At 43.8% G+C, this 285,000-nt stretch overlaps 4 protein-coding genes across 12 annotated transcripts in view; 2 read left to right on the forward strand and 2 right to left on the reverse strand.

The window, feature by feature from the left end:
• Window positions 1-27,078: 27,078 nt before the first annotated feature.
• On the reverse strand, window positions 27,079-186,758 carry ADGRD1 (adhesion G protein-coupled receptor D1). Of its 2 annotated transcripts, XM_087703754.1 has the most exons (26): window positions 186,132-186,758; window positions 185,972-186,008; window positions 180,757-180,840; window positions 178,363-178,458; window positions 176,513-176,635; window positions 172,781-172,954; window positions 169,125-169,379; window positions 167,718-167,782; window positions 165,960-166,115; window positions 162,161-162,220; window positions 161,945-162,062; window positions 159,718-159,828; window positions 157,991-158,066; window positions 148,770-148,911; window positions 103,975-104,048; window positions 101,634-101,757; window positions 92,654-92,757; window positions 85,075-85,186; window positions 76,804-76,957; window positions 68,470-68,536; window positions 67,501-67,567; window positions 56,920-57,011; window positions 37,437-37,563; window positions 34,314-34,355; window positions 29,348-29,440; window positions 27,079-27,494 (listed from the first exon to the last, which is right to left on the reverse strand). In XM_087703754.1, exons 1-26 carry the CDS (start codon window positions 186,183-186,185, stop codon window positions 27,399-27,401), a joined length of 2,703 nt encoding a protein of 900 aa, XP_087559880.1. In that variant the 5' UTR covers window positions 186,186-186,758; the 3' UTR covers window positions 27,079-27,398. The 2 variants fall into 2 exon arrangements, with proteins under 2 accessions (XP_087559880.1, XP_087559881.1); XM_087703755.1 differs by lacking the exon at window positions 178,363-178,458.
• Window positions 186,759-212,999: 26,241 nt separating this feature from the next.
• On the reverse strand, window positions 213,000-218,773 carry RAN (RAN, member RAS oncogene family). The gene is made up of 7 exons (XM_014067476.2): window positions 218,613-218,773; window positions 216,822-216,867; window positions 215,494-215,578; window positions 214,932-215,057; window positions 214,364-214,551; window positions 213,505-213,675; window positions 213,000-213,406 (listed from the first exon to the last, which is right to left on the reverse strand). The coding sequence occupies exons 2-7, from the start codon at window positions 216,858-216,860 to the stop codon at window positions 213,362-213,364; spliced, it is 654 nt and encodes a 217-aa protein (XP_013922951.1). The 5' UTR covers window positions 216,861-216,867; window positions 218,613-218,773; the 3' UTR covers window positions 213,000-213,361.
• Window positions 218,774-222,554: 3,781 nt separating this feature from the next.
• Window positions 222,555-248,101, forward strand: STX2 (syntaxin 2). 2 transcript variants are annotated; one of them, XM_087705797.1, is made up of 11 exons: window positions 222,555-222,733; window positions 227,055-227,129; window positions 231,920-232,019; window positions 235,660-235,734; window positions 237,727-237,800; window positions 239,839-239,947; window positions 240,096-240,169; window positions 241,160-241,297; window positions 244,733-244,843; window positions 245,965-246,092; window positions 247,489-248,101. In XM_087705797.1, the coding sequence occupies exons 1-10, from the start codon at window positions 222,704-222,706 to the stop codon at window positions 246,046-246,048; spliced, it is 870 nt and encodes a 289-aa protein (XP_087561923.1). In that variant the 5' UTR covers window positions 222,555-222,703; the 3' UTR covers window positions 246,049-246,092; window positions 247,489-248,101. The 2 variants fall into 2 exon arrangements, with proteins under 2 accessions (XP_087561923.1, XP_087561924.1); XM_087705798.1 differs by lacking the exon at window positions 245,965-246,092 and having other exon boundaries at window positions 222,556-222,733.
• A 13,704-nt stretch (window positions 248,102-261,805) lies between these two features.
• Window positions 261,806-285,000, forward strand: part of RIMBP2 (RIMS binding protein 2) — a 119,005-nt gene continuing 95,810 nt past the window's right edge. For all 7 annotated transcript variants that reach the window (XM_087705800.1, XM_087705803.1, XM_087705805.1 and 4 more), the window contains exons 1-2: window positions 261,806-262,062; window positions 281,125-281,269. The gene's annotated coding sequence lies outside the window, so the exon portion shown is untranslated. The remainder of the gene's footprint in view (window positions 262,063-281,124; window positions 281,270-285,000) is intronic.

The following is a 285,000-nucleotide window of genomic DNA, read 5'->3' on the forward strand; positions in this document are numbered from 1 at the left end:
ACAACCAGCTAAATATGAGCCAGCAGTGTGTGGCAGCAGCTAAAAAAGCCAATGCAATCCTAAATTGCATCTACAGAGGGATACAATCAAGATCAAGTGAGGTACTAATACCACTCTATAAAGCCTTAGTAAGACCACACCTAGAGTACTGCATCCAGTTTTGCTCACCAGACTACAAAAAAGATGTTGAGACTCTAGAAAGAGTGCAGAGGAGAGCAACCAGGATGATTAGGATACTGGAGACTAAAACATATGATGAATGGGTGCAGGAACTGGGCCTGGCTAGTCTAGTGAAGAGAAGGACCATGGGAGACAGGATAGCAGTCTTCCAATATTTGAGGGGCTGCCACAAAGAAGAGGGAGTCAAGCTATTCTTCAAAGCACCTGAAGGCCAGACAAGGAATAATGAATGGAAATTGTTCAAGGAGAGATTCAACCTAGAAATAAGGAGGAATTTTCTGACAGTGAGAACCATCAATCCATGGAACAGAAGTTCCCTTTAAAAGTTGTGGGAGCTTCATCCCTGGAAGCTTTCAAGAAGAGACTGGACTGCCATCAGTCAGAAATGGTGTACTGCTAGAGCAGGGGTTGGACTAGATGACCTACAAGGTCCCTTCCAATTCTCTTAATCTGTAAGACAAGTGTATGTCAAACCCATACCAGAGAAGTGACCAGATGGAGTATTTTACAATCCCAAAGCAAAGGCATTGAAATAAGGAGTAATTTTTAAATCAAATCTATTTCATCAGGAGTCATTTTTTTCTGTCTCTCTGGAAGCCTTGTCATTTCAGTTGTGTTCTCTTCTTTGCAAAAGAAGGGTGTTATGAAGTATTTTCTTTCATGTACCAAAGCAGAGAATATCTCCATTTGGCATATTTGAAAACAGGGGGGGGGGGTTGAACGAAGAAAACATCTCAAGATCCTTATTAGGATGGTTATTATTCTGCTTTCCTTTGACAAGTCATCCTGTCAAAAAAAGTTGGGATTTCTTTGCTCCATTTCAAGATAATTATGACAATGAAATGTAATATAACGCATCCTCAAATTATGAGTCTAATGAAGTCAGCCCCTTATGGTTGCAAGTGGTGATGGACATTAAGAGAGATGACTTCATTTCATGAATTCCACTTTTGGGTAAAGTAGCGAACATCTGTGTTCACCAAAAATGGAGAAACATCTCATATAAGTTCTCAAATGACCCTAATTAATAGCATGTAGGTCATCCATTGATTTTTGTCTTCTATTTGGTCACCAGGATGTAAAAAAAGATGTTGAGACTCTGGAAAGAGTGCAGAGAAGAGCCACAAAGATGATTAGGGGACTGGAGACTAATACATGGGAAGAACGGTTGCAGGAACTGGGTAGGTCTAGTTTAATGACAACAAGGATGCAATCTGCATTCCATGAAGACCAAGAAATCACAGGGCTGGAAATTATGGAGCTATGAAGCTATATGAGATGGAGTCTACCATGAAGTCTACCACTGAAGACATCAAAGGAGGACAGGAAGTTATGGGTCTTAAGATGCAGACTACTATTCCAAGGTACTGCTGCAGGAACTGGGTATGTCTAGTCTGATGAAAGGAAGGACCATGGGTGAAATGATAGCAGTCTTCCAATATCTCAGGGGTTGCCACAAAGAAGGGGGATTAAGCTATTCTCCAAAGCATCTGATGGCAGGACAAGAAGCAATGAGTGGAAACTAATCAAGGAGAGAAGCAACCTAGAACTAAGGAGAAATTTCCTGACAGTTAGAACAATTAATCAGTAGGAAAATTTGCCTCCAGAAGTTGTGAATGCTCCAACAGTGGAAGTTTTAAAGAAGAGATTGGACAACCATTTGTCTGAAATGGTATGGAGTTTCCTGCCTAAGCAGGGGGTTGGACTAGAAGACCTCCAAGATCCCTTCCAACTCTACTTTTATCTTCTCTTCTCTCCTCTTCCATTCCATTCTATTTTTATTGAGCAGTGTTTAACTGGCATTATCAAGTAACTGATTGACATAGATGTGTCATGAAAAAAATCCATTTTAAAAAAGCCCAGAGAAACAGCTTTTTTAAGTAGCTATACAATGTATGCATGGCTAATAGTAGGTCTTTTGCAATGTTGCAAGATCTATTATGAATTTATGAATTCATAAAGTCTGCCCAAATTTGGTGGATTTGTGCGTCTTTTCCTCTGATGCTTTATTATTCTGGTTTTATCTGCAACCTTTTCTAATACAGTGATTGAAGCAGCCTGCTTAATCCACCTCTCAACTGTTAGATTATCTAACGTTTTTCTACCCTGAGCAATTATTACTTGAGAATTTAAGTGAAAACTGTGACTTTTATTGTTCATAAGCTACATGCAGCTGCTCTGGAAGATATGAGATTCAGAAGGTGACTTGTTCAGATAAAGCTTTCCTTTTCCCCCTTTTCTTTTAATCTGAAAGATATATTACAAATCTGTGAGTTTTATTGTTATGGAAATCAGAACTTAAATAACCAAAGATTAACGAAGTCCAAAATCAACTCCAGGGTGCATGGGAAACCTCCCCATTTGCAGGGCTAAGTAGATCCTTGCTATCTTAATAGGGAAAAATAGGCTTTCATTTAACAATGTCTCACATTGCTTAGAAGGAGTCGGGGATTGTAAAAAGCTGGGCAATGAACTCCTTTGAACCTGACTGCTTTTTTCAGACTTCATTCTATCTTGATTAAATGGGGCCTAATGATTTTTGTCTTCGAGGCAGAAAAAAAGGGATCCATTCACAATACAAACTTCTGGACTTGGTCAGACAAGCAATTATATCAGAGTAGCCGATAACCCCAGCGTTGCCTGGGTATTTATTTATAGGGGGAAAATGTCCGGACCAAACATAATTTCTAATGTTGGATTTTCCCCCTTAACAGAGGGAGCCCCCTTGTTGAGTACTGTGAAGCTGTTACCATGGCAACTCCACTACGCTGTACAGTAGAAGCCATTTTACAGCAATACAGTAGAAGCCATTTGAAGGCACAACAGGCTATATCGTAACAGAACACACACTGCCCTCCCGAGGGGTGTTAGAGGCGTCTTACCCCCACAGTATTTGTTTCCAGAGAGTAAGTTGTCTGTGTACCAAGTTTGGTTGAAATTGCTCAAGGTGTTCCAGAGTTATGCTGGAACACACACACACACACACACAGTCATTTATATAGAGAGAGATTTGGAAGAATCCAAGGGAAGAGATAAATTTTTTGCTTTCTATCTGGCATCAGCTCTTTAAATTTCTCTGGACCACTTGGCTTCCTTGTGCCTTGTCAACATTGGATCATGGAAACTGAAGTTTGGAAGTTCTTCTTACTCTACTCTACGCTGGTGTTGAGCTATAGTAGCATTCTGAAGATGGAATTTAGAGGTTCTAGATCTCTTTCTTTTGGTACTGTCCATGGGGTTTTCCATGGGGCAAAGATATTGCAGTGGGTTGCCATTTCCTTCTCTAGTGGTGCTGGAGAAGACTCCTGCAAGTCCCTTGGACTGCAAGGCGATCCAACCAGTCAGTCCCAGAGGAGATCCACCCTGACTGCTCTTTAGAAGGCTAGATCCTGAGGAGGAAACTCAAAGACTTTGGCCACCTAATGAGAAGGAAGGACTCCCTGGAGAAGAGCCTCATGCTGGGAACGATGGAGGGCAAAAGAAGAAGGGGACGGCAGAGAAGGAGGTGGCTGGATGGAGTCACCGAAGCAGTCGGCGTGAGCTTCAATGGACTCCAGAGGATGGTAAAGGACAGGAAGGCCTGGAGGAATGTTGTCCATGGGATTGTGATGGGTCAGACAGAACAATTAGAACTAGACACAGATCTCTTCCCCTCTCCCCTGCCCCACCCTCCTTTAATCATCAATCCAGAATTTTGATAAAACTTCCATCTGTTTTTGCATTAGCCTACATGTGTGAAAATATATCTAGAAAAATAAATCAGAGCAAAGCTTCAATTTACCAAGGAGAGGATTTTATTTATGACAAAACCAATCCTGAATGATCAATATATACCCTTGCTTTTATGTTTTTATTTCTTTGTTTGGCGTCTTAGTTTTGCTTTCCAAATGTCTTTGGTGGGAAAATGACAAATCTATCTGCTTAGAGTTGCCCAGCGTCTCCAAACACATAGCATTGATTTCCTGTTTTGGAATGTGGAAGGACATTTTTTTCCCTTCAATGCCCATAGTGATCGTTTCTAAGCAAAGAGACAGAAGTTGAATAAATAGCAGACTGGGAGAAAATGTTCCATTAAGTGTTCATGTCTGTCTGGAGTTCCTTCCCAATTCCTCACTAAAAAAAGGCTGTTGAGAAGAATGTAATAGCAATAGCAATTAGACTTATATGCCACTTCATAGTGCTTTTACAGCCCTCTCTAAGCGGTTTACAGAGTCAGCCTATTGCAAACCCCAACAATCTGGGTCCTCATTTGACCCACCTCGGAAGGATGGAGGGCTGAGTGAACCTTGAGCCAGTGAGATCTGAACTGCTGTACTGCAGCTAGCAGTCAGCTGAAGTAGCCTGCAGTGCTGCACTCTAACCATTGCACCACCTTGGCACCTTGGGTATTTCTTTAGATCAAGATGGGATTCTTGTCTCTGACTGTTTCCAGGCGAAATATATTGCATATTGCTTCTTAGTTGTCCTCTTCAATCAATGCCCCTATACAAAGATCTGCAACTGTAGGAAACACAACTTCTTTGTCCTACTGAATTATTATTATTATTATTATTATTTGTTCTTCCTCCTCTTCTTCTTCTCTTCCTTCTCCTTCTCTTCCTCTTCTTCTCCTCCTTCTCCTCTTCCTCCTCCTCTTCCTCTTCTCCTTTTCTTCTTTTCTTCCTCCTCCTCCTCTCTCCTCCTCTTCTTCTTCTCCTCCTTCTCCTCCTCCTTCTCTTCTTCTCCTCTTCCTCTTCCTCTTCTTCTTATCCTCCTCTTCCTCTTCCTCCTCCTCCTCTTCTCTTCCTCCTCCTCCTCCTTCTGCTGCTCCTGCTCCTTCTCTTCTTCTCCTCTTCCACCTCTTCCTCCTCCTCCTCTTCTTCTTTTCTCCTCCTTCTCCTTCTTCCTCTGCTGCTCCTGCTCCTTCTATTCCTCTCCTCCTCCTCCTCTTCTTCTTTTTCTCTTCCTTCTCTTTCTCTTCCTCCTCTTCTCTTCCTCCTCTTCCTCCTCCTCTTCCTCTTCTCCTTTTCTTCTTTTCTTCCTCCTCCTCCTCTCTCCTTCTCTTCTTCTTCTCTTCCTTCTCCTCCTCCTTCTCTTCTTCTCCTCTTCCTCTTCCTCTTCTTCTTATCCTCCTCTTCTTCTTCCTCCTCCTCCTCCTCTTCTCCTTCTCCTCCTCTTCTCCTCCTCCTCCTCCTCTTCTTCTCCTCCTTCTCCTCCTCCTCTTCTTCTTTTCTTCCTCCTCCTCCTCCCTCCTCCTCTTCTCTTCCTCCTCCTCCTCCTTCTGCTGCTCCTGCTCCTTCTCTTCTTCTCCTCCTCTGCCTCTTCCTCCTCCTCCTCTTCTTCTTTTCTCCTCCTTCTCCTCCTCCTCCTCCTTCTCCTCCTTCTCCTTCTTCCTCTGCTGCTCCTGCTCCTTCTCTTCCTCTCCTCCTCCTCCTCTTCCTCCTCCTCTTCCTCCTCCTCTCCTCCTCCTCCTCCTCCTCCTCCTCCTTCTCCTTCTTCCTCTGCTGCTCCTGCTCCTCCTCTTCCCCTCCTCCTCCCATTGGAAAAGAGCCAAAAATGCATCACTGCTTTGCAACACTCACAAAGCCAAAATCTTGCAAGAGATTTTCTGTTCTTGTAGAAGACCAAAAACAAATGTGTAATTAAATCAACACAGTGAATGAGAGAACAAGACCAGCCCATAGAAGTGATTATCAGGAAGAAAGACAATGTGATTACCAGGAACAAAGACGGCTGGCTGGTTTTACATGGCAGACAAATACTCTTCAATCCATAATCGTTTTTTATGGCATGAAACGTGCCAGTTGAAGATGTGGGAAAGCAGGAGGAAGCCGAATTGGAAAGCCAGACTTGCTGTTACATTAAGTAGCCTCCATCAAGTTGAGAAAAAAATACTACAGATAGTGCTTGACTTGCAACAATTGGGACCATAATTTCTACTGCTAAACAATATAGTTAAATTTCTATGGAGATTGTCAGTCATCCAGGTTGGATGACAGCAACCTGTAGCTCCAGAGCCACATGTGGCTCTTTTGACCCTCTGCTGCGGCTCCCTGTCAGGTGATCCCACCATGTTTCCCACAGAAAAGAAAACACCAGGAGCCACAAAGCCTGGGTAGGCGTGACTGGGGGGGGCGGGGCTGTGACTGGGTGGGAATGAGTGATATTGAGTTGGCCACACCCACCCAGGTTTTGTGGCTCCCAGTGTTTTATGTTCTGTGAGCAATGGGTCCAACTGGCTCTTTGGGTGTTTAGGGTTACAGACCCCTGATCCAGGTGATGATTGTCTCAAAGGAGGCTTTTTCAAAAGCCACTGGGCTTTATTTTTCCTTGAAGACATTTCACTTTTCATCCAAGAAGCTTCTTCAGTTCCGGGCGGCTCATGATTTCTTCAGTCAGAACTGAAGAAGCTTCTTGGATGAGAAGCGAGACCTCTTCAAGGAAAAAAAACTAAGTCCAGTGGCCTTTTGAAAAATCACTTTTGGGTCAAGCAAGGTAGTTGTTAAGTGAGTCACACCCAATTTAAGACCTCTTTGGCTACGATTGATCAGCAAATCATGGATGTCCTTAACCCCTTTCCCCATTGTCTTTCCTTGTTGGAAGCCACCTGGGAAAGTGATCATATGACCGTGGGACAATACAACTATCATACATACATGCCAGTTGCCAAGCATCTGAATTTTGATCATGTGACCACAAGGCTGCTCTGATGTTGTAAGTGTGAGGATTCACAAATCATCTTTTTCTCCAGTGCTGATGTAACTTCACTAGCTAACTGAATGGTCATAAGTTGAAAACTTCCTGTACAGTAAAAAAAAACTTTAACGGTGGAAGCAAGGCAGATAGCAACCAAGGCAAGCTATATCATCTAGCACCCAGAACTGCAAAACTACATAAACCCCAATTCTGCAGGTCAGAAATCGATGGATTTGTCTTTTGTATTGAAGCAGTTATCTAGTTTTAAAGATGTAACATTAACATGAAATAGGAAGGATGTATTAATGTTTCCTTCGAACCAGGTGAACACCGAAAGTGATATTTTGGTGATCCTACAATTATACATGCCAATTGGAAGACAATAGAATAGAATAGAATAGAATAGAATAGAATAGAATAGAATAGAATAGAATAGAATAGAATAGAATAGAATAGAATAGAATAGAATAGAATAGAATAGAATAGAATAGAATAGAATAGGGTAAGGTAGGGTAAGGTAGGGTAAGGTAGGGTAAGGTAGGGTAAGGTAGGGTAAGGTAGGGTAGGGTAGGGTAGGGTAGGGTAGGGTAGAGTAAAGTAGAGTAGAGTAGAGTAGAAAATAGAATAAAATAGAATAGCATAGAATAAAATAGAAAAAAGAATAGAGTAGCATAGAGTAGAATAGAATAGGGTGGGGTGGGGTAGGGTAGAGTAGAGCAGAAAATAGAATAGCATAGCATAGCATAGCATAGAAAACAGAATAGAGTAGGATAGAGTACAATAGAATAGAATAAAATAGAATGTTATTCTATTTCTATTTCTGTTCTGTTCTATTCTATTCTATTCTATTGAGTTGGAGTCGGAAGGGACCTTGGAGGTCTTCTAGTCCAACCCCCTGCTTAAGCAGGAAACCCTACAGCACTTCAGACAAATGGTGTTCCAATCTCTACTTAAAAACTTCCAGCGTTGGAGCATTCATAAGTTCTGGAGGCAAGTTGTTCCACTGATTAATTCTTCTCACCATCAGAAAACTTCTCCTTAGGTCTAGGTTGCTTCTTGCCTTGATGAGTTTCCACCCATTGCTTTTTATCCTCCCTTCAGGTGCTTTAGAGAATAGCTTGACTCCCTCTTCTTTGTGGCAGCCCCTAAGATATTAGGACACTCCAGGGGTGGGTTCCTACCGGTGTTGGTACTGGTTCGCTTTGTGCGTGCACATGCAAAGTTCATTGTAAAAATTTTCTGCGCATGTGTGAAGAACATGAAAAAAATACTTAAAAAATCATGCTGGCAATGGCAGCGGAGATCAGAGAACCAGTTTAGAGGTGTGGCTAGCCTGGGTCGCTGCCGGTTCTGCGACTCAGGCCAAATTACCACTACCACTTCCGAACTGGTGCAAACCAGTAGAAACCCACCTTTGGAACACTCCCACCCTGTCTCCCCGAGTCCTTCTTTTCATTAAACTAGACATACCCAGTTCCTGCAACCGTTCTTCCTATGTTTTATTACTCATGTGTCTGTTTCTGGGCAATTCTGTTTTGCCCTCTCCCAAATCCAGAGAATTTGTAAAGCTAAATAGAGAATGAGTAAAGCTAATCAGATTATCCGTTCTTGTTTTTCCTTCTGGGAAGCTTGTCAGCTCTTGGAGCCCAGCAAGAATTTCAATGTTGTCTTGTTGAATGTACTGCATAAATCAGATATTCCAAAGCACCAAGCAAGAAATAAAAGAGATCGATTCCTCCTTAAACTTGCCTCTTGTGACTAAAAGCCAGAGTTATATTGGGTTGCCCTCCTCCCCCGTGATCCAGTACAAGAACCATATTCTTGTAAGACAGATTGCCTTCTCCCTAGAGAAAACATCAAGCCACAAGTGGTGCAAAAATATTTACAGAGGCTGAAAATCTGGGTGCATCTTATACACTGAATATAGCATTTTTTTTCTTCCAAAACACCACCCCTTTGCAAAAATGGATGTGCAGAGGATTTGGGAGGCTTTCAGGGTGCTCCTGGGGGCTGGGGAAGGCAGAAATGAGTGAAAAACGGGCCCTTTTTTGCTCATTTTTGCCCCCCCCAACCCCCAGGAGTACTCTATAAGCCTCCTAAACACAATGCATGCAATTGTTTTGACAAAAACTGGGTCATTTTTTGCTCGTTTTAGGGGATGAACCTACCCCCAGAATCACTCTGCAAGCCTCCTAAAGGCTATTCATGCCTTTTGGGGGGGGGAAACGGGCCCATTTTCATGAAAAACAGGCCATTTGGGAGGTTTGCAGAGTGCAAAATCTTTTTTTTAAAATTTGCTTCTTCAAAGCCTTGGTGTGTCTTATACTCCGGTGCGTCTTATACTCCAAAAATATGGTATCTATTCAAAATTTTAAAAACTTCCTTTTTACAACCCTGTTATCCTTAATTCGGGGTAGAGACATGGTGACTGGATGAAAGCTGGCGTTTACTGGCCGGATGCCCTTCCTGGTGCCTACATAGAGTTTGCAGAAGATATTTTTGTCAGTGTAGTATTCATGAACTGAAATAGGGCTTAATAACAAGGTCAGCCAATGGGAGCTGAAACAGTTTGGACCCTGGAGGTGGCTTAGCTCTGCAACTCTGAGTCTGTGCTGAATTCAAAATTAATCTGCTGCTCTGAACTGAAACTGAAACAGTTCTCTCCTCTGCCTGTGTTTTTGCTTGTATTCTACTAACATATTGGAAAACCTGCTTTTGGAATTGCATATTTACTTATGTGTTATTATATATGTAAAGAAAAGTTAATGAATCCTGCTGAATCAGTTACTTCTGTGTGCTTTCTGGATGTGATTGCTGCAACAAACTCTGACTTTTTTTTTAAATTTGTGCCCTAGGAGAGAAACATCTGCCACTATCTAGGATTGAACTTTCAACCTTCTGAGTGGAAGCCAGCATCTTCACCACTAGGCCATCATGCCGCTCATTGTTCACCAATTCCAAGAGAGCCTGTGTACTTCCTTAGAAAAAGAGCAGGGATCCAGTGTCCTTCCTTAGAATTAACTATGCATAATCATGACATATGTAGATGATTTCAAGATGATCGGCTATAAATAATTCGCTATGGCCTCTGTCTCTTGACTTCAAATCTTGGGGGGAAAAACCCCATGCACTGGAGCAGATGTAACTAAATATAGGGTCCCACAATTCTGCATCTTCTTTCTTTATAGTTTTCTAAACAGGAAGTGACCTCACTCCTGATTCTGGAATTTGGTACAAGGGCAAAATAATACAATTTTATACAGCAAGCCAAAAGTTAAATTTGTGAAAGCAGGATAAATAGCATCCTGAAACAAAGAAATCATCAGGGTTAGCATTCAACAAAACTGGGGCTGGCCCTCTTTGGAATGGGACAACTGGTTGTAGCCAACTTGCCATGGTCAACTCATCATGGCCAACTCACCATGGTACAACTCACTGCAGGGCAATTCAATTTAATTATTTAAAATAACATTTTAAATATTTTAATTGTTGTCATTCACATTTTATTTTGAACCCCTTTAGCATTCTCTCTTTAAGGATTCTATTAGAGCATTTCTTTGATATTAGTATAGCTTTTGTCCTGTGGTGAATTGTCCCATGGTAAATTGGCCATGGTGAGTTGTCTTACAGTGAGTTGACTGCAGTGAGTTGGCCATAGAGAGTTGGCCATAGCAAGCTGGCCACAGCAAGTTGGCCACAGTGAGTTGGCCATGCTGAATTGGCCACAGCGAGTTGGCCATAGCGAGTTGGCCATAGTGAATTGGCCATAGCAAGTTGGCCATAGCAAGTTGGCTGTGGAGAGTTGGCTGTGGCAAGTTAGCCACAGCGAGTTGGCCATAGAGAGTTGGCCATAGCAAGCTGGCCACAGTGAGTTAGCCACAGTGAGTTGGACATATCGAGTTGGCCATATCGAGTTGGCCATGCTGAATTGGCCACAGCGAGTTGGCCATAGCAAGTTGGCCACAGCGAGTTGGCCATAGCAAGTTGGCCATAGAATTGGCCATAGCAAGTTGGCCATAGTGAGTTGGCCACAGTGAGTTGGCTGTGGAGAGTTGGCCTTGGTGAATTGTCATAAACCTGCCCCTATTGTTAGACATCTAACACAGAAGATGGGATTTGAACTTTTGCATTCTCTGGATCATACTTTGCTTTTTTTGCTTCACTGTAATGTGATGGTTTAACTTGTCCCTGGGTGCTATTTTGTGCCATGGTGATAATTGAACCAACCTCACCAGACAAGCCCACTTCTAGATGCCAGCTGCTTTAGTCCCTTAGTCAATTTATATGAAGTCCATTAACAGAATAACAGAGCTGGAAGGGACCTTGGAGGTCTTCTTGGAGTGCCTGATTTCTAGTCCAGTGGTCACCAGCTAGTGGTCTGTGGACCACTGGTGGTCCATGGAGAAAAAATATTTGTATTTTTTATATTGCACTAAATCAGGGGATCCTAAAACTACAGCCTCTGGGCCAGATATATGCAATGAATGTTTGTGTTGCTGCAAAGCCCTTTGGGGTCTTTTTGTGCAGGTCGGAGGGGGGCAGAAATTCTGACCTGGGGTCTGCTTCAGCCTCCTGGTGGGGGGCTTTGGGTGAAGGCTGGAGGGAAGCACTGCTGGTGGCAAAGAGCCGGATGGCCTCGTTCCAGTGGGACTGCATCACAGCCTGGAACTGGCTGACCATCTCAACCTGCTGAGCCTCCAGGCACCGGTACCTGTCCTTGCACTCCCACAGGTCTTCCTTCTGCTTGGAAAGCCTATGCTTGTAGTCCTCAGTGAGGTACTTCTGCTGAGCTTCCTTCTCAGTCAGATCCAATTTGAACTGAGCTGTTTTGCCAACTCTTTCTCGTGGCTGCTTAGCTCCAGCAACAGCAGGCGGGGAGTGGCTGGGAGGGGAGAGGTGAGTAGAGGTCAGAGAGGCGCCCCTTCACATGAGTGACATCAAGTTGGCCACGCCCACCCAGTCACATGACCACCTAGCCACGCCCACCCAGCCGGTCATTAGGCAGATCATATTAGTGGTCCGCGGGATTTAAAATTATGAATTTAGTGGTCTCTGAGGTCCGAAAAGTTGGTGCTGCCTGTTCTAGTCCAACCACCTGCTCAAGCAGGAGACCCTGTACCATTCGGAACAAATAGTTGTCCAATCTCTTCTTAAAAACCACCAGTGTTGTAACACCCACAACTTCTGGAGGGTGTTCCTTGATGGGTGATTTCAATTATTTCTACTTCAAGCGAATCCGCTCCTTTCTTGGAGGTGACAGACAAGGTACAAGGATTGGGGGGGAAAGTCTCCTTAAACAAAGAAACAGTGTTTCCTGAATCTTTCTGAACTCGTCAGAGCAAATGAATCTTTGAACCTATTTTAAATAATTAATCTTGATTAGACACCGAAGGATATTCTTTCCTTTTGCAAAAACTATCATCAACAGGGGAAGCGATGTTTGATTAGCAGAGGCGAACACCGTTATTCATGGCTGGGGGCTAAATGCAGAGTGCCTCATTTTGTTCAAGGGTTCCAATTTGCCTTTTGAAATCTGAATTAGAAAAAGAAAAGAGAGAGAGAGAGAGAGAGAGAGATGAAGGACAAAAAAGATGATAGTCTTCACTTTGTAGTGGACAGGTAATCCTTGATGTACGGCCACAATTTTGAGCCCAAAATTTATGTTGATAAGAAAAAGCACTTGCTTAAGTGAGTTTTAGTGGCTAGGATGCTGAGCTTGTCAATCAGAAAGGTCAGCAGTTCAGCGGTTCGAATCCTTAGAGCTGCATAATGGAGTGAGCTTGTCCCAGCTTCTGCCAACCTAGCAGTTCGAAAGCACGTAAAAAATGCAAGTAGAAAAATAGGAACCACCTTTGGTGGGAAGGGAGAAGCGTTCCGTGCGCCTTCGGCATTTAGTCATGCCGGCCGCATGACCACGGAGACGTCTTCGGACAGCGCTGGCTCTTCGGCTTTGAAACGGAGATGAGCACCGCCCCCTAGAGTTGGGAACGACTAGCACATATGTGCAAAGGGAAACTTTGCATTTACCTTTACCTTAAAGTGAGTTTTTTATGGCCTTTCTTGCCACAGTTGTTAAGTGAATCACTGCTGCTGCTACATTAGTAACATGGTTGTTAAATGAATCTGGCTTCCCCATTGACTTTGTTTGTCAGACGGTTGCGAAAAGGGATTATACAAACCCCAGAACACTGCAACAATCATAATTACAAACCGTGAATTGACAAGTGTCCAAATTTTGATCGTGTCCATGGGAATGCTGCAATGGTCGTAAGTGTGAAAAATGGTCGTAAGTCACTTTTTGTAGTGCTGTTGTAACTTTTAATGGTCACTAAATGAATTGTTGTAAATTGAGGACTACCTGTCTTGAAGATCTATGTAGAACTGCCTTTCCAAGAAGTGGGAAAACACAAACATCAAAAAGGATAGTCAAATATGGAACAAAGTTAAACACGAAAACACGACCACTGTACCAAAACACCCATTTGGCTATCTACGATGGAAGCATTCATACACCCAAATGTAATTAATATGGAAAACATAGTTACATATAAAGAGTTATTGAACAGACAGGGGGAGATCAAAACTAAATTAGAATTGGCATCACAAGGGGTACAAGTAGAATGGGGGTCCTACTTACAGATACAATCAAGGTTTGCACAGGATAGGAAGAAGGAAGGTATTGCCAAAGATTTCACAATATTAGATAAACTTTTGATACAGACAGAAAACAGGCTGATCAAAGTGTTGTATAGATTTTTGTTGGAATATAAGCTAGAGGAGGAACATGTCAAAGAAACTATGGTCGCCTGGGCGAAAAATTTCATTTATAATGTGGAAATGGCTAAATGGGAAAAACTTTGGATACTTAATCAGAAACTAACAATGGCTACGGCGTATAAACAAAATCTTTATAAGATGTTCTACAGATGGCGTCTCTCCCCAGCATGGCTCCCCAAAATGTTTAAAAATCTGGCCCCAAATTGTTGGAAGTGTAAAAAAACACCAGGCATTTTTTATCATATGTGGTGGATGTGCAACGAGGCAAAGAAATATTGGGAAATGATTCAATCATGGTTAGAACAAATGGTGGGAGACCAAATCTTGTTTAAACCAGAAATTTTTCTCCTAGGCATAATACCGGAGGGGTTTAAGAAAGATACACTTTATCTAATTATACATGTACTAACTGCGGCGTGCATAACTTTTGCGCAGTATTGGAAAAAAGAAAATACACCATCAGAGCTAGATATAATCAGAAAAGCGTTGGCCTGTGCAGAAGCAGATAGGCTCACTCTTGAACTTAAAAATAAAAGGGAATCAGAATATTTTGAAGTCTGGAACAGATTTTATGATTGGTATAAGACAAGGTGACAAGACTGGAACAAACTGTATATATTGTGATTGGACAGAAGGATAGACAATGTATTAAGTGGGCTAATTGTTAATGGTTGAGACTAGCTGTATATAATGTGAATGTATGGTCACTTTGACTTCGCGGTACTGCATTGTTTTAAATGTAAAAATAATAAAAATATATTTTTTAAAAAAGGATAGTCAAAGACTTTGGGACCACATGTTGATACTCCTCGGCTTATGACCGAACACTTCGCAATTGTTCAGAGTTACGATGGACACCCCTACTACAACCCAGTTCTGAAGATGAAATCCCACCGTTGACAAGAGTTAACTCCAACCACGAAACATCTATGCATTCGCACACGACTGAACGAATAAGGTTTATTTCAATTCAGCTCACTAACTATGGAGGACTCAGAAATTGAAATTGAGAAAATTAGTAGGTTTAGAAGAAGAAAAAAGCTGTGTTAATTTTGTACCCCATTTGTTACTCACTTAATTTTGTGCCTGGTGCCTTGCTCGATTAAATCACAACCCAATTTACAGCTTAATTAATTTGGAGTCTAGTTCCCTAGTCTAATTTCGATCTGGTGGGGCCATCCATATCATCATGTCCAAGGCATTGAGGCTTCCTTGCCTTTCTTCCTGTCTCCATCAATGTTTTGTTCTTTTTTTGCCATCATCCTCAGTCTGTGAAATGAAAAAAATAAGCCTGGAAAATAGCAAAGTTGGAAGGGATCTTGGAGGTCTTCTAGTCCAACCCCTGCCTAAGGAGAAGACCCTATACCATTCTGGATAAATGGCTGCCTAATATCTTCTTTGAAAACTTATAGGTGATGGAGCACCCATATGTTCTGGAGGCAAGTCGTTCCACTGATTAATTATTTTCACTGTCAGGAAACTTCACTTTGTTATAGTTTGCTTCTCTCCTTAATTGGCTTCCTTCTGTTGCTTCTTGTCCTATCTTCAGGTGCTTTGGAGAATAGGTTGACCTTCACTCCAGGGGTGAAATCCAGCAGGTTCTGACAGATTCTGGAGAACCGGTAGCAGAGATTTTGAGTAGTTTGGAGAACTGGCAAATGCCACCTCTGGCTTTTGCCAGAGTGGGGAGGGAATGGGGATTTTGCAGTATCCTTCCCCTGGAGTGGGGAGGGAATGGAGATTTTGCAGTATCCTTCCCCTCCCACGCCCATCAAACCACCTACCAAGCCACACCCACAGAACTGGTAGTAAAAAAATTGAATTTCACCACTGCCTCAATCCTTAAGTATTAGAAGACTGCTATCATGTCTCCCCTGGTCCTTCTTTTTGTTAGAATAGACACAACTCCTCAATCATTCTGTCAAGACTGCCTTGCATTTTCACTTACATTCTAATTAGCTTGCAGCTGGGCAATGAAAGAGAGGGGAGTAGGATGGAACACAAGGGTGGAGGGAATGGCTTCCAAGCATCTTACCATGAGAACTTGCTTCTATTTCAAGGACACACCAAGCAGATATTTCATCATGGCCGTCAGGTTTTCACAACAAAATGAGCAGAAGTGATTGGTGGACATAACAGACTATGGATGGCCCATAAGGAAAAGGGGAATTAACTTATTTGTACCCTATGACTATCATTGTGTTGTATCTTATGATTCGTGATGAATGTATCTTTTCTTTTATGTACACTGAGAGCATATGCACCAAAGGCAAATTCCTTGTGTGTCCACTTGGCTAATAAATAATTCTATTCTATTCTATTCTATTCTATTCTATTCTATTCTATGCTTGCTTTTACATGGGAAATCCAGAGCTGGTTTTGCTTCTTCTATGCCAATGTGGTTTATTCAGTAAAGTTTATACTCTTGGTAAAATAATATCCCAGGAGTTTCTTTTTCTGGATTTGCCAATTGGACATCTTCATCATATACTTTAGCCTCCAGATCCCTGATCATCTTTGAGGCTCTTCTCTGCACTATTTCTAGAGTCTCAAACAACTCAAAATTTCTTTTCTGGCTCACATGCCAACCAACCATTTGCTGTCTTTGCAAATGAGCATTGCAATTTTTTATGATGGCATTATGATTGGGGGAGTGTTGTGCCACAAGACACATGGGTTTTAACCCTGTGTCGCCCACCAGCTGCCAGCAAAGCTGGCAGCAGATTCAGACAGTGAGGAGGTTGGGGAGGAACCTGGGCCAGTCCTGGAGTCTGGGGAAGGCTCTGATGAGGGCTCTGCGTTGGAGGCAGAGAGGGGGCCAGGGACATATGCCAGCTACCAGCTGCCTTCAGAGTCAGACATCAACGAGACAGATGAAGAGCTGGAGCCTGTTCCCAGTGTGCGCATGCGCAGAGTTGCCAGACAAAGGGAACAGCTAAAGAACAGGGGTCGACTTGAGAGTAAGGCTACAAGTGGACGTTTAATGGGCCCTCCCAGAGGAAATAAAAGGGGAGCGAAAAGGGAGCGGGGTTTGCAGGAGACAATTAGTTCACTTAATTGGCTCGTGACTCTCGGAGACTCCTTGCCAAGTTTTGCAGATATGGGCCTGGCAGCTCTCCAAACCAGAGAAGGTCTGTGACTGTTAATCCTCCCTTGAAAGACTTTGCTGGATGTGAATGAGCAGATTTCCCAGTCAATTAATAAAAGGGGTTTTTGTCGGGACAAGGAGTTTGCTTCATGCTCTCGGGAAGCCTCAGCCAGAACAAACCCAACAAAAGTAACCACCCCTATCTCATGAAGATCCTCTGGACATCACCAAATATGTGTACATAATTAACCTTGCAGCTGAAAAAGTTGTAGGGCGCAGTCCAAATTCCACATTCAAATGAGTTTGATGGAGAAGAAAATTGGGGCTGTTACGAACCTAATTATTCTGTAGGATTCTCCATGCATAAACAGCAGCTACTCTCCCAAGCTTGACTGGAAATATAATAAAAACACCTTTGGAGGAGAACAAGGCTTCCACGAGAGAGACGGTAATTATTTTATTGTAATGTCCAGAAGAAGGAGAGAAAAGAATCTCTCCCTTCCCCCAGAAAATAATAATAATCTTCCTTACATTAGCATGACGCCAACATTGATATTTCAGTCCCTGCTGGGCCATTTCTGTCATTTAAATAATAAATTTTCATTAAAACATCTTGAGGAAGTAATAATTCTCTATTCATCTATCCAGTGAGCACCGCAATGGGAATTGAGTTGGTTAGGATTTTACAGGTACTTATGACTTATGGCTCGACCAGTGCTGGGTTTCAAAAATTTTTGGAACCTATGCTGTGGGAGTGGCCTCCTTTGTGGGAGTGGCTTGCCGGCCATGTGACCTGGTGGGAGTGGCTTGCCGACCATTGTTCTCTCTCTCTCTCTCCCTCCCTCTCTCTCTCTCTCTCTCTCTCCTTTGTCTCTCTGTCCCTTTTTTCTTTTTTTCTTTCATCTCTCTCTCACTCTTTTTCTTTCTTTTTTCTTTCTTTCTTTCTTTCTTTCTTCCTTTCTTTCTCTTTCTCTCTCTATGTGTCTGTCTGTCTGTCTGTGTGTCTGTCTGTCTGTGTGTGTGTGTGTGGCAGTGGTGGGTTTCAAAATTTTTTGGAACCTCTTCTGTAGGTGTGGCCGGCTTTCCAGGTCCACTGTAGATTTGACGAACCGGTTCTACCGAATAGGTGCGAACTTGTAGGAACCCACCTCTGGGCTCGACTTATGACCACAACTGAGAATGGGTTGAAGTTCCCACCAGCACATCAGAGGTGGGTTGCTCCAGGTTTTACTATCGGTTTGCTTCACATGCATTTTGCATGCGCAGAACAATTTACAGTGAACAGCACGCACACTCCTAAACAACATGCCAAAAAGGGCAGCAGCGACCGGGGAACCGGTTTCGGGGCATGGCCAGCCTGGGGTTGCTGCTGGTTCTGCAACCCAGGTCTAAATTCCACTACCAGTTTGGCTGAACCGGGCCAAACCAGGAACAACCCATCTCTGCAGCACATGGCTTTTGCTGGGTTTTCAGGTTCCCACCTCTGCTTTAGAACTGTTGTGACCTGTCAGCAGCCAGCAGAGCTGGCGGAAGATTTGGACAGTGGGGAGGTTGGGGAGGAACCTGGGCCAGTCCTGGAGTCTGGGGAAGGCTCTAATGAGGGCTCTATGTTGGAGGCAGAGAGGGGGCCAGGGTCATCTGACAGTTATCAGCTGCCTTTGGAGTTGGAGATCAGTGGGGCAGAAGAACAGCTGGAACCTGTTTCCAGTGTGCACATGCGCAGAGTTGCCAGGAGAAGGGAACAGCTAAGGAACAAGGGCCGACTCAGGAGTGAAGCCACAGGTGGATGGTGAATGCCCCCTCCCATAGGGAATAAAGAGGAGCGAAAGGGGAGTGGAGTTTGCAGGAGACCATTTGTTCAATTCATTAAGGTGAAGATCTGTTCCTGACTTCTTGCCAAGTAATTGTTGCTACAGCATGGTGTTTGTAAGATATCAGCCAGGCAGCTCTCCAAGCCTGATAAAGATCTGTCGCTGTGAAATGAAAGTATGTTTGCTGGGACTTTGCAGGAGAGAAATTCCCTTTCACCTCAATAAAAGAGGTTTTATCGGGACGAGGAGTCAGCTTCATGCTCTTGGGAAGCCTAGATCAGAACAAGACTGCATCATGGCCCAATTTGAGATTAAATTTTTGCTCACATCTAAGATTGAATGATGATTCTCCGTGCGCTGCCTAAAACCTCTTGTTCTGCCTTTTTTTAAAAATATTATTAGCGTTCGATGGAAGCTTCTGAGAAATTCAGCTATTATGACAATGAGGAGTCAGAAGGGCATCTGGGAGAAATGCCAGGAGGTCTGGCAGCCCACCATTTCTACTGCCTCTTCTCCCACAGAAGGTGATAGTCCATCTCAATATGACATAGAGATAGTTAATGGCTGTTGGGCCACCTGGCTAATGCTCTGCTTTGCAAGGAAGAGTTTCTCAGCAGCTGCTTTGACAAACAAGCTCTCTTTCTGAGGAGGGGACTGCAGGAGCACACCGCCCACCCCTGCCCCAAGAGCAATCTTGGGCCATCACTCTCAAAAAATGGTGTCCTATAATTTCATCCCAATCTTAATGAACCATCTGCTCAAGGTCTTTCCATTGTGAGGACAATCCGTAATGAATCTGGAATCTTAAACTCTACCGTGTTCCCCTGAAAATACAACCTACCCTGAAAATAAGTCCTAGCTTGATTTTAACATGTGCACCCAACATAAGCTCTACACCCCAAAATAAGCCCTAATTAAGACCCTACCCACTCCTGGGTACATGGTAAAAATTAAGCTGGGGGTGGGTGTGGGGGGTGAAGCTGCCCTACTACAAGTGGTGAAATTCTATTTTTTTTTATTACCGGTTCTGTGAGCATGGCTTGGTGGGCATGATACTGTCAAATCCTCATTCCCTCCCCACTCCAGGGGAAGGATACTGCCAAATCCCTATTCCCCCCCCAATCCTGGGGGAAGGATATTGCAAAATCCCCATTCCCTCCCCACTCCAGGAGAAGAATACTGCCAAATCCCCATTCCCTCCCCACTCCAGGGGGAAGGATACTGCCAAATCCCTATTCCCTCCCCAATCCTGGGGGAAGGATATTGCAAAATCACCATTCCCTCCCCACTCCAGGAGAAGGATACTGCCCAATCCCCATTCCCTCCCCACTCCAGGGGGAAGGATACTGCAAAATCCCCATTCCCTCCCCAATCCTAGGGGAAGGATACTGCCAAACCCCTATTCCCTCCCCAATCCTGAGGGAAGGATACTGCAAAATCTCCATTCCCTCCCACTCCAGGGGAAGGATACTGCAAAATCCCCATTACCTCCCCACTCTAGGGGGAGGGATACTGCAAAATCCCCATTACATCCCCACGCCAGGGGAAGGATACTGCCAAATCCCCATTCCCTCCCCAATCCTAGGGGAAGGATACTGCCAAATCCCCATTCCCTCCCCACTCCAGGGGGACGGATACTGCAAAATCCCCATTCCCTCCCCAATCCTAGGGGAAGGATACTGCAAAATCCCCATTCCCTCCCCAATCCTAGGGGAAGGATACTGCCAAACCCCCATTCCCTCCCCACTCCAGGGGGAGGGATACTGCAAAATTCCCATTCCCTCCCCAATCCTAGGGGAAGGATACTGCAAAATCCCCATTCCCTCCCCAATCCTAGGGGAAGGATACTGCAAAATCCCCATTCCCTCCCCAATCCTAGGGGAAGGATACTGCCAAACCCCCATTCCCTCCCCACTCCAGGGGGAAGGATAATGCAAAATCCGCATTCCCTCCCCACTCCAGAGGAAGGTTACTGCCAAATCCCCATTCCCTCCCCAATCCTAGGGGAAGGATACTGCCAAATCCCTATTCCCTCCGCACTCCTGGGGAAAGGAATTGCAAAATCTCCATTCCGACCGCACTCTGGGGCTGGCCAGAGGTGGTATTTGCCGGTTCATCAAACTACTCAAAATTTCTGCTACTGGTTCTCCAGAACCTGTCAGAACCGGCTGAATTCCACCCCTGCCTACTACTTACCTTCGGACAGTTTCAGTCAGACCTTGCACTCCCCAACCCATGCTTTGCTGGCCCATTTCTTCTGCAGCCAGCAAGGCTTTCCTGAAGGCCTCTACAGTCAATAACAGCTCTGGATTGATCCAGAACAGGGGTGGTTTCCAGCTGCTGCTACTGCCGGTTTTCTCAGGGATGCGCTGCGTGAGTGTGCTTGATGGACGCTATGAGCGCATGCACAGTACAAACAAATTGCTTCTGCGCAAGTGCAGAAGCAAAAAACAAAATGGCGCTGCCTAAGGCACCGCCAATAGAACCGGTTTGGCGGCATGGCAGGCCGAGTTACTACTGAACCGGTCCGAACTGGTAGGAACCCACCTCTGATCCAGAGGTCTGTTATTGGCTGTAGAGGCCATCAGGGAAGCCTTACTGGCAGCAGAAGACATTCCTGAAGGCCTCTGACAGTGAATAGGAGACTGGGGGCAATACACATAAGCCAGGTGTGTCAATGGATGACATCCTTCCCCCCCCAAATAAGACCTGGTGCCTTTTTTTGGTAGCAAAAAAGAAATATAAGACAGGGTCTTATTTTTGGGAAAACACGGGTAGATATTGGAGAACATGAGATACTCATCCCATAAAGCAGCACGTCCAGAAGGAGGAGAGAAAAGAATCTCTCCCCTACCCCAGAAAAGTAATTAATCTTCCTTATAGTAGCAGGACGCCGACACTGATATTTCGGTCCCTGCTGGGCCATTTCTGTCATTTAAATAATAAAGTTTTCATTAAAACATCTTGAGGAAGTAATAACTCTCCGTTCATCCATCCAGTGAACACAACGATGGGAATTGCATTAGTAGGACGTTACAGGTAGTCCTCAACGTACGACGACAGTTGGGACAAGGCAGTTGCTAAGAGAATTGCATGTGATTTGAGGGCTTCTTTGCTATGATTGTTAAGCAACCAGCAGAACATCAGTTGATGATGTTACCTAGTTGGCTAATGAAACATCTGCAAGAAAACAACCAAGTTCAGAGCGCACCGAGGACTCCACAGTCTTCCTCCTCCTCCTTTCCAAAAACCTGTCTCCCTTTTAGACCTGATGATGTTACCTAGCTGGGCAATGAAACATCTGCAAGAAATCCACCAAGTTCAGAGAGCACCAAGGAGCCCACAGTCTTCTTCTTCCTCCTCCTCCTCCTCCTCCTCCTCCTCCTCCTCCTCCTCCTTTCCACAAATCTGCCTTCCTTTTAGAGTTGATGAGGTTACCTAGCTGGGTAATGAAATGTCTTCAAGAAACACACCAAGCTCAGAGAGCACCAAGGAGCCCATAGTCCGCCTCCTCTTCCTCCCCCTTTCCAAAAACTTGTCTCCCTTCTAGACTTTATGATGTTACCTAGCTGGACAATGAAACATCTGCAAGAAACCCAACAAGTTCAGCGAGCACTAAGGAGCCACAGTCTTTTCTTTCTTCTCCTTCTCCTTCTTCCTTTTCCTCCTCTTCCTCTTCCCCTCCTCCTCCTCCTCCTCTCTACAAATCTGTCTCCCATTCAGCCTTGATAATGTTACCTTGTTAGGTAATGAAATGTCTTAAGTAACACACCAAGCTCTGAGAGCACCAAGGAGCCCACAGTTGTTGTCCTTCTCCTCCTTTCCACAAAGCTGTCTCCCTTTTAGTTCCTAATGACATTACCTTATTGCACAATGAAACCTCTGCAAGAAAACCAGCTGTTGGGGTTCTGATAGATGCCCTAAGAGCAGGCCAGTTGACACCACCAAGCTCAGACAAGACCATGGACCCAATAGTTCAACCTTGACCTACAAATTGTCTCTATTGGTGCTACGTCTCTATTTATACTATTTCTACTAATGTCAAGTCCATATCCACTTTGGATTAGAAGAGAGGAGGTTTTTTTTCCCTACTGTTGTTCCAGTCAAGAAAAAAGAAGAAGAAGAAAAGATATTGGTGATCTATTTAACCATTTTATTCCTATACGGGCAAAGTCATCATTTTTGCTGCTATTTAATCTATTTTTAAGATCACATCTCATTCAATTAAGCTTTCATATTGTTGACATCCCCACGCTGCTCCGAAGACAGATTGCAAAAAGCTGGAAAAAATAAGACCCATAAATAAATGCTGGGGTATTCATATTTTAGAAAAAGGCTACAGGCGGGGATTTAAAAAAAGTAAAAAAAAAGTGGGGGGGGGAACCGAAAATCCTCGGGCATATTTACTGCATTCAGCAACACAATGAAAAAATATATACCATTCAGGATGATGAACTATTGAAAATAAAAATTTATGGCTTATTTACATTTAATGTACATGCATATATATGCATGCTTGTAACCCTGTATATCACAAACTCAAAATACAACAAGCTCAAGCAACACAAAATATATATAGAGAGGATTAAATATAGCTTTCTTCTCTTTTTTTAAAAAAAAAAGTACTGAAAGGAGGATTTTTAATACAGTGTCTTGTTACTCTAAATCCAATCTGGTGTTTGAAAAGTTTTTAAATTTTTTAAATGCTTAAGAGAGGGGTATTTAAATGCATAGGAGGAGATGGAAATTGAACTACGATAAGTAAGCACATTTATTCTGATTTCAGAACTTAGTTTAACCTTCTGGGTTTATACAACATACCAATTTCTAAGGCAACCAACAGGATAAGCCACAAAATGTTCAACATAAATGGGAGCTAACTGCCCTACATTTAGTGTGTTGTATGAATGTGCCTGCTAAGCCTTCAGTTGTAAGCAGGTTGTAATAGCAAAGTTTTATCTAAATCAGGGGGCAGCAACCCCAGCTCTGGAGCTGCATGTGACTCTTTCATCCCTCTTCATCCCAATGTGCAACACTCATGGGCATGTGATTTATTGAGCTTTTCGACCCCCAGTGGGCAACCATGGATAAATCCAAGAAAAGAAAAGTTTCAGAAGACAACATAACCTTTAATTCAACTACATAGGCTAGTTTTGTGGCTGCTCAGGAAATAAGTCAGGCATGGGAAGGGTTTTTGTGGCTCCCGGTGTTTTTTCTGTGGGAAACGGGTCCAAATGGCTATTTGAGTGTTTAAGGTTGCTGACCCCTGATCTAAATCATCATGAATTTTAACCACAATTTGTTCAATTTAACCTTGGTTAGTTGAAGCTGGAATGTGCAACCCCAGTTCTAAGGGTAGTCAAAAAACTAGACCTTCATACTATGATTAGTACTGGTGACAGTGCCAATGTACTCCTAAATTATGGTGAACACCCATAGGCAAAAGGGACAGAGAGGGAGAAGTTAATGGGTCATTATGAAACATCTGGGCGTGGTACATATCTGCAGGTGAATCAGACAACAAGCTGCCTCATTTGATAGGTAGCCGGAAGATGGGAAGGCATCGAGAGATAACTTCTGCATTCTGTGAAGACCAAGAAATCACAGGACTGGAAATTATGGAGCTATGAAGCTATATGAGATGGAGTCTACCGGGAAGTCTAACACGCCATCAAATCAAGACATCAAAGGTGGACAGAAAGTTATGGGTCTTAAGATGCAGACAACCATTCCAAGGTAATGCTGCAGGAACCCAGTATGTCTAGTCTGATGAAAAGAAGGACCATGGGTGACATGATAGCGGTGTTCCAATATCTCAGGGGCTGCTACAAAGAAGGGGGATTAAGCTTTGCTCCAAGGCACTTAAGGGCAGGGCAAGAAGCAATGCGTGGAAACTAATCAAGGAGAGAAGCAACTTGAAACTGAAGAGAAATGCCCTGACAGTGAGAACAATTAATCAGTGGGAAAATGCTCCAACACTGGAAGTCTTTAAGAAGATGTTGGATATAACGAAGACCAGTTATCCTAGGACAAATTAGACAGATAACCAAGTTGGGTCATTTTCTACAATGCATTAATAATGTATCTTCAGGTCGCCAGACAAAATCTTTCTAGCTTCATCTGGACATGCTTAGATTTGAATTAGCATGAAAAGCTAATCTTCCACACAGCAATTCTTTCTCTCTCTCTCTCTCTCTCTCTCTCTCTCTCTCCCTGCTCCCTCTCTCTCTTTCTCTCTCTCATTCATTCTCTCTCTCATTCTTGCTCTCATTCTATCTTATTTCTCTCTCTCTCATTCTTGCTCTCATTCTATCTCATTCTATCTCTCTTATTTCTCTCTCTTTCTCTCATTCTTGCTCTTATTTCTCTCTCTCATTCTCTCTTATTTCTGTCTCTCATTCTGTCTTTCTTATTTCTCTCTCTCTTTCTCATTCTCTCATTCTCTCTCTTATTTCTCTCTCTCTCATCCTCTCTCCCCCCCCTCTCTCTCTTTTGTTTCCTGTTTGCTTCTCCCTTTTAAAAAAGCAAGCTTCTAGTGCTTGCTTTTTTGTCAAGATACCCTGTATTTAGGAAGTTCTTGGAACTTGGTCAGCGAGGGCCCTCTACTAGAAAAATCCATAAAGGGAGGCAGAGAGACCTTGGTTGAATTAATCAAATGTTGCTTTTCTTTTCAGAAGCAACAGCATTGCTGCACGGCTGGAAAAACTCAAGAGTTTGCTTATCAGGAAAAAGGAATAAAAAAAATTAAAATGACATCCGTGGATAATCACACAATTCCAGCTGCAGTCTGGTTGACACCTCAGAGTCATTTTTTCCTGTCTTGTTCATTTCTGCAGAGGTGGGTTGGTTGTTTCTTTTCATTTCGTTTTGCTTTGGAGCAAATGGGGGGGGGACGAATGTGGCTGTTTGGCATTCAAGTTTTGTTCTGTCTGGCAAGATGGACAGCGAAGCAACTGTGGTTTTCAACAAGGGAGAATAATTCCATTCGGCTTGCAAACAGGACTCAGCAGAGACACTGAGTCTCATCTGGGAAGGTGGGAGGATTCCGTACAGGTGTTTTTCCCCAGGTGAGATAAAAGCCTTTTGCAATGATATGAAGCTGCAGGTGTCCATCACAACCAGGATGATCCCAAGAACCACCAAGCAGATGCACCTGAGGCTCAAAAAGAACATCTGCTATTTCTGCTGGTCTCCAGGCCAGGATTAGAAAACAGAGCTTGGTCACACTGTCTTTACTTCTGCATTGTTTGCTTCAAATGCAAGATTTGAAGTGGGGTATTTCCTGGTGTAGACAGGACACTGTGGCTCAGTGGCTAAGAAGTTGAGCTGGTCGATCAAAAAGGTCAGCAGTTTGGCAGTTTGAATCCCTAGCGCTGCATAACGGAGTGAGCTCCCGTTACTTGTCCCAGCTTCTGCCAACCTAGCAGTTCGAAAGCACGTAAAAATGCAAGTAGAAAAATAGGAACCACCTTTGGTGGGAAGGAAACAGCGTTCTGTGCGCCTTCAGCGTTGAGTCATGCTGGCCACATGATCACGGAGACGTCTTTGGACAGTACTGGCTCTTCGGTTTTGAAACGGAGATGAGCACCGCCCCCTAGAGTTGGGAAGGACCAGCACATATGTGCGAGAGGAACCTTTATCTTATTTCCTGGTCTCTCCTTTGTATCCTTCAACTATCTAATGCATAGACATATAGAGAGCTGGTCAAGAGCTCTTCAATGTTAGTGTCATGAGAAAATTTAGCCTTTCAGATCCAGAGAATCTAGTGGAGTTCTCTTCCCCACACATGTCTATGGAGATTCTCAGTCCTCCAAGGTCCTGGTTGTCCCAAAAGTGCTTTTTTCAAGAGGCAACTGGACTTCCTGTTTTTTCTTTGAAGACATTTTGCTTCTCATCCAAGAAGCTTCTTCAGCTCAGACCAGATGGTGGGGAATGGAAGGATTTATATTCCTTGCAGACAGCTGGTCATTTGCATCCTTTTAGAGGGTCCCTGAGGCCACTTGGAGGCTTGTCTGTGTCCTCAGGGTTACCTGAGTGATGCAAATGGGTGCAGAGCCTTCTTGGAACTGCTGAAAGGACTCCTGTGTTGTAGAGTGGTGATAGATGATGTTGCCTCCCCCCCCCCTCTGTTGAGAGAAGGCTGTTCAATTTTGACACAGATGGTCTCTTCAATCCCTCATTCAAACTAGTGGTCCTCTCCATCCAAAATGTGGACTTTGCTGTCTTCAAAATAATGGCATTTGTCTTTTAAATAAAGGTGGACGGCTGAATCTAGTCCTGATGGGTTTGTTTCTCCTATGTTGAGCCATGCGTTTATGAAGTGGCTGTTTTGTTTCCCCAATGTACAGATCTGTACAAGGCTCATTGCATTATACTGCATATACAACGTTGCTTAGTTTGTGTCTGGGTATTTTATCCTTGGGGCGGACAAGTGTACCACCAACATCTGAGTGCACCAGTTGGTCACAGCTGTAGAAGTTTCTTGGATGAGAAGCGAAATGTCTTCAAAGAAAAACCAGAAAGTCCAGCTGCTTCTTGAAAAACCACCTTTGGGGCCTCCCCACTCATCTTCCTCAGCTTCATCCCTGCCAGTGCTTAGATGACCATCCAGTGTAAAATGTCCCTTGGCTATTCTATAGCTAGTCCTCCCAGCCAAAAAGAGGTCACACCAAGCCCAGAAAATCTGAAAGTATGGATTCAGTCCAATGGGCAATTTTGCCCCTCCTCAATTTAGCCGGAAGGAAGTAAAGAGGTGCTTCCTACGGGAACAAATTCTCAGAGAGTAATAGGTAGTCAGGCAACAAATCGAAGATCCTGAGGGTGTGGTCTGCCTGGGTCTCAGAAGGAAGGGCCAACAGGGGCCGATGTCAGACGGCGGAAAGATCGATCTTGTTGCCAGATTGACTGCTTTTGTCATTAGTGTTGACTTTGGTTGGCGTTGTTGCGGGCTTGGTCACAGTTATCTGGATTGAGAAAGAAAGAATTTGGTTTGGTTTGGTTTATTAGATTTATATGCCGCCCTTCTCCCAAGGATTCAGGGCGGCGTACAACATTAAAAGAAACACATAATACAAAAGTTTTTTAAAAAATGGATAATTGATGGAGCAATAAAGGCATGGCACGACAAAACCATGCTGGTCAAAAGTGCGGCAATAAAATCGCGGCGATAAAGCCGCGACGTCATTACCGCGCGTCATCACCGCCGCGACAACAGCGCGGCAACAGAAGGGCACTTTAAAATGGCGCCGCGGCAGAAAGCCGACTTCAATTAAGGTAAGCGTTAGGATTAGGTTTAGGGGTTTGTTTTAGGGTTAGGGTTAGGGTTAGGGTTAGGGTTAGGGTTAGGGTTAGGGTTAGGGTTAGGGTTAGGTTTAGCGTTAGGTTTAGCGTTAGGGTTAGGGTTAGGGTTAGGGTTAGGGTTAGGTTTAGGGTACTGAGTGCTTGGGAATGCGCGATTTTGCCCTCCGCGATTATGTCATCACGGTAGAGTCGTGTTTTTCCCTAGCGCTTAGAACGGCGCGAATTAGTCTTCACGCTTATGTCTCCGCGCAGAAGGGCTTCGCGGATTTGTGGTGGAAGCCAATAAAGGAGGATATTTGTAGATCAGGGTTGAAATGCGAGGTCTTTGGTGCTCTCTGAGTTTGTTTGTTTTCTTGCAGATGTTTCTTTATGCAAACTAGATAACATCATCAGTGCTAGTGGTATTGCCTAGTTTGTTATCCAGCAGTGATGATGTTACCTAGTAATGAAACATCTGGAAAAAAGCAACCAAGCTCAGAGAGCACCAAGGACCCGTCATTGATGAAGCATTGAGGAATTGCTAATATTCAGTACCTACACACTTCCTCTCGTGCACCTCTTGGATTCAAGATGAAACTCATCTGGTCCAGCTTTATGCATCATATGATAGACCTCCCAAGCACAGGTAAGAGAGTGACTACCTTCTTCTTGGATTTGTCCCCAACAACTGGTCTTTCAGTGATGCTACCTATGAGCATCTCATCTCTGATACCACCCATTCAGTGGTGGGATTCCAAATCTCTCCTACCGGTTCTAGGACAGTGTGCTTCGTGCATGCGTCCAGCACTCAAAGACCACCTTTGGTGTCAGCGCTGGTGAGCTGAGCTTTTTTTTACCTCAGCTGAGGTGTCTTTTTTTCCCTCTCTTTATTTTTGTAAGCCGCCTGGAGTCCTTCGGGATTGGGCGGCATATAAATGTGGTTAATTAAATTAAATTAAATTAAAATACATTTCTGCAATGAAAATTGTTCTGCGCATTCACAGAACTGAAAATCAAGATGGCAATGCCGTGGGAGAACCGGTTCAATGATGTGGCAGGCCTGGATCACTACCGATTCCAGCGACCTAGGCCACCAAGTTACTACCTGTTTGGCTGAACTGGTCCGAACCAATAGGAACCCACCTCTGCCCTTACCAAAGTCAGCATGAAGTGGAAATCAATATTGGTGCCACTGGAATAAACCTGGATGGTTCCCAACTGGATTCCAGTATTGGAATGGTCTAGACCAGGGGTGTCCAAACTTGGGAACTTTAAGACTTGTGGACTTCAACTCCCAGATTTCCCCAGCCAGCCACCCCTGGTCTAGAGTCTCCTGCTTGGGGATGGAGATGAAAGGGATGGATCTATTTCTATTCTGAATCACCAATAATGACGATTTGAAAACAGCACATAGGTCTGCAGCAGAACATGCTGGAGAAGACATGGTAGGAAAGAACCTTTTCCAATTTCATTTATATGGGGTGTTCCACTCTCCTTAGAGGAAGACAGAAATCTGAGGGGTTCTAGCCATACTTACAATGTCAGAATTGAAAGCTTTCACATTGATGTTGCGGATGGAGCTGCTGGTTAGTGACCACACCTTCGTTTTGTGCTTAAAGGCAGCTCTGACCTTGGAAAAGAAGAGAAAGATGTCCTGAGTTAGGAAGATATGAATTCCTGAGGCTACCTCCTCGGCAGTCCCAATTTGCTCCCTTTCCACAGGCTGATTTCCCTTCCTCATGGACTCCTTTTTTTCCAGCACCATTGTAACGTCAAATGATGCCTACCCAAAGGGTTATAAGTCAAGGACTAGCTATCCTGACTAAGGCAATGAAAAGAAGTATCCTCCCAGAAAGTTTCCCATCTTGGTTAAAAAGATGTGTGCCCTTCATTCATTCTTCTTCACCATTATCATCCACAAAGAAGAGGGAGTCAAACTATTCTCCAAGGCACCTGAGTGTAGAACAAGAAGCAGTGGGTGGAAACTAATCAAGGAGAGAAGCAACCTAGAACTAAGGAGAAATTTCCTGACAGAACAATTAACCAGTGGAAGAACTTGCCTCCAGAAGTTGTGAATGCTCCAACACTGGAAGTTCTTAAGAAGAGGTTGGACAACCATTTGTCTGAAGTGGTGTAGGGTTTCCTGCCTGAGCAGGGAGTTGGACTAGAAGACCTCCAAAGTCCCTTCCAACTCTATTATTCTATTCTATTCCATTCCATTCCATACTATCCTCTACCTGGAATTAAGGGGAAATTTCCTGACAGTGCGAACAATCAACCAGTGGAATAGCTTCCCTCCGAAAATTGTGAATGCTCCAACACTGGAAGTTCTTAAGAAGAGGTTGGACAACTATTTGTCTGAAGTGGTGTAGGGTTTCCTGCCTAAGCAGGGGGTTGGACTAGAAAACCTTCAAGAGCCGAGGTGGCGCAGTGGTTAAATGCAGCACTGCAGGCTACTGCTAGATCAGCAGTTCAGCGGTTCAAATCTCACCGGCTCAGGGTTGACTCAGCCTTCCATCCTTCCGAGGTGGGTAAAATGAGGACCCGGATTGTTGGGGGCAATATGCTGACTCTCTGTAAACCGCTTAGAGAGGGCTGAAAGCCCTATGAAGCGGTATATAAGTCTACTGCTATTGCTAAAAAAAAAAAAAAAGGTCCCTTCCAACTCTGTTATTCTATTCTACTCTACCCTACCCTACCCTATCCTATCCTATTCATTTCCAGAAATGGAAATCTACAGCTTAGGTCTAAATGCTTCTGTAGAACTCAAAAGCCACAGATATCTCAAACGGCACTCCTGGTTCCCTCAAACGGCATCCCTGGTTAAGAGCCGAGGTGGCACAGTGGTTAGAGTGCAGTACTGCTGGTTACTTCAGCTGACTGCTAGCTGCAGTTCAAATCTCATCAGGCTCAATGTTGACTCAGCCTTCCGTCCTTCCAAGGTGGGTAAAATGAGGACCCAGATTGTTGGGGGCAAGAGGCTGACTCTGTAAACCGCTTAGAGAGGGCTGTAAAAACACTATGAAGCAGTATAGAAGTCTAAGGGCTATTACTATTGGTTCATTCAACTGACTTATCCCTCGACTAATGGGATCAGATTGCTTCCAGTGAATTTGTCCTTTAAAAAATCATATCTCCAGCTGAACAACGCTCCAGCTGTGATGCCTCCAGTTGAACCCAGAAGGGAAGTTGGTATGAAATATTGCAAATTACGGTCCAGAAGAGCAATTGTGTTGGGATAAGGTAGCTCTGTAGCAATGTTTGGCTGAAATTGTATTGGTCTCAAAGAGAGGTGGCTGACGGGTTCGAAATTTCTGGATGAGGGATCAAAAAGGAAACACTAAATAGATCCGCCTACGTGTCTTAATTGGCGTATCAGCCTGGAACAGCTATTGTGGCACTCAATGGTGCTATGCAGGCAGTCTTCTTAGAATAGCAATGTATAATTTTCCCCTATTGTCCAATTGGGATCTAAATGACCTTTTAATGAATACCTGAAATTGTCTCTATTCTTTCGGTCTCCCTTCGGGGATGCTCACCAGCGGTGGAGAAGAAATGAGATCTAAGTGAGCAAAAGGATGGAGAAGAAGGATGGGCTGTATCCAGGAAGGGGAAGAATCATTTCTCTCTCATTGACATTCTTTGGCATCAGCGAAGAAGCTCGTTTTGGCAAGAAGAAGAACATTGGGCTAAAAGCTGTTTAAAAGGTCAATTTTGATGTGATGGGGAAGGTATTCAAGCTATACAATAGAATCATAGGGCTATAGAATAACAGAGTTGGAAGGGGCCATTGGAGGTCTTCTAGTCAAACCCTCTGCCTAGGCAGAAACTCATACACCACTTCAGACAAATGATATCCAACATCTTCTTAAAGACTTCCAGTGTTGGAGAATTTACGACTTCTGGAGGCAAGTTGCTCCACTAATTAATTGTTCTCACTGTCAGGAAATTTCTCTTCAGTTCTAAGTTGCTTCTCTCCTTGATTAGTTTCCACCCATTGCTTCTTGTCCTTCCTCAGGTGCTTTGGAGAATAGCTTGACTCCGTCTTCTTTGTGGCAATCCCTGAGATATTGGAACACTGCTATCCTGTCTCACCTAGTCCTTCTTTTCATTAAACTAGACATACCCAGTTCCTACAACCATTCTTCATATGTTTTAGCCTCTGGTCCCCTCATCATCTTTGTTGCTCTTCTCTGCACTCTTTCTAGAGTCTCCACATCTTTTTTTTACATCGTGGCGACCAAAACCTGATGCAGTATTCCAAGTCTGGCCTTACCAAGGCCTTATAAAGTGGTATTAACACTTCGAGTGATCTTGATTCTCTCCCTCTCTTTATGCAGCCTAGAACTGTGTTGGCTTTTTTGGCAGCTGCTGCACATGGCTGGCTCCTATTTAAATGGTTGCCCACTGGGACTCCAAGATTCCTCTCACAGTTACTACTACTATTGAGCCAGGTACCACCTGTACTGTACCTGTGCATTTAATTTTTCTTGCCTAAATGTAGAACCTTCCTTTTTTCCCCATTAAATTTCATTTTGTTAGACAGCACCCAATGTTCAAATCTGTAGGCTGTAGGACCTCACAGACTAGGAAAGCCCCCTCAAAGTTTTTCCCTGTGATGTAGTTAACTTTGGGACATAGCAACCTGATAGAATATTCATGACTGGGAGAGACATGGTAATATGGTCAGCCAATGAATAGGCACAGCAACTAAATCAGCCAATGGGAGTTTAAACAGACCTGAGTCTGTGCTGAGAATCAAAACTGAAACTGGATCTGCCTGCTCTGAACTCTGAGATGAAACTGTTCTCTCCTGCTTGTGTTCTGCTTGTAACTTCTACCACGTTGGAAGAATCTGCTGCTGGTGTTGTACATTTATTCATCTGTTATTATGTATATAAAGAAGTTAATGAATCTAGCGTAATCAGTTATCTGTGTGTGGCTTTCTGGATTTGATTTTTCTGCAACAAAGTCTGACACAACCCGAGGTCTTTCAGATGTTTTGATTTAAACTCCCGAGAATGGCAGGGGATCTGGGGTGCACATTTCTTACCTCTGAAATTACCAAAACGTAGTTATAGGTTTGTCTATGGAGATTCCCAGTCATCTAGGTCATGGTTTTCTCAAAAGGCAAGTGAACTTTGTTTTTCCTTGAAGACATCTCACTTCTCCTCCAAGAAGCTTCTTGGATGAGAACTGAAGAAGCTTCTTGGATGAGAACTGAAGAAGCTTCTTGGATGAGAAGTAAAACCTTTTCAAGGAAAAACAAAGTCCAGTTGCCTCTTGAGAAAGTGGCTGCGCAGGAACTGGACAAGCCTAGTCTAGTGAAGGGAAGGACCAGGGAAGACAGGATAGGAGTCTTCAAATATTTGACGGGCTGCCACAGAGAGGAGGGGGGTCAAACTATTTTCCAAAGACCCGAAGGCCAGACAAGGAATAATAGATGGAAACTGAACAAGAAGAGATTCAACCTGGAAATAAGGAGGAATTTCCTGACAGTGAGAACAATCAAACCATGGAACATAAGTTCCCTTCAGGAGTTGTGGGAACTTCCCTAGTGGCTTTCAAGAAGAGACTGGACTGCCATCTGTCAGAAATGGTGCTTCAGTGGGAGGTTGGACTAAATGATCTACAAGGTCCCTTCCAACTCCGTTAATCTGAAAAGAACCTTTGGGACATCATTATGGGTTCTTCCAATCTTTGCATCTACACCAGAAGGTGACATCCTGGAGGCCTTGTGACATATTCAGCTCCAGCACTCAAACTCCCTAACATTTTCTTTAAAAAACCTGATAAGTTTTGGGGAAAACATCTGGAGGTCATTGAGTTGCCAATCCTGGGTTTATGCAACCTTGGGAACATGAGGTTGTCTTTGCCCGCAATGTGGCTATAATTGTGCTCTCAAAAATCACCAGGTGAAAGAAGCCCTTAAGGGTAGGACAAAAATGCAATTTGATTGAATTTGCTTATAAATGCAATCCAAATTAAATTCCATTCACTAATTCAGTACAGTTGACATGGTTATTCCTGACATAATTAATGAAGTCCCTTCTGGCATTTTTAGATGATAATTGGGTGGTAATATTTCAAAAGAACTAAGTAGCTATGCCATGAGCTTTGATTTAACCAGATATAGAGTAAAAATAATAATAAAAAATCCGGGTATATGAACAGTGGCTGTTTGCTTTAATGCCTGGAGTCCTTGACGGACTAGTTCTCTGCGAACGCTATAAATTATGGGGGTGACAGCTAAATATACCATTATATAAACTATACATGTTCTGTAGCAAAACAAAAGATATTTTCCCTAGAGCCTTGTAATTAAATGGCCACATTTCCCCTAACACAAGGGCTGTTTCACAGCATAAACTTTAAATCAATGTATTATTTTCCCTGCTAACAGGATACATAACAATATTCTTATTCCAGCATCAACTGGATTTTATTTTATTCAGCATCAACTGGATTTTATTCCCTGAAATGGGGTGGAGATGGGAACATACCTCTGAGTTCAGGAGGCAATGAAAGAGAAAGATGAAAAAACCCTGAAACGATAAAATCAAATTCTTATTGTTTTTTGTTTTTTTAAAGCAAAGAGAGTCAGAAAGAACATTTGGAGCTAATAGAGTTAAGGAAGGAGATTTGTGGTTCTATAACAAATACATAACACTTTTTGGAGGTCTGTGACCTTGCACACAATTGTTGACTAGGTAAAGGTTCCCTTCGCACGTATGTGCTAGTCGTTCCTGACTCTAGGGGGCGGTGCTCATCTCCGTCTCAAAGCCGGAGAGCCAGCGCTGTCTGTAGAAGTCTCCGTGGTCATGTGGCCGGCATGACTCAATGCCAAAGGCACACAGAACGCTGTTACCTTCCCACCAAAGGTGGTTCCTGTTTTTCTACTTGCATTTTTACGTGCTTTCGAAATGCTAGGTTGGCAGAAGCTGGGACAAGTCAAGGGAGCTCACTCTGCTAGGGATTCGAACCACCGAACTGCTGACCTTTCTGATCGACAAGCTCAGCCTCTTAGCCCCTGAGTCACCACGTCCTGTTGACTAGGACTAGTGTACAAATTTCCTCAACTTACAACCACACTTGAAATTTCTGCTGTCAAGGGAGAAACTGGTTAAGGGAATTTTGTCCCTATGCCTTTCCTTGCCAAAGTTGCTATGTGAATCATTGCAGTGGTTAAGTTCTCAAATGAATCTGGCTTCCTCATTGACTTTGCTTGTCAAAAGGTCACAAAAAGGGGAATCACATGACCCCAGGAACATTTCAACAGTCATAAATATGAGTCAGTTGCCAAGTGGCCGAATTTTGATGGTGTGACCATGGGGATGCTGCAACAATCAGAATTGTGGAAAATGGTCATTTTTTTTCAATGCCATTGCAATTTCAAATGGTCATTAAGTGAACTGTTGTAAGTCGAGGACTGCCAGTACAATAAAAATGTTTTAAATGTTTATTCCATTTGTATGCCGCCCTATTCCCTAGAGACTCAGGGCGGCTAACAAGCAGGGGGGAAGGGGAATACAAACAAAAACAGAAATAGGCAAGTTAAAACAGAGCAACAGTCACAACAGTTTAAGTGGGGCCAGGAACTCATCAGCCCCAGGCCTGCCGGAACAGCCAGGTCTTAGTGGTTTTGCGGACAGCCGGAAGGGTGGTGAGGGTCCGGATCTCCACGGGGAGATCGTTCCAGAGGGCCGGAGCAGCCACAGAGAAGGCCCTCACCCGAGGGGTCGACAGTCGACATTGGCTAGCAGATGGTATTCGGAGGAGGCCTAATCTGTGGGATCTAATTGGTCATAGGGAGGTGATTGGCAGGAGGCGGTCTCTCAAGTACCCAGGTCCGATACCATGTAGGGCTTTAAAAGTAATGACTAGCACCTTGAAGCATGTCCGGAGACCAACAGGCAGCAAGTGCAGCTCTTCAAGGGCAGCCCCATGTAGAGCACGTTACAGTAGTCCGGTCTTGAGGTCACAAGGGCATGAGTGACTGTTCTTAGGGCCTCCCGGTCCAGGTAGGGTCGCAATTGGTGCACCAGTCGAACCTGGGCAAATGCCCCCCTGGTCACAGCCGACAAATGATGTTCTAAAGTCAGCTGTGGATCCAGGAGGACTCACAAATTGCGAACCCTGTCTGAGGGGCGTATAATTTCACCCCCCAGCCTGAGAAATGGAGTACAAGACCAATCTTTGGGAGGGAACAGCAACAGCCACTCGGTCTTGTCAGGATTGAGTGCAAGCTTGTTCATCCCCATCCAGATCCTGACAGCCTCCAGGCACTTACACATCACTTCAACCGCTTCACTGAGTTGGCACGGGGCGGACAGATACAACTGTGTATCATCCGCATATTGGTGGTATTTTATCCCGTCCCGGCGAATGATCTCACCCAGCGGCTTCATGTAGATATTAAATAGGAGGGGGGACAGGACCAAACCCTGCGGCACCCCATAGTTAAGGGGCCTAGGGGTCAATCTCTGCCCTCCGACCAACACCGACTGCGACCTGTCCGAGAGGTAGGAGGAGAATCACCGAAGAACGGTGCCTCCCACTCCCACCTCCCGCAATCGCCGCAGAAGGAGACCATGGTCGATGGTATCGAAGGCCGCTGAGAGGTCAAGGAGCACTAGGATACATTGATGACTTGCTGATGAGTTGCTGCAGTTAGGAAAAGTCAGGTAGCTGAATTGTAAGTGTCACACAAGAAGCAATAGATGGAAACTAATCAAGGAGAGAAGCAACCTAGAACTAAGGGGAAACTTCCTCACAGTGAGAACAATTAACCAGTGGAACAACTTGCCACCAGAAGCTGTGGGTGCTCCAACACTGGGAGTTTTCAAGAAGAGATTGGACAACCATTTGCCTGGAATGGTATAGTCTCTTGGTCAAGCAGGGGGTTGGACTAGAAGACCTCCACGGTCCCTTTCTACTCTGTTATTCTGATTTACACTTCATCAATATTTTTAGGAATTTGGGGGAAGCTCAATTTTTTAGAAGGTGAGGAGGAGGAGCCAAAGAATCAGCCTTTTTGACCATCATCTTTAGTTTTCTTGAAAACATCAATGTAATAGAATCCTCAGAGCAATGTCAGCAGTTCAATCCTGACCGGCTCAAGGTTGACTCAGCCTTCCATGGTCAGTAAAATGAGGACCCAGATTGTTGGGGGGGAAATGCTGATTCTGTAAACCGCTTAGAGAGGGCTGCAAAGCACTGTGAAATAGTATATAAGTCTAAGTGCTATTGACCTTCCTTCCTTCCTTCCTTCCTTCCTTCCTTCCTTCCTTCCTTCCTTCCTTCCTTCCTTCTTTCCTTGGTCCGCAGTGGTTAGAGTGCAGTACTGCAGGCTACTTCTGCTGCCTGCTGGCTGCCTGCAATTTGGCAGTTCAAATCTCACCAGGTTCAAGGTTGACTCAGCCTTCCATCCTTCCAAGGTCGGTAAAGTAAGGACCCAGATTGTGGGAGCAAGAGGCTGACTCTGTAAGCTGCTTAGAGAGGGCCATAAAACACTGTTAAGAGGTATATAAGTCTAAGGGCTATTGCTATTAGGTTACCTTACTGTGTTAAATACAACAAACTTTATTATAGCATCTTGAGAGAATTGTACACCTAACTGGCCATACCTGCAATGAGTTAAATATTGCAAACATGTACTGGAACACCAAAGCTCGTTCATTCACCGCCAGGATGCCAAAGATCCATGAACTTCCCAAGATAGGCAGGAGGACAGCAACTGCTTTAGCTGTCAATCTGTTGAGACAAAGAATAGATTTTAACCCTGTTAAAATATTAATGACTGGGAGAGACATGGGAACAAGGTCAGCCAATGAATAGGCACAGCAACTAAGTCAGCCAATGGGAGCTTAAACAGATTTGAGTCTGTGCAGAGAATTGAAACAGAAACTAAAGCAGTCTGCTGCCCTGAGAAGTAAACTAGCAGTCTGCCTGGGCTTGTCTGCTGAAAGGAAGCCAACTGCTTGTGTTTGCCTGTAACTCTCCTGCCTTGTGTTTACTTGGAAGAACCACCTGTTAGTAATGTACATTTATTCATCTATTCTTACGTATATAAAGGAGTTAATGAATCCTGCTGCATTCAGTTATCTGTCTGTGCTTTCTGGATTTGATTTTTCTGCAACAAGCTCTGACAGACCCTTATTTTCATATGTAATTCTTGGAGTGGTTTTGTTCTCAACAGCAAAGAGATCGCAGCAGCATTCTCTACATGTTGTGGGTTGCAATGAGCACAATAAGGCACTGTGGCTAGAGGATGAATAGTTTGATTGATTTATACGGTGCATAAGAGAAAACTGGTTCCAGAAGGAGACTGCTAATAACATTCTGTGTAAAATCGGAAAGGAACAAAACATAGCATTATTTATACGGAGTTCTCTGGCCTTAACAGGCATATAAATTAAATGCCGAATCCTTTGAACGGCAGTCACAATTGAACAAGCCTCACTACATTTTCTGGACGTTTCGGTGGAGATTGCGTAATTTGACTGCTGAGTCGAAAAATGTTTCAAGCAAATAGTGATTATGGATGTTAAGCATCTCAAGATGCTCCCTTTGGCTCCAAGGAAGGACCTCTGAGAAGAAGAGCCTTGGTTGATCTTGAAAAGGCTACATGGTTTGATGCTTGAGCAAAGGGTGGACAGGGATCCCCAATTCCGCAGTGCATGGACCAGAAACCAGGCCACGCAAACAAGCGAAGCCCTATCCACAGGTTGCAGGCAGAACACAAAACCACACCCTCTCCAGTCTGTGGAGCAACCTCTCTCCATGTGTTCTGACTCCCTGAGACAGTAAAAAAGCACAGGCTTAGTCCCAAAAACCATCTTTTTATTTCAACGACTGTGAATTATGTTCATTCACAGCCTGTAATGAGTCACAAATAGTTTGTAAAGAGTCCGACAGAAGTCTGCCACAGTCCTTCGGGATAAGGCTGATAAGCACCCAACTTTATCTCCCTTGAAACGCTGCAAAACACCTAATTGGCAATTAGCTTTGCAAGGCCACATGGAGCTTCAGAGTTTAAACCGACCAGAACGAGCAAAGTTGTTTCCTGCAAAAGCTCATGTGCTTTGCTTCTCCTTTATGTCTTATGAGAGGGGCCAATCATCTCCAAGCCTTACTCCCAAGTCGCCCCTTTTGTCTTAACTATTCTTGCCTTCTGGCAGCTCTGCGCATGCACACACTGGGAACAGGCTCCCCTTGTTCCACTGCCTTGCTGATGTCTGATTCTGGAGGCTCCGGAGGCAGCACATAACTCCCAGATGACCCTGGCGCCCTCTCTGCCTCCAATGCAGAGCCCTCATCCGAGCCTTCTCCAGACTCCAGGACTGGCCCATGTTCCTCCCCAACCTTCTGACTATCCAACTCTGCTGCCAGCTCCGCAGACCGCCAGGAGACCACAACACCATGTAATTGGTCCCTGGTGGTGCCCAAAAGTAGAGAACCTCATGGAATGGAATGGAATGGAATGGAATGGAATGGAATACAATACAATACAATACAATACAATACAATACAATACAATACAATACAATACAATACAATACAATACAATAGGAGGAGGATAGAATAGAATAGAATAGAATAGAATAGAATAGAATAGAATAGAATAGAATAGAATAGAAGGATGGAATGGAATAGAATAGAATAGGGAAGGGGAAGGGGAAAGAATAGAATAGAATAGAATAGAATGGAATGGAATGGAATGGAATGGAATGGAATGGAATGGAAGAGGAAGAGGAAGAGGAATAGAATAGAGTAGAGTAGAGTAGAATAGAATAGGAGGAGGATAGAATAGAATGGAATAGAAGAGGAAGAGGAAAAGGAAAAGGAAAGGAAAAGGAAAAGGAAAAGGAGAGGATAAGGAAAAGGAAAAGGAAAAGGAAAAGGAAAAGGAAAAGGAGGAAAAGGAAAAGGAAAAGGAAAAGGAAAAGAAAAGGAAAAGGAAAAGGAAAAGGAAAAGGATGAATGGAATGGAAGAGAAGAGAAGAGAAGAGGAGGAGGCTAGAATAGAATAGAATGGAAAGGAATGGAATGGAATGGGAAGGGGAAGGGGAAGGGGAAGGGAAGGGGAAGGAGAAGGGGAAGAGGAAGAGGAAGAGGAAGAGGATAGAATGGAATGGAATGGAATGGGGGGAAGAGGAAGAGAATAGAATAGGAGGAGGATAGAATAGAATGGAATAGAAGAGGAAGAGGAAAAGGAAAAAGAAAAGGAAAAGGAATAGGATGGGATGGAAGAGAGAGAAGAGAAGAGAAGAGAAGAGAAGAGAAGAGAAGAGAAGAGAAGAGAAGAGAAGAGAAGAGAAGAGAAGAGGTACAATCAAGTTACATTTATTGCACCGGTCCACCAGAGCCTTCCCTAGAAGCATCTTCATTGTCATCCCCGATAAGACCCGCCACTGCTGTGTCATCCGCAGACTTCAACAATATGATTCGTAGCAGATTGGGCCCAGCAGTCGTGGGTCTTAGAAGACCTCCAAGATTCCTTCCAACTCTGTTATTCTGGTGTTTTGCATTCAGACGCAGGACCACAGGAATCCTATGGACCGTAAGGTGGACTAGAAAGTTGAAAATATGCAGGGGTGGGCTGCTACATGTTCGCCCAGGTTCGGGAGAACTCATAGCTAATGTTATGGCTGGTTCAGGGAAACTCCAAACCCCACCACTGGCTGGCTCTTGTGATCCTTCAAAGTTAACCTCAACCCAAGGGAGATTCTCCTTGAGCTTCTCATGTAGGAAAACAAGCTGAAATCATGTGCCAAGATGCACAGCTGTTTCTGTAACAGATGGAATCTGTTTCCTCATCTGTATTTAATCCAATAATGCCGATGCTCCTTACGGCAAGGTATCTAATCCAATAATGTTGGTGCTTCTCCTCAAGAGATCCCACTGGGCCTGTGGAAGAGATTGTGAAGAAGGTGTCCTAAATGACCTTCTCATCCGCAACCATGCTGTCCATAGAGGGCTCCTCTAAACCAAGAGCAACATTTGCTCTTAAATATTTTTCAAGAATACTTTGACCAACCTTGAAGCTGACCTGACCGAGGCCATTTTGAGGCTTCCGTGTTGCCACACTGGAGCTGAGGGATAGGGAGGGGAGGGAATAGAGACAGCTGGGGTTTTGTAGTCCAAACAAAATACTTTCTCCTGGGAACCAAGGACATTCCCACAGGTGGTCGGGGAGAGGAGGAATGAAGTTACCAGGCAACCGGACAGCACCTCGATTGGACCGTGTGACTGATGGTTTGGGGAAGGGGAAAAAACTTTTACTTTTAATTAGGTGAAAACCACAGGAATATTCAGAGTCGGTTTTCAGCAGCTTGTGCCAATATGATATATCCAATAAAACTGTTCTTTGAGGAAACTACCTGCCTGGGAGTTTTGTTTGCTGTGGGTGTATTACTTCGAACCCTGACAACTTTTCAGAGGAATGTAACAGCCCCGGAGCTCACAGCCAGAATGAGCATTGACCATGCTACTTGAGCATTGGAAGCTATGTAAGAATCCCTCAAGTCAACCACTTCCAAAGTCCTGCCAAGAATACTACAGGGACTTGTCCAAACAGTTGCCAAAACTATCTCAAAGACACCAAAATAAATCAATTTATCATGAGGCAAAGAGTTCCAAAGGTTGTCCTGTTAACCTTCACAACTCTGGCCATCGATCATAAAAAATGTCTTCTGGAGCCCTTGCATCTGGATCATCACACCTGGTCCACTCCTGTTTTTAAAAAATTCTAGAGATGCCCTCTTTGCATTTTAACTGAGATCTGAAAATTTTAAGAAGAGTCATCAATTGAGAGGTCAGCTGACACACATCCTTGAAAGTTATACCTCACCCAGAATCAGCAGACTTCAGATAACTTTCTAGATCACTCTCTCTGCTCTTATCCTGGCGAACTGGAAGATTTCAAAGAACTGTCTAGATCATTCTAGAGAACTGGAAGTCATTATATAATTTTTAGATCAATCTCTGCTTCTTCTGGAAGATTTCAAAGAACTGTCTAGATCATTCTAGAGAACTGGAAGTCATTATATAATTTTTAGATCAATCTCTGCTTCTTTTATCCTGGGGAACTGAAAGGCTAAATAGCTTTCTAGATCATCCTTTGCTATCTTGGAGAACTAGAATTTAGATAGCTTTCTAGATCACCCTCTGCTCTTATCCTGGTGAACTAGATTTCAAATAAGTGTCTAGAATATATCATTGTTTGTTCTTATCCTGGAGAATTAGAAGACTTTAGATAACTGTCTATATCATCCTTTGCTATCTTGGAGAACTAGAAGACTTTAGATCATCCACTGGTCTTATTCTGGTGAATTAGAAAATTTCAAATATCTTTCTAGATCATCCTTTGCTCTTATCGTGGAGAACTAGAAGATTTCAAACAACTGTCTAGACTCTAGATCAGTGTTTGTTCTTATCCTGGAAAACTAGAAGATTTCAAATCTGTCTACATCACCATTTGCTGCTATCCTGGAGAACTGGAAGTCTTTACATAACTTTTTAGATCAGTCTCTGCTTTTATCTTGGGGAACTGAAAGTCTAGTTATCTTTCTAGATCATCTTATCCTGGAGAACTAGAAGGCTTTAGATAGCTTTCTAGATCGCCCTTTGTTCTTATCCTGGATGCCAGACTCATTGGATTTTTGAAGGATTAGCCAGGATGGGTTTTGATCAACAATCTGACAACCAAGGAAGGCCTATTGATCTATTCAGTTCAAAGTAGGGAAGTAATCAGTACCACTTCTCTAATGGAGTCATTTTACAATGGGGACAGGGATATTAACTGGCTTTAAATCACCCATCCCTCTTTTTATACACGGGGTGCAATTACTCATCTGCTCCCTGAAAAGCACCCTCTTTAACTGACTGACAAATGATTATGAAAACTGGAACTTATCGTTCGGCTGCAAGCCTGTGAATTAGCTGCCTGGGTTCGATTTATGCATTTCTACTGCAGCAATACCCCTGGTAGCTCTTTTTTATCTCTACCTTTCACCTGACACCTCGATGCTCCATACTGGTTCTATTCTGGGCACCGCCATTTTTATTTTCTGTTCTGCACATGCGCAAAACAATCTTCATTGAAAAAAATGTATTTTCCCCTTTTTTAATGGTGTGCACATCCCAGAGAAGTCCCATAGATGGGCCGTTTTTTTGCAAACATGGAGGAGTTTTTGCCTTCCCCCAGCCTCCAGAAGCACTCTGCAGGCTTCAGCAGGGCTGGGGGAAGGCAAAAATGGGCAAAAACCAGGCCATTTTTCACAAACTTGGAGGCATTTTTGACTTCCCCAGCCCCCAGAAGTACTCTGCAGGCTTCAGCAGGGCTGGGGCAAGGCAAAAATGCCTCTGTTTTTTGCAAAAAACCCAGCCCATTTTCTGCCCATTTTTCACAAAAACGGGGATGTTTTTCCCGTGGCACGACAATACCGCGCTGGTCAAAATCGTGGCGATAAAATCGCGGCGATAAAGCTGCGACGTCATCACCGCGCGTCATCACCGCCACGACAACAGCGCGGCAACAGAAGGGCGCTTTAAAACGGCGCCGCGGCAGAAAGCCGACTTCAATTAAGGTAAGCATTAGGATTAGGTTTAGGGGTTTGTTTTAGGGTTAGGTTTAGGTTTAGGTTTAGGGTTAGGGTTAGGGTTAGGGTTAGGGTTAGGGTTAGGGTTAGGGTTAGGGTTAGGGTTAGGGTTAGGGTTAGGGTTAGGTTTAGCGTTAGGGTTAGGTTTAAGGTTAGGGTTAGGGTTAGGGTTAGGGTATTGAGTGCTTGGGAATGCACGATTTTGCCCTCCGTGATTATGTCATCGCGGTAGGGTTGCGTTTTTCCCTAGCGCTTAGAACGGCGCAAATTAGTCTTCGCGCTATGTCTCCGCGCAGAAGGGCTTCGCGGATTTGTGGTGGAACCGTTTTTCCCTCCCCCTCCCAGCCCTGCTGAAGCCTGCAGGGTGTTCCTGGGGACTGGGGAGAACAAGAACTTTTTTTTCTTACTGGGTAGTTGAGCACCTGCTCCCTTAGCTCCGGTGAGGCTGGAGCCCCCCCCCCCCCCCAGGTCAAAATGTTTTTCCACCGTTTTGGTGGGCATGGCTTGGTGAGGGGGGGGCGTCATGTGACTGAGTGTGCATGAGTGACATTAAATTGGCCACGCCCACTCAGTCACATGCCCCCATCTAGCCATGCCCACCAAACCAGTAGTAAAAATTTTTGAAACCCACCCCTATTCTATAGGCAAGAAGGAATTTGTGTATGCCACTGTCTCCAATATATGCAACCTTGCATGCATATATCTGGCTCAAATCAGTTGGAGGTGACCTTGAAGGCCCAGATAAACCTCCTTGTGACCTCAGTGAGTCTCAGCAAGAGCGCTAACGACCAGATGACTGGAAGGAATACAAATCTTTCCATCCTCCACCATTCATTCAGAACTGATGAAGCTTCCTGTATGAGAAGTGAAAGGTCTTCAAGGAAAAACAATGAAAGTCCAGTTGCCTTTTTTGGGGGGGGGAACACCTTTGGGACAATCATGGGAGACTGAGAATCTCCATTGATTTTTCGAAGAAATCTGGACAGATCTGACCCACCTGATGACAGAAAATCAACCACATTTAGCTGGACCACAAGCAGTGGTGGGATTCAGCCGGTTCGCACCTATTCGGGAGAACTGGTTGTTAACTTTCTAAGCAATTAGGAGAACTGTTTTTTTCCACTTTACAGGGCTAATCCTGTAAGGAAAGCAGGAAGGAAACATTCTGGTGTTGTTTCTAGCTTAATTTTTATTGCCCTGCTTACAGAAACTGCCTCTCCGGTTACATTGCAACAGCTAAGGCGAAACGCCCATCGCCCTGAGTGACATTGAGTTGGCCACACCCACCCAGTCACAAGACCACCAAGCCACGCCTACCCAGCTGGTCATTAGGGCAGAGAACCGGTTGTTAAGATATTTGAATCCCACCACTGACCACAAGGAACTGTTTTCAGCAATAGTAAACATGGCAGATTTGTTTTTTTTAAAAACAGAACAAGAATTCTACTCTGCTCCAGAGTTTGGGATGAATCATCCGGATTCAGCCTTGGATAATTCTTTTTCTCTGTCAAGGCCCCAATCTCCATTCCAGATTTTACATGGCTAAATATAGTTTTGTGGCTTCCTGACTGTGCCACATAAAAATTCTCCACCGGTTACCAGGGAACAAAGATGATAGAGTTCTACATCTATTTTAGGGGATGTTTGCTTTGCGATCTTCTCTTTCTCTCTCTCTCTCTTGCTCTTTCTCTTTCCCTCTCCCTCTCCCTCTCTCTCTCTCTCTTTCTCTCTTTCTTTCTTTCTCTCTCTCTCTCTCAAGTTGTGGGAACAAAGATGATAGAGTTAAACATCTATTTTAGGGGATGTTTCCTTTGCAATCTTCTCTTTCTCTCTCTCTCTCTCTCTCTCTCTCTCTCTCTCTCTCTCTCTCTCTCTCTCTCTCTCTCTCCTCTCTCTCTCTCTCTCTCTCTCTCTCTGTGTGGTGTGTGTGTGTTGTGTGTGTGTGTGTGTGTGTGTGTGTGTGTGAAGTTGTGGATGCTCCATCACTGGAAATTTTTAAGAAGACAATGGACAGTCCCTTATCTGACATAGTATAGGTTCTCCTGCTTGAGCAGGGGACAGGACTAGAAGACCTCCAAGGTCCCTTCCAGTTCTATTCTATTCTAAATATTTAAACTTATTGCTCCAAAATCACAATCAATAAAAGCAGACACAGAAAATTGTGGGGAAAGAAGAAAGAGGTAAGGAGAGGAGGATGGAAGGGAGAGAAAGAGAAGGAGAGAGGGTAGGAAGGGAAAGAGGAAGTGTAGGAGTAGGAGAAAGGTAAGGGAGGAAGAAAGGGGAAGGAGAGGAGGAAGGAAGGAAGTAGAGAAGGGAGAGAGGGAGAAAAGAAAGGGGAAATAAGGTGGAGTTACAGCAGGAGGAAGGGATAGTAAATATAGCAACCCAAACTGTATATCATAACCTATTAAATGAAATAATAAATGTATAAGAACGAAAAATGTAAAGAAGAATAACAATTATGTGAATGTATACTTAAAATGGTATGTAAGAGAATAAAAAATACAAAAAAATTGGTGGGGGGGGAGAAAATTGTGGGCTCATCTACATCTGTGGTTGGTTACCACCACGATCGGGGAAAACGTAACTATAAGGATATGTGCGATTGTACGCCTCCCCCCCACTTTCCACTGTAATTGCCTTTCAGCCCTTCCCTCACACACACACACCCCTCACACCCACCCCACCCCACCCCCCAAAAAAGCATTTTGGCATAGCCATCTGTACATATTTAGGTATTGAATTATTTGCATCCTGGGTTAAATAGAAGAAGGAGGAAAAAAGACATTAAAATAAGTTCACTCGCTCTGTGCTCGGGAGAACATTTTGAAAGCACACAAATTTTAATTAATCACATCTTTCGCCTCTATTAAAATTCCAAAGCAGCAAATCTTTCGCTTGAAAATTATTACCTAGGGCTTCCCCCCTCCCTCGGCTTTTACGCATCCTGAATATCAAAGACCCAGAGTCCATATGGTCTCTCTCTCTCTCTCTCTCTCTCTCTCTCTCTCTCTCTCTCTCTCTCTCTCTCTCTCTCTCTCTCTCTCTCTGTGTGTGTGTGTGTGTGTGTGTGTGTGTTTCTCCTTTGCTGCTGCAAAGTTTGCTGGGTGTGCAGTTCTGTTGCAGCCAACTTCTTCCTTATCAAGCGAGCTCATTTATTACCGATCCACACAATCCGATTTAATGAATAAGCGCCGTCAACATGTAAAGCCTCCCAAACTCATAACGCCTGCCAGTCAGTTTCCATGATTAATGTAACCCTCGCATACTATCATAACGGAGGATTCCTTTATTTTATTTTTTCTCTCCTTCTCTTTCTCAACAAAGTAACACAAATCTTGCTCCAAACATGGCAAAAAACTGTTCAGCCAGGCTTTTGATTCCTTAAAGTGTATTGTACACTCTTGGCAAAGGCATTATTGTGCTGAATTTAGGGCTAAAAAAAACCCACGCTCCCTCTTTTGAAAATTAAGCAAGAAAGAGCTCCTTTTTGGTGGGGGGGGCTCATATGCCGATTCAAAATATTCGTCTTTAAAAAGAGGCAAAAGGCAAAAAAAACCATGTTCTACTATTAAGCCGACCAACAACAACACACACACACAAACGAACCAACCACAATTATAATATATTACCGCTCCCACTCAGTTGGAACAAGATGTGCTGGATGGAAGTGAAATTTTGAAATCGTGGCTTTTATCCAAGACAAATTACATTGTAGGGAAGATGATTTATTGTATAAACCATATTAAAAAAAATCTCCTTGCAAGCTCATCTCAACTCAGCTCCCTGGGGTTTTTGTGTTGAGATAGTCCTCGACTTATGACCACAGGGGAGTCCACCATTTATATTGCCAAGCAAGATATTTATGAGATTTACCACATTTTATGATCTTTCTTGACACGGTGGTTAAGTGAATCGCTGCAGGTCTTAAGTCGGGAACATGGTTGTTAAGTGAATCTGGCTCCACCCCTTTGAATTTGACTGTCAAAAGATCACAAAAGGGGATCGCGCAGCGACCATCATAAATAATGAACCGGTTGCCAAGCTTCTGCATTTTGATGACAACCACGTGGGATGTTGCAATGGTCGTAAGTGTGAAAATCACTGACTTTTTTTCAGTACTGTTGTAACTTCAGTCACTAAATGAACTGCTGTAAGTTGAGGACTACCTGTATAACACCAGGAAGGGGGTTTTGTTTTGTAGTAGTAGAATTTAGAGATAACAGATTAACAGAGTTGGGAGATACCTTATAGGTCATCTAGTCCAATCCTGCCCCCAAGTAGGAGACCCTACACCATTTCTGACAAGTAGCACTCCAATCTCTCTTTGAAAGCCTCCAGTGATGAAGCTCCCACAACTTCTGAAGGCAACTCATTCCATTGAATATAGAAAAACAGTGTTGGAATGGACCTTGTAGGTCATCTAGTCCAACCCCACGCCCAAGTAGGAGACCCTACACCATTTCTGACCAATGGCAGTCCAATCTTTTCTTGGAAGTCTCAAGTGATGAAACTCACAAAACTTCCAAAGGCAAATTCTGTTCCATTGGTTGATTGTTGTCACTGTCAGAAAATTTCTCCTTATTTCCAGGTTGAATCTCTCCTTGGTCAGTTTCCATCCATTATTCCTTATCTGGTCCTTGGGTGTTTTGGAAAATAGCTTGACCCCCTCCTCTCTATGACAGCCCCTCCAATATTGGAAGACAGCTATCCTGTCTCCCCTGGTCCTTCTCTTCACTAGACTAGCCAGGCCCAGTTCCTGCAATCGTTCATCGTATGTTTTAGCCCCCAGTCCCCTCATCATCGTGGTTGCTCTTCTCTGCACTCTTCCTAGAGTCTCAACATCCTTTTTTATAGTGTGGTCACCAAAAGTAGATGCAATACTCTAGGTGTGGCTTTACTAAGGCTTTATAGAGTGGTATTGGTACCTCACTCGAGCTTGATTGTTAATGCAATTTAGGATTGCAATGGCTTTTTTGGCTGACACTGCACACTGCTGGCTCATATTTAGATGGTTGGCCACTAAGACTTCATCAACAACTTCCCTGCCTAGTTTACGGATTTTTTTTTTTTGCTGGTTTCCCTTCCAAATATTTGCAACGCTATATGGGAAAAACCTTGCGTGCTGGTTCTTTTGAGCCTTTCCTCTCCCGAGTCTAATAAACTGTGACCCAAATAGTGTTTGTCTTTTATCATGTCCAATGAGCCAAAGATGTAATTAGCTTTAAGACATTATCAACGCTGACTCACATTCTGGCTTGCTAATGATGACTGTTTAATCTCCCTGCTTAATGCCTTCCCTTCGCATTTGGGATCTGGCAGACACACTCCTCCTTTTTGGGGGGGTTGCTCAAATCCGTCTCGCACTATTCCAACCTTGGGTGTTCAAAAATAAAATACACACACAAACACACACACACAAACACACCAAGGACTGGTTGATAACGCTCCACCTGCAGTCTCAGAAATCAAAACTGTGTTGAGAGAGAGCTAAGGATAACGTGGAGCCTGGTTTTATGCAACATTATCTACAGACAGAGAGGTATACAGGAGTCGAGATGAGTGAATGTGAACTCAGAAGAATTACTGCTTATCGTTCTTGGTTTTGGGCCTGATAGGCAGTTATATAAATAAGACAGGTAGGTGGATAGGTGGATGGATGGATGGATGGATGGATGGATGGATGGATGGATGGATGGATGGATGGATGGATAGATAGATAGACAGACAGACAGACAGATAGACAGACACATACATAGATAGATACATAGATAGATGATGGATGGGAAGGAAGGACTAAATATTATTAGAGAGAATAAAAGATGGATGATGGATGGATGGATGGATGGATGGATGGATGGATGGATGGATGGACGGAAAGACAGACAGACAGACAGATATAGATGATGGATGGGAAGGAAGGAAGGACTAAATAGTATTAGAGATAATAAAAGATAGATAGATAGATAGATAGATAGATAGATAGATAGATAGATAGATAGATAGATAGATAGATAGATAGATAGATAGATGATAGATAGATAGGAAAGAAGGAAGGAAGGAAGGAAGGAAGGAAGGAAGGACTAAACAGTATTAGAGAGAGAGAGAATAAAAGATAGATAGATAGATAGATAGATAGATAGATAGATAGATAGATAGATAGACAGACAGACAGACAGACAGAGGATGGGAAGGAAGGAAGGAAGGAAGGAAGGAAGGAAGGAAGGAAGGAAGGAAGGAAAGAAGGGACTAAATAATATTAGAGAGAGAGAATAAACATGATGGATGGATGGATGGATGGATGGATGGATGGATGGATGGATGGATGGATGGATGGGCAGGCAGATGTATGATGTATGATGTATGATGTATGATGTATGATGTATGATGTATGATGTATGATGTATGATGGATGATGGATGATGGATGATGGATGATGGATGATGGATGATGGATGATGGATGATGGATGATGGATGATGGATGATGGATGATGGATGGGAAGGAAGGAAGGAAAGAAGGAAGGATGGACCAGAGAGTATTAGAGAGAGAAAGAAAATAAACACACTGTGATGGAATGTAGTTTGGATTCCCTGGAGAAGTAAGAGAGAACTCAGTCCAGCTATTTTGTGTGAAAGAAAGAGGGTGAAGATAGCCCTCCCTAATAGTTCCCAGATAGTCTTCAATGTGGCAAGTTTCTGTCTACTGGTGGGAAATAATTTTTAAAAAAACTCAGCTTGGTAGAATCAAAATATGTCCTTCCTGGTTTGGGGCCTTACAGTCAACTTAGTTCATCTTTGGACTTTCTTTCAAGATTGCATGAGCTTAAAAAGTGATCTACGTACCCAAATCCAGGGGAAAAAGGGATGCTATTTTTATTCTTGACATCTCAGGGAATTGAATCATCTTTTTAGCGATGCAATAATTGAGTCACACGATAAAGAAAAGAGCTACACGTAGATTCCAGATGGACAATCTGCTTTAAAAGCCAAAGACATTTTTCCCCTGGCAGCTAGCGTTCTCATTCTTCTCCTTTCTCTCTCTCTCTCATTCTCTCTCTCTCTTCTCTCTCATTCTCTCTCTTGTTCTCTCTCTCATCCTCTCTCTCTCTCTCTCACTCATTCTCTCTCTCTCTTCTCTCTCATTCTCGCTTTCATTCTCTCTCTCATTCTCTCTCATCCTCTCTCTCGCTCTCATTCTCTCTCTCCCTTTTATTTCTCACTCTTTCTCTCATTCTCTTTCACACTCTCATTTTCTCTTCCTTGTTCTCGCTCTCATTCTCTCTCCCCTCTCTCACTCACTCTCTCTTTCTCTTTCCATCTCTCATTCTCTCTCACTCTCACTCTCACTCTCTTTTTCTTATTCTCTTTCTCTCTCTCATTCAGTCTATCACATTCTATCCCTCACATTCTCTCTCCCTCTCCTCCCTTCTCACCCCCCCCTCTCACTTATTCATGACAAATCTCATTGTGGATTCCTCAGCTTCTATTCCGGAGTCTGCATGTGCTGGAGAAATGATACTGATTTTTCCAGACCACTAGACCACATCGGAGGCAATGATGAGCAAAATCATTCCGTAAGACTTCGCCCTGGCAGTTTATCGAGGACCCGTTAATGAGCTTCTGGCAGGCAGGACAAATAATATGCACAGGCTCAAGGCAGGAGACAGACTCACCCAGCCTCACGTCCTTCCCGAAGGCCCCAATTATCCCTTTTAATAGCTGACAGGGAGGCTGTGTGTGCATACAGGTAGTCCTCGTCTTACGAACGCAATTGAGACTAGAATTTCCGCTCCTAAGCACGGCGGTTGTTAAGTGAGAGGCGCCCAATTTTTACATTTACATTTATGTTTTTTTTGTTGAGTGAATCAGGAGGTCATTAAGCAAATCTGACTTTTCCCCCATTGATTTTACTTGGCGGAAACCAACTGGTAAGGTCGTAAGTGGGGATCATAGGACCTGGGATGGTGCAACTGTCATAAACTGTTGTTAAGCATCTGAATTTTGATCATATGACCATGGATGGTCATAAGTGTGAAAAACGGACCTGACTCGCTTTTTTCAGTGCTGTTGTAACTTCAAACGGCACAAAATGAACCGTTGTAAGTTGAGGACTCCCTCCCAAATGCACAACATTTGGTTCCAACTTTAGATTCTCTTAAGCAACAGTGGCAAAGATACCAAACCTACAACCAGAGCATGGAAATTGTAGAACTGCGGGGCACTTTTGTCTCAAAGGAAGAGTCGGCGGAATGACTTCTAACATGTTTTGCAACCCAGATGCTTAATTTTTGGGTTTGGAGACTTTGGGCTCTTGTACAGGGAAGAATCTCTACCACATTCATTTACCATCTTTGAGGAGCAAATAGCAATAGCACTTAGACTTATATGCCGCTTTACAGTGCTTCCCAGTCCTCTCTAAGCGGTTTACAGAGTCAGCCTCTTGCCCCCAACAATCTGGGTCCTCATTTTACCAACCTCGGAAGGATGGAAGGCTGAGTCAACCTTGAGCCAGTCCAGATCGTACTGCTGACAGTGGGCAGAATTAGCCTGCAATACTGCCTTCTAACTACTGCATACCATGGGAAGGAAGGAAGGAAGGAAGGAAGGAAGGGAGGGAGGGAGGGAGGGAGGGAGGGAGGGAGGGAGGGAGGGAAGAGTAATAGAAATAGCACTTAGACTTTTATACCGCTTCACAGTGCTTTTATAGCCCTCTCTAAGTGGTTTACAGAGTCAGCCTCTTGCCCCCAACAATCTGGGTCCTCATTTGACCCATCTCGGAAGGAGGGAAGGCTGAGTCAACCTTGAGCTGATGAGGATCGAACTGCCAAACTTCAGGCAGCTGGCCGTTCAGCAGAGTAGCCTGCAGCACTGCATTCTAACCACTGCGCCACTGTGGCAAAGTGGTTGGAGTGGTTAGAACGCAGGGCAGGAGGTGACCAAGCCCACGTTTGAGACCCAAGAATTGCCGTGGGCAGGGTTGAGCTACCGTCCTTCACTCCAGCTCCTGCCAGGGACGCGAAAGAAGCCCTCAATCTGGCATTCCCAAAGCAATGGTGATGTCACAAGCTAATTGTCAGGCCTGGAAACCACCTTTTGAATTGGGCCTTCAGGCCTGCCCCATTTTCTTCTGTGGGAAAATAGGAGGGGGGAATTCTATGGAGTATGGGAGAGATATAAATAACATTCCTTTCTCACAGAGTCAAGGCCGTCTTGCCCTGCACCTGGAGTGGTGTGACTGGGAGGCATCTCCAATTGGGATGGTGCCTGATTGGACCATGGGATGGACATGTGGGTGCTGGGGCAGGGTGTTGAACTTTCACTTGGGTGGGGAAAACCTGGAGGCTTTCAGATTCAGGTTTTCCCGGATGTGCCAACGTGACATCGCTAATGAAATGGAACTTTGAGGAAATTCAAGCCTCTGAGTCTTCTTTCCTTAGGGGTGTTACTTGGAACCCTGACACTAATCTTTCAACCTGGAAGCCCCTCGGTGTGTTTGACACCAATGCAACAAACAAACGAACAAACCTACTATCCTTGATTAGGAACTATCAAGGAACTATCCTTCAGCCATGGTAGCGCAGTGGTTAGAGTGAATTAATGCAGGCTACTTCTGTTGTCTGCCAGCTGCCAGCAGTTTGGAAGATCAAATCTCACCAGGCTTCCATCCTTCCGAGATGGGTCAAATGAGGACCCAGATTGTTGGGGGCAAGAGGGTGACTCTGTCAACCGCTTAGAGAGGGCTGGAAAGCACTGTGAAGTTGTATATAAGTCTAAGTGCTATTGCTATTGCTATTGTCCTTCCTTCCTTCCTTCCTTCCTTCCTTCCTTCCATCCATCCATCCATCCATCCATCCATCCATCCACCCAGGTGTGCACTGATCAGAATGCAGAATTGCAGGCAAACTCTGCCCATTACCAACAGTTCAATTCTGACCAACTCAAGGTTGATTCAGCCTTCTGTCCTTCCGAGGTGGGCAAAATGAGGACCCAGATTGTTGGGGGCAAGAGGCTGACTCTGTAAACAGCTCAAAGAGAGGTGTAAAGCACTGTGAAGCAATATATAAGTCTAAGTGCTATTGCTATTTTTCACACTTATGACTGTTGCAGCCTCCCTTCCTTCCCTCCTTCCTCCCTTCCTCCCTCCCTCCTTCTCTCCCTCCCTCCCTTTCTTTCCATGGTTAGAATGCAGTATTGCAGGCTAATTCTGCCCACTGCAGCAGTTCGATCCTGACCAGCTCAAGGTTGGCTCAGCCTTCCATCATTCTGAGGTTAGTAAAATGGGGACCCAGATTGTTGGGGCAAGAGGCTGACTCTGCAAACCACTAAGGGAGGGCTATAAAGTGGTATATAAGTCTAAGTGCTGTTGCTATTGCTTGAATAGAGAACTGGTGTTGATTCTGCAACCTTCATCTGCCAGGCATGACCCACCACAGAAGCAAATAAAACCACCTCCGCTACTCGCTTACGAGATTGATGAGTAAAGTCCTTGAAGCTTAGTCTCCCGCTGAAATCAAAATTTGCTTAGTGAGCTCAGGTCATCCGATCGGTAAGCCGTGACGAGGCCCGATTGATGCTCTCCTTCAATGCGCCATTCATCGGACCAGCACGGGCTCAACATCCCGCGTGCCAGGGAAAACTGTTGGCAAGAATCAGACCAATTTGTTCTTGCCAGCTGCAACAAGGCAAACTTGCTCTCCAGCAAATAGTCTTGCTGCCAACCAACTTCCTCCCCGGGATCCTTTGGCGCACAGGGGCAAATTTGTGTACACAAATTCCGGTTTGGTGCTTGCCAGCTGGAATTATAAGCTGCGTTATGAAGCCCTTTCTGTAAGGAGCTCTTGGTTACTTAAAACCCCGCCCAAGTGATAAAGTACGTTGAGTATCCTTTGATAAATATTCATTATGTACTCCGGCCCCTGTCCTTGTGTTTGCTACAGCAAGCAAGCATTCTTCAGCGCAGATAAGAAATTATCTAGGACTGTCTCTCTTGCCAGAACGAAGAGAAAAATATCTGTGCCCAGTGCTGCATATTTTTAGTTTCAAGTTCATTTTCTTGTGTCACCGGTCCTAAAGGGCTAAAAATATCTCATGCTGTGCTAATCAACAGCGAAGGTTATTGTCGCGTTCCCAGTCTATAAATGCACCTGATGAATCTTGCAAATTTCTGCCATAGCAAATACCAAATGAGAGGAGCCAGGCAAGACAGAAGATTGACAGGCTCCAAAGGCTGAATGGGAGGAGGAGGAGGCAAGGAGGAAAGAAGGGAAGGAAGAGAAGAATAGAAGGAAGAAGACAAGAAGAATGAGAGGAGAAGGAAAACAAAAAGGAAGGATGAAAAGAAGAGGCAAAAGAGAATAATGGGGGGGAGGAGAAAGAGAAGTGTAGGAAGCCCCCCTCCCCAGATTAATATTCTTTATTCTTAATATTAAAAAGAGGCAGGATAGAATATTTCCCCAAAGGAGAAATGGAGAAAAATATTAACAAACGGAAAAAGCAGCCCCAGTCTTCCTACCATAGGAAAACAGCTTCAAATTAAGAATCTTGAAGAGGCTGGCCTTTAGGAATGCAGATTTGGAATAGATCAGTGGAATGCAACAAATGCAAATATAAATAAGGCACATTCTACCATATGTGGTGGACGTGCCCAAAAGCCAGGAAATATTGGAGTAAAATAAAAGACATGGATAGAAAAAATTACGAAACAAAAAATTGAATTGAGACCAGAACTATTTCTATTAGGTATGATAAGAGAGGACATGTAAGAAAATCCAATATATCATACTCTATATCAGTGTTTCTCAACCTTGGCAACTTGAAGATGTCCGGACTTCAACTCCCAGAATTCCCCAGCCAGCGAATGCTGGCTGGGGAATTCTGGGAGTTGAAGTCCGGACATCTTCAAGTTGCCAAGGTTGAGAAACACTGCTCTATATAATAACTGTGGCAAGAATTACATTTGCTCAAAACTGGAAACAAGATAGTATCCCTTCTGATGTAATGGTAATAAAAAAGGTACTTAATTGTGCTGAGATGGACAGGCTAACTATGGAACTAAAAGATAGAGAAGAAACAGAGTACTATACAATCTGTAACATATGGTATAATTGGCTAGAAAACAGAAGTAAAGAGCATTCATAAAGAGGTATAATAAAAAGAAAAGATATTGTATATATTTATAAATATTGATGTGGTAATGTACATACATGAATAAGCATACAGTACATAGAATAATGATGTATAAAGAAAGTTGAAATAGCCATGATGTAAATATGAATGATGGTGATACTGAAATGCTGTTAAGAGTGGACATGTGGTGTTAAGGTTGAAATATGTGTAATAAAAATCGTTTAAAAATAAAAATAAACTCATTATCATTTACAAAAAAAAAAAAAAAGGAATGCAGATTTGGTATCCATTCACAAAGACAGAGCAATCAAAGCAATCAGCCACAAGCTCCCACAGAAGGCTGGAGCTGATGGGATTAAGAATGTACATTCCCCCCACCCAAACTTTAAGGATGGGACATGACCTTTAGGACATAATAGGATTAACCCACCACAATTAGAATAGTAAAAGACACAAGGCTTACTACATCGCACAAGCCTCTGGAGCATCTGTGAACCATATAGAGAACCATCCACCCACTCAGCCATTTTGTCAGCCACTCCAGAAAAATGCTGCTTTCACTGGAGTTTCTGGAAACCAAATAAACCTTCTTTTCTTGCAGTCAGCTTCCATTTTCTTTCCAATGCCTTTCCCTTGGCTTGGAACATGCACCAGATTTTTCTTCCAACAGAAGGAAGGAGAGAAGGAAAGAGAAGAAAGAGGAAAGAAGAATGGAAGGAAGGAAGGAAGGAAGGAAGGAAGGAAGGAAGGAAGGAAGGAAGGAAGGAAGGAAGGAAGGAAGGAAGGAAATACTTTGCTTAGCACTCAGCAAAAAATTGCTTGTGGAATTCAAATAAAGGGATTCTTTACAAAATAATCCCAAGAGTACCACTTAGATGGGATTCCAATTTTTAACCCTCTGCCTAAACTGTATTTTTCAAAAAGTTCATAACAGCCAACTTCACTGGACATTCAGATGTATTTTAATGCCTGTGATCTTCACAAAATTGGATGTTATCTTTTCCTTTGGGATTAGATAAACAGTGCTAATACTTTGGAATTAGATAAACAGCACTGCAGAATTCACCCAACCTTGATTCACAACACAATTCCTTCTTTAAAAAAATAATAATAATCAGATTTTATGACTCTGGACTCGGCATTCAGCAGCAGTTCAGATAGAATATAGAATAACAGAGTTGGAAGGGACCTTGGAGGTCTTCTAGTCCAATCCCCTGCTTAGGCAGGAAACCCTACACCACTTTAGGCAGATGGTTATCCAACATCTTCTTAAAAACTTCCACTGTTGGAGCACTCACAACTTCTGGAGGCAAGATGTTCTTGGGAATTTAAACTCCTGTTAATAATATCTTTTTTTTAAAAAAAGGAAAGCAAACTTACTTGAAGGCATTAGCCTCTCCATGGACCTTATAATTTTCAGCACTTATTCTCGAAATTACTCTGGTCACGGCAATAAGGATGCAGATATTAACCTATCAAAATGAAAATAATAAAGGACTGTATCAGGAAAGCAAATCACCAGGTCATAAGGGGTAGGGGGAAGCTTGGATATACAGACACACTTAAGATAACGGCAAAGGTTCCCCTCGCGCATATGTGCTAGTCTTTCCTGACTCTAGGGGGCACTGCTCATCTCCATTTCAGGTTCCTATTTTTCTACTTGCATTTTTTTACGTGCTTTCGAACGGCTAGGTTGGCAGAAGCTGGGACAAGTAACGGGAGCTCACTTCGTTACATGGCGCTAGGGATTCGAACCGCCAAACTGCCGACCTTTCTGGTCGACAAGCTCAGCGTCCTAACCACTGAGCCAGCACATGCATGCATGTATACACACACAAACACATACCATGTAACTCAGAATTATTTCAAGTTACCTCCTGTGTGAGTCTCTCTTCTTCCCCTTTAAATATATATGTACTAAGGAATGCTTTGCTGAAGACTTACTTTAAGCCTTTTGTATGCAAAACATGTCCCCCCACTCGAGAGCCTTTTATAGTCCTTTCCCATAAAAATCACATTTTAGGCTCCATATAATGATTCTCCCAAAGCGCTAATATCTCAGATATTATGAAGTAGAACAAAGTAATCTTCCTCCCCCAAACGCTCTTAAAAGGTGTTCTTCTAAAAAAAAAAGTTCAAACTCAGAGATATCCCTGGGGATCGGAAGGCTAAACCTTGGAGAAAGGAATTGCAGAATGAAAAAGAGGACATCCACCCATCCTCTTCGTCAACCAGATCAGAGGTGGTATTCAGCTAGTTCTGGCTGGTTCTGGCAACCAGTAGTGGGAATTTTGAGTAGTTTGGAGAACCGGCAAATATCACCTCTGGCTGGCTCCACCCCCATCTATTTGCTGCCTCCCGAGTCCCAGCTGATCGGTTGGGTTTTTTTCTCTTGCCCTGAGCAGGTTAGTGGGGTGGGGTGGAAATGGAGATTTACACTATCCTTGCCCTGGAGTGGGGTGGGAAGGGAAGGGAAATTTTACATAATCCTTGCCCTGGAGTGGGAAGGGAATGGAGATTTTACAATATTCTTGCCCTGGAGTGGGGTGGAAATGGAGATTTTACATAATCCTTGCCCTGGAGTGGGGTGGGAAGGGAAATTTTACTTAATCCTTGCCCTGGAGTGGGAAGGGAAGGGAGATTTTACAGTATCCTTGCCCTGGAATGAGGTGGGAATGGAGATTTTACAGTATCCTTGCCCTGGAGTGAGGTAGAAATGGAGATTTTGCAATATCCTTGCTTTGGAGTGGGGTAGAAATGGAGATTTTACAGTATCCTTCCCCTGGAGTGGGGTGGAAATGGATGGAGATTTTACAGTATCCTTACCCTGGAGTGGGGTGGGAAGGGAAGGAAAATTTTACATAATCCTTGCCCTGGAGTGGGGTAGAAATTGAGATTTACAGTATCCTTCCCCTGCCATGCCCACCAAGCCACACCAACAAGGCATGCCATGAGCACAGAACCAGTAATGATTTTTTTTAATCCCACCACTGAACCGGATGCCAGTGGATACGCTGGTTGAGGATTATGGGGACTGGAGTCTAACATGGGGAACATCTCCTGAGAGGAAGCTATTCCTCCTCAAATGAAAGTCCAGTCAAATCTTTATTGTTGTGGTTCAAAAACTGGGATGTACACAAAAACCACATGAACAAAATTGTGATAGAACAAGATCAGCACAGGACCAACAATATCCCTGCGCAATACTGATTGTGTGTGGTGGAATCCAGTGCTGAGTTGTATAATTCATTGGTATGTAGAAAGTGCCCCCCAAGGGATCCACCTTAAATCTTCACAGTATTTATCTAATAGTTATGCAAAGAGTACTTTAGTCTGGCACGATTCCTGTCTGCAGGCGAATGGCAATAAAGAAACTACTCTGAGCGATTTATGATAATGTTCGTGGCTCTCTACACCTGACATTGGACTGCATTCTAACATTTAAACTCCAACGTTCAGCATTCATGTTTAAAATCCCAACTCTTAGTAGGCAACTGAGCCAATCAGCTTCCTAGGGTGAGAAAAATAATGACAGTTCCCCCTCGCCCCATTGAATAACGTTCTGCAAATAAATGTCTTTATTAAGCAGCCATCCAAGGAAAGTCAGATAATAGATGGTGCCTTTCCTTTCACTGGGATTCTGGCATCTATTCTCCATCTCCATAATTAGTTGGAAATATAAACTCCTTGCTCACCTTCCCATTATTTAGCCAATAGTTAACAATTGCTCACAGCTGCCAATTGGACTCGGTTTGAGATATATGTGGTCTATAAAACTTGCAAACCAGTCAAATTATAATGGGGGGGGGAGTACGTTTGAAAGGGATTGTAGTTCATATGCAGAGTTGCCCAGATTTCATTCTTGGCTAATTTCTGCTATAAGAATGCTTTTCTCTTATGACAAATGCACAGCATAATAATGTGACAGCCACATGTTTGGGCTAAGATAACTGGAAAGCCATGTGTGAACTTTGCTTGAGTTTCTGATTTGAAGATGGACAGTACCCCAAGGCTCTGTTTTAGGCCCATTACCTTCAACATCTTCATCAATAATTTGGATGAGGGGATAAATGGGGAACTCATAAGATGACACCAAGCTGGCAGGAATAGCCAACACTCCAGAAGATAGGCTCAAGATACAGAAGGATCTTGACAGACTTGTCAATATCTACTATTGGTATTGTCATAAATGTAAAATACCAATAGTAGATTCTTTCAACGTGGTAGTAGTTACAAGCAGAACACAAGCAGGAGGGAACAGTTTCATCTCAAAGTTCAGAGCAGGCAGATGCAGTTTCAGTTTTGATTATCAGCACAGACGCAGGTCTGTTTAAGCTCCCATTGGCTGATTTGGTTTCTGTGCCTATTCATTGGCTGACCTTGTTACCATGTCTCTCCCAGTTATGAATATTCTAACAGGTTGCTATCTCCCAAAGTTAACTACATGACGGAGAAAAACTTTGAGGGGGCTTTCCTAGTCTGTGAGGTCCGACAGCCTACAGATTTGAACATTGGGTGCTGTCTAACAAAATGAAATTCAATGGTGAAAAAAGGAAGGTTCTACATTTAGGCAAGAAAAACAAAATGCACAGATACAGTATATGTGGCACCTGGCTCAATAGTAGTAACTGTGAGAGGAATCTTGGAGTCCCAGTGGGCCACCATTTAAATAGGAGCCAGCTGTATGCAGCAGCTGCCAAAAAAGCTAACACAGTTCTAGGCTGCATCAACAGAGGGATAGAATCAAGATCATGTGAAGTATTAATACCACTCTATAATCCCTTGGTAAGGCCACACTTGGATTATGGCATCCAGTTTTGGTTGCCACAGTGTAAAAAAAGATATTGAGACTCTGGAAAGAGTGCAGAGAACAGCAACAAAGAGGATTAGGGGACTGGAGGCAAAAACATATGAAGAACGGTTGCAGGAACTGGATATGTCTAGTTTGATGAAAGGAAGGGCTAGGGGAGACATGATAGCAGTCTTCCAATATCTCAGGGGCTGCCACAAAGAAGAGAGAGTCAAACTATTTTCCAAAGCACCTGAAGGCAGGACAAGAAGCAATGGGTGGAAATTAAGGAGAGAAGCAACTTAGAACTGAAGAGAAATTTCCTGACAGTGAGAACAATTAATCAGTGGAACAACTTGCCTCCAGAAGTTGTGAATGCACACTTGACATTTTTAAGAAGGTGTTGGATATTCATTTGTCTGAAGTGGTGTAGGGTTTCCTGCCTAAGCAGGGGTTGGACTAGACGACCTTCATATCCCTTCCAACTCTGTTATTTTAACTGTAATTCATGTTAAAGGAGCAATCCTGACATTCGTCCCTTATCCTTATTTTATTCATTATCTTTTCCTCTTATTTGCTTTCACAGCTGGGACCTTTCTAGGTCTTAAGGACTCTCAGATATGGAATTTTATTTAGATATGGTGGAGACTCTCATGGTTTGTCAGGTCTTTGAAATAGATGACTTGTCAACCCTACAGCTGACTTGACTGAGGCCATTTTGAGGCTTCAGAGCTGCCACACCTAGGATAGGGAGGGGGGAGTAGAGATAGCTGGGGATTTGTAGGCAAAACAAAATACTTTCTCTTGGGAACCAAGGACGTTCCAGCAGGTGCTTACAAGAAGGGGACTGAGCTCACCTAGCAACTGGACTGTATCCTGATTGGACCCTTGTGACTGATGGTTTTGAGAAAGTGAAAAGCTGCCACTTTTAATTAGGTGAAAACCGCAGGAACATTTAGAGTTGGTTTTCACCAGCCTGTGACAATATGGCATATCCAATAAAGCTATTGTCAGCCTTTACAGTATGCTGTCAGGCATGCTATGGAGGGCCGTGGTCGCTCAGTGGCTAAGACACTGAGCTTGTCGATCAGAAAGGTCGACGGTTTGAATCCCTAGCGCCATGTAACGGAGTGAGCTCCCGTTACTTGTCCCAGCATCTGCCAACTTAGCAGTTCGAAAGCACGTAAAAATGCAAGTAGAAAAATAGGAACCACCTTTGGTGGGAAGGGAACAGCGTTCCGTGCACCTTTGGTGTTTAGTCATGCCGGCCACATGACTACAGAGAAATCTTCGGACAGCGCTGGCTCTTCAGCTTTGAAAAGGAGATGAGCACTGCCCCCTAGAGTCGGGAACGACTAGCACATATGTGTGAGGGGAACCTTTACCTTTAATAAAGCTATTCTTTGAGGAATCTACCTGACTTGGAGTTTTGCTTGCTGTGGGTATGTTACTTGGAAGCCTGACAACAGGTCAGGAAAGAGAAGAGTTTCTAGAATTCTGCTTCTGAATCCCCTCCCCACTTTCTTTCTTTCTTTCTTTCCTCCCTCCTTCCTTCCTTCTTTTTTTTGCTAAACTTTACTTTTTAAAAATGGATTTGTGAGAGTGTGGGAGATATTGTTTCTCTTCCCCGTCCATTTTGACAAGCCTGATTCAGGAATTGCAAAGGTTTGACGTTGCTTATTGCCAAGGAATCACATTCAATTTCGCCAAACCTTCCTGGAAAAGAGCAAAGTGGACTACAGTTCATTGCTGCAGTGTATGATTTCACACACTGCAACGTCTAAAACTCAACCAAAAAACCATACAAGCTTATGAGATTCCCTTCTTCACGTCCAAATGTTGCTCCAGCAAATAACCAAGTAGTTTCAGGCACATAGGCAAACAACGGGCATCTTAGCCCAGTTTGAGCAAACAAATTAGATCTGAATAGCTTTATTAATGTTCTAACCGGATGGAGCAAAAAATCCATTTGACTCCTGCTTACAAATAAATCCCTGAACAACTATCAGCTTGTTACATCAGGAAGTGCTCTGTTCTCGTTTTCTCTTTCTAGATATTTGTAATATCTGACCTTGGAAAATAGGAAAATGCAACACAACCAAGGAAAAAGTCAGATAAAAGGCAGCTTATCCCACAGCAGACCTTCGGGTGTGCCAAATATCTTAGAAGAGTTCCTCCCTAATTTGGGAGCTGTAAAGAAAATAACCGAATAACGCAGTTGGGAGGGAACTTGGAGGTCTTCTAGTCCAACCCCCTGCTCAAGCAGGAAATCCTATACCATTTCACACAAATGGCTCTCCAATCTCTTCTTAAAAACCTCCAGTGTTGGAGTATCCACTTATGGAGGCAAGTCATTTCACTGATTTATTGTTCTCACTGTCGAGAAATTTCTCCTTAGTTCTAAGTTGCTTCTCTCCTTGGTTAGTTTCCATCTATTGCTTCTTGTCCTGCCTTCAGGTGCTTTAGAGAATAGGTTGACCCCACCTTTTCATTGTTCAAGATTGATCCCCCCCCTCTTCTTGAAATGTTGAGCAGACAGGATTGTGAGAGGGAGACAACACAGTGCAACAGATGTTATGGAATGGCCCTACCATAAGTGCCATGATGGGTGCAACCAGCAGAAGCATCTAAGCTAAGCTAAAACTGAAGATAACTGCAATGCGAATGAGATACTCTATCACATAGTTTTCTCTAGAGATGCTAAGGGTGAATCTTGGATCTTTTCTAGATGCAAAATTGAGACTCAGAATTGGTCCTTCTGTTTAGGCCAAAAAGGTTGGGCAGTTTAACAGACTTGGCCACTATTTGTATTCATCATGGTTATACAATACAATACAATAGCAGAGTTGGAAGGGGCCTTGGAGGTCTTCTAGTCCAACCCCCTGCCTAGGCAGGAAACCCTATACCGTTTCAGACAGATGGCTATCCAACGTCATCTTAAAGACTTCCAGTCAGGGGTATTCACAACCTCTGGAGGCAAACTGTTCCACTGATTAATTGTTCCAACTGTCAGGAAATTTATCCTTGCTTCTCTCCTGGATTAATTTCCACCCATTGCTTCTTGTCCTGGCCTCAGGTGCCTTGGAGAATAATTTGACTCCCTCTTCTTTGTGGCAGCCCCTGAGATATTAGAAGACTGCTATCATGTCTCCCCTGGTCCTTCTTTTCATTAAACTAGACATACCCAGTTCCTGCAACTGTTCTTCCTATGTTTTAGTCTCCAGTCCCCTAATCCTCTTTCTTGCTCTTCTCTGCACTCTTTCTAGCGTCTCCACATCTTTTTTTACATCGTTGCGACCAAAACTGAATGCAGTATTCCAAGGGTGGCCTTACCAAGGCCTTATAAAGTGGTATTAAAATGGTTTATGGAATGGGAGTGGTGTGGTGGCTTAGAGGTGGAGCTCTTGCCTCACAATCTGGAGGCCATGAGTTTGATCCTAGGCAGAGGCAGATATTTCTCTCTCTAGGCACAATGAGAATATATCTGCCGAACAAAACTCCGCATTGGCGACAGGAAAGGCATCCGGCCAGTAAATACTCAGCTCCATTCTATTGGCTAGACTCCACCCCGCAAGGGATTATGGGGGTCATTAAAAGGAGATGATGATGATGGTTTATGGAATGGGCCAAAATAGGAGCATTCACATCACATTGTCATAAGCCATGCCTTTCCAAGCCATAATTGCTGGTTACAGGTTAGCGACATTATGTCTTAGCATAATGAAATCAGTAATGGATGAAATCTGAATTTCCTTGACATGTCCAGTGGGGCATCCCTCCTTGAAAAACTAAAGTAAACAACCAGGGATTCCTTCTGGTTCCTTTATCTGGGTCAGGAGAGAGAAGAATAGATTTCCAATCATCAGAAACTTGTCGAAATATTCATGAACTGGAATGGAGACATGGTAACAAGGTCAGCCAATAAATGGGCATAGCAACTGGGCCTGCCAATGAGGACTCTTTAGGAAGTCAAACAGTATTTGCTGGAGGCAGCTGGGAGCCTGGGCGTGGCTTAGCAAACAAGTCTGGTCTAATCTGTCTGCTGAATTGAAACTAAAACTCATGCAAACTGCTCTCTCCTCTCTGCCATGTTGGAAGAATCTGCTGTTGGTATTGTACATTTATTCATATGTTATTATGCATACAAAGAAGTTCATGAATCCTGCTGAGTCAGTCACCTGTCTGTGCGTTCTGGATTTGATTATTTCTGCAACAAACTCTGACAAAACTCTTTTTTTTAAAAAAAGTCAGTTGAAGAGGCTCCTGGAAATGCAAGCTCTCGGTTTCTATGATATTTTTTTTCTCCGAGCTCTTTAATGCCCTCCATTGGAGTGGAGAGATGACTAAGCTCCTGTCTGTCATCATTAATAGGCACTTGTGAGTTGTTGTGACTGCGAGATCGTTTATAAGCTCAGACACAAAATCGTTTTGCAGATGGTGCTCATTGCATCTGTGGATGTTGTTATCGGGACCTCTCCCATGTAGGAGATGGTTTCCGAGCAGCTTATATTTTGGGAATAGCTGCGCACCACGTCAAATGGATAAAACGCAAACACCTGTCAAGGCTGTGACTAAGAAATAAAGGAAAGCCAGGGCTGGAGAGGAAGTTCTTTTGGCGATTAGCTAATGATCCTTCTGACTGGGGGCTCTAACTCGTGTTCGTTCTTTTGAAATCGCCACGTAGTGCCCATCCAGATTTCTTCAAAGGAAAAGACGAAGGGCAGCTCTTGAAAACGAATGCTATTAAAAGATGAAAGGTAAAGCTAAGTCTTTTTTTAAAAAATCCAGATCCCCTCCCTATATGGTTTCCAGGACTCTCTAGCCCCTAATATTGTACAGGTTGGATGAGCAGTGTGGATAGTGTTGCATCGGTGTGGTCCTTGAAACTCTCTGAGCTGGTTTTCTTGCAGATATTTCATCACCCAACTAGGGAACGTCATTACTGCTAGAAGGGAGGAGGAGGAGGAGGAGGAAGAGAAGGAAGAAGAAGAAGAGGAGGAAGAGGAAGAGGAGGAGGAGGAGGAGGAAGAGAAGGAAGAAGAAAAGGAGGAGGGAGAAAAGGAGGAAGAAGAAGAGGAAGAAGAAGAGGAGGAGGAAGAGGAGGAGGAGGAAGAAGAAGAGGAGGAAGAGGAGCAGGAGGAGGAAGAAGAAGAGGAGGAAGAGGAGGAAGAGGAGTAGGAGGAAGACCATGGGGTCCTTACAGGGGTGGGTTGCTGCGGCATTGCTGCCAGTTCAGTGAATAATAATAATAATATAATAATAATAATAATAATAATAATAATAACAACAACAACAACAACAACAACAATAATAATAATAATGGCACACTAGGTGCTATTCCAAAAGCACTGGAATTACATTTAAAACAGTTAAAAATTGGCAAAATCACCATCAGTCAAATGCAAAAAGCCGCACTGCTTGGATCTGCACGCATATTACGAAAATACGTTACGACGTCCTAGGCCCCTGGCTGGGGCCCGATTAGTAACCAATGCCAAATCCGGCGAAACAACTGGACGCTGTGATACAATTGTATAATAATAATATTATTTCAGCCCAGTTAAAATTAGGACAAGTGAAATGAATCTCTGATTTGCCAAACACACAACCCACCAAGGCAGGTGGGGGATGAACCTCTTGTAGATGATGACCGATGACAGCATGAAAGCTCGGTCAATATGTTTACCCTTCCATTTGTCAGGAACGACCCATGGCTGGGTTTTCTTTATCATCCGAGGAACATCTCAATCGATAAAAGCATCGAAGGAGACAGGGCTAAGGATGGCCTAAAGACAGGAACGCCTGCTTCCTTAATCTACCAGTGGGGTGGAGTGGGGGAACCAGCCCTCCCTTGCAACTTCTAAAGAGCCCTCTGAGTGATTAAACCACAAATTTGATCTGATTTAAGGCACAGATACCATTAAAGCGTCCGTCATGCATTATGTATCATGAAAGCCAGTCCGTGAACTTGCAACTCCCACTTTAGGAAGATGACATGCGTTACAGCCGACAGATGTGCCCAGATCAGATTGTGGAGTTAACAGAGTTGTGTTAACTCTCCTCTTTTGATGGAGTGTTATAAAGCTGGGAGGGGCAGCAGGGCGATTGACTTGTAGAGCTGAGTAGCAGTGGATCTACTGCTTCTCATTGTAAAAGGGGGGAGAAGGGGGGGCAGGCTGTTGAAAACCCGCAGATGTAGAAGAGAAAAATAGAAGTGTCATTCAGTTGGCTAGGTAGGACCAAAAGGAGAATGCTTAACTGAGACCCTTAACTTTCACCCTAACCCTCACCCTCACCCTAACCCTAACCCTTCACCCTTAACACTCACACTCACCCTTAATCCTAACCCTAACCCTTAACGCTAACACTAACCCTAACTAACAACTGCAGTCATTCACTTAACAAATGGAATGGAATGGAAGAAGCTTCTTGGATGAGAAGCAAAATGTCTTCAAAGAAAAAAACAAACTCCAAACTCCAGTTGCCTTTTGAAAAAGCACCTTTGGGACAACCATGACCTGGATGACTGAGAATCTCCATTGACATTCTCATGTTTGTTCATTCCCAGGATGTAAGAAATGGCCTCTGGTCATCTCGTATCCTTTAGGGCAGGGGTCTCCAACCTTGGCAACTTTAAGACTTGTCGACTTCAATTCCCAGAATTTCCCCATCCAGCGAAACTGGCTGAGGAACTCTGGGAGTTGAAGTCCACAAGTCTTAAAGTTGCCAAGGTTAGAGACCCCTGCTTTAGGGGACACTGGAGGAGAAAAGCTGGAAACATCTCAAACGTGGGCAGTTGGAGATGGGAGATCTTCAGGCTAGCTTGGGGATTCTGGGAGCTGAAATCCACCCATCTTCAAGTGGTCAAAGTTGAGAGATACTATAGGAGCAAAAAGATAGGAGACATCTAGTAGCTACTTTTCCCCTGAATTAACTTGTTTTATTAAAGGCACCAACTTTTGTGAGCTGCAGCTTCCTTTACAGATGTTATCTGCAGCATCTGGTGAAGGGAGATGCATCTGGTGAAACTGATGGCTTTTGAGAAAATCTGTTGGTTGGAAAAGGTGCTACCAGAGCTGAACTCCATACGGTCAAACATGGCTTGCAATAGTCATCCTGCCAGCAACCCTGAAGCTTCTAAGGGAGAAGAGAAGGAAGGAAGGTGAACCTACCACAATGATGAACAGAGCTGGGGCCACAAAAGCCCAGATGGCACCGCTCTCCAATGACAGCCAACAGCTACAAAGAAAGAGGGAAAGATATTGTGATATTGTAGCATGAGGATGATGGGTGTGTGTGAGTTCCAAACCACCATTGATTGAAAAATATGTAATAGGGAGAAATAGCAATAGCACTTAGACTTACATAACACTTCACAGTGCTTTATATCACCATGGAAAGAAAGAAAGAAGGAAGGAAGGAAGGAAGGAAGGAAGGAAGGAAAGGAGAAAAGGAAGAACAATAGCAATAGCACTTAGACTTATATACCGCTTCACAGTCCTCTTTATGCAGTTTACAGAGTCAGCCTATTGCCCCCCCCCAATCTGGGTCCTCATTTTGCCCACCTCGGAAGGATGGAAGGCTGAGTCAATCTTGAGTTTGGTGAGATTCGAACGGCCAAATTGCAGGCAGCCAGCAGTCAGCAGAAGTAACCTGCAGTACTGCACTCTAACCACTGCGCCACCGTGGCTCACAGTGAGAAAAAGGAAAAGCTGGGGTGGGATGGACAGCAGAAAAAGTTGGTTTTCCTGCTTGCTTTCTTCATTCCAGGTCTTTGTTGAAGGAACATAGGAGAGGGAGAATCCATGGTTTTAACTTCAGCCCAGTTGTCTCAGGAAGGTGGTTACCTGGGAACTAACTTTGAAAATGGAATGCAACCTTTGCTAGTCTTAACATGATCTGGATGTGGGAGGAAGACAAAGCTATAGACCTTTATCTTCTGGAATTCAAGTTCCACCATTCTCAGATACCTCTGAAAGACTCTACCTTCCTTCAGAAATTGGGCCGACATATGGATTCATGGAGACTGCTTAATGCTGAGACCGTTGGAGCAAATATGAGATACCTATGCAAACTCTACATTCTTCAAAGGAGCTATCACAACAACGAAAAATGTATAGTTTCTCATTTCCAGAACTTACTTGTTGACTTCTCCATAGCTTTCCACAGATGTCGTTGCGGAAATGACACAGATCAGGAATGGGCAGCCTGCAGGAATGAAGAGGGGAGTGTTAGCATCTTCATCAGAAGAGGGTAAAGATAGAAGGATGGTCCAGGAAAGCCATCACGAAACTACTGGATGTGGTTTAAATATTATAAATGTGGTTCTTCTATAAACCAGAGGTCAGCAACCCGTGGCTCTGGAGCCACACATTACTCTTCCGTCCTTCTGTTGTGTTCTGTGTGTGTGTGGTGTTCTGTTGTGTTCTGTTGTGGCTCCCTGTCGCCGATTGGCTCCATAATTGATAGGGCTTTCCGTTAGGACAGGTAGAGGAAAAAGGATACTGGGCTAGGAGGAGACTCTACGGTGGGGGAACCGGACCTCCGGTTAGCAGAGGAAAAAGGATGCCGCGCTAGGAGGAGACTCTATGGTGGGGCAACCGGACTTCCTGTCAGCAGAGGAAAAAGGATGCCACGCTAGGAGGAGACTCTATGGTGGGGGAACCGGACTTCCGGTCAGCAGAGGAAAAAGGATGCCATGCTAGGAGGAGACTCTATGGTGGGGTAACCGGACTTCCGGTCAGCAGAGGAAAAAGGATGCCACACTAGGAGGAGACTCTGTGGTGGGGGAACCAGACTTCTAGTCGGCTCCAGAATTGAATGGAGGGTTAGAACTGATTAGGACATTTGTGGCTCTTCGAGTGTTTAAGGATGCCAACCCCTGTTCTATGACTATGAAAGTTCCCACATTCTTTTTGGGGATAATATTTGCTTCCTCTTATCACTGCCATCAGTACACTTCTGCATCATCCACATGTGGTCCTGAACACAAAAAAAATGATTGCCCATGACAGATAATCATTGACAGATGAACACAAGTGAGACTGGGATTTCCATTGTAGATCATTGCAATTATAAGCTGAGTGAGATCTGATTTTATAACCATTTTTAACAGCAAGCGAATCAAAGGTTGTTCAGTGACTGACACGGTCATTGAGCAAATCCAGCTTCCTCAATGGGCATCTTTTACCAGAAACCGGCAAAAAAAATAAGATCACAAATTACAAAATTACACGATGTTGCAACCAGTTCTCAATACAAGCTGGTTGCCAAGAAGCTGACTTATCCACAGAGGTGGTACTGTGTTCTGACCGAGGCTTCCCAAGAGCCTGAAGTAAATTCCTGGTCCCGACAAAAACCCCTTTTACTAATTAACTGTGAATTCTGCTCATTCACATCCAGCAAAGTCTTTCCAGGGAGGATTTATGGTCACAGACCTTATCTGGCTTGGAGAGCTGCCAGGCCGATATCTGCAAAACTTGGCAAGGAGGCTCGGAGAGTCACAAACCAATTAAGCGAACTGATGGTCTCCTGCAAACTCCCCTCCTCTTTCGCTCCTCTTTTAAATCCTCTGGGGGGACCATTCATTGTCCACCTGTGGCCTTACTCCCAAGTCAACCCCTGTTCTTTAGCTGTTCCCTTTTTCTGGCAACTCTGCGCATGCGCACACTGGGAACAGACTCCAGCTGTTTGTCTGCCTCACTGATGTCTGACTCTGAAGACAGCTGATAACTGTCAGACGGCTCTGGCCCCCTCCCTGCCTTCAACATAGAGCCATCATCTGAGCCTTCCCCAGACTCCAGGACTGGTCCATCTTCCTCCCCAACCTCCTCACTGTCCGAATCTGCTGCCAGCTCCACTGGCCACTGGTGACAACAATAGGTACAATGATCTAAGTGAAAATACAGGTCTTGGAACCCTTTTTCCAAAGCTGTTGTAACTTTGAACCATCATGAAGCAAATGGCCATAAATTGGGAACTACCTGTAGTATGGCCCAAGTACAGATTTGTGGGAAGACTGAAGGAGTAATTCATATTTTATCTTGGGCCTAGCACTCTTCAATATCTTCATAAATGAGTTAGATGAAGGAATAGAAGGGGAACTGATCAAATTTGCAGATGACACTAAATTGACAAGAATAGCCAACATCCCAGAAGCCAAGCTCAGGACCCCCAAAAGATCCTGACAGACTTGAACAATGGGCTCTATTCAACAATACTGCGACCAGTTTTGGTCACCGTACTACAAAAAAGATGTTGAGACTTTGGAGAGAGTTCAGAGAAGAGCAAATAAGGCAGGAGTCAGCAAACTGTGGCTCTGGAGCCGCATATGGCTCTTTCCTCCCTCTGCTGCAGCTCCGTCACTGGTTGGCACCACAATTTTGAGAGGAGCTTCCGGTGGGGGGGGGGGGGAGAAGCACAGTGCACCAGGAGAAGACTCTATGGCAAGGGGAGGGTTTTCCAGTTGTCTCCACAATTGATAGGGATTTTGGTTATGACAGGTAGAGGAAAAGGTACACTGCACTAGGAGGAGATTCTATGGTGGGGAACTGAACTTCTGGTCAGCCCTGGAATTGAACAGGGGGCTTCCGGTTAGGACCTTTGTGGCTCCCGGTGTTTTCTTTTCCATGGGAAATGGGTCCAAATGGCTCTTTGAGTGTTTAGCTTTGCCGACCCCTGAACTAAGGTGATCAAAGGTCTGGAGACTAAACCATATGAAGAACATCTTGGACATTTGTCTGAAATGGTATAAGTTCTCCTGCTTGAGTAGGGGACTAGACTAGCTCCCAGCTCCGTTCTATTCTAAATTTCAATGCTAATTTAGCATTGAAAGTGTAAGGAGAAGGAGTGGAATAACCAATTTCATTGTATACATGAACGTACAATGACAATAAAGGCTATACTGTAACCAGAGGATGGAGTCAAAAAAGGTAGCAGCCTTGAATCCCTACGTAGCCACAAGCAAAATGGTCCTAAGATAAAGAGTTGGGATGCTCCATTTTTCTTGAATTTTATTAGGCTGATCACCAGCTGGGCCTTGAGTGAAGCAGCAGCTACACGAAAAGGCAATATGACAGCCCTTAAAATCACCCTCATTTTTTGTGGTTTGATGCTTTAATAGCCACAATCTTTGATCACATTTTGCAAGGAAATTCTAGGGGCTGCGTACGGGCAGGCTTCACAGTTGGCTCCCTCTTCATTATCGGTGTTGCTAAAGAAAGATAGATTTCTGGCAAAGTGTTGCAAATTCAATTACAGCGGCATATGGATGCATAATAGGAAACTAGCAGGCATTACTGGAAACAAAGCGAGTCTACGATCGATGTACGACAGGGATGGAAGATGGGAGCAAGAAAACGCTACTGTTTCATGAGTCCTAAAAAGGGGGGGTGAAAAAAGGACTGGAAAGCAGAGGGGTGGTGGAGATGTTTGAGGAGGGGCTTTGCTTTGAGGAGGACTGGAAAAAGACACCTCCTTGAATGGGGGTGGGTGGGGTCTCTGAAGCATGTCTTGCATCTAAGAGGGAACCGAAGCAACAGCACTGGGTGGTGGTTCTTCTTCTTCTTCTTCTTCTTCTTCTTCTTCTTCTTCTTCTTCTTCTTCTTCTTCTTCTTCTTTTTTCTTTTTCTTTTCTTCTTCTTCTTCTCTTCATCCTCCTCCTTCCTCCTTCTTCTCTACTCCTTTTTCTTTTCCCCTCCTCCCTTCCTCTTCCTTCTCCTCTTTCTTCTTCTTTCTCCTTCTCATCCTCCTCTTCTTCTTCATCCTCTTCTTCATCCTCCTCCTTCCCCTTCCTTCTTTTCTCTTCCTCCACCTCCTCCACCTCCTCCTTCTCCTCCTCCTCCTTCTTCCCCTCCTTTTTCTTCTTCTCTTCCCCCTCCTCCTCTTTCTCCTCCTTCTTCCTCCTCCTCCTTCCCCTTATTCCTCCTCTTCTTCATCCTCTTCTTCTTCATCATCATCCTCTTCTTCATCATCCTCCTCCCTCCTCCTCCTTCTTCTTTTCCCTTCCTCCCCCTCCTCCTTCTCTTCTTTCTCCTCCTTCTTCCTCCTCCTCCTCCTTCTCCTCCTCCTCCTCTTTCTCTTCCTCCTTTTTCCTCCTCCTCCTCCTCTTTCTCCTCCTTCTCCCCCTCCCCCAGACATCAGTGGAAGCAGTCCACTGCCCACCATTTACAAGAATAGAAAGCACTAGGACTTCCCCATTCACCCACTTAGGTGTGGTTGCCCCGTGTATGGTAGACCTCATTGCTGTAGATGATTGCCACCAGCCCAACTGCAATGCATCTTCTGAATTGGAGGAGGACAAAGGTCCCACATTTTTCACCCTCTCTGCTTCATCTGAAGCAATTTCATCTCCCGGGAGAAAATTCCCTTTGAGTTTCTTCTTTTTCTTCTTTGATAGATGCTAAAGATCCATTCCAATAAGAGTTTCTAAATTCACGGCTTAAGAAGGGGGGGGGGGGGAATAAAAGAATAGTAAAGGTACATAGTAAAGGTAAATGTTCCCCTTGCACATATGTGCTAGTCGTTCCCGACTCTAGGGGGCGGTGCTCATCTCAGTTTCAAAGCTGAAGAGCCAATGCTGTCCGAAGACGTCTCCGTGGTCACGTGGCCGGCACGACTAAACACTGAAGGTGCACAGAATGCTGTTACCTTCCCACCAAAGGTGGCTCCTATTTTTCTACTTGCATTTTTTACCTGCTTTCAAACTGCTAGGTTGACACAAGCTGCAACGAGTAACGAGGGCTCACTCAATTACACGGAGCTAGGGATTTGAACCACCGAACTGCCGACCTTTCTGATCGACAAGCTCAGCATCTTAGCCACTGAGTCACCACGTCCCTTAATAAAAGAATAAACGCTCATAAATATTCCTGTTACCCCCGAAAAGAGTTCAGCCAAGGTGTTAAATAGCTGTAACCTGGCTGATTTTTCCCCCTTCAAAGTGCATCTCAGATGCTCCTGGGGTTTAACTCGATTATTTATCAGCTCAGAGTTGCATCGAAGAAGAAAATTAAACAGAGAGTTTCTCGGTAAGATAATGAAACTTATGGAGGTGAAATGCAGACTAACCAACTGGATAACCGAAGAAATTTTGTTGCACGTAACAGGAACTGCTGCTAAAGTTCCTCCTTGCAGAGAGAGTGTGGTCATTGTGTGTTGTGTGTGTCTCGTACTGGAAAAATGAGAAGGTGATTTTGAGTAAAATACAGACAGGATTTGGTGGATCGCCACGGCTAAATGCAACTGGGATTATTTGGCTAATCTGAAATAAACAGATTTGCCTCCGAAGGCTCAACCCCTCCGAGACACGGCAAAGAATTAAATCCATTTTAGGTCATGAGATTGAAATTGTTTTAGGATGTCTCCCTCGGTGGGTGGGTGTCCTCATTTCAATGCTTGGCTGGAGGTTTAACAGCGATAGATTGGCTATAATAAGATTGGTTCAGAATTCTTCGCCAACCGTGAAGTGATTAGAAACAGATGCACTATGATCTTATTTCACTCACGCAAAGTTGTAGCTCGGCAGCTTAAAGTGGAATCCGCCTCAAAACGTCTCGATTTTTATACTTTTGTGTAGAGCAGGGAGAGTAACAGACAGTTGAAAGAGGCAATGAAAACGTTTCTGGTGCTATTATTATTCATAATGTCAACTCCTTCCAAAAATTCTTGGTTGGAAGGGACCTTGGAGGTCTTCAACCCCCTGCCTAGGCAGGAAATATGATCTATCTATCTATCTATCTATCTATCTATCTATCTATCTATCTATCTATCTATCATCTATCTATCTATCATCTATCTATCTATCTATCTATCTATCTATCTATCTATCTATCCTAACATCTCTCTCTCTCTATCCTACTTATCTATATTATCTATCTATAATTTTTCTCTCTATCTACCCTCTATCATCTATCTATCTGTCTGTTGGTCTGTCATTCTGTTGTTCTGTCTGTGTCTGTCTGTCTATCATCTATCCATCATCTATCCATCATCCATCATCTATCTTCTATCTATCATCTATCTATATCTATATCTACCATCTATCTATTCTATCATCTATATCTATCTATCTATATCTTATCTATATCATTTATCTATCATCTATCATCTATCTATCATCTATCTAACATCTATATAATATCTATCTATCATCTATATCTATTATCTATATCATCTATCTATCCTATCATCTATCCTATCCAACATCTATCTATCATGTATCTATCTTACTTTATCTATCTATCAATTTATCTATCTATCTATCTGCTATCAATCTACTATCTATCTATCCATCAATCTATCTACTGTCTGTCTATCTATCTAATCTATCTATTTTTTCCCATAACAAGCTCTTCTTTGTCAGAAGTTTGATTTTGAATCCCAAATCCGTGGAATTCTGCACAGCTGGAGATCCAGCTGAGTCATAAGTATATTAAACATGAAATGAATCGTTAAAAAGCCATAAATATACGCATTTCACATTGCATTTGGGGACAAATAGGTTTCTTGAGCAATGGCTGCTAGTGTTGAGCCTCATAATTTTTTAATGTTCGTTTCTTGTCCAAAATATCCAGAGTAATGGTGGGATTTCAGTCATTCCTCTTTCCTCCATTAGCTCAGAACAGGTTTCAGGATACCGGCTCCTCTGTCTTACAATTATTATAGGATTTTGCTTTCTTTCTACGTTTTGGCAAATGTCTTTAGTGCCGCCTGCTTTGAATGAACGCAGAAGATAAGGAAGGCAAGCACAACTTTTGATATAAAAAACATTGCATTTCAAGAGGAAAGGCAATCAAGAAGGACCCCCACTGAGATGTTCTACAAACAGTTGTTTAAACAGAAAAACAGTCTGCCAGATACTTGTGGGTATTTAAAAAAACACTCATTTCTAATTTGTTGGAAGTGAATTAATCACGATGAATATGAATTCTTCCCATTAGGGACAGCTAGGCCTCCAGGAGTGTAGAATCCAGAGATGAGGGGCCCTTGGTGTTCTCTGAGCTTGGTTATTTTCTTGCAGATGCTTTATTATCCAACTAAGTAACATCATCCGCAGTGATGATGCTACCTAGATTGGGTAATGAAACATCTGCAAGAAAACAACCAAGCTCAGAAGGCACCAAGAACTGATGATGTTACCTAGTTTGGTTAATGAAACACCTGCAAAAAAAAACCAACCAAGCTCAGAAAGCACCATGAGGCCTCATTTCACCCTGAACTACAAATATTCCAGAGAATAATGCATGGCATGGTGGCCTAGAAGCTAGCAAAGCTATGGAGACGTTCTACCTTTCTTTAATGGTTTTGCAGCCTGGATCTAGTCCATCTAAACTGCAATTCCACAAGGAACCAAGCAAGCAGACATGCAAAGAAATTCAATAATAGATAAGTCCTTGCGTCAGGAAAGAGAGATAGAAGGTTTGATGCAAAAAATTTATAATTCAATATTGGCACTTCCCTTCTGATATTCTAAGATGCTAAGCATGGGTTAATTACTAGCAAAAGGGTAAGATTCAGAAGGAAGCAGAAGAATTGAGAGGCGACGTTTTCCAAGTGGGATAATCGGGCTGTCTTGCAACAGGGCTCTGAATCCCAACGGTAATAGCGCAATTTTCTGATTAGAATCTGAAAGGAGGGAGGGTCTTTTTCATTAGTTCACTTATTTATTTGTCCAATTTATATGCAGCCAACACCCTCCCTAGGATGGGAAAAGCATTCCTTTGGTTCTTTGCATTTCCAGACTGTTAAGATTTAAGGAGGATACTGTTGTGAAAAGTGAGGAGGTTGTGGGGGAGGGAAGATGGGCCAGTCCTGGAGTCTGGGAAAGGCTCTGATGAGGGCTCTGCATGAGAGGCAGAGAGGGGGCCAGGGCCGTTTGCAAGTTATCAGCTGCCTTCGGAGTCAGACATCAGTGAGGCAGACGAAGAGCTGGAGCCTGTTCCCAGTGTGTGCATGCACAGAGCTGCCAGATGAAAGGAACAGCTAAAGAACAGGGGTCGACTTGGAAGTCAGGCCACAGGTGGTCAGTGAATGGCCCCTCCCAGAGGAAATAAAGATGAGCGAAAGGGGAGTGGAGTTTGCAGGAGACAATTAGTTTGCTTAATTGGTTCGTGTGTCTCCGAGACTCCTTGCCAAGTTCTGCAGATATCGGCCTGGCAGCTCTCCAAGCCAGATAAGGTCTGTGACTGTAAATCCTCCCTTGAATGACTTTGCTGGATGTGAATGATCAGAATTCACAGCAAATTAATAAAAAGGGTTTTTTGCCAGGACCAGGAGTTTGCTTCATGCTCTTGGGAAGCCTCGGTCAGAACAAATACTTTGTCATTCTGATTTTTTTCTTCTCTTGTGCCATCAAGTGGACGTTGAGATCCCAGTGGAACTTAGAATGGAAGTTTCTCCATAGAACTCAATGGAGGGAATCCTCCTTAGCCATAGTTCTATGATCATCCAATCCCACAACTGTGTTCGTGACTTACCCCATCCAATGCCATAGTAGTATAAGAGCTTGTTCTCTTCCGAGCCAAAGACTTTGATCACCATGCTGTAGAGATGGAAGCCTTCCACCAGCATCCATGCGAAAGTGCTCAAGAAGAAGAAGTGAAGGAGAATCGCCAGGATTTTGCAGGGCACCTGCAAAAAAGACAAAACCAGCCCAATGAACAGGAAAGGTGAGGAGGAGAAGTCTTCTCACCTCACCCCAGGTGGTCAAAATGTGCTCCACCTACCCAACTCAAAAAGAGATGCAAATGTTGTGGTGCCTTTTGATGATATGGAGACCTTGTTTATACTATCATAGTCTCTTGCCAAGATCTGAAGGTTTGTAAGAAGCCAGCTGATTTAATAAGAGGTTACTAGAACAATATTATTATAACAATAGGTCTATCTCTTTCTTTCTCTTTCTTTCTTTTTCTCTTTTGCTTTCTCTCTCTCTCTCTTTTCTCTTTTCTTCTCTCTTTTTCCCTTCTTTTTTTGCTCTCTCATGTTTTTCTTTCTTTTTTCTTTTCCTTTCTTTCTTTCCCTTTCTCTTTCTCTGTCTCTCTCTTTTTTCTTTTTTTCTCTTTTTCTCTTTGGCTTTCTCTCTCTTTGTTTCTCTCCTGTTCTTTCTCTCCATCTCTCTCGTTCTCCATTTTTCTCTTCTCTTTTTCTCTTTCTCCTCTTTTTGCTCTCTTCCTTTCATTTTTCTTTCTCTCTCTTATCCTCTTTCTCTCTATCTCCTCTCCCTTTTTTCTCTTTTCTTCTCTCTCTTTTTCTTTTTCTTTTTCTTCTCTTTTTTCTTTCATTCCTTTTTCTTTCTTTCTCTTTTCCTCTTTCTCTGTCTCCCTCTGTCTCTGTCTCTCTGTCTCTCTCTCTCACACACACACACACACATACACACACACTGTCAGAACAGCTGCCCCAAAAGTGCTTTTTCAAAAGGCAATTGGACTTTGTTTTTTTTTCCCCCTTGAAGATGTTTCACTTCTCATCCAAGAAGCTTCTTCAGTTCTGACTTAGGATTTCAGGTTTCTGACTTCTGACCAAGAACTGAAGAAGCTTCTTGGATGAGAAGTGAAATATCTTCAGGGGGGGGGGGGGAACCAAGGTCCAGTTGTCTTTTGAAAAAGCACCTTTGGGACAATCCTATCCTGGGTGGTTGAGAATTTATAATAGATTGGCAGCAATTCTGCTAGCCTTTTTCGAGACATTAACATTCTGACATTGTCATAAAGCCTGGGGGCCCATGAATATGGGTGTAGCCCATTTCATTGTGGGGTTGAATGTTGTCAGCTGCTGTTTTATGCTATTCACATTGGGATTTTTTTAAAAGTAATGGTTGTTTTCAACCTGTTTTTATTTCATCTTTAATAGTTAGTCGCCTAGAGTCATATCTACCAGACAGACGCCCGTGTGAATGGATTAAATTCATAAATATGTAAATTCCCTGGAAAGTAAGTTTCATGGTTAGGAAATCAAGAAATGGATTCATTCTGCGGAAAGTAAGATTCAAATTGTATTCAGAGAAGGGAGATTTCGAAGAGCTCGCCAAATATCTTGTCCAACGAGATTTGCATCAATAGGACATCGTGATCTTCTAAAGCTCTCAGTTCCTTCTGGTTGGTTGGTGATTTTTTGGAGCCTAAGTGTTATGGCCTGTGGGCCGTCATCTCCTCCAGCAGCTGAATCAGAGGGGGAGGAAGTGTGGGAGCTGGGGTCAAGGCAACCCGGGAGCTCCAAGGGGGAAAAGGGAGAGACAGAGACAGAGATGGCGCCTGGGCCGTCTGTCAGCCCTCAGATGGAGAGTCAACAGCCTCCAGGTCTGGGGGTGGCTGATGAGGAAGAGGAGAAACAGCTGGGCCCAGTGCCTGACTCACCGATGCACTGAAGGCAGAGGAGAGCAGTGGAAATCTATGGGCCGGTTCTTGGGATGGAAGAGCCACCACAGCTAGCGAAGCTCCACTCTAGCTCTGGGGATAAAAGGTAGGGAGTGGAGATGAATAAATGTGGCAGACAGCCATTCTTCTCCCTGCCAGACGGACTTGTTAGCCTGCTGTGTGTGAGAGAGAGAGACTTTTAACTGGGTCTGCTGTTGCTCCTGATAAAGCGCTTATTTAACTACAGAGGTTTTGTCATGTTTCCGAGCCGCATCAGAACACTAAGAGATTGTGTTAAAAATGATCCACTAGGCCAGTGTTTCTCCACCTTGGCAACTGTAAGATAAGTAGGGCTGGCTGGTGAATTCTGAGAACTGAAATCCACAGATCTTCACATTGCCAAGGTTGAAAAACACCACACTTAGGCAGTGGGAAGAAAAAAAAATGATCTTGCTTAGGAAATCTGAGGAGTCTGTTTTCCCCCATATGTTGCAACTTTGCCACATGAATCCTACTCCTGCTCTCTCAAGGAGAATAGTAGAATAACAGAGTTGGAAGTGACCTTGGAGGTCTTCTAGTCCAGCACCCTGCTCAAGTCTATTCCAGACCGAGTGCCCAAAGCATGTGTGCACGCAAATGCGGGCGTACCCGAACCCCCAAAATGCAATGCGCACATGCCCCCCCATGTATATATATGCCCCCATGCATATGCATGTTCCCTCGCACGTGCCCCACCCTGTGCATGCGCATGCAGCCCCCATGCATGCACTCCACCACCCCCAAATGTGCTCTCCCCGGTGCATGCACGCATGACCCCCCAGCACTCTCCCCACCCCCGCACATGTGCAGCAGAGACCCAATGACCAGCTGGCCAGTGGCAGGCAGGCACGCAGGCGCGGCAGAGCTGAACACTGTGCTCGCATGGGCACAGAGAGGGCACTGTGTGCCACCTGTGGCACGCGTGGCATAGGTTCATCATCACAGCCCTGTAACATTTCAGACGAACGGTTGTCCAGTTTCTTCTCAGAAACCTCCAGTGTTGGAGCACCCACAACTTCTGGAGGCATGTCATTCTACTGATTAATTCTTCTCACTGTCAGGAGCTGCCTCTGATGAGCTAGAAGGGGTAATCAGAAGGAAATTGATATCACCAGAGAAGAGTGAGATGTTCAAATTGCCATAGGTGGGCAGAAAATCACATTTATGAGCCATGGAAGTAACCCAGAGAAGTTGGACAAAGAATCGGCTACAATTGATGCCATTTTCCTCCATCCAACTTCTTTGTCCTAACCCTACTTTCATCCTGGTCTTAACATGTCCTCTCCTTTCCCATCAACTGTAATCCAGACACAGAGGGATTTCTTCTTGTTAGAGAAAGTCACACTGTTAAGCATTGAATGTATATAGTTGTGTTAAATGTGCTAAAGTGAAACTAACCTTTAGATGACCCCCAACTGTTAACTGTGCTAAAGTGAAACTAACCTTTAGATGACCCTGTTAACTGTGCTAAAGTGAAACTAATCTTTAGATGACCCTAATTGTTAACTGTGCTAAAGTGAAACTAATCTTTAGATGACCCCCAACTGTTAACTGTGCTAAAGTGAAACTAACCTTTAGATGACTCTGTTAACTGTGCTAAAGTGAAACTAACCTTTAGATGACCCCAACTGTTTTGGAGGGAAATGTAGAACATTTATATTTGGGCGGGCTTTTTCTGGTACTATGATTAGTTAAGGCTCTGTGGGCCTAAAGTATAAATCACAGGCATTTGCCTGCAGTTCCTCAGTTCCATTTTTGAGTCAATAAAAGCTGTTGGAACCATGCTGGTCTGGTTCTTGCCTACTGAAGCCCAGTACACAATACACACAACCTTTTTTTAAATTCATCCCCTCCCACGAGCATCTGTAGGTCAGCATCTCTGATGCCACCTGTCACACATGCACTCCCTTCTCTTCGTTGGAAGAACAGAACTAAGCTTTTGACACCATTCTGCAAGCTAGACAAACATTGTCAGATTGCTTAGCAACCAGGTGACTTAGCTTACCTAGGCAACACTCACTGAAGTGTCACCTAGTTGCCTTGCCAAAATTAGAATGCTGCTTCTTCTCTTCTCCATGACTGGATCCTGGATGCATTAGAGAGAAGTTTCAAGGGAACTCCACTCCACACCTTCTTCCCTGTTGTCGAGATATCTCAATAGATATATTTATTTTCTCCTAAGTCAGGAACAGTTCCTACAGAGGAATGATGGACTCTGTCATCTGCACCTCTATATCTGTCTGGTTTGGTTCTGCAACCCAACAAGACAGACACGGACTTCAACGGATAATTAGAACTTCAGGGGAAAAAAGTTTCAAGAAGAGACTGAACAGCCATTTGTCTGAAATGATATAGGGCTTCCTGCTCGAGCAGGGGCTTGGACTAGAAGACCTCTGGGGTCCCTTCCAACTCTGTTATTTATTCTATACACATCCCAATGCAATCCTAAATTGCATTAACACAGGGATACAATCAAGATCAAGTGAGGTACCAATACTACTCTATAAAGCCCTAGTAAGACCACACCTAGAATCCTGCATCCAGTTTTGGTCACCACACTATAAAAAAGATGTTGAGACTCTAGAAAATGTGCAGAGAAGAGCAACCAGGATGATGAGGGGACTGGAGACTAAAACATATGATGAACGATTGCAGGAACCGAGCATGGCTAGTCTAGTGAAGAGAAGGACCAGGGGAGACAGAAGAGCATCTTCCAATATTTGAGGGTCACCACAGAGTGGAGACGGTCAAGCTATTTTCCAAAGCACCTGAAGGCCAGACAAGGAATAATGGATGGAAACTGAACAAGGAGAGATTCAACCTGGAAATAAGGATAAATTTTCTGACAGTGACAACAATCAACCAATGGAACAGAATTTACCTTTGAAAGTTTTGGGAGCTTCATCACTTGAGACTTTCAAGAAGAGATTGGACAGCCATTTGTCAGAAATGGTGTAGGATCTCTTGCTTGAGACTAGATGACCTAGAAGGTCTCTTCCAACCCTGTTAATCTGTTGTTGACTCCCCATTGTGAAAGAAACATGGATTACTAAGTCGCTGTATACAACCCATTTATTTCTAAGTTGTTTCCCCCCCATCCCTAAAATGCACAGCAGCACCCCATAATAATAATAATAATTTCAGAGCACCGCAGGGGGGGAAAATGGCAACCTCTCTACGCCATCCTCTCAAAGTGACAAATAGAGAAAATTTTGCTGCTATTATTACTTTATTTTTTCCCCCTAGGACCGGGAAAAAAAACGAAGGACTGTCAACTCTGCTCCAATAAAGTGGAACCAGAGAGAATGTTACGCTGAATGAATGAAATCGATTTTGTATTTTGTAGGTGGGAGTCTGAGCCGTTTGTTAACATTCACACATATGCAAGGGAAAACCCCAGGGGTGTGTGTGTGTGTGTGTGTGTGTGTGTGTGTGTGTGTGTATCCCAAATATAATTTCTTCACATTTTATTGCTTCTTTGCTGTGCTGTTTTTTCCCCTCCCAGGGAAATACAGGGAGTCCACGTTTGACCAAATGCCAGGAGAATTTCCGATGAAACCACACGATTATCATTACGGTTATTAATAGTATTAATTATCAAGTTAAACAGCGACTGCTGTGCCGTGATTAATCCCTGCCTTTATTTTTCGGTGCAAATCAAAGGGAAAACACAAGCATTTTGTCACGTTTAGTATGTACCGACGCCTGTCGAACAAATGTGCAACGAATAACCTCCTTATTTAAATGCCACCGGCATTATATGCCTGTCACCACAGCGGCCGCCATTTATAACAACGCTGTGACAAATTGTCTAAAAATAAAGAGGGGTATGCTTCAAAAGGCCAGGGCCTTCCTTTCAAAGGAGTAAGGAGTGCAGAACTGGGTGGCAATGTGCATTGTCACGCAGGAATGTTCTGTTGAGGCAAAATTGGGTGGAAGAGATAAATATTTGGATAAGCCTTGAGACATTTCTCAGATGAGCCATGTGCTGTTCTTCTGTGAAGAGAAGGACCAGGGGTGACAGGATAACAGTCTTCCGATATATGAGGGACTGCTACAAAGAAGGGGGGGTCCAGCTATTTTCCAAAGCACCAGAAGGCCAGACAAGGAATCATGGATGGAAACTGAACAAGGAGAGATTCAACCTGGAAATAAGGAGAAATTTCCTGACAGTGAGAACAATCAACCCATGGAACAGAAGTTGCCTTCGGAAATTGTGGGAGCTTCATCACTGGAGGCTTTCAAAGAGTGATTGGACTGCCATCTGTCAGAAATGGCATAGTGTCTCCTGATTGGGCAGGGGGTTGGACTAGATGACCTACAAGGTCCCTTCCAACTCTGTTAATCTGAATCTATCTCAGACATTCAAAGGCCTAGAGATTAAAACATACGATGAACCATTGCAGGAACTGGGCCTAGTTAGTCTAGTGAAGTGAAGGACCAGAGGAAACAGGATAGCAGCCTTCCAATATTTGAGGGGCTGCCACAGAGGGGAGGGGGTCAACCTACTTTCCAAGGCACCTGAAGGCCGGACAAGGAATAATGGATGGAAACTGAACAAGGAGAGATTCAACCTGGAAATAAGGAGGAATTTTCTGACAGTGAGAACAATCAACCCATGGAACAGAAGTTGCCTTCAGATGTTGTGGAAGCTTCATCCCTAGAAGCTTTCAAGAAGAGACTGGACTGCCACTTGTCAGTAATGGTGTTGGGGAGAAGGAAGCACCAGAGCTGGACTATGTGGGTAATCCTTGATTAAAACCCCAATCGAGTTCAACATTTCCGTTACTAAACAAGACTTTAGTCTGCTTTAAGGGACTGGAGACTAAAATGTGTGAAGAATAGTTGCAGGAATTGGGTATGGCCAGTGTAGAGAAAAGGAGGACCAGGGGTGTCATGATAGCAGTCGTCCAGTATTTAAGGGGCTGCCACAAAGAAGAGGAGCTCAAATTATTCTCCAAAGCACCAGAAGACAGGACAAGAAGCAACGGATGGAAACTAATCAAGGAGAGAAGTCACCTAGAACTAAAAAGGGAATTTCCTCACAGGGAGGACAATTAGCCGGTGGAAAGTCTTGGCTCCAGAAGTTGTGGGTGTTCCATCACCGAAGGTTTTTAAGAAGAGATTGGGCAACCATTTGTCTGAAATGGTAGCAGAAAGGGGTGTCAAACTCAATTTCATTGAGGGACACATCAGGCCTGTGGTTGACCTCAGAGGGCCAGGCAGGCATGGCCAGAATGACGCCACTCACTGGGCATGGCCAGCTGTTTGGGCATGGCCAGCTTGACGTCACTCACTGGGTGTGGCCTATTGGGTGGACATGGCCAGCTTGATGCCAGTCACTGGGTGTGGCCTAATGGGTGGGCATGGCCAGCTTGACATCACTCACCTGGTGTGGCCTAATGGGTGGGCATGGCCAGCTTGATGCCACTCACTGGGTGTGGCCTAATGGGTGGGCATGGCCAGCTTGACATCACTCACTGGGTGTTGCTTAATGGGTGGGCATGGCCAGCTTGATGCCACTCACTGGGTGTGGCCGAGTGGGTGGTCATGGCCAGATAGATGCCACTCCCCAAACTGCTGGTATGTTTCCTCTTCACACTGGGTAGAACGGGCCAAAGCGACCAATCTGGCCACTTGCATTTTCCAAGACGGCCACGCAGGCTGGATCTGACCACATTGTGGGCCACATCTGGCCTGCAGGCCTTGTGTTTGACACCCCTGACATAGGATCTCCTGCTCAAGCAGGGGGTTGGCCTAGAAGACCTCCAAGGTCTCTTCTGGCTCTATGTTCTATAATTGACATGAATTGTGATAAATTGTGGGTGCTCCATCACTGGAGGTTTTTAAGAAGACACTGTCTGGAAACAGGCACTGGTATTGGGTCTCCTACTTGAGCAGGAAGGGACCCAGTGGCTCAGTGGCTAAGACGCTGAGCTTGTTGACCAGAAAGGTCAGTAGTTCGGTGGTTCGAATCCCTAGTGCTGTGTAACGGAGGGAGCTCCGTTCCTTGTCTCAGCTTCTGCCAACGTAGCAGTTCAAAAGGATGTAAATAATGCAAGTAGAAAAATAGGAACCACCTTTGGTGGGAAGAGAACAGCGTACCGTGCACCTTTAGCATTGAGTCATGCCAGCCACATGACCACAGAGACGTCTTTGGACAGCGCTGGCTCTTCAGCTTTTAAATGGAGATGGGCACCACCCCCTAGAGTCAGGAACAACTAGCACAGATGTGCGAGGGGAACCTTTACCTTACTCGAGCAGGCGGTTAGACTAGAAGACCACCTATTTCCCTTCCAATATTCTGTTATTCTCTGCCATCGACGCCCAAGTCAGAAGCATATCCACTTCACTCACCATCCCGGGTTCAAACTGGAAGCTGGTAAGGAGCAAGATCTGAGCCACCAAGACAGCAAAGGAAAGATTGGCATGGATGTGATAACGCTGGTTGTGGATGGTACTGACGGAGCTGGTGGGGAAAAGAGGCACATCTATTAGTACTCTGAAAATTAAAATATATTGGGTTGGGGACTTCTGGGAGTGCTTTGAAAATTAAAATATTTCAGTCTACTTGGGAGTTGAAGTCTACCCATCTTAAAGTTGCCATGATGAAGAAACTCTGGTCTACAGAAAGAACGGAGAATCGGTTGGCATCCACTTGTGGGCCACCAAGAAGAGTTCCATTCTACATATCCAAGTGCTCATCACTTCTACATCAGAAGCAGGGGTGGCAACTGGTTCGCTGAACACACGCAGAGAAATCACCTTCAGCATTACTGCTGTGGAGGTCATGTGACTAGGTGCGTGTGGCCAATTTAGCAATCCATTAAACAATGCACACAAACTAAACTTTAATTTGCTTTGCTGCTGGGGGTGTTTTATTTGCTTTTGTTTGCATGTTGCTCTTTTGGTTGCCTTTTCTTTTGACTAGATCATTTTTTCAGTTGTTTTAAGAGTCTAGTGGTCTATTTCAGGAAACTCAGTTTTACAGCAATTGTTCTCCACCCCAAGGAGCTTGAGAAATTGGTATTGGTATTGGTATTTTATTATTTGTATGCCGCCCTTCTCCGGGAGGACTCAGGGTGGCGAACAATTCAAAGGGGAAAAAAAGGGGGAACATAAAAGACAAAATACAAATAATAAAAGTCGACAACAATCGCACAACCATACATGTCGAGAGGGGAGGGAACTCATCATCCCAGGCCTGCCGACAAAGCCAGGTTTTGACGGCTTTTCGGAAGGCCTGGAGAGAGGTGAGGGTCCGAATCCCTGCGGGGAGTTCATTCCAGAGGGCCGGAGCTGCCACAGAGAAGGCCCTCCCCCGGGTAATAGCCAGGTGACATTGGCTGGTAGATGGCACCCGGAGGAGGCCAACCCTGTGAGATCTAATGGGTCTGTGGGAGGTAATTGGCAGCAGGCGGTCTCTCTGTCTCTTTCTTTCTCTCTTTCTCTCTCTGTCTTTTTCTCTCTCTTTCTTTCCTTCTCTCTCTCTCTCTTTCTCTTTCTTTCTCCTTTCTTTTTTATTTCTCACGTTCTCTTTCTTTCTCTCTCTGTCTCTCTGTCTCTTTCTCTCTTTCTCTCTCTTTCTCTCTCTCTGTGTCTTTCTCTCTTTCTCTCTCTTTCTTTTTCTCTCTCTGTCTCTTTCTCTCTTTCTCTCTCTTTCTCTTTTTTCTTTCTTTCTTTCTCACTATTTCTCTTTCTTTTTCTCTCTGTCTCTTTCTTTCTCTTTCTCTTTCTCTTCCTTTCTTTTTTCTTTCTTTCTTTCTTTCTTTCTCACTTTTTCTTTCTCTCTGTCTTTCTCTCTCTTTCTTTTTTCTTTCTTTCTCACTCTTTTTCTTTCTCTCTCTGTCTCTCTGTCTCTCTCTGTGTCTCTCTCTCTTTCTCTTTCTTTCTCTCTCACTCTCTCTCATTCTCTCTTTCTTTCTTTTTTCTTTCTTTCTTTCTCTCTCTGTCTCTTTCTCTTTCTTTTTCTTTCTTTCTCTCTCTCTTTCTCTTTCTTTCTTTTGTCTCTTTCTTTCTCTCTCTTTCTCTTTCTTTCTTTTTTCTTTCTTTCTCTCTTCTATCTCTCCTCTCTGTCTTGTCTCTCTTTCCCTCCCTCCCTCCCTCTCTTTCTGTCTCTGTCTCTCTGTTTCTCTTTGTCTCTCTCTCTCTCTTTCTTCTGAAGCGCAGCAATCCACTCTACTGTGCCTATCAGATGGGCTTCAGAAAAGGAATGTAGGTGAGCATAACGCAGGTGTGGGCGGGTTTGGCTAGCTGATAGTCAGAGCTACCGGCTTGCCCAAACCGTTCTGAATCAGTAGAATCCCACCCCTGATCAGAAGCCATGACATCTCTCTCTCTCTGTCTCTGTCTCTAACCTCTTAATTGGCTTAGCCCTCCATTTAGGAAGGCAAGGTTACAAAACTAGGTTTTAATTGGGGTAATACTTTCCTGAGGCCAACCCTGCTTGGCTCCCGTGCAATAAACTTTTGCAATATTAACTAGGCTGCTTTTGATAGTCTTTTGATGGACACAGACTCCCTGCAGGCTCACGCAACTTTCCTGACGTTCAGCAAAATTGTGGGGGAGGGGGAAACGGGTGTCTCTCTCCCCTCCTTTCCCCGAAGTGCCTCTGGATTTAATAACATGAATTAAAAGCAAAACATAATGCTGAGAGTTGTTGTGTTCCACATAAGGGAAGTAGAATAAATTCCTAGAATTTGCAGTCGCCCCACAACGAGGGACGGGAGGAGAGGAAATATGAATATTTCCCCATTCATTTTTGGGGGGGGGTTCACCCTAGTTTGAGGGGTTCTGGTGCTTTCCGAGAGCTTAGAGAGCACCAAGGACCTCTCATTTCAACCCTGTGCTACAAATTATTCTTCTTTATTGGTATCCACCCCCCTCCCCAACCGTCTGGGCTTTCAATCAGCGCATCTCTCTTTTGAGAATCAGCTCAAGTGGTTTTCATGTTAATATGTTTGGGTCTGATCCCCTTAAAGATGCGCAAGCATGAGCAACTCGCTGGACGAGGCAAACGAGGCTCAAATTAAGCGAGCCAGATCGACCGAGAAGCCCATTTGCATATCCCATCGAAATCTAGCACTTTGTAAATATCTCATTGTCGCATTCTCTACCTTGAAGTGATTTAGCTATATATATGGAAATAAGAAAAATGTATTGTTATTATTATTAGCCTTCCCAAAGCACAGCTAAATTGGCATTCTGGAAGGCTAAGCAAATAGCTCTCACAGAACCGTCCAGCTGAGGATAACCATAAGCCTTGTTATTGGAGACGTTTGGGTGAATTCAGAAAAATCTCCCTTGGAAAGGGCCCCAAGTCATTTGAATAAAGGAATCCGGTCTGATCCACGGATCCAACGCCATTGGCGAGATCGACGGCATTGGGTTCGGATCAAGCATGAAATCCTCTTATCTTTGCTACTGGTTCGGCACTGGGGGAGCGTGCATGTCCACAGGCTTGCTTTGCTATCAAGCGACACTTCTGTGCATGCGCAGAACCTTCTGCGCATGCGCAGAGCATCTGTGATGACATCTGGGTGGGTGGGAGGGGCCTCCGCCACTGCCTCTACCAGTTCGGCCACACTGGGGCGAACCGGCAGAATGCCACCTCTGGTTCGGATGAAATGCTCAAGAGGATGGGCTTCCTGTCAGATCCCTAAAAGTGATACTGTCATTTAATTGGGAGGAGGGGGCTTTGGAGTCTATTAGCAGTGCCTGTGACAACTGATATTTTACAACTGATTTCCTGGCGCCGAAGTGCCTTGAGATCCCCTCACCTTTTGGGGAATGTTTATGATAGGCATGTGGGATGGATCACTTTAATGTCTAACGGAAGATAGCCATGGGAATCCAGTTCTCAAAGCAGCTGGTAAAGGAAACATCTTCATACTTGTACATTAGCTAAAATCTGCATTCTGACTAATGGGAGGGGTCTCTACTGCTTTAATTCTACTTGCCTTGCCTAAGGAAATTCAGACGTTGCTTTGAACCTATTGCTTTCACTTCTGCTGAATAAAAGCTTTCTTCGTTTCAAGAGTCTTCACTTTCTTAAGCTAGAAGGAGAGGCAATCCTTGCACTTCCATTCAGATTTCTGAATCGAAGCATAAGGAGATGTTTCTGCACCCCGGAAGGATCCTCACCTGGATTAGTTTGGAAGCAACTGATTTGTTCAGCCTGCCAAACGAATTCAGAAATTTAGACAACTTGCCTCCCAGCTAGACCTCGACACTGCATTTCACACAATCGTAGGGTTTGCTGGGACGTCATGTGAAACAAGTTCTCCATTGAGGCTGCCAGAGATGGGTTCCTACCAGTTCGCACCAATTCGGTAGAACCGGTTCGTCAAATCTACTGAACCGGTTAGAAGAGGTTCCACCAGAAAGCAGGCCACACCTACAGAAGAGGTTCCAAAAATTTTTGAAACCTACCACTGACACACACACACACACACACACAGACTCACACAGAGAGAGAAAGAGAAAGAGAAAGGAAGGAAGAAAGAAATAAAGAAAAAAGGAAGAAGGAAAGAAAGAAAGAAAGAAAGAAAGAAAGAAAGAAAGAAAGAAAGAAAGAAAGAAAGAAAGAAAGAAAGAAAGAAAAAGTGAGAGAGAGATGAAAGAAAAAAAAGAAAAAGGGACAGAGAGACAAAAGGAAGGAAAGAGAGAGAGAGAGAAAGAAAACACATGGCTGGCAAGCCACCCCCACCAGGTCATATGGCTGGCAAGCCACTCCCACCAGGTCACATGGCTGGCAAGCCACTCCCACAAAGGAGGCCACACTCACAGAGTAGGCTCGAAAAAGTTTTGAAACCCACCACTGGAGCAATTCTTGTGAATTGAAGCCCAATCGATCAAGACAACATGCCTCCTGGAGATTCCCACAAAGAGCTGACACCTCTTTCTTCAACCTGGAGGCCTCTCAATGAACTGAGACCGCAGCTCTGGAATTGCCCATTAGCCTAGCCAGGTTGAGGCACCTTGATGGATCTTCCAGTCATTATAATCCTCAAACTTCTGCAAATTATTCTTCTTATCTGCCTACTCACCAAGCTTTTTGGGCCATCCCTTTGAAGGACATCTGGAAGGCCAAGTTGCACCCCGAGATTATTGCAAGAGGTAGGGTGGCATGGAAAAAATGAGAACCCAGCCACCTCTAACAAGTGGCATCCCACAGCTCCTGTTGACTCACTCTCTTTCCTCTCTCTTTCCTCTCTCTTTCTCTTTCCTCTCCTCTCTTCCTCTCCCCCCTCTCTCTTTTTCTTGTCTGTTTCTTTCTCTCAGTGTGTGTCTTTCCCTCTCTCTTTCTCTTTCTCCTCTCTCCCTCTCCTCTCTCTCTCTCTTAGTCCTCTCTGCCTCTATTTCCTCTCTCTCTCTCCCTGTCTCAATCTCTCTCCCTCTGTCTTTCTCTCTCTCCCTCCCTCTCTCTTCATCCATACCACTGGAGCATACCACTTTTTCTAAAGGTGTGCCACTCACCTACACATGCACTAGTAACCCACCACCATGCATGTGCGAGTGACCCTTGCCCGGGGGGAGATTTTTGCCCTCCCCCGGCTCCAGAGGCTTTCCTGAAGCCTGGGGAGGGTGAAAACAGCCTCCCGCGGCCCTCCGGAAGGCTGAAAATCAGCTGGCCAGTGCGCGCATGCATGCCAGAGCTGCCAAGGGCTGCCGTGCTGGCAAATATGGCTCCGTGTGTTATCTGTGGCACATGTGCCATAGGTTTGCCATCACAGCACCAGAGGAAAGCACAGCCTTCCTCCCCACAAACCCACAAATCTACGGTTTTGTGACGCTTCCAATTCTGTTCTGCTCCATAACTTATTATCATTATTTATTAAATTTGTAAAGATGTTTTGGAGGGTGCATGTGAAACGATTCTGAGAAAAAGAGGTGTAGGAGAAGGAGTGGCATAACCTGAGGGCGGGGTCAAGAGAGGGATCAGCCTAGAATCCCTACGTAATCACAAGTGAACTAAGTCCAACCTCCTTTGATTCTCTTCACCCTTCTCTAACTCTGAGCAGGTTCTAATCCTTAGTTGAAAAGATTCCTGTGTCTAGGCTTTTTGCAATGAATCAATTTAACGATTCCTTCATGTGTGAAGCTGGTTTTTTGTGCCCGACAAGACGGGTTTCTCGAAAGAACCACACACAGGTGCTTAATTTGTCTCTCCCGCAGAGCATCAAATCCAAAGCATGGCACAACAATCTAAAATAACATCCTTATCTTACTTCTGCCAATCACAGACCCTCCTATTCATCTCACCACTGGTGCCTTCCTCATTTCAACATCTTGGTGGGGGGGGAGAGAAATCTCTGCTATCTTCTCCAACAGGCAAACTCAAGATGCTTTAGGACAGGGATCATCAAGCTTTTTAAACAAGGGGCCAATTCAGTCCCTCAGACCGTTGTGGGGGCCAGACCGGCTGGGTGGGTGTAGCTAGGTGCTCATGTGATTGGTTGGGCATGGCTAGGTCATGTGACTAGGTGGGTGTGGCCAATTTAACAGTCAATTGAACCACGTACACAAATTAAACTCCTGGGGGGTGTTTCATTTGCTTGTGTTTGTAGGTTGCGCATTTGGTTGCCTTTTCTTTTGATTAGATCTTTTTTTTCAGTTGTTTAGAAGTCTAGTGGTCCACTTCAGGAAACTCAGTTTTGCAGCAATTCTTCTCAGCCCCAAGGAGCTTGAGAAATATCTTTCTTTCTCTCCATCTCTGTCTCTCTCCCACTCTCTTTCCCTCTCCCTTTCCCCTCTCTCTTTCTGTCTCTCTATCTCTGTCTCTCTCTGAGTCTCTCTCTCTCCCTCTCTCTCTTTCTGTCTCTCTCTCTCTCTCTTTATCTATCTTCTGGAGGTGGGGGAGGTGAAAAACAGGCCATTTTCAGCAGTTTTTGGGCCTCGGGGCATCTGTGCACCCTGTTTTTCACACACATCTCACCAGAAGCATTCTGCAGGGCAAAAACAGGCAAAAACGGCTCAATTTTGGCTAAAAACAGGTTGTTTTCGTCCACCCTCCCCAACCTCCAGAACATCTCTGCAGGCCAAAATTGTTGGCCTTACTTTTCAGTTCCAGTCCGCGAGGCTCACAAAGGTAAGTCCTGCGCTTGGCTGAAAAATGGGCAGGGTGATGTGGGCGGGGCAGCATCTGTAAGCATCTGGTCCTGTGCAGGCCAGATTAATGGCTTTGGCAGGTCTCCCCGCGGGCTGTAGTTTGAGGACCCATGCTTTAGGACTACAAGTCCTGAGTCTCTCAATTTTGCTGCAAGGTTGGGACCTGTAGTTCTCAGGCTTTTGTGAGGAACTACTACAGGTTTGCTCATGTGCACACTACATGCCAATGGTGGGTTACAACCGGTATGTCCTGGTACAAGCATACAGGTGCCTGCTGGGAGCACCAGGTACCGTTCGTGTTCATGTGGTGAGCGCTCGGTCCTGTTGCACCGGGATCTGGGACCCACCGCTGCTGTATGCCCATGCGCAGTGCAATTAAAATTGTTCTGCACATGTGCAGAACTGAAAAACAAGATAGTGGCATCTAAGGCGGTGCCCGGAGAACTGGTTCTGGGGCGTGGGCAGGCCTGGGTCACTGGAACCAGCCACCTCACCACGGGTGAGGACCCCCTACAGGGAATGCCAAGCTTCTGTAAATAGCCTGAAAGTAAACGATAAGGAAATAACCCGCAATGTTTAAAAGCTTCCCGGCTTCCAAGAAATTAAAGTAATTTACACCAAACTCAACTGAGTGTTACTAATATGCGGGCGGCATCTAATTAAGGAGGTTTAAGGAATTAATAAGCTTTTTTTTATGAAACGCCCAGCACCTGAAAGCATTCAGTCCAGTGGCCTGAAAATGAAGTCATGGAGTTTTCTCCCACCGACTATCTGTATTTCCAGACTGATATTGGCTCAGCGGGAAGAAAAAGTTAAAATTACTCACGACAGAATTGCAAACGTGACCAGCGTGATAGTCAAGCAGAAGATGGAAATGGAGCATCCTACGTAACTGATAGAAGACAATGCCATCTTGTGACCGATGGTTAGCTGTGCAAAAAGAAAGGAAGAACGAGAAATTGTACTTACCGTAATGATTTTTACTGTCTCCTAACTGGGTTATTTTAAAGAGTGAAAAAAGATTCATCCAGCTGACACATGAAATGTTTTTTTTTAAACATTCTCCAGAGATTAAAAAAAAAAAAAAAAAAAAAAAACCATGAACTAGTCCAAGGAATTAAGCAAGAGCCAATCCATTTGACAGGCGAACATCTCAACCATCTGTTAGCGATCAAGAGTTCACAGTTATGGCAACAACAGGAAAATAAACGTTTGCTTTTGAATGAGATGAAGACATTTTCTAGGATTCCCTACAGGTTTTGTTTGGGCTCTTTGTTTTAATTTTAACTGTTCCCTATTTGTGAATTAGACCATCATGGATTGTTTTTAGGAGAGGCTTGCAAATTGATGGGTTGGGCGCCATCAAGTCAACGTTGACTCCTAATGACCACATGGATAGATTTTATTCCTGGAGGATCTGTCCCCAATTGGTCCTTCAGATCTTCCAGGTCTGTGCATGAATGTCTGGCTCTCGTTTATTCAATGAGAATGAAAAGGTTGTATTTTCATTTTTAGCTTGGTTGGAAACATCTTTGGAAGACAGGAAAAAATGGTGGGGATGTGTTTCATGCCTAAGGCAGGATTAGAACTCACCATCTCCTGATCATTGGCCCTAGGTCACCCAGTTGTCTTTCGTGGCTCAGGCACAACTAGAACTCACTGTCACCTGGTGATTGTCCCAAAGTCACCCAGCTGTCTTTCATGCCTCAGGGAGGACTAGACTCACTGTCACCTGGTGATTGTCCCAAAGACACCCAGCTATCTTTCGTGGCTCAGGCACTCATGTCTCCTGGTTTCTAGACCTGCACCTTTAACCACTGCACCAAACTGGCTCTTCATTTGCACTTCCACGTACTTCAACGCACCATTTTTAGGATCAAATTCTGAGCCCTTGAACAACCGTAGCACTGATCTTACAGATGAACGCGCATTTCTACCGAATCAAAAACCTACAAAGCTGTCTTGTTCTGCCCATTTTCAGCCCACCCGTTGTGGGGGAGAGTGGAGTTTGAAAGCAAAGCAAATTTTGCTTGAAGTCACTTTTAATTAATGATGAAATAGGAGAGCATTTATGCAACATGTTATTTCTCTAGGGGGAGGGAAGCTTGGTTATTATTCTCCGTAATTAGCTGGAGCAGTTTCTCAAAAATGCAGGTGACCCCAACACTCCCAGGAATATCGACTTGCTAGCTAGTTGCATATCAATACATAAATATGCATTTGGCTGCTCTGCGATGCCCAGCAGAAATTCATTGTGTGGACTCCAGACTTCGTACCATCACAAAATCAAGGTCTTTGTTTCCGCTTTGTTTAACCTTCCCCGATGCTTTCCTGATTGACTGTTCGTTCAAGGTTTTGACTCCCGAAAAATATCTAATCTCTCCTTCAGATGGAAAATAGCTCTGCCTAGCAAGCACACTGCAAATCAAGGGTTGCATCAGAAAGGCAGAACAATACCGTAATAGGAGGTGAAATATCAGGCAGCAAAGATGGAGGAAATTCAACGTTTGTTTAATTGCCCCGCTTGGAGCTACAAGGACGGTATTTGGAAAGGGTTTCTCCAGAATTTATGATTCAGTGTGAAAGATTGGGTGGCAGGAGAAATAAGAGGGAACTATATAGAGGGGAAAGGGACGTGGTGGCTCAGTGGCTAAGACGGTGAGTTTGTTGACCAGAAAGGTCGGCAGTTCAGCGGTTCGAATCCCTAGCGCCGCATAACGGAGTGAGCTCCCGTTACTTGTCCCAGCTTCTGCCAACCTAGCAGTTTGAAAGCATGTAAAAATGGAAGTAGAAAAATAGGGAACACCTTTGGTGGGAAGGTAACAGCGTTCCGTGCACCTTTGGCATTGAGTCATGCCGGCCCCATGACCACGGAGATGTCTTTGGACAGCGCTGGCTTTGAAAAGGAGATGAGCACCGCCCCCTGGAGTCAGGAACGACTAGCACAGATATGCAAGGGGAAACTTTACCTTTACCTATACAGAGGTGATCCTCAACTTATGACCACAATTGTGCCCAACATTTTGGTTGCTAAGCGAGACATTCATTAAGCGAGTTTTGCCCCATTTTACAACCTTTTCTCGCCACCATTGTTAAGTGTAAATCTCTGCAGTTGTGTAGTAAGTAGCATGGTCGTTAAGCGAATCTGACTTTCCCACTGACTTTTCCTGTCAAAAGGTCGCAAAAGGGATCACGTGACCCCAGGACTCTGAAACCGTCATAAATATAAATCAGTCTGAATTTTGATCACATGATAACGGGGATCCTGCAAATGTGAGAACTGGCTGAAGTCCTCCTTTTTCAGTGCCGTTGTAGCTTTGAATGGTCGCTAAAGAAATTGTTGTAAGGTAAGGAAATTACCTGTAAACCCACTGTATTCCCTTGTTCGACTTTGGTCCTTTTTGGTCCATTTTGAGTCCATTTTGGGTCCATTTTGAGTTCTGCCATTTCTTTAAACACTTTGAGCAAACAGGATAAATTCCTTTGAAGGGGAGTCAACCTCTTTTCCAAAGCACCAGAGGGCAGGACAAGAAACAATGGGTGGAAACTAAGGAGAGGAGCAACCTGGAATTAAGGAGAAATTTCCTAACAGTTGAAGACAATCAACCTGTGGAACAGAAGTGGCCTTCAGAAGTGGTGGCTGCTCCATCACTGGAGGTTTTTAAGAAGAAGCTGGACAGTTTGAGATGGTATAAGATAGAGAACCTATGGCATCTGTGCTACAGGTGGCACATAGAGCTCGCTCTGCCGGCATGACAGCCGTTGCCCCAGTTCAGCTCCATTGCACATGTTCGTGCCTCCCACTGGCCAGCTGGTCTCTGCCTCACATGCAGGGAGGGTGGAGTGCATGTGGGGGAGAGGCACTCACATTGCATTTTGGGGCTTCGGAGAGTGCCCCCATGCCCCATTTTGGCTTCCAGGTTGGTGCAAAATGAAGCACGCGGGCACCACACACATGCCTCTTGCAACAACCTGGAAGCCAAAAATAAGCAAGGGAGAGCAGTGCATATGCATGGCTGGTGGGGGAGCATGGCACAGGGGGTTGCAGGGTTCATCCATGCATGTGTGGGGAATGGGGTGCGCACAGGGAGGAATCACACGGGCATTGCATTATGGCCATCGGCATGCTTTTGGCACGCAACGACAAAACGGTTATCCATCACTGGTGGGGGTTCTCCTGCTTGAGCAGAGGGTTGGACTAGAAGACCTCCAAGGTCCCTTCCAGCTCCACTCTGATTGAAAGCGCTTTTGGAAAAGCAAGGCCGTGTGTGATGGGGGCACCATCGCCAAACAAACAAGAGAGAAACCGTTCAAGTTTCACCCCATGCCGCTTTATCATGAAGCTAATAGGGCCAACGCCGGTATGAATCTGAACGCCATATGGCCACGGAATCTTCCAACATCGATATATTTAGTCTTCCAAAATAAGAAATGCCATTCCATGGGATTTGCTCTGTGGCCAACGCAAAGACGAGATGCTAAAATCTTCCATATGCTTCGTTTTTTGACTCCCCGTTGAAATCCCTGCCTTGGAATATGGCCATTGGCTGCCTCTGTAAATAAGTCAATACCCACTAAAGGCACGATTAGGATTATTTATTTATTACGTCTGCTCTTTATGGAGGTATCCCGAAGAAAGTTTATGTCCAAATTAATTTATGTATCACATAAACTAGTAATTAAATTATATTAGGGCTGATGTGTTAAGCCTGCAAACTCAGCATCCCTACAAGTTATTTTATCAAGGACTTAATATGCAGAATAATTCAGATCCGGAGGGAAAATGCATGTGTTGCTTAGCCAAAATATTTGCAGCTCAGAACTGAACTGGGTGTTCTTGATAACTTGGTTGGTTTTTTTTGCAGATGTTGTGTTACCCAACTAGGTATCATCATAATTGTATGATGAATGGCTAAGGGAAGTAGGCATGAAGAGAAGGTTTAGGGGTGATACGATAGCTGCCTTCCAAAACTTGAAGGGCCATCACAGGTAAAAGGGGTTATTCTCTGAATTTATTCTCCAAAGTACCTGATTGCTAGTAGCTCAGTGGCTAAGACACTGAGCTGGTCGATCAGAAAGGTCAGCAGTTCAGCGGTTTGAATCCCTTGCACCGCATAATGGAGTGAGCTCCCGTTACTTGTCTCAACTTCTGCCAACCTAACAGTTCAAAAGCACGTAAAAAATGGAAGTAGAAAAATAGGAATCACCTTTGGAGGGAAGGAACAGCGTTCCGTGCACCTTCGGCATTTAGTCATACATGCCACATGACCACGGAGACGTCTTTGGCAGCGCTGGCTCTTCAGCTTTGAAACGGAGATGAGCACTGCCCCCTAGAGTTGGGAACGACTAGCACAGATGTGCAAGGGAAACCTTTACCTTTACCTGAGGGCAGGACAAGAAGCAATGGGTGGAAATTTGTCAGAGGGAGATCCAACCTGAAACTAAGGAGAAATTTCCTGACAGTAAGAACAATTAAGCAATAGAATAGCTTGCTTCCTGGAGTTGTAGGTGCTCCGTCACTGAAGGTAGATTTACTTGAAGCCCTGAAGATGTTACCTAGTTGGGTGATGAAATGTCTACAAGAAAGGAACCAAGCTCAGAGAGCACCAAGGGCCCCACAAGTGAAGTATGTTGGGTGAATGCAACTGAGTTTTGGCCACAAAAACTTAGCATCATTTAACATGTGGTGCAACCTTGGTAGGAGATGGTCTTCTTAGTCCTTCAGCTTTGTCTAATATTCCTGTTGCAGAAGACATTAGAACCATTGAAGTTAATTTGTTGTTGTTAGTTGCAAAGTCGTGTCCGACCCATCGTGACCCCACGGACAATGTTCCTCCAGGCCTTCCTGTCCTCTACCATCCTCTGGAGTCCATTGAAGCTCATGCCTACTTCTTCAGTGACTCCATCCAGCCACCTCCTTCTCTGCCGTCCCCTTCTTCTTTTGCCCTCCATCATTCCCAGCATGAGGCTCTTCTCCAGGGAGTCCTTCCTTCTCATTAGGTGGCCAAAGGATTTGAATTTCCTCTTCAGGATCCTGCCTTCTAAAGAGCAGTCAGGGTTGATCTCCTCTAGGACTGACCGGTTGGATCACCCTGCAGTCCAAGGGTCTCACAGGAGTCTTTTCCAGCACCAGAGTTCAAAGGCCTCCATTCTTTGGCGCTCAGCCTTCCTTATGGTCCAACCTTCACAGCCATCCTTTGCAACTGGGAAAACAATAGCCTTGACTATACACACTTTTGTTGGCAGGAGGGTGTCTTTGCTTTTTAGGATGCTATCTAGATTTGCCATCTCCTCGGCAGGTATTGGAGTTAATACAGACTATTATAAAGCAGCAGTTGGAACCTCCCAGTTCCGAAATCTTTGAGTCTCTTTTCCCCTCACTTTTTTTTCAGTTCCCAAATCTCCTATTAATCTTGTTGTTGAATTCCACTGGTTTATAAATGCCAAAGTTTGCTGGCACCACTGTGTGCTTTTTTTTCTCCCCCTAGCAAACTACATGATAAAATGGTTGGGTAAACCCTAGAATAAACTTAATCCATTAAACGAGAAACAAACAAAGGCCAGATTAATTCTGCCAAGAAAGTAGGGGGTGGGGAAAATAAACTACAGTCCTAACCCAAAAATTTATTGCAACTCGGGCCAAATAGAACTTTTGCCAGAGTGGGACGTTTATTTCATGTTTTTCCTATATAAAGTTAATAGCTCTTTATCACTTTTAAGCCAGCAGTCTTTAAAAGACCTAATACCTGCCTCTCTGGGATGGAATTCATGGTGAACTGTGTTTTTTGATGTGGAGTTTGTCTTTGAATTTTTTTTTTTCAAAGTGGCAATCACTTAAAGCAACAGGAATTGATTTCATTTTTTAATTTCTGTTTGGAAAATGAGAGAGGGAGCAGAGAGCTAAAATGTTCTGAATAATTTCCCCAAGTCGTCAAACATTCCTAGCCTTTGTGATTGGCATCCTCCATGTTTACCAGCTTGGGGTGTGTAGAATTCCAGGCACGCAGTGCAGAATCTGCTTTTCTGGCACAAATATATTTTCTCTCCCTCCCCCTGGTGAAAAATTCCACAAAGTGGAAGATAAATTTATCTTGCCTGCAAAGTAAATCAATGACTATAAAATGAACCAGCCACTTGGAGAGAAAGCAAGTAGGTGAAATTTGGGGTATTGGGGGGGGGGGAGAGAAGGGAGAAAAAGCAGAAAAGGAGGAAAATGAATCTTTGTGAATAAAACAAATTTGAGGAACTGTGCAAATATTGGCAAGGGGGGTCTCCCTGGATTAGAACAATCTGTGCGGAGGAAACATGCGCTCAAGGCAAATATTTGAATGCGAAACTGTTCGTGCAGTTTTTTCCGGTTAATCGTAATTGTAAATTGTCTTCTTCTTTTAGCCCAGCCAATCGGCACCAAGATCCTTGGCAAGCAAGACGTGGAGATGAATTCTCATTTGCTTAGATGATACAAGGCGGAGATGTGACTGTGCCAAGGTTGGTGTCATTGGCCGGATGGTTGGATCCAGCCTGATTAATTAGGGCCCTTGCCAAAGGCAGGAGTCGTACCACCCAGCATTGAGTGGGAACAGCCAAGGCTGCCATGTGGGTGGAGGATTGAGATCCTAGCAGAGGTCTCTGACATCCCATCCAATCTCCCACTGAGCTGCAGTTCTGTTCTGACCGAGGCTTTCCAAGAGCACGAAGCAAACTCCTCATCCCGACAAAAACTCTTTTTATTAATTTACTGAATTCTGCTCATTCACATCTAGCAAAGTCTTTCCAGGGAGGTCACAGACTTATCTGGCTTGGAGAGCTGCCAGGCCGATATCTGCAAAACTTGGCAAGGAGCCTCGGAGAGTCACGAACCAATGAAATGAACTAATGGTCTCCTGCAAACTCCATTCCCCTTTCGCTCCTTTTATTTCGTCTGGGAGGGGCCATTCACCGTTCACTTGTGGCCTTACTCCCAAGTTGCCCCTGTTCCTTAGCTGTTCCCTTCATCTGGCAACTCTGTGCATGCACACACTGGGAACAGGCTCCAGCTGTTCTTCTGCCTCACTGATGTCTGACTCTGAAGGCAGCTGATAACTGTCAGACGGCCCTGGCCCCCTCTCTGCCTCTGACACAGAGCCCTCATCAGAGCCTTCCCCAGACTCCAGGACTGGCCCAGGTTCCTCCCCAACCTCCTCACTGTCCGAATCTGCTGCCAGTTCCGCTGGCTGCTAGCGAGCCACAACAGGTTCTCCTGCTGCTTGGCCAAGTTGTGGCTGAAACTATGGCCTTTTCTTGCAAAAAATCCCGACTTCATAAAAGGAGTCCAAATACGAGCCCAACCGAATTTCAGCCATACATCAGGACATTAAAATGCCACATTCATGAAGATGATGTCCAAGATAACAAAACAGAAACAGAACAGCAGGAGAAATTACATGGTTTTTTCCCCTTTGAGATGGCTTAAAATGGACAGTCCAAAGGGACAGAAAGATGGAAGGAAGCAGCATGGTTCCATTGCAACTAATTTCAACATGCATCATGTTGCATCAAGACTGACTCAGCCTTCCATCCTTCCGAGGTCGGTAAAATGAGGACCCAGATTATTGGTGGCAATATGCTCTGTAAACCACTTAGAGAGGGCTGGAAAGCACTGTGAAGCGGTATATAAGTCTAAGGGCTATTGCTCTCATGACAATACATGCACAGATACCAGAGGTGGCCTTGCGCTGTCATGGTGGGACCAGGAACTTCTGCAGATATTCCTTAGGAAACGATCCATCTGGGTCTCCTATGTTGGAGCATTTGGTAACTTGAATTTCAAGACCAAGACCTCAGTTTCTAGTTTTGGGATTCCACCATCAACTTCGTTGATAGAAGGTCCTCCAACAGTTCTACCTCTAAAAGACCGCATGACTAGCAACCATTGTTTAAGAAGAGCCCAACTTCTCAATCTTGATATTAAACAAAGCCTGTTGGTAACTTCCCCCCCCCCCCCAAATTAAAAAGAAAGTCTAGATCAGGGGTGTCAAACTCAATTTCATTGAGGGCCACGTCAGGTGTTTTTTTTATGAAAAGTTTTTTTCATATAAATATCCACACGTATATCTTTACATCTTAACAAACACTACTATATCTTATCCAATATTATATCAGTTCCTCTCACTATCTACCAACAACAACTCTTATTTGCTCTTCTGCTTTCCATACACTATATTATACCCAGTTCTACGACAATCCTCCCTCCTCTCCTTCTTTCTCCCTCCCTCCTTCCTTCTTTCCCTCTCTACTTTCTTCTCCCTCCTCTCCTTTCTCTTCTCTACTTCCCCATCCTCTCTCCTTCTCCTCTCTCCTCTTTCCTCTCTTTCTCTCTCTCCTACTCTTTTCCTCACCTCTGCTTTCCTCTCTCCTATCCCCTTTCTCTCTTCTCCCCTCCTCTTCCACTCTTCCCTACTTCTCTCTCCACTTCATCTCTCCGTTGTTTTACAAAGAGGGCTGCATCAGGGTTGTGTTTTACCTCAGGGGGGACCGGGAGAGTGTAGCCAGGGTGGGCATGGCCAGCTCAACATCACTTATGTTGGGGGTACCTGTGGTAGCCCATGTGCTCTGCCAGCGAAAATTGGCTCCTGAGCTCAGTTTCTGGCTGCGACGGCCTCCTGCAAACTTCTGCCAGCAAAAGTGGAGCTTGGGAGGGCAGCATCTAAGCACCCTGTAGGACGAATCTGGCCCATGGGCCTTGAGTTTGACATCGCTGGTCTAGATGATTCAGGACTGTTATTTTACCTACACACCACAGTTACGAATACTTTGGCTTGGCTTACCGTTAGTGGCACCACTTGCATCAAAATGGCAAAGTTGGTGAGATGGTTGCAGAGGCAGGTGGAATAATTGAGGTCACCTCCGTCACGCACACAGCCTTGGTTGGACCAGACACCGCTTCCGTTTCTGCAAAAAGATGGACATACAGGTGGTACCTAGATACTCAACGGCTTTGAAACTTATCCAATTTGATACTTGAGACATTTCGATGTGAAAATGTTGTCCCAATACTCCTTGTTTGATTGGTATTCAAAATACAAATGTCTATGGAGATTTTCAGTCCTCCAGGTCACGGTTGTCCAAAAGGTGCTTTTTTCAAGAGGCAACTGGACTTTCTGGTTTATCTTTGAAGATGTTTTCCTTCTCATCCAAGAAGCTTCTTCAACTCTGTCTTGGATGGTGCGGAAGGGAAGGATTTATATTCCTTGGACGCAGCTGCTCATATCAACCTCCAAGTGGCCTCAACAACCCTCTAAAAGGATGCAAATCAACCACTGTCTGCAAGGGGTATCCATCCTTCCATTCCCCACCATCCAGTCAGAACTGAAGAAGCTTCTTGGATGAGAAGCAAAACATCTTCAAAGAAAAACCAGAAAGTCCAGTTGCTTCTTGTAAAAAGCACCTTTGGGACATTCAAAACACAAGTTAAAACTTCTAGGTGTTGGCTACATTTGTGACTCGCTACATTATTCCTTTTGGGAAAAATTTGTCATCGTTTTTGGTGCTCATCATGCCTCCCGTCCCTAGGAAATTTTGAGAAAGATCCAAAAACTGGAATTTTCTGATGCCCACCCTAGTCTCTTAAAAACTGCATTACCCATCACCAGATCTCCAGATCATCCCAGCCCCATTTTCCAGGGGTGGGAACATTCCTCTAATGTTATCCCATCAAATAAAAAATAATGATTTCTAGTTTTGAAATCAGGAGCTCAAAGTTGACCCTTCAGCCGCATGAGCTATTATTGGCCTTCCTAAGATCCGTGAGACGTTGTAAGGATGAGAACTTAAGGGACGATGCCAGTCCAAAAATGGGCAGCCTGCATCAAACAAGTATTCCAGTGGTTTTCCTTTCTTTGCCATATGTGAGGGTTTGTTTCAGAGGTGGGTTTCATATAATTTTACCACTGGTTCTCTGTACAGCGCCTTCCGTGCATGCGCTTTGCTCCTGTATGCAGCTTGCATGCATGCAGATGGCTTAAAAAATGTGGCTAAATAGGATGGCATATTGCCACTACCAGTTCGCTAGAACTGGTCCGAACTGGCTGAATATCATCACTGGTTTGTTTGCTTTTTTAAACAACAACAATAATAATAATACAGTTCCTCCCAGATTTGAGTTAATAATGGCCTAGTCCAGTGGTGAGTTCCAGATCCCATTGCAACTAGTACGGTGCAACAGGGCCGGGTGTCCACCACATGTACTCACTGCCCACGACATTTCACGATGCCTCCACGATGCTCCAGCTGCTCAGTGGAGCATCGTGCAGGCACTGTACACTCTGTGCACATGTGCGGAAGCCCTGAAAACCTCAAATACCAGTAAGGAGCTTGGGCAGGTGGGTGGGTGGGTGGGTCCTCTGGAGCTCCGTACCAGAATGGTACCTGGTGCTCCCGGCAGGCACCGCTACGCCCGTACCGGGGCGTACCGGGGCATACTGGTCGTATCCCAACACTGGCCTAGTCCTATGATGATGAACCTATGGCACGGGTGGCAGAGGTGGCACACAGAGCCTTCTCTGTGGGCACGCGTGCCATCGGCCCAGCTCAATCAGCTGGTTGTTAGATTTCTGACATGTGCATGAATGCCGGCCAATTGGTTGTCGGGTTTCTGAGATGCGCATGTGCGCCAGCCAGTTGGTTTGGGGATTTCTGAGACATAAATGCATGCCGTCCAGCTGGTTGTTGGGTTTCTGAGATGCGCATGTGTGCCCGCCAGCTGGTTATTGGGTTTCTGATACACAAATGCGTGCTGTCCAGCTAGTTGTTGGGTTTCTGAGATGCAAATGCATGCTGGACAGCTGGTTGTTGGGTTTCTGAGACGCGCATGTGCGCCAGCCAGCTGGTAGTTGGGTTTCTGAGACGTGCATGCGTGCCGGCCAGAAGGATGTCGGGTTTCTGGTGCTCTAGTGCTTGCGTGTGCATAATTGCCCATGTTCACCTTCTGTTTGTGCACTCTGTGCCTAAGATGTTGGCCATCCCTGGCTTAGTCCCCTGTTTTAGCTTTGCTGAAACATGGTTTCATTATTCAGAGTTTCCTTCCCGTGAATCCAGCAGGCAGGGGTGAGGGGCCAGAGGTGGATGCACTTTACAACAAATAAGCCTTACACAAGGGTGACAACTCACCGGTAATCCAGGAAGGCACAATACAGTCTCACTTGATTACTTTGGTTCATGGCTTGACTGTACTGGAGGGGCGTCTGGAAAGGAAGAGAGATTTGATCAATGCGTATTTCTTTGGCTGAATTATTGTGGCAATCCTTTCTTCCTACTTTCCTTACCTCCCTCCCTTTCTCCCTCCTTCCCTATTATCCTCTCAATGCCCTTCTTTCTTTCTTTCTTTCTTTCTTCCTTCCTTCCCTCCCTCTCTTCCTTTCCCCCTCCTTCCTTCTGGAAAGGAAGAGAGATTTAATCAATGCGTATTTCTTTGGCTGAATTATTGTGGCAATCCTTTCTTCCTACTTTCCTTACCTCCCTCCCTTTCTCCCTCCTTCCCTATCATCCTCTCAATGCCCTTCTTTCTTTCTTTCTTTCTTTCTTTCTTCCTTCCTTCCTTCCTTCCTTCCTTCTCTTCCTTTTCCCCTCCTTCCTTCTCCCCTCCCTCCTTCACTTTCTTCCTTCCTTCTTCTCATTCCCATCCCTCCCCCTCCCTCCCTCCTTTTCCCTTTCCTTCATTTCTCCTTCCTTCCCTCGCTCACTCCCTTATTTCCATCCCCCTCTTTTCCATTTTCCCTCTTTCTTTCTCTTTCTCCCTCCTTCTTTTCCCCTTTGTTTCTGCTTCCCTCCTTCCTTCCCTCCCTCCCTCCTTCTTTTCCCCTTCCTTCCTTCTCTCCCTCCCTTCTTATTCCCATTCCTCCCTCTCTTACTTTCCCCCTCCTTCCTTCCCTTCCTTCCTCCCACCTTCCTTTTCTTCCTTCCTTCTCATTCCCATCCCTCTCTTTCCCCTCCCTCCCTCCTTTCTTCCTTCTTATTCTCATCCCTCCTTCTCTCCCTTCCTCCCTCCTTTCCTTTCTTCCTTCCTTCTTCCCTCTTTCCCCTCTCTCCCTCTTTCTTTTCCCTTTCCATTTCTTCCTCCTTCCTTTCCCAGGTTCTTAGTGGTGGACAAAAATGCCAAATCCAGTCTGGACATCTGACTGACTGTGTGTCCAACCAATGACATTGAGTCTTTATTGATTAGCCCTTGAGCCATATCAAAGTGCAAAGTTCCAGAAACAAATTATTACTAAACCATAACAAATTCTTCTATAACCCTCCTAACAACCCTCCTGTGAGCTTAGATGACCGACTTGAGAAAGCGCCCCATCTCTGTAAAGACTCAGACTGAAAAAAATGATGGCAGAAAATTAGCAATAAAAAAAGAGTATCACATTCTCATGGTAGAGATCCAGATCATATTAAATATCTACTAGGGATGAAAACAATTAGAAGAATTCCTGGAATTAAGAAAACACGCTGTAATTCTAACCACCAGGGTGGGTGCCTGTCTTTCTTTTAAGCCATTTGGGAGAGGAGGAAACTCACAATAATTACAGGCTTGCTTAACTTTTGCCTGCTACATCACTCTTTTTTTTAAAAAGCCTGGGAAGAAGAAAAGAAAAGAAAAGAAAAGCCAGGATCAGGTGAGGTGGCCTGTTCTTCATACCGCATATGAGTAACATGTTTTTGCAAAGTTACAAGAGCGGCTGCATTATTTTTTTCTTCTAACCCTTCCAAATAAAAGTTTTTGGCAGGCAATGCAAGATCCCGATGTTTCCACGTGAAAATTCCGGTCCAATTTTGCAACAGTGACAGCATCTCCAACCAACTTAACCCTTGTCGTGTTGGAAGGCAGGGCAGGAAACGGAGCAGGTGGGAAAAGGCCCCACAGGTACATCGCTAGGAGAAAGTGCTGCCTTCAAAGTTGCTGGGAGAAAGTCTACAGCAGGGGTGCCAAACTCAAAGCCCGCAGGGTGCTTAAATCTGACCCACGTGGCCGGCCTGGAAATTGCAAAGGACCGGTCCGTGGCGCCTCTGGCAGCCAAAATGGGCATGGGGGGACGTGGGCAGCTCCATCGTGCCCAGTGGGGAAATTCAAAACTTTTTACTACCGGTTCTGTAGGCATGGGAGGGGAAGGATACTGCAAAATCCCCATTCCCTCCCCAATCCAGAGGGAAGGATACTGCAAAATTCCCATTCTCTCCCCACTCCAGAGGGAAGGATACTGCAAAATCCCCATTCTCACCCCACACCAGGGGAAGGTTATTGCAAAATCCCCATTCTCTCCCCACTCCAGGGGAAGGATACTGTAAAATCCCCATTCCCTCCCCACTCCAGGGGGAAGGATACTGCAAAATCCCCTTCCCCCCCCCACTCCAGGGGGAAGGATACTGCAAAATCCCCATTCTCTCCCCACACCAGGGGAAGGTTACTGCAAAATCCCATTCTCTCCCCACTCCTGGGGGAAGGATACTGCAAAATCCCCATCCCCCCCCCACTCCAGGGGAAGGATACTGCAAAATCCCCATCCCCCCCCCCCACTCCAGGGGAAGGATACTGCAAAATCCCCATTCCCAGAGATGGTGTTTGCTGGTTCTCCAAACTATTCAAAGTTTTCGCTACTGGTTCTCCAGAACCTGTAAGAACCTGCTGAATTTTACCTCTGACCATGCCTCATTTTGGCCGGCAGAGTGTTACAGGAGGTGTCCATCCCATCACTCCCGCCCCCAGCCATCCCGCGGAGGAGAACTGCAATGCTGATGATCCAATAATACAATACAATACAATAGCAGAGTTGGAAGGGGCCTTGGAGGTCTTCTAGTCCAACCCCCTGCCTAGGCAGGAAACCCTCTACCGTTTCAGACAAATAATTATCCAAAACCTCCAGTGATGAAGCACCTAACATTTCTGAAGGCAACTTCTGTTCCATTGGTTAATTGTCCTCACTGTTAGGAAGTTTCTCCTTAATTCCAGGTTGCTTCTCTGCTTGATTAGTTTCTGTCCGTTGCTTCTTGTCCTGCCCTCTGGCACTTTGGAGAATAATTTGACCCCCTCTTCTTTGTGGCAGCCCCTCCAAATACTGGAATACTGCTATCACGTCACCCCTGGCCCTTCTTTTCTCTAAACTGGCCATACCCAATTCCTGCAGCCGTTTTTCATAGCAATTCATACAGCAATACTGTATCGCAGTTTGGCCCAAGCGTTTGAAAACTTGGCTCTTATGATTTCACGTTTTCACCCAAACTTGAAAACACTACGATTTCTTAGCAACCTTGAGGCCCCACCAACTTTTCCTGCATTGCATCATGAGAAGCTAAGACTCAAATTGTGAGCCAGCCAGCAGATGGATTAAAAAATCTTTGTTTTAAGGTGGAAAAATCATGGTTAACTTTTTTTTTTAAGTTTGTCTTAAAAGGGGCTGCCAAATTCTTTTTGATTTTGAGTTACTTTAGATCAGTGTTTCTCAAACGTGGCAGCCAGCATTGAGATGGGTGGAACTTCAATTCCCAAATTCCCCTATCAGGCTATATGGGAAATTCTGGAAGCTGAAATCTACACATCTTAAGGTTGAGAAACATCAATCTAGAGTAAAACATCTCTCTACTCCACTCAATATAGCTTCATAAACACATCCTCACCAACAGCCTATGCTCAAATAAGCAAGGATTAATACCAGACAAACAATCAGGCAGAAAACAGTCCTAATCAAGGAATCACCAAGAAGAAAAACCACATTGGAGGATTTTATATTGAGAAATACTAGCCTAGGGACTCTGCATAAATAAAGAGATATCAGATATCGCATGTGATAGCAGAGATTCAATATTTGATGGGCTGACACGAAGAAGAGGGGGATAAAGGCAAGATAATAAAAATGGATGGAAACTAAATGAGGAGAGAAGCAACCTGGAACTAAGGAGAAACTTTCTAACAGTGAGACATTGTGGGTGCTCCCTCACTGGAGGCTTTTAAGAAGAGATGGACGGCCATCTGTCTGAAATGGTATAGTGTCTCCTGTTTGTGCAGGGGATTGGACTAGAAGTCTTGCAAGGTCCTTTCCGATGATGATGGATGCTGACGATGATCATAGCAGAAGTGACTTAGCACACTTTAAGATCACATAAGTTCCAGGTCTAAAACAATCTAAATTCAAATTAGGAAGTTATCAAATCAAACATTCATAATGGTCCTAGACAAGCTAGAAATATAAGCAGTTCTTCTAAGGAATCCTCTTGATGTGGGTGAAGTAGGAAAATGTAAAAGTTTGCTTGAAATTCAACATTAAGAAAACTAAGATCATGGCATCCGCCCCTCTCAATTCCTAGCAAATAGATGGGGGGAAAATGGAAGTAGTGACAGATTTTACTTTCCTGGGCTCCCCGATCACCACAGATGGGGACTGCAGCCAAGAAATTAAGAGACTCTTGCTCCTGGGGAGGAAAGCCATGGCAAATCTAGACAGCATCCTAAAAAGCAGAGACATCACCCTGCCAACAAAAGTGCGTATAGTCAAGGCTATGGTTTTCCCAGTTGCAATGGATGGCTGTGAAGGTTGGACCATAAGGAAGGCTGAGGGCCAAAGAATTGAGGCCTTTGAACTCTGGTGCTGGAGAAGACTCGCGTGAGTCCCTTGGACTGCAAGGCCATCCAACCGGTCAGTCCTAGAGGAGATCAACCCTGACTGCTCTTTAGAAGGCCAGATCCTGAAGAAGAAAGTCAAATCCTCTGGCCACCTAATGAGAAGGAAGGACTCCCTGGAGAAGAGCCACATGCTGGGAACGATGGAGGGTAAAACAAGAAGGGGACGGCAGAGAAGGGGGTGGCTGGGTGGAGTCACTGAAGCAGTCGGCGTGAACTTAAATGGACTCTGGATGGTAGAGGACAGGAAGGCCTGGAGGAAGGTTGTCCATGGGATCACGATGGGTCGGATATGACTTTGCAACTCACAACAACAACTAAGAAAGCATTGCCATCAAAATTAATGGGTTTCTTATGAGTAGACCTGCATTCAATCGTGCCCCACAGATATGGACCTGGGACACGAAAAAAAGGTTTCTCTTTACAGATTTCTTGCATTAAAAGATTACGGAAGTGTGGTGCAGCCATCTGTCAAGGGTCACAGAGCAATACGCAGCGCTCCAAATTAAAAACATGCTGCTCTCTGAAGGGGAACCTTTTTGTTTTCCAGCTTTTTGTAAACTCGATCCTTCTGGGCAATGCCTACAGAGTGCAACTCTTGCATATTTCTGGGATGAAGCATCACCCTATTAGTCTCTTGACCTTTCAACACTCAAGCTCTTCTTCTCTGTTTGCCCAGCCAGTCCCTGGGGAATGGGTGGGAGAGGCAGTCCGGAGAAGACTTGGTGAGATGAACAGGGTGATGGAGGCCAGGAAGCCTTCCAGATGTTGCTTATGGTCTGTACATACTATAGTGGGATGTCTCCATTTCTGCCAAGAAACATACAGCCACGTAGAGGCAGAAAAGACTGAAGAAAGATAATGGAAGAAGGGGACGACACTCTGACTTTAACTCCAACCTAGGGAGAAGGTATATAAGGCATTGTAACCATGTTGTCAGCTGCCACCTTATGCTTGCTTCTGCTGTATGGTAACAGACTGCCATGAACTGTGGGGAGGGGGAATGAAAGGGGGAATGCCTGGGAAAACGAAAGTAAATGCTGCTTCTCCTGGAGATGCTACTTCAAGGTCACCCAGCTGGAAGAAGGATGGTGTCAGGCGGGGAAGCCATCTTTTACATAGGGGCCTTCAGGCCTGCCACAATTAATGCTGGGGGAAATCGGGAAGGGGGAATATATGGAGTGGGATAGATATAGTCAAAATAACATTCCTTTCTCAGAGAGTCAAGGACGTCAACAGCGCTTCGGACAGCGCTGGCTCTTCAGCTTTGAAACGGAGATGAGCACCGCCCCCTAGAGTTGGGAACGACTAGCACATATGTGTGCGGGGAACCTTTACTTTACTATATGGATGCCTGTGTTAACAGAAGTGTGGGTTGACTTCAAAAGCTCTTTCCAATTCTGTGAATTCAGAAATGGCCTGTTGAAATCCTTTATTCCACCATAAGAATTATAAGGAAAGACCTTACAATTAAAATCAGCAATAAAAAGACACAGGCAAAGAACAAGTGAGGTGCTAATGGCACTCTGTATAAAGTCTTAGTAAGGCCATACCTAGAATCCTGCATCCAGTTTTGCCCCCCCCCCCCACACACACACACTATAAAAAAGGTTTTGAGACTCTGGAAAGAGTGCAGAGAAGAGCAACCAGGATGATGAGGGACTGGAGGCTAAAACGTATGATGAACGGTTACAGGAACTGGGCATGGCTAGTCTAGTGAAGAGAAGGACCAGGGGAGACATGATAGCAGTTTTGCACGATCAAATTGGTCAGTCCTAGAGGAGATCAACCCTAACTGCTGTTTAGAAGGCCAGATCCTGAAGATGAAACTGAAATATTTTGGCCACCTAATGAGAAGGAAGGACTCACTGGAGAAGAGCCTAATGCTGGGAAAGATGGAGGGCCAAAGAAGAAGGGGACAGCAGAGAACGAGAAGGCTGGATGGAGTCACCGAAGCAGTTGGCGTGAATTTAAATGGACTCCAGAAGATGGTAGAGGACAGGAAGACCTGCGGGAACATTGTCCGTGGGGTGGCGATGGATCAGACATGACTTCGCAACACAGAAAGCAGGGGGTCAGGCTATTCTTCAAGGCACCCAAAGGCCAGACGAGAAATAATGGATAGAAACTGATTAAGGAGAGATTCAACCTGGAAATAAGGAGGAATTTTCTGTTAGTGAGAACAATCAACCGGTGGAACAGAAGTTGCCTTCATAGGTTTTAGGAGCTTCATCATTGGTAGCTTTCAAGAAGAGACTGGACTGCCATCTTTCAGAAATGGTGCTTGGGTGGGGGGTTGGACTAGATGACCTATAAGGTCCCTTCCAAGGTCTGTTAATCTGTATTTAACTCCAAAGCACCATGAAGGACAGCACAAACTGGGATTATTTAACCTCAATGGTGTAAACAGGTAAAACTGCCAACCTGTCCTGAACCCATAAAACACAGAGGCCAGATCTGACCTCCTGGGAGAGGTTAAGGTGGGAGCAAGGCCAACCGCCCTAATAAAATTTCGTGACCTGATAGTAGTTCTGTAAATGGGTGGAGAAGAGGCAGATCCATTCCTCTGCTCTTGCCAGCTTCATAAATCAGGAAGGAAGTCAGCTAAGTCAAAGGGTGCATGGCCATTGCCAAAGCCAACACAACTTGGAAGCCATTTAAAGCCCATCTATCAATGTAGTTCCTGAAAGCTTTTATGCTCCTTATTGATCTCGACCACCCTGACCTCTCGTGCAAGTGAGAAAATAGAAAAGTGGAGCTAAAATTTAGAGAGATAGTTATTTTCGCTGGCTTCTCCTGGCGGGTGTGAGTGTCTGTGTGTGCGCGCATGTGTGCATCTCAACAACTGCCAAGAGAAAACAGAGGCATCCATTAGAAGCAACGGGGATTTCCCATTCGTCATTGCCTCATGCAGTTTTGTGTGATGACATCATGGCACACATGACATCACTTTCTCCATTCCATGGGAGACGCTCATCATCTTCTTTTAAAGACCCCATAATCCCTTGATTGAATCTGAGCAATTGAACGAAGCTAGAAGAGTGTTTGAATGGCCAGATGCCTTTCCTGTCACCAATGTGGAGTTTTGTTCAGCAGATATATTCTCATTGAGAGAGAAATATCTGCCTCTACCTAGGATTGAACTCACACAGACTCCTGATTGTGAGGTGAGAGTTCCACCACTCCATGGGAGATGCTCATGGCCTGACGAATTTAGATTCATCTCTATATTAAAAGATACACAGACTATAATCCACATAGCATGTTCAATCCAGTTCCTGGATGTACAGAATTTACAACATGTCCTAGTTGCTGTCAGTGCGAAGAACCAGGAGCATCCACTGAGTTCAAAGGGCAGAAGAGATTATTATTGCTACCTATTGCTAACAATGTAGTCATCTAATGGTCAATGTTAAATTGGCACTAGATAAGGGCTCAATGGAATTCACAGGGAGCTGGGCTTGGGCCTCTTGTGGCAATGCAATGATGACACATTTAACTCTGCCAAATAGAATAGAATAGAATAGAATAGAATGAAGATAAGAATAGAATAGAATAGAATAGAATAGGATGAAGATAAGAATAGAATAGAATAACAGAGTTGGAAGGGACCTTGGAGGTCTTCTAGTCCAACCCCCTGCTTAGGCAGGAAACCCTTCACCACTTCAGACAAATGGTTATCCAACATCTTCTTAAAAACCTCCGGGGTTGGAGCACCCAAGATTTCTGGAGGCAAGTTGTTTCACAGATGAATCGTTCTCACTGTCAGGAAATTTCTCCTCAGTTCCAGGTTGCTTCTCTCCTTGATTAGTTTCCATCCATTGCTTCTTGTTCTACCCTCAGGGGCTTTGGAGAATAGCTTGACTCCCTCTTCTTTGTGGAAACCCCTGAGAAATTGGAAGACTCCCATCATGTCTCCCCTAGTCCTTTTTTTCATTAAACTAGACATACCCAATTCCTCTAGTCCCCCGATCCTCTTTGTTGCTCTTCTCTGCACTCTTTCTAGAGTTTCCACATCTTTTTTACATCGTGGCGATCAAAACTGGATGCAGGATTCCAAGTGCAGCCGACTCTTCTCCTACATCTGCTTTGCCATGATAACTTAACGCAGTTCCTGAATGAATTCCTTTTCTTTTTGTTACCCAGAATCCTAAATTAATCCAACACTCTAGGGTTCTGAATCTATGAAGACACATAGACAACTAAAAAAGAACCAATGCATGGTCAGCAAGATGTTCACACAAGATCTGGGTCCCTGCCTTTTGAAACAGCTTTCCGCCCCCGTCCCCGATTTAGTTGGCCCCCAATCCTGCCTGTCTTTTGAAAGACATTAAAAACTTGGTTCCTTGCCCAGACACAAGTCAGAAAAGGGACAATGCATTGTTCCCGGCACTTCGTTGTCGTGTTTTTATTATTTGTTGCTTAGGTTCTTATTAGATGACTTTTGTAGTTGTTTATTGAGGGTACACCTCACCCTGGGTTCATGTGCCGAGCAGGCAGCTCGACAAATCGGAGGAATAAATAAACTAAATTCAATTAGGCTTCACCCTGGGCGAACGCACGGCTCAGCAGAGCTAGGAGGTTGGCATTGGGCCAACGTTGGCTGCAGAGGCCTCGGTTGATGAAAAGTCATTAGAATGGCCTATGATTCCCTTTGCTCACCCTGTACACACACACAGCCATGTTGTCGCGGTAAATGCGCATCATGCAGCTATAGCAAAGAGCTCTTGAATCTGGTCTGCCTTTAATACAGATTAATACAGATGCAGGTTAACAGAGTTTAAAGGGACCTTGTAGGTCATCTAGTCCGACTCCTCCCCAAGCAGGAGACCCTACACCATTTCTGAACGGTGGCAGTCCAGTCTCTTCTTGAAAGCCTCCAGTAATGAAGCTCCCACAACTTCTGAAGGCAACTCATTCCATTGAATATAGAATAGCAGAGTTGCAAGGGGGACATCTAGTCCAAACCCCCACCCACCCAAGCAAAAGATTCTACACCATTTCTGACAGATGGCAGTCCAGTCTCTTCTTGAAAGCCTCCAGTGATGAAGCTCCCACAACTTCTGAAGGCAACTTCTGTTCCATGGGTTGATTGTCCTCACTGTCAGGAAATTTCTCCTTATTTCCAGGTTGAATCTCTCCTTGATCAGTTTATATCCATTATTCCTTGTCTGGCCTTCAGGTGCTTTTGAGAATAACTTGACCTTTCTGTGGCAGCCCCTCAAATATTGGAAGTTTGCTATCATGTCTTCCCTGGTCCTTCTCTTCACTAGATTAGCCATGCCCAGTTCCTGCAACTGTTCATCGCATCCTCCAGTCCCCTCATCATCCTGGTTGCTCTTCTCTGCACTCTTTCTAGAGTCTCCACATCTTTTTTATAGTGTGGTGCCCAAAACTGGATGCAGTACAATCCACTCTTCCTTTCTTTCTTTTTAGTCTCTCTCTACCTCTCACTCTCCGTAATCCCAGCTTCTTCAAGCCGTCTTAAACACAGGGTGTGGTTGACCCATGTCTGGGCACACCAAGATTTAAATGCAGCTTCCCTAAGCTTCTGGTTTCCACCACCACTAGCTGCTAACACATGCCACGCTCGTTTCTTTGAAGTGGTTCCTTCCCATGGAAGCTAGCACAACTTTGATCTGTTGCCAAGTTTAAAATATCCCAAAAGGGATGGATGGTGAGAGAGAAACTTCAACAATCAAAGTTGCTGTGACTTCAGAAAAGCAGTGACTCTCTCCCTCTCTTCTCCCTCATTTTCGTTGTGATTTTGTTAGTCTGGAAGGCAGCCACAACCCGTTTTGCTATAAACTGTTTTCCACAAACCACCCAGGGGTGGGCTTCAAAGATTTCAGCAACGAGTTCTCTGCCTGGTTCATTTAAATATGAGCCAGCCGGGTGCAGCAGCTGCCGAAAAAGCCAACACAGTTCTAGGCTGCATAAACAGAGGGAGAGAACCAAGATGACGTGAAGTGTTAATGCCATTTTACAATGCCTTGGTAAGGCCACACTTGGAATAATGCATCCAGTTTTGGTCGCCACGATGTAAAAAAGATGTGGAGACTCTAGAAAGTGGGCAGAGAAGAGCAACAAAGAGGATTAGGGGACTGGAGGCTAAAACATATGAAGAATGGTTGCAGGAACTGGGTATGTCTAGTTTCATGAAAAGAAGGACTAGGGGAGACATGATAGCAGTGTTCCAATATCTCAGGGGCTGCCCCAAAGAAGAGAAAGTCAAGCTATTCTCCAAAGCACCTGAGGGCAGGACAAGAAGCAATTGGTGGAAACTAATCAAGGAGAGAAGCAACTTAGAATTGAGGAGAAATTTTCTGACAGTTAGAACAATTAATCAGTGGAACAGCTTCCCTCCAGAAGTTGTGAATGCCCCAACACTGGAAGTCTTTAAGAAGATGTTGGATAGCCATTTGTCTGAAATGGTATAAGGTTTCGTGCCTAGGCAGGGGGTTGGACTAGAAGACCTCCAAGGTCCCTTCCAACTCTGCTATTATACCTTGTATCTTGTATCTTAGTTGCTGGGTGGGCGGGGCCATGGTGGGCCATGGTGGGTGTGGCCTAATCGGCCTCCTGCACCACGGTATGGGGGGGTGGTGTTTTCACCTTCCCCAGGCTCTGGAGGCTTTCCTTGAGCCTCTGAGAGGGTGAAAACTGCTTTTCCAGGCTCCAGAATTCCTTGGGAAGTTCCTTCCAGAACTTCCGGTAGGCCTATTTTTCCCCATCCCTGAGCCTCCATGCAGTCACTGCACTTACCACGCATCCAAAATGGGCCGCATTGGGACTCCTGGGAGGGGAGGGGCAGGGTGGGTGGGGCCAGCCAGGGGTGGGATTTGGAGGTTCTCCAAACCAGCCATAATGTGGTCTCTTGGTCTCCACAAACTCCCAGGCTCATCCCTCTTGATTTATTGGAGATAGCTGATAACCCTGCGTTGCCCGGGTATTTAGACATCAAAGTGTTTGTCTGACAGGGAGCCATTGAGAGGGGCCTTTCCTCTCCCTACTCCCATGCCCATCATCTCTGCTCTCTTCCTTCCCCTCCCATGCGCTCTTCTTTCCCGCCCTTTCTACGATCCTGGCACTTTGCCCCAAATCCATCACGCGCTTCCCCATTGCTCCACTGGAGGGCAAACATCACGGCTGGCTTTCCAGAGGAAACTGCGAAGGAACTGACATCACAAACAATTGGCACTCTAGGACGCCACAGTCACTCTCCTTAATGGGCCAGGCGTTCCAGAGTTATGCTGGAACACAAACACACACACACACCAGGGGTGTCTTACCTCCCCCCCCCCAGTATTTGTTTCCAGATGATAAGTCATCTGTATATCAGGTTTGGTTGAAATTGCTTGAGGCGCTACATACATACATACAGCCTTTAAATAATATATATTTTTTTAAAAAGAATAGAAGAAAGATAGATAGAAGATATAGCTAGAAGAAGATGATTTTCATTACAAAAAATAGATTAAAAGCTGAGCAGAAAACCACCAACTCACACTTATTTCTCATGCATGTAGGTTGGATAGATATGATTAAAAAATGAAAATAATACGTAGCTGAAGGTCAACGTTTTCCCTGGAAATATGCCCATCTGCTGGTGGGAAGGATTGCTAAGGTGTGCTTTTTAATTATCGTTGGATGAATGAAGGGTAATGAGCTCTTTGAAGAAGAGGCTACGTTAATCCATAAGCCGCCACCTTTGAACCCGGGGTCACACAAGAGGCTAAGATTTAGAATGAATGTTTATGAGCTCAGTTTGTGCATGCGAAGAGAAAAAGGATGAAAAGGTCAGGAAGAAAACAGAAAAAGGGGACCAAAACAAGAGAACAATTCGCATAGTAGAAATAAATAGTCTTACAAAGGACTTTTGCTCTATAGTAATCCCAAACTCACAAACCTCTTAATTGAGTCTATATATAAATATTGTATCGTATCCTGCTTGAGGAGGAGGTTGGACTAGAAGGCCTCCAAGGTCCCTTCCAACTCTATTCTGAATTTGAATTTCAGAAGGGGAACGGAAGGATTGAGCAGCTGCCTTGGTTAAATCCAGGATGATTGACTTCATCAAGAAATTTTAAGCTGTTCTCATTTAGGAGGACCTGAACTTTGCATCCATGTTTATCCCGGAACAAATCGGTAACAAATGAGATTCAGGTTTGCAAGCCACCCCGGAGCCCGTAAAAAGGTCAGCCAACTTTGGAACAATTGCAATGCACATCATGGAAAAAGAAGGAAAAGAAGTCGTAAATTCTCCGTCTGTAAAAAGAGTCGGGTGTCTCTTTGTCAGAAGAAAATATTTGTCAGAAGGAAATCAGTGCAAGTTCAGGGGAAAGCTGAGGAAAAGAAGATGATGGACGGCTTGGCAGATACATCAAGTTCAATAAACGTGGCCCGGAGACAAGATGCCCCAGTGGGGAATGGAGCAAAGGAGAGGCATATTTCAAAGGAGGGTCAGGACAGGGGAAAAATGCAGAAGGCACGGTGGAAAACAGCTCAGAGGGACACCAGAAGAATGAAGATAAGTGGTTCTGGAGAAGCAGTTCTTCTCTCGGATTTGGGTTGTTTTGGAGGGAAGGAAAGGAGGGGATGTCCCTTGACATTTGAAATGCCTGTTGTGGCCCACCAGCGGCCTGCAGAGCTGGCAGAAGATTCAGAAAGTGAGGAGATTGGGGAGGGACATGGGCCAGTCCTGGAGTCTGGGGAAGGCTCTGATGAGGGTCTGTGTGGGAGGCAGAGAGGGGGCCAGGGCCCTCTGACAGTTATCAGCTGCCTTCGGAGTCAGACATCAGTGAGGCAGAAGAACAGCTGGAGCCTGTTCCCAGTGTGCGCATGTGCAGAGCTGCCAGACAAAGGGAACAGCTAAAGAACAAGGGTCAACGTGGGAGTAAGGCCACAGGTGGACAATGAATGCCCCCCTCCCAGAGGAAATAAAAGAGGAGCGAAAGGGGAGTGGAGTTTGGAGGAGACCATTACTTCGCTTCATTGGTTCGTGACTCTCTGAGGCTCCTTGCCAAGTTCTGCAGATATGGGCCTGGCAGCTCTCCAAGCCAGATAAGGTCTGTGACCGTAAATCCTCCCTACTCCTTCCATCCTTTGCTGGATGTGAATGAGCAGAATTCACAATCAATTAATAAAAGGATTTTTTGTCGGGACAAGGAGTTTGCGTCATGCTCTTGGGAAGCCTCGGTCAGAACAATGCCCCCTGCCCTAGGCAAATCTCTCCCTAGAGGGAAGGATCCCATGTTTTGAGATTGGGGGGGGTCACACTTCGTCCTGGAGGCCACACACTAGAAAATGAAAACTTAGGATGATGACAAATCGTACGGCTGATTTGACTTCTTACTATAGTTAATTGAAATCAAATGTAGTCCACATTTTTCTCTAGCCATGCATTGACTTACTTTCCCTGTTTCCTACCTCTGATGATGGTTACCTAGTTGGGTCATTAAATGTTTGCAAGAAAACCACCAAGTTCAAGGGAGCACCAAGGACCCCACTCCTCCTCCTCCTCCTTTCAAACCCTACCCGCTTCTAGCACTGATGATGTTACCTAGTTAGGTAATGAAATATCTGCAGGAAAACCGCCAAGCTCAGAGTTCACTAAGGACCCCACAATAATCCTCCTCCTCCTCTTCCTCCCAATCCCCCCCTTCTAGCGCTGATAATGTTACCTAGTTGGGTAACGAAATATCTCCAAGACACCCACCAAACTCAGAGAACAACAAGGACAGTTCAACCCTGAACTACAAATATTCTCTTCTATTGGTACTTACTTTCCTTTCAGACACGTTAAAAATAATTTGTAATTTGTGGATGCTCTTTGAGGGCCACAGTCAAGGTTTCCAGGAGCCCCACGCAGCCCTAAGCCCTGTGTTTTTATATCTATTTACAAAGATGTAGCCTCTTAAACATGTCACAATTGCCTGAGTTCGGACAATCATTAAGTTTCAATGACCAGACTATATGCTTAAACCAATAAGCCGTGTGAATCAGGGGTGAAATGCTACCAGTTCAGGATGGTTCGCCCAAGCCAGTAGTAAAAAAATGTTTTTAAAAGTTTTTAAAAAGTTCCAAAATGAAGGATGTTTAAAAATGAAGGAATAACATCTTTGTTTGAATGTATGATGTACAAGGACAACAATGAACATAATCATACTCAATGGATGATTGGTGGGATTATGCATAATCGAAAGTAGTGATGTATAACGAATTCTCCAATTCTTTTACACTGTAAAAATATTCAGAATGAGATAAGTGATTACATAAATGTATATTGTTATTAAATAGACAATCAAGAATGCAAGGGAATTAGGTTTGTTAAAAAGAAAGAAATATTAATCGTAATTGAATATATGTTGTACAATGAAAGTGAGGTATCTAGTTATATTAGACGGAAAATCTGTGATTGTATATGTAATTGAAAATATGGATGCACAAATGCTTGTAACCAAACAACAAGCGGTATGTAATGGATGAGAATTTTTTTAATGCTGTCTTTTATGTTTAAAAATAAATTGAATTTTTTAAAAAAAGTTCCCACGATCGCGTGGCCAGCTGATTGTTGTCCAGCTGATCATCGGAACTTTTTAAAAACTTTTTTTCAGCATTTTTTTTACTACCGGTTAGGGCGAATCAGTAATTAAAAAACGCTTTTAAAACATTTTTTAAAAGGTGCTGATAATCAGCTGCATGATGATCAGCTGTGCCGTGTGATCCTTGGAACCTTTTGTGTGTGTGTTTGAAGTCCAGCTGCTTATGCGTTGCGTGAGTCAGTTGTGTAGCTTTTGTGTTATTTTGGTGTAAAGTGTGATAGTCGGTTTTTGAGCTCTCTGTGACTCTGTGTGGTTCCTGCTTGTTGCCCACCCGGTCACATGACCACCAAGCCACGCCCACCAAGCCACACCCACAGAACCGGCAGGGGGAAAATTTGAATTTCACCACTGATGTGAATGGTTTAGCGTTTGAACCGTGTCCCGGAAACCCAGCGTTTCACGAATCATAATCTTAATCTGATTTTATGCAAAAGGTGAGCCCATAGAAAGTGCAGGGCAGAAGACCTTGGGCGGCATAACAATGGTTGCGTTCACACCATACGATAAACCAAACCAATTTGAAAACGTGCAGTTGCATTTCTACCCTGTTTTCCCGAAAACAAGACCTCCCCAGATAATAAACCCAATCGGGCTTTTCAGCACATGCGTAAAATAAGACCTCTCCTGAAAATAAGCCCTCCCCAAAAATATTGCAACACAGCCACAGCCAGGAACTGTGACAACGCTCGCCACCTCCTGCACCTCAACAATAATAAGACCTCCCTGAAAATAAGGCCAAGTGCTTGTTTCAGGGGTTAAAGGAAAATAAGACCCTGTCTTATTTTCGGGGAAACACAGTAAGCTTTATCTTTTCCTTCTATCTTCGGTGACCACCCAGCAATCTGTTCTTTCTTCTATTTCATCTCTCAAAATATTTTGTGGCAGGTCAATCTGTATTGTGCTGGGTTTTTTCCCCCCTTTTCTTTTGTTTTTCCTCTCTTCGCAAGGGACATCATGTGTCCGATCAACAATTGATGTTCATGCAATCTGATCCAAGGGATAATTTATTGGCTTTCAGACCACATCGGATTGTGCACAGCACGTACTGATCCCTGGAGCATCAGAGGTCTAAAATTATGGTGGTCTGTAGTAACTCCAAACCCCCAAATCTGTCTCACTTGGGTTTCTTAGATAAACATACTTTTTCTCCCCTTCCCTTCTCAAATGAGCTCATTGCAAAGGCTTGTGGGTGGAGGGGGCGTGGAGGGTTATTTGAAAACAGGCTGGAGATCATATTCCAGTCCTTTCCTTTGGCTTTTTGGCCCACCGAATTTACAACAGGGTGTAAAACTCATGTACTTTGCTAAACCTTAGCTTCATAGGACCGGTACGTCTTTTTCAATGCAGACAGAGTCGAAAAGGTGAAAGTCAAGCAATCAAATCCCAAGCCGTCCTACAAATGATGCGATATTATTGTGATTTTATACACACAGAGGCTCAGTGGCTAAGACGCTGAGCTTGTCGATCACAAAGGTCGGCAGTTTGGCGGTTCGAATCCCGAGCACCACATAAAGGAGTGAACTCCTGTGACTTGCCCCAGCTACTGCCAACCTAGCAGTTCAAAAGCACGTAAAAAATGCAAGTAGAAAAATAGGAGCCACCTTTGGTGGGAAGGGAACAGCGTTCTGTGCGCCTTCGGTGTTTAGGCATGCCAGCCACATGACCACAGAGACGTCTTCGGTCAGCGCTGGCTGTTCAGCTTCGAAACGGAAATGAGCACCACCCCCTAGAGTCAGGAATGACTAGCATGCATGTGCGGGGGAATGTATATACAGGTAGCCCTTGTCTTAAAGCAGTTCATTTAGTGACCGTTCAAAATCACAAAGGCATTGAAAAATGTGACTTATAACCATTTTTGACACAAACACTGCAGCATTCCCATGGTCGCAGAATCAAAATTCAGATGCTTGGCAACTGAGTTGTATTTATGACCGTTGCAGTGCCCTGGGGTCACGTGATTCCCCTTTTGCGACCTTCTGACAAACAAAGTCAATGGGGAAGCCAGATTCACTTAACAACCGTGTGACTAACTTAACAATGGCAGCGATTCACTTAACAACTGTGGCAAGAAAGGTTGTAAAATAGGGCAAAATTCACTTGACAACCATCTCTCTTAGCAACAGAAAATTTGGGCTTGTTTGTGGTCGTAAGTCAAGGAATATGTATGTATCAGGGGTGGGTTTCTCGCCCCGTTCCAACTGGTTCGGTTGGAACGAGGCCGGCGGCGTCCTCGCACACGTGTGCACGCACGCGGCGCGCGCATGCGTACTAGCGTCTGCGCGATGCTCCAGCTGCTCCTGGAGGATCGCGCAGGCGCTGTATGCATTCTGCGCATGCGTGGAAGCGCAGAATTCGTAAAAACCGGGTAAGGAGCCGGCGCGGGTGTGCGGGCGCGCGCGGGCGCGGGGGGGTCTTCGCCGTTCCCGGAAGTTACTTACTTCCGGGTTCGGCGACCAACCGGATCGCAGGGACCGGTGCGAACCGGTTGAAACCCACCCCTGGTATGTATGTATGTATGTATGTATGTATGTATGTATGTATAACTAGTTGATTTATTTGATAGTGTATATGGGTTTTATTTAACAACTAGCCAATAACCCAGCATTGCCCGGGTGTTTATTTATAGGGGGAAAGTGTCCAGACCAATCATAATTTCTAATGTTAGATTTTCCCCCTTATCAGAGGGAGCCCCCCTGTGTGTGTATGTGTGTGTGTGTTTATATAATGAGTCTTCTTGCAGAGATTTGGGTGGCAACCAAATTTGAGAGAGAGAGACGATAGATAGATAGATAGATAGATAGATAGATAGATAGATAGATAGATAGATAGATAGATAGATAGATAGATAGATAGATGATAGATAGATGATAGATAGATGATAGATAGATAGATAGATATAGATGAATGTTAGATTGATAGATGATAGATAGATAGAGAGAGAGAGAGAGAGAGAGGGAGAGAGAGATGGATAGATAGATGGATGATGGATGATGGATGGATGGAGAGGGAGACAGGGAAGGAGGGAGAGGAAGAGAGAGAGAAATGCAAAAGTTAGTCTTTGTTTTGTGTTCATTCCACATGGACTGAAAAAGTGGATATTGTCCCACTGAAAATTGAGTCTAATGGGGGACATTCCAGCCTCAAAACCAAGCCACCATAAATCCTTCCGATCAAGATAGGATCTCCAGAACAAGGAGACCCTTCAGGAAAATGTGCAGCTGCTTAAATGCCTTTTTGCCATATTGCATCTTTCAAAGAACTGGATGTGACCAACGTCTGGTCTGAAAGCAAAGAAGTTTTACATGAACCACAAGTGAGACTTCTAAAAAAAAACCCAGCGATCCTTCAGTCCCTCCGTTCTTTTGGCTTCCTTCTTTTGGAAGAAGAAGGGGGGGGGGGGAATTTGACAGCATAACGAAGGATCCCTTTGGTTGAGCTTCTCATCCCTTCTAAAATTAGCTTTTTTGCTTATACGTCCACTTGCAAAGGATAATAGCCAAATTAAGGCCATTTAGGCTTACGCGGTGTTAGGCTAAAGGAAGATGTTTTCCAGATCCTTGTCCTCCTTCTACAGAGAACTCACAGAGCTTCTAAAACAGGTACTTTTGGCAGGATGAACCTCAATAAAAAATCTATCTATATAGAAAAAATGGTTGTGCATGTCTCTGTTCCAGCATAACTCTGGAATGCCTCGTGCCATTTCAACCAAATTTGGTACACAGATGACTTACTCTCTGGAAACAAATACTGTGGGGGGTAAGACACCCCTAACACCCCTCGGGATGTGTGATCTGTTAAGGTACAGCCTTTTGTGCCTTAAAATGGCTTCTACTGTACTGCCTTAGAATGGCTTCTACTGCACAGCGCAGTGAAGTTGCCATGGTAATGGCTTCACAGTACTCCACAAGGGGGCTCCCTCTGGTAAGGGGGAAAGTCCAACTTTAGAAATTATGTTTGGTCTGGACATTTGTGAATGTCTAATAAAGGATTAGGTTAAACAAATACTAGGGCAACGCCGGGTTAAAAGTTAGTAACAGTTAGTAACAGTTATCCACTCCCTAAGGGTGGGTGTTTTTTGGGGGGTGTCACTGTTGTTGTTATTCAGCGTAAAAATCAAGATGCCCCCCAAAACCTCTCCAGTTTCTAAAAACTGTTGAAAAGCTGCAGCGGGAAAGCAAAGCAAAGCAAAGTTGAAAGTAAACAGCCACCTCAATTTTAACGAAATATGTACTCCTAGGTTTTCCCCCACCCACCCACCCATGTTCTAAAAACAGCTTTCCCAAAAAACTCAAAATGATGGGTGTAGAAAACTGGAATGGAGCTGCTTTTACAGAAAGTCGCAGGCTTGCCACAGATGTTTTAAATCGTTTGTGTCTGAATGGAGGATTTCTGATGTGGTGGCTTTTTTCCTTGATCCTTGGCAAACCTCACCAATCCTTCGGTGTGGTGGGAAGAAGGTTCTTCTGAGTCTACTAAAACAAGGGTCACCAACCTTTCGGACCTCAGGGACCACCAAATGCATCATTTTAAATCCCGCGGACGACTAATATGATCTGCCTAATAACCATCTGGGTGGGTGTGGCTAGGCAGTCATGTAACTGGGTGGGTGTGGCAAACTCTCCGACCTCTACTCACCCCTCCCCTCCCAGCCACTCCTCGCCTGCCTGTCCGGGCTCCTTAGGGCCCCAACAGGAAGCAGTTGCTGGAGCTAAGCAGCCACCATGAGAAAGAGTTGGCAAAACAGCTCAGTTTAAATGGGATCTGGCCAAGAAGGAGGCTCAGCAGAAGCACCTCACTGAGGACAAGGAGCATAGGCTTTCCAAGCAGAGGGAAGACCTGCGGGAGTGCAAGGCCAGGTAACGGCACCTGGAGGCTCAGTGGGCTGAGATGGTCAGCCAGTTCCAGGCCATGATGCAGTCCCACTGCAATGAGACCCTCCGGCTCTTTACCACCAGCGGCGCTTCTGTCCAGCCTTCGTCCAAAGCCCACCAGGAGGCCAAAGCAGACCCCAAGTTGGAATTTCTGCCTCCCTCCAACCCGCACAAAAGGACCTCAAAGGGGGAGACTCTCTGCAGCAACACAAACATGCATATTGCATATATCCGGCCCAGAGGCTGTTGTTTTAGGACCCCTGATTGAGTGCAATGTAAAAAATGCAAATAATTTTTCTGCAGACCACCAAAATTTTCTCATGGACCATCAGTGGTCCACAGACCACCAGTTGGTGACAGCTGGACTAGAACTACTAAACCAACGTTTCAGCACAAGTTTACCCCTTGCACCGAGCAGGAATCTAAAAAGATCGCCGTTTGATCTCATGCCGAGAAATGCCAAGAAATTCTCCTTTTGCTCAGCCAGCTAAAGCTTCTTTTTAGACCAAACTCAAAACAAACCCAAAAAATCTCAGCTTCCCTCTGGGAAACAAAAAAAAATTTGCAATTTCCCACTGGGGACAATTCCCTACAATTTATTTTTATTTTTTGCAAAAGCTAACTTTATCTACTGTTACTGGTGTGACTTCTAGCAACATAACAGAGTTGGAAGGGACCTTGGAGGTCTTCTAGCCCAACCTGCTACTCAAGCAGGAGACAATCATTATAATAATATAATATAAATATAAAAAAGATAAAGTATTACTATTCTTCTCTTCCTTCCTAGTACCTGTCTCTTCCCACTTATAACTATAACCCTGTTGCTTGTATCTTTACAGTTTATACTGTTTTGTGGTTTCCTAGTATAATTTGATTGCTTATTAGAAACTTAGGACTTTCACTAAGTGTTGTATCTTATGATTCTTGATGAATGTATTCTATTTTATTTTTCTTTATGCACACTGAGAGTTTACGCACCAAAGACAAATACCTTGTGTGTCCAATCACACTTGGCCAATAAAGAATTCTATTCTATTCTATTCTATTCTATAAGCCATCCTGCTTGGAATTTCCTATATTCTTACATGCTGCCTCAATAACTTTTGGCTAATTCCCCATCCAGTTTGTGATTGGCAATGAAACATAGAACATAGAATAATAGGGTAGGAAGGTACCTTGGAGATCTTCTAGTCCATCCTGCCACTCAAGCAGCAGACAATCATTATAATAAACCACTGCTTGGAATTTCCTCTATTCTTAGATGCTGCCTCAATACTTTTTGGCTCCTTTCCCATCCGTTCACTCTGTGATTGGCAATGAAACATGGAATAACAGGATTGGAAGGGATCGTGGACGTCTTCTAGTCCAACCCCTTGCCCTTATTAAAAACCTTCAGTGATGGGGCACTCACAACTTCTGGAGGCAAGACATTCCACTGATTCATTGTTAGGAAATTTCTCTTTAGTTCTAGGTTGGTTCTCTCCTTGATTAATTTCCATTCCAACAAAGATGATTAGGGGACTGGAGGCTAAAACATATGAGGAACGGTTGCAGGAACTGGCTATGTCTGATGAAAAGAAGGACTAGGGGAGACGTGATAGCAGTCTTCCAATATCTCAGGGTTGCCCCAAAGAAGAGGGAGTCAAATATTATCCAAAGCATCTGAGGACAAGAAGCAATGGGTGGAAAATAATCAAGGAGAGAAGCAACTGAGAAATAAGGAGAAATTTCCTGGCAGTTAGAACAATCAATCAATGGAACAACTTGCCTCCAGAGGTTGTGAATGCTTCAACACTGGAGGTTTTTAAGAAGTATTTGGACAACCATTTGCCTGAAGAGGTGTAGGGTTTCCTGCCTAAGCAGGGGGTTGGACTAGAACACCTCCAAGGTCCCTTCCAACTCTGTCATTCTATTCATCTGTTGCTTCTTGTCCTGACTTCAGGTGCTTTGGAGAATAGCTTGACTCCCTCTTCCCTCAAACATTGGAGCATTGCTATCATATCACCCCTAGTCCTTCTTTCCTTCTTTTCATTAGATTAAACACACACACACACAGCCCTCCAATTTGGTGGGCTGCCGCAATGAGCTCTGATGAAGTTCTTGAGAAAATAACTCAAGGAACAACATGGGCGTCAAAGAGAGTGATAGAAAAGCATCCTTTTCTTTAGTACTAGAAAGTGCTAAATATACAAGTATATATTCAAAAGCGAGATATAAGGTGTGGTGGGGGTAAACATAGTTAGGAAGATTAGCGAAGGGAAGGAAAGGGAATGAGAAATGGTACTAGATTCAAAATTTGAATTTGAAACAACACAAAAAGAAAGGAAGAGAGGAGGAGAGAACAAGAGGAAGAGGAGGGAAGGAAGAAAGAGATAAGGAGAGGATGTGGAAGGGAGAGAAAGAGAAGGAGAGAGGGTAGGAAAGGGAAGAGGAAGAATACGAGTAGGGGAGAGGTAAGGGAAGAAGGAAGAGAGAAGGAGAGGAGGGTGGAAGGGAGAGAAAGAGAAGGAGAGAGGGTAGGAAGGGGAAGAGGAGTAGGGGAGAGGTAAGGGAAGAAGGAAGAAGGAAGGAGAGGAGGGTGGAATGGAGAGAAAGAGAAGGAGAGAGGGTAGGAAGGGAAAAAAGAAGAGTAGGAGAAGGAGAAAGATAAGGGAAGAAGGAAGGGAAAGGAGAGGAGGAAGGAAGGAAGTAGAGAATGGAGGGAGAGTGAAAAGAAAGGGAAAATGAGATGGTGTTAAAACAAATGGAAGGGATGGTAAATAAAGCAACCAAAACTGTATATTATAACCTATTAAATGGAATAACAAATGTATAAGAATGACAAATGTAAAGAAGAATAACAACTATGTGAATGTATACTTATAATGGTATGTAAGAGAATAAAAAATTTAAAAAAACTTTTCAAAAAAAAGAAAAGCATCCTTTGGAACACAACAAGACACAACTCTTGGAGAAATTGTACTATCTGGGAGGCTGTACAATGCCACAGATGTGTTCCATGTTATATAAACACATCGCCTGGGGAGCCTATCTCCTAATGCCAGAATCTGGTGGCCTCCACGCCGTTGGTCCCCAAGATGTACTTGGCAATGATACATAGCTAATCTCTTTCACCACCTGCTTCCTCGACCCACTTCCCCCTCTAATCCCCAATCCCTTCAACATTTTGGTGAGACCTGAGCTTCTCCTGCTTTTGGGTTGGAAGGAAAAAGAAATATTTCTCCTCTTCCCCCCCCCCCACTCCTCGAAAACACATACATACACAACCCGAAGAATTTACAGATGGGTTTTCCTCACTGCTGCCCATGGGGAAAACAATCACTGTTGTTTTGCAGAAGATGTTCCAGCTGCAGCTGTTTCAATTTAAGGTCGGGAAGCAGACCAGCAGATGATGGACACCTTGGTGCACTGGGGGGGGAAGGGGAAAAAACCCTCCACTTTGAAGGGAGGGGTAAGGATGAGGGGGAGGGTTGCAAATATTGGATGCCTGCAGAGTCTCCACTAGAGAGGGGAGAGCAAAGACCAAGGACACCCACTCACCCATTCTGTGTTGATCCTTTGGGGAAAGACTTTGGTTAGAACGTTCAGAGATCTAATTGAGGACATCTTCATCGCTCCAACCTCCAATGGTCCAACCTACACTTCTTGGGGGGAGGTTGGTAGAAAGATCTGATGAGGTTTCAGCTGGGAGTATCCCTGTCCAGGCATAGGTAAAGGTAAAGGTTCCCCTTGCACATATGTGCTAGTCGTTCCCGACTCTAGGGGGTAGTGCTCCTCACCACTTCAAAGCCGAAGAGCCAGCGCTGTCCAAAGACGTCTCCATGGTCATGTGGCTGACTAAATAGCAAAGGCGCACAGAGCACTGTTACTTTCCCACCAAAGGCGGCTCCTATTTTTCTACCTCTAATTTTTACGTTCTTTCGAATTGCTAGGTTGGCAGAAGCTGGGACAAGTCACGGGAACTCACACCATTATGCGGCGCTAGGGATTCGAACTGCCAAACTGCCGACCTTTCTGATCGGCAAGCTCAGCATCTTAGACACGGAGCCACCATGTCCCTATTCAAAGGGTGTTCATCCCAAATTGCATAGCTAAAACTCTGTAGAGATTCTCAGTCATCCAAGTCTTGGTCATCCCAAAAGCTGCATTTTCAAGAGGCATCTAGACTTCCTTGTTTTTTCTTTAAAGACATTTCACTCCTGCTGAAGAAGCTTCTTGGATGAGAAGCGAAACGTCTTCAAAGAAAAAACCAGAAAGTCCAGTTGCCTCTTGAAAAAAATCCATTTGGGACACCTCTGGAAAGATGAGGATAATACTATGGGGTAACCACATTATCAGGCTTCCAGTCATATTCCTTTTAGGATCTTTGGCCTGCCACACTCTCTATTATTTTACTATGCTGTTTCATTAGTGGGGTAATTGGGAGGGGGAATAGTAAGGAGTAGAATGTGAATGTGTTGTTGTCAAAATAAAACATTCCTTTCTAGAAGCCCAAGGTCATCTTTTGTCTCTGCAACTCTGTACCTGACTGGAACTGGATGGGTGGAACTGCCAGCATGGCAGTGGAAGATTGGATCATGTGATGGACTTGTTTGTGGGGGGGGGCAAGATCTTGAACTTTCAACTGGATGGAAAACCCAGTTTGCTTTCAGATTTGGGTTTTCACAGATGTGCCAACATGTCTCTCTTAATAAATTGGAACTTAGAGCAATGTTTTGCCTTGGACTCTGATTTAATTTTGGATGATATTTGGAATGCTGACACAGATATTCCTTTGGTTCCAAGTATCTCCGTTGAAGATCACCAGGCTGAAGTTGATCAAGGTGGATTTCCACCAACCGTCGATCAAGTCCTCCTGAAGCAAAGGTAGATCCAAGGCAGCCTTGAATGTGGGGGAGGGGGTAGATCATTTGAAGAGGAAAGAAAGATTGCCAGGAAGAGTGCTTACGACTTCCTGCTGTTTGGTTCTGATCTATGCAATTCTGAGCAAAAAACAAATGGCCCAGATTTGATTTAGGTGACGCTGCCATCTGCTCTGAAGATGCTCATCCTCCTCTCTTACGGCCCATCTTCGCAGCTGGAAGTCTTGCGGATTTTGCCTTCACACAACTGCACTTAATTGAGCTCCTAAATCATCCTGGCCTGGCCTGCTGGATTCAATCCTAGGCTAACCGAATGGGCTCACACCAGAGGTTAAATATGTTACGGAAGAAAACTTAGCCTGTTTGGGGAGAGGTGGGACACAGATCATTTCCATACGCACGTTGTGGGAATGCAGAGATTGGCTGAATACAATTGCAGAGAAAAAGAACTCCTATCTTCCAAATTCAATCTACACAAAATAGAAGGATCCCTTCCTTCCCTCCTTCCTTCCTTCCTTCCTTCCTTCCTTCCTTCCATCCATCCATCCATCCATGGTGCACAGTGGTTAGAATTCAGCCCTAGATTGTTGGGGGCAAGAGGCTGACTCTGTAAACCACTTAGAGCGGGATGTAAAGCACTGTGAAACAGTATATAAGTCCAAGCGCTAGGGCTATCGCTATTTGCAATCAAATTGGGCATGACTCACTTAACAACCGCCTTGCTGAGCAACAGACATTCTGGCCCCAAAACAATCAAGGACTGTTTTGCATCCCGGTATGATGGCATTCTGCTAAAAGTCTTATTTTATCCACCAAAGCACTCTGAAGATCTTCACCCAAAAAATCTTGGTCACCTTGGTCTATATCGGACAAGGCTTCAAAGTGAGAATATAAAATCCACTTTGCCCTCTGGAAAGTATCATTTAACTGCCCACACGCTCTGAAGGTTTGCCCTGAGAGCTTTAGGAGAGTTATAAAAAGTTCCTGGAACTTCAACGTATTATCATAGCAGTATAAATTAAATCACTGATCTGCAGGCCAGCCAGGACCCTGGCCAGGGGAGAAAGCAAGGATGATTTTAACAACTTCTTCTGCATCTTACCGATGTCTCCATCACCGATGGTCTTAATTTCATAGTAAGAACTTAAGTATTTTTTTTTTGACAGAGCAACCTGGTCTACTCAATTATGGGCGGGAGCATACGGCATTGACAACAAATCACAACTTTTTGTTTTACCATAATATTATGAATACGTCATTTCTATAAAGATCCTATCAATCTAACCTGTAAAACCTCAAATCAAAGTTTCACTCTTTCCCACATCAACCATGAGGTTCAGAAGCGGTTTCCACGTGGAAATGAAAGTGCTTTTGTTCTTTTCTTTAATTGACGTAGTCAGTGCTTCCATTTCAGCCAACTCCATCAGCTTCTGCAACCATGAGCCATAGTGGTGCAGTGGTTAGAGTGCAGTACTGCAGGCTACTTCTGTTTGCTGCCTGCAATTTGGCCATTCAAATCCTACCAGGCTCAAAGTTGACACAGCCTTCAATCCTTCCAAGATGGATATATATATGCTCTCCATACAAAATATAGATTATATCAAGTTAGACAATTTTTTAGATAAACTGCACCAGGCTTGCTAAGCCGTTCTGATAACGTCCAGAATGAAATATCTCCCTTTTCAGATCATCTGACGCAGAATGAAGCTGAACCGGTCTATCAATAGGATCCTATAGCAAAGGATCTACATTTGCTGTGAAAGGCTTGGTAGGAAACCTCATCAATTAAAACGAAAGGACGTCTTTGATGGGAATGTAATTCATCTAAAGATCATAGGTGGAGTTTGGCACATTATTTAGCATTAGGCTGGAGCGAACTGACAGTTGTCAGAGATTCTGGGACCTTTTTTTAAGTGTTGAGAAAAAACTTCAAATTCACAATAGCATCTGAATCAGGATATACTAACAGAAAAATAGAGATGGAAGTGATCTTAGAGGTCTTCTAGTCTAACCCTGTGTCAAGCAGGAGATACTATACCATTTTAGGCAAGGGTTGCCAATCATTTCTTTAAAAGTTCCAGATATGGAGAAGGATGGAAGGAAGGGAGGGAGGGAAGAGAGCAGAATAACAGAAGATATTCATATAACAGCAGATAATTATAGAACATAGAAAAATAGAGTTGGAAGAGATGTTGGAGGTCTTCTAGTCTGACCTCGTGCTCAAGCAGGAGACCCTGTAAAATTTCTGACACATGGCTGTCCAGTCTCTTCTTAAAAACCTCCATTGATGGAGCATTGTCTGGCGTATTTAAGAAGCTTCCTTTGTCAAGTATCTCACACACTTAGACCCTCACTGTGTCAAGGACCTTGGAGTACTCATCTCTAATGATCTAAGTGCCAGAGCCCACTGTAACAGCATTGCCAAAAAGGCATTAAGAGTTGTCAACCTAACCTTGTGTAGCTTCTCCTCTGGTAATATAGTACTGCTAACCAGAGCATACAAAACCTTTGCTAGACCAATTCTCGAATGCAGCTCATCTGTCTGGAACCCGCACTGCATATTGGACATTAATACAATCAAACGAGTCCAGCGATATTTCATGAGAAAAGTCCTCTACTCCTCGGCTCACAATAGAATATCTTATGCCACCAGACTTGAAATTTTGGGCTTAGACAATTTAGAACTATTCCATCTTCGGTCTAACCTAAGCATAGTACATAAAATTATCCGCTGCAATGTCCTACCTGTCAACGATTACTTCAGCTTCAATTACAACAACATATGAGCAGCACACAATGGATACAAACTTCAGGTAAATGCTCCAAACTCAACTGCAGAAAATACAACTTCAGCAACAGAGTGGTCCATGCCTGGAATGCTCTACCTGACCCTGTGGTTTCTTCCCCAAACCCTCAAAACTTTAACCTTAGACTGTGTACTGTTGACCTCATCCCATTCCTAAGAGGTCTGTAAGGGGTGTGCATAAGCGCACCAACGTCCCTACCGTCCCTGTCCTAATGTTTCTTTTTATTCGTATCCATTTCAAGTATCCAAAATCATGTTTATACATACATATGTTGACTAATACATGCTTGATGAAATAAAAAAAATAAAAAAATAAACATAAGCTGGTCTGGTGGTCTTCAAATCATCTCAAGAAGAAACCACACACAGGACCCAAAGTCTCGAGGTCTTATCCTTTCCAGGTTGGATAAAGGAAAGTGCTTTTTCACAGCTAGCAACTGTGTCTAAGGAGGGGGTGAAAAAAACATCAAAGCCTATTCAAACATGATCTAACCCGTTTGCGATTCTGCAATTTTCTCATAACCTTTTCAAGTGAACATAGACATATTCGCGGTGCAGGCTGTGAAAAAATAAAAATTTGAAGGACACTTCAGTTTTCGCAGAAGGGACGCTGGAAGTGCACTTTCCAAAGGTTTTTTTTTGCAAAGGACTTGAACAGTTTTCTGCTCTTGTGGTGAATAAATAAGTCATCTAAAATTAGATGAGGCTCTTCGCGGAATAAGGAGCGGATTGTAACTGTAATCACCCCCCGAGACCCTCCCAAAATTGCCTCTGACTCCTTTAGATGGAATGAATTCAGCGGCAACACCGATGCAATCCTTGATTATTCGAAACCTGCTCTGACCTAGGGTTCCTGAGACAGTAAAAATCACACGCTTACTCCCCCAAACCCTCTTTTATTTAAATAGCTGTGTATTATGTTCATTCACAGCCCATAATGAGTCACAAACAGTCTGTGAAGAGTCCGACAGAAGTCTGCCACAGTCTTTCAGGGTAAGGCTGATAAGCACCCATCTTTATCTCCATTGAAACGCTGCCAGAGACCTAACTGCCAATTAGTTTTGCAAGGCCAAAGGGAGCACAGAGTCAAATGGAGCTTCTCAGAGTTAGAACCAACCACAATGAAGTAATTGCTCAGGCCCATTTGCTCCTCTTTTATGTCTTAAGGAAGGGGCCAATAATCTCCAAGCCTTACTCCCGAGTTGCCCCTTTTGTCTTAACTGTTCTTGGTTTCTGGCAGCTCTGCGCATGCACGCATTGGGAACAGGCTCCCCCTGTTCCTCTGCCTCACTGATGTCAGACTCCAGAGACTCCAAAGGCAGCACATAACTCCCAGATGGCTCTGGCTCCCTCTCTGCCTCCAATGCAGAGCCCTCATCCAAGCCTTCTCCAGACTCCAGGACTGGCCCATGTTCCTCCCCAACCTCCTCACTCTCCGATTCTGCTGCCAACTCCGCAGGCTGCCAGCAGACAACAACAAAACCAAAGTTGCATTTGATACTCAGCATTGGCTGGGATTCATCCATCATGGCTTCTTGGGTTTTTGGGGGGCAATCAATTATTGATCAGAATTGGGTTAAATGGGAGGGGGATTTATCCAGTTCCAGGACGGTAGGCAATGAAGAAATTTGCCAAGCCCAGCAATACCCCACATCTTCAAGACAGAAGTAGAGCAACTGCCCTTATTGTCTTTAGCCAGTTAGAGGGATTTTTTCTCTCCATGCATTTTATTTTATTTTATTTTACAGAATTGGTTGAAATCAGCTTTGTTCAAGGCCGAAGGCTTCACTGCTCTGTGGTTCATATAACTGTGCTTGCTATCCTCATACTAAATACAGTTTACACATGAAGTTCTTTACAGATGAACAGAGTTGGAAGGGATCTTGTAGGTCATCTTGGTCACCTTGGTCTCCCCCCCCACCCAAGCAAAAGATTCTACACCATTTCTGACCAATGGCAGTCCAGTCTCTTCTTGAAAGCGTCCAGTGATGAAGCCTCCACAACTTCCAAAGACAACTTCTGTTCCATTGGTTGATTGTTCTCATTGTCAGGAAATTTCTCCTTATTTCCAGGTTGAATCTCTCCTTGATCAGTTTCCATCCATTGTTCCTTGTCTGGCCTTCAGGTGCTTTGGAAATAGGTTGAGCCCCTCCTCTCTGTGGCAGCCCCTCAAACATTGGAAGACTGCTATCCTGTCTCCCTTGGTCCTTCTCTTCACTAGACCAGCCATGCCCAGTTTCTGCAACCGTTCCTGTAACAATTGCCCAGTTCCAGCTGACCTCTATCTATCCTTAAATGCAATTTCTTCATGCTATATTCCTAATTTTCTGCAACTGGGAAGCTTATTGTTCAAAACTGGCAGACTTTACACCAGCAATAAATCACAACCACTTAATCCTTAATTCAACAATTGGCTTGACTTGAAAGACGAATCACAGACACCATTAGACTAGCTTAGACTTCAAGAAGGATCCACGACCTAATCTTGAAGAAAGGAAACACATTAATACGACAGCTAGAGAGAGGGGGGGAGGGAGGGAGAGAGAGAGAGAGAGAGAGAGAGAGAGAGAGAGAGAGAGAGAGAGAGAGAGAGAGATATTTAGGTGTTGATGTTGAAGAACAAGTCCTCTCTTTGGGTCACTTTAGTTTGCATTTAGCTTTCATTTTTCCTCGTTTTGAGTTCATATTAAAGGTATGGGGTACTCTGGCATTATTTCAATTGGAGGTCTGTATATTGGGGGAAGGAGGAGGTTGTGGAGGACGACTGTGGGGTTCTTGATGCTTTCTGAGTTTGGCTGTTTTCTTGCAGACGTTTCATTACCAAACTAGGCAACATCATCAGTGCTACAAGGAAGTGGGGTTTGTAAGGGGGGGAGGAGGAGGAGGAGGAGGAGGAGGAGGAGGAGGAGGAGGAGGAGGAGGAGGAGGAGGAGGAAGAGGAGGAGGAGGAGGAGGAGGAGGAGGAGGAGGAGGAGAAGAGGAGGAGTGGTGGTGGTGGTGGTGGAAGACTGTGGGGTTCTTGGTGCTTTCTGAGTTTGGCTGTTTCCTTGCAGACATTTCATTACCAAACTAGGTAACAACATCCGTGCTAGTAAGCTTTGCTTTAAAGATTAATGAGCCTTCAACTCCAAAAGAATCTGGAGCAATCTCTTGTCACACACACACACAAAGATCTTTCTTACATGTTGAACTTGGCCAGCAAACAACCGATGAATATTTTTTCCGCAAGCTGCATAAACAACCCCAGTCCATCTTGCAAATGAGACAATACGTGTGTGTTTTTTTCCCCTTCCCTCATTCAGAGACGTTGTTCAAACTCTTGCATGAGTTGGCTGATATATTACAGGCTTTGGTTAGGTCATTTGTTTTTCCGCTGGACTCACGTTGCTGGAGGAACAGCTTTTGACAATCATTCGTGTCCATTAATTTCAAGAATAGACTTGCATCCACTATCAACACTCTTGGGTTGTTTTTTCCCCTGCCAAGTTGATAAAAGTACCCTCTCTACAGGTGGTCCTCAACTTACAGACAGGGTTGAACCCCAGTTTTCTGTTGCTAAACAGGGTGGTTGCTTTTATGGGAGTTGTGCACCCGTTTTACAATCTTGCTTTCCACCGTTGTTAAGTGAATCCCTGAAGTTGTTAAGCTATAACACAGTTGGGTAAGTATCAATATGGCTTCCCTATTGACTTGGCTTGTCAGAAGGTCATAAGAGGGGATCACAAAGCAGGAGGAGGAGGAGGAGGAGGAGGAGGAGGAGGAGGAGGAGGAGGAGGAGGAGGAGGAGGAGGAGGAGATGGAGATAGGGATTAAGGAGGAGGGGAAGAGGAGGAGGAGATGGGGATGAAGGAGGAGGAGAAAGAGATGGAGGAGGAAAAGGAAGACTATGGTGGAGGGGAAGAGGAAGAGGAGGAGATGATGGAGAAGGTAGTGGAGGAGGAGGAGCATATGGAGGAAGAGGAAAACTGTGGAGAAGGGGAAAGAGGAGAAGGAGATGATGGAGATGAAGGAGGAGGGGAAGGAGATAGAGGAGGAGATGATGGAGATGGGGATGGAGATGAAGGAGGAGGGGAGGAAGAAGAAGAAGAAGAGGAGGGAGAAGAAGAGGAGGAGGTGGAAGAAGAAGAGGAGGAGGAGGAAGAGGAGGAGGAGAAGGAAGTAGTTGGCTATCAACTTTATTTCCAATAATTGTTATTCAAGCATAGAGTATATAAATTCCAAACAGGCCAACGTAAACTCCACAGGGATTTTTTTTTTAGAAAAAAGAGCTCTATGCTATGTTCAAACTAAGAGAAAAAAGGCCAACTTAAATTAGGCGGATCAGGAATCAGACCAGGAGGCTAAAAATCACAATTGGCAGCAGGTGTTGGATAAAAGGACATTTTGCGAGTGGCGACAATGGCCGTTGTTTTACAGATCCTCTCAGCCCCCCCCCACCTCACCCTCTCCCGCCAGGCAACCATTTTGTGGGACCATCCCTGGCACATTTGGGGAGTTTCCAATCTTTTCCTCTGGGCCACACAGTTGCCTCTCCTCCCACAGAGAAAAGGGCAAGAAGCTACGGTGGCCACCCTTGAAACAACGCTGCGAGATGCACTCCCATCATTTACAACCCATCTCTCGCTTCTGGCATTCCTCTCCTCTGAAATACGACTAATAAATTATCTGTTTCAAGATAAAAGTTGGATTAGGAAGCTTCCCCTGCAAAAACCGAGAAGTTATTGATTACAAGCGCTCCCTTTTATTACGCGCAGAGAGCAATTTTGCAAGAGGCTGCCTTGCAGAGGGGAAAACGGGATGACTGATTTATAAGCGCTGCTGACTTTGTTCGTAATTTAGTGAACCAGTGTTGACTTTGGAAAGCTACACGCTCACCACACAGGGCTGGAACTTTTATTTTTAATTAATGTTTGTTGAAGAATTGTATATATTTTTACAGAGTAGAAACAGGGCAAATATAAAGAAGGGGGAGGAATATCAAGAAAAAAGAAGGAAGGAAAGAAAGAGAGAGAGAGGAGGGAGAAGAGAGAGAAAGAAAGAAAGAAAGAAAGAAAGAAAGAAAGAAAGAAAGAAAGAAAGAAAGAAAGAAAGAGATGAAGGAAGGAAGGGGGAGAGAAAGGGAGGGATGAAAGAAAGAAGGAAAAAAGGAAGAGCAATAGCAATGCACTTAGACTTATATACCACTTTACAGTGCTTTACAGCCCTCTCTAAGCAATTTACAGAGTCAGAAAGAGAAAGAAAGAAAGAGAGAGAGAGAGAGAGAGAGATGAAGGAATGAATGGAGGGAGGCAGGGAGGAAGGGAGAGAAGGAGGAAAGGAAGGAAGGAAAGAAGGAAGGAAAGAAAGAAAAAGAAAGAAAGAAAGAAAGAAGGGATAGAGAAAAGAAAAAGATGAAGAAAGGGAGGGAGGGAGGGAGAGAGAGAGAGAAAGGGAGGGAGGGAGGGAGGGAGAAAGAAAGAAAAAGATGAAAAAAGGGAGGGAGGGAGAGAGAGAGAGAAAGGGAGGGAGGGAGAAAGAGAAAGGAAGAAAAAGATGAAGGGAGGGAGGGAGAGAGAGAGAGAGAGAAAGTGACGAAGGAAGGAAAGATAGAAAAGAAGCAGCTTTTGATCATTGCAACAGTAATAAATGCAATTCTGTTTTATCCTCTCGTTCTAAATTTGTATTATGGCTTCCTTCGTTCAATATTCTATCCTTTCTAATCTTTAAAGTCATAAATCACACATTCATTTTTTCCCCCGTTTTCAGAGGGGAAAATCCGTTCAGGGTTTCCAGTTACTAACTCAATGCAGCAGCCTTTTAAAATTACACCCTCCTCACCCTACCCCTGATGGCTTGGTTCCAACTTCCTTCCTTGCGAGATGCACTCTGTGCGGAGAGCATGCAACATAACGGAGGGCTGTAGTTTTGAGGGTATGCACAAGGCCAGTATAATTGGCAAAAAATCAACTGGATAACAGAATAACAGAGTTGGAAGGGACGTTAGAGATCTTCTAGTCCAACCCGCCACTCAAGCAGGAGGCCCCGTACCTTTCCAGACAAACGGCTGTCCAATCTCTTCTTAAAAATCTAAGCAAAGCTGTTGTTAAGTGAGTTTTGCTCACTGCCACAGTTGTTAAGTGAATTGCTGCCATTGTTGAGTCACTAAGACGGTGAATGTGGCTTTCCCCATTGACTTTGCTTGGCTGGGAAAGTTAGAAATGGGATCACATGACCCCAGGACATAGCAACCATCATAGGTACATGCCAGTTGCCAAGCACCTGAATTTTGATCACGTGACCTCCTGGGAATGCTGCAAGGGTCATAGGCAGGGGTGAAATCCAGCAGGTTCTGACAGGTTCTGGAGAACCGGTAGCGGAAATTTTGAGTAGTTTGGAGAACCAGCAAATGCCATCAATGGCTGGCCCCAGAGTGGGGAGGGAATGGGGATTTTGCAGTATCCTTCCCTTACCACACCCACAGAACCGGTAGTAAAAATAAACTGAATTTCACCACTGGTTGTAAGTGCGAAAAACATCAGTCATCAGTCACTTTTCCAATGCCGTTGTAAATTTGAGCAGCAACTAAACAAACCATTGTAAGTCAAGGACTACCTGTCGTTGCAGCTCCCCACACTGAGCATATTTAACAGAGTAACAGAGTTGGAAGGGACCTTATAGGTCATCTAGTCCAACCCCCCGCTCAAGCAGGAGACCCTACACCAATTCTGACAGATGGCAGTCCAGTCTCTTCTTGAAAGTCTCCAGTGATGAAGCTACCATAACTTCCGAAGGCAACTTCTGTTCCATGGGTTGATTGTTCTCACTGTCAGAAATTTTCTCCTTATTTCCAGGTTGAATCTCTCCTTGAACAATTTCCATCCATTGTTCCTTGTCTGGCCTTCGGGAGCTTTGGAGAATAGCTTGACCCCCTCCTCTCTGTGGCAGCCCCTCAAATATTGGAAGACTGGTCTCCTGTCTCCCTTGGTCCTTCTCTTCACTAGACTAGCTATGCCCAGTTCCGTAGAACTTAGAAAAAAGTATGATTCCTTAGAAACAAGTATAATTCCTTAGAAACAAGTATGATTCCTTAGAAACAAGTATGATTTTGCTGGCTGTCCAGGAAAGAGCAGGTTTTCTCCCTCACCAGGAGGTCCTTGAGTAATCAGAGTCCAAGAGAAAAATCCTATTTCAAAGTGTGAAGAACTGTCACCCTCCCCTCCTTCAAACTTCCCTTAAAAATACACTTCCCCATTCATTGCAGGGACACTTAAAGACGCTCCCCGATTGGCAATTTTGAAAAGCGAATTGGTTGTGAATTTGCAACAAGAACTCAGCATCCAGCTGACCTGGTCTGATCTCAAAACAAGCTCAGTGGAGTGAGATGGAGACAACTCCATCACACTAGAGAGCAAAGTGGGGCAGGAGCCGCTGAGTTCCCCCTCGCAAAGCGATCTATCCATATTGCGGATCATCCGGGGAATAGAAGGTGGGGGGGACGGGGAGATAAAATTTTTACAGCAGAATCCTTTTGACCCGCAATGTTTGGAATTGCCCAATCCATCAAAGTCCTTGGAGAAGACAGATTATTCACTGATTTGAGCCTGAAGCTCAGAATGAGGAAGGAAGGAAGGGAGGGAGGGAGGGAGGGAGGGAGGGAGAAATAATGGAAGGAAAGAGAAGAGAAGGACAGGACAGGAAAGGAGAAAAAGGAATGGGAAGGAGAAGGAGAAGGGGAAGGGGAAGGAGGGAGGGAGGAAAAGAGATGGATAGATATAAGATACAGTAGATATGAAGATATAGATAGATAGATAGATAGATAGATAGATAGATAGATAGATAGATAGATAGATAGATAGATAGATAGATAGATAAGGGAGGGAGGAAAAATGGAAGGGAAGAGAAAGAAAGGGAAGGAAGGGAAGGAGGGAAGGAAGGGAAGGAGGAAAGAGGGAGGGAGGGGGAGACAGAAGATGGAAAGGAAGGAGATTGGAAGGAGAAAAGGGAAGGGGGAAGAGAAGGGGGGAGGAAGGGAAAGAAATTGATAGAAGATAGATGGAGGAAGGAAGGAAGGAAGGAAGGAAGGAAGGAAGGAAAGAAAGAAAGAAAAAGAAAGAAAAAGAAAGAAAAAGATAGATAGATAGATAGATAGATAGATAGATAGATAGATAGATAGATAGATAGATAGATAGATAGATAGATAGATAGATAGATAGATAGATAGATGATAGATGATAGATGATAGATGATTGGATGGATGGATGGATGGATGGATGGATGGATGGATGGATGGATGGATGGATGGATGGATGGATGGATGGATGGATGGATGGATGGATGGATGGATGGATAGATGGATAGATGATAGACAGACAGACAGACAGACAGACAGACAGACAGATGATAGATAGGATTAAGTGAAACAGGCAAGTGACATTTGATTGGGCCATAATCCTCTCTATTCTGCAAGGGGAAACCAAGGACGAAGGGTGCAAACTGAATCTTGCCCAGCCCTTGGAAATCACACCTTGTCAGGATTGACTTAGAGTTTATAAACTCACAATATTGGTCCAACTTCTCCCCGGAGTTGATCAGCTCAGCAAATGTTGACACAGCGCTGCCTTCTGCTTCAAATAGAATACTATATATTTGGGGGGGGGGGCAAAGGAATATATGCATCCAAGCAGACGCAAGCTCTGCTGAAGCTGGAGATACAGTTGGACTCAGATCAAAAGTTGACACTATGGCCACCCCAAGACCACTGAATGGGGGGACACAGACCCCATCAATTGCAGAGACACTTTGCTTTCAGAAAAGAAAGAAACTTTCTTGACAGAATAAAAACTCTTTGCTTCCAGAAAAGCTGTAGCTAAAAGTGAAAGAAAGAAAGGAAGAAAGGAAGAAAGAAAGAAAGAAAGAAAGAAAGAAAGAAAGAAAGAGGAAGGAAGATAAGAAGGAAGAAAGAGAGAGAGAAAGAAAGGAAGGAAAGAAAGAAAGAAAAAAGAAAGAAAAGAAAAGAAAAAAGAAAAGAAAGATAGGAAGGAAGGAAGGAAGGAAGGAAGGAAGGAAGGAGAGAAAGAGAGAGAAAAGAAGGAAGGAAGGAAGGAAGAGGAAAAAGAAAAGAAAGATAGGAAGGAGAGAAAGAGAGAGGAAAAAAGAAAGAAAGGAAGGAAGGAAGGAAGAATGAACTGGGAAACCCTTGGCTTAATTATTGAGGTGATGTTGGCGTGATAGAAACATCTCCCTCAGTTCCATGTAGCTGCAGGCAGCGGAGAAATTTATTTTTATAAGCTCTGTAAATACTCTTTATACTTAAGTCCATCCTGACGGGCTTTTTTTCCCCCTGTCAAATTTCTCCTTACAGGTGGGGAGATGGAATGCCCCATTTTCCTCTGTGAGAAAATAGACAGGATTTATTATTTATTCATCAAAAGAAGACCTTGTAGCGAGTGCTTTAGACTGCATTCATACATCACCATGAACCAGGAGATACAAGCTGGTTTGCTTTTGGGTATAGAGTGATGTAGCCCTTCTAGACAGATCCAGATTTTCTCCTGGCTCTGCCTATAAGTTTGGAGTGGGGCGTGCAGAGCCTCCATTACAGAGGTTGGGGTGCCCTTGGGGTGGGAAAAGGTTGCACATGGCATCCCAAAAAGTGATTGGCCATATTTGTTTAAAGTGTCCAAGTGTCCTCTGTATTGAGTTCCAGAACAAATCATGAATCCTACTCCAATCAGGCTATCTATCTATCTATCTATCTATCTATCTATCTATCTATCTATCTATCTATCTATCTATCTATCTGTGGTGGGTCCCAGATCCCGTTGCAACCGGTACGGTGCAATGGGGCCGGGCGTCCACCACATGAACGCACACAGCATGCACATACGTTCTTACCGCCCACGATGCTCTGTGATGCCTCTGCAACGTTCCAGCTGCTCAGTGGAGCATCGCGCAGGCGCCGTATGCTCCATGCACAGAAGCCCCAAAAACCTCAAATACCACTAAGGAACGTGGGCGGGCAGGTGGGCCCTCCGGAGCACTGTACCGGAACGGTACCTGGTGCTCCCAGCAGGAACCGGTACGCCCGTACCGAGGCATACCGGTTGTAACCCGCCGCTGCTATCAATCAATCTATCTATAAATAAATGGCTCTGTGTGTGTGTGTGTGTGTGTGTGTTCCAGCATAACTCTGGAACGCCTTGAGCAATTTCAACCAAACTTGGTACACAGATGACTTATTCTCTGGAAACAAATAATGTGGGGGTAAGACACCCCTAAATTCCTTGGGGGGGGGGGTTCTGTTAAGATACAGCCTGTTGTGCCTTAAATGGATTCTATTGTACTGCTGTAAAATGGATTATACGATACAGTACTGTGGAGTTGCCATTGTAACAACTTCACAGGTGGCCAGAGTGCATGTGTGCACTGGAAACTGGAAAATCATCTTCCTGTGCATGTGCACCAGGCAGCTGCTTTCTCCTTAGTTCTAAGTTGCTTCTCTCCTTGATTAGTTTCCATCCATTGCTTCTTGTCCTGCCCTCAGGTGCCTTGGAGAATAGCTTGACTCCCTCTTCTTTGGGGCAGCCCCTGAGATATTGGTACACTGCTATCATGTCTCCCCTAATCCTTCTTTACATTAAAGAGGAATCGAGCAGAATGTTTCCCAGTCATCAGCTGAAGTACTACTTCTAAAAAAAAATGGCATAACGTGGAATTAGAAAGAAGATGACGGGGCAGGACTGCCAGTTCAGCAGAAACAACCTATACTTAGATGAGGCAGGGATGGGGTCAGACAAAGGACGAGGGTTTGGAATCCATCTGGACAATTATGTCTATTGTTTTCAGAGGGTCAACAAATCAAGAGTGGTGTTAGGCTAATGAGGAATGACATTCAGAAACAGGACTCCGAAGCTGGGCTTTGCCCCAGAGGCACAGATTCATAGCACCCAGCCTGTGCCAACCCAAAACCTCCTTCCCTTCTAGACCTGCCAGGAAGAAGTCTATCTAGGCTGCTGAAGTGATCTTTAATCAAGAGGGAGGGAGGGAGGGAGGGTTCACAGTGCTTTTACAGCCCTCTCAACGGGGTTTACAGAGTCAGCCTCTTGCCCCCAACAATCTGGCTCCTCATTTTACTGACCTTGGAAGGATGGAAGGCTGAGTCAACCTTTAGCCACACAGGACTGAACTTCTGGCAGTGGGCAGAATTAGCCTGCAATACTGCATTATAACCACTGTGCAAGGAAGGAAGGAAGGAAGGAAGGAAGGAAGGAAGGAAGGAAGGAAGGAAGGAAGGAAGGAAGGAAGGAAGGAAGGAAGGAAGGAAGGAAGGAAGGAAGGAAGGAAGGAAGGAAGGAAGGAAGGAAGGAAGGAAGGAAGAATATAGATTATAAGCCAGAAATAGTACCAGAGAAGTATGATAAATGGAATATATATTTAATGTTATATGTTTTGACAGCAGCAAGAATTGTATTTGCACAGCACTGGGAAAATGAAGAAGATGTAATTTAAAAAATTCTAGACTGCGCAGAAATGGACAGATTGACATTAAAGATGAAAAAAAGAATATTTTCAAACATGGGACTTGTTTTACCATGGTTGGATGGTTGGATAATAGAGGTAGAAATTAGGAACTGGAAAAGTACTATTATGTAAGCAAATTGATTCAGACAATACGCTATTCACAAAGCACGTTTGTAAAGAAAAAAATTTGTAAAGAGAAAATGCATAAATAAACTGTTAAAAAAGGAAGGAAGGAGGGAGGGAGGGAGGGAGGGAGGGAGGGAAGGAAGGAAGGAGGGAGGGAAGGAAGGAAGGAAGGAAGGAAGGAAGGAATACAGATGTAAATTAACAGAGTTGGAAGCAGAGGTAGTATTCTGCCAGTTCGCCCAGGTTCCTTAGCTAAGAATATCAGTACATTCCTCCATTATCAGAAAAATGGCTGGCCACCTCCCTTGTTTATCAAAGATTCTCACCATGGGAATTCAGAAATCCCTCCCTCCCCACCAACTGAGAGAGAAAGTGCAGAAGCATCAAATAGCTGAGATATCTGTAACAGAATCCCTTTTTCCAGATGATAAATCTAACCATGGTTATCGGTTTGTGGTCATCCGTTTTTCCCTCCCCAGCTACAACTGGAACCAACCAGAAACTTTTGAGATGGAAGAAACCGTTCATCGTCTTTTTGCTATCCATAAAATTCTAGCTGGATGACCGGCCTCGAAATATGAGAAGTTATTTTGAACTCTCAACTCATGGAAACCACCCCACCAGGTATAACTTGGACAAGTTAGTTAGGTCAGGTGTGCCTCCATTCAAAACCTAAGAAAGGAAACCCCCAACTCCAAGTTGATAAAGAAGAGGTACTTTTACTGGGTCTGAAATGATAGCAATAGCACTTAGACTTATACACCGCTTTACAGTGCTTTACAGCCGGTGGTGAAATTCAACAATTTTCCCTACCGGTTCTGTGAGTGTGGCTTGGTGCACGTGACTTGGAGGACATGTGACCAGGTGGGCGTGGCTGTACAAGTGACTCACGCACAACGTAAAAGCAGCTGGACTTCACACAAAATGGCCCCTGCAACAGGCAGGAACCTCACAGACAATCAGGCACAGCTGATTGTTGCACAGCTGATTGTGGGAACTTTTTAAAAACTTTTTTAAAGCATTTTTTTTACTACTAGTTCGGGCAAATGTAGCATTTTTTTTTAAAGAAAGTTTTTATTTTTAGACAGACATAGACAAAGAAAACATAAAACAAAAGGCCATCTTCCATTACGAACAGTGTCTCGATTGGTTACAAGGTTTTTGTGCATCCTTTCCATAGTCATCACTAACAATTTATATGAAATCACATATTATCAAATCAAATATATTTGTATACATTATTATCATTGTACCTCATTTATTTGACTATCACTATTATTCCTTCATTTTAAATGAGATATTCTAGGTATTGGATTCATTTATATTATAACAATTCATTACATCATCTTCAATCTATCCAATAATAATATATCTTTATGTTATATTCTGTATCATTCTATTATTTTTGTATTTATAACATTCTCTAACATCTTTCATTTCTATGTTTTTTTATCTAATCACTGATAAAATAGATCCCATATCTTATAAAATTGTTTATCTTCCTGTTCTCTAATTTCAAATGTCAATTTAGTCATTTCAGCACATTTCATTATTTTGTGAATAACTTCCTCCTGCATTGGTATTTTTTCATTTTTACAATTTTTAGCAAATACAATTCTAGCTGCTGTTAACACATTTACAATCAAATATTTCAATTCTCTATTGTATGTTTCCAGTATGATTCCCAATAAAAAGATCTCTGGTTTAAAGTCTATATGTTTTTGTATCATTTTTTTCCAACCAAGTGTGGATTTTAGTCCAATATCTTTTAGGTTCTATGCAGGGCGAATGTAACATTTTTTACTACTGGTTCGGGGGAACTGGCCCGAACCAGTAGGATTTCATTCCTATTTACAGCCTTCTCTAAGTGGTTTTACAGAGTCAGCCTATTGTCACCCCAACAATTTGGGTCTCCATTTTACCCACCTCAAAAGGATGAGAGGCTGAGTCAACCTTGAACCTGGTGAGATTTGAACTGCCAAATTGCAGGCAGCCGGCAGTCACAGAAGTAGTCTGCAGTACTGCTCTCTAACCACTGCCCCGCTGAGCAGCAAAAGGAAAACAAGATCTGAAGCAAAAGGCACGAAAGTTGCATATTGAAAGCATCCCCAAATCCCTCCCCCCACCCCAAGGACCCAGGCTGAATGTCCAATCCCCAACCCATATCATCAAAATGTCATCAAAAATGCAGAAGAAAGAATGTTCTTTCTGCGCCAGCTCAGAAAGTTCAAACTGCCCAAAGAGCTGCTGATTCAGTTCTACAGAGGAGAACTACATGCGGGTTGGCGACCCCCCCGGGGGAGGGCCTTCTCTGTTGCAGCTCCGGCCCTCTGGAACGACCTCCCCATTGAGATCCGGACCCTTACTACCCTCCCGGCCTTCTGTAAAGCTACTAAGTCCTGGCTGTTCCGGCAGGCCTGGGGCTGTTGAAGTATCCAGCCCCACTTTAATTGTGAATGTTGTTGTATATTAAATTTTGTATTGTCTTATTTATCCCCCTTCCTTTTTTTATTGTAAGCCGCCCGGAGTCCTTCGGGAGTGGGCGGCATACAAAACTAATAAACTAAACTAAATTAAACTAAACTAAACTAACTCTGCACCTCCATAACTGTCTGGTTTGGCTCTGCAACCCAACAAGACAGACACAGACTTCAGAGGAGAATCAGAGCTGCAGAAAAACTACAATTACTACCAACCTGCCTTCCATTGAGGACCTGCACACTGCAGGAGTCAAAAAGAGGGCTGTGAAAGTATCTACAGACCCCTCGCATCCTGGACACAAATTGTTTCAACTCCTACCCTCAAAATGACACTATAGAGCACTGCACACCAGAACAACTAGACACAAGAACAGTTTTTCCCCGAACACCATCTCTCTGCTAAACAACTAATTCCCTCAATACTGTCAAATTATTTACTAAATCTGCATTACTATTATTCTTCTCTTCCTTCATTTATTTGTTTCCTAATATAATTTGATTGTTTATTAGTAACGTATGACTAAGTCAATGGTGGGATTCAACTAAATTAACAACCGGTTCTCTGCCCTAATGATCAGCTGGGTAGGCGTGGCTCAGTGGTCATGTGACTGCATGGGTGTAGCCATCTCAATGTGACTCATGTCGACGGGCACTTCGCCTTAGCTGTTACAACGTAATAAAGGTTAACCGGAGAAGCGGTTTCTGTAAGCAGGGCAATAAAGATGATGCTAGAAACAACACCAGAATGTTTCCTTCCTGCCTTCCTTACAGGATTAGCCCTATAAAATGGAAAAAAACAAAAGGAGATTTCTTCCAACAACCGGTTCTCTGAACTGCTTAGAAAGTTAGCAACCGGTTCTCCCAAATAGGTGAGAACTGGCTGAATCCCACCACTGGACTAAGTGTTGTATCATATGATTCTTGATGAATGTATTCTATTTTATTTTTCTTTATGCACACTGAGAGCATCTGCACCAAAGACAAATTCCTTGTGTGTCCAATCACACTTGGCCAATAAAGAATTCTATTCTGTTCTGTTTTCTTATTCATTCTATATTCTATTCTATTCCATTCCATTCTATATGGTGTTAAAACTAGGACTGAGACTGAGGCCTGATAGCAAGCAAGCATCAAACAGGCTGACAAGTTGACTTATACAAGACAAGAACTCAGCAATGGAGTTGTGCAGATGTTACGCCCTTTCAGCTGGTTAAAAAGGCATGCTGGGATGCCATTCATTAAAAAAAAAACTGCCTTCCATGCAATCACAAGGCAAGGAAGGGAGAACAACCACAGAAAATTAAAATCAATACCTGTGTTCTTAATTTACCCCACCCTCCTGCCTGAGAGTCAGCATCTGCAGCAAATCAATTAGTAATCCTATTATATTGCAGATGACAGAAAATATGTCTATTGAACCAGATGCCCACAACTTCTCCTCCCATAACAAAGCAGAGACAATACTGGAGGCCTTGTTTCTACTATCACAGCCTCTTGCCAAGATCTGAGGATTTGTAAGAAACCAGCTCATTTAACAACCATATTACTAGAGAGCTATATTTTTTATCAATAAATCTCTCTCTCTTTTGCTTTCTCTTTATCTCACTCCTGTTCTCCCTCTTTCTCTCTTCTCTTTTCTCTCTCTCTTTTTCTCCTCTTTTTGCTCTCTCTCTCTTTCATTTTTTCTTTTTCTTTCCCTTTTTTCTATCTCTCTCGCTCTTTCTTTCTGTCTTTGTCTCCCTTCTTTTTTTCTCTTTTTTCTCTTCCCTTTTTGTTCTGTCTCTCTCTTGCTTTCATTTTTTTTCTTTCTCTTTCCCTCTTTATCTCTATCTGTTTCTTTGTCTCCCCTTTTCTCTCATCTTTTCTCTTTTTGCTCTCTCTTTCATTTATTCTTTCTTTCTTTCCCTCTTTCTGTCTGTCTCTCATTTTCTCTTTCTCTCCCTTTTTCTCCCTTTTTTCTTCTTTTTGCTCTCTTTTTCTCTTCTCTTTATTCTCTCTCTCTTTCATTTTTTTCTTTCTTTTTTTTTCTTTCTCTTTCCCTCTTGCTCCCTCCCTCCCTCTCTTTCTCTCTCTTTCACTCTGTCTCTCTTTTCTCTCTCTCTCTCTGTCCTTCTCCCTCCCTCTCTCTATATTTTAATTTAATATTTCCAGAAGCTCACGTTCTTTTTCAGACAAATATTCAAAAACCAAAAGGGAGAACAATTAAATTTTGATCAGAGAAAAATGGGCACTGTTTGACTTCATTCAAACATCCTAAATTGACTTTGATAGGTTTTGGAAATTGGCTTCTACAGAAATCCAATCCAAGTTCTTTTTTTAAAAAAACATACCCAACTCTCCTTATGCTGCATTAAATTAAACATGTATTGAAACTTTTAACTCTTAAGACCAATTTCATCTTTGATATTTCTATAGTTGTCAAGCACTTGATCGCTGCCTAAAACCCAAAGCAACTGATTTTTCCAAAAATGATTCTCATAGTCTACATACCGTACTTTTCAGAATATAAGATGCCCCCCTAAAAGAGGATGGAAATGTTGGTGTGTCTTATACACCGAATACAGCCATTTTTTTGGACTCTGAAAACGCTGCCTCATACTTCCTGTTTTCGCCAAAACAGATTTGTTTTTCACAAAAATGGGGTCTGCAGAGTGCTCCTGGGGGCCGGGGAGGGCAAAAAAAAATTCTTATTTAACTTTTCCAAATCTTGGGGCATCTTATACTCCGGTGTGTCTTATTGTCCGAAAAATACGGTATTTAGCAAGATTGATTAAGGTAAGGTTTCAAGAATTTCACCAACTCAATTCTTTTCCCTTTGCAACTAACAGCCACATACATGAGAGTAGAGGGTTCCTTGGCTTTTTCACAGCTTACCTGTGAAACCTGTGAGAATTAAGGAATTTGCAAATGACGGTTTGTAGAATAACCTCCTGAATTTTCTTTTATTTTATTTTTTGTCGGTTGGAGAATCACACTTCATGGAAACGTAGAGTGACCCCCTGCAGTTTTTTATCACCGAAAGTGGGGGTGGAATACTGAAAGATTAATCATCACTTACCAGTTGATGCTTCATATGGATGGTGATGAGGGGAGAACTTGACAGATTGTGAGACAGAGTTGGGGATGGCTCCATTGTCAAGGAGATAAGATAGCTCGTAGCAAAAATTGTACACTCCTTGCAGGCAGCAGCTTCAGGAATTCTGGAAAATTAAAGCAACAGCTTATTAGTGACCTGTTACTTATTTTGTTTCATCAGACACCCATCATTATTTGGGGAGGGAGGGAGGAAAGACAATGGGCAGGAAGAAATGAAGATGGGAGATGAGAATGAGAGGGACGGAGGGAGGGAGAAGGGAGGAAAGAAGGAAGGGAGGAAAGAAGGAAGGAAGGAGATGAGAATGAAAGGGAGGAAGGGAGGGAGAAAAGAAAGACAATGGGAAGGAAGAAATAGGAGATGAAAATGGGAAAGAAGGAAGGAAGGAAGGAAGGAAGGAAGGAAAGATGTGAATGGGAGGGGGAAGTAGAGAGGGAGGAGATGAGAATGGGGGGAGGGAGGGAGGGAGGGAGGGAGGAAGGAAGGAAGAAAAGATGCGAATGGGAGGGAAGTAGAGAGTGAGAAGATGAGAATGGGAGAGCGGGAGGGAGGAAAGAAGGAAGGAAAAAATGAGAATCAGAGGAAGGGAGGAAGGAAGAACAATAGGAAGGAAGGAAGGAAGGGAAGAAGGAAGGAAGGAAGGAAGGAAGGAAGGAAGGAAGGAAGGAAGGAAGGAAGGAAGGAAGGAAGGAGAGAATGGGAGGGAGGGAGGAAGAAAACAAGAAAGGGAGGAGGAAGGGATGTAGGGGCAGGGCAAGGCAGGGAAGGGAAGAGAAGGGAACATCTCCAAAACGTGTAGGTATGACAGCACATGCAAATAATATTAAAGACACCAATCTTTGTGATCACAATGAGAATTATGCAGCCCAAATCTATATTTATTTCTAAAGTGTAAAATCCCAGCCGCTTAGAGAGACAGAGTGATGGAAGATTCAGGCACCACCAACCCACTGTTTCAGTGCTTTATGAATGTCCATAACAACCAAGAGGCAGAGGTCAGGTAGCAGAACACAAAATTCATCCCCCGTGGAAAGAAAATGTCACGCTCACTCAGATTAGCCCAACTATTGCTCTCAAGAAGACCAACAAGGCAGTTCCCTTTGAGTAGCATCAGTTGTCCTTGAGTGAAGTCCAAGAACTTCCAGTTTAGAAGACTTTCTTCAGTTCTACTCAAATCCCAGAAGAATATTTGGGATACTCTGCTTATGAATGTGCTGACCATTCTCAGAAATTTGGATACTTTGATTTATGGATACTCCATCACGGGAGGGTTTTAAGAAGAGCCACTGGACAGCCACTTGTCTGAAATGGTATAGTGCAGGTGTCTGCAACCTGCAGCTCCGGAATCGCATACGGCTCATTGGGCCCGGTGGTGCGGCTCCCTGTTGGGTGATCCCACCACTGGCTGGCCTCGCCCCCCCCCCCAGTGACTCCTTGCCTGGCCTGAGAAGGTAAGGGCAATGGTGGGGGATGGAGAGGTATATGTGTGTGAGAGAAAGAGAGATGGAGGGAGGTAGAGATACAGAGTTATGTTAAGACTTTTGTGGTTCCAGGTGTTTTTTAACAACTGGTGCTCTGCCCTAATAACCTGCTGGGTAGGCATGGCTAGAGTAGTCATGTGACTGGATGGGAGGGAGTGATGTCATTGGCCACACCCACTCAGGTTTTCTTTTCTGTGGGAAATGGGTCCAAATGGTTCTTTGAGTGTTTAAGGTTGCAGACCCCTGGTATAGGGTCTCCTGCTTGATCAGGGGATTGGACTAGAGGACCTCTAAGGTGCCTTCCAGCTGTATTCTGGTTGATTGATTGACTTCTACAGGACCTCCGAGAGAGTTTTGCTTGCTTTGAACCATTTTACAGATCCTGAAAACAGGTTGCTTTGATCTTCCAATTGGATCTGGAGCAACGTTTTACCTACAGACACGGATGGAGGCATCTGAGCTGCTTTTACAACCTTAGTTGGTTCAACTGTATTTCTTGCCTTCCTATATGGAACCTGGAGAAAGGCACAGAAGTTCCCCCCCCCCTTTCTCTTATTAAAAGAAGTAACCCCCTTCATTGGACTTCTTAAACTCTCTAAGAAGGCCTTATGATAGTGTCAGGCCTGGAAGCCATCCTCTGCATTGGGCCTTCCGGCCTGCCATGTTTAATGCTGTGGGGAAATGGGAGGGGGGATTGTATGGAGTATGGGAGAGATATAGTCAAAATAACATTCCTTTCTCAGAGAGTCAAGGACATCTTTCCCTGCATCTGGAGTGGTGTGACTGGGAGGCATCTCCAGTTGGGACGGTGCCTGATTGGGCCATGGGATGGACACATGCGGGTGCTGGGCAGAGACTTGGACTTTCTTTTGGGTGGGAAAAACCCGGAAGCTTTCAGATTCAGGTTTTCCCAGATGTGTCAATAGGACCTCTTTAATAAAATGGAATTTTGAGGAAACTCAAGCCTCGGAGTTTTCTTTCGTTGGGGGTGTTACTTGGAACCCTGACAGACAGGGGTGTCAGACTCAAGGCCCGGGGGCCGGATTTGGCCCATGGGGTGCTTAGATCTAGTCCACAGGGCTCTCCTGGAAACAGCAAAGGTCCAGCTTGGGGCACCTCTGGCAGCAAAAAATGGAGCTTAGGATGTGGCCCTCGAGAGAGCCATTTTCACTGGCAGAGGGTTACAGGAGGCCATCGCAGCCGGAAACTGTGCTCGGGAGCCCGTTTTCATTGGCAGTGCATTCAGGCCACCACAGGCGCCCCCGAACACGGCATCATGCTGGCCATGCCCACCCTGGCCATGCCCGCCCACCCCCTGAGATCAAGCACAACTCTGATGCGGGCCTCAATGAAATCAAGTTTGACACCACTGCCTTATGAGGACAAAATCTGAACGCCACACACCTTCAGCACCTAGGAATAAATCGATACAAAGACTCTGGAAAAAAAATTTCCACCAAGAGCTGAAGTTTTCTCGAGATAATTTCCCTTTCTTTATCTCCCCCCACCTCCCTCAAATTATTCTTTCGGTCCATTATTTATTGACCAGTGGCTCAGTGGCTAAGACACTGACCTTATCAATTAGAAAGGTTGGCAGTTTGGCGGTTCAAATCCCTACTGTCGCATAACGGAGTGAGCTCCCATTACTTGTCCCAGCTTCTGCCAATCTAGCAGTTCAAAAGCATATAAAAAATGCAAGTAGAAAAATAGGGACCATCTTTGGTGGGAAGGTAGCAGCGTTCCGTGCGCCTTCGCCATTGAGTCATGCCGGACACATGACCACGGAGACGTCTTCGGACAGTGCTGGCTCTTCGGCTTTGAAACGGAGATGAGCACCCCCACCCTAGAGTTGGGAACGACTACCACAGATGTGTGAAGGGAACCTTTACTTTATGAAAGAGACCCATCATGTCCCAGGAAAAAAATGTTTCCTTCTCAGGGGTACCATAAATTTAAACCAGGATGCTGAGAGAAACCAAACAGGCACAAGCTGTGATTAGAAAGCCAGCCAGCCAGGATATTTTTCTTAGCTGGATGGAGCAGTTGACAAGCAAAGTTTAAATAATCGAATTACCATCTGCCTCTTTCTATTTCCCACCCAGGAGGTTTAGACTTTGCTCCACTAGCTTCACTCCCGGATGATGTCTGGTGTTTTTTGTTGTTTTTTGGTGACATTTCCCATCCAGATTTTTCTGGACTTTCAAGAAGGCCAATCTACCCTTTTGCAAATGAGCTGAAAAGTGAGGATTTTCTATCAACTGTCATGGCGGGAAAAGGCTTAAAGGGTTTTGACGAGGTACAGAAAAAGCCTCCAAATAAAAGCTAGAAAAATCGGATCCTGGCCAAGAAAAGGGGCATTTAAAGAAAAAGAGTTGAGTTGGTCATTAGTCTGCTTTGCAGATATCAAAATATATGCTGTTTATCTGGGGTCAGGGGAAAGATTTTCCAATGGGGAATCTAATTGAATCTCAAAAAAAGGATTAGCATCACCCAGTCTTCTTCAAATGACAACCTGCTGAATCCTTGGCTGGAAGGGACCTTGGAGCTCTTTTCATCCAAAACAGGAGTCCTTATAAAATCCAGGGCAATGGATGCCCAATATTTTCATGGAAAACTCAACCATAGCTCCAGGAGGCAAATTGATCCATTGATTAATTGCTATAAAATGACATCCTGTGTCCTCTTCACGAATGCTATCATGTCTCCCCTAAGTCTTCTCTTCATTAAGCTAGACCAGTGATGGCGAAACTTCTCAGCACTCAGGGCCCAAACCGAAACACGTCTGCAACCGCTCACATGCATGCGTGTCAGAAACCAGAAAACTAGCTGGCTAGGCTGTGCATCCCTGCTTTTGGGGCAGTTTGGGGGCCATTTTCAGGTCTTGTTTTTCACGCTGCTTTTGGCCTGAAAAATGGCCTGAAAACAGCCAAAAAAAACCAGCCTGAAAATGGCTTGAAAAATGGCCTGGGTTTTTTGGCTGTTTTTGGCCATTTTCAGGCACCTGTGAAGACCAACTGGCCAGCGCGCATGTACACACCGGAAACCGGAAGAGCAGCTGGTGAGGGTGCGTGTGCCCCCAGAGGGGGCTCTTCATACCATTTCTGGCACCCATGCAATAGGTTCACCATCACAGAGCTAGACATATGGCAAATCTAGACAACATCCTAAAAAGCAGAGACATCACCCTGCCAAAAAAAAAAGTGCCTATAGCCAAGGCGATGGTTTTCCCCAGTTGCAATGGATGGCTGCGAAAGTTGGACCCTAAGGAAGGCTGAGCACCAAAGAATGGAGGCCTTTGAACTCTGGTGCTGGAGAAGACTCCTGCATTGAGTCCCTTGGACTGCAAGGCGATCCAACCGGTCCGTTGTAGAGGAGATCAACCCTGACTGCTCTTTGCAACGCCAGATCCTGAAGGGGAAACTCAAAGAATGAGAAGGAAGGACTCCCTGGAGAAGAGCCTCATGCTGGGAACGATGGAGGGCAAAAGAAGGGCACGGCAGAGAATGAGGTGGCTGGATGGAGTCATCGAAGCAGCCAGTGTGAGCTTAAATGGGCTCCAGGGAATGGTAGAGGACAGGAAGGCCTGGAGGAACATTGCCCATGAGGTTGCAATGGGTCAAACATGACTTTGCAACTAACAACAACAACAACACCTAGTCATCGTATGGTTTAGCTCTAGTCTCCTAATCCTATTTGTTGCTCTTCTCGTCTTTGTTGCTCTTCTCTCTTCTCTTCTCTGCTCTTGTCTGCTCTTTCTAGAGTCTCCATATCTTTTCTTATCCCAGTGACCAGAACTGGACACAGTCTTCCAAATGTGGTCGCATGAGTGCAGAAGAGAATGGTACTACCACGATCAAATGGCACTTGATTCTTGATGGCTTCAAGAACTACCCACAAAGTTTTCTTGGTGACCTGATGGAAATGGTCCTCGCGGAGATGGGTTTCAGCATCCCGCCATATCTTAATCTTAGTCATCTCCAGATGACTTCCCATCCACAAGTCAACCATGCTCAACTCTGCTTAGCAAACCACTTTCTGCCAAGACAACTACATGAATGACTCAACAGAGATTTCGTGATTAGTTTTAATTAACGCATTGCTCTAACGCATTTTTTTTGACAAACCACCCTGGCTCTCTTCCCTTCTTATGACTAGCTAGCATTTCTTAGATAGTTGGGTGTGCTGTGTGTGTGTGTGTCTGTCTGTATGCACACATGGTAAAAAGCCAAACATTTTTATTTTTATGTTTTGGAATTATGAGGGCGGGTTTTTTCTCTCCAAAGAACTGAATTTAACAGCTGGCATTTGCCAAATACATCAGAAGCAACATTGCTATTTGATTAAGGGAATCTAAGGGGAGACTTAAATGATTGTTAACAGGGAAGAGTTGTTGCTAAGCCTTTTTTTATATAATACAGGCGTTCCTTTCTGGGTTTTGCCGCACCAAAAAAAAAATAGATTTCCCTATGGAGAAGTGGATTGTGGGAGCAATTAAAGTTTACCAGTTTAAGCACTGCTATTTGCAAAAGGATTTTCAAAGGAAGCCAGATGTTTCCATTTAAAAGTGGGAAAGAAGAACAAACTCTGAGCTTGGTTGTTTTCTTGTAGACGTTTCATTACCCATCCTAAGTAACACCATCAGGCTTTCCACTGTATACTATAGCATATAACATAATATACTGGAAATACTCATAATTGTACTTATCTACATATATATAATAATGGCTCTGTGTGTGTGTGTCTGTGTGTGTGTGTGTGTGTGTGTTTGTGTGTTCCAGCATAACTCTGGAATGCCTCAAGCAATTTCAACCAAACTTACTCTCTGGAGAAAAATACTGTGGGGGGTAAGACACCCCTAACACCCTTCGGGGTGTGTGTTCTGTTACGATATAGCCTGTTGTGCTTTCAAACAGCTTCTACTGTACTGCCGAAAAATGGCTTCTACTGTACAGTGCAGTGGATTTGCCATAGTAACGGCTTCACAGTACTCCACAAGGGGGCTCCCTCTAGTAAGGGGAGAAATCCAACATTAGAAATTACATTTGGTCCGGACATTTCCCCTCTATAAATAAAATACCCGGGCAATGCCAGGTTATCAGCTAGTAACATATAAAAAGAAGATTGGAAATGACTTTTTATATTTTTTGCTTTTATCTTTACTTTTTTCTTTCCTTTCTTGCATTTTTAGCTTTTTACTTTCTGGTTTTTTTCCTATTCTCACTTTATATTAATATGCATTAGATTTTAATCTTCCTTTCTCGTAAAAAAAGAAGCAACCTTAATAAAAATTGTATTTAAAACAAAGAATTCTTAGGAAAGGCGATCTGAATTCTGAGATGAGAAGTCCAGACCTCTGCAATGTAGTTCAGGTTGCAAAAGAAACATATTCCAAGTTACAAAGGTGCTTTTTCAAAAGGCAACTGGATAACCATTTGTCTGAAGTGGTGTAGGCTTTCCTGCCTAGGCACGGGGTTGGACTAGAAGACCTCCAAGGTCCCTCCCAACTCTGTTTATATTCTATAATAATAGAATGATAGTTGGAAGGGACCTTGGAGGTCTTCTAGTCCAACCCCGTGCCTAGGCAGGAAACCCTATACCATTTCAGACAAATGATTATCCATCATTTAAAAAACTTCCAGTGTTGGAGCATTCACAACTTCTGGAGGCAAGTTGTTCCACTGATTAATTGATTTTCCTGTCAAGAAATTTCTCCTTAGTTCTAAGTTGCTTCTCTCCTTGATGAGTTTCCACCCACTGCTTCTTTGGGGCAGCCCCTGAGATATTATAACACTGCTATCAAGTCTCCCCTGGTCCTTCCTTTCATTAAATTAGACATACCCAGTTCCTGCAACCATTCTTCCTATGTTTTGGCCTCCAGTCCCCTAATCATCTTTGTTGCTCTTCTCTGCACTCTTTCTAGAGTCTCCACACCTTTTTTTTACATCCTGGTGACCAAAACTGAATGCAGTATTCCAAGTGTGGCCTTACCAAGGCCTTATAAAGTGGGATTAACACTTTGATCTTGATTCTATAGAATATTCTATATTCTATATTCTTTGTTTATTTCCTTGAAGACGTTTCGCTTCTCATCCAAAGAAGTTTCTTCAGTTCTGTTCTTCGGTACTTCAGTTCTCCAGAACTGAAGAAGCTGCCTGGATGAGAAGTGAAACCTCTTCAAGGGACAAACAAAGAAAAGCCGGTTGCCTTTTGGAAAAGCTGCTTTGGGACAACCAGGACCTGGGTGATTAAGAATCTCCACAGATAACCTAGTTACCTTTGGCCTATTCAACACGCAGAGCAGGTCTACCCTCTTTAAAGAAACTTTTAAACTTGTAGGTGAAGCCATAGCAGTGCAGGGAAAAATTCGCCACTCCCTACGTGTGTTTCATTCAATAGTGATTGCTTCCATAAATAAATTGGTTTTGACAATTAATGTGGGTGGAAGATACCGTATTGAATAGGCTTGGAAATTTCCCAGGTCAGGGAAGAATTTGAGTGATATATTGCTCAAGGTTTCCATAATTTAAATGCATGGTCAGTTTGCAAAAAGCAAACAGATTCTAAAGCCATTATCTGCTTTTGGCGAGGTGTAAATTAGACCTGAGCTTCTGGAGGGAAAGCGAAACAGGAAGGAGAGTCTATCTCGGAGTTAAATTAGCCTGAGTCCATCCCTTGATTTAAAGTTCAACCAGATAAGGCCTTTAAAAGGGAAGTGGAGAACCGGCTGAGGTTGGTGACGGAGCATTTTCAATGAGAATCTTAGATTTCTTTTTCGTTTGAGTGCCATGCTGTCAGTCCAGATGATAATCGGCTTGGGAATACGGCTTAATCTAATTTCTCCCTCCCTTTGTCCCTTCCTCTCCTCTCCTTCTCTTCTTTCACCCTTTCCTTTCCCTCCTTTCCTCCCTCCTTTCCTCCCTTCCTTTGTCCCTTCTTCTCTTCTCCTCTCCTTCTCTTCTTTCACCCTTTCCTTTCCATCTTTTCCTCCCTCCTTTCCTCCCTTACTCCCTTTGTACCTTCCTTTCCTCCTCTTCTTTCACTTTTTCCTTTACCTCTTTTCCTCCCATCTTCCCTTCCTTACTCCCTTTGTCCCTCCTCTCCCCCTTCTCTTCTTTCACCCTTTCCTTTCTCTCTTTTCCTCCCTTACTCCCTTTGAGCCTTCCTCTCCTCCCCTTCTCTTCTTTCACCCTTTCCTTTCTCTCTTTTCCTCCCTTACTCCCTTTGTGCCTTCCTCTCCTCCCCTTCTCTTCTTTCACCCTTTCCTTTCTCTCTTTTCCTCCCTTACTCCCTTTGTCCCTTCCTCTCCTCCCCTTCTCTTCTTTCACCTTTTCCTTTCTCTCTTTTCCTTCCTCCCTTCCTTTGTCCCTTCCTCTCCTCTCCTCCCCTCCCGTTCTCTTCTTTCACCCTTTCCTTTCCCTCCATTCCTTTCCCTTTGCCTCCCTCCCTTCCTGCCTTTGTCCCTTCCTCTCCTCCCCTTCCCTTCTCTTCTTTCACTCTTTCCTTTCCCTCCTTCCCTCCCTCCTTTCCCTCCTTCCCTCCCTCCCTTCCTTCCTCCATCCATCCGTCCATCTGGCAGGGAATTCTAGGAGTTCACACATTTTTAAATTGTTGAAGCTGAGAAACACTGTGTGAAGCCAAGCAAACCCATCCAATCTCCTATTCAGGAATAACCACAAACGTGTTTGTGCTTTTAAAGGAACTTACTTGGTGTCCACTGGTTTGATGCTATGGAAATACTGATGCATGGAATGGTAGAAGAGACCCACAATTGTAATCCATGCTGTAAAAGAAGGCAAAAAATTTGCCGATATCAGGATCGCAGTGATGCAAGAGACAAAATCCACAATTTAAAGTCCCTTTGGGTGCCAATAGTTCTATCCTTGTTCATCCTTCATCACCTCTGCTCTATCTGTTTGTAAGCCACCAAGGGTCTCTTGAATAGTCTGATGATATATATAAATTTAATAAGATCAATAAATAAATAATACCAAGGTTTGACTCCGAGGAGAGCCTCTTTTGTGGAAAAGAGGTTGAAAAAATAGGAAGGATTGCTGTGAATTTGTCAACCAGTTGGAACAATTCAAAGAAGTTAAAATGCTCAATAATTCATTCCGCTGTTGGGAAATCTAGATTGGAGCTGCAAAAATCACGATGGCCACTAGATGGCAAAGCAGTAAAGGAAAAAAAACTAACTCTCTACCGCCTTCCAGTGGTTATGCTGATTTTTGCAATGCAGGGAAAAACTCAGTTTCCCATTTTCCCATTAACAGATTTCTCAGCAATCCAAACAGGGAAACCGAGGTGGTATTCAGCAGGTTCTGACCAGTTCTGGAGAACTGGTATTGGAAATTTTGAATAGTTTGGAGAACCAATAAATACCACCTCTGACTGGTCCCACCCCCATCTATTCTTTGCCTCCTTAATCCCAGATGATCCAGAGGGAACGTGGATTTTGCAGTAACCTTCCCCTGGAGTGGAAGGGAATGTGGATTTTACAGTATCCTTTCCCTGGAGTGGGAGGGAATGGGGATTTTACAGTATCCCCTGGAGTGGAGACGGAATGGGCATTTTACAGTATCCTTCCCCTGGAGTGGGGAGGGAATGGAGATTTTGCAGTATCCTTCCCCTGGAGTGCAAGGGAATGGGGATTTTACAGTATCCTTCCCCTGGAGTGGGAGGGAATGGGGATTTTACAGTAGCCTTACGCTGGAGTGGGAGGGAATTGAGATTTTGCAGTATCCTTCCCCTAGAGTGGGGAGGGAATAGAGATTTTGCAGTATCCTTCCCCTGGAGTGGGCTGGGAATGGGGATTTTACAGTATCCTTCCCCTGGAGTGGGAGGGAATGGGGATTTTACAGTATCCTTCCCCTGGAGTGGGAGGGAATGGGGATTTTACAGTATCCTTCCCCCAGGAGTGGGGATGGAATAGGGATTTTACAGTATCTTTCCTCCAGGAGTGGGGAGGGAATGATGATTTTGCAGGCTCCTTCCCCTGGAGTGGGAGGGAATGGGGATTTTACAGTATCCTTCCCCCAGGAGTGGGGATGGAATAGGGATTTTACAGTATCTTTCCTCCAGGAGTGGGGAGGGAATGATGATTTTGCAGGCTCCTTCCCCTGGAGTGGAGAGGGAATTGAGATTTTGCAGTATCCTTCCCCTGTCATGCCCACCAAGCTACGCCCACAGAACCTGTAGTAAAAAAAATTTGAATCTCACCACTGAGGGAAACGTGTATTTGACCCAATGATCAGAAGAAGGACAATTCAGGGGGAAAAAGGGCGATTTCTCCTGGCCTCTCCTTCGGCCTACCAGATGGGCTTTATGTTAATTCCCATAATCCCCAGCCATATGGTGGAAAACCTCGGCTGGCGGGAGAAAGCCAAGGGCAGCAGATTCAACCTTTCTTTTCTCCTAGTAAATTATTCCCTTACCTGAATATTGGAATGCTTCTCCAGGTATAGAAATATAACTTTGTCCTTGTAATGGGAAACGATACTGCGGGACATCTGGGAGCTGGGGAGGCATTTTAACCAGGGAATAATCTGTAGAATAATGCAAACATGGATCAAAAAAAAAACCAAAAGGAAAGGGAGAGCAAAGCCACCAGTTAGTCCTTTTACACACACACACACACCGCCGCTTAAACTAAGGGGCTGTTCAGTTCCTGCTTATTGTTGAGCCCCAAGGTCTGTTCTTTTAACATTTTGAGAAATCACAGTCTTTGAAGCAAACCAGGGGGGTGGGCAGGAATATGCTAGAGCTATAAGCAGCAAAGAAGAGAGAACTTCACGATTTTGCAACAGGTAAAACATTTTTCAAAAGGGAACCAAAGAGAGAGAGAGAGAAATGGGGCTTTTTTCCCCTCCCGGTTCTCTGAGGTTTTGTGCCAACCAGCAGAGATACTCATTCCAGCAGTGAGAGTTCAGAGGCTCATGTTTTGATCGACGCTGCCGAGCGTGAACTTTTAATCTCCTTCCAGCACAAGGGGAAAAGATCTGGAAGAACCATGGCTGATGCTTGGTGCTGTAGATCAGGGGTGTCAAACTTGAGTTCATTGAGGGTTGTGTTTGACCTCAGGGGGCCGAGGTGGGCATGACCAGTTTGACGTTGTGTCGGGGGCATCTGTGGTGGCCAAGTGCTAAGGCAGGACTTTTCTCAGACCCTCCCTCCCTCTCATTATAATCTCCTTCCTTCCTTCTTCCTTCCTTTGTTTCCTTTCTTCCTTTCTTCTTCTTTTTCCCTCCTTCCTTTCTTCCTTCCTTCCTTGCTTTCTTCCTTCCCTTCATTCCTTATTTCCTTTCCTTCCTTCTCCCTTCTTCCTTCCTTCCTTCCTTCTTCCTTCCTTCCTTCCTTTCCTTTCCTTCCTTCCTTTCTTCCTTTCCTTCCTTTCCTTCCTTTCCTTCCTCCTTCCTTTCCTTCCTTTCCTTCCTTGCTTCCCCTCTTTCCTTATTTTTCCTTCCTCACTCTCCTCCCAGCTTCCCTTCTTTTTCTTTGTCTTTCCTCTTTCCCTTCCTCCTTTCCTGTCCCTTCTTGAATTCTCAAATGCAAAAGGGGAAACATTTCTCCTTTTGTTTTGCTTTAGAGTTGTTTTTCTAGCCACCTGTCAACAAAAACCAAGCGGAGGGAACCGTGCGTGCCCCTCGACCCTGTTTTCAGCCATGGTGGCCTCCTGCAGCCCTCTGTCAGCAAAAAACAGAGCTCAGGGGAGCCATCGCAGGCAAGTCCTTCGCTGTTTCCATGGGCCAGATCTAAGCACCCTGCAGGCTGGATCTGGCCCACAGGCCTTGAGTTTGACACCCCTGCTGTAGATCATCCACCAGCGACGTGACAACACAACACCTGTGTGGCCAAAATCTTAAGAAAAACCCCTTTGGAAGACCTGAACTAAGTCAATCCAGGCTGGCATTTCTTTTCTAGTTGTTCGTTTCTCCTTCCTCTCCTGGATTCCTTGTAGATGTTCCTCAAGGAGGGATGAGCTTTCCATCCCAGTGAAAACAGGAAAGTGTTGTGGCCCCACCAGTGGCCAGCAGAGCTGGCAGCAGATTCAGACAGTGAGGAGGTTTGGGGGGGAGATGGGCCAGTCCTGGAGTCTGGGGAAGGCTCTGATGAGGGCTCTGTGTCGGAGGCAGAGAGGGGGCCAGAGCTGTCTGACAGTTATCAGCTGCCTTCAGAATCAGACAGGCAGATGAACAGATGGAGCCTGTTCCCAGTGTGCGCATGCGCAGAGTTGCCAGACGAAGGGAGCAGCTAAAGAACAGGGGTCGACTTGGCAGTAAGGCCACATGTGGACGGTGAATGCCCTTCCCATAGTGAATAAAAGAGGAGCGAAAGGGAGTGGAGTTTGCAGGAGACAATTATTTGCGGCGTCTGAAAGATCTTGGCCTGGCCACTCTCCAACGCTGATAAAGGTTGGTAATTGTGAACTCTCTTGAAAGACTGTGGGAGAGGAAAGACTTTGCTGGAGAGGAATTCACTGACAATTAAATAAAAGGGGTTTATCAGGACAACAACATGGCTTCGTGCTGCTGGGGAAGCCTAGGTCAGAACAGAAAGGAAAAATTTCATGTCTGCAAGCAAAAAGCCACAGAAGTGGCTTTGCTCAGTTATTCATCACCTGCGTCGGAGACCAAAACTGGACAGAGACCCAATAAATCTCACCTGCCACAGGTGAACTGCCTTGGACTGTGATGGTTGAAGGGCTTCCTCCCAGGTTGTGTGTGATGTGCCATGTCACACTGTCAATGGTGGACACCAGCTCTCCGGCAAAGTACGCCGCCTGAAAGCAGAAGTGACAAAGCTGGAGTGATAAGCAAGCGACGGAGGCCTTGACTCCAAGAGAAGACCAGATAAGGTCTGGGAAAATATTATCCTTACCTGGCTCATGCTGTTCCAAACAGGTATCTTAAGAACGCCTTCCACCACTTTAAAGAAAACCTAGAAATAAACAGAGACAGGAGATTTCCTGGGATGCAATCATCACCACCATCATCCATCACCTAGTGGGATTCTCCTGAAAATTATGCATTCCCACCAGAAACCAGGGACGACTCTGTTTTGGATATTGTCCAGAGAGATTTGGTTGGGAGCCACCCAGAGTTTATTGTATAATATGGGTGGCTATATAAACATTGAAATAAATAAACTGGTAAATAGTAAATGGATGGAGAAAGGGAGACAGAAAGAGAGAGAAATGGAGAAAATATTAGATAGATAGATAGATAGATAGATAGATAGATAGATGGATGGATGGATGGATGGATGGATGGATGGATGGATGGATGGATGGATGGATGGATGGATGGATGATAGATAGACAGACAGACACAGACAGACAGACAGACAGACAGACAGACAGACAGGATGGATGGATGGATGTGGGGATGGAGAGATGGAGAGATATGGGAGAGACATGACAGATAGATAGATAATGATAGATAGATAGATAGATAGATAGATAGATAGATAGATAGATAGATAGATAGATAAAGGTAAAGGTTCCCCTTGCACATATTTGCTAGTGATTCCTGACTCTAGGAGGCAGTGCTCATCTTTCTTTCAAAGCAGAAGAGCCAGCACTGTCTGAAGATATCTTCGTGGTCATGTGGTCAGCATGACTAAATGCCGAAGGCACACGGGATGCTGTTACCGTCCCACCAAAGGTGACTCCTATTTTTCTACTTGCATTTTTCCGTGCTTTCAAACTGCTAGGTTGGCAGAAGGTGGGACAAGAAACAGGAGCTCACTCCGTTATGCGGCGCTAGGGATTCGAACCGCCGAACTGCCAACCTTTCTGATCGGCAAGCTCAGCGTTTTAGCCACTGAGCCACCATGTCCCGTTGTAGATAGATGGATGGATGGATGGATGGATGGATGGATGGATGGATGGATGGATGGATGGATGGATGGATGGATGGATGGATAGATAGATAGATAGATAGATAGATAGATAGATAGATAGATAGATAGATAGATAGATAGATAGATGATTCTAATGCAGTGTTTCTCAACCTTGGCAACTTAAAGATGTCTGGACTTCAACTCCCAGAATTCCCCAGCCAGTGAATGCTGGCTGGGGAATTCTGGGAGTTGAAGTCCAGACAACTTCAAGTTGCTAAGGTTGAGAAACACTGTTCTAATGCCTACTTTCCCATGCTCCACTTCTGAGACCTACATAAGCTGCAACTAAAGTTCCATAAGGACTTCAGGCCTCCTTATACCAAAGCCTTTTTAGAAAATTCAGCCGTACAGCAAGGGGAGAATTAAGTTTCACTTTTTCTTCATTAATGCAAAAATGTTTCATTCCTTCTCTTTATGCATGGCTGTGCCCACAAGACATGACTGCCACATTTCCATAAAGCCAGTTTGTATCATCCCCCAGAAATACTCAAGCTCTTTTAAAAGCTTTGAAGCATCAAGAATAGAATTATGCTTTATATTTCTCACATCAAAATATTTTTAAGCCCCTAAATCCGTTGACACTGCTTGCTGATACATATTCATGTACCCCTTTCCCATTTCACAATCTTCAGAAACGGTTTGAGATCTGTGGATTCCCTAACACTCTAAATAAAACCTAGAACTAAGGAGAAATTTCCTAGCAGTGAGATTAATAGGTGGAGGTAAATTAATCTGCTTCCTTCAAAAATTGTTGGGGCTCCATCACTGGAGTTCCTCAAGAAGAAATTGGACAATCTTTTGTCTGAAATCGCATAGGGCAGTGACGGGGAACCTTTTCAGCACTGAGCGCCCAAACTGGAACATGTGCGCATGTGTGTGCACCGGAGTGCCAGAAACCTGAAGACCAGCTGCCCAGCATGTGCATGCCTGTTTTCTGGCCCTTTTGGCCATTTTGGGGCCATTTTCAGGCCGTTTTGGGGGGCATTTTAAGGCTGATTTTTCAGGCCAAAATCAACCCAAAGATGGTTTTAAAAGGGCCTGGAAAATGGCCTGGAAAACAGTCCAAAAATGTCCTGGGGTTTTTGCCCATTTTCAGGCCATTTTCCAGCACACCAGTGCCCACAAAGACCAGCTGGAGGCATTCGTGCCCGCAGCGAGGATTCTGCATGTCACCTGTGGCATGAGTGGCATAGGTTTGCCATCACAGGCATAGGGTCTTCTGCTTGGGCAGTGAGTTGGACTAGAAGACCTCCAAAGTAACAACTCTATTAAAACTGATTCTTAAGACCGTATCTTCAAGTTGTGATATGAAAGCCATGCATTAAATACGTGAATTCATTTCATTTGGAATCCACTTGGAGTATATGATGAATAAGTTGGATGCTGGGGCTGCCTCCCACTCCTCACATATGCCTGTGTCCAGAACACCATAAATTGTGTGAAAGAGATTCATTTATATATGAATCTTTTAGATATTTATATACGTCAGTTCTAAGTTGAAAAGAATTCACTCGCTGGAATTCTTGTATAATAGCAATAGCACTTAAGACTTATATACCACTTCACAGTGCTTCACATCCCTCTCTAAGCTGTTTACAGAGTCAGCATATTTGCCCTCAACAATATGGGTCCTCATTTTACCCACTTCGGAAGGATGGAAGGCTCAGTCAGCCTTGAGCCGGTTCAGAATCGAACTGTTGGCAGTGGGCAGAGTTTGCCTGCAGTACTGCCTTCTGACCACTGCACACCATGGATGGATGGATGGATGGATGGATGGATGGATGGATGGATGGATGGATGGATGGATGGAAGGAAGGAAGGAAGGAAGGAAGGAAGGAAGGAAGGAAGGAAGGGCAATAACAATAGCATTTAGACTTATGTACAGATGGATAAATGGATGGATGGATAAATGGATGGATGGAATGTAGATGTGATAGGTAGATATCCTGCTTCATAAATTTGAAAGGTTGCATTGCAATTCATTCATGCCCTCTTTCTAGGTATCTGTAGAAGCCATGTTGTTCTGGAGCACATCATGATGTCATAGCTCAAATGACATGCATTTCACTAATCAATGACCTCATAACACCAGTGTTATCAATTGTCCCCTGACAGATGCTCAAGTTCTCTTGAATTCCTTTTTTGAGTGGAATGGAATAAAGAATAGAACAGAGTAGAACAGAGTAGAGTAGAGTAGAGTAGAGTAGAGTAGAGTAGAGTAGAGTAGAGTAGAGTAGAGTAGAGTAGAGTAGAGTAGAGTAGAGTAGAATAGAATAGATAGAATAGAATACAAAAATAATAAGAATAGAATAGAGAAGAGAAGAGAAGAGAAGGGAAGGGAAGGGAAGGGAAGGGAAGGGAAGGGAAGAGAAGAGAAGAGAAGAGAAGAGAAGAGAAGAGAAGAGAAGAGAAGAGAAGAGAAGAGAAGAGAAGAGAAGAGAAGAGAAGAGAAGAGAAGAGAAGAGAAGATTTTTATTGGCCAATGGTGATTGACATATGAGGAAAATGTCACTAGTACCATTTTCTAAAAGGTAGAAATCAAAATGTTTTATTTGACTAAAACAAGATGGGAACCTGCCTGCGATGCACTGCCTAATAACTAAAGCATGTTTCCTTCTATAAATGGATCAATTACCTTAGTAAGCTGATTAACCGACGAAGGAAACTTACCTTAGTAAGGTTGATTTTTTTAAAAACAAAATGGGGGGGGGGGAAATTACCTCTGTAAATTAGGAAATGGCCTGTATAAGCGGATTAAGGGAGGAAGAAAAATTACCTCAGTAAGATTGTAGGCCGTATTTGCTGTGAGAGATTCATTAGGCATGGCGCTTGAAAGGTTTTTCAGGTAGTCCAACATGACATAGGGGTCATGGACACTACGTTTTCCCTCTGTGAGATTAATTATGATGGATTGGTAGGCATTTACGGAAAGCTGTAAGCATAAAATAACAAGGCAATGAAAGGCACTTCTTCTCCTCATGAGTGATCGTCACTGAAATAAAATGTCATTTTCTTCAACTATGGCACTGACTCAACACTTTACCAAGGAAACGAGCCTCTTCTTTGACCTAAAGATGCATTTACTAGATAATTATTATTTTTTATTTTGTGCATCTTTATTTTGAGGGACGCTGTGGCTCAGTGGCTAAGAAGCTGACCTTGTCAGCAGTTTGGCAGTTCGAATCCCTAGCACCGCATAATAGAGTGAACTCCCGTGACTTGTCCCAGCTTCTGCCAACTTAGTAGTTCGAAAGCACGTAAAAGTCTAAGTAGAAAAATAGAGACCACCTTTGGTGGGAAGAGAACAGTGTTCTATACGCCTTCGGCATTGAGTCATGCCAGCCACATGATGTCTTTGGACAGCGCTGGCTCTTCGGCTTTGAAACGGAGATGAGCACCGCCCCCTAGAGTCGGGAACGACTAGCACATGTGTGTGAAGGAAACCTTTACCATTACCTATTTTCAGGATCTGGGATGACAAGGAAATCTATTCTGCTAGGAGGTCCTCTCTCCAAAATTCAACTTCCTGGATAATTCATTGTATTCAGTTTATTTTACAAATATTCTATCAGGCCTTCCGAGCAATCAATAAAAACGTGACACTTTAAATGGAATAAAAATGCAATTCAGATGCTGAGGGGAACCCAATTTCTTAACTCAAACTTCTATTACAATTTTTCCTTTGAAGAAATTCCACAAATTAACTCATTTCTCTGACTGTCCCAACTTGGAGGAAGGTTTTAATCTCATAATGTTCAGTAGTTGCCTCCATTTTCCCTTCAGCTCCTATCTACAACTCTGTTACTTGGACGCCTCTGGAATAAATCCATCGCCCTAACTAAAGGTAAAGTTTCCCCTCGAGCATATGTGCTAGTCGTTCCCAACTCTAGGGGGCGGTGCTCATCTCCATTTCAAAGCCAAAGAGCCAGCGCTGTCCGAAGACATCTCTGTGGTCATGTGTCTGGCATGACTGAATGCCAAAGGCTCATGGAGAGCTGTTACTTTCCCACCAAAGGTGGTTCCTATTTTTCTACTTGCCTTTTTTAACGTGCTTTCAAACTGCTAGGTTGGCAGAAGCTGGGACGAGTCACAGGAGCTCACTCCATTACGCAGCGCTCGGGATTTGAACTGCCAAACTGCCGACCTTTCTGATCGACAAGCTCAGTGTCTTAGCGACTGGGCCACCACGTCCCTTAACTACCACACTACAATATGTACAAATTGTGCATTTTAGAGAAAGTAGCATGCAAATATGGAAAGACTAAGTCAAACCAAATGCAGCACTTTCAGATTTCAATGTATTTTTCCCCCAATTCATAGATGGATCTAAAAATGGAGTGGAACATAAATGGGAAATATAATTTGGCACAGATTTTGACCTCAAAATTAAGCTTTACACGAAGACCAAAGCTTCTAGGTTACGTTGCTCCTTCTTACTTCAAGCTGGATGGAAACTTGGAATGATATAACTTTTTCCCCCTCTAACATAAGCAACCTGGCAATGCCACGGAAAGCATTTAAGGAATGCACCTACCACGGGAAGTGTGGCCGTTGTTTGCCATTCCCAGGGAGATGTTGAAGGAAGCAGAGACTGGTCACCTAGAAACCACAGGGAGAAGCATTAACCATGACTTTCCCCTTAAGTACAGAGAACTGGGGTGGGGAGGGGGGATATAATCCAGGGTAACATTTGGTGCTATCCAGAAGGAAAGTTATGTGGCTGAATGTGAGTCTAGCTAGCATTCTCCCCTGCTGTTAAACAAATGGATGATTACACAACTAGCATATCTTTGATAACAAAGTACTGTCCTGTAGACTAATTTTTTCTCAATTTTGGCTTTTAGGAATTAACCTCAGTATTTGTTGTGGCCAGTGGTAAAATTCAAAAAAAATTACTACCATTTCTGTGGGCATGGCTTGGTGGGTGTGGTGTGGCTTGCTGGGCATGGCTTGCTGGGCATGGCAGAGAAAGGATACTGCAAAATCCCCATTCCCTCCCCACTCCAGGAGAAGGATACTGCAAAATCCCCATTCCCTCCCTACTCCAGGGAAACGATACCTTAAAATCTCCATTCCATCTCCACTCCAGGGGAAGGATACTGCAAAATCTCTATTCCCTCCCTACTCCAGGGTAAGGATACTGTAAAATCTCCATTCCATCTCCACTCCAGGGGAAGGATACTGCAAAATCTCTATTCCCTCCCCACTCCAGGGGAAGGATACTGTAAAATCCCCATTCCTTCCCCACTCCAGGAGAAAGATACTGCAAAATCCCCATTCCCTCCCTACTCCAGGGAAACGATACCTTAAAATCTCCATTCCATCTCCACTCCAGGGGAAGGATATCTTAAAATCTCCATTCCCTCCCTACTCCAGGGTAAGGATACTGTAAAATCTCCATTCCATCTCCACTCCAGGGGAAGGATACTGCAAAATCTCTATTCCCTCCCCACTCCAGGGGAAGGATACTGCAAAATCTCCATTCCTTCCCCACTCCAGAGGAAGGATACTGCAAAATCTCCATTCCTGCCCAACTCTGGGGCCAGCCAGAGGTGGCATTTGCCGGTTCTCCAAACTACTCAAAATTTCCATTACCGGTTCTCCAGAAGCTGCTGGATTTCACCCCTGGTTGTGGCCTGCCAGCGGCCAGTGGAGCTGATGGCAGACTCAGACAGTGAGGAGGTTGGGGAGGAACATGGGCCAGTCCTGGAGTCTGGGGAAGGCTCTGATGAGGGTTCTGTGTCAGAGGCAGAGAGGGGGCTATGGCCCTCCAACAGTTATCAGCTGCCTTTGGAGTCAGCCATCAGTGGGGCAGAAGAATAGCTGGAGCCTGTTCCCAGTGTGCACATGCACAATATCATTGAGGACTTTGAGTGTTCCCCATTCAAGGTTCAAGCAAGACAAGATATTCAACTGAAACTTCACTTGGAATGAAACTTACCGATAGCGGCTGTGAAATACTGCTTGATCTCATTGGCGGTGAGCACTTTTTCCCATACGATGAATTCGTCAAAGGTGCCAGGGACATGGCGTTTCCCTTCATGGCCTTGGGAGCCCATCAGCAAGTTGGAATTGGAGTACCCATAGTTGTAGAAATCTTCCCCGCGGGGATCAAAGTTGTTCAAAGTCCCGTTGATGTAGACCTTCAGGCCCTCCTTAGATTTCCAGGTAAAGAGCACATGAGTCCAATGAGGACCTGAAAAACAATGGATATTGAGGTGATGGGCAGCCCTGTCTCCACTCCTACCTTTAAGTAATAAGCGATCCTTGGCTCCATTGGCTGAGAAAGGTATTGTTCTGACCCAACTTCCCAAACACGACAAGCTCTATGACATGAACTCAAAAGAATCCTTTATTAGGAATGCCTGCAACCCCAGCAAAACGTACATCCACCACAAGATGAATAGTTGTCTACTACACCTATTCATCTCCAGGCCTTTTATCCCGAAAGCTAGGGTGGGTCCTCACTAGCAGCGGTGGCTCTTCTGTCCCAAGGAACGGCCCAAAGATTTCTACTGTTCTCCTCTCCTCTGCCTTCTGCGCATCCACACATCAAGCACTGGACCCAGATGTTCCGCCTCTTCCTCATCAGTCATCTCTAGACCTGGGGGCTGTTGACTCTCCATCTGAGGACTGACGGATGGCCCAGGCTCCGCCTCTGTCTCTCTCTTTCTCTGACAACTCCATTCCCTCTTCCCCATCGGAGCTCTTGGGTTGCCTTGATGCTGGCCCTGATTCCCACGCCTCCTCTTCCTCCTCCTCCTCTGATTCGGCTGCTGGAGGAGTCGGCGGCTGACAGGCCACAACAGGTTTAGTTTACTAAAGATCAAATGGATAACACTAAAGCAAAGCCAGAACTGAGGTTCGTGTGCACCAAAACTTTTGGTTTAACTTTCCCTTTCTCGGATGGACACACCCACCATCCAATCAGTTTCAAAGAAGATGTTTTTGAAATGGCCTCTCAGAATGCAAGTTGTCTTGCAACTCTCTCTCTCACCAGGGAAATGGTCTTGAGAGTCTTCCTCCAACCAGTATAGTCCCAATCAACACTTTCCCTTTCCTCAAAAGTCTTCCTGCTCTCTCTTTCCCGCTCCCCCCAGGGTTTATGGCAAACTGGCACCATGTTGTGGCCCACCAGCAGCCATCAGAGCTGGTGGCAGACTCAGATAGTGAGGAGGTTGCTGAGGAACATGGGCCAGTCCTGGAGGCTGAGAAAGGCTCTGATGAGGGCTCTGTGTTGTATGCCAGTTATCAGCTGCTTTCAGAGTAAGATATCAGTGGGGCAGAAGAACAGCTGGAGCCTGTTCCCGATGTGCGCATGTGCAGAGCTGCCAGAAAAAGGGAACAGCTAAGGAACAAGGGCCGACTCAGGAGTAAAGGCACATGTGGACAGTGAATGGTCCCTCCCACAGGGAATAAAGAGGAGTGAAAAGGGAGGGGAGTTTGCAGGAGACAATTAGTTCAATCCGTTAGGGTGAAAATCTGTTCCTGACTTCTTGCCAAGTAATTGCTGCTATAGCATGGCGTTTGGAAGATATCGGCCTGGCAGCTCTCCAAGCCTGATAAAGGTCTGTGGTTGGGAAATCTCATGAAAGACTGTTTGCTGGGACTTTGCTGGAGAGGAATTCCCTTTCACCTCATTAAAAGGGGTTTTATCGGGATGAGGAATCTGCTTCATGCTCTTGGGAAGCCTAGGTCAGAACACGCCGAATGCAGGAAAGTGCAGGTGTGAGGTGAAGTTTCTAACAGGTGATGTCATTGTAATAGTATGTGAGAATGACCTTGGCAAACAGGAGGAAGACCTCAAGATTAGGCAATGATCTAGATCAGAGACAGCTGAATCAGCAGAAGAAATAAGGGTGTGGGAAATGTCCCAGGTGGGAGCCTCCCTAGTTTCTTGGGATGCAGAGAAGAAGGGGAAGAGACGTTCTTTCAGACTTGCAAGATCGCCTTAATGTAACCTCACAATAAGTAGCCGAAACCAGCAGTGGATTTCTTGTCTTCCATAGTTAACGTTTTGGGTGACCTGAGTAGTTTTGACAGCTCAATTACTTCTTGTTGTTTTTAAGAATATTGCTAATGCCTCCTGAATCAGGCGGCTCAGTTCTCCATAGATATATAACGATAATTACGTACAAATGATTATGAATGTGGCAGTTTTCCAAATGAGTCACTGCGTTTATTTCCACCCACTTTCAATTAAGCTACTTAATTTTGCAGCTCTGGTGTTATTTTTTTTCTTTGCCAATGCTTTGCTTGCTTCCACAGCTTGAGCCGTGGGGGCGCGGTGGCTGGAATGCAGTACTGCAGGCAGACTCTGCCCACTGCCAAGAGTTCGATCCTGGTTGGCTTCCGAGGACAGTAAAATGAGGAACCAGATTGTTGGGGGCAATAAGGTGACTGTAAACTGCTTAGAGAGGGCTGTGGAGCACTGTGAAGTGGTATATAAATCTAAGTGCTATTGCTATTTAAAGACTTTCTGTCTTTAAAATACATTTGCTTTTGATCATATACCATAAATACATTTGCTTTTGATCATATACCATAAATACATTTGCTTTTGATCATATACTCAGGGTTTCCCAGCCTTGGTAAGTGGACTTCAGCTCCCAGAATTCCATAACAATCATGCTTGGTTGGAAAATTCTGGGAGTTGAAGTTCACTGCAGAAACATTGCTGTAGCTATTAATTAATTAATAGCTACTAATTAACAGCTATTCATTAAGCTATTAATAAACAAAGATGAGACTAAAACATAAGGAATGGTTGCTGGAATTGGGTAGGTCTAGTTTGATGAAAAGAAGGACTAGGGGAGACATGATAGCAGTCTTCCGATATCTTAGGGGCTGCCCCAAAGAAGAGGGAGTCAAACTATTCTCCAAGGCACCTGATGGCAGAACAAGAAGCAATGGATGGAAACAAATCAAGGAGAGAAGCAATTTAGAACTAAGGATAAATTTCCTGACAGTCAGAACAATTAATCAGTGGAACAACTTGGGCGCTCCCAGGCAGAAATCTTGGGCATTCCATCACTGGATGTTTTTAAGAAGAGTCTAGACCAGTGATGGTACAGAAACGTCCTGCGCACATGCACATGCTCATCAGGGTCATGCTCCGGAAAAGCCAAACTTTTAGGTTCTAGCATGCATGCGTGCCCGACGATCAGCTGGCCGGCACACAGGCGCACACTGGTTTTTGATACTGCCACACACGCGAAGGACAGCTGATCGTTGTGCACCAGAAACCCAGAAGACAAATAGGCAAGGCTGCATGTGCCGGGTAACATGGCTTCGCATGCCACTTTGAGCATGCATGCCATAGGTTTGCTATCATAGGTCTAGGCAGTCACGTATCTGAAACTGTATAGGTTTGCCTGCCTGAGCAGGGGGCTGGACTTGAAGACCTCCAAGGTTCCTTCCAGCTTGTTCTATTCTATTCTATTTTCTATCATTCTATTCTATTCTTTCCTATTCTATTCTATTCTATTCTATTTGCTGCTCTACCCCATTCCATTCTATTCCATCCCATCCCATTCTCTTCTTCTCTTCTTTCTATTTCTATTTGAAAGAATGCATGTGTTTTAGGAAGAAAAATACCTGGTGAGATAAAACTTGCTGCCCACTTCTTGGATGTGTGATGATTGAAGAGTTCCACGGAGCCTTTGTGTTCACCGAAGAAGACTTTAAATCTTTTAGAAAGCACCTGATCCCCATATGCTGGGACAGGCTTCAGCTGATATTGAGTCTTCCAGAAAAAGGAAAAAGTCACACCTAACAGAAGTAAAACACACAAAAGAAGGATTGTCAGCTGCATCTTTTAGACCAGGAGATAGATAGATAGATAGATAGATAGATAGATAGATAGATAGATAGATAGATAGATGGATGGATGGATGGATGGATGGATGGATGGATGGATGGATGGATGGATGGATGGATGGATGGATGGGATGGGATGGGATGGGATGGGATGGGATGGGATGGGATGGGATGGGATGGGATGGGATGGGATGGGATGGGATGGGATGGGATGGGATGGGATGGGATGGGATGGGATGGGATGGGATGGGATGGGATGGATATCATACAAATTGAGAGAAATACATATAGGTAGTCCTTGACTTACAACCACAACTCAGCTCAACATTTCTCTTTCTAAGTGAGACATTTGTTAAGTGAGCTTGACCCTATTTTATGACCTTTCTTTTCCACCGTTGTTAAGTTAATCCACACCATTGTTAAGTTAGTAACACAATTGTTCAGTGAGTCTGACTTCCCCATTGACTTATCAGAAGAGATTCCATGATCTCAAGGCACGCCAGTGGTCATAAATATCAGTCAGTTGTCAAGCATCTGAATTTTGATCCATGGGGATGCCACAGAGGTCATAAGTGTGAAAAATGGTCATAAGTCACTTTTTAAAGAGGTAACTGAACTTTCTGGTTTTTCTTTTGAAGACATTTTGCTTCTCATCCCAGAAGCTTCTTCAGCTTTGACTTGGATGGTGGGGAATGGAAGGATTGATACTCCTTGCAGACAGCTGGTCATTTGCATCCTTTTGGAGAGTCATTGAGGCCACTTGGAGGTTTATCTGTGTCTTCAGGGTCACCTGAGTGGTGCAAATGGTTGCTGTACTGTGCAATTTTTTCCTCTGGAAATCAATTCTACTCAGGTGACTCTGAGGCCACAGATAAGCCTCCAAGTGGCCTCAACAACCCTCCAAAAGGATGCAAATGACCAGCTGTCTGTAAGGAGTATAAATCCTTCCATTCCCCACCATCCAGTCAGAGCTGAAGAAGCTTCTTGGATGAGAAGCAAAACGTCTTCAAAAGGAAAAACCTGAAAGTCCAGTTGCCTATTGGGGGAAAAAAAGCACCTTTGGGACAACCATGACCTGGAGGACTAAGAATCCCCATAGACCTCTAGAATGATAGATTAGCACTCAGGATTATTATTGCCATCCATCATGTTTCTGGAGAGAAATTCTGGATGACAGGAAGGGCAGCCGGCCATTAAACACTCTGCTAGCTCCATTCAGTTGCCCAGACTCCAACTTGCAAGGGATTATGGGGTTGTTCAATGATGATGATCATATTCCTGGATATCAATTCTAAGACCATTAGTGTTGGTGCAGTGGTTAGAAGGCAGCATTGCAGGCAAACTCTGCTGACTGCCAGGGGTTCAATTCTTAACAGCTCAAGTTGACACAGCCTTCCCTCCTTCTAAGGTCGGTAAAATGAGGACCCAGATTGTTGGGGGCAAGAGGCTGACTCTGAAAACTGCTTAGAGAGGGCTGTAAAGCACTGTGAAGCAGTATATAAGTCTAAGTGATTTGTGATTTTTTTTTGTGATTTTATTAATATTTATAGGCTGCCCTTTTCCCTGAGGGGACTCAGGGCGGCTTAAAATATGGAAGGGAGGGTACAAGACAATAAACGCAAAACAATACATAAGAGTAAAATAGTACACAACATTCATTCATCATTCGGGTGGGGACAGATTATAATCTTTATCCCCAGGCCTGACGGGCTAGCCAGGTCTTAAGGGCTGTGCGGAAGGTCTGGACGGTGGTGAGGGTACGAATCTCCACGGGGAGATCGTTCCAAAGGGTCAGAGCTACTACTGAAAAGGCTCTCCTCCGTGTGGTTGCCAGTCTACACTGACTGGCAGATGGAACTCGGAGGAGGCCTAATCTATGCGATCTAATTGGTCGCAAGGAGGTAATTGGCAGTAGGCGGTCTCTCAAGTACGCAGATCCACTACCATGAAGGGCTTTATGAGTGACAAGTAGCACCTTGAAGCGCACCCGGAGATCAACAGGTAGCCAGCGCAGCTTGCGGAGGATAGGTGTTATGTGGGCGAACCGAGGTGCACCCACAATCACTCGCGCGGCCGCATTCTGGACTAGCTGAAGTCGCTGGATGCTCTTCAAGGGCAGCCCCATGTAGAGCACATTGCAGTATTCCAGCCTAGAGGTCACAAGGGCCCGAGTGACTGTTGTGAGGGCCTCCCGGTTCAGGTAGGGTCGCAACTGGCGTACCAGGCGAACCTGGGCAAATGCCCCCCTGGTCACAGCCGTCAGATGGTGGTCGAAAGTCAGCTGTGGATTCAGGAGGACTCCCAAGTTGCGAACCCTCTCTGAGGGGTATTGCTATTGCTCTTCCTTTTATCTTTCCTTCCTTCCTTCCTTCCATGGTGTGCAGTGGTTAGAAGGCAGTACTGCAGACAAACTCTGCCCTCTGCCAGCAGTTCAATTCTGAACCAGCTCAAGGCTGACTCAGCCTCCCACCCTTCCAAGGTGGGTAAAATGAGGACCCAGATTGTTGGGGGCAAGAGGCTGACTCTGTTAACCCGCTTAGAGAGGGCTGTAAAGCAGTATATAAGTCTGCTATTGCTAGTGTTCTACCTTTTCCCCTTCCTTCCTTCCTTCCTTCCTTCCTCCATCCCTCCCTCCCTCAGTGTGCAGTGGTTAGTGCAGTATTGCAGGCTAATTCCACTGACTGCCAGCAGTTCGATGCTGACCGGCTCAAGTTTGACTCAACCTTCCAACCTTCCGAGGTTGGTACAATGAGGACCCAGATGGTTGGGGGCAATACATTGACTTTATAAACTGCTTAGAGCGGACTGTAAAGCAGTATGAAGCAATATATGTCTAAGTGCTAAGTACTATTAGAAGATTTCAAGTGGAGAGAAACTCCTCCCCGTCCCCGTCCCCGTCGTCATCTCAGGAAGAACGCCATGGATTAACAAGCTGCTTTAACTTTGAAAGCAGATTTACTGGATGTTAGCCTGGATCTCGATAGAAACAAATAGATGCAGATCCTTAGAGATACCCCATGCCCAGAGCCAGCCATGTTCCTATCCAGCAAAGTTTATAACATGGCCCATAAACAAGATAAGATGGTCCTAAGGGGAAACGCCTTGATGATACATTAAGACAGATCCAAGGGGAAGAGATTACAACCCACAGAGGAAAACTGCTAAACCAAACCATTAGCTGCAAACTCTGGATGGACTCTTATCTAGGGAATTCCTGATTCTAGGGCCATTATTTTAAGCCAGTGGTTAGCTACGGTCGTAAACAAATATGCATAATTTATTCAGCAGGCTGCTTTACCATTTCCTAAGCAAATAATTTGGATGTAAACTCATATGAACCATTTGCATAAGCGCTAATGCCTGGAAGAGATTTTACGATTCCCTTAAAATGAGGCTCAGAGAAACATCCTCCTCCTCCCCCCCCTCCCTTTCCAGTCACACTGCTAGAATAAAATTAATGAAATAAACTTATATCAAAAACCACAGCGATAGGGACAATCTGCGACTCACCTTCAGGCTCACAGAATTCTTGGTTAATAATGCAAGAGTTTTGAGAGTTTCCGAAAAGGAGAAAGGTTTCCCCCTTGATGCTTGGGATATAGACACCTTTGTTTACAATCCCTTCCACCATATCTGAGGAAGGAAATGGGGAGGAAAAGACATCACAAGAGGCAGCTTTTAAGATTTTCCATTTCACCCCACCACCACAGAAGGATGACCAGAACAATTTTACTTCTCTTTTTTTCCCACCCAACGCCAGGAATCCTGTCAAGGATGCTTTTTTCAAAAGGCAACTGGACTGCTTTTTTCCGAGGAGGAGGAGAAGGAAGAGAAGGAAGAGGGGGAGATTGAATAGCCGCTTGTCTGAAATGGTATAGAGTTCTCTGCTTGAGCAGGGGGTTGGACTAGAAGACCTCTAATGTGCCTGAATTGAAGAAGACATTTCGCTTCTCATCCAGAAGCTCCCCCAGTTTTGACTGAAAGTGAAGAAGAACTGATGAAGCTTCCTGGATGAGAATCAAAACTTCTTCTTCCTCAAGGAAAAAGCAGTTCAGTTGCCTTTTGGAGGGGAAAAAGAAAAGCACCTTTGAGATAACTATGACCTGGATGACTGTGAATCTCCATAGACCCCAGGAATCCTTCTTCTTCTTCCAGCCATTCATGAGGAGCCATTCCCAAACTGAGAGGGCAGAGTTTCCCCCTAAATTTAGCAGAAAGATACGAGGAAACCCTCTCCCAAGGGTGGGTTCTGGCAGGCAATTTTTTAAGTGCAATTAAAATTGTTCTGCACCTGCACAGAACTGAAAAACAAGATGGCACTTCCAGTGACCCAGGCTGCCAAACTACTACAGCAGTGTTTCTCAACCTTGGCAACTTGAAGATGTCTGGACTTCAACTCCCAGAATTCCCCAGCTTCTGAGAGTTGAAGTCCAGACATCTTCAAGTTGCCAAGGTTGAGAAACACTGTACTACAGGTTCGGGCGAAATGGTCCGAACCAGTAGGAGCCCAACAGTGGTTTCTTCCAAGAAACAGGCTGGCTGAAAGGAGAATGAAAGGTTTTGAGTCAATACAGGAATATTAGCAAAATCACAAAGTTGGATTTTCTTTTGAGGTTGACGTTCTTGAAGGAGCCATCCTGGCTTGGCTTGTGCATCACTTTAAAGCCTAAATCAGGAGCATAAACAAATAAAGGCCGTGTGTTTTATCATTTTACAGGATTTTGACAAGCCAGAACTAACAGCAGCTATGACAACGCTAGGTAACAGTAAAGGTCCCCCTCGCACAAATGTGCTAGTCGTTCCTGACTCTAGGGGGCAGTGTTCATCTCTGTTTCAAAGCCGAAGAGACAGCGCTGTCTGAAGACGTCTCCGTGGTCGTGTGGCCAGCAAGACTAAACGGCAAAGGCACACAGAACGCTGTTATCTTCCCACCAAAGGTGGTCTCTATTTTTCTAGTTGCATTTTTATGTCCTTTTCAACTGCTAGGTTGGCAGAAGCTGGGACAAGTAACAAGAGCTCACTCCGTTACGTGGCGCTAGGGATTCAAGCTGCCGAACTACTGACCCTTCTGATCAACAAGCTCAGCGTCTTAGCCACGTGCCTCGTGACAGCACTACCAGACCATCAAACAGGTTGATGGACTCAAGAGAGCTTCTGTAAGTTTTCCCTTGGGTTGTTTAGTTTCTGTTCTCCAAGAACTGCCCCAAAGCTTCTTTCAGCTCTGTGTTAAAGAAAGAAAAGAAGCTTAACTTTCAACCCAATTGGATTTCAAGATCCAAAGCCTCTTCACAGTGGCGTAAAGAATGCCAAAGTCATTCCTAAAGCTTGACAAATAGAATAGGATTGTTTAGAATTCTCACCTACGGTTGCGGAGAAGTTAGAGTAGGCAGAATCATTGGTATAAACAAAAGTAGAATTATGGTAATGAAGCACAGTGAAGCTGTGGGATCTTAGCACTGCATGAGACAAGAAAGAAAACAAACAAACATGGAATGGAAAAGCAACATCACAAATACATGCAAGGTGGACATGAAATCAACCAGATCATGTCTCTCAATCAACATCATTGCAACGTGTTCCACCTTCCTGGGTTTAGAGCTAAAAAGGAGACAGCTCCAATGGAAAATTAAACTGTCCCATCTGAGAAACAACGGCTCATTTAAAAAAAAATAGAATCTCACACATGGACAAGGAGAGCGTAGGTTTAAGACAGGGGTGTCAAACTTTATTTCATTGAGGGCCACATCAGGGTTGTCTTTGACCTTGAAGGATCAGGCTGGGCATAGCCAGCATGATGTCACTTGTGTCAGGGGGCACCTAGGGTAGCCTGAGCAGTCTGCCAGCGAAAACGGTCTCCTGAGCTCCGTTTTCAGCTGCAACGGCGTCCTGCAGCCCTCTGCCAGTGAAAACAGAGCTCGGGGAGTTGCTAGATGTTGCTGTTGAAGAAGATACTGATAACTATCCATTCTTCATCTCCAATGTAGACAATACTGATCTAGAACCCGCTGGGAATTTGATTTGTCCTAAAACTTCTTAAGGTTTCTTCAATTCCCTCCCAATCTTAAGTAATACCATATTTTCTGGAAAATAAGACTGGATCCTATATTACTTTTTGCTCCAAAAGACGCATTAGGGCTTATTTTCTGGTTAGGTCTTATGTTTGGGGAAATATGGTACTAAATGCATCCATCTGACTGACAATCTTAACTGGGGCTTATTTTTGGGGTAGGGTTTATATTACGAGCATCCTGAAAAATCATGCTAGGATTTATTTTCCAGTTAGGTTTTACTTTGGGGGGGAAACAGGGCAATATCACAGGAAAAGCACGTCAAGATATATCCTTCTTACTAAAAGAAAATTACAGCTAGGTCTCTGAAGCTGAAGATTGACGTGGAAATAATAAGCATGTGTGAATCATTTGCTCGTGGAAAAATAAACACCATGACCACAAAGCCATCAGCACCCATCACTTAAGCCATCTGAAATAGAAGGGATGGTTGCTAATAGATTCAGAATCTCCCATTTATGTTTCAATCACTGTTAAAGCCTTTTACAGTTTATGCTAACAAAAAAAATTATGTTCTGCAATTTTTCTCTTGCAGGAAACATGATAACATGAGTATCGTACGAGGAATCTTGTCTGGAAGCCAAGTTGAAAATGCCAATCTCTGCACACATAAAAAAAGGCATGCCATTGAGAGAGACAGAACTGGAACTGGCTTTGTGAAGGTGCCAAACACAAACACACACAATGGATGAACATGGCGGGCAAAATGGACGATGGTTCAAGAATCGATGAGTGACAGAACGGCATGAATGCTGGATGGAAAGACATGACAAGGATGAGAAGAAATACCAATGGATGGTGTCTCCCAAAGCTGTAGAGATGCACAATTTGGAAGGCAATATCACAACCAGGGATGGGTAATCTCTGGTAACAATGGACCAAATCTTCCTCATCTCTGGGGTCCACTTTTATTGTCAAAACACAGCATACAGTCCAATCTCAAGACTGCTCAGAAATAACTCAAGTGGCTTCCATGGTGCACCACAACAGTCTTGGAACCATCTAACCTCAAGAGACATCTAAAGGAAAATAGTTACATGGAATTCAACATATAGCTCTATATAACACATATTGGAATCTAAATGGTCCCCGCTGTTCTTCCCTCTCCATCAGCCAATTTGTGTTGTGATATCTCAAAAAGAAAAGATAATGGAAAAATTAATACATTAATACACCAGACTGTGATGAGGCAATGATATTATCTCAATACAATTGCAGTCTTACCCACTTAACTGAGCCAGAGAAAATCTAATAGTCTAGATCAGGGCTGTCAAACCCATCTAGAAGGAGGAGGAGAAGGAGAAGGAGAAAACGAAGAGGAAGAGGAAAAGGAGAAGGAGGGGGAGGAAGAAGAGGGGGGAGGAGGAGGAGGAGGAGGAGGAGGAGGGGAGGGGGAGGAGGAGACTGGATAGCCAATTGTCTGAAATGGTATAGGTCCTCTGCTTGAGCAGGGGGTTGAGTAAGAGTAAGAAGAAGAGGAAGAGGAGGAGGAAGAAGATTATTATGTGATCCTTGGTGCTTTCTGAACTTGGTGGTTTTCTTGTTTCCTAATTGGGTCATGAAACATCTGCCAGAAAACCAACAAGTTCAGAGACCACCAAAGACCCCAACCATTCAACTTTCAGCTACAAATATTCTTTTCTGTCAGTATATCTGATCCTTGGAGACCATCCTTCTTCAGTCTACCTCCGTCTGTGTCCTTTAATTCATGGATTCCTTCTACCGTCTCCAGAGGCCAATAATGCGATGCTTGAGCAAGAACACGGAAACCTATCGAGAAAGTATAGCAGGACCAAAGTCATTTCCTTTGTGGGGACTCAAACAATTGTGCATGATTTCTCTATTTATCTTCCCCTCCCCTCGGCTTCGAACCGTTTTTGGTTCTCTTGAGTTAAATTTTAAATTAAAAAATGCTCGGGACGTGGACCTTCCTCCGTTTTTAACTCTGATGAGATCGGTTGAGGTAGACTATCTTTTGAGAAGATCCCACCCAACAAATTACTGAAGGACTTTGGCCTTTCAAGGAACCATTTTATGAAGTGAGGTAACAGTTAAGGTTAGAGACTCTGGAAAGAGTGCAGAGAAGAGCAACAAAGATGATTAGGGGCCTGAAGGCTAAAACATATGAAGAACAGTTTCAGGAATTGGATATATCTAGTATGAGCCGTGTGACACAGTGGTTGGAAGGCAGTACTGCAGGTGACTTTTGCTAATTGCCGGTTGCCAGTAGTTCGGCAGTTCAAATGTCAACTGGCTCAAGGTTGACTAAGTCTTCCATTCTTCTGAGGTGGTTAAAATAAGGGCCCAGATTGTTGGGGGCCAGAGGCTGACTCTGTAAGATTCTTAAGAGAGGGTTGTAAAGCACTGTGAAGCGGTATATAAATGCCATTGCTATTGCTCTTCCGTTCTTACTTCCATCCATCCATCCATAGTGGTTAGAATGCAGTATTGCAGGCTAACTCTGTCAGCAGTTCGATCCTGACCAGCTCAAGGTGACTCAGCCTTTCATCCTTCCAAGGTGGGTAAAACGAGGACCCAGATTGTTGGGGGCAAGAGGCTGACTCTGTAAACTACTTAGAGAGGGCTGAAAAAGCATTGTGAAGTGGTATATCAGTCTACTACTAATTGCTATTGCTCTTCCTTTTCTCCTCCCTCACTTCCTTCCTTCCATCCATCCATTCATCCATAAGTGCTTTGTGAACAGCGTATTGTCTGAATCAATTTGCTTACATAATAGTTGTTTTCCAGTTCCTAATTTCTACCTCTATTATCCAACCATGGTAAAACAAGTCCCATGTTTGAAAATATTCTTTTTATTTTATCTTTAATGTCAATCTGTCCATTTTTGCACAGTCTACACTTTTTTTTAATTACATCTTCTTCCTTTTCCTAGTGCTCTGCAAATACAATTTTTGCTGCTGTCAAAACATGTAACATTAAATATATATTCCATTTATTATACTTCTCTGGTACTATACCTAATAAAAATATTTCTGGCTTATAATCTATATTCTTTCTTCCTTCCTTCCTTCCTTCCTTCCTTCCTTCCTTCCTTCCTTCCTTCCTTCCTTCCTTCCTTCCTTCCTTCCTTCCTTCCTTGCACAATGGTTATAATGCAGTATTGCAGGCTAACTCTGCCCACTGTCAGCAGTTCAATCCGGACTGGCTCAAGGTTGACTCAGCCTCCCATCCTTCCAAGGTCAGAAAATGAGGACCCAGTTTTGTTGAGGCAAGAGGCTGACTTTGTAAACCGCTTAGAGAGGGCTGGGGCGGACTGTGAAGCAGTATATACATCTAAGTGCTATTGCCCTAATGAAAAGAAGGATTTGAGGTGACATGACAGCAATATCTAAGTCCTTCACCCATGACCAGTCCATCTTTAGCCAATGCAACATCACTGGGATGTTTTGGGAAACGCTGAGGTGTTAGGCTGGTGAAATTCCACATTTAGGGCAAATGGCCTTGAAGAAGTCTGGCACGAACCAGATTCCACACCACTCTGTTCTTCTTCAACTATCCCCCCCTTCCCTAATTCCTACCTTGGAAGCATACAGATTTATTGCCCATGTGTCCCCCTGTTTCCCTCTCCTTTCCCCATTGCATTGATGGCACAATGCCAGTGAGGCCCCAAGCCGAAGTGAGGCCCCAAGCTGGTTCTGAAATCTAGGCTGATCTGGCTCACCCTAAGTGAAGTTTTTCCTGAGTGTTGTATTGTAGGCAAAGTCTCAGAATACCCAGCCAAGTGGTCCTTGGTCCAATACATTTGGAGACCCCCAGGCTGGAGAAAGACACATGTGTGAATACGGTAAGGACCGAACCTGTGGATTTTGCCACAGGTGGCAAAAATGGAGGAACTTTGAACCTTCCCTTTCTCCTTCTGCTCTACTACCAAGTTATGGTCCTTCTTTTTTTTTTTAATAAAGAGTTTTATAATTTTTTAGTTACAAAAATAAACATTCCATCTTTCCTTAAGGAATGTGTCATCTGGGTACAAACAACTCTGTGCAATATCGTTCCACATTTGCCTCATCTTTCACATTAAATATTAACATTATTTCCCTAAATTTAGTATTATAATATATTGAGCTTTAACTGTAAACATTATGAAACTCTCCATTTTTCTTCTTAATATCTTCTAGTAATAATATCATATCAACATTAAACATCATTATTCTCATCATACACATACTAACAGTTTTCATCTTATTTATATTTCTATCAAAGTGTATTATCTACCTATTTTTTAGCTTTCTTCATTTCCAAACTCCTTTTTTTTTCCTCTTCAGCCACTGGTAAAATACTTCCCAAATCATATAATATTCAGTTTGCTCTTTCTCCTTAATTTCTAATGTTAATCTGTTCATTTCTGCACATTCTAATATTTTCCTTATCTACTCAGCACTGAAAGAACTGAACCCTAAGAAGCGGAGATTATTACAAGCCGTAGCTGTGAAAGCTGTGATTTTAATATTTCCTCATGCAGTATAAACACTCAAGCACACAAGTGTTAAAACCAACAAGGGCGATAGAAATCTTGAGCTGGTAAAGAGAAACGGAAAATAATAAATCTTTGCTCTCAAGGTGTTCAGTGAGAGAAACTCTGCCTGGTTAGAATAACAAAATACACTGCTGTAAGAAACAAGGGCTTTAGCACCCATCACCCCCCACCCTTGAGCATCCTGGCTGGGGCTAAGAGGAGTCGGAGTCAGCAACATCCAGATGGCTACAGGTTTCTCAACTTTGCCTTAAAACTGTGGAGCTTCCTGCGATGCATATTTTTAGCCTGCTCCTGAAACGAACCCACATATGTAATAGATTCTCCTTAAATTTTGGCTATGTTGCTGGCTCACTTCCTGGCAACTCAGAAGGGAGGGCGGACAGGGATAGAAAGCATGCCAAAAATATGGTTGTGGATTAAAAGGAAAAAAGGAAGAAAGACCTTTTAAGCAAGTAGCACCAACGATGGCGCAATGAAAGCGTGCTTCCAAAGCATTCCAGAAATCTTGTAAAAATACAAGTCTCCAGTTCTTATAAACTACAATTTTTCTCTCTCACTGTTGATTGGACCCCTCCCTGTGATTTATGGAAACTGGTGCCTACGAGGTAGGAAGTGAAGTGGTTAGACAGATCCTCTTTCAATTAAAATAGGTGTATAGATCGTTAGCTTCTCCACTTTACATTGAAAAAGCTAGCTGCGTTCTTGGGAAGGGAGTAAAACAACAAAATAGCAGAGTTGGAAGGGACCTTGGGGGTCTTCTAGTCCAACCCCCTGCTTAAGCAGGAAATCCTAGATAATTTCAAACAAATAGTTATCCAATCTCTTAGAAATCTCCAGTAATGGAGGACCCACAACTTCTGGAGGCAGGTTTAATTGTTCTCACTGTTAGGAAATTTCTCCTTAGTTCTAGGTTGCTTCTCTCCTTAATTAGTTTCCATCTCTTACTTCTTGTTCTGCCTTCAAGTTAGGGTTAGGGTGGCAGCCCCTTACATACTGGAAGACTGCTATCATGTTTCCCCCAATCCTTCTTTTCATTAGACCAAGGTAAACGTAAAGGTTCCCCTTGCACATAGAGTCGTTCCTGACTCTAAGGGGCGATGCCCATCTCCGTTTCAAAGCCGAAGAGCCAGTGCTGTCCACAGATGTCTCCATGGTCATGTGGCCGGCATGACTCAATGCCAAAGGCGCATGGAACACTGTTACCTTCCCACCAAAGATGGTTCCTATTTTTCTACTTGCAATTTTACATGCTTTCGAACTGCTAGGTTGGCAGAAGCTGGGACAATTAATGGGAGCTCACTCCGTTATGCAGTGCTAGGGATTTGAACCACCGAACCTCCGAACCTTTCTGATTGACAAGCTCAGCTCAGTTTTAACTACTGAGCCACCACGTCCTTTCATTAGACTAGACATACCCAATTCCTGTAACCGTTCTTCCTATATTTTAGCCTCCAGTCCCCTAAAAGCTACTTCAACTTCTTGTAAGCGCTTATCAAGAAAAATATAATCATTCTTGGTTTAGGGAATTTAGGGCAGGGAGAAAAGGCTAGTAATTTTCATGAGAAAATGTAGTATTACTGGACTCTAACATCATCCAGTCTCAAAATTAGCAGCTCACTTTGCCTAAGGGTTGAGCTGTCCCAAAGTAAATCATTTTTTTTTAATAAACCCACGTTCCTTTTTATTTATTGTAAAAATCAAATTGAGATAACAAGAGTTGGCAGACTTTCAGACAGGTCAGTTTAAAGCTGAATTTGAAAGAGAAAGCGTTTTTTAAAATATATTAATACTTTGCAATTTAGCATTGGGATCCAGAATGGAAAATTTAAAAATAACCCCATGGTGGTGATTGGCAAAATTGTTTGGCCAGCTGGATCTCATGTGGGACAGAAAAGGCAGGTATACTTCAGTCACACCTGAAAAGTTATCAGTTTGCCATTTCTGCTTTGAAATGAATTCTAGGATTTGGTTGCTAGCATTAACGGTTCCTTCATTTTTCTTGAGTTAGGACTATCTCAAGTTGCTTAGTCTACCAACCATCCAATCTTTGCATATTGCCGAGCGGACACTGTGGTTGAGTAAAGACTGGAACTCACAGCTCCTGGTCGACTACTACTGCCAGCACATCCCTATTTTGGGAGACCTTCTTGAGAACTTTCCAAATTCCTCCCATGTTGACTCTCAAGCCCAAGGAACAAAGCCCCTATCTTGGTGAGACCCAACCCCAAGTGTTGACATCCCAGCCAATGCAACCTTCTCAACACTATTCCTTGTTGCAATTTGATGTTCTCAACCATCTATCTAAGCATGCTTTTGCGGGAGATGGGGAAGACAAAGCAGCGGGATGCTTCAGCAATCGTAAAACAAACTTTCAAAAGTTTCAAGATAGCAAAGATTCCTTACCAGGATGTTTTGGTAGCCAAGTATGAGTCCTGTAAACCTGCATGTTAAAAATATATAACAGATAACGTGAATAGGATTCAGAGCAGCAAAGGTTTCTAAAGAAGAAAAAAAATTAAAAAGAAAATTAATAATAAACGCCACAGGTTTTCAAGACCATTACCTGAAATAAAATCCACAACAAGAAGTAGCAAAGTTGCACCAGCCAAGTTGCCATGATCCTTTGTCTCGTTGCAAACCAGAAAAATGACGCTGGGGTGAAATCTCAGATCACGGTGATCATAATATCATTAATAAGGAAACTTCCAGTTCTCCATCACCATCTGGTCATCTTCTTGTTTTTTTCAAAGGGTGTTTTCTAATCATCCATACAAGACCATTCCATCCGACATTCCGTTTGGGGGAAGGAGAGGGGTGAAAAAATCGAAACAAAACCCAACTCTTCCCTGAGGTCTAAGAATTAAAGAGTTTCAAAACGTGGCTGATAAATCCATTCCAGGAGAAGAAAAAAGGAAAAAGGAAAGAGGAATAATGAAGAGAGGAGGGGGAAAGGGGGAGAATAAACTTGGGATGATTACAGAGGCAAGTTTTCTCTTCTCCAACTTTCGCTAACGGCTTTGCCTTTTTAGATTTGTCTTCATTTGATCAGATGTCACTGGGGGGAAATGGAATTTGGCTTGCTTTCACACACACGCACACACAAAAAGAGAAAGAGAGAAGAAGGTGCCTCGGAGAGTAAAGAGTTTAAATATTTTTTTCTTCGGGGCCAAGAGGGGGAGGGATTGTGTGGTGTGAAGTTGTTCGTTAATGGGAAGACCTGGCTGTCTCAGGCATACACACCTCCAGCCCTCACTCTCCGGAGTGTGGAGCAAAATCAAAGTGATGTCAGACTTTCTCTTCAAACTTTGTCCCATTTGGGTATTCTATTTATATCACATTACCAACAAGTGGCTTCCTCTTCTGGGTCCTAGCACCAGTCAGTTAGAAAGAACGAGAGCCAGAAGATGTGAAGATAGCCAGGGAAGAAAAGAAAAAACAAAACAGAGGGATAGAATCAAGATCATGTGAAGGGTTAATACCACTTTACAAAGCCTTGGTAAGGCCACACTTGGAATACGGCATCCAGTTTTGGTCGCCAGAATGTAAAAAAAGATGTGGAGACTCTAGAAAGAGTGCAGAGAAGAGCAACAAAGATGATGAGGGGACTAGAGGCCAAAACATATGAAGAACGGTTGCAGGAACTGGGTATGTCTAGTTTAATGAAAGGAAGGATTAGGGGAGACCTGACAGCATTCTTCCAGTATCTCAGGGGCTGCCCCAAAGAAGAGGGAGTCAAGCTATTCTCCAAAGCATCTGAGGGTAGAACAAAAAGCAATGGGGAGAAACTAATCAAGGAGAGAAGCAACTTAGAACTGAGGAGATATTTTCTGACAGTCAGAACAATTAATCAGTGGAACAATTTGCCTCCAGAAGTTGTGAATGCCCCAACACTGGAAATCTTTAAGATGATGGATAACCATTTGTCTGAAGTGGTGTAGGGTTTCCTGCCTGGGCAGGAGGTCGGACTAGAAGATCTCCAAGGTCCCTTCCAACACTGCTATTCTATCCTATCCTATCCTATCCTATCCTATCCTCCCTTTCACTGCACCCCATTCAATCCCATCACCAGCCACAGGTCTCCATTCAATGGAAATGTCATTTAGGGAAATAGGGGAATGAGGCCTTTAATTCCCATGTGGCTGGTGGAACTCCCTGCCACAAGATGCAATCAATGGGCTTTGATGTTTTAGCCACGACAGGCAGCTGGGTGACTTTGGACCAATGCCCCCCCCCCCATTCACTCCAGCCTACCTCACAAGGTTGTTGTTTGGAAAGCAGGAAGAGGAAATCTCAAAAGTTGGAAACTAATCAAGGAGAGAAGCAACCTAGAACTAAGGAAAAATTTTCTGACGGTGAGAACAATTAACCAGTGGAAGAACTTGCCTCCAGAGGTTGTGAATGCTCCAACACTGGGAGTTTTTAAGAAGAGGTTGGATGTCCATTTGTCTGAAGTGTTGTACGGTTTCCTGCCTAAGCAGGGGTTGGACTAGAAGACCTCCAAGGTCCCTTCCAACTCTGTTTTTCTATATCTATACAGGAGAGAAAGAACAAAGAGGAAGGCTTAAGGTTTATACATCGATGACTTAGAGGTGAGGTCATATCGTTTCTTTGATAGGAAAAGGATGCTGAGGCTCTGAAAAGAATGCAGAGAAGAGCCACAAAGATGATTTGGGGGGGGGGCTGGAGACTAAAACATAACTACGAATAGTTGTGGGAACTGGCCATGTCTTGTCTAACAAAGAGAAGGTCTAGGGGTGACACGTCATCTTCCAATACTTGAGACGGGCTGTCAGAGAAGAGAGGGTCAATTTATTTTCCCACATACTTGAGGGCACGACAAGGAACAATGGGTGGAAATTCTTCAGAGGTAGATCCAACCTTGAACTCAGAAGAAATTTCCTGACAGTGAGAACAATGAATCGGTGGAATGGCTTGCCTCCAGAAGTTCCATCACTGCAGGTTTTTAAGGAGAGATTGGACAGCCATTTCTCTGGAATGGGTCATTAGGATGGACCAGAAGACCTCCACTGTCTCTGTCTCTCTTTTTTTAAAGGATTTTATTGAATGTCTATTGTTTACATTTTGTTAGCGCTTGATAAACATTGTGTTATCAGGGTTATTCAATGCGCTTAACAATACAGATTGCATTGTTAATCTCCACCTCTTTTTTCCCCCAACCATTGGTAAAATAACATCCACGTTAAATAATACTCTGTGTCTTCTTTCTGTTTAATCTTCAGCGTAAGTCTGTCCATTTATTCACAATCTAGTATTTTCTTCATTATCTCTTCGTCTTGCCATGTTTCGTCTTGCCGTGTTTCCAATATAGCAACAGCAATAGCACTTTCTAGAAACTTATATACCACTTCACAGTGCTTTATAGCCCTCTCTAAGCAGTTTACGGAGTCAGCCTCTTGCCCCCAACAATCTGGGTCCTCATTATACCCACCTCGGAAGGATGGAAGGTTGAGTCAACCTTGAGCCTGTCAGAGTCGAACTCCAAGCTGTGGGCAGACTTGGCTTGCAATACTGCATTCTAACCCCTGCTCTATGATGGATGGATGGATGGATGGATGGATGGATGGATGGATGGATGGATGGATTGAAGGAAGGAAGGAAGGAAGGAAGGAAGGAAGGAAGGAAGGAAGGAAGGAAGAGCAAGAGCAAGAGCAAGAGCACTTAGATGCCACTTTACAGTGCTTCCCAGCCCTCTCTAAGCAGTTTACAGTGTCAGCCTCTTGCCCCCAACAATCTGGATCCTCATTTTACCCACCTCGGAAGGATGGAAGGCTCAGTCAACCTTGAGCCTGGTGAGATTTGAACTGCCGAATTGCAGGCAACCGGCAGTCAGCAGAAGTAGCCTGCAGTGCTGCCTTCTAACCACTGCGCCACCACAGCTGGTGTATATTTGTGCAAATATAATCCTCGCTGCTGTTAAGACTTGCAATATTAAATATATTGTTTGCTTATCAGGTTTTTCTGATATTATTCCTAATAAAAACAGTTCCGGTTTAAAATCTACATGTTTTCCTATCATCTTTTCTAACCACTTATGCATTTTTGGCCAAAAAAAAATTGCTTTTACACAAGCCCACCACATATGATAACTCTGTTAGTCTAACCAAAGGAAAGACTGGGGTGACATTATAGCAGTCTTCCAATATTTGATGGGTTCTCCTCACACAGAAGAGGGGCTCACCCTGCTCCCCAAAGCACCTGAAGGCAGGACAAGCAATAACAGGTGAAGATCATTTGAAGAGAGATCCGGGCTGGAGCTAAGGAGAAATTTCCTAGCAGTGAGAACAAATAATCATTGGGACAACTTGCCTCCAAAAGTTGTGGGTGCTTCATCGCTGGAGCTTTTCAAGACAACATATAACTTTTAGCTGTACAATTTGGGATGAAGACCCTTTGAATATAGCTGTGGGAGGAGGAATGGATTTCCAAAGGAAAAAATTGCAGGCTGCAGGAACCATTTGTACCACTCAGGTGACCCTGAAGAAGACACCGATGAACCTTCGAGTGCAAGTACTCAGTATGGCTAGTCTAGAGAAGACCAGGGGAGACATGATGGCACTGTTCCAATATTGGAGGGGCTGTCACAGAGAGGAGGGGGTCAACCTGTTTTCCAAAGCACCGGAAGGCCAGACAAGGAATAATGGATGGAAACTGAACAAGTAGCAATTCAACCTGGTAATAAGGAGAATTTTCCTGACAGTGAGAACAATCAACCCATGGAACAGAAGTTGCCTTCAGAAGTTGTGGGAGCTTCATCCCTGGAGGCTTTCAAGAAGAGACTGGACTGGCCTCTGTCAGAAATGGTGTGGGGTCTCCTACTTGGGCAGGCGGGTTGGACTAGATGACCTCCAAGGTCCCTTCCAACTCTGTTAATCTGTATCTGTATGACCTGGATGACTGGGAACCTCTACAGACTTTTAGCTATACAATTTGGGATGAAGACCCTTGGAACGGTGTGGGAGGAGGAATGGATTTCCAGAGGAAAAAACTGGAACCATTTGCACCACTCAGGTGACCCCCGAGGACACAGAGAAACCTCCAAGTGGCCCCAACGACCCTCTAAAAGGATGCAAATGACCAACTGCCTGCAAGGAGTATAAATCCTTCTGCTCCCCACCATCCAGTCAGAGCTGAAGAAGCTTCTTGGATGAGAAGCGAAACGTCTTCAAAAGAAAAAAAAAACAAGGAAGTCCAGTTGCCTCCTGAAAAAAACACTTTGGGGTGACTCCAAACACTCACAACTTAAATCTGCAGGTTTTCTGCTCTCAATGACCCCCAAATCCCAACTACCTGAAAAGCAGCATGGTTCTTGATTGGCATGAGGACAACATCCTTGAAGTTTCACGGCCTCCATATTGTTACATAAAGCTTGGTGTTTATTATCTGAACCTTTTGTCAGCTGTGGCTAATAATCCAAGCCGTGTCTGCTTCATTAGTTGCTCAAGAGCACCACCTTCAGGCGGAATTATGTAGGTACACATTAAGGAAGCATTTTTATTTATTTATTTTATTTATTTTATTTATTTTATTTATTTTATTTATTTTATTTATTTTATTTATTTTATTTATTTTATTTATTTTATTTATTTTATTTATTTTATTTATTTTATTTATTTTATTTATTTTATTTATTTTATTTATTTTATTTATTTTATTTATTTATTTTATTTTATTTATTTTATTTATTTTATTTATTTTATTTATTTTATTTATTTTATTTATTTTATTTATTTTATTTATTTTATTTATTTTATTTATTTTATTTATTTTATTTATTTTATTATTTATTTTATTTATTTCATCAAACATGAATTAGATAACAGATATAAGTATAAAACAAGTCGTTATTTTCTGCAATCAAGTTTGGAAATCAAGTCTGGGGCCGAACAGAACCAAAATAGAAGTTTATTTTGCTTTCCTTATCCGGACAGGAAACCTAAGGAGTATCCAGGAGGCAAGCAGAAACAGGAAACGGCTAAATTCATGGACAGTGCAGTGATGATTCATGGTGGACAGAGCTCACCATTGAGTTAGGTATAGTGCTAGAAAAATATAATAAGGGGAATTTTATATTTAATGTTGCACGTTTTGATGGGAGGAAGTATAGGAAGTTATCACCCAGCCATCTCCCAGAAAAATGAAATATCCTAGGAAATATTGAAAAGGCAGAATATTTCTCTGGATGTGAAAAGAAAGAAACATGTTTTAAAAGACAGAATAGCTGCCTGTAGCTTCCTGCCCATCCCCACTTTGTTAATGGGCCATTAAGAAGGCCAAGCTAGTCCACTTTACATAATAAAGACTTCTCCACTTCAGCTACAGGAAAGCATAATATTGGCCCCAACTGACCACACATCATCTGAGAACTCAACCAAACCTAGATTCAAAACACAGCCCAGAGAGTTCCCCCTGCATGGCCCTATGGGAGTCTGACAACCAATCAGAATACATTTCTTACACAGAATAGGAAACAGAGAGGTGGGACTGAACAGGTTATAAAAAGCCTAGCAAGCCCCTCCCTCAGCCCTTCTCTTCTTCTCCATCAACATTGAAGCATGTGATCACCTTTTCTGATCAGGAGCTCAAGCCATGTGGTCCTGTCCACCAATAAACCATTTTTCCAAGCAGCCTCCATGTCTCCAGTGTCTTTTTCCCCACTTGGAGCGGAACCCAGAAGGACATTTCTTTCATCAATAGAATTGTATTTTCACAGTATTGTGAAAATGGGGAACGGCTGAGAGAAGAAGATGTAATTTAAAAAATATATTAAGATTGCGCAGAAATTGATAGACTGACATTAAAGGTAAAAGAGATACAGAATACTTTCAAATATAGAATATAGAGGTAGGTAGGCAGGCAGGCAGAGACATAGAGATGAGATGAGACAGACAGACAGACAGACAGACAGACAGACAGATCTTGCCATTGAATCTTTCAAAAGAGAATCTTTTCTTTCTGGTTGCAACAAAGTCGATGCAATGTATTTTAAATACGGAATATTTGACAACGAAGCTCAGAAACATGGAGTATTTTTCCAAAAGGGTGGCTTGCTTCCAAATCCAAGAAAGCAGATCCAAGGTACATGGACTACTTTAAGGCAAACATACCGGGATGTGGATAAGAGAATCAGAGAGTTCCCCTTAAGATGGACTCCAGCACAAGTCTGAAAACTCGGAAGACAAATTGGACCCAGACTGAATACTGCATTAGAGCAGTGTTTTTCAACCTTTTTTTGTGCAAAGGCACACTTTTTTCCTGAAAAAAATCACGAGGCACACCACCATTAGAAAATGTTAAAAAAATTTAACTCTGTGCCTATATTGACTATATATAAAGTAATTTTCCCACGGCACACCTTACACTATGTCACGGCACACTAGTGTGCCGCGGCACAGTGGTTGAAAAACACTGCATTAGAGAGCCCATTTGGTGTAGTGGTTGAAGAGCCGAGGTGGCGCAGTGGTTAGGGTGCAGTACTGCAGGCCACTTCAGCTGACTGTTATCTGCAGTTCGGCGGTTCAAATCTCACCGGCTCAGGATTGACTCAGCCTTCCATCCTTCCGAGGTGGGTAAAATGAGGACCCGGATTGTTGTTGGGGGCAATATGCTGACTCTGTAAACTGCTTAGAGAGGGCTGAAAGCCTTATGAAGCAGTATATACATCTAACTGCTATTGCTATTGCTATTGCTATTGCTAAAGCAGCAAGTTAGAAATTAGGAGGTTGTGCATTCTAGTCCCCTTTTGGGCTCAAGGTTTAGAATAGAATAGTGCTGGAAGGGACCTCAGAGGTCTTCTAGTCCAGTCCCCTCCTCAAGCAGGAGAATCTATACCATCTCAGACAAGTGACTGTCCAGTCTCTTCTTAAAAACCTCCAGTGATGGTTTCCAGAGGCCAACTGTTCCACTGATTAATTGTCCTCACTGTTAGGAAGTTTCTCCTCAATTCCAGGTTGCTTCTCTCTTTGATTAATTTCCATCCATTGTTTCTTGTCTTGCCCTCTGGTGCTTTGGAGAATAATTTGACCCCCTCTTCTTTGTGGCAGCCCCTCAAATGCTGGAAGACTGCTATCCTGTCACCCCTAAGTCTTCTTTTCTTTAGTCTAGCTAGACCCAAATCCTGCAGCCGCTCTTCGTATGTTTTAGTCTCCAGGCCTTTGGTCATCTTAGTTTCTCTTCTGTGAACTCTTTCCAAAGTCTCAACATCTTTTTTGTAGCATGGTGATCGGTATTGGTTGCAGTATTCCAGGACTGGTCTTCATTTTATAAAGTTGTACTAATACTTCATGTGATTTTGATTCTATGCCTCTGTTTGTACAACCGAGGATTGTATTAGCTTTTTTGGCGGCGGCTGCACAGTGTTGGCTCAATTGGGGGACCTTGGGCCAGTCCTTTTCTCCCAGTGTTTTTCTTTCAAGAAGGAATCCAGGGCAAGCCACCCCCAAAAAACCTTGCCAAGGAAACTGCCAGGACTAGTAGAAGTGGTCACTAGGAGTCTATATTGAGTTGGAGGCACCCCCCCCCAAAAAAAAACACCCCAGAATAAACCAATGCATTAATCTAGAAGATGTAAGGACTCCTACTTCGGTCAGGGGGATCAGACTAGAAGACCTCCAAGGTCCCTTCCAGCTCTATGATTGGACGATTGTAACATTCATGGACTCCATGACCCATCCTGAGAACACAACTTGCAAACAAACATGCCAATATTAAAATAGGTAAAGGTAAAGATTTCCCTTATACATATGTGCTAGTAATTTTATATATATATATATATATATATATATATATATATATATATATATATATATATATATATATATATATATATATATATATATATGATTTTTTTTTATTTTTGAATAAACACAAACAGAATACAAAAAACACCACAAAGCCATCTTCCATTACAAATTGTAGAAAGTGTGTCAATTGGTTACCAAAAAAACTTTCGTGCATCCCTTTCACAGTCATAACCTATAATTCATATAAAGTTATATATTTTAAATCATATATATATATATATATATATATATATATATATATATATATATATATATATATATATATATTACTATCATCATACTTCAACCTTCATTTGACTATAATTGTTTTAACATTACATCTTTATGACATGTTCTAATATATATATATATATATATTTATTAACAAAGTTTCTAGACCTCCTTTCTTAATCACTGTTTACAATTTATATCCAATTTCCTTTTATCAAACCAGTACATATATATATATATATATATATATATATATATATATATATATATATATATATATATATATATATATATATATATATATATATATATGTTTTTATTTGTGCTGATAAATAAATAAAGGAAGACTAGTATAGATCTATTTCAAGCTATTTAGCTCTCATCAGCTAGCCATATCCTTACTGGGAATCGAACCTGTGCTCTATTGCCTTCCCAGGCAGTTTGATTCTGAACTGGGGATCATGCACCAAATACCGTAAATAAATGCAGTACCAATAAAGGAGAATATTTGTAGCTCAGGGTTGAAATGAGGGGTCCTTGGTGCTCTCTGAGCTTGCTTGTTTTCCTGCTGATGTTTCATTGCCCAACTAGGTAACATCATCAGTGCTAGGAGGGAGTGGGGTTAGTGGAGTGGTGGAGGAGGTGAAGAGGAGGAGGAGGATAGGGTCCGGGGTACTTGCTGGGCTTGCTTATTTGTGGGTAGAGGAGTAGTAGAAAGAGAACTATGGGGGTCCTTGGAGCTCTCTGACCTTGGTTGTTTTCTTGCAGATGTTTTAGTACCCAACTAGATAACATCAACAGTGCTAGCAGAGAGTGAGGTTTGTAGAGAGGAGGAGAAGGAGGACAATGACTGTGGGGTTCTTGGTGCTCTCTTTGGAACGAACTATCCCCAGAAATCCGGACCTCACCCACTCTCATGGCCTTCAAGACCTGGCTATTCCGGCAGGCCTGGGGCTGTTGACCTCGTTGCTGAGGTCCAGCCCCAATCGGAACAAATGTATTTGTGTTGCTTTTAACTTGTCTATTTTTATTTCTTATTTTCTTTTATTGTTTTTTCCCCCTCGCTGTAAGCCGCCCGGAGTCCTCCGGGATTGGGCGGCCTATAAATAAAATTAAACTTGAAACTTGAACTCTGAACTTTCTTGTTTTCTTGCAGACATTTCATGACCCAACTAGGTAACATCATCAGTGCTAGAAGAGAAAGGGGTTTGTGGAGTGGCAGAGGAGGTGAAGAGGAGAAGGACTGTAAGGCCCGTGGTACTCCCTGAGCTTGCTTGTTTTCTTGCAGACGTTTCATTACCCAACTAGGTAACATCATCAGTGCTAGTAAGGAGGCAGTTTGCTGTCAGTTTATATTCTGGTGCCTTGTCTCCATCAGTGTGGGTGGGGGTGAACTTAGAGATTCTTTGGTTGGTCTGTTTACTGATGGCTCTTCGGCAGTTTCTTGATTGGGGTATTGCTTACTTGCTAGTTGCTCTGATGTTAACCTTGGAGTTAATCTATGCTAATCCGAATGCTGATTGCTGGTGGAGAAGTGCTGGAATCTTTTCCTCTTTTGGGCTGATTAGTGATCAAAAGAGAAAATCAAACAGCATCCTTACTAGCATTGATAGTTGGGTAATGAAACATCTGCAAGAAAACAAACAAGCTCAGAGAGCACCAAGGACCTTACAATCCTCCTCTTCCTCCTTCTCTCCTTCTCTGCTACACCACAAACCCCACTCCCTTCTAGCATTGATGGTGTTGCCTAGTTGGATAATGAAACGCCTAATGACTAAGCAGCCACCAGAAGAAAGAGTTGGCAAAACAGCTCAGTTCAAATTGGATCTGACCGAGAAGGAGGCTCAGCAGAAGCACTTCACTGAGGACTAGGAACATAGGCTTTCCAAGCAGAGGGAAGACCTGTGGGAGTGCAAGGCCAAGTACTGGTGCCTGGAGGCTCAGCGGGCTGAGATGGTCAGCCAGTTCCAGACTATGATGCAGTCCCACTGGAACAAGGCCCTCTTCGCCACCAGCCTTCGCCCAAAGCTTCATACCAGGAGGCCGTAGCAGACCCCAAGTCAGAATTTATGCCCCCCTCTGACCCGCACAAAAAGACCCCAAAGGGGGAGACTCTCTGCAGCAACACAAACGTTCATTGCACATATCCATCCCAGGAGCCGTAGTCTGAGGACCCCTGATTTAGTGCAATCTAAAAAATGCAAATAATTTTCTGCAGACCACCAGTTAGTGACCGCTGCATTAGAACATTGCCAAAACCCTGTGAAATGTTTTAGTCTTATGATTTCTGAAGTCTTTTTGGGATGATCCATTAGATTATCTGTTCTTACATACCAAGAAAAATCTGAGCTTCCCTCCCTCCAAAGAACCGCAGAACAGAAGTGAGCAATCAGAGATCACACACAAGGTTTGGGCAACTAAGAAGAAGTTAGCAACTTCTCGAGACTTTGGCAACACCCTGTTGTGTTTCAAAGAGAAATTGACAGTCATGGTGAGTGGAGTTTCCTGTTTATTTCTAAGAAAAGAAACGCAGGAAACAAAACCATGCTTGTTGTGTTAAGACTCTCTCAAACGCACCACTCCCTTTAGCCCAGTGTTTCTCAACCTTGGCAACTTGAAGATGTCCAGACTTCAACTCCCAGAATTCCCCAGCCAGCATTCACTGGCTGGGGAATTCTGGGAGTTGAAGTCCGGACATCTTCAAGTTGCCAAGGTTGAGAAACACTGCTTTAGCCTTTTTGTCAACATCAGATTATGACAACACCCTCAGAAGGTACATGGAGACCCTGAAAACCAAAACAAAAATGAGGGTTTTTTTTAAGGATACATATTCTGTCATTGGAAAGAAGGATATATTTTCTGACAGTGAGAGCAGTCAACCCATGGACCAGAAGTTGCCTTCAGAAGTTGTGGGAACTTCATCCCTGGAAGCTTTCAAGAAGAGACTGGACTGCCATCTGTCAGTAATGGTGTAGGGTCTCCGCTTGGGTGGGGGGGTTGGACTAGATGTCCTACAAGGTCCCTTCCAACTCTTTTAATCTGAATCTATCTAAGATGATCAAAGGCCTGGAGGCTAAAACATACAATGAACGGTTGCAGGAACTCGGCATGGCTAGTCTACTGAAGAGAAGGACAAGGGGAGACAGGAGAGCATCTTCCAATATTTGAGGGACTGCCACAAAGAGGGGGAGGGGGTCAAGCTATTTTCCAAGGCACCTGAAGAAGGCCAGACAAGGAATAATGGATGGAAACTGATCAAGGAGAGATTCAACCTGGAAATAAGGAGAAATTTCCTGACAGTGAGAACAATCAACCGATGGAACAGAAGTTGCCTTCGGAAGTTGTGGGAGCTTCATCACTGGAGGCTTTCAAGAGGAGACTGGACTGCCATGTGCTGGAAATGGTGTAGGGCAGTGGTGGGTTTCCATTTTTTTTTTTACTACGGGTTTGCTCATGTGCACTCAACACTTCTGTGCATGCGCAGAAGCATCCAGGCGGGTGGGCAGAGCCTCCCACCGCTGCCACTACCAGTTCGTCCGATCCGGGCTGAACTGGCAGAAACCCAGCTCTGGGGTAGGGTCTCCTGCTTGGGTGGGGTTGGACTAGATGACCTACAAGGCTCCTTCCAACTCTGTCTGTTAAATTGATTGGAACAATCCACTTGCATTCCGCTTTCCCTTGTGAATCGCTAACACTATGCACAAGGACGTCTTTAGAGCTTGTACAGATCCTCTCAATAACGCTGCATTGTGGAATTGGGAACTGCCGTGTTTAAAGCAGTAACCAACACCCCCCCCCCCTTCCAGGAATTGCAGGGAGCAAAGCTAATCAGATGTGACACAGAGGGCCTCTTAGAAAAATTGTGTTCCATCACGAGTGGAGGAAAAACTATCTGCTTGCCATTATTCAGATCGGCTCAGCTCCCATCACATAGAACAAACTAACTCCATCGGGGGCCATCGCTAATTAAAATGGTCCATTGTTTTGGGCATTAAAGGGGTGGGACTATCGGAGTCTCATTGCGGGAGGCGGCCCAAGCCAAATTCCACAATCATTTTTTGCAAGAGGCTGCCCAAGTTCTGAGTATCTCCAATTATCTCCAGCCGATACGGCAAATGGGATTCTTTTAATTCGAGACATCGAGAGGTCAATGGGACGGCGAGGCTGACGACTCATTTTTCCTCTTAATGCCCCCTTGTCACCAATAGAGCGGCCTTCCTCCTTTTCTCCTTCGTGGTCTTCTTTCTGTTTGCCATTGACGTTTCCAATCAAGCCGTATTTTATTCAATGCAATCACGCGCAATTGATTCTACTAATTCTTCGCTGGAGGGCAGCCCGTTAATTGCCAGGCAGACTGAATTTCTCCCGGGCCTTCAATTTCCTAAGTTTTGGGTCTGATGGGAAAACGGAACTGAGGAAATTGAGAACTGGCATTTAAGTTGCTATTAGTGTCCGTCCTTCAATGGCCAAGGATGCGCTGTTTCTATTATTATTATTATTATTATTATTATTATTATTATTATTATTATTATTATTATTATTATTATTATACAATTGTATCACAGCGGCCAGTTGTTTCGCCGGATTTGGCATTGGTTACTAGTCGGGCCCCACCCAGGGGCCTAGGACGTCGTAACGTATTTTCGTAATATGCGTGCAGATCCAAGCAGTGCGGCTTTTTGCATTTGACTGATGGTGATTTTGTCAATTTTTAACTGTTTTAAATGTAATTCCAGTGCTTTTGGAATAGCACCCAGTGTGCCAATTACCACTGGAATTACCACTGCTGGTTTGTGCCATAGTCGTTGAATTTCGATTTTTAAGTCCTGGTATCTTGCGATTTTTTCATGTTCCTTCTCGGCGACCCTGCTATCACCTGGTATTGCGATGTCTATGATTGTGACCTTATTTTTCTCAACCAGTGTGATGTCTGGTGTATTATGCGCCAGTATTTTGTCGGTTTGTATACGGAAATCCCACAAGATCTTGACCATCTGATTTTCGGTGACTTTTTCAGGCTGATGTTCCCACCAGTTTGTTGCTGTTTTAATATTATAATTTTTGCACAAATTCCAATGGATCATTTGTGCTACTAAATTGTGCCGCAATTTATAATCAGTCTGCGCGATTTTTTTACAGCAGCTGAGTATGTGATCAACAGTTTCATCAGCTTCTTTGCAAAGTCTGCATTTGGCATCATCAGAGGATTTTTCGATTTTGGCCTTAATGGCATTTGTGCGGATAGCTTGTTCTTGCGCAGCCAGGATTAGTGACTCTGTTTCTTTCTTTAATGTACCTGTTTTTAACCATAACCAAGTTTGTTCACTGTCCACTTTATCTTTTATTTTTTCCAGAAATTGACCATGCAGTGCTTTGTTCTGCCAACTCTCCATTCTTGATTTTATCACATCTTTTCTGTATTCTTGTTTTGTCTGTTGGGCCTTCAGTAGATTTTTGTTCTTTACTTCGATTAATAGATGTTCTTGAGTGTCTTTTAAATAATCAGCCAGTGCATGTTTTTCTTCTTCAACTGTTTGCTTAACTTGTAATAATCCTCTGCCACCTGATTTTCGGGGCAGATATAGTCTATCAGTATCACCACGTGGATGTAAACTGTAGTGCATTGTCATTAGTTTCCTGGTTTTTCGGTCCAAAAGGTCCAAATCAGCTTGTGTCAGTTAACTATGCCAGCTGTGTATCTTATAACTGGTATTGCCCAGGTATTTATGGCCTTGATTGTATTTCCACCATTCAATTTAGATTTCAAAATTTTCCTAACTCTGTTGGTGTACTCTCGCCTGACAATAGTTTTTACTTCTCCATGCTTGATGTTATCCAACTGCAGAATGCCTAAGTATTTGTAGGCTTCATTTTCTTTGCATTTAATAAGTTGGCCATTGGGCATTTCAATTCCCTCAGATGCAGTGATTTTGCCCCTTTTTATGGATACAGTGGCACATTTTTCCATGCCAAACTGCATTGAAATATCGGTGCTGAATACTCGGACTGTATTTGTCAATGATTGGATTTCTATTTCTGACTTTCCATAGAGTTTCAAATCATCCATATATAGTAAATGCGAAATTTTTTCAGCTTTTTTTGCTGTTTGGTAGCCTAATTTCATTTTTTTTAAGATTACTGATAGTGGGATCATTGCGATGATGAAGAGAAGAGGTGAAAGTGAATCACCCTGGAAAATTCCTCGCTTGATATTAACCATTCCGTAGCTCTCATTCCCTACTGCCAACTCAGTTCTCCATTGTTTCATTGCCTTTTCAGTAAAGGATGTAATATTTTTGCTAATGCCAGTTGTTTCTAAGCATTTTATGATCCAACTATGTGGCAGTGAGTCAAATGCCTTTTTGTAATCAATCCAGACCATATTCAAGTTCGTTTTTCTGTTCTTACAATTTTCTAATATCATTTTATCAATTAGAAGCTGATCTTTTGTGCCCCTGCTCCTTCTTTTGTTGCCTTTTTGCTCTACTGGCAAGATGTTGTTTGTTTCCAAATAATCCATCATGTTATCTGCAATAATGCCTGTGAGTAATTTGAAGGTTGTTGGTAAGCATGTTATTGGTCTATAGTTTTCAGGTGTTGTTCCTTTAGTTGGATCTTTCTGAATCAAGTATGTTTTTCCAGTTGTCAACCATTCATCAATTTGGCCCTTTTGTAAAATTTCATTCAGTTGCCTGGCCAATATTGCATGTAAACTGGTCAGATATTTGAGCCAGAAACCATGTAATTGGTCCTTTCCAGGTGATGTCCAATTCTTTACCTTTTTAACTCGATTTTTGATCATCTCAGTTGTTATTTCTAATACTTGCATTTGTTTGTTGCCAATGCTTTTCTCAAAGTCATGTATCCACTTTGCTTCCTTGTTGTAGTCCTTTGCATTTTCCCACAATTCTTTCCAGAATTCAACTGTGGCCTGCTTTTCTGGTTTTTCACTTTTGGTGTCACCATTCACATTAAGACTTTGATAAAAACGCCGTTGGTCTGATCGAAATTGCTGATTTTGTTTATATTGGATGATTCGTGCCTCATATCCTTCAATTTTTCTAGCTATTGCTGTTATCTGCTGTTTTACAATCTCTACAGCTTCATTGATGTTTCTTGTTGTTATTATTATTATTATTATTATTATTATTATTATTATTATTATTATATACTTTATTCATTAAACATGAAACTCAGACAACTGAACATTCAAAAATGCATTACAAATACCATTGACTGGTGCTAATGGTTGATAGAGTTTGCTGCCAGCGTCCTAGGTATCAACCAAGAACCTTCTTAAAATATAAGATTTTCCGAGGTTGTTTACTATTGTTGTTGTTGTCGTTGTTATTGCATGGTTAATCTTTGGTGAGATTCACAGCCTTTGGGGCTGGTTGGTAGTTCAACAGCTCGAGTCCTAACCAAGGACCTAGGAACTGTTAAGGTAACGTCGAAGGATATAAGCTGTTCCAAGGAGGGTGGTTTTTTATAGAATCAGAATGTTCAAGTCTGATAAATTTAAAATTTCCACATAGCGAGGTAGCCCTTTGGGTATTGCTCCAAGGGCTCCAATTACAATTGGGACAACACATGATTTCTTTTTCCACAGTCGCTCAACTTCAATTTGCAAGTCCCGGTACTTTGTGATTTTTTCTTGCTGTTTATCTTCAATTTGGGCATCTCCAGCAGGGACGTGCAGTCTCTAGAGGCAGGGGAGGCGTGGCCTCACCAGTCATGAGGAAAAGGAAAGAATTTTTTTAAAATAATTAAAGCCAAGGTAGTTGCTGCCAGATTCCAAGTCACAGTGACTTGGAGTCTGCTTAGTGTTAACTATAGGAGGAGGCGAGAGAACTATGGGCCTCCTGTGCATAAGGAATTTTTCGCCTTTTAAGAGTTAAGCAAGTGTTATAAAGCAAAAAAATTCATATGCAAAGGAGGCACGTGATTCTCCCGCCTCCTGATCTGGGAGCAGCGAATCATGCCTTGCACTTGAGCGACTGCGCAATCTAGCAGCAGGAGCCTTGCTTGTAAAACGCGCCTGTGTTGGAAAAGTTCATGCTCTGAGCAAGTTCAACTCTCCACTTTGCATCGCAGGAGCCGCCAAGAGCAGAACCATCAGAAGACTTAGAGGTCTCTTATTTCAAAAACTCTCCCTTAAGAATAATTGTCTGCATTAAGACATTATTGTTATTATCATCCCCGACATGGGAAATTAAAGCAATCTGCATATGGAAGCCACTTGGGAAGTAAAGCCCACAGACTTAACTGCTGGGCTGGCTGCAGGCTGGGGCAGCAGGCGGGTGGCGGCCAAAACGGCGGCGGGGCACTTTGCATCGTGGGAGTATGGTGCACCATACCCAGGCAGCCCAGCACCATACCCGGGTCTGCAGCAAAGGCGCTTGGCGGCTCCCGCGATGGGAGCTGCCAAGCTCCTTTGCTGCAGACAGGCGCTTGGCGGCTCCCACGATGCAAAGTGCCCCGCCACCGCCGAGGCCAACATTCACGCCGCCGCCAATGCCGCCGCCCGCCCATGGCATCGGCGTGAATGTCAGCCTCGGCGGCGACGGGGCACTTTGCATCACAGGAACTTCATTGGCCGCCGCTGCTGCTTCCTCCACTGCCGCTGCTTTCCCTTCTGCCCTGACTGCGGCTTATGCCACGTTCGGAGTGCTGCCCTTTCGGAAAGCCCCACCGAAGCCCCAGCACTGTGTCCGCTATAGAGCAGGACGCATCCTGCCTGTATGGCGGACACAGCGGCGGGGCTTCAGTGGGGCTTTTGGAAAGCCGCGCCAGGGCTTTGGCAGGACTTGCCAAAAGCCTTGCCAAAGCCCCGGTGCTGGCAGACATAGGGCAGTAGACATATGGTGGCTTTTGCCCGCTTGCCTCACCAGCCATAAAGCTCACCGCACGTCACTGATCTCCAGGTATTGCAATGTCAATGAACCATACTTTTTTCTTTTCAATTATTGTTATGTCAGGTGTGTTGTGGGCCAAGTGCCTATCAGTCTGGATTCTGAAGTCCCACAAGATTTTGACTTTCTCATTCTCTCAAACCTTCTCAACCTGATGGTCCCAGTGATTTTTGCTGTACTCAAATCCAAACTTTTGGCACAATTTCCAGTGAATGATCTTAGCAACGCAATCATGGCATTGTAGGTAATCAGTTTGTGAAATTTTGCTGCACCCACTGATCAAGTGGTCGACTGTCTCATCTTTCTCATTACAGTGGTGACATTTGCTGTTGGTGGTAACATGTTGAATTTTTGCCTTCATGTAGTTTGTGCCTAAGGCTTGTTCTTGAGCTGCCAAAATAAACCCTTCTGTTTCTTTTTTCAGTGCTCCTGATCTTAACCAGTTCCAAGTTAGCTTTTAGTCAGCTTTGCCTTCAATACTTTTCAAGTATTGGCTATGCATAGCTTTGTTTTTCCAATTTTCAGCTCGCTTCTCAATTACTTCTTTCTTATATTCAGCTTTTGACAGTTGTCTTTAAAAGGCCTCCTTTATTTACTTCCTTAATCATTGGTTCTTCACTTTTCTGGATGTAATCATTCAAGCTGTGTTTTTCTACTTCCACAGTCTGTTTTACTTGTAGGAGTCCTCGACCAACCTCTGCTCTTGGTAGATATAATCGGTCAACATCACTTTTAGGATGCAAAGCATGATTCATTGTCATAAGCTTCCTTGTTTTTCTGTCCAAATTGTCCAACTCCATCTGGGTCCAGTCAATTATTCCTGCAGAATATCGAATCACAGGTATAGCCCAGGTATTTATGACTTTTATGATGTTTCCTCCATTCAATTTGGACTTTAATATCTTGCGAATTCATTGAATGTATTTGGCTGAAGTTAATTGCTTGACTTTATTATGCATTAAGTCAGAGGCCTCTAAAATCCCCAAGTACTTGTAGCCTTCTTCGGGTTTTACTGCCTTTATCATTTCTTCATTCTCAAGTTCTATTCCATCATCTTCTATGGCCTTGCCTGCTTTGGTTGCCATTGTTGCACATTTGTCAATTCCAAACTGCATACCAATGTCTTGGCTAAATTCTTTTGTGCTTTCAATTAATAAATTCAGTTCAGCTTTTGTTTTACCAAACAGCTTCAAATCATCCATGTACACCAAGTGCGAAATTTTCAGTCCTTTCTTTGCAAGTTCGTATCCACAGTTCATCTTCTTCAAAATGATTGTCAGTGATAGCATTGAGAGTATAAAAAGTAGGGGTGAAAGGGAATCGCCCTGGAAAATGCCTCGTTTAATTTCAATTTCACCCAGTTCTTCTTCATTAGTTATAAGCTTCATTTTCCAGAGGTTCATTGAAGTTTCCATGAATTTTTGTATGTTGCTGCTGATGCCAAAGATTTTCAGGCATTTCTTGATCCAGCTATGGAGAACTGAATCAAATGCTTTCTTATAGTCTATCCAAGCCATGAACAGGTTGGTTCATCTTTTCTTTGAATTCTTTAGCATTAGCTTGTCAATCAGCAGTTGGTCCTTGAATTTTTGCAGCATCCTTTCTGTTCTACAGGAAGCAAGTTATTTCTTTCCAAGTATCCATAAATTTGGTTTGCAATGATACCAGTGAGGAGCTTGTATGTTGTTGGCAAACAGGTGATTGGCCTATAGTTTCCAGGGTCCTTTCCTTTTTCTTTATCTTTCTGGATCAAAAATGTCCTTCCAGTTGTCATCCATTCATCATTTTCAGGTGTTTTTAAGATCTGATTCATTTGGGCTGCCAATCTTTTGTGCAGACTTGTAAGTGCCTTTAAACAGAAGCCATGTAACTCATCTGGTCCAGGTGCACTCCAGTTCTTCACTTTTCTTGACTGTCTTTGCACCATTTCTTTTGTTATTTTCACATCTTCCATTTTATGCACTTTAATAGAATCCTCAGTCTGTTTGATCCATTTTGCATTTCTGTTGTGGTTCTTGTTGTTTTCCCACAAATTCTTCCAGAATTTCAGAGCTTTCTCTTTATCAGGCTTTTCATTTGTTGTTACTCCATCTCCACTTTCTAAGCTCTTATAAAACTGGTGCTGATTTGCTCTGAACTGTGAGTTTTCCTTGAACTGAGTTACTCGGTTTTCATACCTTTTAATCTTTTCAGCAATGGCAACAACCCTCTGCTTCAGCTCTTCAATTACTACCGCAATCTCCTTATTCTCCAAATCGTATCTTACTTCCAGGCTGCTTTTGACCTGCTTTTTCTTTAGCTGACCTTGCCTTAGGTTCTTCAAGTTGCTCAAGTCTCCACGAAATTTTTTGATCTTCAATTCCAACCAAATTTTCCACTTAGGCTTCCTCCTCTTGCCTCTTTGGTTCTTTTGTATTTTCAAACCCAATTCTTTGGTGGTTATGAAGGCTGCTGCATACATCAGCTGGTTTGTTTCAGCTAATGTAATGATTTGAATGGTTTGCACAGCCTCATTGACCTTTTTTAGTACCTTTCTCAATTCTTTCCGGTTCACTTGGTTCAGCTGTGGCAAACGTGTTCTTTCGGCATCTTCCATTTGATGCTTTATTTTCTCAGCTAATTGAGCAATATCTGTTGGTGTTTGTTCTTTAGTGTTCCCTTGTTCTTTATCTTCATCCATTTCAGCATCCTCTTCCTCCCTTTCTTCCTCAGTTTGCTTTTGAGTTTGCAGATCATTCTTGATGTTACTCTTCTTTGTTGGTATACTCAGACCATTAGTTGCTTTCTCTTCGATTCCTATTAATTCTGCTGTAGTGAAAAATTTGTGGCTTGTTGGTAGCTCAACAGCTTGACTCCTAACCAAGGACCTAGGAACTGTTAAGGTAACGTCGGAGGATATAAGTTGTTCCAAGTAGGGTGGTTTTTTGTAGAGTCAGAATGTTCAAGTCAGATAAATAATAATAATAACTATTATTATTATTATTATTATTATTATTATTATTATTATTATTGTACAATTGTATCACAGCGGCCAGTTGTTTCGCCGGATTTGGCATTGGTTACTAGTCGGGCCCCACCCAGGGGCCTAGGATGTCGTAACGTATTTTCGTAATATGCGTGCAGATCCAAGCAGTGCGGCTTTTTGCATTTTACTGATGGTGATTTTGTCAATTTTTAACTGTTTTAAATGTAATTCCAGTGCTTTTGGAATAGCACCCAGTGTGCCAATTACCACTGGAATTACCACTGCTGGTTTGTGCCATAGTCGTTGAATTTCGATTTTTAAGTCCTGGTATTTTGCGATTTTTTCATGTTCCTTCTCAGCGACCCTGCTATCACCTGGTATTGCGATGTCTATGATTGTGACCTTATTTTTCTCAACCAATGTGATGTCTGGTGTATTATGCGCCAGTATTTTGTCTGATTGTATGCGAAAATCCCACAAGATCTTGACCATCTGATTTTCGGTGACTTTTTCAGGCTGATGTTCCCACCAGTTTGTTGCTGTTTTAATATTATAATTTTTGCACAAATTCCAATGGATCATTTGTGCTACTGAATTGTGCCGCAATTTATAATCAGCCTGCGTGATTTTTTTACAGCAGCTGAGTATGTGATCAACAGTTTCATCAGCTTCTTTGCAAAGTCTGCATTTGGCATCATCAGAGGATTTTTCGATTTTGGCCTTAATGGCATTTGTGCGGATAGCTTGTTCTTGCGCAGCCAGGATTAGTGACTATTATTATTATTATTATTATTATTATTATTATTATTATTATTATTATTATTATTATTATTATTATTATTATTATTATTATTATTATATACTTTATTCATTAAACATGAAACTCAGGCAACTGAACATTCAAAAATGCATCACAAATCGTTTTTGTGACTGCCAATGGTTGATATGGGTTGCTGCAAGCGTTCTAGGTATCAACCAAGAACCATCTTAAAATATAAGATGTTCCGAGCAGCGCAGTTTTTTGCAGGTCCGCTGGTGTCATTGCAGGAAGCTGCAATTTGTTGATTGTTGATCTTATAAAATTCTTGGACATGGTGCCAAGTGCCCCAATGACAATAGGTATCATTTATTATTATTATATATTTTATTCATTAAACATGAAACATGATGATGATGATGACTGCCAAACATTTTTTGGACAAAATATCAAGTATTAAAGGAAAGCTGTCTGATGTGGTTATCATAGACATAGGCAGAATAATAGAGTTGAAAGGGACTTTGGAGGTCTTCTAATCCAGCTCCTTGCTCCAGCAGGAGATCTTATGTCATTTCAGACAAATATCAAGGCTCTTTTTGAAAGCCTCCAGTGATGGAGCACCCACAATCATTAGTTTATTGCTCTCACTGTTAGGAAATTTCTCCTAATTTCCAGGTTGGTTCTCTCTTGATTAGTTTCCATCCATTGTTTCTTGTCTCACCATCATGTGCTTTGGAAAATAGCTTGACCTCCTTGTCTTTGTAGGAGCCCCTCAAATATTGGAAGACTGCTATCCTGTCTCCCCTGGTCCTTCTCTTCACTAGACTAGCCATGCCCAGTTCCTGCAACTGTCAAGTTTTTAGCCCACGGGTGTCAAACTCAAGGCCCAGGGGCCAGATTCGGCCTGGAGGGTGCTTAGATCTGGCCTACAAGGCTGCCCTGGAAACAGCGAAGGACTGGCCCACAAAGCCTCTGCCAGCGAATATGGAGCTCGGGGGTGGGGGGACTGTACACAGACCTCCTGAGCTCCATTTTTAATAGCAGAGGGTTGCAGGAGGCCATCGCAGCCGAAAACGGAGCTCGGGAGCCTGTTTTCGCTGATAGAGCACTTGGGCCACCACAGGCACGCCTACATGAGTGATGACGAGCTGGCCATGCTCCCTGCCCCTCCCCAAGTCAAACACAACCCTGATGTGTCCCTCAATGACATTGAGTTTGACACCTCTGTTTTAGCCTCCAGTCGCCTCATCCTGGTTGCTCTTCTCTGCACTCTTTCCAGAGTCTCAACATCTTTTTTTTAATAATCCAAAATTGTGTCCAAAATTGGATGCTGTATTCCAAGGGTGGCCTTACCAAGGCATTGTAAAGTGGTATGAACACTTCACGTGATCGTGATTCTACCCTTCTATTAATCGTAAGACAGGAGGGAAAAATCAATTGGCATGCGGCTGTGTGATAAGCATTGGCTGGTATAAGCTCCTGTTTAATAATATTGGGTTTTTTTTTGCTGTTGGTTTTCTTAATGATTAATCTATGCTAATTGCTTATATGTCAGACTTCATTAAGAAGGATCTGTATTAATTGGATGCTTTTATCTAATGTTCCCAGCCAGTTTTAAACATTTTCACAATGTTTCGCACAGCAAGAAATTGCATTTTTTTTTTAATGTCCCGGTTGAAAACCTCATTTACTCAGCTGCGTAAATACATTCACCATAGTCTGCAAGCTAGGATTGTTAGGATGGGTCAGATGTGGCTTGTTCAAGCAATGTAATGAGTAAATCCTGTCCTGAAGCAAAAGAGAAGTTGATTGCAGGTTAAAAGCTGAAGAGGGGTTCAATTCTTGATGAAATTGTTCTCCAGACGCATTGGGGCCATAGATGCAAGCATATGCAAGCTTTAAAAGCAGTGGTGCGATGCACAAAATGTTACCTCGATACATAAATTAGACTTGGGAAAGGGACGTTTTGGGATAGGTAAAGGTAAATGTTCCCTTCGCACATTTGTGCTAGTCGTTCCCGGCTCTAGGGAGCGGTGCTCATCTTCATTTCAAAGCCGAAGAGCCGGAGCTGTCCGAAGACGTCTCCGTGGTCATGTGGCCGGCATGACTAAACGCCGAAGGCGCACGGAACACTGTTCCCTTCCCACCAAAGGTGGTTCCTATTTTTCTACTTGCATTTTTACATCCCTTCGAATTGCTAGGTTGGCAGAAGCTGGGACAAGTAATGGGAGCTCATTCACTGCCGAACTGCGGACCTTTCAATTGACAAGCTCAGTGTCTTAGCCACTGAGCCACCGCATCCCTGATTTGGGATAGTTTTGGGATAGAGGGAGGAAAATTCTTTTAGTAAACCAATTTGGAGAGAAAGAAATGTCTTTTTCTGATATGTAGAATAAAGAGGAGAAGGTAAGCTTAACAAAGAGCGACCGAACCAAGAATTAAGGAGAAATTGTGAGATGCCTTCAGAAGTTATGCTCCATCACTGGAGGTTTTCAAGATACTGGACAGCCTGGAATAAGGGCTCCCACTTGAACAGGAGGGTTGGACTAGAAGACCTCCAAGGTCCCTTCCATCTGTTATTGTCTCATTCTATATTTAAGGTCGGACATTATCAGCCACCTGGGGCTGTGGCATAGGAGAACTCAAGTTAGCTGAAAGTATTTGTGCTGCAAGAGAGCGCATAATTTGGAAGGAGAGCACCCCCGTGTGGTCTTCATATTTGTGAAAAGAAAACTGCCACAGAAGCCACTCCTTCTCCTCTTGTGATGCAGGAGCAAAAGAGAAAAAAAAATGATTGGCTTCTGCAATGAATGCAATGGTTTAACGGAGATACGCAGGATCCATTAGCTGGAGAAGAATGATTCACTTCCAATTCCATGATGTAAGAAAAATAAAAAGTAAATCCCAGAATCCAAAGGGAAACTGATCAAGAGGGAGGAAGCTGAATCACCACTGAGTAAGTTTGGTGACTCCAACTGGAGACTCCAAATTGAAACGTTAGAAGAATTGAAGGCCATCAAGAAGGGAGAGTTATACAGTAGATGGTGGAGAGCAAGACTTCAACATTAGGGAGGACTTCTGGATAAAGCAGTATCCTTTCTATCTGGAGTGGAGACCTGGCATTTGTGATGTTGAGATTGTGGTCTCGGTGGATTGACTTCAGAAGAGTTTAGACCCGTGCTTCTCAACCGCGCGGCAACTTGATGGGGTGGATATTAACACTCAGAATTTCCCATCTATGCTGTTTGGGGAATTATGGGAGTTGAAGTCCACCCATCTTCAAGCAGCCAAAGTTGGGAAACATTAAGACATTACATGCAGTCTCCGTGGGCCATGAGTCTTAAAGTCCTTGTGATGCCTAGAGGATGAGATGACCTTACACAGGTGAAACCTAAATATATAATAGATTTTGTACAAATTTATACGTGGATCTCTTGGATATCAAGTGTCCAATTCACTTTTCTCCTTGGTGGGATTTGTATTTTGAAACAAATTACAATCACAGGAAGCAAGTATTTTACTTAAGTTTAGGAAGGGGCTCAAAAAGAGATTTATTTCCCAAGGCCTTTTAAATGCTGCTGTTCCGGCTTATATTTTATTGGAAGGTATGTTTTCATTGGCTCTTAAGCTGCCTGGAGCCACTAGGAGTAATTTAGATAGTTGAAGTAAATAACTCTATTCCGCCATCTCTCTTTGAGTAATATTGTTTTTAACTGACAGAACTGTGGGTCACTTCACAAAATATCAAGAGCTTGCCGTCTCTAATGGTTGAAAAATGGAAAAGTCCCATTTTCAGGATACAAACATTAACCTTTCCTATCTAGTTACGAAGAGATAGGGTGTTTTTTTAACTCAATTTTTTTTAGTCCCATCTTTAAAAACATATCCAGTTCACCTGGAATTCTACCCCATTTCTGAGTGTTAAGATCAATTTATGACTGGACAATAACCATTGGGGAGGTGGGGGAGGGATAGAGACAATAGTTTTAATCCCCTCCTTAAAACAGAATTCACTGTAAATGGGGAGAAAAATTTGAGAAGGGTGCAATGTTTCATCTCTGCTTCTCTAATTGAACTCCCCCCCTGAACACTCTCCCTTATTAGTTGAGACACAACCAATTTCCCACAAGCTTAGGCTTTGTGTCCTGTTTTTGTTTTCTAAATAATTTATATCCTGCTGGTTCACCAATAATTTCAAGTAACTCAAGATGCAGAACATGCATTAGGAACACAAACTTCAGCTAAAACCCTAACTTGGTAAAGTGTTATTTTGTGGATTAAGAGATTCACAGCTGAAATGACATCAGGTTGAGGCGTAACATAAAGGGCCAAGCCAAGCCAGGCTGGGATCCAGTTGCATGTGATATTAAAACACAGGACACATATATTTATCCATTTTCTTGAAGGCAAGATGAATTAGAAGTAAATCGGACTTGCTTTCTTCTGTCTCAGTTCAATTCAGATGTGCTGTTCCTGTTTTTTCAACCTACAACCAGAATCCCAACGGCTATTCAACTAAGGCACCTGGGTTGCTATTACAGGCAGTGAAAGCCTGTTCCTCTTTAATAAAAGAAGTTTGGTCTCAAAACTGTATTTGCAATCAGCAAGGCCTGCTTGGACCATAAACCAGGTGGTTTTTATGCCATTACACAGCAGGAAATGCTCTGCTAGGCTGTGCCCACTCAACCTCCATATTTGCAACCTTCCTGTTGGGAGAAAATTTTAGGCGAGCCAAGACTGGCCAAGAATAGGTTCCTCGTTCCTGCTGATGTGGTCCTACCTAGTCAGTTTAGCCAACGTCTACAGAAGACAATCAGGTTAAACTCACAATGCTGCACACCTGTTTCCCCCTCCAGCAGAAACAGTACCTATGGGCGTCCCTTTGGTGCCCATAAGGATCCCCGCTTTGTAAAAAAAACTGTTCGAAATAAGATGCTGGCATGTTGTGAGGTCCCAGTCCTCAGCAGGATCTCTGAATTTATTCCTAGGGCTGGTAGTCGCCTCTCTGGCCTGCAATGCTAGTTTGTTATCCTCCCTGTCCAGAATGAAGACACTGGAGGGGGTAGCCATTAGAGAATAACCAGCCTTAAGAAAATGCACCCTCCCCCTTTAACTAGACATTAACAATTAGCAGCATGTCAAGTAGGGCTTGGTGGTTGCAGGTAGACACCAAGGTAGAGGAAAAAACATGTTTACCTAAGAATCATCTTCTTTTAATAACCACATAATCCCTTGCGGGGTAAAGTCTGGGCAACTGAGGGGAGCTGAGTGTTTACTGGCCAAATGCCCTTCCTGTCGCCAATGCGGAGTTTGGTTCAGCAAATATATTCTCATTGTGCCCAGAGAGAGAAATATCTGCCCCTACCTAGGATCGCACAGCATTCTTGATTGTGAGGCAAGAGCTCCACCTCTAGGCCACCGCACCACTCTTTAGACCTAAGAATGTTTCTTGAAAATTAATCTGACTGAAGCAGCCCTTTTCATAATTTCATCTAGCGTTCAGTGATTTGTCTCAACTCTACAAATCCAGAAGGCGGCATCTATTGTACACTTCAGATCTACCTGCAACAATTATTTAGGCCAAACCAAAATGAGATTTAGGCTTGTAAATTGTAGATAGGCTTGTAGATAGCTAGCTTAAAATTTAGATGCCAAACTATGAGCTTCAGTTACTACCTGTATACAGAAATATTTTAGAAGGGAAGTGTTTTTTTTAAAACCTTCCAAATCTTGCTCCAAATAATTATCCTTTGAAAGAGCCACTTGATTGGGTATTTGAAATACAACTTTATTATGATCTAAACAAAAAGGAATGGGAATGACAGTAACAAACAAGATTTACCACTGAATACTGTGATGAGACTGCAGCAGTCAGATTTGTAACTCAAATGTGGAGTAAATTTGCAGTCCAAAACAGCTAAATATGCAGGTCCAAAAAAATGAAGGAATTTTATTTTAACTGCCACATTCACACGCCAAACCCCATTCTCTCTTTCAGCATCCCAAAGATTAAAGCACATGTTCTGGTCAGCTAGAATAATAAAGTGGCAAACACGTTGCACCACTGACATCACAGGACAGTTGCCTATAAAACTAGACTTCTGACGCTGGGCTCCAGCTTCATCTCCCTCACAGGTCGTCATCTTCGTCTGGCAGTGCAGTGGTCTGAGCAATCTGGAAGAGGGGAAAAGGAAGGGTCAAAGAGCTCTGAAAAAAATGTCTAGGCCACAGGAAGGTGGCCAAGGTGGTTTTTTTTTAAAAAAAAGGGTTACCTGTAAATCTTGCTCGTACTGTGCTGCCAATGCTGGATCCATAACAACTTCTGGGGGCGCAAGAGCAGGCATGGCAACAAATTCCAGGTTGGGATCTCCAATGAGCTTTCTCGCCAACCAAAGGAAGGGCTTCTCAAAGTTGTAGTTACTCTTGGCTGAAATGTCATAGTACTAAATGCAAAAGGTTACAGAGAGGGAACTTGAGTTAGCAAGAGATTGAGGTATCTGTTATCCTCTGCAAGTGACTTCTACTATGTATTTGAGTTCTGAGAAGACGTACTTCGCTCGTTTGACTTAAATCTTTCTATCATCCTAAAATAGGTGCCTACTTTTATTGGAATTGAGAGATCAGAGCGAGCCGATTCAAAGAGAAAAATCACTTCGGGAATCATTGCCAACTAAATGAAAACATTGATAGAACAGAGTATTTTTTAGCTCAAGGTTGAACTGTGGGGGGTCTTTGATGTTCTCTCAGCTAGTTTTCTTGCAAACCTTTCATTATCGAAGTAGATAACACTAGGTAACACAATGGCTAGGCTGGCACTGATGTTACCTAGCTGTATCAGGAAACATCTGCATAAATCAAGTATGGTTGTTATTATTTTGCTTCAATCACATTGCATAATCTATAAAAAGGAAAGAGGATTCCCCCCCCCCACATGCAACACAAGCACTTAACAAATATGTTTGTTGGATTAAAACCCAAACTATAAAGAATTAAAGCTGCAAAACAGGTACATTTAGTATTTGGGGGGGGGGGGTGTCCCCTGGTGCTTTCAGAGCTTTCTTGCAGATGTTTCCTTACTCAAAGTAGTTCGCATGAATATTTGTTGAGCTAGAAGAGATGCCTTGTTCTTACCTGCAGGTTCTTCTTCCTGTGAAAGACAATGGACTTTGCTTTGACTTTCCTGTCCTTGATATCCACTTTGTTGCCACACAAAACTATGGGGATGTTTTCGCAAACCCGTACCAGATCTCTATGCCAGTTGGGTACATTCTTGTATGTAACCCTTGATGTTACATCGAACATTATGATGGCACATTGAGCTAGAAGGTAAAGCCATGGGCATGATTAGTCAAGGGGATAGAAGTAGCATCATTTACAGTTCTCATATTAAAGCAATTTGTATATAAAAGCACTCCCAAACTTTTGCATTGTTACTTCAACAGTATCCTAACCTTAATGCAGATTCATTTTGTAGTTTCACATTAAGTTTCAAAATATAGGATGCTCGCAGGTAATAAATCTTCAATTATTATCATCTTTTTAACATATGTAAATATAATGAAACCACAATTCTAACATTTTGATAGGAACAGAAATGTTATTGACATAGCATAGTTCTTTATTTCCTGTTCACAAATATTTGTTCAGATAATCAATTTATTTACAAAATGTATGACACCCCTGTCACTCTTGAACTGACCTTGAATGTAGTAACCATCCCGCAGACCTCCAAACTTTTCTTGACCAGCTGTATCCCATACATTAAATTTAATGGGACCTCTGTTAGTGTGGAACACCAGAGGATGAACTTCAACTCCAAGAGTAGCTACAACAAAATGAAATGTTAGTTGGTACACAGAATGTGAAGGCACAACACAAAGCTTTTAAGGACTATTTCTAAGTTATTTATCCATTTTGGGCCTGTCTGCATCTTGCCTACAAATTGTTAAGAAGCAACTTTTCTTTAAAAGTTATTTGTTTTTATTTTCAAGATCCCCCCCCCCCAGCAGTTTGACCCCTTTTTCTCTTTTCACTCACCTCACCCCCCCCCCCATCCACCAGGAGAGATGAAAAGGCTAATTATGGCACCGATGTCTTTTCAGCTCAAACTGTATGAGACCCTAGGCCTTTCAAATATACAGACCATAACTGTGTAGATATCTAGCATTTTTCACTCGTTAGTTTAGACCTGGTCCTCTGAAAGGTAAGATAGCTATCAAAATCATTTTAATGTGTCTAGATGACTTAAACAGTTTACATACCTACATACTTCTTCTCAAATTCACCAGTCAAGTGGCGTTTCACAAATGTTGTTTTACCAGTACCACCATCACCAACCAAAACAAGCTGAAATTTTTTTAAAAAAAGATTTTTAAGAAAATTGTCTTATGATAATTTTTGTCTACCAGTATCAATCTTGCAAAACAAATATATACCAACTTAGTATGCTGTAATTGTTACAGAATAGGATAAAGATCTAGGGAAAGTTAGATGTAAATTTTTGTAAGCATAAAATTGGCTAGGCTAGTAACTCAGATACTACAATTAACCAGATGTATCTACAAACTATTTACATAAGTCATATCATCCAAAACAGGCTTATTTCAAAATTGATAATAAAAAAAATAAAATATATTCAAACTTTCATATACATTGCAAACTATTCCAGTTGTGACAACTAATTAGCAGAAAAATGTTTCTTGAAATAAAAGGTAGCTAATTGATTTATGTTATGTATTTTCCCATCTTGATGTTTTATTGGCAAATTCGTATTAATCTAAGGAAAAGCTAAGCAAAAGAATGGTTTATATATAATTAATTTTGTTTTATTTAAAATTTTATTTCCATATCTTTGAAGTTACTCAAAAGGACTATAAAAATCATATCAAATTATTTATGTTCTCAAAATAAATTATACAATTTTACAATTAAAGCACCCCCCCCCCCAGTTTGGAATAGAATAGGGAATAACTACTATTTGGACAATATTAATAAAATTAATATATTTATTAATAAAAGTAGATACAATATGTGTAATGTTTTCCATATTTACAAATTCAATCCAACTTTGCTAATCTACCAAAAGCACTACCTTCACTCTCCAACAGGAATGTATCAAAAGAAACTCCTTCAATATAAATAATCAGAGATAACATGACTCATTAAAAATTACACCGTTTAGATAGCAATCTTTTTGAGTTGGGACTAAACTGTATTAAAATCTACAAATACATAATAAGAAAACAGGCATACAGTGTAGGCCACAAGCCTATTTGGGAATCAGATTGATCATATTCTACATATCTGTCTTCTAAAGAAACCATATCAAATTTCTAACCACACACTGTCAGCCCTCAACAGATTTAAAATAAATTTATGTTCCATCGAGAACAGGCATTTCTTTGAAGTGAAGGAGGGGAAAAGCCAAAAAAAGTCAGCCCAAAAAGGAGATCCGCATAAGCCAGAAAAGAATTCCTGTGGATTTGCAAACCAACAAAGAAAGCCTAGAGGCCCAGCTTGCTACGCAGGTTTCCTCCAGGACAAAATCATTACAAAAACCCGGGGTGAAAAGAAGGCCACTCAGCCCTACCTTAAACTGCACTTGGGGTTCTCCTTGTGGGGCGGCCATGCTGCGTCTGTGGGAAAGAGCAACGCATGAGTGGAGAGGCGGCACTGCGGATGATCGTCTGCCCCACTACGACGCTCCAAGGCGCGTGGCTGGCTGGCTCAACTCTCCATCCGGGTCGAGGAGGAGGAAGCAGTAAATGGCGGCAGGCAGGCAGAGGGCTGGCAAGGTTTTTTTGTGTGTTTCTCCTCCCTCCCCCCCACCTTCCAGCCCTTATAAAAACAACAAACACATACAGCTACATTCCACACAAAACTGTACAACCAGGGGCTTGTCAGAGGTGGTGAAAAACAGACTGGGCAGAGAAGGGAAAAGGGAGAGGCAGAGAAGAGGGCCGAGCTGGAAAATCAAATCACCTGTTTTCCTTTTATAGGAATATGCGCCCCCTCCCTGCCCCCTCTTCCAGGCACCCCAAGTCTGAGGGCAAAAGAGAGAGTGCCCTTAGAGAAGATCCCCCTTCCCCTTTTTTGGCATCTCCCCGAAAAGAGAAGGCCCCACTCATACTTTTCTTGGCACCCCACCCAAAAGTCGGGGGGGGGGGAGAAAAGTCTCCCTTTCCCTTTTCTTAGCATATCCTTACAAGCCTGCCCCCGCCTTAATGTGATCTCCCCTTAAAGACAAAATGGGGGGGGGGGGACAAGAAAACCTCATAAAGGGTCCCCTCACTTTCTTGCCATTCCCCTCACCAAGTCAAAAATCTGGACCGTAGAAGAGAGTCCCCCTTCCCCCTTTCTTGAGATCTCCCCAAAGTAAAGATTGGGGGATTAGAAGAGAGATTCCCCTAGAGAGCTCTCCCACCTTTCTTGGGACTCAATAAATAAGTGGTTCCCAAAGTGGGGCCCAGTTTGACTTTTTGGGGGGGGGGGATTTGAACTTGTTTAAACAAGTTAATGGCCTTTTAGGCCTTCCTCCATGTGAGTTGAGTTCATTTTTTGAGTAAAGTAAGAGTTATATTGGGGGGGGGGGTGTCAGGATTTTAGGTGGGGCATGGCCAAAAAAGGTTGGGAACCACTACCCTAAATGAAAACGTCGGGCCTGGGGGGTGGGTGCAAAACAGAGACACCCACCCTCCAGAAGTAGGGCATCTCCTCCCACCTTTCTTGGCAACACCCCCCCCCCGGAGTAAGTCTGTAGAAAGCAATAAACAAGAGCAAAGTCTGGAGGGGCAGAAGAGAGACCCACAAAAAAGAGCCCCTCCCCCACCTTTCTTGGCATCCCCCCAAATAAGTCCGTAGGAAGCAATAAACAAGACCCCCCCTCAAAAAAGCGCTCCTCCCCCACCTTTCTAGGCCACTCCCCTTAATGGGAGGAAAGCCACATGGAGGCTGAAGAGACTCCCCTCCCAGAAAGCCCTCCCTTTTTTTCCACCCTGCATCCCCCTCCATCCATCACCCCCCCTGACCTATTTTTTCGACTCACCTCCGAAGGAGAGCGCTGCGTTTGGGCGCCCATTTCCCCCCTCCCCGCGCATGCGCACAAAGCCCTCCTCGCCCTCTCCCCCCCACCGCCGCCAACGGCCTCCCGCCAACCGCCGCTTCGCTTCCCCCCCTCCCCGCGCATGCGCCTCTTTTTCTTCGCGGCGGCGGCGGGGGGGAATCATTCGGAAGGCCTTTCCCGCCCTTTTTTTTTTTTTTGGCCGTGTGGAGGTGGGGGTGGGGTGAAAAGAAATGAGAGGCGGCCTAGCTGTTCCCGCGAGGTGGGCGAGCCCGGCCGCGGCCTTTTTTTCCCCTTCCCTCGCTTCGCCGAGCAGGTTACCTTTTCTCGTCCGCTGCTTTGCCTTCCTTCCTTCTCCGCTCGCGGCTGCCGCTGTGACTGAAGGGAAAAGCGAGCGGACGGGCGGGCTGTGAGGGAAGATGGCGGAAGCGCGCTCGTTCAAAATCGCCCTGAAAGAAGCAAGCAGCCGCAGCAGCAGCCGAGGGCGGGGGGAGCGCGCACGCCGGTGACGTAGCGGCACCGGGAAGTAGCCAATCAGCGTGTCGGCGTAGCCGCGGCGAGAGGGGAGGGGCTTAACGTCACGCGGCCGCCCCTGCGCGGTGAGAATGCCTCAGAAGCTTGGGCTCGTCGTTCTTTCTCTTTCTCTGCCCTCGCTGCGCAGAGCCACCCCCGCCTTTCTCGGCGGAGAGAGTGAATGCGCGCGGCTTCTTCGATAGCTCCGCCCACCCACTCGCGTTGGGGTTGCGCCTGCGCGTGGCGCTCGGCCGTTCTGGCGCGAAAAGGGAGAGCTCTTCTCCCCCCCCCCGTCCCTCTTCCCCTCCCTGAGGCCGCCTCTATTTTAGACTTTAAATACTTACACAAAGGAGGGAAATTATAATTATTATTATTATTGATACATTTTTGAATTTGACTGATGACAGTCAAATTTGCTAGTTTGCTAGGATGACTCCGACAAGGTTCTAAGAAGTGGGGGGCAGGGGGTCGGCTCTGGGTTACATGTTTAATGAATGTTTCATGTTTAATGAATAAAGTATAATAAAATATATCATAATAATAAAACTATAAAAATAATAATTATTATTAGGGATACATTTTTGAATTTGAGTTTCATGTTTAATGAATAAGTACAATAATAAAAATAATTAAAATTATTAGGAATACATTTTTAAATTTGAGTTTCATGTTTAATGAGTAAAGTATAATAAAAACTAATAAAAACAATAATAAAAGTTATTATTATTAGGGATACATTTTTGAATGACTGAGTTTCATGTTTAATGAATAAAGTATTTTTTTAAAAGCAAGCAATGCAAAGGGCGATGCAAAAGAGCGATTAGGCCCCAGCAAGGTGCTTTTTTCTTGCAACCTTTAGCTTGCCTTTTGGGGAGAAGATGGGCTATGTAATCCAGCATTGCAAAAGTTGGGGAACAAGCCCTGCAGATGGACTGGGGGGGATGCACTGATTTTTCCCATTCCTGGGGCAATTGCAATGGTGAATTGATCCCAGGTGGCTGGCCGAAGACAAAGTTCTTAATATGTTGCCCCGAATATCATAATAAATGCAGTGCTGGTGAAATAATGCAAAATAACCAACACTAAATTGCCAGTCTGGTTTTTTTCCCCTGCCTTCATTAACTCCTTTATTCATTATTTCATAAAGGAACAGACCCAAAATTTAATGATGGAAGTGATCCAATCAGTCCAGTCCCTTTTCTTTCTTACTTGGACATTTTAAATTGTAATGGTTGACTTTTTGATTAGAAACTAAGGAGAAATTTCCTGACAGTAAAACAATTAACCAGTAGAACAACTTGCCTCCAGATTGTGAATGCTCCAACACTGGAAGTTTTCAAGAAGAGATTAGATAACCAATTGTCTGAAGTGGTGTACGGTTTCCTGCCAAAGTAGGGGGTTGGACTAGAAGACCTCCAAGGTCCCTTCCACCTTTGTTATTCCATTCTATTCTATTCCCTATTCTATAATTTATTCTCATCAATTTAAATATTTCTTTCTGGGAATGCCTCAGTTTGCCTCTTAGTGGTCAGAAAGGAAGTTTGCATTATATTTCATTCCATCTTCTGTGTACATTGTTCGAATCATTTATTTTTCTCTTCTACCTTTGACCTCTTAAGAATCAATCCATTGAAATGTAAATATTTTCTGCTGTGGCAAGGCACCAGTCCTGTACAGGTAGTCCTCGACTTATTTCATTTAGTGACCATTCAAAATTATAATAGCACTGAAAAAAAGTGACTTATGACCCCTTTCCACATTTACAGCCATTGTAGCATCCCTATAATCATCATCATTTAATGACCCCATAATCCCTTGCAGGGGTGGAGTCTTGGCAACTGAATGCAGCTGAGTGTTTTCTGGCCGAATGCCCTTCCTGTTGCCAATGCGGAGTTTTGTTCAGATGATATATTCTCATTGTGCCCAGAGAGAGAACTATCTGCCTCTACTTAGGATCAAACTCACAGCCTTCTGATTGTGAGGCGAGAGCTCCACTTCTAGACCACTGCAACCCCTCTGCAGCATCCCTATAGTCATGGGATCAAAATTCAGATGCCGGGCAACTGGTTCATATTTATGACCGTTGCTGTGTCCCAAGGTCGCATGATCACTTTTTGTGAACTTCTGACAAGCAAAGTCAATGGGGAAGCCAGATTTGCTTAATAGAAGGATTTCTAACTTACCAACTGCAGTGATTCACTGCAACTGTGGCAAGAAAGGTTGTAAAATGGGGCAAAACTCACTTAACAGAAATTTTGGGCTCCATTGTCGTATGTCAAGAACTACCTGTACTTGATTTTTTTTGTTCTTTCTGCAATAAGGATGCAGTTTCAAAAGGAGAAACTTTCACCTGTAAGCTTATTTTTTCCTCACTGCTTCTCCTGATTTCTCTAGAAATGAGAAAAGAAACCGGAACCATCTGCTTGGTTTTGCTAAATATTTAATGTCAACCCCAATCTATTTATTTTCTATATATTAAAAGCGAAACACCACTTATGCTTCATCATAAAATCTCCAGAACTGTAAAGCCTACAAACTTGAGATTTGGCACGTATATTCCTCTTGGCTTCTAGGTGCCCGCTAAGAAAGGATTTTTCGAAATGACAATCAGAGCATTAGTATTTCTTATATTATTATTAACATGGTCTGATGCTAAGCAGTTAGACTTTCTACTCCCCCTCCCCAGCTGAAAAGAACACTGTTCCAACAGCCACTTGGGCGTAGGTGTGGCCAGCGTGTGACTCATCCAACCTATGGGCTGGGATGAGGATCACTGGGGCAAGCCTGAGGGAGAGAAGGGAAGAGGAGAGGCTGATCATAACTACTCATTAATGTTCAAGCTTTAACTGTCAATTTATCAAGCCTGATCACGTAATTCCATAGCGAAGCACAGGTATCCAATCATTGAATAAAAAGATAAAAAAGAAAGTTTTTTAAAAGTGCAAAGGGTGGAGAAGTGCTCAAACAAATCACACACCTAGGTCATAACATGAATATTTTTATTTATTCAGTTTTTATGCCACCTATCTCATTGATACAAGCACTCTGGATATCTTACAATATGATAAAAATAAAGTAAAAAGTCCTACAAGATTATTAAAATAGGGGGAATTAAATAGATAGAAAAGCTAAAAAAAACAATACAATGGGCATTAAATGTTTTTTTAAGATTTGAAATGTTAGGTTTTTTTTTTTAAAAAAGCATCTCTAATATTCTAATAAGGATTTTAATGTGGTCCCTAGCCACCCCTCCTGGCCTGGACTAAATAACCAATTTGCATAGCTCCGCCTTTCTAGTGTAGGCGGCCACGCCCCATCCGTTAGTCCCTGTACATCTCTCTAGCATTTCACAACGATCTTTATATGAGCTCCTTCGTCTGGATAGAACACCTATTTGCATAGCCTCGCCCTTTCTTTAACGCCACAGCCCCGCCCTTGGTCCCTGTTGTAATATTCCACATAAGGATCTTCATACGAGGTCCCTCGCCCCTCCCCTCTTCACTTGGACTACACGCCATATTTGCATAGCTCCGCCTTTCCTCTATAAGCGGTCACACCCCCTCTCTTGCTTCCTCAGTGATATTCTTAATACGAGTTCTGTCGGCCCGGCCTTTTCGGCTTGGACCAGACTTCTACATTTGCATAACTCCTCCCTTCCTTTGTAAGCGGCCACACCCCTCCCTCGCTCCCCTCTGCCCGCTTCGGCTTTCTAACGGGAGGCGACGCCTGCGCCTGCGCACTGGGCGGCGGACGGGCAGTGGTTGCCCTGGCATCGGCGAGCGGGGAGGCGGCGACCGCGCTGTGCCGCCGCTGGAGCCTCCCGGAGCCGGGGACCGCCTGAGGTGGGCAAGGAGCAGCAGAAACACCCGGGGAGAACCGGCTGGAGGAGCCCCGCCAGGATGAGGGACCGTCTGGCCGAGCTGGCATCGGTGAGAGACTGAGGAGGAGGAGGCAGCGGCGGAGGGAGGGTGACCCTTAGGCAGGAACAGCCCCCTCCGGGAGGGGGGGAGGCCAATTAAAGGATGCACGACAGCATCCTTGCCTCCTGCTGCAACCTGGCGCCCGTTGCAAAGAAGGTGGGCGACGTCTTCCCGGGGGATGGAGAACACAGGACGATGTGGAAGCTGGTGGCATGCCTTTTAGAAAAAGAGCCGCTTTCTACAATCCCATCCTCCTTATTTTATTTATAAATTAAATTTATATATGCCCCCCCCATCCCTGGGTGGCATTACATTACCTAGCCCAGGGGTGTTTTTGTGCCAATGAAGCTTTCTGAATTTTTTTACATTTGTCTCCCAAAGGCTTTCGTCACCCCGAGGGCGGCCAGCTCAGAACAGCCTTTTGTTGAAACCAAATCAAATACTCAAATAATAATATTTTTTTTTAAAAAAACAGCTGGGCAAGCAAACGCACCCATTCAAGGTTGAGGAATTTTGTGAGAGATGTGTTTCCTACCAGCTGGCAATCTAGCCTTATTAACCCTTTTCCTTAAAAAAAAAAAGCCTAATTTTATTTTATTTTTTTGCATGAAGTGGCTGCCTTTTTTTTTTCTGGAAGCATTGTCTTTTGCTCATTTGCTTTATTTTAAAAGGGAGCAAAGCAAAGTTGCCTAATAAAAATGCGAGCGTTTTGTGTCGCGGTACCAGGCAATCTACCGTTTCAGCAAAAAAAGTTTGTGTAAAATGAACCGGTGTTTTGAAAACATTGCAAATTTGTTTTGCTACTCGCTGGGAAGATACAAAGAATCAGGGTGAACAAACAACTCAGAACAAAAACACCGAAGCCTTCTCCCTCCTTTGTTAGCTGTGTTAGACTGATGGAAATTAGCAGTTTTAAAACCTTGGGTGTGATAGAGTTTGGGCAGCCATGTGGGTCGGTGTTATTTTAAAGAAAGCATCTTGCATCAATCGTGCACAGTTATTGGTCCATGCCTGTATTTAATATGTCTAATTAATACTTTAATTGCAATTTCAATCTTCTGACCTGCTTTGAGTTCTCTTGAAGAGAAGGATAGATTGTGCCTTTAAAAAAATATTTATTTAAAGCTATACCTGCCATATAGAGGCATGTATCTACAGGTAGTCCTTGGGTTATGAGCACAATGGAGCCCAGGATTATGAATGTATTTTATTTTCCGTATGTACATTGAAAGCCTATGCACCAAAAACAAATTCCTTGTGTCTCCAATCACACTTGGCCAATAAAGAATTCTATTCTATTCTTATTCTATTCTTATTCTATTCTTATTCTTATTCCTGTTCCATTCCTGTTCTGTTCTATTCTATCTGATTCTATTCTTATTCTATTTTAAGGTGACCTTTGCCCCATTTTACAACCTTTCTTGCCACAGTTATTAAGTGAATTGCTGTTAAGTGAGTCATGCGGTTGTTAAGTGAACCTGGCTTCCCCACTAAATTTGCTGGTCAGAAGGTCGCAAAAGTGGATCACCTGACGCCCCCCCCCCCAGACATCACAACCATCAGAAATATGAATCAGTTGCCAAGCGTCCAAATTTTGATCCCTTGTCCATGGGGATGCTTCCACAGTCGTAAGTGTGAAAAACGTTCACTTTTCCAGTGCTGTTGTAACTTTGAACGGTCACTAAACGAATTGCTGTAAGTTGAGCACTACCCTAGAGTGTACGTTTGTGCATACGTCTGAATGCCTGTATCTGTACGTGATACAGCCACGTTTTCTGCGTAATGGTTTTTTTTTTTTTTTGAGGTTTTTGACACCCTTTTTCTCTTATTATCATCATAATTGAGTACTGAATTTTTCGGACTATACCGGTGTATAAGACGCACCAAGATTTCGAACAGGTAAGTAAGAAAAAAAAGTTTTTGTCCTCCCCGGCCCCCAGGAGCACCCTGCAGGCTTCAGCAGGGCTGGAGGAAGGCAAAAATGGGGGCATTTTTCCCAAACTCCCGCCCTGCTGAAGCCTGCAGAGGGCTCCTTGGGGCCAGGGAGGACAAAAACATCCCTGTTTTGGTGGAAAACGGACAGTTTTTCTCAAAAATGGGATGGGGCGGGGCTTCTGGGGGACAAAAATGGCTGTATTCAGTGTATAAGACGCACCAACATTTCCATGCTCTTGTAGCGGGGGCGTGGGGGAAGGTGCGTCTTATACTCCGAAAAATACGGTAGGTTTTTCAGGAGTAGGGCGTCCATTTTTTGTAGTAGTAGTGCCTTCCTCATTGATTTCACTGCTACTAACAGCACCATGCGATTAATTCAGAGGTTTCTGCAGTAGTATTTCTGCCACCTAATTGTTTGAAGGATTTGGTCTGCCAGTGGGTGCCTTTTTGAGATCAGTTTCTGGCTGGGAAAAGTTTAACCCGATCCCAGTTTTTCATCTTAATTTGTTTTCCTAGAAAGGGAAGAAAGCTCAGTACTGCCTCTCCATTATTGTTGAGCAATAAGGCATTTCAAAGAATCCAGAGCCGGGCAAGCATATAAATTAAATAATAATTTTTTCCTTTGAACTGAAAATATAAATAAAAATAAATAAAGGTAAAATAGAGGAGGAAAAGGAAGAAAAAAGAGAAATATATAGGGTAGAGGGGGGGGAGAAAAGAAGGGGCATTGATTTCCAACTCTTTTCGGTGTAGTAACATAAGGTTTAACAGATTTAAAAGATTAACAGAGTTGGAAGGGACCTTGTAGATCATCTAGTCCAACCCCCTTTCCCAAGCAGGAGACCCTACACCATTTCTGACAAATGGCAGTCCGGTCTCTTCTTGAAAGCCTCCAGTGATGAAGCCCCCACAACGTCCAAAGGCAATAACATGAAACCTCAACTTTTTAACTTTTACGTAAGCAAAAGACCTCTCTGCAGAAATATGGGCTATCCAGAAAGAGCGTAATATTAAAATTATTGTTTTAACTTTTTACGCGTGATAGGCGGCTTGTGGTTCTGTTGGAATGTTTACATTGCTTTCCTTTTGTGCTGTCCAAGGTAATTTGCAAGAACAATACCATCAGTATTCCTCTGGCTACTTTTTTTTTTTTTTGGTATCGTCACAACTGGATATTTGTGTGTGTCTGTGCGCTTGTGATATGTTTTTCCTTCCTCTCATTCTTATCTCTTCCTGAGGCAACAAAGAAGCTTTAAAAGGAAAAGGAAGGTGTTTAGAACTAAAGAGCCTTTTTGCTTAACCTCAGCAACTTTCAACGCAGGAAAATGGGTTGTTATATTTGATTCCACAATGCTTTCAACAATGAACACACCTTGAGCTGCATTCAACGTTCAGAATTTCACCGCGAGCTGCTCGCACTTGCTTTTAGAAGAACAATATGTAAGAAAAATACGAAAAACCTTTCTGTGTTTTTACTTGGAAGACAATTTGCTTCTCATCCAAGAAGCTTCTCCAGTTCTGATTGAAAGTGAAGAAGAACTGAAGAAGCTTCTTGGATGAGAAGCGAAACGTCTTCAAGGAAAAACAAAATCCACTTGCCTTTTGACAAAGTAAATTTGGGACAACCATGACCTGGATGACTGAGAATCTCCATAGCAGATTCACTTTCTCGGGTCATTGGGAAAGATGGGAGGTCTTGTTGGAATTTAGATCAGATTTTTCTTCTAATTGATGTTCTCCTAAAGCAATCGTGACCAGCTGAAAGTGAAATTCTGAAGAAGGTGTGTAATTGTGAAAGCATCCCACCGATTTTAGTGAGTTTTGTCTCCCAGTGCAGGCATAAGTCAGGTTGAACTTTTAGCGAAATAGCTAGGAAAGATTTCTTTAATTGGTGGGGGAAAAGGCTTAATTTATTCTCCAAGGATCACATAGGAAAGTTTTTGGTGCACAAATATTTCCGTTGTGTGCCTGTTTCTGGCTTGAAAAGCTTCTCCTTTGTCTTATGAATGAGTCATAAAAGAATGAGAAGACGCAGAAGGCACAGCCGATTCATGAATGGCATTTTTTGTCACCCATCTTTTAACAGCAGGAAAAGGCATCAATTATAATTTTATTAGGGAAACAAGCAGTCAGTGGAAAGGAGAAAAAGGTTGGGTTGACCAGAGCTTCCGATCTTTACTAGTCTAACTTGTGTTACAAGCCATCGCCATGAATCATTAATCAGAATAGAGCTGGAAGGGACCTTGAAGGTCTTCTAGTCCGACCCCCTGATCAAGCAGGAGACCATTTCAGATAGACGGCAGTCCAGTTTTTGAGCTCGGTTTTACCTAATCTTGTACTTGTAGCTTTTGAAAAAAGGATTACTCACACGGAGAAATATTTCTGCTTCTTTTAGCGCACTCAAAACGAAGATGGAGAAGCAACAGTTGTCGTTGAAAGCGACCATTACATGGAAGACTTTTTCCTACAGGTAAAAATCTACAAAGTTGCCAGAAGCAGCTTTCTTAATGCAGGGAGTCCTCGACTTACGGCCACAATTGAGCCCCACCTTTTTGTTGCTAAGCAAGACGGTTATCCAATGAGTCCCAGTCCATCCGTCCCCATTTGACAATGTTTCTCGCCCCGGTTGTTAAGCGAACCACTGCAGATGTTAAGCGAGTGACACGGTTGCAAAGTGAACCTGGCTTCCCATTTTAACTTTGCTTGTCAGAAGGTCGCAAAAAGGGATCACTGCAACCGTCATAAATATGAACCAGTTGCCAAGCATCCAAATTTTAATCACCCGACTGTGGGGATCCTCCAATGGTTGTTAAGTGTGAAAAACAGTCCTAAGTTGTTGTTTTTTCAGTACAGTTGTAACTTTTTTTTTCACCATTTTTTTTATTTTTTATTCTCTTACATACCATTGTAAGTGTACATTCACATAATTGTGATTCTTTACTTTTGTCATTCTTATACATTTTTTATTTCATTTAATAGGTTATAATATACAGTTTGGGTTGCTTTATTTACTATCCCTTCCACCTGTTGTAACACCACCTTATTTTTCTTATTTTTCTCCCTCCCTCCCTTCTCTACTTCTTTCCTTCCTCCTCTCCTTCCCCTTCCTTCTTCCCTTACCTCTCCGCTACTCCTACTCTTCCCCTTCCTACCCTCTCTCCTTCTCTTTCTCTCCCTTCCACCCTCCTCTCCTTACCTCTTTCTTCCTTCCCTCCTCTTCATCTCGTTCTCTCCTCCTCTCTCCCTTTCTTTTTCTGTTGCTATAGGCTTCTTTTAAATCTCAGTTAATGTTTTCTTCGGATGGTATTTGCGCAAACCCAAATATAGTTTAGTATCATTTCTTATTCCCTTTCCTTCACTAATCTATCCTATGTTTTTTCCCATCCTTTATGTCTCACTCTTGAATATATACTTAAATATTTAATATTTTCTTTTCTGTTGTAACTTTGAATGATCACTAAATGGAAATTGAGGACTTCCTTTACTCTTTTTGTGGGCTAGCTGGCATCCAAAATGTTTGGTTGTTTCAGAGTGTGTAATGTTTCTCAAGAAAATAGGAAAAATACAGGTAGTCTTCAACTTAACAAGCACATTTGAGTCCAGAATGTATATTGCTAAGTGAGACACTTGTTAAGTGAGTTTTGCCCCATTCTACGACTTTTCTTATCTTACCTAGCTAAGTGAGACATTGGTTAAGCGAGTCACTGCAGTTCTTAAATGAGTGACATAGTTCTTAAGTTAATCTGGTTTTCCCCAGTGACTTTGCTTGTCAGAAGAGGGATCGTGTGACTCCGGGATGCTGCTACCATCATAAATGTGAGTCAGTAGTCAAGCATCCAAATGCAAATCACCTGACCATGGGGATGTGTTGTGGCCCGCCAGCAGCCAACAGAGCTGGCAGCAAATTCGGACAGTGAGGAGGCTGGGGAAGAACATGGGCCAGTCCTAGAGTCTGGGGAAGGCTCTGATGAGGGCTCTGTGTCGGAGGCAGAAAGAGGGCCAGGGCCATCTGACACTTATCAGCTGCCTTTGGAATCAGACAGCAGTGAGGCAGAGGAACAGGTGGAGCCTGTTCCCACTGTGCACATGCATAGAGCTGCCAGAAGAAAAGAACAGCTCAGAAATCAGGGTCAACTTGGGAGTAAAGCCACAGGAGGACGATGAATGACCCCTCCCAGAGGAAATTAAAGAGGAGTGAAAGGGGAGGGGAGTTTGCAGGAAACAATCTGTTGGTTTTAGGAGTGTGAAGATCTGTCCGTGAATCTCTGAGACTCTGTGCTCAGTCTTTCCTTGCACAGCACCTCATTTGGAAAACATTTACATGACAGCTTTCCAAGATAGATAAGGTCTGTGGTCATAAATATTTCTTTGAAGGACTGTTTGCCAGGCCTTTCTGAATGTGAATGAGAGGAATTCACAATCGTTTAATTAAAGGGCTTTTGTCGGGACCAGGACTCTGCCTCGTGCTTTTTTGGTGAAGCCTAGGTCAGACCAAGATGCTGCAAGTGCAAAAAATGCTCCTAAGTCCCCTTTTTCAGTGCCGTTGTAACTTAGAATGGTCACTAAATGAACTGCTGTAAGTCAAGGACTACCTGTAATGGATTTGCCCTGAGACAAATAGCAGTGCAGACTCTCAAGCAGCAGAAACTACATTCAGGTGTGTTTGGCAGATTCCCCTGAGTTTTGTAATCCCTCGTGGGTGCCAGACAAGGGTCACACGTGGCTTCCAACGCTTTAGGGACTGTCCCCAATGTCTAGGGAGCTTCTCCGTCATCCAGGTCGTGGTTGTCCCAAAGGTGCTTTTCCAAGAGGCAGCTGAACTTTCTGGTTTTTCTTTGAAGATGTTTTCACTTATCATCCAAGAAGCTTCTTCAGCTCTTCAGAGGAAAACCAGGAAGTCCAGTTGCCTCTTGAAAAAGCACTTTTGGGACATGTGCAGAAGCAAGGAAATATTGGGCAAAGATAAGAGTATGGCTAAAGAAAATGTTACAACAAGAAATAGAATTTAGACCAGAGATATTTTTACTAGGTATTATCCCAGAGAAATTCAAGAAAGAGGATACTTATTTGATTATACATATAACTATAGCAGCGAGAATTGTATTTGCCCAATTAAATAAGCTACCAACAGATGAAGAGATAATAAAAAAGATATTAGATTGTGTAGAGATGAAAATAAAGGATAAAGGGGAATCGGAATACTTCATGGGGAAGATTTTATGATTGGCTAGGAAGGAAACTAGAAAAGAAAGTAGGAATAAGATATAGAATCCAGAAGATGCACTGTTAAATGGAAAGGGGGTGGGGGGTGGGAAGAGAAGGGGAAAACAGAAAAAATATTAAATATATAAGTATATATCTAAGAGTGAGACATAAAGAGGGGGAAATATAGTTAGGATAGATTAGTGAAGGTAAGGGAATAAGAAATAATATCCAAATTATATTTGGGTTTGTGGAAATACCATCCCAAGGAAACATAAACTGACTTTTGAAATATACACTGACAATAATTGAAAAAGAAAGGGAGGGAGGAGGAGAGAAAGAAAGGAAGATGGGGGAAAGAAGAAAGAGGTAAGAAGAGGAGGAAGGAAGGGAGAGAAGGAAAGAGGGTAGAAAGAGGAAGAGTAGGGGAGAGGTAAGGGAAGAAGAAAGGGGAAGGAGAGGAGGAAGGAAGGGAGAGAAAGAGAAGGAGAGAGGGTAGGAAGGGGAAGAGGAAAAGTAGGAGTAGGGGAGAGGTAAGGGAAGAAGGAAGGAGAAGGAGAGGAGGAAGGAAGGGAGAGAAAGAAGGAGAGAGGGTAGGAAGGGGAAGAGGAAAAGTAGGAGTAGGGGAGAGGTAAGGGAAGAAGGAAGGGGAAGGAGAGGAGGAAGGAAGGGAGAGAAAGAGAAGGAGAGGGTAGGAAAGGGAAGAGGAAGAGTAGGAGTAGGGAAGAGGTAAGGGGAGAAGGAAGGGGAAGGAGAGGAGGAAGGAAGGAAGTAGAGAAGGGAGGGAGGGAGAAAAGAAAGGGAAAATGAGGTCATGTTAAAACAGACGGATGAGATGGTAAACAAAGCAACCCAAATTGTATATTATAACCTATTAATTGAAATAATAAATGTATAAGAACGAAAAATGTAAAGAAGAATAACAATTATGTGAATGTATACTTAAAATGGTATGTAAGAGAATAAAAAATAAAAAAAAATTCTAAAAAAAATAAAAGCACCTCTGAGACGACTGTCCCCAATGTTTATCTACCCCCAAGAAATTGCTCCGCTCGGTGACAGGGTTACACTCCAACTTTTCTCCACTTTACTACAGAATCTTGTTTGTTACGGGCTAGTCCTTGACCTGCGACCACAATCGAGCCACAAAGTTCTGTATCCCAAAGGTGCTTTTTCAAGAGGCAACTGGACTTCCTTGTTTTTTTTTCTTTTGAAGACTTTTCACTTCTCATCCAAGAAGCTTCTTCAACTTTGACAGGGTGGTGGGGAATGGAAAGATTTATACTCCTTGCAGACAGCTGGTCATTTGCATCCTTTTAGAGGGTCCTTGAGGCCACTTGGAGGTTTATCTGTGTCCTCAGGGTCACCTGAGTGGTGCAAATGGTTCCTGTAGTCTGCAATTTTTCCTCTGGAAATCCGTTCCTCCTCCCACACTATTCAAAGGTTGTTCCTCCCAAATTGCATAGCTAAAAGTCTGTAGAGATTCTCAGCCCTCCAGGTCATGGTTGTCCCAAAGATGCTTTTTCAGAGGCAACTGGACTTTCTTGTTTTTTTCTTTTCTTTTGAAGACGTTTTGATTCTCATCCAAGAAGCTTCTTCAGCTCTGACTGGATGGTAGGGTATGGAAGGATTTATACTCCTTGCAGACATCTGGGCAATTGCATCCTTTTAGAGGGTTGTTGAAGCACAAATGACTCTCTAAAAGCAAATGACCAACTGTCTGCAAGGAATATAAATCCTTCTATTCCCCCATTGACTTTGCTTAGCAGTGTCGTCGTAAATAGGAACCAGTTGCCAAACATCTGAAGTTTGATCAGGTGACTCTGGGATTTTGCAAGGGTTGTAAGTATGAAAAAAAACTTTCCTAAGTCTCTTTTTTCAGGGCTGTTGTAACTTTGAATGGTCACTAAATGGACTGTTGCAAGTCAAGAACTGTTTGCATTTATGATTGATTGATTGAGTCAGCTTGGATGCCACCTATCCTCTACAGTAGAGTGCTAACCATCTTGTCAATTTAAACCTGCTTCCTATTGATGTCTTTTTCCTGCTCTTCCAAAGGTCGAGGAAGTTAGGAAATATATCTCCAAAATCTCAGATGTTGTAGAAGAAGTGAGGAAGAAACACAGCGTTATTCTCTCGGCCACACATCCAAAAGATAGTAAGTTTTTTTCATCTCTGTGCAACTGTTTAAATATGATGGCTGAGGTTACAAAATTACAGAATAACAGAGTTGGCAGGGACCTCAGAGGTCTTCTAGTCCAACCCTTTACAATTCTAGACAAATGGCTGTCCAATCTCTTCTTAAAAAGTTCCAGTTTTTTTTAATAAAAAAAAACACATTTTAAAAACATCTACTTGCATGGAAAGTCACAGTGATGGCTTATGGCATCTATTAGAGCTAGCATCTTTTTTTTTTAAAGAATTCATCACAATTTATAATGTCATAAAGATAAAGGTTCCCCTCGCACATATATGCTAGTCATTCACAACTCTAGGGAGCGGTGCTCATCTCCATTTCAAAGCTGAAGTGCCAACGCTGTCCGAAGAGTTCTCCATGGTCATGTGGCTAGCATGACTAAATGCTGAAGGCGCACGGAACGCTGTTCCCTTCCCACCAAAGGTGGTCCCTATTTTTCTACATGCATTTTTTTACCTGATTTCGGCAGAAGCTGGGACAAGTAACGGGAGCTCACTCCGTTACGCAGCGCTAGAGATTCGAACCGCCGACCTGCCAACCTTTCTGAGGACTCAATTCTATTGGCTTTGTAGTCCTGTTTATTTCTTGTCAATTCCTAGTCCTGCTAACTGGCCATTCATACAAATTCATATGCTGGCGTAGAAATCCAGAGGATATCCCATTGGCGGGGGGAAAATAACTGCAAAGAATGATGTGAAAAACAGCAAAACCACAATTTAGCAGATCACGATGCAATGGGCAGCAAAGGCAACAGGTGAAATTTGTGTTGTGTTGACATAGAGTCACTATGAATGATGTGAAATGACCAGTGGATAACATACTGTGAACAGATAATTGGGCTCTTAATTAGGCTATTAAATTGAGACTTTACTCTGTGTGTGTGTGTGTGTGTGTGTGTGTGTGTGTGTGTGTGTGTGTGTATTGGGGGGGGGTTGTCTCCGATGAGTGTATGGTCAAAGACTCAATTCCCCAAAAATCAAAATTATGAGCTATTTCTACACTATTCCACTCAAATACTTAATAGATGGAACACAAGAATTGTGTTCCATTAAAATCTCTAAGCCTTACTTCCAAGAAAATAGTTCTTCACTTTGGGAAGAATTAAAACACGGTATACCAAGACCGCATCCCATTATCGTCAGCTTTTAAAAATCCACTTGTTTTCTCTAGCACTTATAATTGTGGACTAATTTTAGCTCCCTGCTCTTGGATTCATGTATAAAATGAGCTAAATATAGTATACAGAGGTCTCCAGTGCCATGCCAGCCGTGCTTGGTACGGCTGTTTGACTGAGGGTTGCGAAGGGACAAACAAAATGGATGTTTGTGGTTCTTTTAAGTGTAATAGCACTGCTGTTGTTCTCCTGTATAATGAATTGAAATTATAATTACCGCATGCAAAGCGTCATAAATATTGAAGGACTGTATAGAGATTTCAAGTTCAAATACTTTATATATGCACCCTAAGAACAAAGGAGGGAAGTCAGCACTGGGAATCTGCTGGATTCATTTAATGGCTCAGCAGAGGACTCTATAACATTGGGAATATTTTATTTATCCATTTATTTGTATTTCTGCCTTTCTTATGTTTACAAATAAATTAAGGTGGTGAATACATCCTCCTCCTCTTATTTTCCTCATCACAACAATCCTGTGAGGTGGGTTGAGCTAAGAGAGAGAGAGAGGGACTGGGCCAAAGTCACCCAGCTGGCTTTCATGCCTTAGGCAGGACTAGAACTTACCATCTCCTGGTGATTGGCCCAAAATCATCCAGCTGGCTTTCATGTCTAAGGTGAGACTAGAACTAACTGTCTCCTGGTAATTGGTCCAAAGTAACTCAGTCATTTTGCATGCCTATGGTGGGACTAAAACTCACAATCTCCTGGTGATTGGCCCAAAGCCATCCACCCGGCTTTCATGCCTAAGGTGGGACTAGAACTAACTGTCTCCTGGGGATTGGTCCAAAGTCATCCAGCTGGCTTTCATGTCTAAGGCAGGACTAGAACTCACCGCCTCCTGGTGATTGGTCCAAAGTAACCCAGACAGCTTTCATGCCTATGGTGGGACTAGAACTCACAGTCTCCTTGTGATTGACCCAAAGCCATCCACCCTGCTTTCATGCCTAAGGCGGGACTAGAACTAACTGTCTCCTGGTGATTGGTCCAAAGTCATCCAGCTGGCTTTCATACCTAAGGCGGGATTAGAACTCACAGTCTCCTGGTGATTGGCGCAAAGTAACCCATGCAGCTTTCATGCCTAAGGTGGGACTAGAATTCACAGTCTCCTAGTTGATTGGTCCAAAGCTACCCAGTCATCTTGCATGCCTATGGTGGAACTAGAACTCACAATTTCCTGGTGATTGACCCAATTCATCCATCTGGCTTTCATGCCTCAGGCAGGACTAGAACTCACAATCTCCTGGTGGTTGGTCCAAAATCACCCAGCTGGCTTCTGTGTCTAAGGTAAGACTAGAACTCACGGTCTCCCGTTTTCTAGCCTGTTGCCTTAACCACTAGACCAAACTGGCTTTCTAATCATCAGTCAAAGAGTAAAAATTAAAAAAAAGTTTGCAGTTGTGCTTCAAGATATGTAATACATAGAGTTATCCTTGCCTGTAAATTCTTGCTGTTGGTCAACTGATCGATGGCTGGACGAGAGAGGATGCTTCTTGTGAATTCCAGTCGAAGAGTGCTGGGAGATAAAGCTGAATTCTTTTGGACAGGAAAAAGGAAACAGATTTCCGTGAGTTGCAAGAGCTGGTGGGTGGAAATCCTTCTTCTGATTTGTTTGTATTGGTGCCGAGAGCTCCAGAAGGAGCTTTATTATGAAAATCCAGGTAGGATTTCGAGCATCTTACAGGGGCAGCATCTAAAATGAATTGATTGATCAGGGTGCAACCTTGATAACCCTTTTCAACTTCAGAACTTCAGAGTCTTTGTCCTTCAATAGCAGAAGAGAAAAAGCAATCAGAACTGAAGTTGAGACATGGGACAGAATTTAGGGCAGGGTCATCATTTGCTCTTCACCCATGGAAAACATGTATAGGGGAAGGACAGACAGAGCCTGGTGGAGGAGTCAAGGGAGTCATCAGCCTAGAGTTGTTACATTCCCACCAATGCTTTAAGTCCATCCCTTCTTAAATTTCTTTGAGATATTTTAGCGCCAATTTCATGCTGACCAGATTTTTGTGTGGACTCTTGACTCCCTGATGTTGTCCATCCTAGTTCAGAGATTCCCTCATTTGAGGATCCTGTACGGGAACATCATTGAGTGGTGTGGTTGGCCTAGAGGTGGAGCTCTTGTCTCACAATCAGGAGACTGAGTTCAATCCTAGTTAGAGGCAGATATTTCTCTCTCTGAGCACAATGAGAATATATATGCTGAACAAAAACTCTGCATTGACGACAAGAAGGGCATCTGGCCAGTCAGCTCCATTCAGTTGCCTAGACTCCACCCCTGCAAGGGATTATGGGGTTGTTAAAAGAGGACGATGATGGGAACATCATTGTGTATTCAGTAGGAGGCGGACAATGTTTGTTTGGGAAGCATTTTCTATCATACTGAGCCCTTAAGCAGAATTTCCATTTCTCCTTTTGTTATAGAAACGAAGGAAGAACTCGAAGAATTGAACAAAGAAATCAGAAAAACAGCCAATATCATCCGTGCTAAACTGAAGTGTAAGTATACCCTAACAGTGAGCAAATAATAAAAGCACCGAAGCAGTGAAACATAACACTGTATAGGCATTTTTACGAACGTGCCAGAAAAAAGTATCTTTGCTACAGGTCGATGTAGATTTTTGTGTGGGCTGCCTTCTATGTGATTTTACAGCATGAAAATTGGGGGGGTGAGGTGGGGAATCTTCACTGTCAGCTACCATATTTTTCGGACTATAAGACGCACCATGATTTTGAAGAAGTAAATTTAAAAAGAAAAGGTTTTTGAACTCTGCAGGCCTCCCAAATGCTCTGCTCACATTTTTTTTTGGAAGGGGGTGGAAGGGCATGCATAGCTTTGGGAGGCATATAGAGTGCTCCTGGGGATGGGGGGGCAGAAAAAACAGCCCATTTTTTGCTCGTTTTTGCTCTCCCCAGCCTCCAGGAGCACTTTGCAAGCCTCCCAAACCCTCTGCACGTCCATTTTTTCAAAGGGGGTGGGGTTTCGGGAGGCCAAAAATGTGTATTCAGTATATAAGACGCACCCAGATTTTCACCCTTTTTTGAGAGGGGGGGAAGCTGTGTCTTATACTTCGAAAAATATGGTATGCTATTGGCTGGCGTTCTCCCATCCCATTTTGTTGAATTTATATTTACCGACAAAGTAATAAAGGGAGACTGGTACAGGTCTATTTCAAGCTATTTAGCTCTTATCAGCTAAGCATACCCTTCAGGGTTTCACACCCAGGCTCCTTGTATATTAGGTAGATGTATTAACCTCTAAGCCACAGGCTCTCCTCGCTTTGTCAGCTATACCAGGGGAAGTATTAAGTGTTTTCCTGTGTGAACAATCTATCAGGGCAACCTGGTCTACCCAAATATGGGACGGAGCACACTGCTTCCGCTTTTGTCCTTCAGCCCCAATCCAGGAGCCATCCCATTATTAACCAAGCCCAACCCTGCTTGTCCTCTAAGCCAGAGGTCAGCAACTGGAGCCGCATGTGGCTCTTTCATCCCTCTGCTGTGGCTCCCTGTCGCTCAAAATATGCATCACAACCACCAATGTGTGACACCCACTGGCATGTGATTTATTGAGGTTTTCAAACCCCAGGAGGCCAACCATGGATAAATCCAAGAAAAGAAAAGTTTCAGAAGAAAACACAATGTTTAATTCAACTGTATAGGCCAGTTTTGTGGCCACTCAGGAAATAGTCAGGCATCGGAAGGGTTATTTAAAGGATTTCAAAAAAATTCTCATGTCTGTGAACCTAGAATTTAATTTTGGATGGATAGAAACAGAATAAAATAGGATGGAATAGAACAGAACAGAACGAGGAGGAAAGAAGGAAGGAGAAAATAGAATAGAATAGGAGGAGGAGGAAAGAAGGAAGGAGAAAATAGAATAGACAAGAACAAGAAATATAGAATAGAATAGAATAGAAATAATGGAAATAGAATAGAATAGGAGGAGGAGGAAAGAAGGAAGGAGAAAATAGAATAAAATAGAATAGGAGGCGGAAAGAAGGAAGGAGAAAATAGAATAGAAAAGAACAAGAAATATAGAATAGAATAGAAATAATAGAAATAGAATAGAATAGGAAATGAAAATAGAATAGAATAGAAATAATGGAAATGGAAATAGAATAGAATAGAAATAATGGAAATAGAATGGAATGGATTGGAAATGGAAATGGAATTAGAATAGAATTAGAATTAGAGTAGAATAGAACAGAACAGAATTCTTTTATTGGCCAAGTGTGATTGGACACACAAGGAATTTGATACCTATGCTCTCAGTGTACATAAAAAGACAAGATATATTCATCAAGAATCATAAGGTACAACACTTAATGATAGTCATAGGGTACAAATAAGCAATCAGGAGACAATATCAATATAAATCATAAGGATACAAGCAATAAAGTAACAGTGATGGATGGATGGATGGATGGATGGATGGATGGATGAGGGGTAATGACTTTCATCTCTGAGACGGTTTTGTCTGTTTCACAGCCATGGAACAAAATTTAGCCCGAGAGGAGAACATTAACCGAACTTCCGCGGATGTCCGGATACGAAAATCACAGGTACACGTAGCAAAGGAAAGTCAGTCTTAGCAAACCACTGTCAAAAGAGGAGAGACCCCTTGCTGGTGGGGAGGGGTATTGTTTAGAAATTCCTTGGGAGAAGAAAGGAAACTCATGACGTGCCTTTTGTTTGGCCCAGTTTCAAAGAGAAGGAGGCAGAAGAGAGTTGCATACTGCATCTTGAGTTTGCTTATCTCCCCAGGAGGAAGGGCGTGGTGAGACGTTTTTGCTTCCTCCTCTTCCGCAGTGTCCAGTGTGACATTGAAAAGAGTGTCAAGGCTCTTGTTAAAAAGCAGACAATAGTCTTTGCTGAATTGTCTAAACAAGCAGCCCTGTTGGATATAGTCTATCATTCTTAGTGTGACCCATTGTTATGGGAAAGACTAAAAACTAAAGCGGCACATGTATAAATGAGATAGGTAATCCTTTGCACTGCTTATTCTTTTCCCTTTTACTAATAAACTGACTACAGGCCACACAGTTTAGGGATTGTACTTTTAGTATAGTTAGACCATGCATAATTGACAGGCTAGATTTTAACATCGATTTTACCTGTTGTTTATTATTCTATTCTAGAATTTTTAATTGTATATTTATTGAGTGTTTTTATTTGTTCTGGTCTATGACAGTAATAAACTGAATTGAATAAAAGATATAGGTAGTAAGTAGGCAGGCAGACAGACAGAGAATAGACTTAGATTTAGAATAGACTTAGAATAACTTTATTGTCACTTTGAATGTACACTAAGCGGCGTACATTAAAATGAAATTTTGTTGCCTACAGCTCTTAAAGGGTCACCACCTCCAATATACACTACATGAAGATGACAATATAAATAAATACAATATTATGCACGTACCCAAATATGTATCCACATACCATATTTTTTGGAGTATAACACCCGAGTATAAGATGCACCAAGATTTTGAAGAGGCAAATTAAAAAAAAAAAGTTTTTGCACTCTGCAGACCTCCCAAAATGCCCTGTTTTTCGTGAAAACAGCCCCGTTTTTTGTCAAAAAAGTGCACGCATAGCCTTTAGGAGTCTTGTAGAGTGCTCCTGGGGGCTCGGGGGGGGGGGAGCAAAAAACAGCCTGTCTTTTGTCAAAAAAAAGGGCATGCATAGCCTTTAAGGAGGCTTATAGAATGTTGCTTTGGGGGGGGGGGCAAAAACAAGCAAAAAGTGGCCCGTTGTTTGCTCATTTTTACCCTCCCCAGCCCCCATGAGCACTCTGGAAGCCTCCTTAAGGCTCTGCAAAGACCCTTTTTGTAAAGGGGGTAGGGTTTCGGGAGGCCAAAAATGCTGTATTCAGTGTATAAGACACACCCAGATTTTCTTTTTTTTGTAGGAAAAAGGTGCGTCTTATACTCCAAAAAATACGGTATATCATATGAGAGAGAAATAACACAGTCTAGTTCAGATGTATACATGTACACGGCGAGAAAAACAAATCTTGCAAGTTTACCAGACAATAAATACGTGTGTAATCTGCATTCCCAAGAAGGGTAAACGACAACTCACCCTGGATATTATGTTAGAGAAAAAGGGTGAAGACAACCCCTCCCTAATAGTATATACTTGATGTAGATAGTTAGAGTACTTTAGTTTGGCAAGATTCTTTCTATGGATTCAGAAACATCAGCTTGGAAGAATTGCCACGTGCTATTCTTGGGTTTGGGGCTTGACTTAAGGTTATATTAACAGAATTTTGCAGGTTTGTATGTCCTCCCTCTCTTTATCTTCATGAACGGGAGGGGGGTGAGGGCTTTGGTCATGTATGAGACACTTTCTCAGATTACATTTCTGCCCTAGACTGAGGTTTCTTTTATCCAACTGTTGTCTTGGTCTTGGCTCTTTCATCTGTTCCTTAAGGCCATTCCTTCTACCCATTCGATCTCTCCTTTCAATAAACTTCTGCAACTTATCAGTCAGTTACTGAAACTGACTTATCAGTTTCAGTAATGTCTGCAAAGGCCTTTGCTACAAAAGAGAACTCTCTAACTTGTGCAAAACTCCTTGGCGTGTTGCCCTTTCTAGCATTCAGTGTTGACCCGGAAGTTTGTGGATGTTATGACAATGTATAACGGAACTCAGACCGTCTTCCGGGAACGCACGAAGGACCAGATACGCCGTCAGTTGGAGATAAGTAAGTGATCTTTCCTTGCTAATTTTCTCCTACCCTGAAGAACCCTCCCCATCTTGCCAATGCGTTATAGCAAAAATATAATGCTAGGGAAAAGGGGGAGGATGACGTACCTTGCAAGAACAGTTTTTCTCTTCTCATTTTTCGCTAGCTGGAAAAACCACCACAGATGAAGAACTGGAAGAAATGTTGGAAAGCGGCAATCTTTCCATTTTCACTTCGGACGTACGTATTTCAAATCTGCGTTTGTTGGGCTGGGTATGGCAAAAAAAAAATTGGTTAAAAATAAAGCAGTGGCTAGAAGGAATGATAAAACAGCAAATAGACCTAAAGCCATAGATGTTCTTGTTGGGTAAGCTACCCGAAAAATATAATAACAGCAGCGATAATTGTGTATGCACAAAATTGGAAAAATGAAAATATACCTACAGAGGAAAACTTAATAAAGAAAATATTAGAATGTGCTGAACTGGATAGATTAACATTGAAAATTAAGGATAAGGAGGAAACAGGATATTTTTAACTTGGGAATTAGTTTATCAATGGTTAGAAAACAGAAGCAGAAGTTAACAATTTAAAATCAAGGAGGATATGTAAATAAAAATGAAGTAAGCATGTAATTAAATAATGAATATTAAATAATTGTGATAAGTAAACATGATTAATAGAGGAGTAATGGTTACAAATGTGACATTTATAAAGTTTGATATTAGTAACTAATTATAGTTAATAATAACATAACTATTATTATTACAACAACAGAGTGTTTAATTAAATAATGTAAAATGTTTACAAGGATAAGTGAAGATCATGGTGAATAGACTTTGAGAATAACGGTTACAATTATTGTGTTATAAAGTTTATTTTCTGTATTTAAAAGCGATTGTACCCAGAGAGTATACTGCCATTGTGATATGGAAATTTTATATATAACAAAGGAAATTGCAAAATAAAAAATAATTTTTAAAAAATCTGCATTTGTTGACTTAAAAGTTTAGTTTAGTTTAGTTTAGTTTAGTTTGCTTTATAAATTAGCCCACGGCTCATATCAAAGTGACTTCAATGCAGATTTGATCTTTTGGGTCCTAAAAGACTTTTGTGGAAAATATAAGCAAATCACATTAAAACCCAAATGTCTACAAGTTCTCTTCTATCAAAAGGAAATTTATAAGTGTACTTATTTTGTGTCTGTTCCTTCCTCCGACATCTCAAAAGATCATTTTGGACACCAAGCTGACCAGAGCAGCCCTCGATGAAATTGAGTCGCGTCATAAAGACATTATAAAACTGGAATCGAGCATACAGGAATTGCACGAAATGTTCATGGACATGGCGATGCTCGTGGAGGTTCAGGTGAGTCTTTGCATCCTCAAGTATAACGTGGATGGTGCTTTGTTAGGTAGAACCATGCTGGAATAATAACTTGTTGTTATAAAATGAGTGGCCTTGCCATGCAGGAAATGGCGTAATAAGATGGTAGAATCCCAATTCTAAGCAAATCGCACCAGCTTAGTAGCTATGGAGATCACATATAAAATAGGATATACTGGCTTGGCACCCTTCCCGGTTCTCTATTCAGTAGGAAAACAATAAGAGCAGGTAATTTTAGAAAAAGACCTTGAATCATGGACACAGTGTGCTCATCACATTTATAACACTTGTGTCATTTGTGAAACATTGGTGCAAAACAATTCTACCTATATCTTATCCTATTGTACTTATCCTTTCTCTCTGTCTCTCATCCATCTATCTATCCTATCTATCTATCCTCCTTCTATCTATCTGTACATCTATCTATCTACCTATCTACCTACCTACCTACCTACCTATCTATCTATCTTACCTATCTCATCTATCGTTCTATCTGTTCTATCATTCTATCTCTATCATACTATCGTTCTATCTGTTGTTCCATCATTCTCTCTCTCTCTCTCCTCTGTCCCTCCCTCTCTCGCTCTATCATCTATTTCTCTCTCTTTGTCTCTCATCTATCGTTCTGTCATTCTACTCTATCTATATCTAATCTCTATATCAATCATCTCTATCGTTCTGTCTGTTCTATCATTCTATCTAACTATATCATTTTATCATTCTATCTGTTGTTCCATCGTTCTCTCTCTCTCTCTCTCCTCTCTCTCTCCTGCAGTTGAGTACTTCTCTCTCTCTCAGATGAGTATGGACAAAATAACCATTATATGTGGCTTGTCAGGGTAAGAATGGGGGGGGGGCTAGAAATTAAAGTCAGTGAGTGTGATTGGTTTGTTTCATTTCCTAGTTTTGCTAAAGCATCTTTTTTTAAAAAAACCCTGTTCTTGATCATTATTGGGTGGTTTTAAATTTTTTTATTTTGGTTCTGTTTATTTGGTAATACCCATTTTGTATTTTCAATGTAAACTATCAAGAGACTTTTTTGGTGCATAAAAGTCAAGTGACTGAATGATGTTTTCTGGGGCAGGTAGGACTTTGTTATAACGCTAAGAGCGATTATTATAAAATTATTTGAGAGGACTTTCCATGAAAATCCAGCCAATCGGGAGAATGAGTGTCACCTTTCTTCTTTGGATTCCCCACCCCCACCCCTTCCATGTGCATTAGGTGGCAATAAATCAGATAAAAATTCCAAATAGTATTTTCCGGTTGAAAAAGATTTCTTAGGGGTGCTCGTGGCTATGGCTTTTTTCTTGGGAAACCATTATATGGGAGTTAAAATCATTTTTGAATTCTCTTCTCTCAGAAAGCTTTCCTCCCAACATTATCTAAATTATCCCGTGCGCTTACGAATATTTTTCATCCTTTAGCACAGAATGAAATTAGTTTCCCTACTGTCACGCTACTAGTCAGAATTTTCATGAGCTGAACCTTTTTTTAAGTTCCTTTCTTGAAAAAGGCATGGAAGTGAATGTTGTAATGAGCTTTTTAAACGTTTTGCTGTTTATTGCTGCCTAATCATATCTGCTGCTGGATAGGACAACAAAAGGTAAACTCTTCTGTAATACATTCATCTTTTTCCCACGCCATTCACCAAATTGCTTCATCAAATCCACATTAATAGCATACACCGGCATTTTAATAGAGGTAGATTTGACTGTGGTTAGTCGAATGGGCTTCATTTTAGCTCCTGCTGTTCTCATCAAGCGGATGGGGAATTTATGTAGACCAGGGTTTTTTCCCCAACCTTGGCAATGTGGAGACGTGTGGACTTCCACTCCCTATTAGAATGTCTGTAGTGAGCAATCTCTACAAAATAAAATACCGTATTTTTTGGAGTATAAGACATACTTTTTCCCACCCTAAAAGAGGGTGAAAATTTTGGTGTGTCTTATACTTCGAATGTAGCTCTTCAGCCTCCGCGTGTCACATTTTATACCTGTTTCAGGCTGTAGGGAATGCCACAGACCATCGCCCCCTCCATGGCTTGCGTTTTTGGCTTCTGCGCCTCGCGTTTCCAGCCTCTGAACCAGTAGTGGGTTTCAAAAAAATTTAGAACCTCTTCTGTAGGTGTGGTCTGCCTTGTGGGAGTGGCTTGCTGACCATGTGACCGGGTAGGAGTGGCTTGCCGGCCATGTGACTGGGTGGGCGTGGCCAACTTCTAAATGTGGTGAAACTCACTTAACAACATTCTTGCTTAGCAACCAAAATGTTGGCTCAGAAAGTCTGGCATTTGAACTACGCAAGTCTCAAAGCTGTCAAGTTACAAGACCCTTGCACCCCTAACCCTTTAGGGGAAAAAAAACCCAGGGGTGTTCAAACTTGGCAGCTTTAAGTCTTGTGGACTTCAACTCCCAGAATTCCTCTCGCTCTTCATCTTGATGATGTGCGGATGGGTGGGGGTAGGGAACTGGAACTGTTTCTAAACGGCACTGCAGATTTGTGGAACCTCTTCTATAGAAGAGGTTAGAACTGGCAGGAACCCACCCCTGCTCTAAATGCTTCCGCTTGAGACCTGTTGAAGGTTGCGGAGATCGCCAGAGCACACTGACACTGGTCGTTGCCTCCGTGCATCGCGCTTTAGGTCTCCGCGCCCCCTATTTTTGGTCTCTGTGCATTGCACTTTTGGGCACCAATCGGCACCAATGTGCTTTGGTGATCCCCTCAACCTTGAATGGGTCTCAAACGGAGGGTTTGGAGACTGAAAATATGAGGGCCAGAGGTCAAAATGGCAACCCGGAACAGCTGCTGCCTTGTCTGGCCGCTTCCGTGCTTTGCCTGCTTTGCTCACAGGAGCTCCCTGCCATGATCAGCTGTGTTTTAGAAGCTGCATTTCAGCCCCAAAGAGGGACATGCGTGTGAAGCGAGCTCACGCGCAAGCTCACAACTGGCGAACTAATGTGCTGAAGCTGACCAGGCTGTTTGCTAAGGACGGTAGCCAGATGAATACCATGGATGCTGGTTGGCAGAGACAGAATTTTCCCCCCTTATTTTCTTTCCAAAAAACTAAGGTGTGTCTTATACTCCGAAAAATACGGTAACGTTCATTTTTGCAATCCAGCTTTCTGTTTTTCCTCTCTTTTATTTTTCCTCCCTCCTGCTTGTTGATGTGATTTCAACAAGCAGGAAAGCTTCTAACGTTTGAATGAATGAATAAAGCCAGCCTAACATTTGCATCTCAGTTTTCTGCGAATGCCCTCATAACCGTCGGTCATCCTTCATGTAATAATCCCATCCTTGATTCCAACGGGGTGTCATCTCCATTCTGGGGTTGTCAAAAGGATTCCAGAAGGTGACATTCATGGCCCATTTCTGCTCTTTGATTGTTTGTTCTGTGTGTTTCTGGCTTTCACCCCGAAGGGCGAAATGGTCAACAGCATCGAGAAGAACGTGATGAACGCCGTGGATTACGTAGAACACGCCAAGGAAGAGACCAAGAAGGCGGTCAAATACCAAAGTAAAGCTCGTAGAGTAAGTTTTTACCATGGAGAAGCCCTGGCCAGTTGTTTCTCAAATGTTTTCTTTTAATATATTGTCTATTGTCTTGCTTACCCACCGCAGTCCTTCCTGTGCCACAATCCTTCCAGCATTTACAGAGACTCCTCGACTTACAACCTCAATGGGGAGCTGAATTTCTGTCTCTTAAGTGTGGCGGTTTGAGTCGTTCCTGACTTTATGACCTTTTGGCCACCATGACTAAGAGAATCCCTACAGCTGTTAAGCGAACCATTCAATCGTTAAGCGAATCCACCTCCTCCCCCCGCCCTCCTCACTGGCTTCGCTTATCGGACGCCAGCCAGGAAAGTCGCAAATAGTGATCACGTGACCTCCCGGGTGTCAGGGTTCCCAAGTAATACACCCATAGTGAACAAAACTCCCAAGGCAGGTAGATTCCTCAAAGAAGAGTTTTATTTGGATATATCATATTGGCACATTTCTGGTGAAAACCGACTCTGAAGGTTCCCACGGGTTTTCACCTAATTGAAAGTAACAGTTTTTCCCCTTCCCCAAACCATCAGTCACATGGTCCAATCAAATTGCCGTCTGGCTGTATGGTGACATCACTCCTCCTTCCTCCGACCAGGTGTGAGAATGTCCTTGATTCTCAAGAGAAAGTATTTTGTTTTGACTACAAAATCCCAGCTATCTCTATTTCCCCCTTCCCCCCTCCCTCCTTATCTCTTCACTCCAGTGTGGCAACGCTGAAGCTCCGAAATGGCTTCGGTCAGGTCAGCTTCAGGGTTGACACCAGGACGATACCACGATCGTAAATACACGCCGGTTGCCAAGTGGCCAAATTTTGATCAGGTGAATGTGGGGATGCATCTACTATCCTAACCGCATGGACCGGTTGCAAGTCTTTCCCCACCCCCACTCCCCAGTGCTGTTGTAACTTTCAGCCATCACTAAATGTAAGTTGAGGGATGCCTACTAATTTTGAGGCCCAGCTGCTGTATCTGAGATCCTCCCTCCTGCCTGTTGAGAATTGACTCCCGTTTCCATTTCAAAAACTCAAAAAAAGAAGAAAAAAAAAGAAAGGAAGGAAAAGAAAACCTTAACGGAAAACAATCCATCTTGTTTTCCTTTGGCAGAAAAAATGGATTATTGTCATTATTGTGCTGGTGCTGTTGGCTCTCCTGGCTCTAATAATTGGCTTGGCCGTTGGGGTGCCATGATGCTTAGATAACTGTCCGTGAGCAACTCTCCCTGCTACCTCTCAGTAAGTACTAATTGACCAGCTGGCCTCGCCTGTTAACCTTTTTCTAAAACTGTAATCTGTGTCTTCTCCCTGCGATGTGGTCTGTATGCTTGCCTTCTTCCCAGCCTGTCTGACAGCAAAGAAAAAGGCAGATTTTGCACAGAGGCGTAGACCTCCAGTGGCTAATGGCCTCTTAAGTATTTTGTTTTGCATGTCTTGTGTGCTAAAACGCATTTGGTTTTGTTCTGCTTTCCTTTCTTTCTTTTTTTCTTTTTTTTTGGAGGCTTGGAAGATGGACGTTTGAGCTTTTACAGAGAGTTTTTTCATCAGTTTATTGAAGAGGACGGGATGAAGGGAGATTGAGGATTAACATCAACTGTCTGTAATCCCCTCCTGATGTAGGCGTGCTTGATTTCAGCAGATCTTTTGGGGCAGAGAGCACTCTTTAGATCAGTTGGCTACCCTGTTCCTCCTTGCTTTGAAATTGCTCACCTCTGTATTGTTATGATGGAAAATGCCAAAATAGAAAGAGTGCAAAGAAGAGCAGTGAAGGTTGATCAGGGGACTGGAGGCCAAAACATAACAAAGAACAGTTGCAGGAACTGGGTAGGTCATTTTAATGAAAAGAAGGACTAGGGATGACATGATAGCAGTCTTTTAATGTCTCAGGGGCTACCACAAAGAAGAGGGGGGCAAATTATTCTCCAAAGCACCAGACAAGAAACTAATGAAGGAGAGAAGCAACCTAGAACCAAAGAGAAATTTCCTGACAGTGAGAACAATTAATCACAACTTGCCTCCAGAAGTTGTGAATGCTCCAACACTGGAAGTTTTTAAAAAGAGGCTGGACAACCACTTGTCTGAAATGGTATAGGGTTTCTTGCCTGAGCAGGGGGTTGGACTAGGGGTCCCTTCCAACTCTATTATTTTGTTAAATTCTGGAGTGGGAGCAGAAAGTTGAGAAAACATTCTGGTGTATCTAGTTTAATTAAAATAAGGACATGGGGAGATATGACAGTAGTGTTCCAGTATTTGAGGGGTTGTCACAAAGAAGAGGGGGTCAACCTATTCTCCAAAGCAGCTGAGGGCAGGACAAGAAGCAATGGATGGAAACCTATCAAGGAGAGAAGCAACCTAGAACTAAGAAGAAAATTCCTGACAGTGAGAACAATTAACCAGTGGAACAGCTTGCCTCCACAAGCTGTGGGTGCTCCATCATTGGATGTTTTTAAGAAGAGACTGGACAACCATTTGTCTGAAACAGTATAGGGTTTGCTGCCTGAGCAGGGGGTTGGACTAGAAGGCCTCCCAAGTCCCTTCCAGCTCTGTTATTTTGTTAATTCACATCTTTGGTTTTTATACATCTGTGCATCACTGTTTGGGGATGAGCTAATCCTAGTTTCCCCTCTCTCTGCAGAAACTGATGTTCATGCTAATTTGTGTCACTCTCTTGATTGTTATCCTTGGGATTATCCTAGCTGCACACTTCTCCTAGCCTTTATTCGGAGGTTGGGAATCTCTAGAAACTCTTCCAAGTTCTCATCAAGATGCCTTTTCTTGCCATCACGAAGATGCTCTGTTTTCCAAGATGGCAAAATTAAGTCGTTGTTTAAGGATCTCGTAGGACTCTTAACGCTTTGATATCTGTAGACCTGAACCAAACATGAAGGAAGCCAGAACAACTCTGATGTGGACTCATTTAAAGGCTGCTCTCTCTCTATATATATGTATGTATAGCATTTGCGCTGATAAATAAATAAAGGGAGACTAGTATAGCTCTATTTCAAGCTATTTAGCTCTCATCAGCTAGCCATACCCTTACTGGGATTTGAACCTGGGCTATTTTTACATGTTAGGCAGTTGTATTAACCTAGAAGACTCCTAGGGTGGAGCTGAAAGGCAAAAGGGAAGCAGTATGCTCCCTCCCATATTTGGCCATACCAGGGGCTTTGACATAACACTTACTTATTTCCTTGGCTCAGCTGATAAGGGAGGAGAGTTTGTGGCTTAGTGGCTAATACAACTGCGTAACATGTAAAAACAGCCCAGGTTCAAATCCCAGTAAGGGGATGGCTAGCTGATGAGAGCTAAATATCTTGAAATAGATCTATACGAGTCTCCCTTTATTTATTTATCAGCACAAATGCAACACTAAAACGGTTTCCTGTCTGGAAATATATAAATAAATAAAATGAGTTGCAAAGCTCCCAGGACATCAGTGTTACCAGTTGGAAATGGGTAGATTCATCACCCAGAAAACAGAGGTCTTGACATTTGTCTTGTTTGAAACTAAAGCAGCCATAAATGCAATTGCTTGTAGTCCTAAACGCTATGTTTCAGAGGTATGTTTCACAATAATTGCATTTTATTTTTAAAGCAAAGGTGATTTGAGATTGGCGGCATAAAATTGCCTTCCGGTTTTCGTGTGTTTTTTAAATCACCTTAAAACTGCTGCATAACAAACAACATGTTTTTAACGTTTAGATCGCTTCAAGGCCACTAGGTGGGAATCTTAAGTGCCTCCTGTTTTTTAAGCGGCGAATCTGCAAACTGTTTTTGAGATATGTCCGCACTGTTGCTAAATAATGTTCGTTTACTCGTGGTCCCGGACTGACCTGGTTCACAAGTGAAGCTGGAGCAAAATCAGGGCTAGAATTCAGTCTTCATGCTCAACTGTCCTCTGGCTGAGTAAAAGCGTTTCTTTTTACACAGAAGGTAGTTTGGCATTACATTTGAGCCAGCGATCCCAGTTTACCGCAAACTCACTTAAACAGAGAAGCAAATTAGCCCAGGGTTTGAAATTGACACGACTTGACATTGACTAAAGTGAGTTTGAAAACACTTTGTCCACTGAACTTCACCAAAAGCCACTTTAGTTGCCTCCTAAAATGAAATTAACCTTGACTGGAAACCTGTAAGCCTTCAGAGGACGAAGGAAGCGTGCAGGATCCCAATTCTAAGCTCTGTGCAAAGCTAACACTAAGCTTTAGTGTCACGCGTGAAATGAAGCCTCCCTCGCCTTAAAAGATGTACTTCACTGTGAAGTTTATTAAGCTATTTTGTTTTGTTCTAATTTCAGATTGTTTTTCTTTCTAAACGTTCAGAAAGCATGGCATTGTGGAGATGAGTGTGGGGTGGGTTTCCCTTGATTTTTAAGCCTTTTTTTTTGCTGCCTCTTTGAACCCCTTCAGTCAAAGAACTGTGTTGTGTGAAGCGATGTGAGTTTGCAAACTTGTTTCTGCAGCTCTCCATCGACTTAGCAAGGCAGCTGCCGAAAATGATTTTTTAGGTTTTGGCACACTGAAGTCTAAATAAGGGAGAACGAAGTTGAATTTTATTTTTTTAATTCACCCAAGCTGGAATATGAAAGGAAGGGAGCCATACTTACTAATGGAATAAAATTGGGATTGCATTACAGCTTTGTCTGAAGTGCATTCAGTCCGTACTTTCTAGTTGCCAACCCCCTGAGGGATTATGACGAACATTGGCCATTATCTTTTTTTAAGGCTTTTGCCATAAAACAAACCCTGATTTTGTTAGGAGTGGTGACTCCAAAAGTTGATGTGGTTTGCAAAGATCTCAGTTTAATGGTGGTTAGCTGCACTGAAGTCCCGCAGACTTTTAATGTGGGGTGGGTTATATATTATTTCCCTCTAGATCTGAACCCGAAATGTCTAGCTGTTAAGAATTTTTAAAACAATTCGGAGGCAACCTAAACAAGTTGTGTCTTAACCTCGCTTTACCTTTTTTTTTGGGGGGGGGGGTATGGTATTATTCCTGTAAATATATGTACAAGTAACTGTATTTTGCTGTCTTATTGTTAAAATATATATGTAGCTATTTATGCTGAGAATGAAATAAATTGTGATAGGTGCCTTACTTGTTTTTTAACAAAACCTACTTGGACATTGCTTCTTTCGGCGTTTTGAGTCAAATGTAATGTCAGGTTTATTTTACCTTGCAGTGAATCTGTTTCCTAGAACTTATCCAGTGGTGAGATTCAAATAATTTAACAACCGGTTCTCTGCCCTAATGACCAGCTGGGAAGGCATGGCTCATTGGTCATGTGACTTGGTGGGCATGGCCAACTCAACATCACTCAGGTCGATGGGCACTTCGCCTTAGCAGTTACAATGGAACAAGGGTTAACCAGAGAGGCAGTTTCGGTAAGCAGGGCAATAAAGATGAGGCTAGAAACACCACCAGAATGTTTCCTTCCTGCCTTCCTTGCAGGATTAGCCTTGTAAAGTGGGAGGTGGGGGGGGGGGGAACAAAAGGAGATTTCTTCCAACAACCGGTTCTCTGGACTACTTAGAAAATTAACAACCGGTTCTCCTGGATAGGCGCAGACTGGCTGAATCCCACCACTGACCTTACCATTTTATTGGACACATTTCTGAGGGTACATTTTGTACCCCTATAATGCCCTCGATGCTAATTTTAGGAAATTGGCATTTTGAAATATTAGCTCTTCTGATCTGTGTAACTTCTAGAAAGTTTTTAAATGGGAAATCTGGGCATTAGACGTTGACTTTGCTGGTCAATTGGTTTGACTTTGCTCATAAGGAGGCATTATGAAAGAATGATTGATTGGTTTATGGCTTTAAAAAAAAATAACAGCCTTTTACGCTTGGAAATAAACTGGGAAGAGGGAAAATGTCTCAGGCTATTTAAGCTTTAAGTCCACTTTAAGACCTGTGGACTTCAACTCCCAGAATTCCCAAGCCCCTAGGTCTTAAAAGTTGTCATGGTTGGACACCTCTGTCTTAAGGCTTTGGAGTTTATTTTTATTGTCCTTTTAAAATGGGATTTTGACAGTGCAGGGGGGATTGGTTTGGATATACACAGATTTCCTAAAAATGCAATCCTTGCTGTTTTCCGTTTTTCGTGCATTTCTTTCCACCATGCTACAGCGACAGTTTTCACGAATCTCCTACAGACAGCTCGGAATCAGGTTTTGTACTGGCTAAAAAGAGGGAGGTTTGGTTAGCTGGGATTGATCAGGATTACAGCCACGTTGGTTGGGAAGACCCACCTTCTCCTTTTCATCTGTGCCGAGTCCTTTGCAATATCGGCAGCCTTTCTGCTTCCTAACATTAAAACAATAAAATAATGAGAATCATGAGAAACGTTTTTTTTTTTTTTAAATAACAATACCCAGCCACTGCAGGCATGCAAAATCCTAGCCCTCTTCTAATCACCTTTTAGTTCATTTCAGAGCTTCCTACAAAATAAATGCAAGGTGTTCAAGAGGTTTATTTATTTTCCTGACCGGCTCAAAGTTGGCTCAACTTTCCATCCTTCCGAGGTCAATAAATTGAGGGCCCAGATTGTTGGTTGCAAGAGGCTGACTCTGTAAACTGCTTACAGAGGCTGTAAAACACTATGAAATGGTATATAAGTCTAAGGGCTATTGCTATTGTCCTTCCTTCCTTGCTTCCTTCCTTTTTTTAAAAAAAGTTTTATTTTTATTTTTAAACAAACATAAAACAAACAAACATAAACACAAAGTATAAAAACCCTTCTCCAATTACTTACAGTGTGTCGATTGGTTACAAAACGTTTGTGCTTCCTCACAATAGTCTTCACTTGCAATTTGCATAAAGTCTCATATCATCAATCTAATATATATGTATACAATTATTATGATTATTAAACATTTATTTGACTATAACTGATTATTACATCCTTTTTATGTAAAGTATTCTAAATTTAAAATAAATTTATATTATGGCATTTCATCACATCATCCTGAAAACATCCGATAGTATTACATCTTTATATTCTATTCTATATAGTTATTTATCTTTTATAACAAAGCTTTTCATTTCATTTCCAACCACGCTCGATGTGCTGTCAATATCAACAATTTTCTTATCACTTTGTTCATATTTTTCTTCAATTTTTTGAACTCTATCCTCAAATTTCATCAACATTTTGTAAATATTCTCAACTCTTCCCCCTCTTCTGTTTTTTGTTCTATATTCTCCATTCTCTTTTGAATATTCTCTGTACTTATTTCTACTTTTTGAATTTCTAGCATAATCATTTGTAATGTAAGTTCTTTTTCTTCTTCATGTTGCACCATTTTTCCAGGTTATAAATATTGCTACTAAAACATCCAAGGGTTTTTTGTTAAGTTTCAAACAAGTTCACAATAATCTTTCAAGTCAAGGCTTTATCTTCACTCCAGTCCAGCTATTAATAGTACTCCAGAAGAGCACCTGCATAAACAAGCCGTACTCTTCCCACTATCCCTTTCAGTGTACAAAATCAGGAGCCTTGAAGTATAAGATATAAGTCAGATGTTCAAAGGGAGTAAGAAAAAAAAATGTTTCCAAGCCTCCAGCCTCTAGGTGGCAGGTATTGCTTCTTTTTCCTCTGCTTTTACCCCTCTCTTAAGATTCCAAATTTAAGAAAAAAATTCTTTAAAAAAAGGATAATCCAGCCGAGCGTTGAAAAAAGAAAAGAAGGAAATTCATAATCCACCAATATGAAAAAAGAGGAAATATAGAAGAAGAAGGAAAAAGGAAACCAGTCCAATTTAAAAAGTAAGACACATTTGTAAAAATTCCATCCATAAAAAAAAAGTAAAAAAAGGATAACACCCTAAGTTTAATACAAGCTTAATTTGCCACTTGCTCTCTTCTATCTTCAATTTTAATTTTACTCTATGTCTTTTTGCGTGTTCTCTAATAGTAAAAAATTATCTCACCATTTCGACCACTCTCTCTCCTGCTTTTCTTCCATTCAGGGGCTGTCCCAACCTTCTGCAGCTTAATGGCTGCTTCTCTGTTGCCAGAAAAAAGAGCTTCTCCTGGATCAATCAGGATTTTGCAATGTCACTGAGATCAGCAGGACGTGCCCTTCTCTATCACCGTCTCTTTGGGACGGTTTAGGTCCAAAAGGACCGTCCAGCAGCTGAGGTATCAACAGCAATCTTGGAGCTCCAAGATTGCATATCGTGTCATCGCGACATCAGCCCCGCCCTCTCTGCCCTTCCTTCCTTCCTGTTTGATCCTGACTGACTCAAGGTTGACTCAGCCTTTCACCCTTCCAAGGTCAGTAAAATGAGGACCCAAATTATTGAGGGCAATAGGCTGACTCTGTAAACTGCTTAGAGAGGGCTGTAAAAGCACTACGAAGCGGTATATGTCTATTTGCTATTGCTATTTTTGCAAAAGAGGGAAAAATAAGATTATATTTGGTGACGTTTTTCTGCCTGCATTTCGCCTGAATGCTGCCCCGATGAATCAGAGCTTGCTAAATGTAACCGGGGCACCCATATTATATCAAAGGGTCAATCTCTGCACTGGTGAAAGAATGTGAGTCCTCAAAGCCCTGATTGGTATCTTGGTTTATCCATGCGATTGGTCTGTTTTGTGACTCTGTTTGGGGGGCAGTATCCAAGGCATCCTTTAGAGTGGTGCGTCTCTCGATCCAAAGAAAGGCCAAGTCCTAGACATCGTTTTGAACCAAGTCAATTCGCAGCTCACCTTGGCTAAGCTGGAAACAGAAATGGTAAGTGAGCCGGTCCTGCCAATTATGATTGGGAAGGTGAGAAATCAATCACACATGCTCCATCTTTGTTTGCAGGATTGAGAAGGGCTTTGCATTTTTGAACAGCAAGACTATTGTCAGTCTATTGAGCATTGGAGCACGAATTTGATGTGGGGAAAAAAATTATCTTGTAGAAAAATGAAGTACAAGAGCAATCTCAAAGTTTTCCTCCATCTGTTGTGGCCCGCCACAGCCTGCAGAGCTGGTAGCAGATTCGGATGGAGGTTGGGGAGGAACATGGCCCAGTCCTGGAGTCTGGGAAAGGCTCTGATGAAGGCTCTGTGTCGGAGGCAGAGAGGGCGCCAGGGCCATATGCCAGTTATCAGCTGTCTTCAGAGTCAGACATCAGTGAGGTAGACAAACAGCTGGAGCCTGTTCCCAGTGTGCACATGCGCAGAGCTGCCAGATGAAGGGAACAACTAAAGAACTTGGGTGTAAGGCCATAGGTGAATGATGAATGGCCCCTCCCAGAGGAAATAAAAAAGGAGTGAAAGGGGAGTGGAGATTGCAGGAGACAATTAGTTTGCTTAATTGGTTCGTGACTCTCCGAGACTCTTTGCCAAGTTCTGCAGATATCAGCCTGGCAGCTCTCCAAGCCAGATAAGGTCTGTGACTGTAAATCCTCCCTTGAAAGACTTTGCTCGATGTGAATGAACAGAATTTACAGTAAATTAATAAAAAGGGTTTTCGTCAGACAAGAGTTGCTTCATGCTCTTGGGAAGCCTCAGTCAGAACACCATCATTCTCATGTTTCTCTGGTTTCTTTTTATGATTATGGTTTGGGGTTACTTGCCTCCCCTTTATCGGTTGTCAGAATTCAGCAAGTTCTTGAGAGGCAGGAATCTCCTGCGAAATGAAGAAAGTTGGAGAAAGGCCGGTGGAGTTTGCATTAAAATAACACATGGTGTTTTGTTTGCCCTTTCGAGGTCTCGAAAAACATACGTTTGGCAACAGCGTTCCTGCTTAGTTCTTTCTCTGAGATTCAGTGGGGAATCATAAGTCAGCCTGGTGGAAGAAAACTTTGCTATTAACTTGGTGAACCTAATTTCTTTTGTTCTCTCCAAGTCCTTTGGAAATGCATTTTAGGTGGAAGGTTACTTTTCTCTTCTGCTGTCCTGGATCCCTCCTGAACACCAGTTCTCCTTAGACCTACATATAGCTTAGCAATCAATAAACATCTGAAGTTTAATGTGTGGTGTCTTTGGCTTTATCATTTGTTTGGCACGTCAAAGTTTGATAGGAACCTTGTTTGCATCCCATCAAACATCACTGATTCGGGTTTTGGAATTCTGGAAAGCAATGAAAAAAATGGACCTGGATTTCCTGGAGGTGCAAGATCATTGTCTCCAATTTTTCACTTTTATTTCACTCATTTTTCCCCTTCCTTCCTACTATCACTCTGCTGAACACCTACTTCTCACAGCACTGTCTATGCATATTTACGCATGAGTATGGCTGTAGTATTATTATCATTATTATCTTCTTTACTGCCCCCTCTTATTATTATTATTCTGCTTTGCATGTACACTAAGAGCTTCAGCAGCAGATTCCTTGTGTGTCTAATCACACTTTGTCAAATAAAAGGTACTCTGTTCTATTCGACTCTACTCCACTCCATTCCATTCTAATTTCTATTCTATTCTATTCTATTCTACTCTATTCTACTCCACTCCATTCTATCCTAATTTCTATTCCAGTGATGACTAACCTTTTTCTATAGGTGTGGCAAAATTGTGTTTGTGTGTACTATCATGCACGCACGGTTGCCCACCCACCTGTGCATGTGTGCACGACACCCCTCCCCACCTGTGCATGCACACACGACACCACACCGGCGCATGTGCATGCAACACCCCTTGCGCATGGGGGCGTTTTTGCCCTTCCCAGACTCCGGAGGCTTTCCCCAGCTTTCCGGAAGGCTGAAATCAGCTGGCCGACACACGCATGCGCACTGGAGCTGAGGCCTGCCATGCCGGCAAATATGGCTCTGAGTTCTGTTCTGTTCTATTCTCCTCCTCTGCTTCTACTTGTTCTATTCTCCTCCTCCTCCCTCTTCTTCTCCTTCTCCTACTCCATTCTATCCGTTTGATTTCTCTCTGTCCTTGCCAACCATCAAGGATGTTGAAGAGAGCCCGAGCCATTAGAAGAACGCAATAAAATACAGACATAAATATACACATTCAGCCAATGAATAATAAAGTTAACTCTTTTAAACACAACAGTTCTAAAGACCCTGGAGTAGAGACTTGGCTTGTAAACCTTTTTAATAAAAGAGGACTAGAAAAGTCCCAATGGGCGACTTCAACAACGTGAAAGAGATTCAGGAACATGTCTAATATCCCTCGTCTCTAAAAATAATAACATCTTGAGAAGACCTTAGCCAAATTTGTAAGTGGAGACGGGCCCTGATTTTTTGTTGAAATACAGTAGTGGCCAAAATTGTGGAAACCTTTCAGGAAAAGTGTATTTTTGAGGATTGATGGCTAATAACGCCAGTTTTTTTCTTGAGTTTCAAGATAATCACATTCCACTGCTGGAATGGCCTGGGAATAGCCCAGACCTTAATCCAATTGAAAATCTACGGAGCCGACTAAAGAAATTTGCTAGTCAGAAGCGACCCAGCAATAAAACCCAGTTAATAGAAGCAATCATTCTGTCTTGGTTTCACATTGGAACAGCTGCAGAACTAAAAGACTTGGTTCACTCCGTGGGAAGACCTTGTAAGGCCGTAATTCCTGCTAAAGGTTGCCCAACTAAGTATTCACTGACCTGGTGATCATTTTTCTATATCTCATTTTTTTCTACGATAGTCATTTTTGCATATCTCATTTCACTTGTCTTCTTTATAATTGCCATTCTAATAGCAAACCCTTCATAAAAGTTATGCATTACATTCTTGATTAAATTATCTTTCCATTGATATATAATCTTATGGTACTATTTTAAAAAATGGTGTTATTAACTAGTTTTAGCAAATACACTTTTGCCGAAAGATTTCCACAATTTTGGTGTGTCTGTCTGTCTGTCTGTCTGTAGAAAACAAGTCAATAGAACCCTCTATGATGCTCTCAGGGTTTAACCTCAATAGCTAAATCCCCAAGGAGCTAGGATGGAAGTCTGAACAGTTCTTGTTCTTTTTGGGGTCTTCAGAATACCTGCATGGCTCCATCAGAACTCCTGGATTCACTTGGTTCCAAGGGACTTTGGGAGCTGAGAAACTGGAAGCATGCATGTTTTCTTTGGCCTTTCCAGTTAACAATTCCAGTTAATAATCTGAACGATAATTCAGATTTTTTTATTTTTTTTGCCTTGAAATTCTTCACCCCTTTTCTGAAAGTATTTTATCATTCTCCCCTTTCCACTTTGGGCGGAAACAACTTTTGTCAGTTGCACAGATTGTACGTGAACAGTAGAGGGCGTCTGGACTCTCCCCCCCCCCCCCCGCCCTTGCCTCAAAGACATGTCCATTTAGTCTCCTTGACAATAGCATGGAGTTGATTTGTCTTGCTTTCTTGTCCTGAAAGTCTTCTCACCCATCCACGAACCCAAAACTTTCAGACTATCAAGACATCCATGGGATTTTTCTGGCAGTCTCCCATCTGCAGATAAAGTGGGTCTGCTATAATTTGGCTTTTTTGGACCAGCCAAGGTTTAGCCAGGAGCTACCATCGACTATGCCTTCGCTCATTTGGACCAATCAAAAATACAATCAGATCACAGCAAGCTATAGCTTACTCCTCCTCCTAATTTGGGAGGGATGCCATCTTTTGACCAGAGTTTGGAATCCCTTCGCAGTGAGATTAACAGATTAACAGAATTGGAACGGACCTTATAGGTCATCTAATACAACCCACCCCCCACTCAAGCAGGAGACCCTACACCATTTTTGACAGATGGCAGTCCAGTCTCTTCTGAAAAGCCTCCAGGGATGAAGCTCCCACAACTTCCAAAGGCAACTTCTGTTTCATGGGTTGATTGTTCTCACTGTCAGAAAATTCCTCCTTATTTCCAGGTTGAATCTCCTTGATCAGTTTCCATCCATTATTCCTTGTATGGCCTTCGGGGGCTTTGGAAAATAGCTTGACCCCCCCCTCTGTGGCAGCCCCTCAAATATTGGAAGACCACTATACTGTCTCCCCTGATCCTTCTCTTCACTAGGCTAGCCAGGCCCAGTTCCTGCAACCATTCACCATGTATCTTAGCCTCCAGTCCCCTCATCATCCTGGTTGCTCTTCTCTGTACTTTTTCTAGAGTCTCCACATCTTTTTTTAATAGTGCGGTGACCAAAACTGGATGCAGTATTCTAGGTGCGGTCTTACTGAAGCTTTATAGAGTGGTATTAGTACCTCACTCGATCTTGATTGTATCCCTCTGTTAATGCAACAGCATTGCATTGGCTTTTTTGGCTGCCACCGCACACGGCTGGCTCATATTCAGCTGGTTGTCCACTAGGACTCCAAGATTCCTGCTATTAAGCCTGGTTTCATCCAGTTTATATGTGTCCTCTTGGTTTTTCTTACTTAAGTGTAGGACTTACTAGCTTGATGTCTGTAAAGAGATAGCTTTGCCTTCTTGGTTAGCCTTACTCCAATATCCCATGGATCGATTGGAAGATGTCATCTTATTGAAAAGGGATGTCCTCTCATTCACTTATGTCCTGAGACAAGATAGGAACCTTTCTTTCCAGATGTCATTGGTCAAGATAGTGACATCTGGAATCCTAACTCCATCCTCAGTTACAGAAAGGGGCCATGCTAGTGTCTTTTGCCAAAGTTCCCCATTTAGGTAAGGAAAAATCTTGGATCAGCCCAGCCTCTTCCGATCTGATGTATACCATATGTGCCAGAATGCTTAAGAAACTGAAAGAAATTACAACAGGTCTTCAACAAGGACACACTCAGAAATGAGATGACCAAAAAACACTCAACTGAAGAAGAAAACGGGATTCCCCATCGATGGGGATTCTCCATGTTTAGGTTTCTTGTGCTTTCTAAGATTTAGAGATCAAGTCTGATTTGAAAATCAGTTCAGATGTGCATGGAGTAAATAATGATCTCTAAAGCGGTTGCCATCTTTTTAAAAGGGAAAAATCTGCGAATGTTTAGAAATCATTGTAGTGTTTTAAAAATAATAAATTGCAGGATGTGCATCTAAACAGACTCTTTTATCAACAGCTAGATCTACTTTAGAAGTGTATGCTCGTGATTTCTGAAAGCTTGCTGTTCAGGTTCCACAAGTCTTCAAAAAGTTTTATTTTGTTTAAGATTGGGAAGACAAGTCTAACGGCACACGGGAAAGACCTTGAAAGACTGGGAGAAGGGATGCTGCCAAGGGGAATGGTCAGATTAGAGACGGTGTAGCCAGGAGCTGCATAATACAGGTAGTCCTCGACTTACAATCACAATTGAGCCAAAAATGTCTGTTGCTAAGTGAGACATTTGCTAAGTGAGTTTTGCCCCTTTTACGACCTTTCTTACTACATTTCTTAAGTGAATCACTGCAGTTGTTAAGCTAGCAACACAGTTGTTCAGTGAACATGGCTTCCCTATTGACTTTGCTTGTCAGAAGGTCGCAAAACAGGATCCCATGACTTTGGGACACTGCAACTGTCATAAATATGAAGCAGTTGCCAAGCACCTGAATTTTTATCACACAAATATGGATAATGCTGCAAAGTTCGTATCTGTGAAAAATGGCCATACATTGCTTTTTTTCAGTGCTGTGCTAACTTTGAACTCACTAAATGAACTGTTGTAAGTCAAGAACTACTTGTTGGTAGAGAAAGATGCTCAGAAGGGACTCTGCCTAGTTACTCATTCAAGGAGGCTGTAATGGTATATGGCAAAGACCTTGTGAGATGGGGGAAAAGATGCTACCAAGGAAAGAGTCAGATAAGAGACAGCATAGCCCAGAGCTACATAATAGGTAGAGAAAGATACTCAGAAGGAACCTTCCCTAGTTTCTCAGGCTGTAAAGAGACTGTAGGTGGGAAAGACCAAGAGAGAGCAAAGAGATGTACTTATGGAATGGTCAGATTAAGAGACAGCCTAGCCCTCAGATGTCTAATGGGTGGGAAAAGAGGCTGAGAAAGTAAAATACCCTCCCTAGTTTCTTGGGCTGTAAAGGAGATGGCTAGAATGGTAGGTGAGAAAGACCTTGGGAGACAAGTAGAAGAGACGCTCCCTAGGGAATGATTATATAAGAGACAGCACAGCCCTCAGCTGTAAAACGGGTGGAGAAAGAGGCTCAGGGTTTCTTCCTATGTTATTGGTAAAGGTGACATTTGTGGCCATAAGTTGAAGACTACTCGTAATTTAATGATAGTAGGAGCAAGTGTCTACTGAAGGAATATTGTGACCTTATAGAAACGTCTGGTGGAACCACAGCCAAGAAATATGGAATGGCCCCAGAAGGAACTATTGTGGCTGCAGAGCCTACCCTCTATCCAACCCACTGGGACATCCACATCCATTTTATGGACAAGCTTGGTACGTAAGCTTTGGGAAGTACCTGCCATGGTCTCCTGTGTTGGAGAATGTCACTTGCAAAAGGCACGCAAGGACATGGCTGTAGAAAAGCCACATACTTGAAATAAGGACATGGGCTCTCACATTGATCGTCCAATCTTAAAAATAGCTGTGGCAGGCGTGCAAGAAAAGATCTGAAACATTTCTTTCTTTTTTTCTTCTGCTTCTTTTAAAATGGCTCATCTCACCTGGCCTGAGCCAAACATCATCAGACCTTGTTTTAGTAACAAATAACAGCTTAACAGAGTTGGAAGGGACCTTATCGGTCATCTAGTCCAATTCCCCACTCAAGCAGGAGTCCCTACACCATTTCTGACAAATGGCAGTCCAGTCTCTTCTTGAAGCTTCCAGTGATGAAGCTCCCACAACTTCTGAAGGCAACTTCTGTTCCATTGGTCGATTATTCTCACTGTCAGGAAATGTCTCCTTATTTCCAGGTGGCATCTCTCCTTGATAAGTTTCCATCCATTATTCCTTGTCTGGCTTTCAGGTGCTTTTGAAAATAGCCTGACCCCCCTCCCCTCTGTGGCAGCCCCTCAAATATTGGAAGACTGCTATCCTGTCTCCCCTGGTCCTTCTCTTCACTAGACCAGCCATGCCCAGTTCCTGCAACCGTTCATCATATGTGTTAGCCTCCAGTCCCCTCATCATCCTGGTTGCTCTTCTCTGCACTCTTTCTAAAGCCTCCACATCTTTTTTATAGCATGGTGGCCAAAACGATGCAGGATTCTATCTGTGGCCTTACTAAGGCTTTATAGAGTGGGATTAGTACCTCCCTTGATCTTGATTGTATTCCTCTCTTAATGCAATTTAGGATTGCATTAATACTGCCGTGTTCCCATTCCTATTTTTCTTTTCCCCTTCTCCTAAATGGGCTAAAAGGTTTGGTTTCCATCTTCAAGAGTTGTGTTCCATTTAGCACAGGAAGAGGTCTCTCTTTTCATCCTCCTCCTCCTCCTTCCAGTTGCTAGGCAGCTGCCTGATCACCCAGTGAGAAGAAGTTGCAAATTGGGAATGCAAGTTGATTGCAGTCTTCTTTTGTCCAAGGGCGGGGGGGGGGGAGAGGAGGGGAAAAGGAGGAGGTGAGGAGGAGGAGGACCCCTTGGTTGGAAGCATCTGGCTCACCCCTCTGAAATACCTTCCAGAGGATTCCTTGGAGCTGAGAAGGAAGGAGGATTTCAAAGGTAGCTTTATCCTTGGGCCCATCGGGGTCCTGAATGCCAGAGAGGACACCTACCATCCCATCCTTCAATCTCCTGGTAGGTTCTCCCCAAGACCTGTTGAAGTCCTCCTGGGCCAGCTTTGGGCAGGGAGGAAAACCCGAAGCCCTTTCCGTCCAGCTAGCTCTCCCCCCCCCCAACCCTCCTGGCCCACCTCCCCTTCCCCACGCTTCGTTTCCTTGCATTATGCTGTTGCTCTCTCGCGCTCTCTCTCTCTCCATCCATCCATCCACCCCACCCCGCCAGCAGGTGGTGGGAGAAGTCCCAGCCTGATGCTCGGGTGGAAGACAGTTTTCTCCGCCGAGCCCAGGAAAGCCATCTTGGTATGTGTCCAGGGCGTGCGTGCGTTTGAGTTCTCTGCACAGCACACGCGCGCGCCAAAGTGCTGCTGTGCCATAGGCTGTGGCGCCTGCTGCATGGCCAATGATGCGCCCTCCCTGCCTCCCCGCACAGAGTCCCAGGAGCCTCTGGACAGCTCACAGGCGCACGGGGGGCTGCTGGCTCTTCTGCTGCTGCTGCTGCTGCTTCTTCCTCCTCCTCCTCTTCCTCCTCCAGCCTCCTCTTCTCCTCTCTGCGGCCACCCAGGGCTCGTTCCTCTTGATTTTATTTTCCAATTGGTTATTTTCTCTTCCCCCTGTCTCTTCTCCACTCTGGTCTGCAAGGATAAAGGCTGCATTTCTGAAGGTAAGGCACCCGGTGATTGGTTTTATTTTACGTTTTTGCTGACCGGTCTGTTCCCATTTGACTCCTTCCTCCTAAAAATAGATTTATCTGCTTAACTGGCTTAAGAGGGTCACCCACCCTTTGCCTCCCTCCCTCCCTCTCTCTCTCTTTTTCTCTCTCTCTCTCCTGTCTCTCTCCCTTTCTCTCCCTCCCTCCTTCCCTTTCTTTCTCTCTCCCTCCTGCCCTCCCTTTCTCTCTCTCTCTCTCCTTCCCTCCCTTTCTCTCTCTGTCTTTCCTCTGTTTTTAATTTTCTCTTCCCTCTCTTAACCCCTTTTGGGGCTGACCAGCCACCACTGCAGGGGAGGCCATCCGGATAGCAGCCAAACTTTGGTATTCTGCTGGAATGTAGCTGTTGAGGGTGGGTGGGGGGCTTTGATGTCCTTCAAAAGCTTCCCAGATAAGGGGAGAGGAGCTTGGACCGTTGGAAGAAACGGCCTCTGGGTCTCTCTGAGGCCGGCAGCATAAGATATGCACCGGATTAAACCCTTTTGCTAGATTATTCCCCCCCCTCCCTTCTCTGGAGCTGCTCTGCCTTTGGCCATTTGCTCTCCTCTCTGTGCCCCTCTCCTGCCCACTCCCCATTGCTGTCCTCTCTTTGGGGTGATGCATCGGGAGGAGAAAGTACGTGCATCTTTTTTTTTTTTGAAAGGAAAAGAAAGGAAAAGTCTGTGTCATCTCTTCTCCCCCCCCCCACCCCCAATCCCGGATTTGATCTTGGCCTCTTCTGAAAGCTGATGTTGTGGAAGCTGCTTTGCAGCCGCAGTCTGGAGGTCTGCACCAAGGGGAAACTTTGTCATTCTGCTAATCAATATCTTTCTTCCCCCCCCCTCACCTCCCCCACCCCTCGATTCTCCAGTTTCATTTCCTTCCTCTTTGGTTTCATGGGATCCGTGGTTTTTCCAAACAGCCGTTGAGCCTTGAAATGCCTGCCCTCGTTATGCCTCTTTCCCTCTCTCCCTTTCTCTTCCTCTCTCTCTTTCTCCCTCTCTCTTTCTCTCTCCCTCTCCCTTTTTCTCTCCCTTTCGCTGTCCCTTCCCCTCCTTCTCTCCCTCTTTTCTTCCCCCTCTCTCTTTCTCCCTCTCTCTTTCTCTCTGCCTCTCCCTTTTTCTCTCTCCCTCTCCCTTCTCTCTCCCTTTCTCTCTCTCTCTCCATTCCCCCTCTCCTTCTCTCCCTCTTTTCTTCCCCCTCTCTCTTTCTCCCTCTCTCTTTCTTTCTCTGCCTCTCCCTTATTCTCTCTCCCCCCTCTCCCTTTCTCTTTCTCTGTCCCTCCTCTCTTTCTCTGCCTCTCCTCTTTCCCCTCTCTCTTTCTCCCTCTCTTTCTCTCTCTGCCTCTCCCTTATTCTCTCTCCCCCCTCTCCCTTTCTCTTTCTCTGTCCCCCTCTCTTTCTCTGCCTCTCTTCTTTCCCCTCTCTCTTTCTCCCTCTCTTTCTCTCTCTGCCTCTCCCTTTTTCTCTTTCCTTCTCTGCCCCTCTTTCTCCCTTCCCCGTCTCTCTTTCTCTTCCTCTCCTCTCTCCTTTTACCCCTTTCCCTCATTCTCTCTGTCCCTTTCCTTCCTTCCCTCTCCCTCTCTCTTTCCCCCTCTCTGTCTGTCTCTGAAATGTTTGGGATGAAATTCACCATGTTTTTTTTTTTCAAGTATCTCTTTGCTTTTTGCATCTTGGCTGCCTCTGGGTGGATGATGATGGGTGGTTGGGAGAAGGGGTTCGCCAAACCTCGCTTGGAGGAGGATGTGATGGAAAACTCTCTTGCATTTCAAAGTTATCCCTCCCTGGAGTTTGGCAAGCTGGTTCTGCAATGGGGAGGATTCATTGGTGTAGATATATCCTTTGGGGAGCTTCTGAATGTGTGCAAATGTGTACATATTTGTGTATGTGTACATGTACTGGTATGGTACATGTATACGTATAGGTATTGGTATAGTTGTTAAGGCACAAGGCTGGAAACCAGGTGTCCATGAGTTCTAGTCCTGCCATGAAAGCCAATTTGGTAAGTGGGCCAATCACCAGGAGATGGTGAGTTCTAGTGCTATCTTAGCCATGAAAGCAGGCTGGGTGACTATATATCAATCACCAGGAGACAGTGAGTTCTAGTCTCGCCTTTGGCATGAAAACTGACTGGGTGACTTTGAGCCAGTCCCCCCCTCTCTCTCAGCCCCCAACCCGGTTCTTAAGTGAATGACGCCTGATTTTGTGAATTCTTTGCCCTGGTTGTTAAGTGAATCACTTATCTGTAAGCGAATCGTGTGCTGTCATTAAGCAAATCCAGCTTCCCTCCTCCCCCCCCCCCCCGCCATGAGTTTGCTCATAGGAAGACAACTGGGAAGATCAAGCAAATGGCAGTCACGTGACTCTGCGATGCCCCAACGGTTGGTCGTACATTCTGGTTGCTAAGTGCCTGCATTTTGATCCCATGACCAGAGATGCTACAGTAGTTGTAAGTGTGAGGACCGGTTTCAAGTCACTTTTTCAATAACGTTGTAACATGAAATGGGCCACAGAACCTCTTCCTTTCAATGCCTTTTGAATTGTCAGCTGGCCAGAGTCCTTCCCTGAGATAACAATAGCACTTAGACTTATATACCGCTTCACAGTGCTTTACAGCCCTCTTTAAGCGGTTTACAGAGTTAGCCTCTGGTCCCCAACAATCTGGGTCCTCATTGTACCAACCCCTCTGGATGAGTCAATCTTGAACCGATCAGGATTGAACTACTGGCAATTGGCAGAATTAGTCTGCAATACTGCATTCTAAGCATTGTGCACTATGGAAGAAGGGAGGGAGGGAGGGAGGGAGGGAGGGAGGGAGGGAGGAAGGAAGGAAGGAAGGAAGGAAGGAAGGAAGGAAGGAAGGAAGGAAGGGCAATAGCCCTTAGACATATGTCACTTCACGGTGCTTTCCAGCTCTCTCTAAGCAGTTTACAGAATCAGCATATTGCCCCCAACAATCTGCATCCTCATTTGACCCATCTCAGAGGGATGGAAGGCTGAGTCAACCTTGAGCTGGTCAGGATTGAACTCCTGGCAGTTGGCAGAGTACGTCTGCAATGCTGCATTCTAACCATTGTGCACCATGGAAAGAAGAAAGGGGGGGGAGGGAAGGAAGGAAGGTAGGTAGGTAATCAGCATATTGCCCCTAACAATCTGGGTCCTCAGTTTACCCATCTCAGAAGGATGGAAGGCCGAGTCAACCTTGAGCCGATCAGAATTGAACTGCTGGCAGCCAGCAGAATTAGCCTGCAATACTGCATTCTAACCACTGTGCCACCACGGCTCATGAGCAGATACAGAAAAACAAACATACATACATACATACATACATACATACATACATACATACATACATACATACATACTACAGAAATAAATGTTAGATGTCAATTAATCTGGGACCTTCTATTCCTTACCCCCTCTTTTTTGGGGGGGTGGGGGAAACAAGACTCATCCTGCATAGCTTCGCATTGCCTGCTGTTGTTAAAACTCATCATTCCATCTTAATGTTTTTGTAACCCCATCAAGCAGTCCCCGAGAAGTGAAGTGCTGGAATCAATAAGCTAAGACAATCGCTAAGTAGCAGCAACCCAGAGGAGAGTCTCTCCCTTCCAAAGGCATCCCTGAGATAAAAGCCGTAAGCTATCCGGTCTACCTAATAAATAAACATGTGGGCATCTTAATAAAATTGCTTTCACCGCAGCCCTGCAAGAGCCACGCGGGGCTTCTTCAGACGTGCACGAACAATCGTGGCTTGCTTGCTTGTCCATCAGGGAAAGGCGGCTGAGCGAAGGAGAGGAGGAGAGCTGGGAATTTTAAGTGGGAGGTAGACCATCTCAGCCCTGTTTTGGCATCTTGGGGTCTTCTCGGTCTTCAGAGCCTTGGACATAGGAGTTAAGCAGACCCTCACCCAGTTAGGATTGGAATGAAAGACCACCAGGAAACTTGTAAAAGGTCAAAAAAAAGGTGTGGGGGGGAAACGTGCTAAAAGCAAGCAGCGGGATTCTCTTTCCATCCCGTTGCCAAGGAAACCCTATGCATCCATGAAGTTAGCTTGATGTGAAGCAGACTTTACTTTGTATAGCCTAAGCCTAAAATAGGCCTAACAGATTTATTTATTTATTTTTAAAAAAGAAATTTGCTGTTGTTGTTCAGTCACTAAGCCACGTTTTTGCGAACCTCATGGACCCCAATAGCACGCCATGTCTCCAGTGGTGGGATGCTGCCGGTTTAACAACCAGTTTGGTGATTGCGCGCAGCACACATGTGCACAGTTTTAAGAAAATGTAACCGTATTTTTCGGAGTATAAAACGCACCTTTCTCCCCTCCCCCCCAAAATAGGGTGAAAATCTGGATGCATCTTATACACCGAATGCAGCATTTTTGGCCTCCCAAAGGCCCACCCCATTCACAAAAACAGATGTGCAGAGGATGTGCCTGCAAAGTACTCCTGGGGAGGACAAAAAACAAGCAAAAAATGGGCCATTTTCCCTCCCCCAGCCCCCAGGAGCACTCTACAAGCCTCCTAAAGCATATGCATGCCCTGGGGTTTTTTTTGGTTTTTTTTGTTTGCAAAAAATGGGCTTGTTTTTGCGAAAAACAAGCTGTTTTTTGCTCAGTTTTGCTTCCCACCCAAGTCCCCAGGAGCACTCTATAAGCCTCCCAAAGCCTATGCATGTCCTGTTTTTTTGCAAAACCATGGGCCTGTTTTCATGAAAAACAGACTGTTTTTTGCTCATTTTTGCCCCCCAGCCCTCAGGAGCACTTTGCAGGCCTCTCGAACTCTCTGCATCTCCGTTTTTCACAAAAAAAACAAGGGGTGCAAAGGGTTTGGGAGGCCAGCAGAGTGCAAAAACGTTTTTTTAAAATTCACCTCTTCAAAATCTTGGTGCGTCTTATACTCCGGTGTGTCTTATAGTTGGAAAAATATGGTGCCTTCTGTGTTACTGCTGGGGGGGTGGGGGGAACAGCTGAGTCAAGGTGAATCAGTCGAGAAGATATAGGTCAGTAAAGCGCAGGGGCAGGTGGATGAGCCCACCTGATCGTTTGAGCGAACCAGTTCGCACGCACCGGTCCGGACTGGTAGAATCCCACCCCTGCATGACTCTTGTCCTCCACTATCTCCTGGAGTTTGTCCAAATCCACGTTCATTGTGTTGACCCTATTTAACCATCTCCTCCTCTGCCCGTCCCCTTCTCCTTTGGCCTTCTTTCTTTCCCAATGTCGGGGTCTTTTCTCCAAGGAGAAAAGTTTCTTCTCCTTAGGTGGCCAAAGCATTTGAGCTTCAGCTTCAGGATCTGTCCTTCTAAAGAACAGAGTTCACTTCCTGTAGGAGGGTCTGGTTTGCTCTCTTTGCAGTCCGAGGGACTCTCAGATCTACCCCTCTCAGTTCCCTCAAAAAATAGGTGGAATGGGCCTTTTCAGTAATGGCCCTCATATTCTGCAGATCTTGTCCTATGGAATGCTTGAATCCATGTGTAGAAGAGTAGTGGGCTTCTTAGGGAGGGGAACTGTTGAAGCTGAGTGTTGTGGCCCACCAGCAGAGCTGGTGGCAGACTCAGACAGTGAGGAGGTTGGGGAGGAACATGGGCCAGTCCTAGAGTCTGGGGAAAGCTCTGACAAGGGCTCTGCATCGGAGGCAGAGATAGGCCCAGGGCCGTCCAACAGTTATCAACTGCCTTTGGAGTTGGAGATCAGTGGGGCAGAAGAACAGCTGGAGCCTGTTCCCTTTGTGCGCATGCACAGAGTTGCCAACTAAGGAACAAGGGCCAACTCAGGAGTAAAGCCACAGGTGGCTGGTGAATGGCCCCACCCATAGGGAATAAAGAGGAGTGAAAGGGGAGTGGAGTTTGCAGGAGTTCAATCCATTAGGGTGAAGATCTCTTCCTGACGTCTTGCCAAGTAATTGCTGCTACAGCCTGGCGTTTGAAAGATATCGGCCTGGCAGCTATCCAAGCCAGATAAAGGTCTGTAGTTGGGAAATCTCACGAGAGACTGTTTGCCAGGACTTTGCTGGAGAGGAATTCCCTTTAATCTAATTAAAGGAGGTTTTATCAGGACGAGGAGTCTTATTCATGATCTTGGGAAGCCTAGGTCAGAACGCTGAGAACATTCCTTGGTCTTCTAAGATCTCCTAATCCAGAACCAAGCACTGGAGATAGGACTTGACCCATCTAATTATTATTATTTTTAAAAGGACCAGCTTTTTGGTGAGAGTCTCCAGAAGCAGAAATGCAGGTTAGAAGCTCTGAAAAGGGCATTTGAACAACAAAATAGAATGGGCATCAAAGCAATAAAAATAGGATGCAGGAATCGAACAGCTAATAATTTGCTGCTCTTTTGTGACTTCTTGAAGTGGGGGGAAGAAAAGAAAGACCGTGGATGGCTTCCAGAAGCTGAATTTCTACTTAGTTGGCCAAGGTTTTCTGGGGTTGGGAGCAACATTTGTTGTTGTTGTTGTTGTTGTTGTTGTTGTTTTGAAATGTGGGGAAACAAAAGAGGAATTGGCATCGCAAACCAGGTGGCCAGACGATCCTTTTATTCACCTGTAGTTCCTAAAGGGATGGACTGCAGCTTTGCTGGACAGCCAAGAGAAGCCTGTGGTGAGTTGCCATGCCTTCTGTTGGGCCAGGCTGCCCGATTAAAATCCTTTGGCTGGAGACGGTGGCTGGGATCCAGTTGACTTGGGACTATGATCCAAGTGGAAAGTTGATAGGAAACACAAGAGCCGGTATAGTGAACCTGGCTAAGGCCATCTAGGAGCTTTCAGGGTTGCTACTATGTTTGTTGACCTGAGCAAGAAGAACCTGGTGAACTTGGCTTATAGAATAGAATAGAATAGAAAGAATAGAATAGAATAGAATAGAATAGAATAGAATAGAATAGAGAGAATAGAATAGAAGGTGAGGACAGGACAGGATAGGATAAGAAATCAGAATAGATAGAATGTAGAGTCGAGTCGCGTCGAGTAGAATAGAATAGAATAGAATAGAATAGAATAGAATAGAATAGAATAGAAGGACAGCACAGCACAGGACGGGATAGGATAGGATAGGATAAGAAATCAGAATAGATAGAATGTAGAGTAGAATAGAATAGAATAGAATAGAATAAATAGAATAGAATAGAAGGACAGGACAGGACAGGACAGGGTAGGATAGGATAGGATAGGATAGGAAATCAGAATAGATGGAATGTAGAGTAGAGTAGAGTAGAATAGAATAGAATAGAATAGAATAGAATAGAATAGAATAGAATAGAATAGAATAGAATAGAATAGAATAGAAGGACATGACAGGATAGGATAAGAAATCAGAATAGATAGAATGTAGAGTAGAGTAGAAAAGAATAGAATAGAATGTGTGATTGGACACACAAGGAATTTGTCTTTGGTGCATATGCTCTCAGTGTACATAAAAAGAAAAGATACATTCATCACGAATCATAAGGTGCAACACTTAATGAGCGTCATAGGGTACAAAGAAGAAATCAAATCACACTAGTAAGCAATCAATATAAACCGTTATGATACAAGCAACAAAGTTATAGTCATACAATCATAAGTGGGAGGAGATGGGTGATAGGAATGATGAGAAGACTAATAGTAATGCAGCCTTAGTGAATAGTTTGACAGTGTTGGGGGAATTATTTGCTTAGCAGAGTGATGGCATTTGGGAAATAAACTGTCTTTGTGTCTACTTGTTCTGGGGTGCAGTGCTCTATAGCGTCATTGTGAGGGTAGGAGTTGAAACAATTTATGTCCAGAATGTGAGGGGTCTGTAGATACTTTCCCAGCCCTCTTTTTGACTCATGCAGTGTGCAGGTCCTCAATGGAAGGCAGGTTGGTAGCCATTGTTCTTTCTGCAGTTCTGATTCTTCTCTGAAGTCTGTGTCTGTCTTGTTGGGTTGCAGAGCCAAACCAGACAGTTAAGGAGGTGCAGATGACAGACTCAAGATAAGGCAAACTTTCCCTCTGCCTATTGGCCATTGTGGAGCTCTGCAAACACATGAAACAAGAGCTGGGATACAGCTAGTCCTCGACTTACAGCAGTTCATTTAGTGACCGTTCAAAGTTACAAGGACGCTGAAAAAAATGTTTGACAGCACCATTTTTCACAGCTGCGACTGTGAAAAATGGTGCTACATGGTCGCACGATCAAAATTCAGATGCTTGGCAGCTGGTTCATATTTATGATGGTTGCAGTGTTCCCCAGGAACCGGTGATCTCCTTTTGCACCCTTCTGACAGGCAAAGAAGGGACGTGGTAGCTCAGTGGCTAAGACGCTGAGCTTGCCAATCAGAAAGGTTGGTAGTTCGGAGGTTTGAATCACTAGCGCCATGTAATGGAGTGAGCTCCCATGACTTGTCCCAGCTTTTGCCAACCTAGCAGTTCAAAAGCATGACAAAAATGCAAGTAGAAAAATAGGAACCACCTTTGGTGGGAAGGGAACAACGTTCTGTGCGCCTTCGGCATTGAGTCATGCCGACCACATGACCATGGAGACATTTTTGGACAGTGCTGCCTCTTTGGCTTTGAAACGGAGATGAGCACCGCCCCCTAGAGTCGGGAACGTCTAGCACAGATGTGCGGAGGAAAATTTTACCTTTACGACAAGCTAAGTCAAATGGGGAAGCCTGATTCACTTAACAACTGGGTTACTGACTTATCAACTTCAGCAATCGACTTAACCACCCTGGCAAGAAAACGGGGCAAAAAACACACTTCCCAAATGTCTCACTTAACGAGAAAAATTTTGGGCTCCGTTGGGGTCATAAGTCAAGGACTACCTGTACAATACGGGCAAGCTAAGGACATCTGAGGTATAGAAAGCTCATATTTACGAACAGACTCCTATTACTAAAAATGGATATATGGTCTTCTCCTTCCTTGAGCCACGAACTGCTGAATCTGTACCAACTTTTTATGAACTTCTCCAGCCGGGTGTTTTGAAGGCGCAAACCTCTTTTCAGCAGTTTGTGAAAACATTGCTCGGCCGTGGGGGTTGGAGGATGGAGAATGCCAGCCACCATTTTTAGAAATTGTTTCTAAGTAGGGGGGTTCCACTGTACATAGACACTGGAGTCGAAGAGCGAGTTAGGAAGGGGACTTGATTGAAGTGTCACAGAGACCTAGCCTGCAATCTTTGTTTTCGAGGACCAGACAAAGCTGAGCGAAATGAAACCAGCACAATTGTTGAGAGGAGAGGAGAAGGGAAGGGAAGGGAAGAGGGAAAGGGAAGAATGAAGAGAAATAGAATAAGAATGAAGAGAAGAGAAAAGAGGAGGGGAAGGGAAGAGAAGTGTGAATAGAAAGAGAATAAGAAAGAGGAGAAGAGAAGAGAAAAATAAAGATCCTCTTTATTGTCATTTTTTACTGTGAACACACTGGCACACATTAAAAATGAAATTCTATTGCCCACTCTCAAAAGTGTGTGTGTGTGTGTGTGTGTGTGTGTGTGTGTACTCTGTAAACTGTTTAGAGAGGGCTCTAAAGCACTGTGAAGAGGTATATAAATCTAAGGGCTATTACTCTTCCTCCCTCCCTTCCTTCCCTCCTCCCTCTTTTTCCTTCCTTCCTTTCTTTCCTTCCTTTCATCCAGCCAGCCAGCCATGGCATGCAGTGGCTAGAAGGCAGGCTAACTCTGCCACTGCCAGCAGTTTGATTTTCACCGGCTCAAGGTTGACTCAGCTTTCTGTTCTTCCGAGGTGGGTAAAATGAGGACCCAGATTGTTGGGGGCAAGCGGCAGACTCTGTAAACCGCTTAGAGAGGGCTGTAAGGGACTGTGAAGTGGTATATAAATCTAAGTGCTATTGCTATGAGAAAAAGTCTTTGGTTTTGGCAAACACCTGCAGAAGTATCCTTGGCTCCCATGGGTCGTCTTCTTCATGGTCTGGAGCCTTCATTTCAATTCACCCTACCCTCCCCCCTGGTTCTTTGGCAAGCTGAGAAGTGATAATAGTTGCAACAGCGTAAGTGTGCTTTGAACTTGACACAGTGCTTATATGCCAATGTCCTGGATAGAAGGAAGTGAATTACTTTGCCAGGACCATCACTGTTAGTTTGGCACATTTGATTCAATGTACAACAACATGCCTCCTTGTTATTGACAAATTAATGCTGCATCTGTCTTAAAAGCTCCAGGAACCTTCTAATTCTCTAGCAGGCACGTAAGAACTTAATGCATCCCCCCCTCCATATATTTGGTTTTTTTCCAGAGTTGCTATGACATCCATGAAGAAGCTTGCTGGGTTTATTCAAATGGGTGTCTCCCCCCCCCTTTTTTTTTCTTTCTTTTTTGGTCTGCCAAACTCTCTTATCTCCATGCATTCAAGGTACTCTAAGCTCTCTAATCCATTATGAGTAGATTCCCCCATTTCCCGACCTTAAAAGAGAGAGAGAGAGAAAGAAAGTGGATGGGGAAAATAATTGAATGTGATGTGAAATATAGAAACAATTGCCTTCTTTGAAAATTGGCTTTTAATGACTTTTCTTTTGGTTCTTAATAGGAAGGTTTCTTTGCTGGAGGGGGAAGTATTGTTGGCCTATGGAAAATGGGAAGAAATGTGATTGGGGCTAAACACGGAATAACCATTTATTAGTAGACAAAATAAGGCTTCTTCTGCCCTTTAGAATCATTATATTTGGCCTTTAGTCTTCTAAATCTTCTAAATAAGGGAGAGGGTGGCCCATTTATTTCCTACGGATTCTGTGGGGCTTCAGACCATCTTTAAATGTCTATGGAGATTCTCAATCCTCCAGATCAGGGTTGTCCCAAAGGTGCTTTTTTTTTTTCAAGAGGCAACGGGGCTTTCTGGTTTTTCTTTGAAGACGTTTCACTTCTCATCCAAGAAGCTTCTTTAGCTCTGACTGGATGGTGGGGAAAGGAAGGATTTACTCCTTGCAGAGAGCTGGTCATTTGCATCCTTTTAGAGGGTCGTTGAGGCCGCCTTGGAGATTTATCTGAGTCCTCAAGGTCACCTGAGTGGTGCAAATGGTTCCTGTAGTCTGCAATTTTCCCTCTGGAAATCCATTCCTCCTCCCACACAATTCAGAGGGTCTTCATCCCAAATTGGATCACTAAAAGTCTGTAGAGATTCTCAGTCGTCCAGGTCCTGGTTGTCTCAAAGGTGCTTTTTCAAGAGGCAGCTGGACTTTCTTGTCTTTTCTTTGAAGACGTTTCGCTTCTCATCCAAGAAGCTTCTTTAGCCCTGACTTGGATGGTGGGAAATGGAAGGATTGATACTTCTTGCAGACAGCTGCTCATTTGCATGGGTTTGCGTACAATGCAATGAGCCAGTGGTGGGTTACGACCAGTACGCCCCAGTACAGGTACCGTTCCACCTGCCTGCCCACCCTCCTTACCGATATTTGAAGTTTTTGGGGCTTCCGCGCACATGCACGGAGTGTACGGCGCCTGCGCAATGCTCCGCCAAGCAACTGGAGCATCGCAGAGGCGTCGCAGTGTGTTGCAGGAAGTAAGTACGCATGTGCATGCTGCACGGGTTCATCTGGTGGGCGCCCAGCCCCGTTGCACTGATTGCACCGGGATCCGGAACCTACCACTGCAGTGAGCCATATATAGATCCCTTCCCTTCCTTGTTCCCAGATTGTTGGGGGCAATATGCTGACTCTCTGTAAACCGCTTAGAGAGGCCTGAAAGGCCTATGAAGCGGTATATAAGTCTACTGCTATTGCTATTGCTATTGCTATTGCTATTGCTATTTCTCCTTCCTTCCTTCCTTCCTTCCCCTCCCTTCCTCACTCCCTCTTTCCCCTTGCTTCCTTCCCCTTCTTCCTCCCTCTTTTTCCTTGCTTCCTTCCCCTTCCTCATCCCTCTTTCTCCTTCCTTCTCCTTCCTCCCTCTTTCTCCTTCCTTTCTTCCCCTCCCTCCATCTTTCTCCATCCTTGCCTCCCTCCCCTCCTCATCCTCTATTCCTTCCTTCCTCTCCCTCCCTCCCTCTTTTTCCTTCCCTCCTTCCCCTTTCCCCTCCTCTTTCTCCTTGCTTCCTTCCCCTTCCTCATCCCTCTTTCTCCTTCCTTCTCCTTCCTCCCTCTTTCTCCTTCCTTCTCCTTCCTCCCTCTTTCTCCTTCCTTCACCTGCCTCCTCCCTCTTTCTCCTTCCTTTCTTCCCTTCCCTCCATCTTTCTCCTTCCTTGCCTCTCTCCCTTCCTCATCCTCTATTCCTTCCTTCCTCTTCCTCCCTCCCTCTTTTTCCTTCCCTCCTTCCCCTTCCTCTTTCTCCTTCCTGCCCCTCCCTCCCTCCCTCTTTCTCCTTCCTTCTCCTCCCTCTCTCCCTCTTTCTCCTTCTTTGCCTCCCTCCTTCCCTTCTTCATCTATTCCTTCTTTCCTTCCTCTCCCTCCCCCTCCCTCTTTTTCCTTTCTTCCTTCCTTCCTTCTTTCCTTCCTTCCTTCCTTCCTTCTTTCCTTCCTTCCTTCCTTCCTTCCTTCCCTCTTCCTGTGTTCTAATCTTCTTTGCTCCCAACATGGCATTCCTTGCATTCTTCCACCCATTATCCTCAATTGTGGTTTGGTTTGACATTACAAGAATGCAAAGAGACTCAATTTGAGATTGTTCAGGACGCAGAAGGTGGCGGTGCCTTGCTTTTAATCCCCCACTGCATTGGGCTGAAATATAACCCCCCGTCCCCTTGGGGGAATTGCTGTTGATAATTGGGAGTGGGAAGACCAACGGCGTCATTTGTCTTCAGACCTGCTAGATAGAACTTCCCCTAGAGAATCCACAACACGGCATGACACAAATTGAAAAATGCTCTCCTTCTCCCAGCCCCTGCACAAAAGCGTGGACGATGCTCAGGGATCTTTTTGAGATGCTGTACAAGTCAGAACCAGCTCTGCCGTGAAGTGATGTGACTTGAATGATTTCGAGCATTCCTGGAGGTGCTAAAAGAAATGAATGAGTCTCTTAAGGTGAATGGACATCGTAGCCTTTCCATTAGCCTAGCATGATTGAACATAAATCTCAACATGAACTCCGGAAAGAGTGCAGAGAAGAGCAACCAAGACAATGAGGGGACTGGAGGCTAAAACATAGGAAGAACGGTTACAGGAACTGGGCATGGCTAGACTAGTGAAGAGAAGGACCAAGGGAGACAGGAGAGCAGTCTTCCAATATCTCAGGGGCTCCTACAAAAAAGAGGCGGGGGTGTTCAAAGCATCTGAGGGCAGGACAAGAAGCAATGAATGGAAACTAATCAAGGAGAGAAGCAACTTAGAACTAAGGAGAAATTTCCTGACAGTGAGAGCAATTAATAGTGGAATGACTTGCCTCCAGAAGTTGTGGGTGCTCCAACCCAGGAGGTTTGGAAGAAAAGATTGGACAATCATTTGTCTGGAATGGCACAGGGTCACCTACTTGGGCAGGGAATTGTCTAGGACAGCGGTCACCAACTGGTGGTCCGTGAGAAAATTTTGGTGGTCCACAGAAAAAATAATGGCATTTTTTATATTGCACTCAATCAGGGGTCCTCAAACTACGGCTCCTGGGACGGATACGTGCAATGAACGTTTGTGTTGCTGGAGAGACTCTCCCCCTTTGGGGTCTTTTTGTGTGGGTCGGGGGGGAGGGGCAGAAGTTCAGACTTGGGGTCAGTTTCAGCTTCCTGGTGTGGGGCTTTGGGCGAAGGCTGGAGGGAAGCGCCACTGGTGGTAAAGAGCCGGAGGGCCTCGTTCCAGTGGGACTGCATCATGGCCTGGAACTGGCTGACCATCTTAGCCCGCCGAGCCTCCAGGCGCCGTTACCTGGCTTTGCCTCTGCTTGGAAAGCCTATGCTCCTAGTCCTCAGTGAGGTGCTTCTGCCCCATGTCCTGTAGTACACTGATTCCTTCTTGTCCTTTATTCTCAATGTCAACCTATTCATTTCTGCACAGTCTAATATCTTCTTTTTTACCTCACCTTCCAATGGGATTTTGTCTGCTTTCCAGTTTTGTGCAAATACAATTCTAGCTGCTGTTATTATTTGTACAATCAAATATGAATCTTCTTTACTGTATTTCTCTGGTAGAATACTCAATAAAAATATCTCTGGCTTAAACTCCACGGGTTGATGTATCATTATCTCTAACCATGTTTGTATTTTAACCCAATAGCTTTTTGCATCCCTATACGTCCACCACATATGATATAATACATTCCTGGCAATTGGTGACATTTCCAACATTTAGCTGTTTTATCCTTAAACATCCTTCCTGATCTTTCAGGTGTCATGTGCCATCTATAAAACATTTTATATAAGTTCTCTTTATATGCAGTTTTCTTCAGGGGTGGGTTCCTGCTAGTTCTAACCTCTTCTATAGAATGGTTCCACAAATCTACCATGCTGCCCGTCCGCACATCATCAAGATGAAGAGCCAGAGAAGGAATTCCTGGAGTTGAAGTCCACAAGTCTTAAAGCTGTCAAGTTTGAACGCCCCTGGGGTTTTTTTTTCCTAAAGGGTTAGGGGTACAAGGGTCTTGTAACTTGACAGCTTTAAGCCTTGCGAACTTCAAATGCCAGAGTTTCTGAGCCAACATTTTGGTTGCTAAGCAAGAGCGTTGTTAAGTGAGTTTCACCACATTTTACAAGTTGGCCATGCCTACCCAGTCACATGATTGCCAAGCCACTCCCACTCAGTCACATGGCTGGCAAGCCACTGCCACCCAGTCACATGGCTGGCAAGCCACTCCCACAAAGCAGGCTACACCTACAGAAGAAGAGATTCTAAAAAAATTTGAAACCCACCACTGATTCTCTTTATACGCAGAGCCATTTCTGAGGACATGCGAGGCATTGCCCTGTCAGCTCCAGCGCATATGTGCGTGCTGGCCAGCTGATTCTTGGTCTTGGTCTTCAGCTGTTTTTTGCCCTCAGGAAAACTTCCCGAATTTTTGGTTTGCGTGTTGGGCCATTTTTCGCCTTCCCCAGGCTCCTAGAAAGCCTCTGGAGCCTGGGGAGGGCGAAAAACGGACATACCTGGCCTGAACAAAACAAAACAAATTATAGATTACTGTTAATTTTAATTTTAATTCTTTTAAAAAAATGTCATGGTCAATTTTAATTGGGTTTGGGTTATCCTATTTAATTTCTTTTTAACTTTTGTATTATGTGTTTCTTTTAATGTTGTACGCCGCCCTGAGTCCTTGGGAGATGGGCTGCATATAAATCGAATAAACCTAACCTAAACCATACCGGGCCCACCGAAAGTCGGGAAATGGGCCGTTTCCAGCCTCCAGAGGGCCTCCAGTTGGGTGGAGGAGGCCGTTTTCGCCCTCCCCAGGCTCCAAGAAAGCTGTGAACTTTCAGGGGGCATTGGCACCTGAGGCGGAAAAGTTTCACCACCCCTGCTATAGGGCATTGCACACCAGAACAACTAGACGCAAGAACAAGTTTTTTCCAAGAACCCCATCACTCTGTTTAACAACTAATTCCCACAACACTGCCAAATACTTGCATTACTTTGATTCTTCTCATCCTTCCTAATATCTTTCTCTCCCCACTTAATGACTATAACTATGTTGCTTGTATCTTTGCAATTTATATTGTTTTGTTTCCTAGTATAATTCGATTGCTTATTAGTAACCCATGACTGTCACTAAATGTTATACCTTATGATTCTTGATGAATGTATTCTATTTTATTTTTCTTTATGTACACTGAGAGCCCATGCACCAAAGACAAATTCCTTGTGTGTCCAATCACACTTGGCCAATAAAGAATTCTCTTCTCTTCTCTTCTCCTCTCCACTCCACTCCACTCCACTCCACTCCCCACCTCACTCCATATTCTATTCTATTCTATTCTATTCTAATCTTAACCCTATTCTATTCTGTTCTATCATAATCCTAATTCTATTCTATCCTATCCTGTCCTAATCTTGTTCTATCCTAATCCAATTCCTAATCCTAATCCTATTCTATTCCATTCCATTCTATTCCATTCTACCTCCTTTTCTTTACCTCCGATACAAATGAAAAAGGAGCCCGTTCCTTGTTGCGGAAGCTGTAAGTTTGCCTCTGAATCTTTCAGTAGGGCTAAACAGATCGCAGGGTTTAAATTTCAGTCTTTATTCAGAAGTGGGGAGGAGAGCTACCAGGGTTTCCGTACAATGGCGCCCTTGGAAAAATAGAATTGTTTCGGGTCGGCCACTGGTGTTCCATGCAGCAGCTGGTTCCATGCTTTTCTCTCTTGTAGTTCGGATTGATCATTTTTAATCAGTTTTTTGAAGATGGGCTGGTGAGCTGCAAATGTAGGTATTATTGGGTGGCAAGCCTTGGCTTTGTGGGTTGTCAGAATAGTTAGCATCAGGGAGAACGTTCTTGTGTTTTTGTACACTGTGGTTTTGATGGGTTCCTGCAAACAGTTTCATGTTCTTCAGCGTGGAGATATTTCCTCCAGTTTGTCTCGGAAACTGACAACCCGATAGCTTCCTAAAAAGACCATTTTGTTTGGAGAAATCAAAAAACAGACCTGGGTACGCAAATGCGTAATTATTTTTCTTTCATTGAGCGAGGAAGGTTGAAAACCCAGGCTTGCTGTTCTGGGATTGCAGGCAAGGGAATATAAATATCAAACGTGCAAAAGATTTGCAGCCGAGCGAGACGAAAGCCAAAACCAGCCTGAAACAGGAATAGCAATTGGATCCCAGCCTGGATGGTTAAGGATGGCCGACTCTTCAAACGCTTGGCTAAAGTTAGCTCCTGATGCCCTGAAGGCTGTGAAGTCCATGCCAAGATGTGCATGGTTGGCCCCTGGCACAGCTTCCGCAGCTAACAGAATAGGAATAAGCAGACTGGGACGGGACCTTAGAGGTCTTCTAATCCAGTGTTTCCCAACCTTGGCAACTTGAAGATGTCCGGACTTCAACTCCCAGAATTCCCCAGCCAGCGAATGCTGGCTGGGGGATTCTGGGAGTTGAAGTCCAGACATCTTCAAGTTGCCAAGGTTGGGAAACACTGTTCTAATCCATCCCTCTGCTGAAGCGGGAGACCCTACCCTCCGTGCAGTGGTGGGTTTCAACATTTTTAGAACCTCTTCTGTAGGTGTGGCCTGCTTTGTGGGAGTGGCTTGCCAACCATGTGGCCGAGTGGGAGTGGCTTGGCAGTCATGTGACCAGGTGGGCATGGCCAACCTGTAAAGTGTGATGAAACTCACTTAACAACGCTCTTGCTTAGCAACCAAAATGTTGGCTCAGAAACTCTGGCATTTGAAGCACGCAAGTCTTAAAGTTGTCAAGTTACAAGACCCTTGCACCCCTAACCCTTTAGAAAAAACACCCCAGGGGTGTTCAAACTTGACAGCTTTAAGACTTGTGGACTTCAACTTCCAGAATTCCTCCTCTCGCTCTTCATCTTGATGATGTGTGGACGGGCGGGGGGAAGCTGGAACCAGTTCTAAACAGCACGGTAGATTTGTGGAACCTCTTCTGCAGAAGAGGTTAGAACTGGCAGGAAGCTACCCCTGCCTCCGTGCCAAAAAGGTTGTGCGGAAACATCGTCCACATTCGCGCGCTTGTGGGGCCGCGCTCCGAAAAAGCTGAACTTCCGGGTTCTAGCATGCACACGCAGTCCGGTTTTTGGCACCGCCATGCGTGCAAAGGAATCACACTCTGGAAAAGTCAAACTTCTGGGTTCTAGCACGCATGCACAGGTCGGTTTTCAGCACTGCCCTGCAGGCGAAGGGATCACTCTCCGGAAAAGCTGAACTTCCAGGTTCTAGCGAGCGTGCATTTCCAATGATCAGCTGGCCGGGGTGCATGCAGACACTGGTTTTCGGCACTGCTGCGTGCACGAAGGGCAGCTGATTTATGCTTGCGCATGTGCACCAGAAACCTGGAAGATAAACAGGCAAGGCCATGCATGTCAGTGGTTCGAATCTCTAGCGCCACGTAACGGAGTGAGCTCCCATTACTTGTCCCAGATTCTGCCAACCTAGCAGTAAGCACATAAAAAGCACATGACCTCATGTGCCACTTTGAGCACGCATGCCATAGGTTTGCCATTATGGCCTTACACCATTCTGGAATTTGGCTTTCTGGTTTCTTCTTTAAAACCTCCAGTGATGGAGCATCCACAACTTCTGGAGGCAAGATATTCTGCTGGCTAATGGGTCTCACAGTGGGTTCCTTGGTACTGTCTGAGCTTAGCTATTTCCTTGCAGATCCTTCCTTCTAGCAGTGATGATGTTACCTAGTTAGGTGATGAAACGTCTGCAAGAAATCCACTAAGCTCTGAGAGCACAGTTCAACTCTGAGCTACCAATATTACCTACTGTTAGAATACAGGCTTTTTATGAGTCTCCATTCCTCATCAAGGAAGGTGGCTCAGTGGCTAAGACACTGAGCTTGTCGATCAGAAAAGTCGGCAGTTCAATGGTTCAAATCCCTAGCGCCACGTAACGGAGTGAGCTCCCGTTACTTGTCCCAGATTCTGCCAACCTAGCAGTTCGAAAGAACGTTAAAAAATGCAAGTTGAAAAATAGGAACCACCTTTGGTGCGAAGGTAACAGCGTTCTGTGTGCCTTCGGGGTTGAGTCATGCAGGCCACATGACCACGGAGACGTCTTCGGACAGCGCTGGCTCTTCGGCTTTGAAACAGAGATGAGCAACGCCCCCTAGAGCTGGAAATGACTAGCACATACAGTATGTGCGAGCGGAACCTTTACCTTTACCTTAATCCTCATCAGTTGCTTTTTTCTATCTTTTGCCCCAGGATAAGGAATTTGAGATACTTTTGAACTACAGTGTCAAAGGCCACTGAGAATTGGAATAGAATAGAATAGCAGAGTTGGAAGGGATCTTGGAGGTCTTCTAGTCCAACCCCCTGCCTAGGCAGGAAACCCTATACCGTTTCGGACAAGTGGTTATCCAACATCTTCTTAAAATCTTCCAGTGTAGGAGCATTCACAACTTCTGGAGGCAAGTTGTTCCACTGATTAATTGATTTTTTGTTGTTCCCTGTTCTTGCCATTTTCATCCTTGGAAAAAAAAAATTGCCAAAATTGTTGCAAAAAGAGTACAAACAATGACCATTTCTCGTTTTCAGGTTGGAAATGAGTTGCCATTCAGACAACCTGCAGCGACACAGAAAGCATTGGAGCGAATCCTTTTTTTAAGAAGAGAGGGAATCACAGGTGTTTCGGTCTGATGTCATCAGCCTAAACCGAGAGAATCACCGTTGCAGAGCTTTGGTAAGTCATCCACATTTGGTATTCATTTGGCATTCGGTTTGTTGGTTTGTTTGTTTCCTGACTTCCTTGATGATCCTGGAGAGAAAAGAAAAAAAGACAATATAGGATATGAGGACTCTGTGTGATTACACCTTTCTTTCTTCCTTCTTTTCCTGTCGGTTTCTATCGTGTTTGGATTCCTTGTGTTGGATTTTGGACATGCCAAATAGGAAGTTTGCATCTTTACATTCCTCCCTCCCTCCCTCCCTCTTTCTCTCTCTCTCTCAGTGCTGAAATGCATTTTTGGTTTATTGTTCAGTATGGATTAATGGCACAAGTAATGAGCAGCATCAGCATAACTGGAAGTCCACATTCTTTCTGTAGCAATAGCAATATATACCGCTTCACCGTGCTTTCCAGCCCACTCTAAGCAGTTTACAGAGTCAGCCTCTTGCCCCCAATAATCTGAGTCCCCGTTTTACCAACCTTGGAAAGCTGAGTCAACCTTGAGCTAATGAAAATCGAGCTCCTGGAGTGAGCAGTGAGTTAGCTTGCAGTACTGCATTCTAAACACCGTTTACTATGGAAGGAAGGAAAGAAGGGAGGAAGGAAGGAAGGAAGGAAGGAAGGAAGGAAGGAAGGAAGGAAGGAAAGGAAAGGAAAGGAAAGGAAAAAGAATAGCAATAGTACAAACATATACCCCTTAACAGTGCTTTGGTTTACAGAATCAGCCTCTTGCCCCCAACAATCTGTATCCTCATTTTACCGACCTTGGAAGGCTGGATGGTTGAATCAGCATTGAGCCGGTCAGAATCGCACTCCTGGAGTGAGCAGTGAGTTAGCCTGCAAGTACTGAATTCTAAACACTGTGTACCATGGAAGGAAAGAAGGAAGGGAGGGAGGAAGGACGGAAGGAAAGACTGACAATAGCAAAAGCACTTAGATGTATATGCCGCTTCACAGTGCTTTCCAGCTCTCTCTAAGCGGTTTGCAGAGTCAGCCTATTGCAAACCCCAACAATCTGGGTCCTCATTTTACCCACCTCGGAAGGACGGAAGGCTGAGTCCACCTTGAGCCACTCAGAATCGAGCTGCCGAACTTCAGCCAGCAGTCAGCAGAAGTAGCCTGTGCCACCACGACTCATACCTCTTTGTGCACTTCGGAATTTGTGGTTTAAGTCAGAATTCCCCAACCTTTCCAGCTATGTGGACTGGCAGGGGTGGGCTGGTGGGTGGAGAGAAGAATTGATGGTCTCATGCGAGCGGCTGACATGCACGTAACTCCATTTGCACAAGTAGTGTGCACACACACACCTGCCACTCATGATAATGGAGCACGCACGCAGATGCTCGCCCACTGCTCACACCAGTGGGGATGTGCATAAGTGCACCCACTCTCTCGCTGTTTCCCAATCATCCAGGTCATGGTTGTCCCAAAGGTGCTTTTTCAACAGACAACTGGACTTTCTGTTCCTGGATGACTGAGAAACTCTACAGACTTTTAGCTATACAATTTGGGATGAAGACCCTTGGAATGGTGTAGGAATAAGGAATGGATTTCCAGAGGAAAAATTGCAGACTACAGGAACCATTTTTACCACTCAGGTGACCCTGAGACACAGACAAACCTCCAAATGGCCTTAATGACTCTCTAAAAGGATACAAATGACCAGCAAGGGATATAAATCCTTCCATTCCCCACCATCCAGTCAGAGCTGAAGAAACTTCTTGGATGAGAAGAGAAACGTCTTCAAAGAAAAAACCAGAAAGTCCAGTTGCCTCCTGAAAAAGCACCTTTGGGAAAACCTTTGGGATGACTGAGAATCTCTACAGACTTTTACCTATACAATTTGGGATGAAGACCTTTTGAATGGTCTGGGAGAAGGAATGGATTTCCAGAGGGGAAAAACTGCAGACTGCAAGAACCATTTGCACCACTCAGGTGACCCTGAGGACACAGACAAACCTCCAAGCGGCCTCAATGACCCTCTAAAAGGATGCAAGTGACCAGCCTTCTGCAAGGAATATAAATCCTTCCATTCCCCACCATCCAGTCAGAGCTGAAGAAGCTTCTGGGATGAGAAGCGAAATGTCTTCAAAAGAAAAAACAAGAAAGTCCAGCTGCCTCCTGAAAACAAAGCATCTTTGGGACAACCATGAACCTGGATGGCTGAGAATATCTAAAGTTTCTTCACCCTCATCCTCATCCTACACCCCAGCTACAGATCTCCGCCGCTGCTGCTGAACAGCTGTGTTTGTGCGTGCAAAGGGACACTGCCAAACCGTCACTGCCAGCAGGCCTCTCCTTTATCCTTGGCCATTAAGCATGCAGCCTGCGAAGGAGACAGGTTCGCTGGCTTTCTTACCTGGCCGTTACTAGGCAACTGTAGAATTTGCCGCGTTGGGTGACAGCTGTTGGGTACATGCACGGAAGCCTAAATGGAAGGGGAATAGCCGGGTTGGGGCGGGGAGGGGAGAGGATTGCAATCGATATCAATAAAAAGATTGGGAAGCCAGGAGGCAAATGTCACTTCGCTGGGAGTGCCTGGACGCAGCTCCCGAGCCTTTGGTGCGTCCGTGTGTCATTTTGTTAAATATTTTTTAAATTAATTCATTTATTTCCCGCCTTTGTTATTTTCCAAATGGCTCGAGGCAGCTGGACCGGGGGTGAAATCCAGCAGGTTCTGACAGGTTCTGGAGAACCGGTAGCTGAAATTTTGAGTAATTCAGAGAACCAGCAAATACCACCTCTGGCTGGCTCCAGACTGGGGTGGGAATGGGGATTTTGCAGTATCCTTTCCCTGGAATGGGAAGGGAATGGGGATTTTGCAGTATCCTTCCCCCAGGAGTGGGGAGGGAATGGGGATTTTGCAGTATCCTTCCCCCAGGAGTGGGGATGGAATGGGGATTTTACAGTATCCTTCCCCCAGGAGTGGGGAGGGAATGGGGATTTTGCAGTATCCTTTCCCTGGAATGGGAAGGGAATGGGGATTTTGCAGTATCCTTCCCCCAGGAGTGGGGAGGGAATGGGGATTTTGCAGTATCCTTCCCCCAGGAGTGGGGAGGGAATGGGGATTTTGCAGTATCCTTCCCCCAGGAGTGGGGATGGAATGGGGATTTTACAGTATCCTTCCCCCAGGAGTGGGGATGGAATGGGGATTTTACAGTATCCTTCCCCCAGGAGTGGGGAGGGAATGGGGATTTTACAGTATCCTTCCCCCAGGAGTGGGGATGGAATGGGGATTTTACAGTATCCTTCCCCCAGGAGTGGGGATGGAATGGGGATTTTACAGTATCCTTCCCCCAGGAGTGGGGAGGGAATGGGGATTTTGCAGTATCCTTTCCCTGGAATGGGAAGGGAATGGGGATTTTGCAGTATCCTTCCCCCAGGAGTGGGGAGGGAATGGGGATTTTGCAGTATCCTTCCCCCAGGATTGGGGAGGGAATGGGGATTTTGCAGTATCCTTCCCCCAGGAGTGGGGAGGGAATGGGGATTTTGCAGTATCCTTCCCCCAGGAGTGGGGATGGAATGGGGATTTTACAGTATCCTTCCCCCAGGAGTGGGGATGGAATGGGGATTTTACAGTATCCTTCCCCCAGGAGTGGGGAGGGAATGGGGATTTTACAGTATCCTTCCCCCAGGAGTGGGGATGGAATGGGGATTTTACAGTATCCTTCCCCCAGGAGTGGGGATGGAATGGGGATTTTACAGTATCCTTCCCCCAGGAGTGGGGATGGAATGGGGATTTTACA

This window comes from Thamnophis sirtalis, unplaced genomic scaffold, assembly GCF_051295495.1.
Source record: "Thamnophis sirtalis isolate CommonGarterSnake01/CBP01778 unplaced genomic scaffold, rThaSir2_p1.2 scaffold_2, whole genome shotgun sequence".
Taxonomy (NCBI): domain Eukaryota; kingdom Metazoa; phylum Chordata; class Lepidosauria; order Squamata; family Natricidae; genus Thamnophis; species Thamnophis sirtalis.

Coding starts and splice junctions, on each gene's coding strand:
- RAN (XM_014067476.2), bottom strand. CDS start 216,860: ATGGCCGCCCCACAAGGAGAACCCCAAGTGCAGTTTAAG. Junction 215,579..216,821: donor AACCCCAAGTGCAGTTTAAG/GTAGGGCTGAGT, acceptor AAAAAATTTCAG/CTTGTTTTGGTTGGTGATGG. Junction 213,676..214,363: donor ACAGGAAGAAGAACCTGCAG/GTAAGAACAAGG, acceptor TTTTGCATTTAG/TACTATGACATTTCAGCCAA.
- ADGRD1 (XM_087703754.1), bottom strand. CDS start 186,185: ATGGCAACTTGGCTGGTGCAACTTTGCTACTTCTTGTTGTGGATTTTA. Junction 178,459..180,756: donor ATTAAAGGACACAGACGGAG/GTAGACTGAAGA, acceptor TGTCTCATGCAG/TGCTAAGATCCCACAGCTTC. Junction 34,356..37,436: donor CAATATTTAACTCATTGCAG/GTATGGCCAGTT, acceptor TTATCGTTTCAG/GGTTTTTTCATCTTTCTCTT.
- STX2 (XM_087705797.1), top strand. CDS start 222,704: ATGAGGGACCGTCTGGCCGAGCTGGCATCG. Junction 239,948..240,095: donor ACGCCGTCAGTTGGAGATAA/GTAAGTGATCTT, acceptor ATTTTTCGCTAG/CTGGAAAAACCACCACAGAT. Junction 244,844..245,964: donor ACCAAAGTAAAGCTCGTAGA/GTAAGTTTTTAC, acceptor TTCCTTTGGCAG/AAAAAATGGATTATTGTCAT.